Raw genomic sequence first — 288358 nt, 5'->3', positions numbered from 1 at the left:
TTGGAAAGGTAACTAGTGTTTGTCGCTATTTCAAATTCTTAAAAATCTAAAGGAACCGTGCTGCATGTGAGTAGGATAACCCTACCTGCAGGTCCTCTCATACGTATTTAACGGTATTATATAACGATAGTTGTGAATGTAACTTACAAAACTGTAAGGATGATATCACGTGACTGTGAGGATGATATCGCGTGACTGTGAGGCTGATATTATTGGGCTGTGAGGATGATATCACGTGACTGTGAGGATGATATCACGTGACTGTGAGGATGATATCACGTGACTGTGAGGATGATATCACGTGGCTGTGAGATCGAATGAGATTTCCACTATATTGTTTATTTTTAAAAGATTAATTAGGAATTTTTGCAGTAAAATGGTAATCAAACACAGCAACGCTAATTAACTCTAATTGATACAGTATTTCAATTTATATATTCCATAATACAATCATCATACGGAAAAAAACAAGTTATACGTTATTTATGCTATTTATGAATATAAGTCATAAATCTTAATGTAAAATAAATTGTACGAGTTCAATAAATTCGAGGTCTGCTCTGAACTATGTCTTTGAAATAGATAAAAGCATGGCCACAGTAGAGAAACAATGTCTTTTAAAAAATGCTGTGGTTAATCAATTTCTAACCATTGTCCTTTTCCTTAGTGTAATGGGCTACTTTAAGATATAGTTAACAGTAGATGTTGTAGATCCCTTCCGATCCGAATCCGAGTTTTCAGTTGTTAATCTTCAAATTTTAATCGCTTCAGAAATAATTAATTGTTCTGTTCAAATGTATTTTCAAGTTCTGGATCTTCTCGCAGTTGTATTTGTTTAACCAAATCCATGGGTGTCTTCGTATAGTGACAATAGTCATGTGTGAAATCATATAGGACATAGACGATGAGAAATTAGCCCATGAAAGAGATGGCTATAGTTCACACCTGTCCAATAAACTACAGGGGTTCTAAGTTTGGGTTTACTGGCGCGTTGCTCGAAATAACTGGCCATATGGACTCATATAATAAATGATATATTTTTATTCAATAGATATTGCTGAACTGAATTGAAGTTTTTTTTTAATTGTGTTCGACATGTTAAATACCGTACTTTTCCGGGCTAGTTATGTGTAACCTCTTTGTAGGTTACAATATAAACATATATGACTATGGCTGTACGGATCTCCGAGTAAAACAGTACCTTCTAAGTTTACTACTTATCCATGACTGGCCCCATTTTACCCGTGGGTTCTCGTGCTTACGACGCGATAATCGCTAAGAGGAAAATTTAGGATTCTTTTACGAATACTTATAACTAATGATTCCATTTCGTATGTGATTAAAGCGCCGTAGACCTATGAGGTGATGAGGAAAATTTAGTCTATTCTTTCTCCCAAAATAATGATCAAATGGCAGATAGAGGAGGGGCGGGGAACGCCGGATGGCGGACGTCTGTGGTTATCATAAACAAAACTTTGTTGTTTTTAGTTCTTGTTTTCCATTGTTACACGTATATACAGTGTTCCGTCCGATGGATTATTATGTAATCACATTGCTGAGGAGAACTGCAGCTCGCCATCACACCCCACGGTAATTTGTAGTGGAGATAGATCTGTTGTACAGAGACAATATCCAGTGTTTCCAAATAACATTATAGAGAAAAGTAATAAAACATTTGGAAACTTTTATATCGAAGTTTCAAGATCTCAATTCCAATGATCCGTTTAATGGATACAAATTCTAACTCATCCTTTAGATGCAATAAACCTGTTAAAAATGTTACAGATTTTTTCTTCAAGAGTTATTCCCCTTCATACATTTATTACATGTACCATGTTGGATAAGGACTTAAAGGACAAAATTTCGATTTATATATATAATTGTTATTGAAATGATTAAAATTAGGCACCACTAAAATAAGGCGAAAATTATCTTTGAAATGAATTCCCGATTACGGATTACGGAAGTAATCATATACACAACATTATTATGTAGGAGTTTATTTCTTTTATCACAATGAATTATGATAAAACGATAAAAGAACACAAATTCCACAGTATGTTTACGATAGGATATAAACTATCTACTCATGTGATATTCGCTCAATATCAGTGTGGTGTATGATGTTGACTCATAGTGTAAAAAGAGACAATTTTCCTGTTATGACTTAGAAGTACCTAGGTTAGGATTTACTGTAACACTATAAATTTTCGTGGAAATTAATTTTTGTTGATTCCATGGGTACTCTTTTCCCACGAAATTATTTCCATGACATGACATAATTAGTATAAGTACAATTATGGAGCTATATTTATCCACGAAGTCAACGTATTTTTTTCATTCTTTTTCCAAATTACGAAAATAAGATCCCGCGAAAAAATATGATTTTACAATATCATGTAATACACGTTGCACAAAACCGAACGAAGACTAATTGACAGTTATTAAAAGCTGCACTACGACAGTGTTTACAAAATTAGTGTTTTATCTCACGTTCCAGGCATTAATATTGCATATAAACATTAAGGTTACCATACACAACAATTTTACCCTATACAACAAGGATACAAGTATATTGATACGTGTTGATAACGTGCCGTGCCGGAAGAGTCTTAATGAGGACATGGCTGATAACACACACATACTTGAATAATTATTTGTCAAAGGGAAGCGTGCAGGTTAGTCACAACCTGCAGCAACAGCCACTTCAAGGGCACGTGTGTGCTATGTATAAGAAAAGGTCACTAACCTTCTGTGATCGGAGGAGTAGAGGGTTTAAAATAGTCATTCATTAACATCACGAGAAATTGTTGCAACTTTTACTTAAACGGATTCGGAGGTCACGAGGTTGGGAGTGGGGGTACTCTTTTACCACGAAATGTTTATGTCTTGATATGATTCGATGTAGTATGAGATTCTACATCTATGAACAAACTTTGTTAAAGAGCAGAGACTGACTCACGGATTAACTCTCGAAATGAAGTTGTCGCCCGTCATTTCAAGCAGTGACACTTTGTATATGCTGGTGGCACTATCACTGAACAAAATATGAAAGGTCCACCACATGCAGGATAAAGCTAAAGTATATTACTTTTAGTTCTTGGCTCTCGAAATATTTAAAGGGAATGTGAATTGAGGGATGATATTATGATTTTTTTTTACCTTTATTCATAATTATTAAACATGGAATAACAAGGTTACTTCAAAACACTTTAAATGCCGAACAAAATATAGCTTAATGTTTTTCGCCATAGAGGATAGATGAAAATCATTTGAACCAGCGTTGTAGCGAGGATTCTTCTTGTGCCAAAAGGGCCTGAATGGCGGTTGTGTGAGAACAGTAGTTTGGAACGAAAACGGTATTTTCTGTATGAAGTATAATAATAGCTGTATTTATGACGTGGCGTTGCTATTGGTGCAGCAAGTGATACTTAACAGGAGATAACAACACATTATTATTCTTTCATTCCTCTATAATGTTGCGCAAGTATTAATAAAAATAGCAACATTTTAGAGTTACCACTTCTGTCGATATATAGTATTAATGTGTGTTCCTGTCACGTTTCTTCAGAACTTTCTCGTTACAAGTGTGTACCGAGAGTAATAAACGAACAATGATTATCTAGAATGGTGCAACGCTGTATACTATGCAGCATTTAATAACAAATGAATTTTTTATACAATTTACTGTATTATGTATTACTGTATTTTCAATCTAGTCGTCATCTGGTGTAGGCGTAGAAATGTCGCAGAGAGGCGACGAGTAAGATATTTTAGATACTGAAGCAAAGTGTTTATAATTAAGTCATTCATGTCCATACAATTACCATCAGGAGACACACCCTGTCAGAAGTGATCACACTCGGTACTCCACTTCAGTTTACCATGTTACAGAGAAAGAGGAAGAGAAAAACCTCCAATGAGGCTTCAAGCTACTTGTATGATAAAACGTCCCGAAAAGGACATTGTTGTGTTTTGGTCATGTCTTTGGCATTTTTGCTACGTCACTAGGCAAACGGGCTTCGGTGGTACACAAAGAATAGTGCGCCAACTACAATCGTGTATAAGTGCGCTAAGAAATTCTATTGTGTGATTTGACGATAAGAGCGCCAATTACCACTTAACCCAATTACTACAACATTCTACAATTGAATGTCTGAGATGTATAGTAAACCATATAGTTGTATATATTTAGATTTTGTTTGGCCTTACAATCTAAGCCTAACATCACAAGCCTGTTACAAGTAACGCTTACATTTACGTCAAACATTGAGATTACGAGGCATAAAAAAGAAAATACCAACAGTCAACAGAATTATAATTGAAATCAAATTTGATGAAACCAGAACAAACACAAAAAATGCAAGATTTATACGGGAATCTCATAAAAAATACCAGGAAAATAGGGAAGGGTCGGTGTCTTCTGCTTCATCGACGACACTCATCCAGTAAATCTTGGTCAGGTGAGGTAATTGTCACGTTCCAAAATGAGAGTAAACAACAACATCTACAAGTTTTTACTACCATTCTTTCGGCAAACACACTGAAATGTCACTACCCCATCCATCCCACCACATCCCAAAACCAACACGTGGTCTCGACCTATGGCCATCATTCTACAAGTTCCTGGTTATAACCTTTAACCTTTAACCCTTAACCCTTCATTTGGCATTTCATTAGTCGTGTCCCTAATGCTTTAACCATGCATTGGAATGGGACTTTTAAATATCACATTAACTCTGTTGAGGACTGCACACTGCCTATCCCTTATGCCTTGTTCCTGAATCAATGGGGATTATATATCGATGGAATGAAAAAATAACAAATCGCAGACAATATCACTATAGTAGGATTGATGAAGACACCCAGCTAAGGTCGATCCACTTGGCCCTGTGACTGATAACCAGGGAAAAATACCCGTGATATTTCCCAGACATCATCACAAATACGATTTAAATTAAAACCTTGATTTAAATAAAAATAGATAGACTCCATGGATATGACAGTAATTTGTTACCCTTTCTCTCGGGGATCTACTTTACGTATATTGTACAGTTGATATAGAACTGAAATACACGTTATTAGATTCCTAGTCCAATATGTGGTACGAATGCGGTCTGTTTCTCAACTATAATCTGAACCATTGTACATGTAGAAGGTAACTGTGACTTAACTTTTACCACTTTTCAAACTGCATGACAAACATTAAAGTAATGTTTATTGTTAGAAAGGACTGAATTATTTTTATTGATTTGGTGAAATTCGAGATAAATGGTTACATGTATATAATAGGGGCGGGGTGATAGCATCATTGAGAGTATTATCTAATTGAAATACACGAATCAATAATTCTTTTTGAGAGGTTTAGAGAGAGCGTGTACGTCAAATTGTACTGTCTGAAATTAAAAGTATATGTATCAGAGGTCATTAGTTATTTCACTGCCTATATCAGGATTCGAACCCGGGACTTCTCATTTACTAGTCGGACGCTCAACCGATCGAGCTCGAACCCGGAGCTGCTGATTTACAAGTCTGACGCTCAACCGATCGAGTTAAAGAGAAGTTCTCCCTAACCGAGCGGTATATTGCGTCTAGTATTTACCAAGGTCACATATATTAAGTGATATTTTTTTATCCGTGTAGCTATAAGATAAGATTAAACGAAAATAAAAACAAAAGCCAATTCGTGTTAATTAAAGCTTTACTGTATCAGTTATGTTTTTGAATTCCAAAACGTTAAGGATGATAGTGGCAGCTAAAACTGTATTTTCAATATTTAACTTACTAATACATAATAATGACATATACCGTTAAGAGGACTGGTCTAATTCTGCCTGGTTTTCCAGAGGTTTAACAATGGAGATGCACTTATTGCGATACAATGTATATACAAAATGCAGAAACTGTAATTAGCGCAATCATATTTTTAATGCAATATTTCCAATGCGAAAAACGCTAAAATATTTTTACTGCTAAAATGTGTACGTTTACAGTATCTGTACAACGCGGAAGGAAAAATGTGGATAAAGATTGATATGTCGACGACGTCACGGGAATTATTCTTTAAAACATGTGTTCATGACAGGGAATAAAATACAGATTAGAAAATTACATTTTGTCAGAGCACACTTTCTTGTAAAGTAGGATCACCTTCATGAAGGGGAGGGAAGGTAGGAGGTGGAGAATCATCAGATTTGAATATAGTTTGCATACCCATTGTAAATGGCCTATACTCGAATAGTCTGCAATACCTACGGAATCTGTTTTGTTGTCGTCTATAAATTTCTTGCATTTAATGGTTTGATTGGTGTTGTAAATCTACCTGTGATCTGTCAACATCGTGCACAGAAATCATGACACTGGGAACAAGCCCCTTACTACATGTATTCAACCAGAAGCAAGGTGAAAACACCAAAGGTTTTGGAAGCTTTCTAGAAAAGGAAATCACGTTCATCATACAGTTCGGTAGAAGGCTGTCTTTAAGTAACAGTAGCTGCTTTTGAAATGTTTTAAATGTTTAAAGCCCCAATATACGTAAAAATCACTATAAAAAACAAATTTTATCTTATTTTCCCCGTAATATATGCAACAAAACAAATACTTTCCTTTAATATTATATTCCTTTAGAAAATAAAACTGACTGTTTTCAATTTAAATAAAAATTGAAAAAATCGGAAAATAAACAATGTGGGACCCACAATAATTCATACATCACCGCTCGTAGCGATAACATTGCGCATACGCATATTCCGCGTGTGTAAACATGGCAGTTATAGTACAGACGTTCACCAGTCGCTTCCTTTTTCCAATCATACATCAGGCCAGTTCTGAATTCTTGCGTTATAATTGTGCGTCGTATCGTTTCTAAACTAAATATTCCTTCTAATAATTTCCCAAAAACTGAATGTTTATCACAGGAATACCTCAAGTCTACGACAAGACTTCGCAAACAATGTTTGTAAACAAAAACTTACCGTAGACATATCTGCATGTGCTTCCTCTATCAGGTCACGAACTTTCCGACGTCGTTCGGCAACAATCGTAATTTCGATGGCGGCGTGTTTAAAATGGAGGTGTGTTTACAAATAGCGAGTTTCAACTGCTCATATATCAATACTTTATGCAGAAAGTCATGGTAACTATTGTTTGAATAACTTAATTTTAACAACATCTTAGAGAATATCTCAATAATTATGTGTGATTCTACACTAAAGTTTTGGTGAATGTTACGTATATTGGGACTTTAAGCTTTTTTTTCCGTTTCAGCGAACGTCCGAAACAACATACTAAAATACATATCCCCAGTAGCAGATAAACTTTCATTAAATTAACGTTAAAACAATATATCACTGGTGCTGCAAAAGATCGATATTGGATGTCCTTTCATGCTTTGGTCACAAAAGTTGAAATCTTTTCTGTAATCTGTAGAAAATAAGTGTCCGATATCCTTCGTGGTAAGCTCCTGAGTATACAATATAGCAATTATAGGTAAAAACACGGTGTTTACACCAAATGACGCAAATCTTACAAAACTGACATTGTTCTATAGCTAAGAAATGTCAGATCAGGTTAGATAATGTCAGCTATTAGCGAGATAATATCTTCAAAGTAAAGTAAAGCCTTCGAAATTGACATTTTAACTGACGTTGAATATTATTACTGTACAAAACAAGAAATTGTAATAATGCGACATGATTTTAGAGTTGATATGTTTTGATGGTCGACCATTCAACATGTTCATATTAACACGACCAATTATGTTTAGAAACCGTGTTTACCTGTATTAATGTCATCCCGTTTGTATCTGACTTCTTACAAGGTAAGAACACCATCATGATTACAACAAAGACTTTTTATCGCGCAAATGAAGCCACAATGCACAGTGAGATACATTGGACAGATTTTCGAGTTGCATTGCATGTTTTGTTTGTATGTGCTCCACCAGCGTGCAATTTATCAATATTGTGAAGTTTCTGGGATCCCTGTTTTTTCAGTAACCTTTTCTTTAGAAATTAGTATACAGTGGTTTACATGTAGCTAGTGAAACCAATGCGTTGGAAACAAGCTGTGTGTTAAAATATGTATATAGGTACATAATGTTACTCACCCAGAACGGCTGTTCCGGCGCGGTAAATGTTCTTGAAAGTCGCACAGTAAAAATGTGTTATTACAAAATGTTATAGTAGTGTTTCTCGTCCATGATACGAGCTTAGTTCAGGCGTGCAGTAGTCTAAAGAATCTAGGCGCAATCTACAGAGAAACTCGCGCTTGGGAACGGCCTGAACAACTCGGAATACCGAGAACATACTGACATCATCAAACCCAATGAAACGTGGGTAAAATATGAAGAGAATAATATCACAATACTCGCAAGGATATATTACAATACAAATATCAGTGTCTCAGAAGGGTTAGCAGCTTCCGCTTTGATAATGGCATTCGTCATATAAATAAAGGTAAACTTTCATGTATTGCCACATTCTCAAAGTGAGAACCGCGGTTTCCGTTACAAGATTTGGATACTGAAGGTATGCAACATTCAGAATGGCAACCACTACTAAACTTACAAACCAATGATATGTTGAGTAGAGTGAAAACATGTAATAATCGTATGGAAAATGTATATTCAATTAAATTTTTTAGCAAACCGATTCAAGTACTTTTCCTGTTCAACGCTATTCAAACAGTTGGTCTAATAGCAGAACCGCTATTTTGAAAACAACGTAAACATGTTTCACTCTTAAAAATGTCGCCATGCCACGCAATTGTTTGGAACATCACTGATAACATTCATATTCATTGCAGACATTAGTTTCTCTATTTTTTAAAAAGCATAACTTTGTAAATATAATTTTGGAAAGTATTTATGTAATCAAAATTACAGAACATTTAACGTAATTTTGTATCTACACACCCCGCCTATACCAGCAGAGATGACTGCGTATCAACATCTACGCATGTATATATATATAACAATGAGTCTGGATCAGTAAACCGTAACGATCGATAGACTACGTCTCAGTGACCGGCGGGTTGCAGTGACAATTTAAGGGGAGAGTTGACGTATGTCTCGATACCCTTGGAAGAGGTAACATCAGAATGGAGCTCTTTGGTGTGGAGGTACATGATGGAATGATGCTCCGGGTACTTCTTTTATCATTCCTAGTACAAGGTAGGTGTAGTCTTGTGTTTGTGATATAGACTTGTGTATCTATGTGCTGGACGCATGTACTTCCGCATTAGTAATCACTTACGGAAATTAAAACTAAAACCTCACGCTTATTTTTCTTTATTTTTATTCAATGTGTAATGAATTTTGTTGTGAAAGAAAGTTAAGAGTCCTCGAGGGTAAAAATAATCTCCTTTCTGTACTTTTCTTTAAAGTTTTGAATATTCTTTACCATTACCTTATGATCAGTACTACCAAAACCAATCTCCAATAAACGTTTTTTAATGTCCACCAACGGTAAGACGTTCTAATTTCCCGGTGACATCGTCTTACCTGAACGTAATTATAAACTTCGTACACTAACAATGTCACGTTCAGCTGAAACTTCACTATTCAAAATTGATGTTCCATATGGGCGTGTAAAGAAATTAGGCCTATTATACACACATCACAGAGTAATTGTATACGGATAGTAAATAGTTTCCTCTCAAACATCAGGCCTGTCCGACCGCTGAAAATAAGACCAAGCTTTTAACAAATTATTTAAGTTCATGTCCTAAGCTGCATTACAGGATGGATGCGCCAAGATGTCAAAAATGGAAATATACATTGTAATTAAACGAAATAGTTATCTTCATGGGCAGATCAGTTTCTCACACGAATTAATGTATGGTATAGCTGATATTTTTATCAAACAGATTGTAGAACCTGTCTTTAACGATAACATCAAACCTGTCTATACGGATACGCTACATAATATTATCCAGTTCTAGGTTGTCAGTAAAGCTTCTATTACAGCAGTATCCCAAGTCCTTCTACAGCAGTATCTCGAGGTCTCTTACTGCAGGATCTCGGGTTCTCTTACTGCAGTATATCGAGTTCTCTTACTGCAGCATCTCAAGTCGTCTTACTGCAGCATCTCAAGTCATTCTACAGCAGTAGCTCGATCTCTCTTACAACAGTATCTCAAGTTCTCCTACTGCAGTATATCGAGTTCTCTTACTGCAGTATCCCGACTTCTATTACAGCAGTATCGCGAGTTCTCTTACTGCAGTATATCGAGTTCTCTTATTGCAGTATATCGAGTTTTCTTACTGCAGTGTATCGAGTTCTCTGACTGCAGTATATCGAGTTCTCTTACAGCTGTATTTCGAGTCCTCTTACAGCGATAGATCGAGTCCTCTAACAGCAGTAGCTCGAGTTCTCTAACAGCGATAGATCGAGTTCTTAACAGCAGTGTCTCGAGCACTCTTACTGCAGTATACCGTGTCCCCTTACAGAAATATCTCAATTGCTCTTAAACAAATTTTAAGAAATAAATGTTTCACTTACATCTGATGGAAAGCCTTTCTGAATGAACTAGAGTGGCTTACACTGTAAACTATAGATGAAGTAGGTTTGTATTTGTGTCGGACATCCGTCTTATCTTCTGACCGTTCAACGGTCATCTCCGGCCAAAGTATCTATACTCGACATTGCAGGGATAGTTTCAGAGATAAACAAAACGGTTTAACAAATCACATCTGTCGTTGAATGATAAACTTTCTTTAACGTAAGGCTTGTAAGTTTGGTTTATTTTAAGATTAAAAGCTTCTTCATGTACTGCAGATAAAATTTGCCTCCTTTACGGAAAAATTCTAGTAAACAAAATACGATGACATCGTTCAATAGTTTTCCTTAATTAGATCTATTAGTTATTCAATCATGCGTTACTTGGTTCAGAAATGAGAATATGTGAAGCAAATCTTTGTCGTGTCAGTACTGATGTAATGCAGTATATCATATCGGTTAATAATTAATTCTATGTATCTGTTGTGTTACAATATAAATGGCATCTTCATATTTACAAGAGTAAAAACAACATCGTGTTTACTCATTTGTTTATAAACAAAATGATGATATAGAACTTGTTATTACGGAGTGTCATACCTCGAGGTCACTGGTCAGAAAACTCGCCATATTGATACAGATGTGTAAGACATTTTGGCTCGAGGCCCGGTCAGTAAACGAAGCCTTAGGATATTCCAGTAGAGTTGATCTTGCCCACAGGTCACAGCTCTACCACATGAATAAACATGCCACGTTAAAATATACCGGGTTATTTGTACATCATCTAGCGTAGCAACTTTGTATCTGTATTAAGGATGTATGTTACCTTGTAACCTGGCTGAGCGATACATAGTCAGAGTTATCGCCCATTAAATCAATATGGGTAAGCTTATTTATACTGATATTAATGTTGAGCAGTAACAATTGCTATATCTATTGTTGATAAAACAATTGTTAATGCTCATTTCGATATTTTTCCATAACATGATATTCTACTGTGACTTTGAATACTTGGTTTTGTTTGATTTATATTATTTCACGTTCCATCAACAATCAAGATCATTTAGGGACGGCTTCCCGGGGTATGAAAGTTCAGGGTATGTACGTGTAAGCCCCCTTGTGATAATGCCGAACTGGAACCGACTTTAAAGTGCTATCACACTGAAGTTACTTCCGAAGGCCTCCAGCAGAATATGTCTACCGATCACATTGTTGATATTCAGCATCGGTCAACTTTATTTCTTTATGCAAACTTTGTCGGGCTTCTTCTAAGCATTTCTACCAACCATACATCACAATTATAGACCATTTGGATTGATGCTTGTCGGCTATCATCCCTAAAAACAACGAGCAACATCAGCTGGCCCTTCCTGTCGGGCGTGTTATAAAAATAATATCATAATGTACTGTTCAACTGTCACCGCTTGGGTGAAATATCTTTTCCAGAACCAACATTGCTTTTTTTGTAACCGATGTTGCCAGACAGTCTAGCTAACATTGCTACAAAATTCGTGTGACACCCTCAATCCGTACCAAGATCAACATTGTTACAGAACTAATTGGAGGTGGTGACTAGTGTGACACCCTCAATCCGTACCAAGATTAACATTGTTTTATCGCTAAATTGGAATATTGAAAAAAGTAGAGTATTACATATTTTACGATACACACCAAACCAGCTCAGCATACGAGAACAAAAAATACCTAAAACGGAGACATTAAAATTGGAACACTTCTGATATCCTTTTGTAAAACTTTAGACTGCTCAACCATCTATAGATGTTCGATGTGACTTGTAATGCCCATGACATTTTACTTCAATGAAAACTTCTACCTTTTATGGGTACGCTTTTTGGTCGTGACGTAACTCATGGATACAGTCCACTTCCGATAGATTACTTACTCAAAAAGGCCAGCACAAAAATAAAACAGTTTCTTCCGTTTTAAAAGTTAGCAAGGCCGATTAACAATGGTTATATGAAGCTTTTTCTTCTCACTCTACGTTTTACATTTCTGAATACAGTGACATGTACGTTCAGAACGGTCTGACCGCGGTAAAATCGGACCGCGTGTTCAAATGGCGACCTTTGCTTTTGAACGCATGATAATATCAACTTGATATAAAAAGTGACTAAAGCGTTTTTCCCCTTTGAAGAGGTGTCATGATAATTTCTTAAACACATTGGCGTGTCCTTACTTTTTCAAAAGACTATTTAAGCAATCTCGAGGGTATATCAAAAGATAAAAAATAGTAGGTATTGTTTTCTGTGTATTAGATTTTCGTGTGTATTATTAACACCGTTAAGTTTTGAATTACATCAATATTCACATATTGAAGTCCCGCTATATCGAACTTTTTGACTTGGTCCCTTGAAGTTCGAAATACCGAAGTTTGACTGTAGTACAAATGTATCAAAAATGGCCCAAAATACTAGAAAATTATATTGACGATGTTCAACACGATTTCCCCCCATGTTTGTTTGTCTGCATTATATACATGTTTGTACATGTGTATGAGAGCATACATAAAACAAATTAATCACTGATCATAGAGAGCAGCGCTTCACTCCAGGGGACACGTATTACTTTAAAATTCACTATTGGTAATTTTTATTGTAATTCTCTGTTAGATTCTGATCGAGAGTTTAAATTGTGTTTTGAATTTCAAAGTTGTTATTGTATCAGTTGAACAATTCTATATAATAAACTTAGCTTGTCAATTAAAAGGAAGAAAAGAAATCAATATTTTTTTCTCTTTTACTAACTTTCGAATCAATCCAATGACGATTAATATTACGTACATGTACATATATTTTGATGGAAATCTCTGACCTAAAAAATGCCTTTACTATTGGACGCTGTGTGATGTGTAAAAGAAAAGATCTAGAGAGGGAATTTGAGAAACTGGTGGAGAGCAGCTCACGCATATACGTGTCTTGTGGCTCTGACAAGCAGTTTCCAAACTTTGAAAGCACATTTAGTTTAAACCAAAAGAAAAGATCACTCCAGTTGCCGTCGACTTCCGTGAGTCGGCATCAGATCATCTAAACGTTTGACGCTTAAAATGGTGCCATAGTATGCGATTTGGAACATGAGGTTGAATATAACAATGACGTAAATTTGCAGGTATCTTTTATTCAATTTTCAGTTGAATGTGTACCTATGTTAATGAGGTATTGTCATACGATTGTATATGACAATTCAAATTGTTCAGACGATCTCGTGCATGTGGCATTTTTTTGTTGGCTACAGGAAGCATTGGAAGCACAATGTCGGGAAATCAATATCTGTGTTTATAGAGTTAGGAAAATCGCTTATAAATGTTTTCCTGGGAGACAAAAAAAAAAAAAAAAAAAAAACGGCAATATGGCCGCAATAGCATAGGATTTGTTTGTACGGACGACTAGCCTAAATGCGGTCATCTAAAACCGTACACATAATATTGGCTCCATTATGACCGGAGAGAGGATTTTGAATAAAATCCATTTACTAGACCTGTAAATACATCCATTACACTATATTCACGCTGACGACATCGTAATTGCAGCATGATAATATGATATGCTCAAAGTTACAATGTGACGATAGTGTTCATGGATGATGGGGTCACTGACAACACTTTTATAGTGCCACCACACTGAAATGTCATACTGTAGTTTAAGTTAGACTGACAAAGAGATAACTAGTCACTGTGCACGCCATTCGATGCTGGGCTACAAGAAGGGAGCACGCAGTACCATTTAAATGACTTAAGATATACCAGGACCAGAGAAAGAACCCATAACGCCAAATTTAATGGCACATTTCAGAATATACACATATACTTGACATTTTTCTAAATTTTATCACTGATTTAAAATTTACAAAAGATTCTGAATTATTGGGCTCGTGACCTCCCCACTTGGATTTGGAGATTTGGACATTTATTTCGATCTCTTTGGATTTTCCTCAGTCACCTCAAAAGTTTACAATTTAGACTAGAAGAACGAAACAGCTGTATGATGTAGCATTACTGACGAGTCCTAGAAGGACGAAACAGCTGTATAATGTAGCATTACTGACGAGACCTAGAAGGACGAAACAGCTGTATGATGTAGCATTACTGACGAGTCCTAGAAGGACGAAACAGCTGTATAATGTAACATCACTGACGTATCATAGAAGGACGAAACAGCTATATGATGTAACATCACAGACGAATCCTAGAAGGACGAAGCAGCTGTGTGATGTAACATCACTGACGAATCCTAGAAGGACGAAGCAGCTGTATGATGTAGCATCACTGACGAATCCTAGAAGGACGAAGCAGCTGTGTGATGTAGCATCACTGACGAATCCTAGAAGGACGAAGCAGCTGTGTGATGTAGCATCACTGACGAATCCTAGAAGGACGAAGCAGCTGTGTGATGTAGCATCACTGACGAGACGTAGATGGACGAAATAGCTGTGTGATGCAGTATATTCATTGTTTGACTCTACTGTATCTAACTCTAAATTTGTATGAAAGGGTGCAATTCACTTTTTTGTCTTTTGTACAACCCCAGGTATGTTGCAACGACGAATGTTTAATGAATAACTCTGACAACAGAAGAGAGGGAAAGGACTTCTGTTATATAGAACCAAACGGTATCATATTTATGCCTATTACAGCTTTTCGTTGACGGTTGCATTTTGAAAGACATCTTTAGATGTATTGTATGTATGATAACATATGAACTATGTTATCACATAACCAGGTCACTTAGATTCTGGGTGAAAATCACGCTGATACGCGACAAACTAGTGCAATTTCCCCTCGAATTGAGCTTTGTAGATTAGAGCGACTGCAAAGTTTGCAAAGTGATTAACGAGTTTTGAAATTGACATCTATATATTATACCGAAACTCCTTCGTATGTTTTAATCAAGTTGAAAGTTTACGAAACATCGTTCACGTGTCACTATTTTAAAAGTTGTCGAATATTGTCTAGATGCGTAACAAACATATACTCGATTGCCTCCTTTCATTGACGGTTTGAAAAGATAGATTTCGATCATGAAGTTAGTGCCCAAGCTGGGGTACTATTGAACTTTGGTTCTGTTATTGTGTTGAACCCACACAAACATACGTGTATAAAACGAACTGGCGCTGATGATAACGACATTCCGGAAGTTTTTTAATTAGTATTCTATTAGATTTCATTGAGATGTGATTTATTTTGCAGAGATTATGTATCCGCAAATACTACAACTGTTTAATACAAATTTGTATTTAATCATAAAACAAATACACAAATATCTCTACGGAAACAGGAAGTAAACATAGCTTTATAATGTAAAATGTTTTATTGACTTTGTTAATTGTAAATTCCGATTATTTCGATATGGCCCTGTTTAGTAAAATCTGAAAAAGTACCGAATAATTATAAGCAAAAATGACAGTAACAGGTTTGACATTTGACGCTTAAAGTCAGGATTATCTCCCCGAAAAAATATCAGGTGGAAACTAAATAAAAAACCCTTTAGTAAGCATACTGTAGATGTTTTTGATAACGTTTGTCATTTAGACTAAATTTGAGACAAACTAGTAGATCGTGGGTATAAATATCACACGAAAGTATACCTTGCATAGCTGATGATCTTCAAGGAAAAGCGTTATTATCAGATGTCATGGTGTCTTTTCCGAATGTGTTGTATGACAGAATTCGTGAATAACTGTACGTGTTATCCCTAGAAATGTAACATAACGCGGTCCTTACGTGACGCTGTGAGACGACATCAAACACACAAGAAATAAAAAAATATGACGATTTAGTGTCGTAAACATGTTGGAAATTATCCGTCGTCAAAACCAAGTAGAACAGACAAGTCGAACTTTGCACTCTTGTCAGAGTTATGTGATACATATTATTACATATTTGAAGTATTTAGATCCACACCCGACAAAACGACAAAAAAATTCAAATAAGATACACTGTCACCACCAGATAGTGTCAGGGGAGGCTTTGAACCCACTACCAACCAAAGCTGTCTATAAAAGTGAAAACAAAACCAGAATAGAAAAAAAAATCATATTCAGCGTCTTACGTATCAGATCTCTGTGGGCGCACCGGTATACACGTTCACACGCACTGAGAACAATAATCACGACTGATCGAGGGCGAGAGACCACATTGTTAATACAAACTTTATTTTATTCCATTTCACATACACAACAATACAGATAAAGTCCATTGGAATAGGATTCGGAAACAAGTTAAAAAAAAACTTATATAAATCCGTTTCCGTTGCGATCGTCACTTAACTAAAGATACTTTGTCTCAATCAATAGCATTGCTATCAGCTGTTGCCTCATTCCCGGTATCAGCCCAATTCGATCAGGGTTACCTTTCGGAGGGATCCGACATAAGACATATTGTTACGTTATTTAGCCCACATACCTTTCTGAAACCCTTTTTGATTGTCAAAGTTTATCAAACATTACATTGACCGTCGTCCTTTATATCGATTAGAGTTCGATTTCTAGCGGTGAAAATGAAAATTCTTGTTTGTAATTACAATATTGAAATGCCACCTGGTGTTAGCTGAATATGTTGCGTTTTGAATTCACGTGCAAAGTCGACAAATGAGAATTTATTATCTGAAGAGAAGAAGCGTTGACATTAAAGGTTTTGAATAGATCTGATTGAAACGTGTGGATATCTATTTGTTCATGGCTTTGTATACCAGATTATGTTCCATTTTACCTATTCATTACACATGACAGAATGAAATAAATATTGAAGCGTCGATATTGCTGGTCGAAAATTCTAATATCGAACTAATGTACCTCCCTAGCATTAATTTAATATTTTTTCGGTCCATTTTGATTTTGCTCAGCCACCTCCGATGTTTCAAAATTTCGGTAATTTTTATTACCAACAAGTCTTGGAAGGACGAACAGTTGTTTGATGCAGTATAATTTAGTAGTTGTGTCTACTGTGTCTAATTATCCTTTTTTATTATCTGTGGTATTCACTTGTATGTGTTCTGTACAATTTTGGCAAGTTCCAGTCACGATTCACTGAGGTCCTAACTAATTCATTAATGTTACCTACTTATGTCTTTACGACATCCGTATAGTCTACTTATTACCTAGTTTTCTTTAATTTATCCAGCTTGTAGATCGTCACAATGTCATACATATATCGTACTGTATATATATGTTAAAAAAACACACAAGAAAAAGTTATGTTAGCATTTTGCATTCGAAAACTTTATGCAAAATACTAACTTAACTTTTTCTTGTGTGTTTTTTTTAATAATTTTCTTTGTATATATATACGGGACCATGTTTTTGTACAACACGAATATTTTGATTGATGGTATGTATATAGCATTATCTCTGTCAATATTTATCATGATTTTTCAAAACCTACTTTCATTTAAGATAAACGATTCGAGGTGACACATTAAAACCTCATTTCTTTTTAATTTCTTGTCTTCTCACGTCATAGAATTTTGTTTAAAATTTCTGTTTTGATGAATATGTTATTGCTGTCATGGCGTCCGAGTATTTAAATCTGACCCTCTCTGTGTGATGACAATTAAAATTATTGGTCATGTTGTTGTTTATTGGCGTACGTAATTTCGTAGGAAATCATTTAGCAGTATTTAAGGCATCAAAGTGCGAGATAGCGATGAAGTACATATTTATTTCTTCCTTGGAGACAAACATTCGTGTAGAAAGTGAAAATGACACAGCTCGTGCTATATTTCATGTTGAATTGTGAGTGGAAAAAATGAAATTGCAGTATTTACACGGCCACAAAATGGGTAGTTATCTCCAACGTATGATAGACAAAATATTCACGACTTTATAATATGGACATTTGTGTAACTAATGTACCATATCTGAGTCGTTTGCTTGAATTCACACGATTTTGTGACAAATGGTTCGTTTCTGAGGCTATTTTTTTACAAATTAAGTACATATTTTACCTATCTTTGGTATTTTTCTAAATTTTGAATATAGTTAATATGATTTACGGACGAATAAAAATTACCTTTTATTGCTTAGAAAAAAAAGGCGACGAAATTCCTGACCCTTCAATTCTTGAACCTATTCCAGCACACGAGGATATTAGGTGATGGTCAATGGTTCCTGACAAATGGTCATGTGGAAATACATTTGTAATTAGAAACAAACAAAAAGAGAATTCTTCTAAATCAGCGTTGGTCATGTAAGCAATAAAGATTAAAATTTTCTCCTTTAGATTGTTGATTTTTTGTCAGATCGCTAGAAGACGTAAACAACTTGAATTGGTTTCATGTATTGACTTGTACCAAGTGTAGAGCAATGAATGCCGACGATGTCCCCTAGCGTGTGCGCATTTGTCGAACCGTATCTGTGATGGATCTCTTACAGTTAGACATTTTATTCTTGTGCTCCTATTTTAAGCAAGCTAGACACCAAATTGTTGATGAATTATTTTCGGATTTGTAACAAATACATACTATCATTAACATACAAATATGCTTTTACATAAAAACATTGATAAGGGCACGCAAATATAGAACACCTTTTGATGAAAACAGAGGAGTTAAACTGCATTTTACAGCTGCTTCGTCTTTGCTGGAGACTAAAGAAAAAATTTATCTGATAATTTTAGAAGAACGTCAGATAATTTTTGACAATTTTTTGTTAAAGATATAACTAGAAATGAGGTGTCTGATGGATCGTTTTCAAATTTTATCTTATTTTGGCCTCAGATAAAAATGCGTTTGCTACAATACAATTTTTCAGAAAACCATTGACGGATTTTCTGAGACAAGTCTTCCTTCCGTAAACAAACTTAGTGCATGCCTTTATGTCGCATAAATAAGGAAACAAGGTTATTTTAAAAAAAAATTCGTTTGTTTCTTGTTTGTTTGTTAAGATTATTGAGCCACGAAACCAACGAAGCACGAGATAATTGCTTTATCGCGTAATTTACCAAATATTTCATCGGAACGTTAAAAGGATTTACGATCTCATAAAATACAAAAAATAAGAAGTTAATACTTATGTTTGCAGAATTTTTCTTTAACAATAACAAGATTTATAAGGTAAGGTCCCAACGCTTACTTTTTATTATTCGTTCTAAATTAGTTTAACGTCATGTTTATCCATGCACAACAGCCATTCACAAAAAACTTTTAACATATAGCTATACCCAGCCCACTCTCTCCTTGACAACAAAAGAAAACAATTCCCGCATACTTTTATTCACAAATTTTCACTTTTGTATTAGTGTTGCATAGACTAGAAAATACACTACATACTTCCGTTTGTTTGTTAGTAATGACAAAGGAAAGAAATCTGCTAATAATGACACATATTTATACGCTGTTAACTAAGTCTCGTTCTGCACTTAAGATATTAAGATACAAACATACTTGTTCATAATTGATTTAGTAATGTTGACAGTTTGACATTAGCACTCTCAATACATGCATCTACCTCACATCAACAGGGAAGTCGTTCTAATGGTTACAACTGTTAAAAGGACGTTAACCAATGTCATATCAGACCACTGTTGAATTTAAAAATTACAATGCTCCAGGGATGAAGGGAAAACTACGGAGCCCGTTAACTGACATGCTCCATACTTATTTTATTTCGTTTTTTCGAAATAATAATTCGTTTTTTCGAAATAATATTTCGTTTAAACGAATTATTATTTCGAAAAAACGAAATAATATTTCGAAAAAACGAAATAGAATAAGTATGGAGCATGTCAGTTAACGGGCTCCGTAGAAAACATATGAGAAGATATCAAATTTACATAAAAAATCATACAATGGCGGAGGACAAGATCCATAAAGATTTTTTTATTTGTTTATTAAATAGTATTCTACACTTTCCACAGAATATAGTTTCATTGATATTTACGTGATATTCTTTTAAACATTTAAAACGTCTCTGTAATAAGGATACGGAATTTTTGTATAGGACGGGAGACTTTCCAAATTGAATATCTGCCCATTGAATTATTTACCACAATAAAATCAAGCCATCCGTCAATATAAAAACATATTGTTCGAGGAAAGAATAGAGAGAATAGATCATTTTTGTATTACAGATCATACAGCAATGGACGCTGAGATCATTCGTTTCTTTATAAAACGGGATTCTTCACTTTCTGCAGAAAATAGTGACTTTGGTGCTTAAACTTTGATTTATGATACGAAATCATTAATTTTGTCGAGAGACTTAAAAGACAAAGTTTGACTGATGAACGTATTCACAACGTTTGTTGAGATTACTCATCGTTATTTGAAGAGTAAACTACCTGCCAAAAAATAAATGCTAAACTTTAATATGTATTTAAATGAAAGTCAAACTTGTTAGTAAATGATAATAGATTCTATACCTAAAGAGGCAATCTGACGAAATAGAATTTTAATGTTAACGACAGGATGAAATCCCAGCGACAAGTCAATTATAGGTGTGTACGTTGCTATAATTTCCCCATCCACTGAATATTTTCTAATTTCTCTAGATATACATTAGCGAGGTCTTGACCCCCGATTCTTGAATTATACGTTCACGCTGGTTTGTGAATTATAAGTTGCATAATCCTTCAAAGCTCCAAATCCATATACAAATACATCCAACATCGGTAAGTCATGCGCGACTTGTCAAGTTATTGATTAATCTGAGTCTCTGTAACGTTTTATTTACGGACCAATATCTGTACTAGGTCTACATTTATTTTTCTAACAGATGACACGTCGCGAAACTTAATACGTTATCAACGGGTGAAAAGTAATAACATTTTGTAATATAATTATGCTGTTAGTGCATATCTAACTTATCATTTGAAAAGTTGAACGGAGATAATTTTATTAAACAAGAAATAAGATTAAAATAAATATTTTAATTTGATTTTTGCATTTTTTTTTGCATTTTATTGTGCTGTCGAGATTAATAAAATTCAATGGCATATAATGATATATGTACATCACTGATTAAGTTTAGTGCATTCAAGTTAAGTGCATGATAGCGTAATACTCCCACATCACATATATTCCCAGGCTTGCTGTTTCGGTCTTCTCTTTTATTCCAGACAACCAAAGTGAACGTAAAAACTAATATAAGATATTTTACAGTGTTGAGAAATACGTAAGCTGTACAATGCAGTTTTATGCATAATTTGTCTCTTAATGTATTTTATTTTAGATTTGTAAAAGTGTCATTCATTTCTTCTATGTGGTGTTTTTTCTTTGTTGTTTTCCATGTGTCGTTTTCAAGTGGGAACATTAAAAATTGAAAAGAAAAAGCTTGTTTTCACGTAAACTCAAATGATAATTTTAAGATTTGGTATTAGTTGATTTCTGAAATATTTGACGAGTTATCGACTCATTGTTAAACACGTCAATAGTGTACATTGAAATTTTGTCCGTGCTATATGACAACACATAATTAAAATAGAAGTTGAACTTGGGTAATCAAGGTCGTCCAGGCCTATGCTCAGAAGTATTTCATATTTCTACGTAATCAATTATCAAAAAAAAAAAAAAAAAAAAAATTCTCCCCACTTCTTATGATATTTGATTTTAATTATCGGAATGTATTCTGTTTTTTTTTTATTTCTACTGACCTGATGATCCACTTTATAAGCACACTACATTATTTTATATTCTGTTAATTGTTATAATTTGCTGTTACACTTTGATAGTGTTTTAACTTTTTTTTGTGACCCTTGTGTGATACACAAGTACCCATTATTAATCGTGTAACTCTGAGATAACTCTTTGTGATATTTTTTCATTACATAAGTAGTGAACATCATTGTTTTGTATATAATGCGATGTTTTATGCTTAGGTTTGTCACGTAAATATCACTGCAGTGGAAACGTTTTATTGTTTACCTTATTCGACGTCAGATAAAGCTGCTTGTTTCTTGACTCTTGACCTCTGAGTTTATACTCCCCTCTACTTAGGTGGTCAGCGATGAAACTGTTGCATATAGGGTTCAGTACGATAGTGTCAGTAAACAGTTGACCTGGAACAAGCGTAATCCACCGCGGGACAATTTGTTCTATAATACTAATATAGAAAAATGTGAAAGTTTTAATCATTTTATTTTCAATTAAGAATTATCTGTAATATTCTCTCCGTATTTGACACCTACCTACATGATGGTTACATGCTGCATTTGATTTGATAGAAAATGACTTGTTGCCAATATGATAGTTTAGCGGAGGATGTCGATAAATTACAAATACACTTGCTAAACAGGATTTCGAGAGATTGAGAAAGATTATGAAGTTTTACCGTCGTCCTGTTGTTCTCATTCGGAATATTCGATGTTCGCTTGTAAATTTGGTGGTTTCGTTGTTTATCTTCTTCTCAATTAGGAACGGGGCATTGCTTACTTGGATTGATTTACATGACGGACGCCGTTGCTAAGGCAGGAGACGCTTGCCCTTCCGGAACACCTTGTCTTAACTTTGGTGTCCTTTTTAACGAGTCGCCGTCCGTGTAAAATGTTTTATTTTTGTATATATCATGTCGTAATTCTATCAACTTTTAGTGTGAATTAAGACGTTTTGATATTATCTTTGCTATTGTTTGTACAGTGTACAATTATATCATACGATAACATCATATATTTACGTCAATGACACAAAACTTTATAATCGAAGATAATCCAAGATTAATTATACTTGTAAAGTGTTGAGTTGACTTTCTCAGACGGGCATTTTCAAATGTCATCATCACACATTCCACTAGTCATTTGACTAGTATAAAACTGTCGATGGTTTTCCCTTAAGTAGAAAGCTGTATTGACTCTGAAATCAACACCTGGCCATCTATATGTCCTAGGTCACGGGTGTGGGCGTGTCACCTATATACCATATCGTGTTCGGCGTCCGTGAATATGAGTTATATTCAATATCGCTGTCTAGGTATGTCTTTTGTCGATTGAGCTCTCCTTTACACCTGCGCTACACGCATATTTCACGGGAATGTATAGCAAATTGAAACTTGAAACAGATAATAGGCCACTATGAAAATGTAGCCCCATTTATTAAGGTTTATAATTTTTGAAACTTTCATATAGTATGTACTTCAAAGATGAACAAACCTGCATAAATATACGCCAAGTAACATTGGATAATCGAAGGTTATCAGGATAACAGATTAAATTGAGGTGATGTCTGATAACATAGAAAGAAAATGAAGTAAAATCTCTATTTTTTGTAGATGCAATAATTTACTTACTTCTTAATAAATCTTACAGTTTTCATGGATATCTAGTTTACAATAATTACAGACATTAAATCAGGTTTCATTAACTTACCAGCTCGAACAATTATCAATCCCTGAAGTTCCACTTCTGTATTTATAATGATTGGAAATATGCATTAACTACTTAGCTGAAACTTCGTGACATTTCTGTGGGAAAATTAAAACTCTTCATCGGTAAATGATGTCACCTTTGGTTAGTTTTTGCTTTAGAATCATTGTGTGAACTGATGTTAATTACCAAATAAAGAAGAAAAGATATCGTTACTTTTCAATATTTCACTCACAATATACCGATGTAATACTTTAACGGTATATGTTCACCATTTCATACTTCAACTATCATTATAGGTTTCTTGTCAAAAATGTGTTTATAATTAATGTTAAATGATTAAACACAAGGAAAACTAGCCCACTATACTCAGTCTTAGTTTAATTTCTGTTTTACATGATGTTTACAGAAAACCGTCTTTAATGTTTGCTTTGAACAGTTCTTGTAACGTATTTAAAACCCCGTTAAATGTAATGAGTGATGCACACGATAACAAAACTAATTTGTACATAATGTTTATGTAAAACACAGGTAAGTGAAGTGTACCAAGCCTTTGAATATTTATTTGATTACATCATATGCATAGAAGTTTCTAAGTGATTTATTCCGCCATCATTAACAGTGTTAATAAATGAGCTTTATGAATAAATTGATCTATTTTATATTTCTATTGAGAATTTGTCTATTAAAGATATTTGTTTACACGTATTTGCAATATATTGGAATATTAATAGTTAGATCACGTGATACCTTTTTCTCTATCACGAACCTTTTTATTCACTAATCATTTTTAAATGATACAACACAATTCAATTTAGTCACAGTCACTCCTTCAACACACAATTTCGCTTCGGTATATGATAACGATTTGCCTTTGGACGAAACCAATCTCTGTATCTGCCAAGTGTTGTGATCTTAATAAATTATATCTACTCGGAATAATATATGTAAAATTTGTATATAACGGTAAAAATGAAAAGTGTTAGAATATGGTCTTGTTCCTAATTTGCAACTGTGATGTATTTTCTGGAGTATTAATGCGTTCTAACGAGTATTTGATGGTGTTTACCCTTACGACATGTAAACCTTCAACAAAGTCATTTCTATTTCAATACTTTTAACACCTGGTGGTGAAAAGACTTTTATTGAGTCTGCAATTAAATTTTCCTGGTGGGTGTATTTCTTTTTTTACAATATAGGTATGATGTAAGGCTTTGATTTGACACATCACATAGAAACGACGATCGTAGCAGGCGGTCGTAGTAAACAAATAATCGTGAAAAAATAAAACGTTTTTTGCCTTTTGTAACCAAACGTATAAAGACCTTAAATAAAAACAGCTTTAATTCAAACATCTGTGCTAAAACCCTCTTATGCCTGCTTAAATTGTGCTCTTTCACTGTGCCGTCTGATGCCTGTTGCGCTATTTCATCTGTTTTACACCTAATAACAAAGCGCAAATATGTTACCCCCATGTGAATATTTATTCAGTATTGATGTTTAATGTTTGTTCTTATTTTACAATTCTACAAGTGCAGTACATATATTCGTCAAACTCTAACACTTTATCTGCATGTCCTTAATTATTGATCAATACAAACACCTGTGTTCCTTACTAATTATATCAAACGTAATACATATAGTGACTAGACAGTGGTTCGAAATTCTATTAACTAGCATATTATTTTTTACTTGCCATAGATTTATCTCAATTTTGTTTTCCACGTCATCATATGACCTCGAACAAAGTTGCAATAATGAATGTTGATGACGTATTCCGTAAACATCACAATTATTGATGACTTATTCCGTAAACATCACAATTATTGATGACGTATTACGTAAACAACACAAATGTTGATGATAGATAATGTAAACATGTTAACCTGAAAAATCGTATGTTCGTCACATCTGTTAGGTATAGTAAAATCTTCTTTAAATTATCTTTAAATTTATTGCACATTTCACATAGTAGAGTACATATTGTTGATATCCGTTCGTGCTTTATTCTGATATTTTTTTTCCAGTATCCTTATCATCTAGTGCTGACAAGACAGATTCTTTCAGGAGATTCAAGCGATCCACTGTAAGGGAGATATTTTCTTTCATTATATAAACGCCGACCTGCCTACCTTAAGTTTCCTTTAGAGGCAGAACATCTATAGGGTCAGCGGCCACTAATTCTTGTCCTTTGTGGCGGCGGAATATTTTCGCAATTCTTTACATTTCGTTTTCGTTAACGCGCAAATAATAACACCAGTATCAATTATTATCATAAGGTTAACAAATCTGAAAGAAATGTAAGGATTATTTTTGTCGCGGAATTGATCAAACGACATTTTATTTCTATGTGATTTAGTTCACATGATCACATCCTTGATTCACAACATTGTTTTATTTGGATGTCCCTCCAGAACTGCGATGCTAAGTTCTATCACATACCCAGCCATACCGCCTGTCTCAGCGCGTCGAACACAGCAACATCCGCTGGTAAGTAAAGCATGTTTAGAATCATTTCGTAAGCGATGTATCAGTGTTCATACCTCCTGTATCTACAATTCGGCATCCTCATCTGGAGGCAATCCATTTTATAGAGATCAGAGTTATGTTGAGGGGGAATGGTTATCCCTTTAGAAGTTGGTAGACAAGCTACGATATAAGGGAACTCCCTCGCTAGAACAATTAGAGTTAAATGTCCTGTCGAAAGACATAAACATTATAGAATACAACATTCCTTTCCTTAGCGTTTTCAGGGAAACAAATGGCCCTGAGTAGTTTATCGTACCTATGAAATGTACCCATCAAGTTCTTCAGCTAATATCAAACATTTCAATGCTCTACCGACAAACTACCAAAGCTGTCTTAAGGGAAAACGTTTTTGTCGATACCTATTTCCGACAAGTCGTTTCAACATGGAGTATCCAGATACTAATGAGTTTATCCTTCTTGGAGCTGATAGTTTGGGCGCAAAGCTATCGTTGATAGTCGTACTTCATAGATTGTCTTCTCAAACCTTATTTAATGATGCAGATGCAGACTATTCTACATCTATTTCTACACCAAGGAGTAACAATACAATATCATACTGCTTTCACATATTATTTTTATTTTTTCTGTATAACAAAGTCAAAGTGAACTTGTATGTAAACTTGAACAGCCATAAACATAGACACCCAATATGCTTCTGCCAAGGAAAAAATATATATATAAAAACACTCTTATCTCGTCAATGAGACCTGGGGCAAATGTTCATTCCTCTTGATTTGATGTGATTTGATGTGATATTTTAACACAATGAAAAAGGAAGCGTTCGGTCACCACAATTCATTGACAAGAAAACATTCAAATACTCCTGTATCATAGACTTTATTTACAATTAATTAATTTTTCTCTTTGTTACAGGTGTTTCTGCAAGTGACCAGACTTTGATAGTAAACACTCACAACACCTTCCGCAGCTCTGTATCACCAACAGCGACTAACATGAGGCAAATGGTACCATTGCGACTATCTTAAAATGAGAGCTGATTAAAAAGACTCTCACACATATGTATTGTAGAACATGAATGGTTAAATGGAATATTGTGTTAATTGGGTCATTTTGGTCCCACATTGATTCTGACAGATATTTTCATAATGAAGTCAAGAGTATTTGTTTTCTGCTGTTTAAGACGTTTTTCTTCTTTGTTATAATAGCAAAACCTTGTTTGAATGTTGTAAAAAGTAGCTTCTTCGATTAATCCCAATTGACAGGTAAAATGAAGATTTTAGAATTGGTAAGTGTGTAGTAAATAAGAATTGTCAAATTCGTGATCTTTTACTTGGAATAATATGTATCGTATTGTATCCCTAATTGATAGTAGATATCTAGGAAATGTACAAAAAACCAACTGTGATAAATCTTAACTTTTTTACAGAGTTGGGATGATGAAGTTGCGATGATAGCACAGAAATGGGCGGAGTATTGTCAGTATGGACACGATGATGGTTATAGTCGATACATACCAGGTATTTTAGAGTGACAAACAGGGTTGTGGAACAATGGCAAAGATACGGGGTACAAAGGGTTCATGAAATATAGACTAACCTGTCCTTAAAGGACATCAAAGGGAGCAGAGAAAAAGCTCTTTATGTACAGGTGACCTTTGTAGTATAGATGTTCAATTAATATGAATTTAATTACCACGGATCTAAAACATGAGTAACCTCTTAAATCTCCTCGACTATTTCAGATGGTATATATGTACGTTTCTTGTTACGTGTGTGCGAAGAAAAGAAAAGAAAAGAAACCCCTATCAATAACTGAAGGTTAGGTTTAGTGCCAACAAAACAAACTTTTGAAATCATTTGAACCAATGTTTACTACAACCGTTATTAGCTTCCGCCTGGGTGAATCACATTGTGAACTGACATTCCAGGACGATTTTCCGTTGGACAGAATATCGCATCTGGCCATGCTTCTTGGACAGCTGCGATGAACGCCTGGCATAGCGAAGTGTCTGATTTTACGTTGGGAGGGAGTAATGTCTTCTCTGATGTCGGCCATTACACACAGGTACGTCCTATATATATATTTCTACCTTCAACAGAACTACTGTTATAATCTGCGTCTTTGATGTTTATATCTATACGTAGAGGGAATTTTGATTTCAGAGCGCTTACTTAAGATTATTTCATTCTCCACTAAGATAAACTTGTCAATGAAGTCCGTTGTTTATGTTGCATTACACAGGACATATGTAAATCAATAACATGATTCAAAACACATTAATATATACGTCATGCCCGACTGGTTCGTCACTTCAGGGCTCGTCAGTGATATTAGGGACATAATATTTGAAAATCTAGAAGGCAAGTAAAGTGAAAAAGTGTAAGATGTGCAACATTTCAATGAAATTTCTTAAATCTTCCATTTCATGTCATTCGACATTGGCTTGTCTAATGTCATCCAAAACCACTGGGATAAAATGTTTTGCTTAAGAACACAACCACGCCAGCACAAATCGTTCCGTTTCTCACTCAACTTCCTTAGAAGGAAAATAGGGTTATGAGTCGAATAACGTACGTAGGACCTTCACTTGAGGTTACTCTCGCTGCCCCAGTTGTCCTCTATGACAATTTGAAAGTTACCACGGATATGGAGATTTGTCAATACATTGTCGAAGAATTACTGTACATGTAGTCATCTGTCAGGTTGACCTATAATCATCGTGTTTTGTTATAAGAACAATTCTATTGACATTACTAACCCGACGAAAATGTTCCAAAAATCTTTGTACAAGAGACACCTTTTTTTACTATTTGCAAAAAATTCTGAATGATTAACCTTCACTTTATAGTGATCCAACTTGACAAAATAATACCTTTAGTGTAAACAGTATTTACTTATTGAATCATTTTGTAGTATTGGTAAGTTCATTTTGCCTTTGAAACTTTATTTGAAGAACAGAATAGTTTCGACACGAACACAAGGATCAAGGGAGACAACTTCTATAAAATTAAGGGTTTGGAAGCTTCAATTTAAAATCTTCCAAAATTAATTCTGATCGACTAAAGATGACACGCTTCTAGACATGTCTCAATATTTAACATATTATTCTGTTTGATTAGAAAATAATGGTTTACAGAGTATCAATTGCCAGTCATTTCATTTCGCTACTGTTGAAAATTTGATGCTTACACGAATCTTGCTTGAGATGTTAAGTAATATCTTCTCGAATACAACAATTAGATATCCTGTTAGAAACCTTATTTCTCACATACATCACAATGTGATCCCGTGGTTGGTAGGTATATGGTATCTCACGCAAGTATTTCTTGCGTCATTGATGAGAGCGCGAGAGAAAGGTTTCAAAACAACTTGCAATTTGTTACTTGTTTTTTAATGTATGTGACAAATATATTCAAACATGGATTAAGACTGAATACCTTTAAGACCATGGAAAGTACCACAAGTATTGTGAATAAAATCTCACATTGGTCTGTTGTTTGGACAGGGGTTTCTCGACCCTAGACAATCCTTGTGAAGACCAAACTCTTGCTCTCCAAGGTATTCAGTTTTTATGCTATCTACAATTTGATATTTTATGATTTTTATGATTCAACAGATTGTCTGGGCTGAAACATCCAAAATTGGCTGCGGTTTTGCGGTCTGCTCCGGTTCAAACTATTATGTGTGCAATTACTCGCCAGCGTAAGTTTTCTATTGCATCTTATTGTAATGAAGGTTGATATTAAAAATTAGAACTGAAAAAAAAATCTGTATTGTCTCTTATGAAATTAATAGGTCCAGTGTTCTTGAAAATGGCGCATTATTTTGCAGAGGCTGTCTTGTATTAAATGACAATTTGATTTAGTCAAAATTATATACACATTTAGACGGAATTGTGAAGAGTTGTTTTATCAAATGGAATAAAATGTAGTTGCAGGCACAGGGGTTTCTAATATGTACATACACATATATTAACAAACAGCACCTTCGAACATAAGAAATAAGCACAAGTTTGTTGTTACATCCTGCAATGGTAATCTCTCCTCAGAACGGGGAAGTTTTTTCATCCTACTGAGTATAGGAACGTGGCCGAATGTATCTGGTAACGCTGGATTGTTTAGTTCGTTTATCTTTGGGAGGCGAGAATGTAATGATACAAACAAACAAAAGAATTACAATATTAACAGGTGAACCTGGGTTAATTCTGTGCTAGATATTTCGTTTGGTGTTTGTGTTGCGAGAATGCACTAAACCAAACTATTTAGAAATACAGCGGTAACAAGTGAACATGGGTACCGCTTAACCAGATATTTCGGGCTTTATATAGTTTGTTTCAGGTTTAATGTTATATCGAAACTTTGCCTTCAGACTGCCTCAACAGCTGTATTAGATATGAAATACATTGCGTAACTTTTTTTTCTTCTTTCAGAGGAAATTTCGATTACAATAATCCGTACAGATCCGGAAATTCTTGTGCTGACTGTCCGACTTCTTGTAACAACAAGCTATGTGGTATGCTTTTTATCAAATTTACTTTTATTTGTTCTTTGTAAGGAAATATTGCAGCTTGAAATATTTTCATTTCTTCCAAAACACGAGAGTTTCGCACGAAAATGTATTCGATTTGACTTAATAAAAATATGAACGCCCAAGCAATATGATACAATTATAGCTTGCGGATGAGGTCCATGGGATGTTTTTATCGACCCCAGGTCAAATAATTAAATCAGTCTTAATATATATATATATATATAATTAATATAACTTTGACAATTTAACTTCTCATGCTACCTGAAAACATACTATTGACATCTAAATAATCGATGCAAGTCTTCCTTAAGGTGCTACGTTTCCTTAAATGTCTTTGTATTGATAATTGCATTTACACAAACGTTGTTTTTGATTCATCGGATTTTTTTATTTTGATTTCATTTTCCGACAGTCCGACGACAGTTCATTGTCATTTTGATATTTTTATCGATTCATCGTAAATTAATGTTCGTAGGATTACGGTTATGCGTCTTCTTTGACTGCAAAGTAATCTCGTGTCTGCTTGGTCAGTTCGCTCGGCCCGTCTTCCAAAAATGGAGCATCATATTAACGAAGACTTGTAACAAACAAAACCTTACTTCCATTATTGTAATATTTAAATCATTTAAAGATACCTAACTACCATCAGACTAACAGCATCGTCTATTCAATGAATGCAAGTGTTCAAAATGCAAAATGGCACTTAATATCCTGTTCATGAATACAGACACCTGTACATTATTTTTAACATGCATACTCACTTTGTACATGTTTCTTTCTGCAAAATAGATATACAGTTTACCAAGGCCAATGTGACTTTTGTGCGGAAAATATCATTGGTATTATAAGATCAGAATGAGAACAAAGGATGGGACAAACAATTACACGATAGAGTAACACCATATTTTTATGTTAGAACAGCAGTCGGTGTATGACTATTAATACACAATAATTCATAACTGATACATTCTTTAAGATAGGAGGAGGGATCGATCTCAGCTTCAATATTTATTTAATTCAGATGAAACGGAAGTAAAACCTCTGATGTATTTTTAATATATGACTGGCATACTATGTTTTTTTGTTTGGTATTTCGCTGTGAAATGTCAAGCATATTCTTATAAAACTTTGTGTATTTTTGATATATAACTGTCAAACTGTGTTTCTTGTTTTTTTCTTCGTTGTGTTAATGTCAGGCATATTCTTCCAAAATGTAATTCCTAATGTAAGAGTCTGTTCTCAATTGAAGAATATTTCCGAACAATGGGTTGTGTTATCTTATCAACACATAACTAAACCCTACACCATATTGCATGTATAACAACTGACAGTAATGAATTGCGCTGATTCAATGGATAATTCACCGGACACGCAATCATAGCCTCCAAAACTACCTTTCAACACTCTAGCATTGTATCAATATTTAAGTATATATATACTGAGAGGAAAAAGCATTGTATCAATATTTAAGTATATATATACTGAGAGGAAAAAGAAACGCAACTAGCAGAAAGTTAATATTGTAAATTAAATCTTTGACGTACACCCTTGAAACTTGACAAATGTGTACATTTGAATTAGGTCCCCATGGTACCGTATTAAAATTACTGATGCATAACTAAACTGCGCACACCGCTTGTACAAAAGAATAAGAGACAAAAGCACGATATCTCGAACCCGGTATAAAGGAAAGGTTCAAAATTCTTAATAACAGTTCACCGTAAAAAATGCCACGACTGTCCGAAGTTGACAGGGGTCGTGCCATTGCACTTCTTATGCAAGGTACCCCGCAAAATCAGGTCGCTAATCAATTTGGAGTCCATCAATCTAACATTTGCCGTCTCATCCAAAGACTACATGCCACCGGAAGGGTTGCAGACCGTTCCCAAGCAGTCACCCTCGTGTGACGACGCGTCGGCAGAATAGGGCAATGCGACTTTCGCACCTACGCAATCGCTTTCTGACGGCAACGGAAACAGCAAGGAACACAATTGGGCGTCATCATGTTCCAATTGATCCAAAGACAGTGCGTAATCGGCTGCGTGCCTTCGGTCTAAGACCGCGGCGGCCATATGTTGGACCACAGCTTAATGCGCAGCGACGTGCCAGACGAATGCAATGGCTGAACGCACATTCCGTAAGACGCTTCCCAATGCAATGTTGGAGAAGGGTTCTGTTCTCAGATGAGTCAAGGTTTTCGCTTTACCGGACAGACGGCCGACGTCGTGTCTATAGACGTACCTACGAGCGCTATGCAGATGATTGTGTGATAGAGAATGACAGCTTTGGAGGAGGATCGGTCATGGTATGGGGAGGAATTGCGCATGGTATCAAGATTCCTCTGGTCGTTATTCAGGGAAATCTCACGGCCGTCCGCATGTTGTTCCTCTAGTACAGCAACGTCGACTGACGTTTCAGCAGGACAACGCCAGGCCGCATGTAACGAAGGTTTGCCGTGGTTATCTCGCAGCAAAGAATGTCACCGCCCTAGACTGGCCCCATACAGCCATGACCTCTCCCCAATAGAACATTTATGGGACGAGTTGGACAGAAAGATAAGACGTAGGCCGAATCCTCCAATTAACGTCGCTCAGTTGGCGTTGGCGCTGGATGAGGAATGTAATCGTATACCAATGTGGAGGGTTGATACCCCGATCAATTCAATGCACAAAAGAGTTTGTGCAGTTACTGCAGCTCGCGGGGGCAGACACGATATTGATGGGTCCAGAACGCACTTCATTTTGAGTGAAGTACTCTTGAATCAACGTCAAATTTGAAAGGTTCACATAACGTACACAAATGAAATTCTCGTAGTGGTCAACTATCTTCAAGTTACACCATAATTACATTCTAAAACCCTTTTATATTTCCCGTAGTTGACCTGGAAATTTCTAATTGCGTTTCTGTTTTCTCTCAGTATATATATTGCTATGCTAACATCCTAAGTCATTTTCTGACAGACTGCGGTGGGAAGGTGTGCCTTAATCGTGCGCCCATGGACATAAATACATGTGGATGTACATGCAACAAGCCCTACCTTGTCGGAAACAACTGCGCACGTGAGTAGTTCAGATGAAAATTAATAAATGGCATCAAAACCTTAATAATTGTTTCTCGTTTTAAACATATCTCTCTGATTTTATTCGTAATTGAATGTGTTCATTTAAACAGCAATGATAAGTGTTCGGGGAATAAATTTAATGTACAAATAACCATAAAGATAAATACGTCTGTCTGTAAATCTATATAATTTTGATCTTATGATGAGAACAACTTTTAACACTTCCGTTTATAATTATCTTTGTCCACAAGTTGTTGATTTTTTCAAATAAAGTTTTGTTTGGCCAAAAGACATATAACCAATTCGACGACAGAAAAAATACATTGTGCTTACTGAATACATTCTCTCAATGTAAATTTGACAAGGTATTGTTCAACAATCAAATTTTTTATTTCAAAATGCAACAATGATATTGGTTTTATTTGTAGGCGTTAACGTTTCGCTTATAACTCTACAGGTAACCACTTATTTGGGAGATAGTGGTCTCTAAGTTTGATGTTACTTCATATCAATATTATATTTATATTTTTTTTCGATTTTATTCAATGTTTTATATTTTAATTTTGACGTTAGGGGTTTGAGTGGTATATAAAAGACTCCTTATTCGCACGAGTAAAATTCCCAAACTTATCCTAAAATTTTGCATACATCATTACAGTCGAAAGAGTGCTAATATAACATTTTTGTATGAGAATGATTTTTAAAAATATTGTATTCTTTTTATTACACTGGTTTGCATAATATTTACCTTTGAAACGTTAATATGCACACACCAATTCACACCCCTCCTTTCGTATTTACGTTCATTCTAAGTGTACAAGCGATATTCAAGAATCTAATTAAAACCTAACATGTTTTGTATTATTCTCTCAAAATGAAATGTTTGGCGTAATCTTTAGAAACACCTTGATATTAAATATATATCATTGTGATATATAACTTAACCCTTACTATTCTAGGTGCTATTGTTAGTAACAAAGGCATTTCATTACTTGTGTTATTTAAGCTTGATTATAAAGCAAGAGGAAAATACCAGTAAATTCAAAATCACTTGATTTTAACAAGAATGCAAATTTTGCTTCAGTTTTGATAATCATAATCAAATTATTAAATATGATGAATATTGAGCACTGTTTTACGGATTGTAGTTAATTGTACCGGTTTGGCCTCTGATCCCAGTGGATGTGGTACTCCGCCGAATTTTGTAGCATCTCGCTGTCCTGACTTTGCAAATCTGCCCACTGATTGTCCACTTATGTGTCAAACCTGCCCGCGTAAGTACAGAGCCTGCAAAAAAACTACGATGCACTGAATCCTTGCTGCTTTGGGTGTACGTTTACATTGCTCTTGATACATACAAACCAATCAAAAATAAGGCATTAAGTGGAATCAAATACAATGAACAATTGCTAAAGACGTTTTCGTTTTAAATATCAGATATATTGCTAAGATTGTCGAATTAGCGAGAAATGAGTATCATTCATGCATGGCGAATTTTAAAATATACTTTACATGTATTTAGTTATTCTCCAAAACATAGCGGGTCATTGTTCATTCATTTATTGATATTGTTGACTTGAGGAGCAAATATTGTCATTTTTGTCTTCAACGTTTGAGTATTTCATTTCTGTTGATATCAATTTGCGAGTTCAAATTATTGCAAAGTTTCACTTAGAAGCGACCTTGATTAATGAAGAATTGGATATTAAATATTCCAACAATATTTCATATGAAGAATTACTCCAATATATATGCATAGTAATATCAAGAAATATATGTTTCCTTGCATGGTATATCAAACAATGAATGTGGTAATCCCATGTCTTCTGTTCGTGTAATTATGTGTTGAAATGTAACAACGGCATATCCTACTATTCCTTTCATCAACTCATTCACACCCAAACTTCATTATGGTATATGGCGACCTTGCGACTGCAATAAGTCCTATTTCGTCATCCAACTTTATGTATGTGATTCGGCATGTACATGTAGACATCTGAAACTGTTTCACACAAGGCACTGTTGCAACTCGATTTACACAAAGCTAATTTCAGCGATTGTTAGATAATCGACACATTTACGAAATTAGGTTTTGTTCGACAAGTGCACAAGTGAGATTAACATAATAATTAATTGTATGCAATAAAAGACTTACATATGACCTTATTTGTCATGGTTTGACGTATTGAAGCGGAAACAATTACATTTCAGGAAAAGAGTTTTAAACTGAATGCGAGTTGAACTCTATTTTAATCCAAACGACTATTGCTCGATTTAAAGAGGTCCACGTTATTTTTGACAAAAAGCAAACTTTTATTAACGGAACATAGGTCTAATTATTTCAAATGCAATTTGTTGAAATCCATTGTTTGTACAGGATAATTTGGATGTTACATTTGTTGTTATTTCACATATTAATAGGAAAATTAATTAATCAGATATTTTCTAAACTTCAAAAACAAATGGATTATAAAATATCGCAGTTAATTAACGCAAAAATTATTAATTTCCTTGACTGAAAGATAAAAGATTAGGATTAGCAATATATAGGTTTACATACTAGAATATTGACCTCTTATTTTTTTAAAAACTTTTTTTCAGTTTTTTTTCAGTTTTGTTATCAATTATTTGGATTTGTTAACATTGTATCCGTCTCGTTTTGTGCTATCCGTAAGGATGTATTACCATTATGACAGGATATGTAAACGAACGTTGAAAATGCGTGACTCTGTCAAAAACAGATGCAAGAATAAATTAAAAAAACCCACTTAAACAAGCATGTGGGAAAACAGCGGACAATAAGTTCTTAAACGTTTATACTGTTTCAATCTCTCAATTGGGAAACTATTTGAAATCACTTTTTTAATTGGAAACAAGAGAAAGTTGATCGAATTACAATTTCAGATGGTGACAGCTCTGGTGGATCGGTTACACAAACCTCCACGACATCTAGCACCACCAGTACCCAGTCCTCCACGACAACTTCTACTACCAGTACCCAATCTCCTTCTGCCTCTACCCAACAGAGTAAATAACAACACGATAGAAATAGAACTTCTAATTCACATGTATTCCCTCTACTTATATAACCAGAAATGTAACAACTTTCGTAGACGATTGGTAGTGAAGTATGCCCTTTTCTTCCACTTCATCAGCTTTCTTTAAGCTATCAGTTTCTTATTTTCCTTTAACAGAACATGCTATCTAAGACATTGTATAGTTTATCGTACTGAAACTGAACACGGCACAACTGACTGTAGATACATTGTACATCCCGATTTGTGGATATCGTGCTGGCTATTCCCGAATGATTTAGATTTTTTTCAGTGGATGTGTCCATTATCATTTTATATCTTGCCGGGTCGTTACACGCAATGTGTACATTCGTATATGCCTTTTGTGATACGACCCTGCTTGAATCAACACTCCATATGTTGCATGGCCATGTACTTTAACATAACATAAGCCTGTTAGTTATACATCAATTTTTCTTTTTGTATTGAAATTTGTCCTTATTTTCGCTGCCTTTGTCCCTCAGCTTTTTCTAGCTTGGATTAGAATACTGTTTTTTTCAATCTTGTCCCGTAATTCTTTTGTTTTTACTATTGTCATTTTTCGATCTTTTCCTAATTTATTTTGCATATATATTATGGGTTGTGTAATTGGCAAGGCATTATGAGTTATTTAAATAAGTGTTTACTATATTGGTCTAGTTATGTCTGTCTTGAGAATATTTGTGTAGTAGTAATAGTATGTCCGATGTTGAAATGGGATCCCTATTGAGTTTTTATTCAGAGAATTCGAAACGAATTTAACATGTAGAAGTTTGGAGTTTGACCTTATAACGCAGAAAATTTTGACAGGTTGCTAAGTAAAATGCGAGAACAAAATCATATTGAGGCAGCCACTTTGTTATACCACTTTAAATTCATGGCATAACGAAATTGTATATATTTTTTTTACATATTAATCAATTTTAGACTGGCGCAGCAAATGCGAAACACTCTAGGATATATAAAAATTGTGATCTTATTGGATTACAAACGTAGTATGTGATGAAGTTTTGTCACATCACTATCTAATAGTGCATGTCAATTCAAAATATGACTAACACAATTCACTCAAAACTAGATATATCACCGTGGCAGCAGACTGTCGTTTTTTTATAATGGACAATATTTTGCGTGCTACATGCTTGTTTTACCTCATTTGCTTATATTGATGTTATGCAGACTTACCAGGTAAGTTGACATTTAGCTGATATCAGGGCTTCCGTAGCTGATATCAGGGCTTCCGTACATTGTAATTATCTTCATTTAAAATATGAAATATTGACACATTTTCTAGAAGCCGATCTTTCCAAGTATTCATATCATTGCATGTCATGGTAAATGCCAAACTTTAACAAAGAAGTACATAGTTCTAACTATACACTACAGTTACATAACTGAAATCTCATTTTTTTCGTGTAAGAAACGTTTTCGTAGTATATCGATAATTATTCACTTAACGTAAGTTTCAATATTTCCCCAAGGATGTTTTATTTAGTTTATAGTAAAAATTATAAACGACTATTTGAACAGATTTTCTACGCTGAGTATCTTTATGCTGATTTCTTTGTAACCGAGTAACTGTAGTTGTCAAGATAAAGGTGCAACCCCAGATTTGTCTCCCCCCCCCCACCCACCCCACCCCCCACCCCCCGAAATTTTTTATTTCAATATTTAATTTTTATTGATTAAAGATTCAAAGAATTATACTACATCCAAGAACATTAGAAAGAAATGATAGAAAACTCAAAGCAATCCTTTGTTTGCCAAGAATGTAAGATCAACATAATAGAAGAGGACGAAATTTGATTATTTTGAATTGAAGGAAAGAGACCTTTCAAGGGATATAGGCCTGATTACATAACTAATTACCTCGACTGAATTTATATTGATATCGTTCTTTTGTACAGTTGTATGGGCCTACAAAATAATAATATGTCGATATTCTTAAAAACCTTTCCCCTTCATCATCATTTAACGTCTAAAATTATATCACAAACAATATGTCTTCCAATAAATCTATCCCATTCTTCAATCCGTAAACATATAAAAAGAAAATGCTGATATGGCAAAACATTATAAACAAACAGAGGAACAAAAGAAAGATTTACACTGAGACTCCTGAAAAGTACAAGGAGAATAAAGACCAGGAATTCCGGAAAAGTAAACGTCTTCTGTTACTTTGACGACACCAACCATATAATGATTGGTGTTTCTATTATTGAAACAAATTCGAGAGGGCAAACTAGTGTATCTAGTTTAATAACAAGGTGTTTAATTCCTTCGATCCTTTAGCAAGGAAACAATGAGAATGTTATTCTTGCACTTCAAAGGGAGATGACATATTAAAGCGTGCATGTAAAATTTTTGATACGTGTGCTTTAAAACATTAGTTTCTGATATAGCAGTGCAATCTCATACTTTACCTTGAATATTAAGCACTCAATTATAAGTGTGGATTATAAAACAATAACCACGTCTTACTATAAGTAACTGACACACAACAGTTCTAAAGTGCACGCAACTAACATAATTAAAAAGTATGAATCTTAAAGCAAGACACTAATGCTAATTCTCAACTTTAAAAACAGCAATGATATTTAATTGATATCTATTAATATCAACTATAAAGGATAAGTTAGGCATTTTGGCTTTGAAAGCAAAATTAGAAATACATACATTTGTGTCAGTATTCGTGTTTATCTTCCTATTTCATTTACACATATACAACGTAATCAACATAATACTATGCAATTTACTCGATTACTTATAATATGTAATTCACGTGTTTACTTATATGTTACATTTTAAATGTTTTCCTAAACTACGCAATTCATCATTTTATCCAGACAATGTAATTTACCTAAGTTATGCAATCTACATGTTTATCTAGACTATGTAATTTACATGTTTGCCTTTACTATACAATTTACATGTTTGTCTAAACTATGTAATTTATCTTTTTATCTAGACAATGTAATTTACATGTATGCTTGTATTATACAATGTATTTGTTTATCTAGGCTATGTAATTTACATGTTTGCCTAAACTATGTAATTTATCTTTTTATTTAGACAATGTAATTTACATGTATGCTTGTATTATACAATCTACTTGTTTATCTAGGCTATGTAATTTACATGTTTGTCTAAACTATGTAATTTATCTTTTTATCTAGACAATGTAATTTACATGTATGCTTGTATTATACAATCTACTTGTTTATCTAGGCTATGTAATTTACATGTTTACCTAAACTATGTAATTTATCTTTTTATCTAGACAATGTAATTTACATGTTTGCTTGTATTATACAATCTACTTGTTTATCTAGGCTATGTAATTTACATGTTTGCCTAAACTATGTAATTTATCTTTTTACTTAGACAATGTTATTTACATGTTTGTCTATGCTATGGAATCTAGTTGTTTATCTAGGCTATGTCATTTACAAGTTTGCCTATGCTATGTATTTGTTTGATGTTTACCTTTGTTTACTAATTCATATATGTACATAAAGCATTCTGTATCTGTTATATTGCAATGACCGTTTTAAAGCGTGTGTATTGATACATATACTGGACAACGATTGTAATTAGATTTTTGTTATCCCATTTAGACGGAGATTCAACGACCGACGGGAACGCCGCCTCACGCAGTCTGTGTAACGTCATAGTCATGGTTGGAATGTGTATATTGTTCTTTCTGCTTTGAGAAGAATTGACGGGAACATCAAAACAACTTGAATGGAAACGATAGATAATGTACGAATGTAACGAAGACATTTAGCATAGTGTTTGAAAGTTGAATATCAACATTGCCTGCATATTCAAAGAAAAGTCACCAACATATACAGAATATCACCTTTAAGAAATTTTATAAACTGACGCCTGCAGCCAGTTTGATAAAATGGCTCGGTAAGATTTCAAAGATATGATGTGACAAGTACGCTTTTCTACTATAGTATCTATACCAACAAATTATCAATGCTTATCTCCCTTTATTCATTGAGTTGATCAGGAGGTTGTATAGTGAAAATCTAACACATTTACATGATTTGGTCAGAGTTGTGATAGACCCAATGGTTCTGCCGTAATATTTTACAATAGATCGGAACGTCAGCTACAACTACGTTCTTATACCACCAGGCGACGATTTATCAATAGAATCGTTTGTTGTGAAAAACAGTTTCTGCGTACAAGTAGAATTATAATCAATATTTGTATCTGCTTTACAACTACACGAGGCTAATTGATAACAAGTGTCTATGTTTTATATTTTTCGTTAAGAAAATTAAGGAATGACGAGTTAAACACATTGGTATCAACAAATTATTATTATGTTGAAAAGGGTTTGTATTGACAATCTTTATTCTCTCTTCACACACACACACACACACACACACACACACACACACACACACACACACACACACACACACACACACACACACACACACACACACACACACACACACACACACACACCCACATCCACACACACAATGCTTCTCAAAACTCAACCGTCCTTATAAGACGCAAATACAAACACTTCCTATTTTCCTATATTTTTATAAATACCATAATGGATGTATTGTTTTCTTGAAAACAACAAAATGAAATGAAAATATTGTTGAAAAACGAGATTTCTTTATTTAAGGTATGTTATGATGAGATCCTGTTACTTTAGTTACATGTACTAGGTGGTTATTTTGTTATCTAGGTCACGGTTCTGTATTAACATTCCTTTGAACATTCTTGAAACGCAATACATTCATAATCACGCACCTATACAGCATCACTGTGATAGTGATGTTTTTTTACTGTTTCGTTTTGTTATACAACAGTGATGCTGCCTCTGATGAAACAATAAAACAAATAACAATAGTATATTACACTAGGACCAAACAACGCCTGGTGTACCATTTTAAATTATCGTTTAAGGCACTGTCGACTTCATCATTAAGATTTTATTCATGTCAAACTATTTATTACAAATTTTGTTGAAATACAATTACGAAACTAATTAATTAAAATGTCGTCTTTTTCTCGTTTCAGTAACTTCTAAAACTATAGTTCACAAACATTTGTTTCGTGTTATCATGTACAATGTATGTCATTAATTATTATTAATAATTATTTTTATGTTTACTGAAGAATGTACTGAATATGCGTTTAAATACTTATAAGGTCGTTCCCTTGAGTTTTGCGGTTACATCAGAATTAATTGTTAACAACTGGGGATTATTTGTGTGGTAATACTATTTTGGATGTAAAAATATTATTGCAATTAGTATGTTGTGTGGTTATGTACTTGCAATTTGTAGTTCAACAACAATTACACAAGTACCTTCGATAAATAAAATCCAACAAAATCAACTAAGACTGAACAATCTATTACCAGTGTCGGGATCTACATATTTTGGTGATATACATAACCGTTTTGCATTTGGTTATTGTATCAAACTGTTTGCGAAGATTCCCGAAAATTGTCGATGGTTACTGTCCATTTTTGGGACACATTTTTGTGCCGGATGCTGGTGAGCCATTTAAAGGACTAAACAAATATTACCTGAAAAATAATAAAATTAAGATGTTGCCGTTCACGCTGATTTAGGATAAATGTAGAAATGAATATTTTCAATCAGAGGATATCTGCTTGCCAAGATTAGGTCGGCATGTTTATCAATGTTTACGCAACCTGGTGACACATTCTGTTACTGGCTAGTTTCATCAATTCATCGATAACTGTTTTGTTAACACTACCAGGACTTTCTTGTTGTTTGTATATGAATATACTTTTTATTATGTGTTAAGTGTAGACATCTCAAACGGCACGCGTAAAAAACTTCACCTACAAATATATAAAAGATTTTTTGGATGACTATTTCATAATTTGGCTATCGGATAAGGATCTTCAAGAAATTTTCAAAATTCTAAATGAATTAAACCTAGATTTAAATTATACAAGGGATTGTAGTAAAAAGGAATACCATTTTGGAATATATATATATTGAACTTATAAGATGTTGTCACTAATGTATGTTATAAAGCTACAGATCATCTTAATTACTTAGTGGCATCCCCGACATATTTAACCGCTTAAGTGTTATCGACTGTTACAGGTCTCTTTCTCTATTTTATATTTTTATATGTTTTTAAGATATACGTATATTTATAAATTTATTTTAATATAGATTTACCTCTTTTGATCTTTTTTGTTTTTCTTCAGTCGCCCCTTCAAAATTAACAGACCTTGGTATCACTGGTCAGTCCTAAAAGGACGAAAAAGCTGTATGATGAACTATATTCGTTGTTTGTCTCTTTTGTATATAATTCTGCTTTTGTATTGAAAGGTGCTATTCACTTGTGTGTCTTTAGTACTATATTCAAATCTATATCAATGTTCTAAAATATTAATACCTGCACGGCGTCGTGACTGAGATCACTACCAGATGGATTTGATTGGATGACAAGGCAATGGCGCGTTTCTCTAACAGTAAGCTTCTCTTTGTCAAAACATCTGCACAAATTACATTTGTAAAACTTACCTGTAGCAACATATTGTTTTCAGATTTCAATCTAAACCTTTTGCTTTGTAACACATCGGAGATGTATTCAATGATGTATATTGGTGCCTTCTCTTACTCTGTATATTGTCATTGTATGTAACGTTTAATGGGAATAAATGCATTATAAAACAGAATTAGTATTTGTTAGAATTAGTTGTAACTTAAATCCATTACATAAGCAGAATTTTAATGTATCTTTGTAAGATAGAATTTTATTTGCTACTATTTATCAGTCAACATATGACGAAGAATGATCACTTTTACTGTTTGTAATCCTTGCTTTTTTCCTCTTAAGTCACCACTAAGCTGTATCATTAAAACGCGCGTTACCGTTATCATAATTTCTTCATGTGTTGAGTTTCCAGTTTTCACCTTTTTCACCACTCACATTATTAAACTTGGATACTTGGCTTATCTGCATGTTTGGTTATATCCTCACATGAATTTTCTCTATGTTCTCTCCTAGAATCACATAATGCTAGTAAGTATTGAACAAAATCGTGCAATGAAAGGTTGATCTTTAGCTGTGGCTACGACATTTATAATCATGCAATCACCAAATATATCCAATATTAAATATTTTGCCTATTTTATGCATATAGTTTTACAATATGTTTCAATGGCATAAAACAATGTTCAAATTAAAACAAATAGTGGTACAAATAACCCAATCGTACCATTTTCCACTATCCATTATTTTCACAGAAGAAGCTATTTCCACCTCCACTCCTTCCGTTTCCCTTTCAGTCTTGTTCTATCACAGCGGCGACTTAGTATTAATCTAGGTTCCTCGTTTTCAGAACGATCGTTTTTCTCTAATGAGGTTTTCAACTCTTAACAGTTATATCCCATTTCATGTTAAAGACTGCGACTTCAACTTGATCATTTGATTGAATTATATAATTTCGGTAATTTGTCTTCAACTGAAACATGTTTAACTGGCTAGCAGATTGAAAAGTTAATAGTGGCTTTTTAGTTCCTAGACAAATTACATGCCAAAAGACGTTGAGTGTCAAGGTCACCTTACTAGCCTCCGATAGTGGGAATTCATTTCCCTTAAAACGAATACTATGATGTCTACCTAGAATCGAAGGGTCGCTAGCTCGAACTCCAGCGGGGACAGGGTGTTTTTCTTACTCCTTCCTAATACAGATTTGGTGCCTTTGGCCATTCCAAGGGTAGAAGCTATATGCGATTGAGATTGTACAGGTAGACTTACTAGCTTCAGATAATGGGAATTTCTCTTTAGTAGAGCGCTTGTGTGTTTGGCTATAGCTCGAGTGGACATAAGTTCGAACGCTAACTGGGCATGGTATTTTGCAATTACTTGTTCCTATGAACGGTTATACCGAATGTGTTTGAATTGAGATTTTGAACTTTGATCTGCAATATTAATTACTTGGACCTAATTGAGCATTCTATCCTGTACTTAGCGTATAATACTGGTATTGAAGAGAACATCCAACATCATTACCAAAATTGTGGCTTATTTCGTCATAGGAAACCTCGCACCATTTCAACAAACTGTACAAAGCGTAATACTTGTCGGTGGTGACTATGATCCCTATAGCAGACAATCTTTTTAACGAGATACTACCGAACGACAAAAAAAAAAAAAAAATATATATATGACAGACAATTTTAAACATTGCTCATGACTGTATACCATGCAAGTCTGTATTCATCATGCTACTTGATCCACCCTATGTAAGCAAATTCATAAACTTCTCTCTAAAAGTAAAAGATCTTACAGAATTGCTCCTTCTTTCTATTCCACTGCCGACTGCCTGACTTCATACTTTGAAATTCATGTTATCGTTAAGTCGGATATATCTCTTTGTAGCATACGGTACCAGTGCAAAAGGAGACACTGCAAGGAGAATGACAAGGTTGATATTTAAAAATTCGTATTGAAATCAACGGTCCCTAACTTATGACAAAGCTTATATATATTAAAATGAGTCTGGATAAGTAAACCGTAACGATCGAAAGACTTCGTCACTGATTGGCGGGTAGGAGTGACAATTTCAGAGGACAGATGACATGTGTCCCGATACCGTTTGAACTGGTACTACCAGAATGGAGCTCTTTGGTATGGAGGTACATGTAGGAATGACTCTCCGGGTACTTCTTTTATCATTCCTATTACAAGGAAGGTGTAGTCTTGTGTTTGTGATATATACTTGTACATGACGTATACCAGTGTGTTGGACATCTTAACAATAAGAATGTGACAATGACATCCGCATGAATAAACTGATCAATGACAATATTCTTTATCCTATCTTAATAGTATTCTCAGTATCTACCTTAAACAAAAGCAAATGAAATATTTTTTGTAAATGCTGCAAGGAACAAGGCTCTAGTTTTACGGTGACATCTTCTTAACTGATCGTAATTGTAATCTGTATGTAAAAAATGTATGACAAAACGTTCAGCTGAAACACAATCTTAACTATTCAAAATGGATTTTCCACATAAATGTGTACAGCAATACAATTAATATTACACACATAACAAGGTAAATATATACAGGTAGAAATTAGATTACTCTTACAAAGATCATTTTTGAAATTCATTGATGACTTTAAATATAACCTCGAGCTTTTATTATAATATTTTATACCATTTTGCTGCATCATAGGGTAGGTGTGTTGCACATGTAAAAACAACTTAAATAATATTATTTTCTTTGTTGGTGAATTTACGTGTGATATTGCTGTTGCTTAGGTTAATGTTTTACATTCAGTCTTTTACACCTAAGCTATGTATATTGACACACTCCACATTATTGGCCAGGTCTACGTTATCAGTAAAGAGAACTTTACAACAAGAGAACAAATGACAACAAGAAAATACCAACATGTCAACATAATCATAATCCAAACACATATTCAATGCAACTAATGAAAAATGTAAACAAAAGAAGAATTTACACGGATGATCCTGACACAAAGTACTAGAATAAGACCAGGTGGTCCAAAAGAGTAAGGAAATAATAGCATGTTTCACTCAATGACATGTTTAGAATCGAACTTCCCGAAATTAATTAGAGCTGTTTACATTTGTACACTGGAAATAAAGTTCGTAACTATCTGTATCATCTATCATTATCTGACGGTCTGTAAGTCAGTTGAGGCCACAACACTGATATTCGACATTTCAAGGATAGTTTCAGAGATAAACAAAACGGTTTAACAAATCATTTATATTTTCATGAAAGTTTGGTTTGTTTTGAGGTTAATGGTGTTCACTGACCGTTGCACGTTTTTTTCTTCATTTTTTCTCTAATGAAAATCTAATCACGAAAGTCTTATTCATATGCCAACGTTCAGTGACTTACAGTCATTTACTTTGAAATATTCGATCTTGCGTTACTTGGTTAAGAATTCATAGATTTTCAAAAATAAGAGTTTCCAATGAAAAGTGATTGTATCTCTTTGTGCCATATGTTAGCAGCGCAAATGGAGACACTGCAAAGAGTGCGACAAGGTTTATAGTCACAAAATGATCAACCATTCTTTATATAGATTTCATATTGAAATTAACGGTCCCTAACTTATGACAAAGCTTATATATATTAAAATGAGTCTGGATAAGTAAATCGAAACGATCGATAAACTATGTCACTGATCGGCGGGTTGGAGTGACAATTTAAGGGGACAGTTGACATATGCCCCGATACCCTTTGAATTGGTAACATCAGAATGGAACTCTTTAGTTTGGAGGTACATGTAGGAATGATGCTCCAGGTACTCTTCTCATCCCTAGTACAAGGTAGGTGTGGTCATGTGTTTGTGATATATACTTGTACATGAAGTATACCAGTGTGTTGGACATCTTAGCAATAATAATGTAACAATGACATTCTCATGAAAGACTGATCAATGACAATATTCTTTATCCTATCTTAATGGTATTCTCAGTATCTTCCTAAAACAAAAGCAAATGAAATATTTTTGTAAATGTATAAAGGGTCAGAACTCCAATCGTCACACCTGACTGTAACTCTGATCTGTAAGTTAAAAATTCATAACATAATGATCAGCTGAAAATCAATCTTATCTCTTTAAAATGGATGTTCTGCATGAATGTGTAAAGCAATAATATCAATATTACACACATAACAAAGTAAATATATACAGGTAAATGATAGATTACTCTCAGAAAGATCTTTTTTTTTGAAATTCATCGATTACTTTTAAATATAATGTCGGGCTTTTAATAAAATAATCTATACCTCTTTGTGCATTATGGACGGATATGTTGCGCATGTAAAAGAAACTTGAATAATAATATTTTCTTCGTCGGTAAATAAACTTTTCGCGTGCATTTACATATGATATAGCTGTTGCTCTGAGTGCATTTAAAATAACTGTACGTCGCTGCGATTTGAAACAAAACTGACGTCTTCGATGTTAATATTCACACGACAAATTAATTTATGTCATGGCGATTTCGAAACAAATCAATATTCTTGAATATATCTATACATATGACAAATACGTTATATCTTACAATTCACAAATGCCGAGTTGATGCATGCCTCCAGTTTAATCTGTGGAGTTTATATTCACTTTATTGATCTTTAACACATCACAAGACTACATACAGATACGATTGTGCGCTGTTGAAATATGGAAAGCCGTAACTGTTGAACCACTTTGATATTAGTTCTGCGGATGAGGTGAATCACTGAATGTATGAAACGTATGAATGTATGCTGCTCTTGGTTTGTTGTTTAGGCACAAATGCAAAGTATCAATGCTATCATTCCGAAATTTGAATGGGTTTAAATTTTATTCTCCGATGGGACAAATAATTCTTTTACTGCTGATGTAGCTGGAACAGCACAAGGAAAGAGTAAATCATTCCTCTGACGGCAAATACACTTGGAACAGTCCAAAGAAAGGTTAGGTAATCCCTCTGCAGACAATGTACCTGGAACAGTCCAAAGAAAGGTTAGGTAATCCCTCTGCAGACGATGTACCTGGAACAGTCCAAAGAAAGGTTAGGTTATCCCTCTGCAGACAATGTACCTGGAACAGTCCAAAGAAAGGTTAGGTAATCCCTCTACAGACAATGTACCTGGAACAGTCCAAAGAAAGGTTAGGTAATCCCTCTGCAGACAATGTACCTGGAACAGTCCAAAGAAAGGTTAGGTAATCCCTCTGCAGAGAATGTACCTGGAACAGTCCAAAGAAAGGTTAGGTCATCCCTCTACAGACGATGTACCTGGAACAGTCCAAAGAAAGGTTAGGTCATCCCTCTATAGAGAATGTACCTGGAACAATGTAAATAAAGGATATATTATACATCAACAGACGATGTACTTAGAACAGTGCAAATAAAGGATAGATTATTTCTCTATAGACTGTGTACCTGAAACAGATTTAATAAAAGGTAGATCACACCTCACATTATATTCATCCACACGAATAAAACTTATCAGCAAACCTTTAACAATAAAATAAAATATTATTTTTTTAGACATAAACCCAATGCCCATTATAATCTTTAGTTGAACACAAACTTCTTTTTTTATTGAAATCAGAGCTGAAATTGATTCGATTCAAATAACAAGCAATGAAAAAATGATGTTAATGTTATAATGTATTTAACGACAGACAGTAATGGATAATATAATCACGGCCCATACATATGGTGACGGAAAACCATTCCGTTTAAAACACGTCACTTCTGCCTCTGATTGCAATGCACAGGATGTGCAACTATGGGCTTAAAATGTATCTATCGACTCTCTAGGTTTAATTTAGTAGATACATAACAATGTTCACACTTTATTTCTTGGCAGATTGTGGTGGCAAGGCGTGCTTTAATCTCAAGGAGATGGACCTGAACACCGGCGAATATATGTGTAACAAGCCCTTTATAATAGAAAACGACTTCGCACGTGAGTAAAGCAGATATTAAGCGACTGCCGTCGATGAAGCAGACGACAATTACTCTTCCGGAACACCTGGTCCTGTTCTCATTGTATATATATCTTTTTTGTTCACATTTTATTTGATTTCAGTTTTGATTATGATTACGTTGACAGGTTTGTATTTTCTTCATGTTCTTGTTAATGGAATTAAAAGTGACAAAAATTACTTCAGTAAAGTTATAAATAATACAATATTGCTTGTGGTAGTACAAAGACCGCCTTCTCAAGTAAATATTTACACGGTGAAAAGGCCATTGATGTGTTGTGTACAAATACTGCTAATACTGCTGATACTGATATATACAACTGCTAGTGACTAACCGTAAGCTGCACATTAAAAAAATGTCTCTGTATATATCTTATCTATTCCTTCAATGACCAGATTTTAAAAAGTATATTTCCTACCTAAATGTTTCAGTTTTTTGAGGACATTGCCAGGGTTTTAAATAAAACGCCTTACATTGTCCTCCCGCAGGAAGGTTTCCAAACGCTACACACCGTGCATAAACAAAAATCTTGAATATACATGGTATTCCAATATTTCATTCATTAAATATTTGAACGTATAATCAATTACATATATTTAAGAAATCTGTTAATTCAATTATTCATTTATACATTCATAACTTCATTCATTTAATTATTTGAAAATACTTATAACAAATTTAATAAATAATTATAAATATTTTCATAGTTCATCCTTGACAGATAGATATATATATATGGTGTTACAATGTTTCAATGTCATAAAATTTAATGCTGTTACAGAGCAATTACATCGTTGAATTTTTTTTTTTCTCGAATTCTACCGTATCTTACACGAAACCGTTTTTACATTAAGTACACAGTCATTCATCACTTTTCTGATTTAATAATGTCCCTGCAAGTAATGTTACATACAACGTATTCCCAGTTTTGTGATGATACATAGATCTACTTAAAAGTTATAAGAATTTGTATTTTTACATGTTTTGTGCTGTTCCCTGGAAATTTACGACAGATGTTTGGCGTAATTTTTGGAAATAATATAGCATTAAATATACATTATTTTGATAGATAACTGAACCTATTGCGGATGCTATTGTAAATATCAAAGTCATTTCATGTTATATGCCATAATACTTTTCGAAAGGAATGCCAAATCGCCGGAATTTTGCTACATTAAAAATTATGCAGCATTTTTTAACAATTATATAATGTAATATTAAAGACGATTAAGACTGAGAACTGTTGTACTCATTGTAGTAAACTGTTCCGGTTTGACCTCTGACCCTGCTTCTGATTGTTGCACAGCCACAACTCACAAATCATCTTATTGCCAGTACTTTGCATATCTAACCTTGGAATGTCCTATTCTGTGTCAAACCAGCCCGCGTAAGTACAGAGTCTTAACGTTTTCAAAATCCATGAATGAACAAAGCTACGATGTACGGAAGACAGTAGACAGTTTCGTAAATAATTTCAGGACATGTTTAACAGTGTTACGTCGTTATTCATTGGTCTTAGACTGTTATTGCAAGATACAAATTGAAGAAAATGAACATCTGATCAATTGTTATTCAAGTCGTGATTGATTTAAACATAATCTTATTGATTAGATATTTTAATTCTTGAGATCAATTCAGAGTTACTCGCAAATGACAACTGCTCAAAATGGCATATTAAAAAGAAATAAAATATCAGAATGGTTATTTTTCTGTAAATATTGAACTACAATATGAAGATGTTATATGTGTTTCAATGGTCTCGGAATTAAATTTGTCGTGGTTATTCCATATATAAAGATAAACGGCGACAGTGACAATGTTTTCTTTTAATAATGTTAATGGTCTTCATACTATTTAAAATCTACGCTCTAGTCTAAATTCTTTTAAATCTGGCGAATTCTAACCATCATTGAACAACAATATTGTTCCGTTTATACGTAAACGTCGTTATCAAAATACTGTTGATAAAGGTGTCATATATAATCTTTCATCTTAAACATGGTTAGGACGCAATTGAATTCCACAATTGATGTCGTTGAGGAAAATCCAATTTTGTCATATTGCCGGCAATACAAATATTGCTTAACTTCGAGTAGTTTAAATCCCAATTTTACAGTAGCAAATTATTGTCATGCTTTATAAAAAAAAAAAGTTGACCAGGGAAGAACTGAGTGTTATATAATCAAGCATAGCAATATGATATGAGAATACTGACTTTGATTAATATATATTGATGTAAAATAACATATGTATTGTGGCATGTATTAGCATACAATATTGCGATTCCATATATTCTTTCCATTTAAATTTATGTCAATGACTTAACCTACTTCTAGTCATATTTCGTCAAATCGTCAGTAACAGAACTCTTTTTGTATATAGAAACACTGACACTGCTGTCATATTGCTCACCTGAAATCGTGCTTTGTCACAGCGTCATTTGTTTCTGTTGCAGCTCGAAGGATTCACAAAAAAAACAGTTTCAGTATTTGTAGGATACACGACACAGAAGAGAAATTATTTAAGGAGATAAACATGATTACATCAGTTACGTCATACAGTTTATGAATTATCTTAATCAATCGTCATGTTTTGCCCTATTGAAGCGGAAATAAATGTATTAAATTCGAGTAGAACCGTATTATTACATGCACGGATTCCTATGACACAAGGGACACGATTCTGAAACACACATGTGTCTTACTATTTTGAACATAATTCGAAAAAATCGATTGCTTGTGAAGGATAATTCGGGATTTGCAGTTCGTTTGTATATGAATATACTTAATTACATAATCAGTATCTTATGGAAATAAGCCGAAAACTGCACACAATTTGTGTGACAGAGGATAAATCGAGGCCCGTCCGGGAATACCCAAAAGTGGTGTTATCTTTAGCTGTGTTATATGTTATGAATTACATCGATGCAGTGAAGCACAAAGGGCATGCTTCTTGCCTGCTTTCTTCACTCCTGTGAAATTTAACGAAAGACAACCGTACGAATATCACTTTAAATAGGGTTATTTTTAATGCGAGCGGTTTCTCCAAACAAACTCTCTCAGACAGACGCCAGCAAAATTGAATATAAATTACAACATGCACTACTGTTTGGTCTTCATTTGTATTATTATCTACGTGTGATAAATGGTTTTTTATTCGTTTATGCACAGTTATTTCACAAAGCGACAACAACTGGCCCCATACTCGGAGCATCTAAAACAAATATTTTGATGAATGTCTATACAAATGAAAATCACCATCTTATCACTGTAGATAATTTAGTAACTCTAAAGTTTGAATTAACAGTATTTTCTTTTATTCTGAAAAATGTACACATAAGCATCGAAACCAGGACCTGTGTATGGTTAAACTATCATAACATTTTGTACCGTCAGTCAAAACACGTGATTGACATTTTTATATAAAAAATACAGGAAATGCCACTATCAAAATCCTTCAAGTCATTTAATTTTTTTTTATGTTACTTTTTAATTGTCCATATAATTCATACTTGTATCAATTAGTCCTAGTTATCCGCAAAATTACCATGCTTACAAAACGTTTGTCACCGGGTACACTTTACATCATGTGGAAATATCTGTGTAAGCATATTTAGTGTTATATCAAACTTTATTTCATAAACGTATTATCTATTCTAACCACGAACATGTATCAGGCGATATATATATGCAGGTTTTATTTATTAATTTTATTCACTTAAATATGTGTATATCTATATACAGTTTTTAGGTTAAGTAGAATATTTCACTGTTAATTAAGAGTATCGTCAAAATACGCACTGTTTATATATTAGAAATTGTCAATCGAAGAATACTTTCATGTGACATGTACTTTGAGGCTGGCCACCATATTAGATTCCTGCATATGGTATACTTTCAATTGACAAAATATATACATCGGGACATATCGTAAAGGTGCCATATCGTAGGTATTGTTATTTGGATTAATTACGAAGTTACAGAATTAAACAAAAATGGGTCAAACCTATTTTATTACTCTTTATCTAATTCGACTTGGCAAGTATGTAACATTTATGGGGTAGATAACACATTAGACATACAATCAGGAATGTTATATTCGTTTCGTTTTGTGCAATCCATTATGTGGTCTGATCAACATTGCCATTTTACTTTATGATAAAAATATGCCAAAGAAGGTTTGGAATGTGCGACTCTGACAAAAGGAAGCAGAAAAACAAACAAAACACAACCAAGAATGTCAAATTAAAAGTTTTCTCGAATTAAAATTTCAGATGCTTATAATGCTGAAGGATTAGTTACAGAAACATCCATGGCATCGTGTCCTAGCGGTACCGAGTCATCTAGCACTTCCAGCTACGGGTTATCTCCTGCCTCTACAGCCAAACGGTGTAAGTAAGAAATAGATAGTAAAAAAATCTACTTCACATACACTCCCTTTACTTTTATAATAAGAGATTAACAACTCCGGTAGTCGACTGGTTTTGAGTTTTCTTCCTATCCTCTGTTTCATAAAAGTCATGAACATCAGCATTCTGATTTTGCCTCTCACAGGCCATGTTATCCGAGATATTTTGTGTTCTCTGGCATACATGTATACACTAAACATATTGAATATAAACATTGCCATGCAGATACATTGCTCTATTCCTGAACGACCAATGCTTTATTCCATTTAATATGTCCATTTGATAACATATCTGGCATGGGATATTAGCACCCATTTATTGTCACGTTCCAACTCCAAGCGCTTAAACGCATGTGAATTAATCGCTCTTCTCATATTTAAAATGTTTTTCTCTGCCTTTGTGGAGCCTTATTTTTGTTTTTTTTTTGTTTTCTTTTATAGCTTGAATTCAGCTATTGTTTGTATTTGATCTCGTAATCATTTTGTTTTCTTTTGTCCCGTTTTTAAAACAAATCTTCAGAAGCAAGAACTGCCATAAGTGTAAATACTCATTCTCATATAAGAAGAACGAAAGAAGTAAATATTGGTCGTTTTTTCTACGATATGGAACTATACTGGGCAATTTTGGGATTTTCTATACATCTGTAAGCACGGTATTCGTGTTTTCTTCGTATGTTATTTGCAAAATTTCTTATCATATACAAGTTGTATTATTATCTTTAGATCAGCCCTCGTCATCAAATTACCAACCATATGTGTAATTAATGTACAGGAGGAATTAAAAGAAACCGATATAGTAAATTGCAAGATGCTTTCCTGAATTATAATTGTTTAATGGATACTAATTAGTTTGACACTCGCCAGATTGAAAAATAAAGACATGACATTTTGTTTTTTTCTCTCGCCAGATGGAGGCTCCACAGCCGATAAAAGTACTGCCTTAAGCTGTCTATCTGGCGTCATTTGGATAGTTGCAGCATTATATCTTTCGCTCTGATTTATGAGGAATTTACGGGACATTAAAGAATTAATTTTCAGGCGTTGTACACAGAATATAAAAACCTGATTATCAATATTGCCTGTTTACTCGAGGAAGATTTGCACATCTTGTTGGGTAGTTATATAAACGTAGAAATTCTACAACCTATATTCGGTATTTGTTGTAGAATTTCTACGTTTTCATACCCAGACAGTTAAAGCCATTTTTAAAGATAATTATCTTTATCTGACTTTTTTTAAAACATGATTTTATAACAACAAATTAATGATAGTTATCTCCCTTTATACATTGAGACTATCTTGGAATAGTTTCAGGGGCAACCTGGTTATGGTTTAAATAGTCTCCACGATTCATATACACTACAAACACATGCTGATACTAAATATCATTAGGCATTGGAATATTACTGAATTATTATATTGTCAACAGTAAAAATAAGACAGCTGTCATTTATAAACCAGAATAGGAGCGATTAATTGTTGATTGACAGGATAATATAAAGATGATCCAGGAGTGTTTCTAGACTTTGTAGCAGGTTTTGTACTTCCTGACATTCCCACATTAAGGGATGTATAGTTTCTCTTTCTGCAATGAACACAGTAAATAAGCCTACTTTAAATAGTTCATCATTTCTCCTAAGAATGTGGTGTGATATTCGAAATTGAAACCAATGAAATTTTATATTCTTTGTGACTTTATACAGATTGTATAAATTTTATGCAATTTTCTTACATCACACAAGAATTGTTTTAACCAATTTATTTTACCAGTATCTATGGTATTATTAAGATTAATAATATAATTGAAATTGTTTGATCCACAAGTATTTTGCAAAAAAGGTCTTCATATTTGGAGGACAGAACAGGCAGATAACTGGTTTCAAATGTATTGGTAAAGGGTCTGGCAGATGTTTGCAAATCGCGTAGAGAACTTGAACAAAATTTGTATCAAATTTGATATAAATGGAACAATTAACTGTAGTTTTAATCAGATATGAAAATACAGATTTGGCTGCAATAGATATATTTTTATTATGCTAACTCTTCTGTGTTAAAAGTGATATTTCCTCATGTGTCCTAATTTTACAAACAATGCGTGCTTCTAATCCTCGTCATACTTGATTTGTACTTATCTTGCAGAAACAGCATTAAATGATAAAGCTGTTGAATGACATATAATCCATATAACACTTCTCTAGATAAAGCATGCAATATTGAGATTCCGTTGCCATGGTAACGTGTGTTAGATAGTTATACTGAAACTAGTTTTTCCTTGCACACAGTTTTATCGGTTGCTCATATGACAGAATTTCTGATTTTGTATGAGTTTTGATAGTTAGCAAGTAGCGTATCACAGACTGCGAAAGCCGCCATATTTGATGAAGACTTTTTGAGCGTTCTGAATCCAAATTTTGTATTTCTTTTATGTGTAGCCAGGTGTTCATATACAGTACTACTGTACTATAACTACACATTCAAATTATCGCGTGTCACGCCAGTGTTTGGAATGTGATTAGAATGTATGCAAGAATGTACGTAGGTATGTATGTCCGCGTGCCACACGGACCACTCGTCCATGTTCCAAGCACCGCCCTTTCCCCGCTTCGCTCTTACTTTGTCTCTCGATGGTTACACATCGAGAGACATATTCCAGTCATCATCGCAAATTCCTTACTCTGGAAGTTCCTGGTTTATCTGTCTACGACAATGAAATAAACGCATTTTAAAACACTGAACTGCGATGTGATGTCTTATGAACCTACGCTACAGTAATCACCCAACGTGTTGAAGCCAGATTCTTTCCGCTGCCTGTCCAAACTCTATGTACCTGACGGGAGTTAGGTCTACCCTGTAGAGAGGATGTGACGGTTGCCGCAGAGCCAGTGCGAGGAACCGGCATGGATTGAAAGGGAATGCGACTGTAGTGTTTGGTACTTCGGGTATGAGGGACGCTGCAACACGTCCTGTCAGTAAGAATTAAACCAGACTTAGTGCAGTAAGATGCTTTTCTGATTGTTATTTCAGAAAATGTCGAGTAGGCGTGTAACCTTTCTGATTTGTGACTGGGACGAATCGTCCTGATCTGTCAGAAACTCGATCTTGAACATATTGAACTTTAATATTATCTTCAGGTACATGTATCATGATCGAGAGATAACTATGGGGATGAGTGTGACTGTTAAAATGAGTTTCTTATTATATATTTTATTTTCCATGCCAGGGACAGAAGGATCTTCATCATTCCCGTCCATTTTCCTATCATCGTCATCAGTTGACACCTCACTGCATCCTTATTATAATCACCATCGGCATCATCATCATCTGAATGTTCTGTGTACTATTTTAAGTTTCATGTAAACCCTCCTGGCACTTCCCCAGTATCCTTTGCACAGAATGTAATGTATATCATTCTCATTGATTAGTCATTGATTCCTGTTTAGGGGATAGCACCTGACTACATGCTCCCAATAGTCTCCATGTTAGTATGAAATAATATTGTTTACAGGTTGTATTTTCATTGTAGAGATTATATCATTAGATCAATGAGTTTAAGTAGATGAAATAAATTTCTTGAGAAACCTGTCAATGCTCCAGTAAGTCCATTATTGTTACCAGCAGTAAAGGTTTCTCTTTGCACAAGACTGTAGATCTTATTACCAAATTTGGTTTTGATATTGATTTAAAATACTGGCCTGGAGCGACTTTTATCCAAACTTGGAAATGGATCAAGCGTAAACCTGCTCGTAAGGTAGATCAGTACGGTAATGTCACATTATACATATTGATAGAGACTTGTGATCTGACAACAAAGAGAGGCAAGTTTATATCTCTCACACATGAGACAGATGCCCAGTGTGAAGATTACATTCATATGCAAATATACCGCATACTAAAGTCTGTCAAAGAATATCCATTAGTATGATGATCAAGCGTATAAATGAACATTCGTAGTCAAGGTGAGACGTCCACCAAATTAATCATTATACATGCAATATTAACATTGTGTGTTGCATTCGTCTATATATCATTAATAAGCCCAATTGTAGTATATGAAATGGTATACTACAATTTACACTGATTCGGTCGCTGTTGAGATTAAAAAATTAGATGAATAAAATAGATGACTCCTAGGTGAACAAAACTGGCTGCCGGTCACTTTCACTTTGGTACCAGTATACTGTGTACTGACATTTACGAAGATGTTGGGCTTAAGGCCTTCGAAAAAAGGAAATATAAAAAGAGATTAAAGAACAGATATATTGGCCAACATGTAATTTTGCCGCAAAACCATTATTATCGTCATAACATTCTTGATTACCAAGTTTGTCAATTTCGTCTGCGACAGTCGACGTTGATCTGACAGTCCAAATTATAAATGTAGAATCCATTACAAACGAAATGTCGTCAGTTACTGACAGGACCGACTTCCATTTATAATTTCCGTGGTTATTCTATTCTGAAAAGTGTATAAACCCATTCCACAACACGAGAACATAAGTAATACTAGACGCATCGTCTGAATGAGAACCACATCGCTTTTTATCAAAATATCCATGTACAATTTTTTATTTCAAACAAATCAAAACTACATTTTAAAATAATGAAATTATTTTTAAAATTGCGAGAGTGTAGACTTTTATACCAATAATCAAGCTAAATTTGTGACTGTACTCATTCATACAATTGCTATATATGATGACAAGAGGAGCCGTTTTATTATGGCTGTTCTCGGATTTTTTACTTGCTGGTTAAAGTGGGAAACTTATACGGCGTATTCCTTGTAACAGATGGAGTATACAGTTGCTATGAAGCCAATTGTTAACATCTTGAAAACGTTCATACAATATTATTAAGAAACGCTAAAAATAATCTTTTAAGTCCTTACACACTTACATTGAACTTTCTGTGTATACGAAGATGAAATAGACAGTGACCATATCTCCCCCCATTTCAATACTATGCACATTTCGTTTTCAATTAATTTCATGTTAATAGTTTTTCCTCAAAAAATCATTTAACATATTTTAGGATGTACTCCTGAGAAGTAAAAAAGATCCAACATGAAACTTATTTTTTCATGATGATTCTTTGAAACGTTTTATCCCACAAAGTTGATTAAAAGGTAAACAATCAATATGTTGCTGTGCTTCTTTTTCCGATACAGGTGTCAGAATATGTGTAACAGGAAATAGTTAATTTCCTCATATTATACTTATTTTCATCCTGAATAACAGATACAGATTTCGCGGCAACTTTCTTAAAAATAAATTTTAGTCTTTCATTACAAATTAACGCTATGATACTTGGATATTTAGAAACAAATTTCACTTTAAGCTGCAACGCAACCAAAAAATGAAAATGTTTTAAAAGGCCATTAATCAGTTATTTTACCAAGATCAAGAAATCACCCGAAATTTTTATTTTCCGATAATCAAAAATTAAAGAAAGTGGTAACCAATTGGAATTCACGAATTTGAAATCTGTGATTTGTGACGATAACTCATGCAAAATTTAGACGAAATCTACCCAATAGTTCCAAAGTAATACTGAAGAGAATTACTTTAGCTGACCACAAATCTCTGAAATTGCTGATGCTTTTAACTAAATCACGCCGTCAACTACACCGTCAGGCGAAATGTCTTCATAACGTGATATGAACCGCTAGTGTTCAAGTTGTGAGGGCAGTTATAGATGACAAAGTATATATAAAGTAAAAGTCCTATGTGTTGGAATTAATTATATATTGAATTATGTTTTCCAGTCAAAACATTATTAGTAGAGAACATCCTTAATTAATGAAATATTGTCTATAGACATGATAACACCGCCTTTTTTTCCTTTTTAATTTTTTTAATGAATTCTTAATTGTGTTTTTATAACTACCGTCAATTATTTAAAATATTATAAAAAAAATATTATAAAAAATTAAAAGATATCGACCAAATTTTAATAACTACAAATTTCACTTTAAAAACATACGTAATAATATAATAGTAATATTCTGCCTCTCAAAAATTTAAAACGGTTTGTTATTAGATTCCCAGTTGTAAGACCATTCTCCTGCTCAAACTCAACTTTTGTGCTCATGCACAAGTCTGTGCTCCAGTGAGAACGTACTCAAAATTCGTATTTATTCGAGATCGCCCAGGCTATGACTGCAAGGAGCAGATCTAGAAAAGAGTCCAATTTCAGGATACCATTTCCACCATTCCTAAGCAGCACATCTTTGGGGATACCTTTTCCACCATTCCTAAGCAGCACATCGTTGGGGATACCTTTTCCACCATTCCTAAGCAACACATCGTTGGGGATACCTTTTCTAATATTCTGATAGGCAGATATATAATCTTCGTCACTATAGCGCCTGCAATGACAAATATAGACTAATCAAACGCAGGTATAAATATCATTTTGAGTGATAAAAAGAAAATATAAGATACCAACATATCAACATAATTATAATCCAAACTCAGATTCAATAAAGCTATGGCAAAATATGAACAAATGAAATTTAAACGGAGATTCCTGAAAAAGTGAAAGGAGAATAAGACCAGGTGTTCCGGAAGAGTAAGCGAATTCTCAAAGAATTTCCAAAAGATAAACAAGTAAATAAACTTTTTAAACCAAATTCAGATTAGATACAGCAGAGCTTAACAATGAATTCAACTGAATCATTCACATATTTCTTCCTTCTATGACTCACTAGCGACTGAGGAAGCAGGATTGAGTGATCGAATGTGGAACATTTTAAATGAGACGTGTACTAGCCCCATAATTTAATAAATATCGTAAAAGTGTTCATATACCTGATAATTATAGAAAAATATCAAGTACCTGTGTTTCAATTTACAAAGTGGCATGTAAGCTGAAGCAAACCGACTGCAACTAATTTTTGTACTCTTTATGGACAATATCTTTGTATATAAGGAGCGTTGGTAGATTTGTTTTACTGGCTACATAAATAATCTTAGCTGGAAAAAAAATAGAAAAAAAAAAAAAAAAAAAATAAAAAAAATAAACAAAAAAACATAAAACAAAAACAACAGTTTGCTGGTGCTTTCCTGTGCAATAGTTTGATAGAGTATATTAATTATTCATGAAATTTGAGAAAAGAATAATTAGTAAACCTGCTAAAACAATATTCATCTTCGTCAGTCAAAGCTATATGGTTTATGATTAAGAAGAAAACATTTTCACATTTTAAGACAACTTACTTCTGAATTCTTCTGCTGTTTTTAGGATTGGTAAAGCCATCTTCTGGCCGAGCACACTGAGTAGGCACATGACTCACCAGAACCAACAACACACAAACTGCAATTGTTGAAGAATTTAATTATTAGTAAAATTACTGATTGCTTCGTATCCATATATATATATATATCCAGTGTATACAGCTTTTAACTTTCCAGGATTATCTAGAATACTACTTATCAGTTTCAATAAATTTTAGTTTCGCCATTTTCAAGTAATATTGTGGAAAACTAAATTTTGAACAAATGCCATAAGGATATCTTAAATTATGCTTAATAGTTCATATCAAATAATATTTAATCTCGGATATGTATATAATTATTGCTTTTCCAATACCATCCCCGTGGTACTTTGCGTGATGGATAAACAGTGTATTTGTACTGGTCAAATAAACTCATTTACCTTCATTGAAATTAAAAAGAAACCTGGTTTTCAGAGTTTATAAAGCCATCTATTAAGCGAAATCACCATATGGACACAACAATGGTATACATCATCAGGTCTCAAAACTACTTCCTGTTTGATATGAATAGAATTAGAAAGAAGTAGTTTTATCGAACAGGATAATGTCAATAGATAATTTTGTTTTCAAGTATAAATCTGTTTATCTCTTTTGCGAGGAAAAATGACAGGTTTTAAACCCCATATTCAGACTAATGCAAAGATTCGAGTATCACGCATGTTTGTATTTTCCTTTATAAGTTTATACTTCCGCACATCTGAATCTGTCAAAACGATTTTTACGAATTATGATATAGAACAATCATAACCTATTCTTAATAATTGTACAAGCGTTCTATTTATATCGCCATATTGTATACATGATGCTGTTTCTAGTTGCTTTAAAACCTCACCCCGATATAACTTTCCTTCTAAGTTTTATTTATCAAATAATATGGTTGGTTATGTTACGTTGGATAGTTAGCAGTTTTATTTAGCATATTTAATTAGTTTTCATCTGCTTTAGTTCCAAATGTCCTCCATTAATCAAATACCAATGAAATCAATTCAAAATTGCACTTAAAACCAAAATACGTGTTGAAGTTATTACACAAACAACATATATTATACATTTGCTATATCCTATAAACAGCACTTATTACCTACTTGAAAAGACTATTTGTTAAAGCAAATTTATCATCGTAAAAATATGCAAATATACTTACTTGCTGTGAACATTTTTAGCTTCTCCATTCTGTGGTGTTTAATCAGACGAGCTTCTCGTTTTAATTAAACATATTTTGGTGTTATATTTATATAGGACCCAGATAATTGAAAAAAAGCAGAAGACCAATGAGATAACTGGACTATCAAGGACCACTTCCTACTGTTTTCCTTGCATGCATCCACACACACTTCACATATACTACACATAACCTTAAAACACACTTTCACCCTTCTCCTCACACACTTGACAACTGATAGAGGAAAAAAAGTACTTTTCCGGAACACCTGATCTTATTCTCCTTGTACTTTTTCAGGAAACTCTGTATATTTTTTCTTTTTTTCTCTCTCATATTTCGCTCTAGTTTTATTGAATCTGAGTTTGGATTATGAAGGTGTTGACATGTTGGTATCTTTGTCGACGTTTTGTTTTTAGTTTTGAATAATTTAATTTCGTGACAATGTACAGGTAATTTCCAAATGAAACTTTAGCTATCGTGGAATTCAACGTCATTCGTTTTTTGTATTCTTAGATCTGGAAAGCGTTTAATTTACGTTATGTTATCTACACACTGACAGTTGTTTTTATCAGTGACACACGTTTTTGTTTTCACGATACTCCAAAATGTCAAGGGGAAGTTTTTTCTAAAGATTGTGAACATATACCAAAGAATGATCGATTGCTTAATTGATTGATTGATTAAAATTTCGGACATTAATGTATACCATAGGCTCATAGAATGATTATAATTCAAATTTAACCCCGCATATAAGTATACATAGTGTTTTTGTCGATAACTTTATTAGAGGAGAGTGAAAATATGTGTACTGCTCCTGACGAACCCTTTGTGATCGAAAGTGGAGAGCCTTGTTTAACTCCAGCGGGAAGTTTCAGATATTCTCACAGAATAAAATTCAAATGTTCCGAACCTTGTACAAACGACACACACACGTTGATGTCACATTCCAATACAACTCTAGAATTTGATACAGTATAGCCAAATGATGAACTAAGATGCTTTTCACATGCAACTAACAGCTGTTTCGTCCTTCTATACCTAGAAAGTAAAGCTTAAAGAAGTAGATTATAAAAATGTGGAAAAAGTCGAGATAAATGTGAAAAACCAATACCAGAGATACACTGCACACCGAGTTAAATAGGCCATTAAAATGGGTTTATCTTGATCCAATTCGATAAGTTGTGTTGTTAGGTTTCCTGTTATGTAATAATTTTTATCTCATATTTCATTTCAGATTCTAAAAAAAAAAATAAAACTAAATCAGATTCTTCTCCAAACATTCTTCGGGAAAATCTTTCAATCTTATTTCAGCTTCTTGATGTTGTCGACTCCTCAAATAGAATCATATTGATGACTAAGACAGATTGCCAATTTCATTGTCTCGCATGCAACAAAAATTCGCGAAATTAATAGTTAGGTGGTATTTTTTTCCAGAACCAACGACGGGGGCGTCTTTACGTTTTACCGCACAGTTTCGGGTGTTAATCTGTTGCTCATGAAGACCTTCTTTAACTAAACCTATGTATAGATCTAGATCTAATAGAGCACAACTTACATTCACCATTATCGTTATTTTCCTCGATTTAATATTGTCCAGCAACTCTGAAAATTAAAATCAATCTCTAATAAAATGCCACTACTTTTCCCAATACATATGGAATATAAAATTTCTCATTGTAGTACGGACATCAGTATCAATCAAAGGGGTGATATTTCAATCATTATTATTATTACTATTTGGATATCAGGGATTACAAAACCTATATAATATGTCCTTCTATTTATTGATAAAATGAAATACGGAAGAAAATTGCGGTTTGTAACGTCCAAGCACTTCTCTAAGATCCTGCTGTTTTTGGCGATAAATCCAGTGGACCAGGAAACATTTTAAAATACAATACTCCATACTTATAGATAATATAAGAGCTCTTTATCAAACAATGAACCATGATTTATCAAAATTTGTATTGACCTACAGATTCCGAGTTTCTTTTAAAACTATAAAACAATATCAAGTGAGGCCCCAAGACTTACATTTACTTTCGTAGGTAACAGTAATTAACAGAGAATACGGGTCATTCAGCCTTTTTAATCTCATGTCTTCAACAGCATAGATGTCATAAATCACTCCCCGTAGTTATGATGACGGGGATGGCAACTTTTACCTGTGTACCGTTGCCGTCCTTGTAGTTATGATAACGGGGATGGCCACTTTACTTGCGTACCGTTGGCGTCCCTGTAGTTATGATTACAGAGATGGTCACCTTTACTTCTGTACCGTTGCCGTCCCTGTAGTTATGATTACAGGGATGGCCATTTTAACTTGTGTACCGTTGCCGTCCCTGTAGTTATGATTACGGGGATGGAAACTTTTACTTGTGTACCGTTGCCGTCCCTGTAGTTATGATTACAGTGATGGCCATTTTTACCTGTGTACCTGTGGAATTGCCATCTTCATATGCAAGTCACACAGATTAAAATGTTTATTCTTAGTCTATAAGCCAAATGGCATGTTTCAAAGTTTGTCATTAGCAGACAAATGTGGGGCAATGCCAGGTCAGTCAGTCAGAGTGTTGGCCTACGTAACCTCATGTGAAGATCTGAGGTGGCTAGTTTGATGCTCCCTGCCTGTGATTATTAGTGTTTCTTCTGAAGCTAAGAAACCGAATGGCCTGCTAGGATATGATTGTGTCCTGAAACATTTCACCCTTATTGCTCTGAATGACATGTGACAAGCCTCCCATATGTTGTTCAGTGAGATAGACAAAACCCATATAATATTTCCTTCAATCTATTGATAAAATAAAATACGGAAGAAAATCGCGGTTTGTAACGTCCAAGCACTTCTCTGACATCCTGCTGTTTTTGGCGATAACTCCAGTGGACCAGGAAACATTTTAAAATACAATACTCCATACTTATAGATAACATAAGAGCTCTTTATCAAACAATGAACCATGATTTATCAAAATTTGTATTGACCTACAGATTCCGAGTTTCTTTTAAAACTATAAAACAATATCAAGTGAGGCCCCAAGACTTACATTTAGTTTCGTAGGTAACAGTAATTAACAAAGAATACGGGTCATTCAGCCTTTATAATCTCATGTCTTCAACAGCATAGATGTCATAAATCACTCCCTGTAGTTAAGATTATAAGGATGACCATTTTTACCTGTGTAACTGTGGAATTGCTATTTTCATATGCAAGTCACACAGATTAAAATGTTTATTCTTAGTCTATAAGCAAAATGGCAGGTTTCAAAGTTCATGTGAAGAGCTGATGTGGCTCGTTTGATGAACCCTGCCTTTGATTATTTGTTTCTCATGAAGCTAAGAAACCGAATGACCTTCTGGGATATGATTGTGTCCTTAGACATTTCACCCTTAATGCTCTGAATGACACGTGACAAGCCTCCCATATAATATTTCCTTCTATTTATTGATAAAATAAAATACAGAAGAAAGTCGCCAATTTTATCACTAAGATTGCAATAACCAAATGAAAAAAAAAGATGTGCACAAGACTTTCCTGCAATGAGCTGGACCTTACAGGTAAGCAGGTAAATCTATTGGTCGGAGGTCCTTAGGTGTGAAATGTTGGTGAGTAGAGCAGTGACAATGTTTACGGTCATGTCCAGGTGTTATGTTTGGCACATTGGGCATAAATTCATAGTTTCTGTCCTCACTTACCTGTAATTTGTCTGTGTTTTTATAGGTTTCCCAAAGGGAGAGCATATAGTCGCCACTTTGTCTGCCTGTCCATCGCTTTGTCGGTCTGTCATAATTTTGTCCAGAACATAGCACAAAATTTGTAAGAGGTATCAAGATGAAACTTCATAGATAGATAGATCTTGATGAGAAGTGCTGTGTACAAGAACCACTACTCTCTTCTGCATAATGAAGTAGTTATGTTCTTTGTTATTTTTTCATACTTAAATTTAAATCCGAAGCATAGCACAAAAACTATAAGAGGTATCAACATAACACTTCATAAGTAGATCAATCTTGATGAGGAGAAATGCAGTGTATAGGAACCATAACTCTCTGCTCCATAATTTAGGTATTATTCCCCTTTTTTATTCTTAAATTTTGACCCATTCGGCGAGCGTTTAATAGCCCTTGTTTGTAATAGTTGTGAAAATGAAAAGTGATATTAAGTGTCTCCCACATGAAAATAAGTGACATTATCAGACATTGGATTACATAGAAAATATAGGAGGAAAATCCAGAAAACGTGATATTAACAGGAAAGTGACATTAACCAACATGACATTAAGTGGTTTGCACTGTATATATTTAGGAATGCATTAGTCTTATATAATCAATCTGGTTATAACTTTCTTTTACAATGAAAATAATTATGTTATTTTCAATTGTTTGCATGTCAGATTGTGCCAAAAGGAAAGTGTGCTCATTCATCTAAATATGAAAGAAGAGCGAACAAATCTGGATGTTACTATAAAATATTCTTGTGTGGCAGACTATGGTTGTGAGAGTGCCGGACCTTACTCCGCTGACTGGTATCTGAGGCGAGGGTCTAACCATATGAAAGTAGCAGATCTGCAGGTTACGAGGTACAATGTGAAAAAAACAACATGTTTGTATTTAGTTTTTCTTTACAAGTATAGGCACTTAGGCCATAAGCTGTACGCTTTGTCTGGGATTTCCAATTCTAAATCCTTAGAGTTTTTCTCGGCTTCCAGATTAAAACAAAAAAGACTTCTATACTTTAGGACTTGATAACTGTATAATTTGCATATGCACTGAATTTGATTGAATTCACTTAAGAGGTAAGATGACATTTGATTGGTCAATTGAAGCTATTTTAGATAGTATAACCACAATATTCCATGTTTTCCTTTGCATATCTAGTCCAGATTGATTGTTAAAGAGGTCAATGACCAGATTGATCTAGCAACTTATTGAAACTGATGTCAGCAACAATAGCATGAGCCAAAATGTCACTATTTCTCAAAATAGGCTCAAAATTTCCCTTTTTCCATGATGAGTAATATTCCCCAAATTCAAGATTAACCCATGAGAGATAACCCTGTTGGATTTTAAGTTCATTTGGCTGAAAGTGCCAGGAAAGCTTTTGGTATACCTCGGTGTCTGTTGTCCATCTGTCTTTCTGTCATCCATCCATCCTCAATCCGTCAACGTTTTTCCAAAAATTCGTCACTAGTCATGAAATACTGAAAGTATTTTGACAAAATTCTGTCAGAAATATTCCATGGAAAATGGAAACAATCTTTTTTATAAATGCTTGGTCTTCACCCTCTTAAGTCTGTGGGATGGGGTCCAAAAGGGGGATTTTTAAAAACAAATTCTACTCCTCCTGTAGGAATGATTGGATATTGCTCATATTTGTTCTGAAGCATTGTTAGGTGAAGGAAATCAATTTGTATAAACGGTTGCCTTAGGGACCCTGGCACAGGAGAGGCAGGGCAAAATAGGGAAAACAGATCAATTTTTTAAAATCCCACTTGTCCAGTAGAAATGATGGCGTTATGACCAAATTTAGTCTGAAGCATTCTTCGATGAAGAAGAAATATTTTGCCAGGTGAGCAAAATAGGCCCTATGGGACTCGCTGAAATTTGCAGCAGTATGCCATAATTATAAAGCCAAAAATATCTGTTTTACCATCTCAATATGTCACAGTATAACCATATTACAAAACACTTTATTAAAAGATAACATTGTAACATTTTAAATATTGTTAAACAATTTTAAAGACTTCATTGATAGTCTCAAGTGTCAAATGTGAAAAAATAGTTGGATGAAAAAAACTCTCTCCACAAAGTCATCTTTTCATAATGTACAGAACAGGTGAACTATGTATATAATTCATTTTGGCCTCTTGCTGCATTCAATCTTGGTATTGTTTATCGTTTCATATTTTGCATAAATGCAGAACGACTTATTGTGACTAATTTGACCATTCATGATGTACAAAAAGAAGATTTTGGTGATCAATTTGTGTGTATTTTGATGAATTCCACTGTCACCAATGTAATTCATCATCTACATGAAATGAAACATCACATAGATTATGATCAGTGGACATTAACATTGATAGATCATGATCAAAAGACAGAAACATTATATAGTCCAATATCAGACATAAATATTTGATAGAGAATAATCAGATGACAAAAGCATATGATAGACCATGATCAGACTGAAACATTTGATAGACCAACATCAGACAGAAATATTTGATAGAAAATGATCAGTTGATGTAAGCATATGATAGACCATGATCAGACCGAAACATTTGAAAGACCAACATCAGACAGAAATATTTGATAGAAAATGATCAGTTGATGTAAGCATATGATAGACCATGATCAGACCGAAACATTTGAAAGACCAACATCAGACAGAAATATTTGATAGAAAATGATCAGTTGATGTAAGCATATGATAGACCATGATCAGACCGAAACATTTGAAAGACCAATATCAGACAGAAATATTTGATAGATAATAATCAGATGACATAAGCAATCATGGGTATGACTTAATTGTTAGTCTTTCCTGACTTTTAATTGACTACAGTCCAGATCCTGTATGATAATGTATTTCAGTCTGATCTTTTCAGCGAAGTTTACAAAAGCATCTACAGTAATTTTGTTTTCGGATTTAAGATTCAGTGTTCATATTACTAAAGAAATGGTATGAAGGAAAGACTTTTCATCTTATAATGACAAATTATTGTTTTTGTTGGAATTTAGCTTTTTATAAATCTATGAAATATATACTCTTACTTAATCCGGACCTTGGTGATTTTATGCTTGTCACCTTCTCGTATTAGAATCTATTCGTAGTTTCCGGTTCTCTATTTCCGATTGTGCTGACTGACTTGCGATGAAAACTATTTTGGTCGCACTGTAGGTTTATAGTCAGTTGTAGTTATTAAGTAAGTTGTGGAAGTGCTATGTGGTGGGTCTGATTTTTAATGACCTATCAGACACTTTTAACTCAGCTTCTCCTTCTCTGTATCTTCTCTTTAAGTATCTTTAAGTATTATCTTCTTCTGCATAGTGTAGTATAAATAGTATGTGTATATATGTTTGGATGCAAGCGTCTGGGCGACGTTCCGAGGACAGCCTCATTCTGAGAATTGTTATGAAGACTTGGGTAGCAGAACACAGTTTCTCGGTGTGGCCATGGGTGATTTTTTTGCTCATTAGATTACCCCATTATAAAGGTTTTAATTAAAAATAAAAAAAAAAATCCTTGCTAAAATTGGTCCTGTCATGTTAAAGTGGACAATGTGGGGTTTCATTTTTTTCAGGATAATATTTTAGCTTTGTGTTGGAAATTACTATTTGGACAGTCTCGAATCTGTGTCTACGCACCAAAAACTAGCTTTACAGGAAGTGACATTTTCGTAGTGTTCACATGTGGTCATGTTATGAAGAATTTCCGAGTTGGAATTTGCTGAAATGTAAATACTTTGTTACCATGACAGTGTTGTTGATTGTAAGATAGGTGTTTAGAATTAAATTTCTCCTAGAAAGTTGTAGTGTTGGGTTGGAATTAGCAGTATTTTTGCATTTTTAGCATTTTTTCAGTTGGTAACCATGACAATCAAATGTCAGAAATCAGAGGAAAATTTTTTTTTACACAAATTTCATCTCTCTACTGTTAATGTAATTGTTATATAGTTTATAAATATATATACATGTAATGATGTATTTTCCATAACCAATCTGCTATACCTGTATATCTCAAACATGAAAAATAATTTCAGGAAAAATGCAAATTAACTGTTTACTGCTACCTTGATTTGACAGAATCTACACGTGAGAGAATCTCAAACCAAATTCTGGATATTTGACGGTCAATGGAGACTGCAACCACGTACCGATGTATGTACACAACACTGGCGTCACGAGCAACGGAGCTGTGGCAGGAATCCTAAAATTCTGAATTTAGAGAAATTGGTCTCGACGAAGCCTGAAGTCAGCCTCGTGCCAATCGCCATATTTTTTGCACGGTGGGACCGTGTGGTCTTTGTATCGTGATTTGTTCAAAACTTTCTTAACACCCCCATAAATTCAAAAAGTCTTGTTGGCAGTTTCATTTCTAGTATGTATTGGGGTTCCTACATACAAATTAGATCTAGATCAGGCTAGTTTAGGTGAAATTTTCGTTTGGTTGTGATGTATTACCGCTCTTCCCGTGGAAATTTTCGTATTGTTTTCGCAATTCAATTCTTTTACTTACTTTCAAGTGGAAAGTTATTTTTTCACATTTCTTTCTCTATTTATTACTTTGTAGTTTAATTTTACATTACATTTAATACTTTGTGGTAAAATGATGTGTGAACGCTGATTCTTTGTTTTGATTAACTTGTAGTTTAAATTTTCAACAATTTATTATTTTTATTCTAGAAATTGATCTATTCTTACTGTCCAATATTAATTTCTGATTCAAGGGCCAATAATTTTGACAACTATCCTGAACCCAGTGATTTGAAGGTCAATTTCATTATTAAAAGAAGTGCTAAATTTAATTATGTCAAAGATCAAACTGAATAAACTGAAATCAATCTCAATAGATCACATACCCCTTATCAAAATCTGTTTAGGAATAAATGATGCATTGTGTTTGGAGCGAGTTAAATTAGGAAAAGTTATTAAACCTTCAGAGGAAACAGAAGATTCAATATTCAACACACTCATTAGTTTTAAAGATGTTTTACTGAAGGTCCGTGCAGACAGCATTATTAGTTTCATTACTATTCCTCCGGCTTCCGATTTTCAGGAAGAAAAGTACATCCAAACCAGAATATACTGAAGACCTACTACATCTTTTTCCAAGAAACCCATAAAAATATTATAAACATTTTAAACGGTAAATTAAGAAATTATAACATCATCAATGAATGCTGGACAGTAGATTGGGCCGAGTACATTGTGAAAGTACACAAAAAGCGAACTTCCAGAGGAAAGAAAGAAAAAAATCCCGAGTCACATGTGAAGCAGTCTTGGTACCAGAAACTACTTCAAGGTTTTCGTCAGGATATAAAAAGACGACAACACTTGGCGGGATCAACAAAGAGGACGAGAACCAAATCAACGAAGACGATCGCAAACTGGAAAAGGCGTTAATTGTACTGTGGCTGGTGGTGTGTAATCGCCTATTCCCTTTATAATTTTACAAGCTACCGGATTTCAACTGTCAAGGTGATTAGGATTAACTATTGTGAACGGGAGAAATGTTGGACATCCCAGGCATAGGGGCCAGACTTGCAGACAAAGAAAGGAACTCCGTAATGTATCCTCGCTAAATTCACAAGATTTGCAGAAACCGCTAAATGATCTTCAAAGGAGTGTCGGGACAACCTCTGTTACATACTGGAGGACAAAGCCAGTGAATTTCACACGCTGTTCATTGAAATGGAGCCACATATTGATTTCTATGATATAATGAACAAGTTGGAACGCAGATTTGGTTTCAAAGAACTACCAGAAACCAGCCAAGCTATACTACGTTCAGCAAAACAGTGGCCTGATAAGTCCTTGGCTGACTGGGCGGACCGGGTGCCGTCCATTAGCACAAAGGCATACAAAGATCTGCCAGATGAGTATATGTATCAACAAGCCATATTGACCATCTGTCAGGGAGCACTGGACAAAGAGGCTGGCCAACATACCGCGATGGAGGAGGCACAATCGATACAAGAGGTTTTAGATAAAATAAGATGGTTTCAGCACAACAGAAGAGCCATTTAAGGCCAAGACCGGAAACCAAATTCATCATTTTCAGTCGCTGAAGAGTCTGAGATATCTCCATCTCCTGGTATCCACAAGATGGGATTTCGCAATCCTTAGGTGGCAGGCAGCATCAAGAAAGAAAGCTTAGAGAAAAAAGTGAACAGCCTCGAAAGCAAAATTAATGATATGGAGAAAACTATGAGGAAATTCATGAGCAACCTTTATTACCAGAGGAGGCAAGATCCTATAACACAACCTTCACAGAAGGCTGTTGCAAACGCTTGTTTCCACTGCGGGGAAGAAGGGCATTTTAAGGTCAATTGTCCTCAGCTGGGGGGAGATACAAGAGCCCATGTTGTAAAAAATGAAGAGAAGGTACGAGATGATAATACAGGTCATTCTTTAAACTTGGATAGGTCGAAGGAGGAGGCCTGAATCCAACCTTGACACACATAATGGTCTCAATGACCCTAAAAGAACAAATTGTTGGACCTGTCCAGTTAACGCTAAAAATGATAGATACGGGAGCTTCTATGGATTCTCTTCAATTCTCTTAAATTAGGATGGACTAGAAGAATCACCCATTCTAAAAAAATGGAAAGTTCTATTGAAAAAAAATATTTCATTGCGAACAGGAGTATGTCAAGTCATGTAGTAACAATTGTAGTAATATATTCTGGAACGATGTTTTTAAAAGTTGGGTTAGATTGAATAACTCATTTCTTATGAGGCAAAGCAATTCTGATACAATACAAAAAATCCCTTTCTGGTACAATAATTACATTCAAGTGGGCAGTAGATTTATCTTCTATCCGGTATGGTTTAATGCTGGTATATATACCATCAATGACCTAATCAAAAATTCTGATCATTTGACATTTTTCTCCTTTGATGAGTTTCTTCATAAATTTTCAATTAAGACCAACTATATACAGTATCGTGGCTTGATTACAGCCGTCAAGTGTTTATCGAGAAACCATAACTTCCATCTATTACGATTATTTCAGCCTTTTATACCACTTCTATTTGAATCTTTTTATAAAAGTGAAAAAGGTGCCAAAGATTTCTACAATTCTATTATTAAACCAGCACTAACTCCTACTGGTATTCGAAAATGGTGTGATGAGTTTGACTCTGATGATCAGAAGTGGAAATATATATTAATAATTCCGTTTACTATTACAAAAAGTTCTAAGCTACAGTGGGTTTTTTTTCCAAGTAAGGATTATACATCACATTCTGGATACGAACTCCTTTCTTTTCAATATTGTATCCTAGCCGAGCAATTGCCATAAACAACAACAGCAACGATAAATATTTACAAATATATTACACTAGTTACAAAGTTTGCAATACTTCTTGTGTGTGTGTTTTTTACTGTGTACGATAACACTCACTCGCCCACATTTCATCCGAACAAGCATTAGATTTCACACTAAGCTTTCAAACCATACAATTTACACGATTCTACACCTAAAGTCTCTGTAGCGTCACATATCACAATTGACAAATATCACAGATGGAAAAACAGCAATGATCAGTTCTATACAATGTCAAGGTCTATCTACAGAATGCACACATCTCCATATACACCAGTACTGACGGTTGCCTCCAAGAATCTGATCTTTCCATGCCGATGGCTTCAGTAAAGTCTATATGTGCATATAAAATGAACCCTCCGGGTCACCATAAGACGTCGTTGACCGCCTGTACCACCAATCGAGAGTAACAAGCTCATAAGTTTACTCCTTCTCCCACAGAAACCAGGATCTATATTTTGCGGTACCAAAGTACGATCTGATACTACAAAGGTTCATGTAACGATACCCATGGCATCTCCAGGCTGCCGTACTTTTTCCACCTGATAATATGATCTCAGCTTCAGAAGCTACAATATATGAAAATAGCTCTATAACTTCGTACTACTACTAATGAAACCTAAGCTAATACATATAAACATTAAATTAAGCGTTCCCTAACGATATTTAGATGTATGCAGGTAATAAATGAAGTAATCAGTGCTCAAGCGCGTGCACGAACGTACCCGGTAAACAACAATAACAAACTCAGTAATACACACTTCAACAAGCTTTCGACAGTCACATTCAACCCAGAAACTATAAACATTCACATACTACATTGAAAGATAGTTTATATAATTACCATGACTGATATTTCACGCTTCTAAAGAACTAAATGGTATTTGCATTTCCATGCCCCGTCTATCATTGCACAACCGGGTGGACGCTCTAGTATGGAAGCTCAAGCCTACCGTATCGCGCGTACCCAAACGTATACTTACCCGAATAAAGTCGGATTGTGACAAATATTAATCTAATTCCTAGCTCCTTATGTACACTATGTAATATGGAAAGAGACACAATCGTTCACTGTCTATGGGAGTGTATAGAGGTACAGACTCTATTGGAGAGATTTGAATCTCTTCTTGATATTCTTCTGATTCCTTTCTGGATAAACAAATAAACATATTTATTTGGAATTTGGAATTATCCATCCTAATGCTAACACTGGATAACAAAATTTTAATTAAACACTATGTTTACAAGTCAGTATGTGTACAAAAATATCTTAATTTAAATGCTCTTATAAATAAGATTAAGGATCATTTCCATATTCAAAAGTACAACATTTCTCGCAAAAACACCATTATGAAAACAAAATTTGAGAATAATTGGAAAAAATGGATGCCCATTTTATAACTACAGTATGTATGTTAAGTTTAAGTCTGTTCCCAATGGCCATGACTTTACCAAACTGGCTATAAATTTATTTAATTTCCACAAAATTGGTGCTATTTTCATTTACTAATGATTAAAACTCTCTCTCTCTCTCTCTCTCTCTCTCTCTCTCTCTCTCTCTCTCTCTCTCTCTCTCTCTCTCTCTCTCTCTCTCTCTCTCTCTCTCTCTCTCTCTCTCTCTCTCTCTCTCTCTCTCTGTGTTTAGGATGTACAATGCTATATCTATATGTTTATATATGTTTTCATGAGTGAGTATATGTGTGTGAGGAAATATCTTTGATAAGTGTAAGTGATACGATTTTGTATTTGAGCATTTTGTTAAGTACAAGTAAGTTTGCTATGCGAGTGTAAGTGGGTGTGAATGTTGATGAGTGAGTTTGTGTGCAGGAAGTAGAAGATACATGTGCATGATGATAAAAATGATGATGATGATGATGATGATGATGCATGTACATGTGTAAGACGTATTCAAGTCAAGTCATAACACACAAGTGTGAGAGTGTGTGTGATTGTTTTTGTGTGTGTATTCTCTTGTGTATTGTGTAATGTGTAAAAATGAATTATGAACCACCTTACATTTTATGTGATCAGTAAAATTCTGGAAGATGACAATGGAAGAACTCTATTTATCTGGAAATAAGACCTTAGCTTTACATCTGCATGTTATTCAATTCTGCAGAAATATAAACATATGGTCTTTTAATGTGCTGTTATAATCTTAGTTAATCCTTTTGAGTAGTTGTAATGGTCGCCTGTTCTTCCTTTGCCAATATTGATAAATCCATGCACACTCAAAAAGTATGCTCGACATATTTTTAACGAGACTGCTCTTAGTGACATGGGTTTTCTAAAATATGTTTTGAAAAAAACATTTGATAATCAACACTTACTTTCCATGTTCAGTTTAATCATTAATTAAAAAACATGCAAGGGATATTGATGTGTAAAATATTAATGCAAGGGAAATAACTCCCTCATCATGGAACAACATACTTACAATACTACTTACCTGTCTGTTTATTTACTTACAATACTACTTACCTATCTGTTTATCAACGTACTATACTACTTACCTGTCTGTTTATTTACTTACAATACTACTTACCTATCTGTTTATCAACGTACTATACTACTTACCTGTCTGTTTGTTTACTTACAATACTACTTACCTGTTTGTTTACTTACAATACTACTTACCTGTCTGTTTGTTTACTTACAATACTACTTACCTGTCTGTTTGTTTACTTACAATACTACTTATCCGTCTGTTTGTTTATTTACAATACTACTTACCTGTATGTTTGTTTACTTACAACACTACTTACCTGTATGTTTATAGGTTAATTTCTTGTGATAAACCATAAAATGAATGTTTTTTCTTTGTCCACTAAATGTCCACCTTTGACTTAGTGTTTGATATTCACTATTTTCATGCTCCTTTGGTTTTGATGCTTTCTATGTATGAACTGTTATGAACCTGACCTTTTTTGTTATAAACTGACCAAAAATAGACATTATTTATTAGACAATGATTATGAGACCAGATTGGGCCAGATTCAATGACAAGATACAAGAATTCCTATTTGTAATTGTGTTTTTGAACTGGTAACTAACTCAGTAGAGCTACTGTTTTTGCTATAATGGCATTAGTTTAAAATAAACATGAAAATAACAATGAACTCACGAATCTCAGAAAGAAGAGTATAGAGTGAAATATATCAAAGTTTGTAAACAGCATAATGCTCATACAACTTATATATCAAAGTGTGCACGAAGTCTTAATATCTAAAGGTGACAGGAAATAAAATATTCTGGTCAAGCACATGACCTAACACCATATTGAAGGTTCTGGATTCCATGGTCCTTTAATCCACAAATTCAGATGTGGATTAACTGTTAAAATAACAATTACAACATTCATTGATCCATATTTATCCACAAAATCAAGTCCTCGCAAATTTGTTTTTCTTCTTTTACTTTTTTAAAATTTTTAAATCCACAAAAATTATGCACTCCCAAAATATTTATTTCCTACAGAAGTTATGAAATCACATGCGTTGTACTGCAAAACAAACTAACAGCAGTTATAAGTTCCAATTTGTAATTTTAAATACGTTACAAATGGTGTTTAAACCATACAGACAACCCTTTATGTAAATGCCTCTTGAGGGAGCATAGAAAATGTGTTTTTTTATTGGCTGGTAGCCTTAATATAGAGTTTTAGTCTCTATTGTTTGCATTACCTATGGTCCCAAAATCTGTGACCTTTATAAACAAATATTGAGTTTTATAAATCTTACCATTATAGACAGGTATTTGTTATATAGAGGTGACCATCGTACAAAGGTATTATTTTATAGAGAATTGACCTTTATAGACAGGTGTTAGTTAAATATAGGTGGAATTTATCGACAGACATTAGTTACTGAGATGTGAACTTTATAGACAAGATAAGTTACAGAGAGGTGACCTTTATAGACAGGTATTAATTACAAAGAGGTGACCATTATAGACAAATATTAGTTACAGAGAGGTTACCATTATAGACATATATTAGTTACAGAGAGCTGACCATTATTGACAGATATTTGTTAGAGAGAGGTGACCTTTATAGACAGGTATTAATTACAGAGAGGTGACATTTATAGACAAATATTAGTTACAGAGAGCTGACCATTATTGACAGATATTAGTTAGAGAGAGGTGACCTTTATAGACAGGTATTAATTACAGAGAGGTGACATTTATAGACAAATATTAGTTACAGAGAGGTTACCATTATAGACATATATTAGTTAGAGAGAGGTGACCATTATTGACAGATATTAGTTAGAGAGAGGTGACCTTTATAGACAGGTTTTTTTAAATAATTTTTGTTAAATACAGGTGGCCTTTATAAACAGTAATTTATTTAGTGCTACATGTGGTCTTTAAGGAAGGTCTCATGTACTTTTATTTTTGTTAATATTTTGGATTTCAGTTTCAACTTAATTACAACAACACATACTTTGATTGATGTGTGTTTGTCAGATACTCGGCAGCAAAACAATAACAGAATATTCATACACCTGGATGATGAAGAAAAGTGCAATAAAGACGGAAATTTTGAGGGTCCAGAGCATGCCATGGATATTAAAATGGAGTTTGAAGAATATTATGAAGTTGATACATCATGTACCCGCTGCCAGCCAGGGTGTGGTAAGTTATCTGTGTAAACTCACTTATCATCATAATTAAAATTTGAGAAGTTGACAAGGCATATGCAGAAATAATTACCAAGATGTTTGTGTAGTTTTAACTGCAAGGAGATATATACACGTAATAGACTACTGAAAATATCACAACTCCAACGTATTGTCCTATCAGGGTAGATGCAGGCAGAATATGGTGTATGTTCACCATGTAAGAGAATTCAGATCAGTTGGTTGGAGTTCATTGATCATCATTTTTTCTTCTAAATATTTTTATTACTATATAGATACAAGGATATTAAGGGCATATTTATCTATATATTCAAAATATTAACTTGAAAATTTTTATCTTAAAACCTTTTATGTAGTGTTTCCTCTTTTTCGATGAAAAAAACAAAATCCCTGGAAACCACTTTGATAGATTTCAAGGAAACTTATGGTAAATTCTATATTCAAAGTAAAGGTCAATTTTCTAAAACAAAAATATCACCAGAGTTATTTCCCTTCCTATGAAAATCAAAATCCCAGTAAGATTATATATTAACTTGATAAACAATATCTGTCTCAAAATTGTATTTGGATTCACATTTTTTTATTTTATTTTACCTAATGCAAAAGAACAAATATATTTGGGAAACACAATAAAGAGATTTTGATTGAAACATTTTGTACACATGTTAGGAAACAAATGCAGCTTATGGTAATTCCAAAAATTGAAATAAAAAAAAAAAAACAGCGAAAATTAAGATACATTGTATTTAAATTTAATAACTTGGTAAAATTTAAATGTTGATGTTGTTTCTGTGTAGCTCATATACTTTGAAGAAACAGATAATACACATCCATGTGAACTCATTAATTTCAATTAATTGTATGTTGGAGAAGTCTTCCAGATTTTTTTTACATACATGTATTCCAATAATTTGGGAATCGTAAGGTTTGTATTTGGAAAAAATAAAAAGATTTCATCATTTAAAACGGGGTTGCACATAAATTCAGAATGTCACAATTCAAGCTCTACATGTTAGGTGTGTTGTATGAAAGATCGATGTCACCAAATTTACTTACGAGACAATGCCAACTTGAATAATAATGAACACCTATATTTACCATTTAGATAAATGTATGATGTTTAATTTTCATAAATTCTATGTAGAACTAACTAGATCGATTTACTAATGATTGCTTTGTAACAGGTTTGCATTGTTATAAGCCGAACAGAATGAAATATTTGTGTCAATTATAAAAACACCAGAAAATAATCCTAATGAAGTAATGTAACCCAAGCAGCAATTTTACTGAACAGCATACACTATTGAAACTGCTATCCAGTGACCTTTCTGTACTGGATCTCCCAATGCGCTATATTTAGAAAGTTCCAACACATTTTGCCTGTCCAAACTGACCACAAGAGGGATATGCTAACAATAGTTTTTATCATTAGAACGAGTTCTTAAAAGGTACATAACAGTAAGAAATTTTGCAACTTGGACACAATATCCATTCAATTATAAGTGTATGTTGACAATATATAAATACAATAAAACGACTATTTTTTATCTTTAATTATTTATTTCAAAACCAGTATTCTAATCAAGATTTATTATTTTACTTTTTTAAACACTTTTTTGTCTTTATCTTAGTTGATTTCATCATTTTTTAAAAAGTTTTTAACTTACTGTATGTATACTTATTTAAAATAAAAAGTTTAAAATCATGTTGTTCAACTAATGATGTGGTTTTCTGGTGTAGATATCAGCTTGTTGATGATTGATAATTCTCAAATCTAAAGGGATGCTCCCAACACTGATAACATACTATATGTATACATGTCTTTTAATCAATTGTCCATGATTTTACTGTGATATACACTTTATATATGTATAAAAGATACATACATATATAGAAGTATTAGTAGCCCTAACCCGTTAATAACATTTCCAGCCAAGAGGATTCCTGTCTTTAACGTCGAGGGGATTTGTGGTTTTAAAGTCAAGCGTATTCTTGTTTTTAAACTTCAGGATATTTGTGTTTTTAAAGTCAAGCGTATTCTTGTTTTTAAACTTCAGGATATTCTTGTTTTTAAAGTCAAGCGTATTCTTGTTTTTAAACTTCAGGATATTCTTGTTTTTAAAGTCAAGCGTATTCTTGTTTTTAAACTTCAGGATATTCTTGTTTTTAAAGTCAAGCGTATTCTTGTTTTTAAACTTCAGGATATTCTTGTTTTTAAAGTCAAGCGTATTCTTGTTTTAAAGTTAAGGGCATTCTTGTTTTTAAACTTCAGGATATTCTTGTTTTTAAAGTCAAGCGTATTCTTGTTTTTAAACTTAAGGATATTCTTGTTTTTAAAGTCAAGCGTATTCTTGTTTTAAAGTTAAGGGCATTCTTGTTTTTAAAGTTAAGGATATTCTTGTTTTAAAGTTAAGGGGATTTGTGTTTTAAAGTCAAGCATATTTTTGTTTTTTAAAGTTAAGGACATTCTTGTTTTCAAATTTAAGGGGATACTTGCTTTTAAAGTCAAGCGTATTCTTGTTTTGAAATATACCGGAGTGCTTTGATATTATTTTATTTCTGGTTCATTTCAATATAGTGTTACTTCACTGTGTTTTTCTGTATGTCCTGATGAGAAACAGGGTGTTATGAAATTAAACTGTTATATTCTAGTGGGGTTCAGACTTGTTTTGTTTAAAACAACTATTTCATGAACACTTGGTTTCGAGGATCGATAATCATGAATTCTACTGATAATAAATACATGTGTTTGATTCGTATCTTATTTTTGAATAGTTGATTAATTTGTAGTCACTTGAACCATGAGTGTAGAAAATCATTGATATAATGAGGATAAAACCGTCACAACAGTGAGTAATTCAATGTAACTTTGATTACATTGCACAGAAATTTCATTTCATATGTACATGATTTGAAGTTAAATTTTAATGAAATTTTTTGTCACTTTTGATATGTGGTGGAGTATGTTTATTATATAAGTAAACTGATAAACATTGGGGTATTTTTTAAATCCTCATTTTGGACCAAATATTTTATTTGTATGATTTTTTGAATGTTTTTGGAAGTATATTTTGGTATTTTGTACACCAAGATTGACAAATATGTCAAATAAATACACAGCCAAATTTGAACTTGAATTCATTGATCTTTGGATGTTTTGTTCAGTTAAATATGTTTCATCTAACAAGCTTGCCGTTGTCGACGTCCTGTATGAACAGACAGTGTACATCAACATATATGTATGTCACTTGTTCCATATTGTCAACTGTGGTATAGAAGTTGATAGTACAGATCGCATTACAAGCCTCAGCATGAGAGAATTTCCCCAAAGTCAAGCAGTAGAGTGTTTGGCTAGCGACCAAAGGGTCACTAGTTCTAACACCAGCGGTAGTGGAGTGTTTTTCATTACTCCTTACTAGTACAGGAGAAGGTATAGGAGATTGAGATGCTTCCTTGGTGATATTAAACTTGGGTTGTTGTTGTCTTCAGCGTCGAAGACTTTGTGAAGGAGGGAGTAGTGTAGAAGTTGAGAGTACAGGTACCAGAAATAACTGGCTATATGGTATCTAAGTCAGTAGTATAACTTGGACTTGAAACAACGTCTTCATATACTTAATAACCAAACTATAATGGCAGGCATAAACGACAAAAAATCTCGCCAAAACTTTTTAACCACTTTAGACAAAAATTATTACCTGTACTGGGTTTTTTTTTGTTTTTTTTTTTAATTTTTCAAACAAAAGTGCTTAGAACAGTCACTTTTAATGTAATTCATTTTGTATGATAATTTTGTTTCTGTCAAAACATTTAGTGATCTGACCATACAAATGATATTACTGTTTTCAGGTCATCTGACTATGTTTCGTCCACCGTCTGTCGTGCATAAACTTTACATTCAAATGACTTCTTCTCAATAAGAAAAAAGCCCAGGGTTCTCATATTTAGCATGTAGCATAATGGGATGAAGGACTACCAGATTTGTCAAAAAGAATTGCCTTGAATCACTTTCAAGGTCACAAGGGTCAAATCTGTTGAAATATTTAAGCAAGTTTATCTTAATAACCAAAAGGTCGAGGGTGCTGATATTGGGCTTTTAGCATGATGGAATGAACGACTACTTATTTTGTCGAAGTAAATGACCTTGGCCAACTTTCTAGGTTGTATGGGTCAAATGTGTTGAAATATCTAAATAACTTCTTCTCAATAACCTCAGTGTGCTGGTATTGGGCATGTAGCATGCAGGGAGTAAGTGCTGCCAAATTGGTAAAAAATGAATTACCGTTACCCACATTTAAGGTCAATTGTGACAAGTGTGTTAAAATCTTTAAACAATTTCTTCTTACTAAACAAATGGCCAAAGGTGCTGATATTAGTCATATAGCATAAATATATAAACACATGTACCATAGTCATTAAGCATACATTACAACAGAAATATATAAGCACCTCTACCGTATTCATTAGCATACAACAGAAATATATCAACACCTCTACCGAAGTCATTAAAAATACATTAAAACAGAAATATATCAACACCTCTACCGAAGTAATTAAAAATACATTAAAACAGAAATATATAAACACCGGTACCGAAGTCATTAAAAATACATTAAAACAGAAATATATAAACACCGGTACCGTAGTCATTAGCATACAACAGAAATATATAAACACCTCTACCGAAGTCATTAAAAATACATTAAAACAGAAATATATAAACACCGGTACCGAAGTCATTAAAAATACATTAAAACAGAAATATATAAACACCGGTACCGTAGTCATTAAACATACATTAAAACAGAAATATATAAACACCGGTACCGTAGTCATTAAACATACATTATAACAGAAATAAACATACATTACAACAGAAATATATAAACACCGGTACCGTAGTCATTAAACATACAACAGAAATATATAAACACCGGTACCGTAGTCATTAAACATACAACAGAAATATATAAACACCGGTACCGTAGTCATTAAACATACAAAAGAAATATATAAACACCGGTACCGTAGTCATTAAACATACATTACAATAGAAATATATAAATGATTATTATCATGCTGGTAATACAATGAAAACCTTGCAGATGTATTAAATAGTATGTTTTTTTTGAACATTTTATCTGATATATGTTCATCAATTTTGTCTGTTCCTGAAGTTGTCCGGTCTAGGTAAAATAGTCTTGAAAAAATACAAAATTAAACTTCCTTCCTTTTAATTTTATTATTTCTTACATTACAATGAATATACGCCACAGAGCTGCCTTAGCGGTAGTCTCCCCTTAACGTAAATTTAATGAATGAAACAAAAGTAAGCATTACGATACTTTTGAAGAAATTTAAATATAACTTAATGTAGAGCACCTATGAATGAATCAGTTTTATAACCCTTGGAGAGCAGTGTAATACGGTCATTTTATCTGACGAGTTGGTGCTTGTTGACTCTCACTGTCAGATGTTGCCCAAATGTTCTAATAGTGTATTCCAACTATTCAGAGATTCTTGCGCCGTGGAGATGTATAGATCAAATGCACCGTGATAGAATTATTGTAAACTTGTAAACACACCTATGTGTTTTTACTTACATTAATTGTTATGTTTACTACGTTATCAGTTTTGCTTTGAAAACAAATTATAGGTTAAATGTCTTAGTATCCAGGGTAGATTTTTGACGTATTCTGAAGACATGTATACAGTGCTGTTTAGGTAAATTCAGCATATTTTGCGCGATCTGTTATAAGTAGTTATACTAACGTCGTGTTTAACTCCAAATTTATACCTTTGTTTAGAGATGTTAATAACACAGTTCTCGTGAAACATAAAACCGCAGTCGAGTAGCTGATCTATACACAAACTAAAATGGCTGCCAATTAAGAGAAGCAGTTATCGAGAAAGAAGTTCCATAATAAACATTAGACACAATGTTAATAATTATCCGGTACATAACGTGATTCGTGATCGAATAACGATAGTTAAAAGTACACACACCTTTCACACGAGGTTATACATATTTTCATATTACAGTGCAAGTACGTGAAACGGAACCGGATGAATTACACTGTGTATAGTTGAAAACGTAGTTTCATTCAGTTAAGTGCCTTGGAAAAACCTTTCGTCGGTGATTAAACAGGAAAACCGATCATCCACTGGTTCATTGCATCCGTATGAAGTGATGTGTGTTTCAGTCCGTCACAGATATGTCCGATGTCAAGCACTTATGTCATACACAATGAGGAAGTATAACATCAGGTTTTTTTTAAAAACACATCCGTGTTGTAAACAATTGGAGTGTTTATCGCGAGATTATCGGCTAAAGCTGAAGACACAGGCACCAAAGATAAAAAGGCCAACGAGACAAAAAGAATAAGGTTACCTTAAAGCTAGGTGTGGCAACGTAAGAACTTATTGACAAAAACAATATATAACTGTTCAGTTGACGACTCTTCCATATTGTTTGTTTTGGGGCATTTCTCTCTTTAATTGCACAGTTCAATTCAATTCAAAGAGATCGAAAGTAAAGACAAAATCAAGACGGGGACATGCATGAGCAGCATAATAAAAAGAAGTTCGTAGTATGCGTTTATCAGATAATTTCAGAACAGCGTCAAGTACATGTGTATTTTCTAAACCTTGTTACCATTTGTATGAATTAAAACGTGGCATACAAGTTACGGCAAACCTCGGGCACTCGGTCCACCAGCAGTGCCTACCAACTACTATCTGAAAGATTGTAGAACAGACACACAAGTGAATAGATACATGTGCCACTTATGTCAACAAGATTTTTTTTTCAAAGACACACGTGCGATATATGACATTAGGATTGTACAAAAATTACACATGAAATGTATGGGAAGGATTTCAAACAAAAGTTCAGTAATGAATGAAATATTGACATGTGATGAATAGAACTACATCGCACAGCTGTTCAGTCCTTTTGCGACTTGTAGAAATCTGAAAGGAGAGTGAGGAAGATTGAAATCAACTGAAAAATGTAGATGAGAGAAGGTTGTAACAGAAGATACAAAAAGTGTTTCTGTGGTATATTCATTCAGAAGTATGAAAAACTAGCTTTATTGGTATTTTGCAAATTGACCAAGTTAAATTAAATACTTATTACCAGTTCAATCACAAATATCCAACTTCATGTTTACAGCTCAGTAATTCTACTTCTCAAAAACCGTAACCCTGAACTTTTTAGAATTGAAAATAAGTAGCTAGAATTTTCTCACATATTTTACTCAATTTCAATTTAATTTAGAATAAGATACAGTAGATCGAAATAGTGGATTAAATTACATCATACAGCTGTTTCGTCCTTCTAGGACTCGTCAGTGATGCTACATCATACAGCTGTTTCGTCTTTCTAGGACTCGTCAGTGATGCTACATCATATAGCTGTTTCGTGCTTCTAGGACTCGTCAGTGATGCTACATCATTCAGCTGTTTCGTACTTCTAGGACTCGTCAGTGATGCTACATCATACAGCTGTTTCGTCCTTCTAGGACTCATTGGTGATGCTACATCATTCAGCTGTTTCGTACTTCTAGGACTCGTTGGTGATGCTACATCATACAGCTGTTTCGTCCTTCTAGGACTCATTGGTGATGCTACATCATACAGCTGTTTCGTACTTCTAGGACTCGTTGGTGATGCTACATCATACAGCTGTTTCGTACTTCTAGGACTCGTCAGTGATGCTACATCATACAGCTGTTTCGTCCTTCTAGGACTCGTTGGTGATGCTACATCATACAACTGTTTCGTCCTTTTAGGACTCGTTATTGATGTTAAGAGACTAAGCCTAGACGGCGACAGAGAAAAATCTTAAATGATTAAAAAGTCAAAATCTATACGAGGAGGTGAAGTAGTCTCATTAATAAAGAACATTTTGGAAAACGTAGTATATTCTGATTCGTGCAAGTATTCGATGGAAATATAACGTGGCATGCAGGTTATGGCAAACCTCGTTGATTATAAGTCCACAAGCAGTGTCTACCACCTATAATCGTGAAGATTTCACTAAAAACTTGCAAGTGAATAACATCTTTTGATAAAATAAATCTAAATTTAGATAAAGTGGAGCCATGCGGCATATTATAACCTCATTTCTCGTCAGGAAGGTGAGTTATTGAAACTGATACAGATCAAACTTCGATCATGTGTTTTCTTGTAGCCTATGACAGTCTTTAACATTTAAACATGATAACGAGTATATGACGAGATGTGGAACATTTCTTCCTAAAACCACCTAAATGTGATACAAGGAACAATACCAAGGCAATATAGGGGAATGGTGTTGGCCTTTTACACTTGCACAAGACAAACAAGAATAAAAGGTCACCTAATATGTCATTGAAAATTATCGCAAAGCTGTTGGAGGAGAAAAGACGACACCTGCCCACTGCTTTAACAAAACATGTGAATATTGATCTTGCGAACTTCTGACTTGTTAATTTGCTATCTTGTGTTGACTTATCTACCGCGACGAACTTCAATTTACTTCAAAACAAGGCGTAGTCGATAATAACGGATAGCTGTTATTCAGGATAAAAAACGCATAATGATATGTGACAATAATTGATTTCCTGTTTTTACCTAATCTGGCGCTCTTATTGGAAAAAGGAGTGGAGCGAAATATGTTTTCCTCTTCAACTGAGGTTGCATATTAAAACGCTATACCTACTAAGCTTCAACATCCCCGTGGTAACAAACTTGTAAAATCTAGATAAAATTGATAAAAATAAAAATTAGGAAATGTTCTTTAACACGCGTTACGTAACTGTACATTTATTCTGTATATTAAACGTAATATAATGCACAAGGAGTTGATGTTTTCTATGACAATAGTACGAACCCCTATGTTGTTTACCAAGCAAAACCCTTTTCAAAGTTCCTTGAAGCATTCAGTTTAAACTTCATTTTTTTCCAAAAAACTAAAACAAAAAATGTGATTGTACTTGTCTTGTCCAGTCGTATTGATTCACTGGTTATTCATTTGTATTATTCAAAAGAGATTGTTACAAGTTGTCCAACTTATGTAATGTTCGCAGTCCTCTCCCACTGACATAATTCCATATTAATTTAACTAAGATAGCAAATGTTAGGTCAATTAATGATCTCAGTTAAGCGTTACAATCAGGGAGGAGATCGAGAGAGAGTGAAGGGGCAGAGAAGGATAATTTGATCAAATTAATTGCGACATCGTTGTAGTAATTTTCTTACGAATAATTAGGTTGTCTATGATTCTTTCACTCTTCAAAAGTTTATCACTTTCCGTGACATATGTGCCATCTTGTAGATTCCATCCGTTCTAGCATTTCCCATTACGTAAATGTCAACTGTTTCGATGAAGAACAAAAATACACTCTACGATGAAAATGATCGACGACTTAAGTGGTAGGGGTGGAGAAATGTAAATCTATATAAATCTACCATATATTGCAGGGTATGTTTGGAATATTATATCATTTTCGTGTTTGCTTTATTCCAAATAATCTTATAGGTTACTTACAACGACTTAATAGAATCATTTGAAAGTCCACTTCATAATACATTTTAAGTCTTTGGTCCACTTGATATATAGTCAAATTATTTTACTAGAAGCTGATTAATCGCTGCGTTTTATGCATGTATCATTTTCTGTGATATAAAAGCATCCATAAGTTATGTATTTAAGGGTAGAACATCAGAATTTTTTAGTAAAAAACATGGCATCCCCCATCCCCTCCCATCAAAAAAATGTTTCACCACTTTTATTTAAGTCATTAATTTTTATCAAAGAGAAATCACATTTCTGAATTTTTTTTCAAAATTTAACAGTTCCGAATTTAAAAAATGCAAATAAAAAATATAAATGATGTTTTATTTCTTTTATTTTTTCTTCTGGTTGTGATTTTTATTACTTTCTTTGTTTCATTGTCTTTCATATGTTCTCTTTCTGTGAGTCACAAAGTTAGTTGACAAGCTTGCATAACTGCAAGGTGGAATAATGTACATATTCAACATATTCAACACTAAATTCTTTTGTTTGGTAAGTGAAGGTCAATATAACATCATTATATCCCCGTTTTATTGACGTAATTGATCAACTGTATACCTTGCATTTGATATCTAAATGCTGTACGAAATGCCTACAGAACGGCTATAATACCGTAAAATTTGGAAACAATGACTCGATATTCCAAAATGATAGCCATTATGTTCCAAATAACTTGTACATGTACCCTTTAACAGTAAACAAGTACCCGTTAAAACATAACCGTTCCTGTTCTATATATCCTGTAATATTAACCAATCAACATGCTCCATATAACATGCATCATTTCCATACCTTGGAAGTACTCTTTGAGATATAAATTGTACTAACGTTCACTTGCTCTTGGGCCGGTATGGGAACGGCGCTCTGAAAATAGGAGGTTTTTTTCACAAACATAAATTACTTTTATTCTCTATTTTCCTTCTGGTTTGTTCTATTTTAGTTTAATTTATGTGTGATAAAATATTTTGTACAGTTCATACTTAAATTGTATCGTATGTAAGACCACCATATATCAAGATTCTCTGTCATTACAGTGAATTAACTTACACAACATTCTCCAATTTGGTTCTAAGAAAACGCTACACGATCAGAATATATCATAATGACTTTTGAAGCTTTTCGCCATTGAAATACTCTACTTACTATTAACAATAAAAATCCATTTGAAGTCTTTTTTCAAACATATCTGACATTTATTGTGTCCCTCTCTTTCTTATTAAATTATTTTTCAATAGTTGTAAAATACAAATCTGACTTGGGGAAAAAGATAATTTCGTCAGGTATTCGCCGTCTTCAAACAACATCTGAAGGTTTCTGATTAAAGATGCTATCTGTCGAAATTACAAAGGTTACATACGTATTTAATTCTTGCACTTTCTTGTTTTGGCATTAATGATCGATATAAATGACAAAACTGTACTGGTAAATACATGTATATTGCGCTCTGGTGCGATGTATTTTGTATATACATACATGTATGTAAGACTTTGTGATCCACACAAATGTATTTTCCGTACGTCATGTTCCGTCCGGGTTCCGCAGTACCGGACGAAGTTTTAGTCTAGCTCCCTGCAAGTGGGCGGATAACAAATAAAATAATTCCGAGTTCAGGCCCCACGAATGAAATCCCTAAAAATATATGTATATTAGGAAAAAAATAATATGAATTGGATGTTTGTCCATACATTTGATGTAGATATGTGTTAGATATGATTATCTCACTATCAGTGTGTAAATCATTCATGTTGCACGTGTATTTTGTGCTGCACGATCCTGAGTGAAAAGTCATGTTTTTACCTCCACCTCTACCTATGACCCGGATGTATATGATTGGTATCGCTGACGTATATAGAGGTGTATCTCCAGAAAATGCAGATGGTGATGAATTGATAATTTTATATGTTGCTTCTTAGATGTAGATCTTCGTCATGTGTAATGGAAATTTGCAAATGAAACTTTGGGATTTAGTAACAATGACACATATACTAAACTTCATTGTAGTCTCGGTCCAAGTGTAACAAAAATGGCGACGCCCATGTGCGTTATTGGCATGTTGTATTTTAAAACGATTGTTTAATTGGTTAGAGGTTTAGAATATTTCTTAAATGTATTGCTGAAGCTATTCCTTGACGCAGAGAACTGTTATTATACGGAAATTCATTAAAAGTATCTCGAGGTTGTATCGAGAATCTTCTGTCTTTCGGGTTAAACTTTTTTCTACATGGGAATGTACAGGGCACCTGTTGGCCATCGCATGTTTGCTTGAATGATATCATATCATTGCATTAACAATCCGGAAACAATTTGTACAGGACAATGTTTCGCTGTTTATTGGAAATAAGCTTGCACGATAAGATATTGCAATTCTCTCGAATGGAAACGTGTGCACATAAATGCTGATATGTACGCTGTTAAAATTTATGTATAGTGTTTACCATGTGTCCGCGGATGATGAGATGATGTGCAGTTGTAAATATTACCCAGACATTTGTCGTTTTAGAAATCAATCAAGTCTTATTTGCTTTTGCTGAGATAAATTATCCAAAGTAATGTCCATATAAGCAGCGTAACTAGTGTGTAGTTGTGCAACAACTGATTCGTCATCATCATTCAGCCATACCTTCATGGCCAATGCCTAGCCCAGATCTCTTGTGCAATGGTAAAATATGTAGGAAAAACAGTCAGTACCATTAAAAATTATAATAACATTCATACTTTAAATTGCAACATTTACGTTTCCAGTGAGAAAATTATGGAGCAACATCACAAGAACATGTAATTCAACATACCTCTTGGTTGTCAGTTAAACACCCTAAAATAGATATTATTTCAATCATTGTGATTAACATGTAGGGTGAATTAGCCCTCTGTGGTCTATAGACGACAACGTGAAGGGGAGATCACATGTTTAGTCGACAATAGTCAACAACGGTGATGGGAGAGTACATAAACAGTCGACTATAGTCAACAACGGGGAGAGGAGAGTACATATACTGTCGACTATAGTCAACAACGGGGAGGGGAGAGTATATATACAGTCGACTATAGTCAACAACGGGGAGGGGAGAGTAGATATACAGTCGACTATAGTCAACAACGGGGAGAGAAGAGTAGATATACAGTAGACTATAGTCAACAACGGGAGGGGAGAGTACATATACAGTCGACTATAGTCAACAACGGGGAGGGGAGAGTAGATATACAGTCGACTATAGTCAACAACGGGGAGGGGATAGTATATATACTGTCGACTATAGTCAACAACGGGGAGGGGATAGTATATATACTGTCGACTATAGTCAACAACGGGGAGGGGAGAGTACATATACAGTCGACTATAGTCAACAACGGGGAGGGGAGAGTAGATATACAGTCGACTATAGTCAACAACGGGGAGGGGAGAGTACATATACAGTCGAGTATAGTCAACAACAGGGAGGGGAGAGTTGATATACAGTCGAATATAGTCAACAACGGGGAGAGGAGAGTTGATATACAGTCTACTATAGTCAACAACGGGGAGGGGAGAGTAGATATACAGTCGACTATAGTCAACAACGGGGAGGGGAGAGTAGATATACAGTAGACTATAGTCAACAACGGGGAGAGGAGAGTATATATACAGTAGACTATAGTCAACAACGGGGAGAGGAGAGTATATATACAGTAGACTATAGTCAACAACGGGGAGGGGAGAGTACATATACAGTCGACTATAGTCAACAACGGGGAGGGGAGAGTAGATATACTGTCGACTATAGTCAACAACGGGGAGAGAAGAGTACATATACTGTCGACTATAGTCAACAACGGGGAGAGGAAAGTACATATACTGTCGACTATAGTCAACAACGGGGAGGGGAGAGTATATATACAGTCGACTATAGTCAACAACGGGGAGAGGAGAGTATATATACAGTCGACTATAGTCAACAACGGGGAGAGGAGAGTATATATACAGTAGACTATAGTCAACAACGGGGAGAGGAGAGTATATATACAGTCGACTATAGTCAACAACGGGCAGAGAAGAGTACATATACAGTCGACTATAGTCAACAACGGGGAGGGGAGAGTAGATATACTGTCGAGTATAGTCAACAACGGGGAGAGAAGAGTACATATACTGTCGACTATAGTCAACAACGGGGAGGGGAGAGTAGATATACAGTCGACTATAGTCAACAACGGGGAGGGGATAGTATATATACTGTCGACTATAGTCAACACCGGGGAGGGGAGGGTATATTTACAGTCGACTATAGTCAACAACGGGGAGGGGAGGAATATACAGTACATACATACAGTCGAGTATAGTCAACAACAGGGAGGGGAGAGTTGATATACAGTCGAATATAGTCAACAACGGGGAGAGGAGAGTATATCAACAACGGGGAGGGGAGAGTAGATATACAGTCGACTATAGTCAACAACGGGGAGGGGAGGGTATATATACAGTAGACTATAGTCAACAACGGGGAGAGGAGAGTATATATACAGTCGACTATAGTCAACAACGGGGAGAGGAGAGTATATATACAGTAGACTATAGTCAACAACGGGGAGGGGAGGGTATATATACAGTCGACTATAGTCAACAACGGGGAGGGGAGAGTATATATACTGTCGACTATAGTCAACAACGGGGAGAGGAAAGTACATATACTGTCGACTATAGTCAACAACGGGGACGGGAGAGTATATATACAGTCGACTATAGTCAACAACGGGGAGAGGAGAGTATATATACAGTCGACTATAGTCAACAACGGGGAGAGGAGAGTATATATACAGTCGACTATAGTCAACAACGGGCAGAGAAGAGTACATATACAGTCGATATAGTCAACAACGGGGAGGGGAGAGTATATATACAGTCGACTATAGTCAACAACGGGGAGATATATACAGTCGACTATAGTCAACAACGGGGAGAGGAGAGTATATATACAGTCGACTATAGTCAACAACGGGGAGGGGAGAGTAGATATACAGTCGACTATAGTCAACAACGGGGAGGGGAGAGTATATATACAGTCGACTATAGTCAACAACGGGGAGAGGAGAGATATATACAGTCGACTATAGTCAACAACGAGTATATATACAGTCGACTATAGTCAACAACGGGGAGGGGAGAGTAGATATACAGTCGACTATAGTCAACAACGGGGAGGGGAGGGTATATATACAGTCGACTATAGTCAACAACGGGGAGGGGAGAGTATATATACAGTCGACTATAGTCAACAACGGGGAGGGGAGAGTATATATACTGTCGACTATAGTCAACAACGGGGAGGGGAGAGTATATATACAGTAGACTATAGTCAACAACGGGGAGGGGAGAGTAGATATACTATAGTCAACAACAGGGAGAGGAGAGTATATATACTGTCGACTATAGTCAACAACGGGGAGGGGAGAGTACATATACAGTCGAGTATAGTCAACAACGGGGAGGGGAGAGTAGATATACAGTCGAGTATAGTCAACAACGGGGAGGGGAGAGTAGATATACAGTCGAGTATAGTCAACATGTTTCATGCACCTTTCCTAAGTATGTTTTCTCCTATATAAATTATATTCATTACCGACAGTGTAACATGCATTTTGACGGTGTGCCATTGGCGTTTTTAATAACAAAAGTGACGTAATAATAAGCGTTTGCTGTATGACATTTATGGTACAATATGCTGAACTTCCCAGTAACAGGTAATATTATATAACAACACTGTGTATATAACTTGCTTAAGATGTTTTTTATAATATGTGTCAAATCACCTAACGGTACCTCGACCTCTTTAGCTATGCGGGGTCACGCAAGGCATTTAGCTATGTATATTTAATATCTTATATCTACCTTCAATTTTACCACCAGAAAGTTAATGATGAATAAATACATAGCAATGAATTGTTACATTTTCGATTTACATCAAGGTATGAACATGTGCTTGGTACATTCAGTCATTCCCTTGAATGTATTCTACCCGATGTACAAGGAAGTATTTTTCCTCGTGAAGGTTACTGAAGCGCGTTACTAGCTTAAAACGACTACGATAAAAATGGGTAAGTAGATATATATTTCTGTTTAATAAACGATACGGTTAATTTTGCTTATAAAATTTATAATGAATATTCGTTTCCATTTTAAGCGGTTCTTTTTGCAGGTGAGGTTTGGATTTTAATTAATTGTATTACATAAATACAAGAAAACAAACGCAAAAGTTTACAGTGGTCACGACATAATCAGCACAGATATATATCTAACATTATATTAGGAAAGGAGAAAAACACCACAAAAGAAACGAACATGTCGGCAGGTAACACTGTATTACTTCAAACAATCATCTCCATTTAATGTGTTCACTTTACTTTTTATACGAGTTAAAAACGTTTTCACGTTTGGAATATACATTCGTTTAATAGATTGTTTTAAAGACTGTTGCAAGGTAGTGCTATTTCCTGTTTTCCTGATATGTATACAAGTTATTCTATGAAATAAACGTATTTGATGCAAAATAGGTCACAGAAGTCTATTTTCTATTCCGCAGATTATAAATCAATGTTACCGACACTTTCATGGAAAAGGAGACGCAAAACATGTAATGAAGTCAATGATGATAAAAAGACTGATTTTTTTTTCTAAATATTCTTCTTTGTTTTTAAAGATTTCCAATTTATTTCTTCATATAAGCTATACTAGAAATGGTAACCTGTTTTAAGTCGAGCATCTTCCTGGACTGTTCAGTGTATCACTGCGATTATTTTAAATCCACGCTTTACAAATATATTCTAGAAAAGGAAGAAGATGCAGCAAAGATGATTTTTCTAGATTTTTTTCTACTTAAGATTTTTTCCAATTATCCACTAACAAAACGTCCGCACGCGGTTCACAACGCATCGACCTGTACCAATGATGCCATTTCTCTATTCCACAATCACTTACAATTATTTCCATAGTTATTATACAAATCTACAAACCCGAAAAGCTTTGTTCTAAACCGAGTTGCCAGCTTACCCCCTGCATGTGCAGCTCTTGCCAGTAAAGGTGTACCACCTGTCGGGCGATCTATTTGAGAAAACCATTTCGCGCTCAATACCTGTAGTTAGCCGCGCAAAATATGATTTGTCTATTCTCTTTGGGTTGATATCTTCTTCTTTCTGTCAAAATTAAATTTTGATTCACTATTTCCATTTATCAAACGAAAGTTTTTGTAGTTCTAAATCAAAATGCATTATTTGTTCTAGTCTTATTCAAATTTCAATTGAAGGCGCGCATGCAGTATCATCAACTGAAAAATCGATATCAAATAGTGTGTATGAGAGATGATTAAAACAGAAGAAAGGCAGCAGCCCTAAAAATGTGCCGTGTGGGTTCCATCTTTTAGAACTTTTTCAGAAGATGTGAAATATTTGCCAACAACTGAATGTATTCTTTCAGTGAAGTAGTCTTTATATAATCTTAATTTATTTCCCATAATTCCATAGTCTTCCGTTATAACAATTAGCCCACTGTGCCAAACTCCAGTAAAAGGATTCGGAAAATCACAAAATACAATTACAGTATGACTCTTTGTTTTTCGGGCGCAGTTACAATGTTATGGTTAACTAATTGTTAAGTAGCTGAGTGGTTTGCAAGAAAACCACATTGTAATCTATAGAAGTTATATTCAACAAAGTCATTTTACATATGTTGATAAAAAAAACATTCAAAAACCTCAGCTATGCAGTTCAATAACGGAATCGGTATGGGGGAGGGGTGGGTGGGATTTAAGGGTCGTCATAATGATATTATTAAACATATTCTGTTTCAATGCGCGTTTTCAATTAAGACGTGTTTGATGCTCGTAACTATCCCTAGTGGTTCCATGGTTGTTTATTTTGTTCCTCTTCGGAAACGTGACATTCTCAAAAGACGCTTACCCTCTTCCGGAACTCCGGGTCTTATTCTCTTTTTACTTTTCACGAGTCTCCAAGTAACCTTTCTTTTGTTAATACTAAGCGCTAGTTGAATTGAATTTGAGTTTGAAAAAAACAATTGTAGATTTATTGACGTTCATAATCATATATCGTATTAAGTGAGCAAGTTTCCATGGAGACAGAATTTGACTAATACGTTCAATAATTAAAGCGAGAGAGATGTAACTTATACTGTCTTGACTGCATCACCTTTATCAATATCAAGAACGCTTTTCATCGAACTTCTATTGGACACAATGAAGCGACGAAAAGTCTGATTTTCAATCTAATGTATTTCTAACTGATTTGAAATCGTAAACCCCTCAAAATTGATAACACAAGACTAGTCAAGACAAGCTAAATGTAGAGAAACATCAAATTCATTGCTGTTCAAAGAAGTAAAAATGAAATGTGATAAAAATTTCTGACAGCGTTTTTCCTCTAAAGTCAATTGATCTTTCTCTCGTGATACTAATAATTAGGTATCTTTATTCGTGCACAGTACTCGTAAAAATCCACGTTATTATCCATGTCCTTAACATAAATTTATTATGACTGGCTACACTGTGAAATACCCATCGAAAATATCTATAAATTGTCAAAATAGATAAAAAAATTCTATTGTACACAAACACCATTATCACTACTGGAAACGTTTTTGTTTATTAGTTGACGTGTCTTGTCACGATGTTTCCTTTCAGCTTCAGATCTCGGTTTCCATGTGGGCGACTATGTTGTGTTTGCTGGAATGATCATCTTTTCTCTTGGGATTGGTGAGTTCGACACACTGTAAATTCAACCCGTAGGTTTGTTTCCCGATCAGTTATAACGATATTCCAGAAGGGAGTATATTTTTTTTACGTCCCATCCCCCCACCCCCCTCCCAGAAAAAAATCAGATAATTAGATATGTGAACACGAACATACTCTATACAGATATATAGTTAAACATTTGCTTGCTATATCCCCGAAATCTTCATTCTAAGAATTCTATCATTACGTAACAAATAGAAGAAATATTTTAATTAAAAAAATTAATAAACACCATTCCTCGTATTGAATTTTCATGGCACCCTAAAAACAGTACATTCGGTTAGAAGTTACACTGATACTGTACATTCGGTTAGAAGTTACACTGATACAGTACATTCGGTTGAAGTTACACTGATACAGTACATTCGGTTAGAAGTTACACTGAGACAGTACATTCGGTTAGAAGTTACACTGATACAGTACATTCGGTTAGAAGTTACTCTGAGACAGTACATTCGGTTGAAGTTACATTGATACAGTACATTCGGTTGAAGTTACACTGATACAGTACATTCGGTTAGAAGTTACACTGAGACAGTACATTCGGTTAGAAGTTACTCTGAGACAGTACATTCGGTTAGAAGTTACACTGAGACAGTACATTCGGTTAGAAGTTACTCTGATACGGTACATTCGGTTAGAACTGTTTAAAGTATCACATCTAGGAAAGTGTTAGACCAGATCTTCATTTACATTGCCATTAGTAGGAGATATTTCGCTAGTTTTTTCTCATTTTTCATAAACCTAAATTCATATAACGTTAGGTGTGTATTCCGCCTGTTCCGGCGGAGGACAGAAGACAACCCTGGAGTACCTGGTCGGAAATAGACGACTGAAGATGCTGCCGGTCGCCATTTCTCTCGTTGTTACGTTCGAGTCGTCCATATTAGTCCTTGGCTACCCAGCTGAAGTTTACATCTACGGAGGAGATCTAATCTGGACCAGTGTTGGGTTGATGACAACCATGCTGGTAGCCACACGAATAGTGGTTCCAATCTTCCATCCACTAAAACTTACCAGCGTATTTGCGGTAAGACGAAGACTTCCCGATATTCTTAAATTTATGATAATGTCAAAATTATCTGAAAAAAAATGCCGCCGACTAATTATCAGAGAGTTAATTTAATGCTGAAAAATGAAATAAAGCAATTACTACTGTTTGATCAGGGCCAGAATTGATGGAACATGTAAGTAAGACCTGAAGACACCAGAGAAAGAACGAGAAAAGACGTCAGATTAATTTTTTCTCTTCTTTTTCAACTTTTTTTTTTAAATGCGCATTTCGAAAAAAAAGTAAAGTGGACATATGGTACCTTTCAAGAAAGTTGAGAATTATATTGATATTCCTAAACCTGCCCGCTACTGTTTTGCCTTTTATCTAAGTGTTGTAATGTTGATACTGTGTTTGATTTGTTTCAGTATTTTGAACAGCGCTACAACAGCAAAGGACCCCGCATACTGGGTACAGTCACAGGAATGTTGTATTACGTATGTAGAGACAAAATATATGACCCTTGCTTCCTTTAAACTCTTGCTAGAAAATATTTGTATGGTTTAAATTTTTTACAAATAAACCCGAAGCAAAACAATTTTTAGCGTAAGTATTAAAATGGATTGCATTATGCCATTTCATTCAATCTATTTAAAACAAAACTTTAAAGCCCTCAAGATTTATCTATTTTTCAATGTCATTTCCTATTTAAGGCATCTAAAAATATCTCACGTGGTTTTTACGGATTTGACATATTTGATACTTGTATAACATGTTTATTCATAACGTCGATGAGAATGGATGATTTTCACTTTGTTAACGTGATCGACAATAAATTACAATGTAAGTAAGGTACTGTGTCTCTTTATGATAAGTACAAAAACGTACATGTGTTATGTCTGAGGTATAACGTAGCGATAGTTCTAAAGATAAAATTATATAATAACACAGTAACATAATAATCTGAGCAATATCTAAGTATACAGTTATAAGTTGTAATATCAAACATAAGTACATAGTTACTATCTGTAAGTAATATTTAACATGTATATATATAAAGTTACTATATATAAATAATATTAGACATATATATATAAAGTTACTATATGTAAGTAATATTTAACATGTATATATATATAAGTTACTATTTGTAAGTAATATTAGACATATATATATAGTTACTATATATAAGTGATATTAACATGTATATATATATAAAGTTACTATATGTAAGTAATATTTAACATAAGTATATATACTATATGTAAGTAATATATGTAAGTAATATTAGACAAAAACATATATTTACTATTTGTAAGTAATATTAGACAAAAACATATATTTACTATTTGTAAGTAAATATTAAACACACACATATATATAATTACTTTCTGCTAGTAATTAAAATACTTACTTGATGGAATATACTAAATTGCAAACACGTCCGTCATTATTTATCATTAACAAGAGTTTAGCAAAGGTTTATAAACAAAGAAATCATTCAAACAAAAATTATTTAAAAACTATTTTCATTTTTATTATAGATTGTTTACATGGGTATTGTGTTGTACGGACCCGCAATTGCTCTGGAAGCCGGTGAGGAACTTTTATTAAAAAAAGAAAACAAAATAAAAAAAAAATCACTCTTAAATGTATGTGGATCTGATTATTCTAATTTTTTCATATATCATTTCGTCAATATACACTCAAACTATTGATTACATAGTATGGTTTTATTTTAATTTTTAAAACATCCGACACATTGAAAGAAATCCGATTTTATTTACACAGCTCGATTGAATCCGTCATAAAGTATTCGTCAAAATGTAAGTACAATGTAATAAACATTCTTGATATTTTACTATCATGACTAAATTTATATTCAGTGACAGATTTTCCATTCTGGGCTTCCGTATTCTCAGTAGCAGGGACAGCCATCATCTACACCTCTATAGTAAGTTAGTGCTCAAAACAGTCATGCGACATGGGTCCTGATGTAAAAGATCTAGACATATTCAAGATGTACATCCCTTTTTACGAATTTTACCAATATTTACATTAAAAGTGATCCCCATTCTGTGATCGGAGGTATTCTGTTTAGGAGTATCTCAGGACAAGTGTTTTTGGCCGGGTGTTAAACAATGTCTTTTTATGTCTCTATACAAGGCGAACTCCTGATGTTTGTGTGTACAAATGTTTAACATTTCCTTTATATGGTGTGTCTTTTAATCTTTGAACATGATAGATACAAGGACGTATACTGGCCAGATGTATTACATTGTTTTATATTTCTGCACAAAGTTGTCTGAGGGCGGTCGTATTGACAGATGTATTACATTGTTTTATATTTCTGCACAAGGTTGTCTCAGGGCGGACGTATAGACAGATGTATTGCAATATCTTATACCTTTACAGGGCGGTCTCAGTGCGGTCGTGAGGACAGATAATTCTTTTATATCGCTGCACAGGATTGTCTTAGGGCAGCTGTGAGGTCGTGTAAACAAATGTCTTACAAAGTTTTATACCTTTACAGGGTGGTCTCAGGGCGGTGGTATGGACAGATGTGTTCCAATGTCTTATCATGACGATAGGAATAATCGGCGTAATTGTGAAGGTATTTATGTTTTATTTGATTTTGTCAGACGAGTTTACTCTAACATATGTTAAATCTGATATAAACATAGTCATATAGAAAGTGATAACATTAAGCTTGTTTGAGGGATGGGTACATGTCAAGACAAAGTTAACATGTCTCTGTATTGTATACCATTGCAAACACGATGTAACAGTTAAGAAGTTAAGTGTCGCAATATTTGAGGTAACGACAAAATGTTAGCAATTTTTCCTTACAGTTAGTGATATGCACACCTTGATTCTTAATTTGAAGAAATATAGATGTAAAATATGAAATGAGTGATAAGAAAATAAGACATATATGAAAAAATGACAATTGAAGTTAAGGAGAACATATATGAATATTTACAAGGGAGACCAATGCAAACATCCGGGAAGATAAGGTCAGTAACTTGTTCCAAGCAACATCAAAGACAATATTGACAAATAATCAACATTTAAAACTTAAAGTAGGAAATGACAAATTGAAAAGAAAATCAAGCACAAGAGTTAGGTAAATAGATAAATAAATATCAGGAGAATGGAGTCAGCTGGTCCGAATGTTTCTTCACTGACATCTGAAATACAAATACAGCTCAAATTCAAGGTATATCAAGCCTCGAAAGTGATATTTCATACCATCTGTCATACAAAATGTTGTAATTAAAAGAAATTCTTTCAACAGTGCTAATCTTAATATGTCTTAGACAATAACATCGAAATAGAGGTCCTACTTAGTAGACTTTTTGGTCGAGATGCGTAAGGGTAGCGCTTCTGCCTTTCAAATTAGCCACCGGAGTTGGATTGAACATTTACAGGTAAGCATGTCCCACATGTTAGACGATTTTTTCTTTGTTTCCCCGCCCCCCTTCCCCAGATCTCATAAAAGGAAAAAATGATTTACAAAACTTTTCAAAGTGGCTGCTAATATCGGCATCCTAATGGCCATCCATAAACACTGATACGACAGTCTCCCTGTCAAAAGACAAATTTGAAAAAGCTAAATCATTACTTCAGAACTTCAAAAACAAGCGCAGAATCAAACTTAAAGTCCTTCAATGCATTGTTGGTCTGTTAACTTTTTTATGGGTTGTCACAATCCCGAATAATTGCTCTCACTGCAGGAATAAAAGGGCATCATAATCACATTCGCCTAAACAAAGAAGCACGTGAAGATATTCAGGCATGACTGATTTTTTTGTCGGAACACAATGGGAAATCTTGTTTCTTGTTTGAAAACTGGGTGTCATTAGAGGCAGTCAAACTTTTCGCGGATGCAGTAGGGGTAAATGGTGGCTGTGTGGCGGTTCTGTGGCATCAATGATTTGTGATACAATGGACAGAGCGCAATCTTTTCATATCACTTTTAAAACGTTTACCTATCGTTATCACAATGGAGATTTAGTGTAAAAAAACTGTTCAGCCATAAAATGTTGTTCATGTGCGACAACAGCGTAGTTGTTGACATAATTAACGAGACAACTTCAGAAGATACACATAAAATGAAATTAATAAGAAATTACAGTATACATTTTAGGGCCACAAACATTGTTGCCGATAAACTGTCATGTTTTCAATTTCAGGGAGCCTTCCAAGTAGTTTCATTGCTAATCTGACTTCAATAGGAATCATATATCATCTTATGACTGTATAACAAACAAGTTTTCATCAGCTTCCTTGGCTCCATCTATTATTAGCTCTTATGTTTGTTGAGTGTTGCAACATTTCATAAATTTCCCTGTACCCCAACAAATCCTCTCTGTATACATTGTACATCTGTTCACTCAAACGTTTAGTACTGTCATAATTTATTCATACATATCAACAAGAACTTTGTTCATAAGGTAGAAAATATGATTGACCCTAATTCCTCATTTTTCATCAAAAAATTGTTGAAGGGTAGATTGCCAATCACATTGAACATATCAGAAAACCTGTGTATGCCACGGACAAAATAATGACTTAATGCCGTAAAGCTCTTATGTGTCAGGCAATGTTTTTATTGGCTTTTAATGATGTCCTTCGGATTGATAAATCTATTTATTGTCAACCAAAACAAGCAACCAGACAACATTTTACATTTCCTGTCAAAGGGCTCCACACAATCATGCACTAACTGCAATGACAGTAAAATTAGCATATCATAAACATGGGGATTTTGCAACCATTTCTTATCGATATTCCCACTGGTCTATATGAATTTTGCCCACAATTTTTCAACCACAAGAGTAACCCCCTTTTTTCAGTTTCTTGACTCATCACCGGTATCCTACTCTTATTTCTGCAAGATGCTTCAATCAGTTCGGACCTTCATCAGTCTAGATCCGAATATTTACTAAGGGTATAGTTTTCGGATAGCGGTTGCTACCTCTGCTTCAGGAAAAAGGATGCCCGAACATATCTTTCAAAAACAGGGTCGTTGGAAGTTGGATGCTGTTAAGTTAACTTTATTCGTGTAGTGATACAGTCATGATATACAAGTACGTGTTACTGCATTGATCTCTGGCCACTCTCCTTGTTGCTGTTTACTATACATCAAACCGTTTGTGAGGCGTAGAATTGTCTGCTGTTTGTATGCGCTTACATATTTTATTTAAAAACGTACTTGTGTTGTCAGAGTTTGTCTGTCTACAAAACTTGTTTGTAGCCGTTATGTAATGTGTATATCATACAGGTGAGGTCAGAATGTGTATGCTCACTAAACTGATTACTAGTTAAAGTTACCTCAGTTATTGCTGCGCATAGAAGTGAGGTAAGCATCTGTCAGCTCACAAACTGAATATTGTAATTCTGTTACTGTGTAGACCATGAGGTCACTATTATACACAATCTCTAGTTACTTTTATCACAAATATCTGCGAGGTCAGAGTGTTGTGTGTGTTTTTTTTTTTAAAGATTTGTACATGTTGTGTTTCAACTGAAGTCAGGATTTGCCTGCTCTGCATTTTGTTATGTCACTTTAGTTTGACATTTTTTTACTTCTCTGTAGATGCATGCAGTTAAAACTTCTTTCAATTCCTATCTGTTTTTGTAAAGCAATTTCTTTTATTTGATGTAACTACCATTCTCAGAGCCTTTGGATTGGGTGATGAACATCTAGTGACAGACCATGCTCTTTGTTCTATCTGATGTTCATCATCGGTGTCTATTTTTATACCTCATCTTTGTTGTAACACTATATATGAAGCAAATTGTGCTTATTTTATCTACAATTGTCCTATAGTATTGCGATATTGGACAATGGAAAAAAAATATCCTGGTTTTTGTTACAATTAAGTTTACGTGTCATTAATATTTCGTTGTTCTTGTGAGCACAACGGTTACAACAAGACAAGCTTCGGTCTCTGAATATGTCTCCATGCTAACACAAAACAATTTCTACATTTGCATATCACGTTAAGCCGAAACCATAAATCTTATAGAAACGACTAGATCATCCTGGTAAAATTATCATTGTATCCCCATGACTCGTAAGACCCTCCCTATTACTCTTGAATTAGTTTCCAAGACTCGTATGAACTTCCGTATTACTCCTGATTTTATCCACATGACTCGTATGAACCTCCGTATTACTCCTGAATTAGTTCCCATGACTCGTATGAACCTCCGTATTACTCCTGATTTTATCCACATGACTCGTATGAACCTCCGTATTACTCCTGAATTAGTTCCCATGACTCGTATGAACCTCCGTATTACTCCTGATTTTATCCACATGACTCGTATGAACCTCCGTATTACTCCTGATTTTATCCACATGACTCGTATGAACCTCCGTATTACTCCTGATATTTTCCCCATGACTCGTATGAACCTCCGTATTACTCCTGGATTTATCCACATGACTCGTATGAACCTCCGTGTTACTCCTGATATAACCCCCTTGACTCGTATGAACCTCCGTATTACTCCTGAACTCGTATGAACCTCCGTATTTTCCCTGCTGTATTTCATGAAGAGAATGAATGTTCCATTACGTTTTAGGGAATTATGGATGTAGGTAACGTTTGGAAAGTCTTCGAAATTAATGAAGAAAATCTTCGAATGCGTTACTTCAAGTAAGTATGAAACTGCAGGAATCGGTAACCTTCGGCAATTTCCGTAAGCATCAAAATCAGTAATATATTCTGATAAAAAAGAAAAATGAAACCACTGAAAAAAAATAGAACGCGAAAAAGGACTGTTCCAACTGACAGTTATTCAAACCTACAATGGTAACCTAAAATGTCTTCCGGATCCCCGGTACTCATTCTTTACTTCTACAATACCCTGGTCATGTAAGAATTAAATGAGGTTAGGTATGATATGAAAGGAATAAAAGTTATTATATCTTTTGTAGATGTACATATTCAGGTTATGAGTTGAACATTACACAGCGAGAATTCATAACTTATGATGTGTTTTGAAATAACAGCTTCGACCCGGATCCGACAGTTCGGCAGACATTTTGGACATTATTTTTCGGGTCTGTATTAGGATATTTTGGAATGGCCTTTAATCAGGCGACTGTACAACGTATCGGCTCTCTCAGGACATCACAAGAGGCAAACAAGTAAGGAGTTATCCAAATCACAAAACCAAAGCTAACATACACATGTGTTGCTACCATTTCATTTGACGATATTTTGTTACATGTGAGTATAAGAATCTCTTTAGCTCATATTTTTCTGTAAGGCCTAAATTTTCGAAATTTCACCGAGATCTTGAAGTAGAAATTCTCTTTTTTTCTGCTCGGCAGAAATGGCAAATAAAATAATTCTTCTCAATAAATCCCGGAATCACGGAAAAATAGCATATACAGTATGTGTTTGTGCTTGTATAGCAATCAAGGGCTGACTTCCGGCGGTTATAGATTTAATAGATTCGTTCATAAATAATTATATTCTTTTAGAACCTGACTCCACACAAACAATTGCTGTTTATCTTATCTTTTTCATTAGCGGTTCATCTTGCAGTTTTCGCCATGTTTATGAGCAGATAACACCTGGTTTGAGAGTGTTTTTTTTCTTCCAGAATTCTCTATTTCGCCGGTCCGGTGTACTTTTTGTTTGGTGTCCTAGTTAATATTGAAGGACATGTCATGTTTGCCTACTTCAACTCTGTTAACTGTGATCCTGTCGAGTCTGGCATTATTAAAAACCCAAACCAGGTAAAAAAAACAAAAAACAAAAAACTTGAATCGTAATATTTATTTATGATTTAATTATTCGTGAAAAAAAATCGAAATTGGTTGGCTGCCCGGGGTCACGCGATAACTCGTTCGGACGAGAATCGAACTTTATTCAGCTAAAGATGATGACCCGTGGCTGTAGGTTCGAATCCTACACAGTGTACATTCATATCAAACTTTACAACACTGTAAAAGACGTTATTCTAACTTATAACAATAAACCTTGTTGGAGAATCCGGGGGAAATTCGATACTTTATCACGTCCATTCCCTGCATCGGACCCAAGACGCCTTGGTGGTGTTGTTTGGTGCAGATAGATCAGATTTCGATCGTTTTGGGCTTTCCTTGAGAAGACGTGGCATATGATATTGCTATTAACGTCTCCTTGAGGGTCCTGATCGCTATATCATTGGACAACATATTGGAGACTTGTCAAATGAAACCAAGAGCAATTAAATACAGATGCTGTCTCGACTGATTATTTTCATCGAAAAACTCTCAACAGACACTGTTATTTATTTTGACAAGAACCTGCATTATGCATGTTTCCAGGGGAAGGAGGGCTATGATCGATATTGTTTAATTAAAAACTATTCAAACTTTGAATTTATTTTTGTTTATTTATACCAGTTACTACCATATATGGTGGTTAGGGTGTTCCATGGCTTTCCCGGGCTCGCGGGACTATTTCTCGCCTCTTTGTTCAGTGCATCGTTAAGGTAAGATGTTTCATATTCTAGTGACACAGAAATATGACATATTCGTTACTGAAAACATTTCATCACAAAGAAAATGTGACAAGGATGATGTCCTTAATTAAGCTCGGTAAGCTAAGCAATGTGGAATTGAGTATTGTGTCTGTGATTTCGCTACCACTATTTTGGAATAGATAGTTTTTAGACCATACATAAATGTGTGTTTTAAGGCAAAATGCTTACATTTCTGAAATATTTGCTTAAAAAAAATGTTAATTATTTTTTTAAAACACGATTGAGTTTTTTTTTGTTTATTTTTTTAGTGTGTGTTGGTGTGTTTTTCGATTTTTTCTCTGAAAACCGATAGTAAAAAGTAAGAAGTCAATATTGTTCGTATCCTGTATTATGTCACACTTTTCATTTCAGCACAATATCATCAGGACTTAGTTCTCTTAGCGCTCAAACCATTGAGGATTTCATTAAACCCCGTTATAAGGACATGTCCGACAGAAAAGCAACAGCCATAGCGAAGTTTTCAGGTGAGGACACATACACGGCAGGTTTATACTGTCTTTAATACATTGGTATCGGTAAACGGGCTTTTGTTTCATTTTTGCTTGAAATCGGCAATTATTGCAATATAAAAACCAATCAAGTTCCCGATAATACAATGACATATAGATAACAAATATACGTTATCTGTATATATGCGAAATAACTTTGTTTTATTCTGTATCATGTTCTTCATGTTGATTGAATCCATAAAGTTGTTGGTTGATTACAGTAACAATATCGAGTTTATTGTGTCAGCCAATCAAAACGCGTTTGCAGTATAATCCACGTGTGATCTGTGTCTTTTACTTGCTAGGAAGTTTTCATAATGTCTTGCGAGTTGAATAACAAAGCCTGTGATGGTCCTCTATTTTTAAAAACTAAAAACAAAACTATGTTATATGATTCTCATATATCAAGAAAGTAATTTACAATTTGATTAATTTCATTGATTTAAGAACGTAGTGGGCGTGGTCAAATTAATTCTTGACTATCTCTTTCTTAATTTATTCTTGTTTGTAGTTGTTTTGGCCATTGTCTCCGTTCAGCAGAATCGACAATGATTATACAATCTTACATTCATAGTCATATCAATATGTCATGATGTCGGCATGTTTATTTTTCATGCTTTTTAATTTTTGGTTCTGTAAATAGGGACTTTGTCTGTGTGATCTTTTAATAAGAAGTATTCTACCGGTCTTTTAAATCCAAATGTAAAACATTATGTGTTTCAGTTCTGATCTATGGCGGACTTTCTTTGGCAATCACAGCTATGATAGCGAAAGTACCCGGATCATTGAGTCAGGTAAGTAGGATTTTGGTTAGTTTGTAAGATTGTACAGTGATTAAACGCAGCGATATACATTGAAATGACAATAGACGAGATAATAATAAGATATTAACATGAAATTGATATGTAACCCAACCATACAAATGACTGATCATGGATATCGCAGATCGATTTTCTTTTACTCGATAAACGCACATGTAGAAGCAATCACGTACTTATCTCGAATCCTCTCAAATGATAGAAATATAATGCATACGATATTAAGTACATGTATACTGTTATCGTTTTCACAATACATTGACATATCCCGTGTACTCGAGAAATCAGATCAAATGTTTTGACGCTTTCACCTCTTGGAAAACTATGGACAAATAAATAGTGTGCGTTTTATAATTCTTTGATTGCACCCATTTGAAAATGTTATTTTGTTTTATCACATGTGAAAGAACCGATTAGAAAAGCGTGAAAATGTTCCAGATAAGTGGCTCACTCCTCACCTGCTTTGGAGGTCCAATTGCGGGAATGTTCTTTCTTTCTATATTTTGCCCCTGGGCTACGAAAAAGGTAGGTCTGTCTTTTCATGAACCTGGTTTTTATGACAACAAGGTACTACCAATTTTGATCGCTCCTGAAGCAACAGACGTTTAGTTTTATACTTTTTCTGTTGTTAACCTTTAATACTGTCTTTTGTTTACGTTTTCAATAGGTTGATTTTAAGTTTCAACTATATTTATCTTATTTATTTATCTATTTTTCATATATTCGATGTTATAATTTATCGATATTATTTATTCTGCATTAACTAATACTTCATTGCAGGATTATCTTTACAAACATTTGAAATACTCCACAGAACATCACTTCACCAGTGACTTTACCACTTAAAATACACTGTACTGTTGAAATAAGGCAAAGAATGTAGCGTCTCTCGTCATCTAATGTGTGCTTTATGCTATCATAGAACCAGTATATACATTATAATGTGTAATACAAGAAGACTTTTTTACGTTATATTTCTCTGGTTACAATAATAACGTTATTTTCTACAATATATATCCATATTATGAAGTTTCGTTTACTTCTCTGTCACTTGTCAAATGACCAATGAAGTCATTTTAACATGTCATAGTTGCTTTCGCTTAACAGAGAGGGAAGTATTCAAAACAAGCAAATCTTTGACCAAATCTTAAATACACCTCCATAGGAAAGATGCTTTTCATCAACTTATTTCCAAATAAGTATACATTACTTACAACATCCTCGATACTCCAGGGGTTACATTTACTTTCGCTCTCTGCACCCCTTGGACATGTCACGGCAAAATTGAAGGTTCCTTGTGTGACACCTTATGGACAAGACGAAAAAGACTAGTTTGATCCTTTGATGTACATCAAACTAATCTTATGGTTGTTTGACGGTTTGTTGTAACGGCTTTGAAGTTGGTGGCCATTCTTTTGTAATCTTCAAAGGAAGCGTATCAGTCTGTGATTAGTCAGTTTATTTCTTCTGAAACCAATGAAATTACATCGTTCGTGCTTTCAATTTTCCCAATGACATTTTCCAGGGGTGCAGAGAGCGCAAATGATCTAACCACTGGAGTATAGAGGACGTACTTGATACAGGAGAAACGTTCTGTCGACGTCATTTCGATCTCGCAATATATGTATATGTACACATATGTTTCATTTCTATTTGCCATATAAAGGTGACAGAGTTTTCACCGCAACGACATACACGTGTGTAATATTCAAGTAATTAGAGGTTGCTAATATACTTTTAGATTGCATTCATCTGGGTATATATGATAACGACTATGTTTTTTCAAATATTTTTATGTGCTTCGTGTTTTGAGGGGGCTGAATTGTGAGGAAATTTTGATAAATATAAACGTTATTGAAATAATATTCATGCATGGTGTATAAGCTATCAATTAAGTATTTGTCACTTTCAATTTGTCCACCACAGGGATTCCTTATCGGTGGAATATTATCGATGCTGTTTGTCTTGTGGATATCTCTCGGATTAAACTTTTTCACGTCAGCACCAATCCAGCCCTGGTTACCACCAAATCCCACTGATAAATGTTTTGGTGACTCCGAACTCTCTTCAAATAATACTTCGTTGAAGAATTCAACCAATTTTTTCAACTGCTCGACGGTCTCACAGTGTGATGTATCCTCGAGGATTGCAAAGTACCAAAAGGATATGGAAATTTTCAATGCAATAGAACCGTGTGTATCATTACCAGATGGAAATTGTTTTTAAAATTTGATCCTTATATGTACAGATGATATTTTATTTGTTAAACATTGGTCTACGGATCTTTATCTGTTTTAAGTTTGTTTTTAGAATTCTCTGTGTATCTTAAGGGACATTTTAACTGTGTTTAAATCAGATTTAATATCTTAAAGGCAATTAGATAAAAGTAATTTATATTGCATTATAGGTAATATAATTTAATTGGTTATGAATTGTATGATTTTAATAAAAAAAAAAAAAATCGGATTTTACAAATGTCGCTTAAAATGTTACATGATTTAGCTGGTTATGAATTGTATGATTTTGATATAAAAAGATGCATTTTATAAATGTCGCTTAAGATATAAGATAATTTCGTTGGTTATGAATCGTATGATTTTAATTAAAAATCAGATTTAACAAATGTCGCTTAAAACACAACATAATATAGGGGGTTATCAATCGTATGATTTTGATAAAAAATTGGATTTTACAAATGTCGCTTAAAACGTTGGTAACATATTTAAAGTCGCGTGAAATTTAATTCAATGACCTAGACTTAGATATATTGGGCCTCAGTTTTGATTTATTTGTTTCCATTTGAAGCTATAATGAAATAACATTTTGGGAATGTACAAATACTAATACTAATTAAAACTATATTTCGGAATGATCGATTTCACTTTCCTACTTGAAAAATGTCATTGCTTTATTCACTGAAAGTCAATTTAAGTTCAATTATAGTTCAAATATTTAAAAGTTTGTGTAATGTTTATTATTCCACAGGCAAGGCCTTGACAAGCTATACTCTGTCTCATTTCGCTGGTTTGGAGCCATAGGAACAATGACAGCAGTCGTTCTTGGTGCTCTTGTTAGCTATTTCACAGGTATGTTTTACAGAATGTGTTTCATTGAAAAAAGAAAAAAAAAATGAATTAGCACCAAAGATAATGCCAAGTTTATGAAATTGTATAGGACATTATTGTTTTACCTAGATTTCTTGACACATTTCATAATCAAATTAATTAAGATATATTCTAGTAACTTTAATGTGTCAAAACTTGAAAGAGCATTACGTATTTGCTGTTTACTAAATAAGCCTTATTTAAGTCTACAATGATACGTATGCTTATAAGATAAAATCTTTAAAATGGTTTATTGTAACATAGCAAAACATAATATGTATGGCAATGTGAAACCCGACTGTTTTGACCATCTGGTTATTTTTTGTCTTTCGTTTTTTAACAGCGTGTTACTTTTTTAACAACGCATAAAGTTTGTTGTTCATACCTATTTTGGCCATTTTGATTTTTTCTAGCTTTTTTCGACAGTTAGAAGCAGTTTAAAACATTTTGTTGTCCTTATTTATTTTGGTCGACTTGTAGCTATTTTTGATATTTCAAAGCAACTTTGACCGTTTGTACCCATTTAGCGGCTACAGTTTTATATGTCTGATGGTTCTGACTGTCAACAGCTTTGGCGTAATAATAAAGATATATCATATTGTATCTTGTAAGATTTAATGTATTCGGCAAAAGAGCTAGTTGTATATCAAAATCTGGTTTCGCCATAATTAAACAGTAAGAGAAAACTTGTCCACTCTCATTTTCAATTTATTAGAAAAAATAAATTGATGTGAATGTAAGTAATTTGCTTAATCATACAAAATGTAAATTGAAAGAAATAAATAGATTTATTTATGATGATAAACACCTGTTCTTAAATCAGCGAATCACAAAGCATTCTAATGGTCAAATATATTAACTTTTGAAACACACAAATTTACATCTAGAAATAATGTAGGAAAATATAGGTTAACTTACGTTTCATAGCTGAAGTAATAGTTTACTAAAACCGTAAACAGCACATATATAATTAAAATAATATATATACTTAAGATATACCATTGTTTTCCTGTATGTGTGTATCAGATTTAATCTTTCGTTTCTAGATCATCCTTCAGCAGATGAAGTAGACGTGAGATATATATTACCTCTTGGTGACCAACTGTTTCCATATCTTCCCAAAAAGGCACGCAGATATTTGGATTTCGGAGTTGATTTTGGAAAAGTACATACATTTGTCATATATAATTTACTTAATAATAGTGAAATCTTTGATAAAATGGAAACTTATTAGAGTTTCCCGATCAAACGTCTTGTAAAAATGATGATATTATAAAGGATGAAGTAATATTGATGCGACGCCATGTTACTTTGAAGATCGACAGAAAGCCATGCATAAGTAATGTACATTAAACAAGTGTTAGTCTTGCGAAGATTTCAAAAATTAATATTTATTGAAAAAGTAGAAAATTTGAAACAAGGTCATAAACAGTCGGATTTTAAAACACATTATACATGTGCATAGAATTAAAATTAAATTTAGGTTTGTACATTTTCAGAGGAGAAGATGGCTTATGCAACAAAATACTGATATGAAGGTATCAACAGACCTGTCTGAAAATTTCGACATCGGGATAGACGAACGTAAGAAAAATGATACCAAATCTGTGGAAGCCGGGGAATATGATACATGTAGTTATCTTTAAAAAGTCTGATCATCAGTCATGCTTAACTACGGATGTATATTGCACGATTCTCATTCAACATTTACCTATTTATATAAAGAAAAGAGAATAACAGAAAGGAAAGATGTGTTCTAAAAATGAGCGTAGAAAGAAAAAATAGATGTGGATAAAAAGTAATAATAACAGACAATGCAATCTTTATACAGAATTTATTAATTGTATTCGTCTTTACAGTAAATAAGAAAAATGGAAACTCTTAAATAAAGGATAGATCTGAACTTTTACAACGTTCTACTGCCCATCGTGATCAATATAATGATAGAGCGGCTGCATCATCATTAGATGGAGGAATTGTTCGGATGGAGCCTGATGTGAATGGCCTCAATTATCTCCATACTTTTTGGAGTCCCTTACTATTGCCTGCGTAGTCACTGATGACTATGTTTCCATGTTGTTTAAGATTCCTACCGTTATTCTTCATACTGGAAGAGATGGTGACAGTAAAATGTAAGGTATCGGTGTGTGTGGCTTTCCCCTATACTGTCGTATTCCTCGAACCGTCTGGACTCACATGAACAAATATATGAAGACTACCATCCACTTACCGTTCTTTGATCAACTTAAACGTATTCTTGTTGTTGATGTAGTCCGTTTTATCAAACAACAATTTTATCAATTATATGAACAAAACAAAAATTAGGGAAATGGGTGCTCTATGTTTATGATATATGAGCGTTTGAAAATAGAAATGAGTGGTAGTAAGACAGAACTCAAAGGAACTCTGCTCTGCCGGTTTAAACGGTTCAAAGGGCGTGGAAATATTCCCACATCTGTACAGGAAGTTGAAAGTATTATGTGTAACGCACAATTTCATAATTTCTATTTAAACGTATAACAATGAACCAATGATCTAGTTCCATTTCATTCAATATCCCTCAGCCCAATCTCGGTCCCGATCTGGACATGGTGTTTCAGGCTCCGCAGGTCAAACCGTTTCAATCACTTGGACGAAAGCGAGACATGTGAAGTGCACAATCTAATTTAATGTACTTTGTGTTTGATTTTTATGCTAAACGTGTATTATGATTCAGTTTATTTTTCTGAATAAGGCTTAATGGAAAAAACGCACATAAAAAAAAAAAAAAAAAAGACAACGTATTTACAGTACAGCAGAGCACAAAAATTCTTGAATTATTAATGAAAGTTGCGTGCATCACAGAATCTATATTCACAGTTGCCTGTGAAACAAGTGTGTTGCAATTAGGCAAATAATTAGACGTATATGATATCTCTAACTAATTGCTACGCCATTGATGTGTGTTGTGAGATATGGTCTTGCTATTGATGTCAGGATTTTGACATCTTTTCAACTGACATGGTCGATGTTAATCTAAATAATTCAGATTTTCTTTTTAAGCCATGCATAGCATACTTATTTATTTGTTGTATGGGTTTTAAGTACTGATAGAAGTATGATCATATGTATACGTGTACCAAGGATTTTAAAAGAGAGGAAATAAAGCATATCAAGAAAGAGTAAAATAGGAAAGTGATTATTTCTATTTTGAGCATGTGAATTTGACATTTGCTGTTATCTGTCTATCAAAATGACACCATAGCCTGCCTTGCAGAGGTTTACCTTCAACTAAAAATCTCAACCAGAAAATGTCCTCTAAGGTGACAGCCAACAGAAAGCTTTGTCCACGTATTAACGATTTCAACGAAATTATGATGTGCGGGGATGGAGCGAATTTATACTCCTCTACTCCTCAATTATAGTAAGTTAGGATGATTTTGCAATGGTTCAACATGGCAAAATAAACTAGATGAAAGTTAAGTACAGCAAAAGATCAGTAAATTCAAAAAGCTAGCAAAAGGAATTATGAATATGAGGAAAGATGCCAAAAGTTTATAATGTAAAAAAGTGATTTTGAGGAAAGATGGATCAATATTGGTAGTGCTTAAACTGAGAAGTTATTTTAGATTTTATTTTATGTATTGTATACGTATGTATCAACGTGTTACCTGCCGAGGCACGTTTATTAACAACACCTGCTTGTATCTGCATAGAGCATCAATATCATGATCCTAGGTCATTGATCTGTTTTCATATGAAATTCATCCTGATACATCTATTTTCCTACATGTCGGCATACTGTTGATCGCTAATTGAATTATTTATGTAAACGATGTTTGCATTAACTACACAATAAGGAGAAGTAGGTGACCTTTTAGACCCAACTGTCAACTTTACCTTGTAATATTGACCCAGTTTTGACGGAACACCTGCGTGGCCTATATTGATCTAGATCTAACACTCTATGATGTTAATCATACTCAAACTGTGTCTCTATGAATACCAACATGTGGACATAATCCAATACACACATTCAATAAAATTAGGTGAAATATGGATAAGAACTATTTACTAGAAGACTACTGAAAAAAAGGACCAGGTATTCCCGAAGATAAAATGTCTTCTATTTCATCGATGACATCGTTCTGTAAATCATGAGCACTCCAAGTAAGATAGTCTTGTTCCCAAGTGGGAGCAATGTAAATATCAACGGCAAGCTAACGGGCATCAAACACTACTAGCTTCATATCGCAAAAAGAAATCAAATTTATCAATGAGATCACTTTGAAGACCAACACACTTCGTCTTCCCCATAATCTACATCTTTTGAAACTCAGTTGTATATTCGTCAGTTCAGTTGACTTATTTTTTATCCTAGTCGAATGTCAAATATAAACTACATCCTACAGATTTTTTGCAATGCAAAGCTTGATCCCTGCGACGAGGGACAAGACCGGATGGTATTAGATTACCGATTTTAAAAGTATAAAACATTCACAATATTTGAGATCGATCGAATTATGGTAATGGAGGGTGTTGATTAAGATCATGATGTGAACAATCCAAACTGTACATCTTGGAGAACTAACACTAGCCAAGAAACTTGAGAGCAGGGAATTTGGTGGAAGCCACACAGTTTTATGCCGTATAGGAAGCAAATCTAACTTCTAATATGACGTTCCCTTGATACACCAGGATAGCAAAGTCTTCTCCCAGATCCCAATGTGCAACATTGCACGTATGCATGTACATGGTATATCATGACCCAAAGTTTTCACTGTTGATCATCAGACTTTCATTTTGGTTCTATTAGATTAGAATCTCCTAAATCCTGTTTCATGAGACGCTCTCTCCCTTGACGTTGAGGGTGCCAAATTGTCGGAATGGAATGAATTGTTTATGTAATCACCATTCACGGATTTTATTTGACGACTGCTAGTACGGCTTTCGTTTGTTGTTATTGGATCACATGTTTTGCTTTAAAATCGATCCAGATCCCGCGGAACAGGTTTTTATTTTGACTCGCGTTCTTACCAATGGATATTTGGCAGCGGGATCTTTCAGTAGGTTGGCATGGTTTACCTAAGCATCACTGGCCACTTTGCGCACACAGTCCTAAAATGCTGCATTCATTAGTTCCAGCTTGTAACCTGGATCCGATTCACTCTTCAGAATGAAAGAAACTTTACTGCTGATCTGTTCTGATCTGATTGAGAAAGTCCTTTCATTTAGACATTCTCATTTAAATGTACAGTTGACACATTTCCTTATAAACTTCACATTGTTCTATACTTCAGACATGAAAATCACGAAATTTATTGGATAATAGGGTTAGTGCATCCCTTTTTAGAGTTTGATTTCTCTCCATCACTTTGGATTCTCTCCGTTGCCTTCAAAATGTCCTATGAACGAAACACCTGAATGATGCAGCTAAATTCACTGTTTGACTCCAATGTATCTAATTGAAAAACTGTATTCGATTTTAAAAGGGACTATAAACACTGTGTTTATTTTGTACAAAATTTTACAAAATAACCAACATTTCTTCACACATATAGACATTTTACTCATGACTACACTCCTTTTTGTCCCTAAAACTAAATGTGAAATTTCGTTTGTTATAATTTATTTGCTGTCTTTTTACAAAATTTATTGTTTACAAGCTTTTCCTGGATACAGCTTGAAAAACGTTCACCAGGTCTCTACGGCGCTTTGTCCATCTATCAGGCCAGTGTCCTAGTTTTGCGTTTACTATTGGCGAAATTTCATTGTGTTGACAATTTGAAAACAATTCAGTTAATTCATACACAAATAAAACATCAACATCAAAATACATAGAGAGTTTACAACGTAATATATAGTCGATGTATATATATATGTTTGTCTATTTGGATGTTTATACTAACAATTAGGAGCGGAGGATAATGCCCCACATTGTGGGACCTTGTAAGTTTTCCTATAATTTCATTGTCAATCATTACAGAACGATTCAAACAAAGCCACGAAGGACGTAACCCAAGATATGTTTCCATTATTTATACAGTCAGGATACCAGTTATACGTGGAGATGACATAAAGTCGTGAAACGCCACGTGACATTCGAACACGTGAGCAAACAGGATGCGATTTTCAAGACATGGTAAATTCACGTATCACTGTAATGACGTTATCTGACTGCAAAAAGCATGAACCTTCTCAAGGAGCATTTATTGATAGTGAATCTTGTCATGATTTTTTGCCTAAAGAAATATTTCTTTACATTCTGTCCCATCAAAATAAAAACAATAATTTCTTCCTTAATAGCAGAGCGTCTCTAGTGAACACGTTTCTTATCAAATGTTTCGGTGGGAAACCCGCAATGGTCTTTATAATGTAACGTATTGATGTTTGAATCCTATCAACAGACTTTCAGTAGAAAAAGAGCGGTTTAGGATATCATGAATCATTACAGTTCCCAGACAACTTATTCGCTGCTTAGATATTGTACATGTAGATTCTCAGCAGGTAAATGTGTGTGCGCATATCACAATGCAAAAACAATAAAAAAAATGCCTAACATGTCAACAAAATCTTATTTCAAATTCAAATTAGATAAAACTAAGGATGAACATGTTCAAAAGAAAACTTAAAATGGAAACTTCAGAAGAAGGAAAAATAGGTAAACAAAGAATAGAACTTTTCGGATTAGATCTTAACATAGAAAGGTAAATAAAAATCCTCGCTCTTTAATTATAGTTTTATCTTTCTATTTATTATTTTAGTTATTATTATTGTTATTCTTATTTTTTTAATCTTTATTTTAGTATCTTTTTTTAATAAATCTTTCAGTAATCGATGGAGAGTGACAATTTGATGACTTAAATGTCTTCTGTTTTTCTGTATTGTTAACCATTTTCAATATTTCCCCTGATCTTTGTAACAAACTGACAATATGTAAAAACTGATTTTCTCCAATGTCTATTTGGTGTGTTTCATGTGATTATATTTTGAATTTTCTCACGATGTACTTCCACGTGTGGCAATGACGCAAATACGTTTTTAACGAAGTGCAATAACTCAATAATGGTTCTAGCTATTTGATTCCTCTTTAAGGAAGCACTTTTCGTTGAAAAGATTTAATTCAGGGATTTATGCTATATTTTTATACAGGTTTCAGACATTGACGTTACAAAAAGTCAAAACACAGCTTTATGTCTATCTAGTTTTTAGATAAATTCCAATAGGAAAACGATTCGATGTAATCGAAAATCCTTTGAATTCGTTAGCTACTGATTTCTAGTTTTAACTTTGAATGACTTTTATAATTTTATATATATTTTTTTAATTTTAGAAATAGAATTATAGATACTCATGTGGTAACAGCTTAAGTGCAATTTTCTATTCAAACTATCAACCATCATTTATTTAATTATTCATCTACTTATAGATTTCTTCATCTATCTATTCAATAATTTGTTGTGTTTTATTGATTCTGAGGTCAGGATTACATAAACTCGCAAATTTCATTGTTCAGATCATACATTTTGTCAATTTTGGACCTAGAATTGAGCAAGATTTGCATGCCGGGTATAATTGATGAATCAGAAACGCTTATATTTCTGGAACACCTGGTCTTATTCTCATAGTTTTGGGAGTCTCCCTGTTGATCGTTATCACTTAAGAAGACTGTATCGCCTTCAGCCTTACTTACACAGTAATTGCGGTCTGTTTGATTTACTTTATCTTGGAAAGAGTCACATCATATGTCCATGCTGCTTCATATCACGTCTCGTACTGTATCATTTCTTAAAACATATTTATTTTGCATGATTGTCTCATTTCTGACACTTTTTTCATCCAAATTATCATTTAATAATGTGTGTCGATTATCTTGTAATGGAATAAGAGAAGGAATATCGAACAACATAGTTATATATAGTTTCTTTTCTATAATAAACATGGGGTATTTAACTGACGGGGTAATCAATATATCTGATAAAAACACATATGACTTAACTTTTAAGTCGTGATAGGTGAGACATCAAGGACAGCCGTACCAAAATATTCATGCGAGGCCTAATATTACTGTTGACAGGGATTTACGTAGATATGGATTCTAAGAGAATTGAAAGTGCTCTCTCTATTTTGTAGGTATGGTGGTATCAGCCCTTTTAGAAAATTTTGTTGGCACTTGACACTTATTCTTAGCATGAAGGTATATACTGCCTACGCCTGCCTGCTCCTGATCCACATTTTCTTTCCATTTGAGGAGAGACGAAACCTTTATTGATATGTCAATCTCATTACAGAGCTCTATATGGCATGCCTGGTTAGTCGAACCTGGAGTTTGTATGATGTCACTATGTAAGAACTGGTTCGTCGTGTCTGGTGTAGGTATGATATGAACAGATGCGAACTGGTTAGTCAAGTCTGGTGCATTATGATGTGACCAAGTAAGGACTGGTTAGTTGAGTCTCGTGTAGGTATTATGTGACTAGGTATGGTCTGGTTAGTCGGGTTTAGTGTAGGTATGATGATACTAGGCAAAGACTAGTTATTCAATTCTTGTGTAGGTATGTTGTGACTAGGAAAGGACTGGTCAATTAAACTGGTATGTGCAGTATGTAAATTTCAGCAAAATATTTTTCATTTTTCCAACCTCCAACATATACATTTTCCTTGTTGCGTTAGCTACATATTAAAACCCTAATCCATCACCACAAACACGTGCACCAAACATTCTTGTCGATGATACCACTGGCATAGGGATATCGTTTTCTTGCTACCTCAAAGCGGCAAAATACAAAGACGCAAATAAGTAGTTATGAACACATAAACAGAAGTGAAAGACCGCTGGGAAAAAATTGTAACCCTGTGTACAACCATCTAGACAAGAATGAGAAACGTTCATAATGTCGACTGTTCAAAGACTAAATTGTCAAAACTTTCATTAAAAATCGCATTAGAAATAACAAAAAGTAACCATACAACGAAAAAAAAAAGGATTTTTTTTTATCATATCATGTTGTATGGGTGTATTAAAATAATGTAGTTGAGAACATTCCATCTTGACAAACAAAAAAAAAAAAAACAAAAAAAAACAAAAAAAAAAAAAAAAAAAAAAAAAAAAACGAAAGTCAAGGTGTATCAAACGAAACATCTATTGCTTTTCAAAATAGACAACATACTTGCGTTATTCACTCTAGGATTTATCGAAGTTGTAAACGTTTGTATATTCTTGAAAGCATCATAGCCGAATATTGCGAGTCATAGCAATATACGAAGAAAGAAAATTTGAAATTGCCTTTTATTTACCTTCAACACAGTACTTTCCTCTGAAGATCTGGCTATGAGAAAGTTCTTAGCCCGTTGGGTGCCAAGATTTTTGACAGATCAGAAGCACACCAGACAGATTTTTATCGCTTATCTGAACCTTTTAGACGCAAATCCGCTATCTTTCTGCAGAGGTTTGTGACTATGGATGAAACATGGATCCATTTCACCCTAGAGGCCACACTATGGTGTTAACAATGGAAACACCCCCGCCCCGCTAGAGAAGACAAATATTGTTCCGTTGGTTTAGAAGATTATGGCCTCAGTTTTATGAGATGCTGATGGTATTCTGATGGTAGATTATCTGCAAAAGGGAAAAAACAATAAATGTCACATATTGTACATCATTTCTTAAGCAATTAAGTGAAAATATTAAACTCAAACGTCGCGAAAAACGAAATAAAGCTGTGTTGAGCCACCAGGATAATGGCTTGTTCACTAGTCTGCCATTACCATGGCTGCCATTAACGATTGAAGCTTTGAATTGATTGAGCATCCGCCTTATCCACCTGATCTCGCTCCATCAGACTTTCATCTATTTCCAACATTGAAAAGGGCAATTTTCGGTATCCACTTTCGAGTCAGATGATGATGTCACACATGTAGTTGAATGCTGAATGGGTCAAGAAAATGACATCTTAAAAGGGGCAATGGGGCTCTTAAATATCACTGGCAAAAGTGTATAGGTACTGAAGGGCATTGTATTGGAAAATAATGCAATATGTCTGCCATAAGTCAAATCCTGAAATATGAGGCTCACAAGTTACCAATAAGCCCTTATATTGTTAAAGAGAATAAAACGATTTAATTGATATTTCTTCACACATCCGAGGTACTTATACCAAGTAGTTGAACACTTATTATGGTAGTGATTACAATTGTAACCCTGAGAAATTACTGATAACCTCTTCGAAAAAAGTTGATGTATTACCATTTTTTGGATAATTAGATTCTTGTGTGTGCCTAAAAAACATGTCCATGAATATTATTTTTGAAATGGTGTAAAGACTGTACATTTTAATACCTTCGTTAGCCTCTTTGCTCGGCTCAGTAAGGCGGATGTTGGAGCAAAGAGAAATAAACATCCTGTAAACAAGTAAACAATATGACTAACGTACCATGTGTTTACGTACAAAGCAATACATCATCTGCCATGGCTAGAGACAACAAACTATGTATCAAGCACACCAAGGTTATGAAAAGATATTTTGTTAGTATATTTTAAGAGAATATGTTTTCAATTGTTTTGGCAAGGATTTGACATAAGGGAATATGAGAATCCTATTTAATGTGTCTCCCACTCGTTTGGCAGTCTGTGCTTCATGTATTTATCGACAGTTGTGGTGGTGATTTCCATAGACGCCAGTTCTCCTGAAGCTCTAGAGATACTGTAACTTGCATTACTATCTTCCCCCAGCAGAGTATAGACTAAGTGTTGATAGATGACTTGGAAATTCTTTTAAAACATCGTGCTCGAGCACATAAAGTGATAAGGGTGTTTACGACTAGTTTCAGAAGCAGAATGATAAAACCAGCTGTGAGAAGAAATTAAACGTGTCATTCAAAGTTTGACTTGTCTTTTTCACTTCTGTAATATCTGACACCACAGGGTTCTGAAACAAGACAGGATCATCTATTGGTGTTGCTTCTTATTATGTCCCCTTTTGATTTTTACCTTCAATTTTGTATATGGACAAATATATGTTGCAATGTTCTCAAACACGAACTATATTCAAGTTATCGAACGATATCTGCTTCGTTTTAACTTAATCAAAAGCCAGGATGGACTTGTAGTTGTCACTTGCCTTAGATAAAAAGTATCTCCAAACAGATAACCCCAGGGAGATATTACAAAATGTTAATTCTGGCTATCAACACTGAAATCGGTAAAATGCAAAATTAGGATCAGATTGAGCAAAACAATTAATCAAACTGCGTCATAAAGCTGTTTAGTCCTACTGCGATACCAAGGGCCTAAGTTTCGAAGTCAAGTAAGTTACAGAGAAATCAAAATCTAGATGGAGCCTTGCACTAGCCCCATAACTCAATAGATTTCGTAATTTTCATATATCTAATATTTTAAGAACAACTTCGAGTACATGTGTAAGTTCTGAACCGTCCCACAATTTGAATGAATTAAAACGTGGCATACAGGTTATGACAAGGTTCGGGGACAAAAATCGACATACAGTGTCTATCACCTGTAATTTCAAAGACTGAAACATGGGTTCTTTCTTACAATGGAACCACGCAATAATATTAAAAGTATGTTACAACAAAATATGTCATACTGGGTTGGGGCCTCGTAAGTTTCGAGGAACACAAATTTTGGGTCATACGGTAATTTTAAGGATCCATCAACATCATAGGCCAAACAGGGTCACAAGGTAATTTTAAGGATCTGCCAACAAAATAAGGTCATACAAGGTCACACAGTTATCTTAAGTATCCATCAACATCATAAGGTCATACAAGGTCACATAGTTATCTTAAGTATCCTTCAACATTATAAGGTCATACAGGGTCACACAGTTATCTTAAGTATCCGTCAACATTATAAAGTCATACAGGGTCACACAGTTATCTCAAGTATCCATCAACATTATAAGGTCATACAAGGTCACACAGTAATCTTGAGGATCTATCAACTTAGTAAGGTTACACAATGTCACAGTGAACTAAACGATCTGTCAGCACAGTAACGTCATTTGTAAACAAAAACAAAAACTTATGCTCTTGCAGGGCATCTGTCAACACATTAAGTGCAAGAAAGTAATCCTTTCTGTCTGCCAGTGATCACACACGATCACAATATCAATAGAAATCCAACAATAGGTCAATACGATTAAGTCTTTCAGGGCCACTTCGCAAATCTTGGTTGTCTGTCAATGGTTATACAGGACCAGATTGTTACCCAAAGTATTTGTCAATTCGATTTAGGTCATTAAGCGTCAAACAATGTTATTTTCCATGGACATATTTCTATCAACATTGTCTCACGATTATCATAATTTAGATTTCCAAAAACGTTAAGTCGATGTGGATAGGAACATTTCCTGTTCTTCTGCACACCTTCCTCATCCAAAACGTGCAGTTGGTGATATAAGCTTTAAGTGACTGTTAATTAGGTGTGTATCTTTTTGCTATCATGACATAAAATCTGTTATGAAATTGTATTTCTTTACTCATCATAAACTATAAATGTCAAAACGTACTGACAAAACTCCGTTTTTCATGCGTATTATCATTGATAATTCTTGATTGTCCAGCAACAATTTAGAGACGTTAACAAACATTTCTCCCCGAAACTTCAAAGTAAAAATCACAATTTCATGAAGTGCCATTCAATTTAGGTGAATACCATCAAATTTGTAGACCGTTTTAATCTTGTTTTTACTTAATAATTTATTTGATTTCACACTTTACATTATTCAAATTTTCTATCATATTTTTGACATATTTTTTTAAATACCAATCGTTGTCCCTGTTTCATTTCCTTGGTTAGTTAAAGCAATTCCTTTATCAATGTGTTTACAATTACAAACTACTTTTGTGAATTAAAGAATAGCCTCTGCAGAAAGCAGAATTTCAGTTTATTCCTCCTGAGCATCAATAATGTTTTTCAGGTCACGTTTTAAATGTCACGTCTGCCCACTGCTTTTGATGAATACACGTGTCTTTGTAGCTGTTTCGTACTCCATTACCGGCGCTACAAGTGAAGCCTTTGACAAATCAGGTCAGCGTGTCAAGTTAGAGCGATATTCTAGCGATGACCTACAATCTCATTTCATACTCAAATGATGTTTGATCATTTCATAACGGTAATTGTATACGGACATATTCCGTTCGTTTACTGATTCCTAAGACGCTAAGTTCGCTAGGACTTCTTTGAACAATTTTTCACTTAGAGAACTTGTTTAAAGATCGGCGTTGTCCTTTGAACCAAGTTTCTGTAATCTTGCAATGATCATTTCTGCGCTGACTATAGTGAAGTCGGTTATGTCCATCAAATAGTCGTGTCGGCGAATTTACAGCCATGAATGTTTATGAAATGCAACCTTAAAAATTATTGATCTTTATTTTGATGGTTTTCTTTTTATTTTAGTCGGTTTTTTATCATTATTATTCAGGTTTACCAAAGCAACTCCAATTGGGTACGACAACTCTCCTTCCACCAAAGGTCACGATGTAGCGGTCAACATTACCGGACCCCTCCATCACTAGTCCAAATCAGAAATGAACATATCGGGTCTTATCCTTTCTTTCTGCCATGACCATTCTTCGTTTAATAGTCTTTCTTTCGTTTATTTTGACATTTTACTCGAGTTTCAATGTAAACATGAATCTGACAGACACCAGCTGTTTCCTTACTTTAATGTACGCTTTGCCCGTGTGTTAATTTTCAATGTCACCGCATTAAGTCGTATGCACGTAGGTGAAGTTTGGATGTCAGCTTTGCTCATTGAACGCTACATCCATCGTTAGTGTTGTCATGTCAGCTTTGTATCTGAAAACTGTGCCGGCATAGACAACAGTTCAGTGTAAACATTATCGGATTATCCACTGTTAGGTAGATTTACCGTCTCTTGTATCAGAACAATTTGTGTTCTTATTTCTCAGGGGAGAAAAGCATTAAGCAAACCTTGGTGACTGTTGTTTTCACCAACTTTTCCTCAAGGTCTGGAACGATGTAACTATACACGAGTTAGGATTAAGTTTTAGCATCTGTTATAAAACAGCCATTTCTAGTACCCTCTATGAATTCCATGTATGTGTTTAGTAAAGAAGATATTTTTCTTAAAAGAAACGCGATTGCTTTGTTTATATAAACCATGTCAAGTATTTATTGTGTACAAAAGAATTAGTCTTGATTAAACTTATCATAGCTTGTTTCTAGTACACAAAATGTATTTCGACTTTCGATTATTATTTTGAAACATTTGTGTTTCTCCCAGATTTTTATTTGCCTCCGCAAACGAGATAACAGCATCAGCTGCCATTCACCAGTCGTCAACTTGTCCATAAAGATTAAATCGTACATTAGATTAAAAATCGATTTAAAAAGAAGTTTGTCCACACTAAAGCATAGTTTACATTTTGTTACACAATTAAGATTTGATAAGATACGGTAAACGTCGGAAATTTGCTAGTGGAACAATACATGTTTTGAACTGCAAATGAAGAAGTTAACACTGCACGCATAAGTCACTGTGATATGTTTAAGTTAATAAGAGTCTGACTTGTTACAACAGCCGTCGGATTGTATCCTGCCTCTTTAAAAACTACATTGATTTTACAGCTTTGTCATATAATCAATTCCAAGCAACATTTTTTTCTCTCCCAGCGGTTCAGTGAAGTGAATACAGCAACACAGCCTAAAATAACATATACTATATAGTGGGATACTAAACGTACCTAAGCTATCTCTTTCTAGAAGAATCCTCATTTTGATACATTTGTTTGATAGCAATTTTCGCACCAGCTATTGATTATAAAGCTCTGATGAGGGACTAGAACAGGAAGGTGTAATGGCATAGAAACTGTTAGCAATGCCGTTGGTTTTGTCCCCATAAATCACAAGAAAAAGTTATTAAAATGATACTAGAAATTGCATCTTCATGCGTGGGCGTATCAAGGTGAGTGTTATGATGTTTATGGTGATGTATTGAAGTCACAATAGTGAGGTGACATTTCATCAGGTTGGTCATGTCATACTATAAATATTTTTGAACCAGTACAGGATTTCAGCGTAACGTTTCGATGACTACACAGTCACCTTCATCAGAAAGTGTAGGACGTGCAAGCGTTGTCGTACGTAGCATACGAACCTTTTCTAGCTGTATTATAATCCTGTGTACACTTAGGTCGAAAATAGTGTGATAGTAAATATATTATAGAAAAATTAAACAAGATGATAATCAGGAATCAAAGTCAATTCGGCTACGGTTTGTTTAACACTTGGTCATAGATGTGCAAGAGGAAGAATATATATATAATATATATATTCAAAACGTATACAGTCTAACCTTTCAGAACGGCCACCTTAGTTAGACGACCACCTGCTTATAACGGTCGTTTTCAGACCTTCCTAGTCGTTTTTGCTCATTAATGATACTTAATTTAACGGCCACCTGTCTAATGCGGCCAGCGGCCACCCTTTTCGTCCCCAAAATATTTCCGCAAGTATTGGTCTTTGGGAAGCTTTCTATGGCGTTCCCTTCCAGAAAGATGGCGACACTTCCAGCCCTGTGACAACCTTAAAAGGAGATCAATCTTTTCTTCTTCTGTAGTATAAAGTAAGTGTTAAGTTGTATATCAAATATATACACTACAGTATATGAATATGTTTGTTCATATGATATTTCTCCCTGCACTCTTAACTATTATCAGATAGAAAAGGGGTTAAGGCTAAAACAGTTAATTTGAACGTGAACTTCAATGCTTCACCGTAATAGATTTCTCCAGAGCACGTATCAATCGTTTTAGCATCTGAAATGGCACCATTTGAGAATATGATAAACAAACGGTGAACTAGTTCGGGAGGACAAGACTTGCAGATTATTACGTCAGTAAACATGGTTTATATAATATGCATCGTATATGGCATGCATAGTTGTAATTTCCATGGTATTATGGACACAACGTATTGTCAGAGGGGTTGTAATGTTTAAATGGTTTTCGTGGTAAGACACCTTCAGTGAGTATAAAAAGACATAAACCCACTGCACTAAAATCAAACAATAGACAATACATAATGTACGAAAATCATTGTCTGTGTGATTAGTGTTAGGTTGTGAATAGAGAAAATAATTCTCCCGATTTTCATCTTGGCATGTACGTAAAAGGGGACTGATGAGGATATATTTTGTAAATTCATTGGGACATGTAAAAACAGAAGATCGACTGCACCAACGCAATAGATGAAATTCTATCTATTTTAAAGCATAAACGAGCGCCTCCTACTCATGTAGCCGAAATTCTCATACGGATTTTATCCGTATCCTAATGTTAAATTTAATCCTGGACTTGAACGTGAACGATTTTCACTTCTGTCGAAGGCGGTGATATCAGTGCAGTATCTTTACAACACACAAAATACCAGTACGTATCCCGAGAATTCGTGGGAAACGCCGTAACACGGAATTTCTTATTACATGTAAAAATGTGCCATCACGTTACTACCGGGGGTCGTGTAATTCGATTTTAACTGCCTGTTCATGAGGAAATAAGTGACATTAGCACCATCAGTTCTATATAAATGGTACAGAACTTATACGTCCCAACGGAATGATACGCATCTCGTTAAATGCATTCTAGAACAATCGACAACAGCACCGGCATGAATTCTGTGTTGTCGATGTAACAATGCATTAATATGCAAGAGTGACAATGTGTCAACAATTGTAAGCAAACAGTTAACCACTTCTCCTACCACACGTGATGCCTGTCAATAAATATATTTATATCGTATATCGTTTATCGGTCTTAGTAACCTTTTCTGTGTTAATAGACCGTTAAAAAAATAAGGACAATATGATATATATGTTATTGGCTTTTTTATTTTGTTTACAGTGGTATTAATGTATTTTAACCTGGTTTACTTAAGATTGTCACACAGATTGTAGGACAATGCTAATAGGAAGGCTAACGAACACGACGTTATAGACCTACTTTTTACAGAATTATTCTAAGTTAGAGTGCAACATTAAGTTGGTAGACAAATCTAATTGCGGTTGTCTCCCCTGACGTTAATATCGTGAATCGTATAGTGGCACGACACCAAGAAATAGCCTAGTAATAATGATAAACGGCGAAAAACAAGTTAGCTCAACAATAATCGTGAGATCGGCGCTGAAGCAATGTACGTATATGTAAGCAAACCCATCTGAAATCACGCAAGTCTCACACGAAACAAGTTTAGTCAGCAAACCCGCAGCCGTTAGCGTCGTTCCTGAATTAGTTAAGCACCTAGGCAGAAACGTCATAGTTCAGGCGCTTGTAACCAATCGTTATAAATGACGTGTTGGGAACATCTCTTGTTGATGATAAGTTCACGCTGAAATGAAGCTAACTCACGAACAAGAGATCAGAATACAGTTTGAATTGTTCCTTAGTTGAAGACGTGGTGGATTTTCTTTGAGTTTCGGTAGAGAACTTTTATTTCGTTCTAGTCGATCGAACCAAAACTGTTATATAACACTGTTTTTAAATATCTATTACAATCACAGTGTATCTTGTACTGATGCATGCAATGTTGAGATTTTCACGTCGTTAACAATGAGAGTGCACGATCATACACTCTGATACCGCCGCTTTTGTGATGTGTAATGCAGAGCAATTATACTCTCTCACTATCACGAACAGTGTCCCGGATCTCTTTATATTTTTAACCAATTTCCCTTGACGTGGCGTTTCCTAATATAAGGGTATGTATATTGATGAGATATTCCCAGACCAATCGTGTAGTGAGTGATTCAGTCGCTACGTTATACAATGTACATGTTTCGATCATTCTAAAGATTTTATACTCCCAATGGTAGTCTAACAATAGACGACGTATGTAGCCTGTACTCACTCGTTCCGATAGCTGTCACTGGTGGCGACAAAATGATAAAGATTCGGACCAGAAATTCGCTTTTAGCTTCATAAGTCATATAGCTGTTTATATTCTAAAAGTGAAAAAAAAATTCAAATAACATCATCATGTGATTTACTTCATGAAAAATAGAGTTGATATATAAAGAAAGAAATATGCATACTGTTAAGATCAACATTCCACACCACCCCAATTGGACCACGTCGGTACAGTAACACCATCATCATTAACTTTAGGGAGCGGACAAGATTACCACCGATAAATAATCACAGATATAATTACTCGATCAGTCAGACAGGACATCTTGTTTTTGGTTTTTTGCTTTTATTTATAATCGTATAACTCAAATGACGTCATAATAATGTGGGTTTTTTTAAAACAAACTATGGGGATATCGCTTTATTGCTCATTCTGCATCATCGAATGACGAATGACGCGCCATTTTGGTCAAGGATTTTACTGCAGATCTGCAATGATACCAAAAACCAAACAAACGAGAATCATGTACGCTTGAATGTTTAACTGCAACGGAAGATGGCAGTATCGAATAGCAATATTTCTATAGTCAGTGCCGATTATACGATATAGACAAGATCTTTATCTGGCATTGAATAGATGTAGATGTCAGTCTGGATATTGAATAGGTGTAGATGTCAGTCTGGATATTAAATAGGTGTAGATGTCAGTCTGGATATTGAATAGGTGTAGATGTCAGTCTGGATATTAAATAGGTGTAGATGTCAGTCTGGATATTTAACAGGTGAAGATGTCAATATGGATATTAAATAGGTGTAGATGTCTGTCTGGATATTAAATAGGTGTAATGTCAGTCTGGATATTGAATAGGTGTAGATGTCAGTCTGGATATTAAATAGGTGTAGATGTCAGTCTGGATATTAAATAGGTGTAGATGTCAGTCTGGATATTGAATAGGTGTAGATGTCAGTCTGGATATTAAATAGGTGTAGATGTCAGTCTGGATATTAAATAGGTGTAGATGTCAGTCTGGATATTAAATAGGTGTAGATGTCAGTCTGGATATTAAATAGGTGTAGATGTCAGTCTGGATATTAAATAGGTGTAGATGTCAGTCTGGATATTAAATAGGTGTAGATGTCTGTGTGGATATTAAATAGGTGTAGATGTCAGTCTGGATATTAAATAGGTGTAGATGTCAGTCTGGATATTAAATAGGTGTAGATGTCAGTCTGGATATTAAATAGGTGTAGATGTCAGTCTGGATATTAAATAGGTGTAGATGTCAGTCTGGATATTAAATAGGTGTAGATGTCAGTGGATATTATAGGTCATATTAAATAGTGTAGATGTCTCTGGATATTAAATAGGTGTAGGATATTAAATAGGTGTAGATGTCAATATGGATATTAAATAGGTGTAGATGTCTGTCTGGATATTAAATAGGTGTAGATGTCAGATGTCAGTCTGGATATTAAATAGATGTAGATGTCAGTCTGGATATTAAATAGGTGTAGATGTCAGTCTGGATATTAAATAGGTGTAGATGTCAGTCTGGATATTAAATAGGTGTAGATGTCAGTCTGGATATTGAATAGGTGTAGATGTCAGTCTGGATATTAAATAGGTGTAGATGTCAGTCTGGATATTAAATAGGTGTAGATGTCAGTCTGGATATTAAATAGGTGTAGATGTCAGTCTGGATATTAAATAGGTGTAGATGTCAGTCTGGATATTAAATAGGTGTAGATGTCAGTCTGGATATTAAATAGGTGTAGATGTCAGTCTGGATATTAGATAGGTGTAGATGTCAGTCTGGATATTAAATAGGTGTAGATGTATATTAAATAGGTGTCAGTCTGTATTAAATAGGTGTAGATGTCTGGATATTAAATAGGTGTAGATGTCATATTAAATAGGTGTAGATGTCAGTCTGGATATTAAATAGGTGTAGATGTCATATTAAATAGGTGTAGATGTCAGTCTGGATATTAAATAGGTGTAGATGTCAGTGGATATAGTGTAGATGTCAGTCTGGATATTAAATAGGTAGGTGTAGATGTCAGTCTGGATATTAAATAGGTGTAGATGTCAGTCTGGATATTAAATAGGTGTATAGGTGTAGATGTCAGTCTGGATATTAAATAGGTGTAGATGTCAGTCTGGATATTAAATAGGTGTAGATGTCAGTCTGGATATTGAATAGGTGTAGATGTCAGTCTGGATATTAAATAGGTGTAATGTCAGTCTGGATATTGAATAGGTGTAGATGTCAGTCTGGATATTAAATAGGTGTAGATGTCAGTCTGGATATTAAATAGGTGTAGATGTCAGTCTGGATATTAAATAGGTGTAGATGTCAGTCTGGATATTAAATAGGTGTAGATGTCAGTCTGGATATTAAATAGGTGTAGATGTCAGTCTGGATATTAAATAGGTGTAGATGTCAGTCTGGATATTAAATAGGTAGGTGTAGTCTGGATATTATGTAATGTCAGGTGTTAAATAGGTGTAATGTCAGTCTGGATATTAAATAGGTGTAGATGTCAGTCTGGATATTAAATAGGTGTAGATGTCAGTCTGGATATTGAATAGGTGTAGATGTCTGTCTGGATATTAAATAGGTGTAGATGTCAGTCTGGATATTAAATAGGTGTAGATGTCAGTCTGGATATTAAATAGGTGTAGATGTCAGTCTGGATATTAAATAGGTGTAGATGTCAGTCTGGATATTAAATAGGTGTAGATGTCAGTCTGGATATTAAATAGGTGTAGATGTCAGTCTGGATATTGAATAGGTGTAGATTTTAGTCTGGATATTAAATAGGTGTAGATGTCAGTCTCGATATTAAATAGGTTTAGATGTCAGTCTTGGATATTAAATAGGTGTAGATGTCAGTCTGGATATTAAATAGGTGTAGATGTCAGTCTGGATATTAAATAGGTGTAGATGTCAGTCTGGAAATTAAATAGGTGTAGATGTCAGTCTGGATATTAAATAGGTGTAGATGTCAGTCTGGATATTAAATAGGTGTAGATGTCAGTCTGGATATTAAATAGGTGTAGATGTCAGTCTGGATATTAAATAGGTGTAGATGTCAGTCTGGATATTAAATAGGTGTAGATGTCAGTCTGGATATTAAATAGGTGTAGATGTCAACTGGATATTAAATAGATGTAGATGTCAGTCTGGATATTAAATAGGTGTAGATGTCAGTCTGGATATTAAATAGGTGTAGATGTCAGTCTGGATATTAAATAGGTGTAGATGTCAGTCTGGATATTAAATAGGTGTAGATATTGGATATTATAGGTGTAGATGTCAGTCTGGATATTAAATAGGTGTAGATGTCAGTCTGGATATTAAATAGGTGTAGATGTCAGTGTTAGTAGGTGGATATTGGAAATAGGTGTAGATGTCAGTCTGGATTTTAAATAGGTGTAGATGTCAGTCTGGATATTAAATAGGTGTAGATGTCAGTCTGGATATTAAATAGGTGTAGATGTCAGTCTGGATATTAAATAGGTGTAGATGTCAGTCTGGATATTAAATAGATGTAGATGTCAGTCTGGATATTGAATAGGTGTAGATGTCAGTCTGGATATTAAATAGGTGTAGATGTCAGTCTGGATATTAAATAGGTGTAGATGTCAGTCTGGATATTAAATAGGTGTAGATGTCAGTCTGGTGTAGATGTCAGTCTGGATATTAAATAGGTGTAGATGTCAGTCTGGATATTGAATAGGTGTAGATGTCAGTCTGGATATTAAATAGGTGTAGATGTCAGTCTGGATATTAAGTAGATGTAGATGTCAGTCTGGATATTAGATAGGTGTAGATGTCAGTCTGGATATTGAATAGATGTAGATGTCAGTCTGGATATTAAATAGGTGGATATATCAGTCTGGATGTTAAATAGGTGCCCTATTTGGTAAATCAGCCTCGTCCTGAGATGGTTACTTCGTACAAACCAGAGAACAGCGTTATCGATGACATTGTGTAGCATCCTTCTTCACCACCATATCATCAGATAAAGCACAGGTACCGTGGTGTTGTATTTATGTATTGTAGGTGTGATCTCTCTTCATGTAGAACATCAGTTAATAATCTTTAAGAGTCATTCATTTAAACAATAGTTGAAATAATCAGTCATACGTCAGGCGAGGGTCGTTTTAACGATTTTATCATACTACAAGTTATCACGACAGCCTCTTCCCATCTTCAGAAACTGGTTCAACACAGTACATGATGCGCATGCTCGAGTCAGCTGTCCAATGTGTTCAAAAAGTACAACAAAATTGAAATAAAAGAAACAATTTGAGATTATTTTTTAAATATTTTATTCGTAAGAAGAAATAAATGAAACTTTTTTATTCCTTGTACCAACAATTCTAGAACAAATGTAATAAATTAATGAAAACACTGTTTTCCGACAAATAAATAATGAAAGTAAATCCGATATTGATTAAAACAATACAAAATACAAAATGTACGTACAGTTTCAATAGTTCAGACATTTTCTAGTGCATTATGTTAAATTCTACAAGAAATTCATAAAGATATGACCTTGACCCACCTGTACATGCAAGTTTTGAACAAAGTTAAAAGTCAGGGTGAAATTCAAACATCATCGATTTTCAATTAGCCAACAGGATAACAGATTGTCGATCAGAGTTGCAAAATACTTTTTATGGATACCACAACAGAATAATCTTTGGCGAAACTAGTGTAGAAATTAAAGCAAGCACTTAGATACAAAATGTAATGAAAACAAATTACTCGTTTGTTTTGCATCTATCTAAAAAAAAGCGACAAATAATCACAAGAATTGACAAGATTTCACCATTTCAGATTCATAATGAATTAAAAATTCAGTTGAAATCTTCCATTTTAAATTGCACATATGTTCGAAAGTATGGATAGACACAAATACGAGTTAATAAATAAGGACCGTGATAATTTACGAGCCAGGTTGTTAATCCGGAATTCGTTAATCCGAAAACTTAACTTATCTAAAATGTGTAACCAGCTTAATCAACGACTTGGCTGTTCTTAATTCTCGGATATGGTCAGTAAAAAGATATATCGTCAGTGTAACTACCATGAACAGATTTGCATATTTCACAAACGAAACAAACTATAACACTGACCAGTCCTTGATAGAGTATGTGTTAAACTTCATCACCCTGTATACCAGGGTAGTATTACACAACTGTATCGTTAATGGTCCATTAGACACATATTTTTCTTTCCTTTATGTTTAAACCTATTTTATCTTACTTTTATTTTGGATTTGGTTATATTTACATTACTACAAACTACTACAGGTAAAATATGGCTTGATTGTAAACTTACTATGTGATTTTAAACTCGAGGACCGACCGGACCTCAGCCGAATACCACAGTCATCAAATATAATTAAAATATTTTTATTGTCTCAACTTTACAAAAGTTATCTATCTATATCTTTGTTTTCAAGATAAATGAACAACGTTCTCATTCATCTCTTGTCTAAGTAGAAATAGGCAAGATACTGACATATTAATGTCGATTTGTCAAACGCTACCACTAATAAATATAATGTACTTCTCCCTCTAGGTTATTTATCCTAGAATGGTCAAAATCCTAAAATCTACTGTTATCAAAGAAGACATTGTCTTCTGTCAGCTCAAATAATATGCAGGTTTCATAACAAAACACAAAACGAATGAAAATATGAACGTATAACACAAAAATGCATTTATAACTACAAAATATCACTTCTGCTGGGACATCTGGAGGCGCAAATGCAGGATAAACAGAAATTATCGTTTATCTCATGTTATACACAAATGATATGTTTATAAATAAACAAAATGGAATGTCTATTGCACATGTCATTGAATGTCGCTGGTACTGAAACCTTAGCTGAATGAACACAAAAATCATCCTAGTTTCTGTTTTCAAATCACAACCATCCCTGGAACGTCCTCTGACTCCCACTGCGCATGTCAACTCACTGAGCGTGCGCAGTTACAGCACGTTGCAGAGTTCTCCATCCCTTGTGAAGGGAATCTGTATGTATCTTTGGGTGATACATTTTTCTCTGATACAGAGATCACGTCTCAGATTTTTTTTTCAGTCTCCGAATAAAGGAAATACAATTCATCGTCGGACTTTCACCTTTTTATCCGTAGGAGATTTCTTAGAACGGACACCAAAGCATCCGAAAAATAATCCGGGTTTTTGAACCGGTCGTTCCCGGGTAAATATTTTCTGTCTCTGTCTTCCATCGGATGGAACAAGTTCGTTTCTTAAGTTTTTCAGATTTTCCTTCTGCGCAATGCTCGCCATCACAACTGCTGATACTTGCGATTCCACGATATGAAAGAAATATTCTTCAGGCGGACGTAAGTTGATTTCTAGTTTGCGAACTGTGAGGCAGTTGTCGATGTGGTGAAGGTAGTAACCTGAGAAACAGAAAAAGAAATGAATGCTTAATAAAGCCATTGTACTATCATTTGTGATGTTAGGTCCGACTAAAGCTCGCTAGTTCCTTGAAAACAATACTGAACCAATTTCGTTCCGTTAGTTTGGGAAAGAAGTCGACCTTCTAAAGTTCGTAAAATATATTCATGTAGCTTTGTGCTCATTACTCAGTCTTAGCACTTGAAACGAAAATATTTCCCATATTTGTAAATAATATTTAAACCGCACCTTTGTATATCCTAACCGATTGTAGGCGGGGTAGTAAATAGGAATTTACATACAGATATCAGATATTTAATTTAAAGGCATGGCGATAAACATATCCTTCTTACCTTTGTGTGAAAATGGCTGAAGAAAGACGCTTCCGTTTTCTATTCTATAGATAACAAAGAATCTCTCGTCCGGATTTTCTGGATCGGGTTGCGTTGCGAACGTCTACAATTAAAAAGTACAACATAAAATACTTCCATCACGCACATATAGGTTCAATTGACGACCACGGCGTTACCAATAGTGTGGTACTGAAAACATGTAACAAACAAAGGACAAAACACGCAACGCTACTGAAATAGACTCTACAATGTTTTAGATGGTAGCGTATAAATAAATTTATCTATTTCCATGTGCAAGTGTCTGATCGAAAAGGCGTGTAAAATGAGCGTCTGTGAGGAACATTTGTGATTTGAAGAATTAAAGTTCATGACTTTAACTTGTATTTTTATTACTGTTATGGATAATTGTAATATGACAACAGTCTTTGCTTACCGAAATCGACAGTTTGCGCTCTCCGTCCGCACTGATGTATTTTGAACTGTCAGCTAGGGTTTCAAACACCGCCAGTTGTCTCTCCTCTGTATCTTTATATAGGCGTTGCCTGAACACACCTGCATCACAAAAGAAACACAAATTATCAAAGGCGCACAAGCTTAAACATGTTTTAATGTATTAAAAAAATTGTCACGCAAATACAATTTATCTTCCTTTCAAGTTTCGGAGTTAAACCCGAAAATCTATACCACTCAATTTTTAATTCGTGTCTTGACAACCGGGTTTGAAATGCCTCATTGGCACTGCGTCATTTAACGACTGCAAAATCAACATCACCCACGCGAACTCATTAGACGGTTCTGTAAGCCCACTGTTGGTAAACATTGTTGATTATCTAATTAATTTATGACGAAAGCATGGATCGATCTCTTTTAGAGATGGCGTAAATGAAAAGATGACCTTAACAAGAAATGTTTTAAGATAAAGTTCAGATACGTATTACTTGTAATTTCCGGTAGAGTCTGATTTCTATAAATATTAGAATTGCGAGCTAGAGTAAGTATGACAACACGATAACTTGCTAACACCAATCAATGCTGCGGTAGCTACAAACTTTCAATTTGCCATCGATTTGCGATAGACTTTTTCATTAGCTCAACAGGACACCGACACATGTCCCAAGAAAGCGTGGGAGGTGCCGAAATATATAGTATACAGAAGTATGCTGAAGTCGAATATTTATTTTTCAGAATTTCGATTAAAAACTGTTTGTTTCTTGGAGATGTACATACTATAACAAGCCAGATTACTGTATTAAACACGTACGGCAGGAAAAACTTGTTTGCTAATCAATAAAGTGCTTGACTAAACGCTTACACACAATAAATCACGTTATATGAAGCAACAAAAATAGACAATTTTTCTATAAAGAGCCCCAAAACTCAAATTACCAATAATCCTGGAAGACAGATCAGTCATGGACCGTGAAACCACAAACGTTACTTGTTAACGGTCCTAATGAGGTCTGATTAAGTTGAGAACCGAGGTCATCATATCCGGACAGAATTGTAAAGTCACTAATTTAGTGCTAAACGCGCCTCAGTTACGTGTAATTACTGTCATCTTGCTAGAAATTGTATTTGAAAATGTCAGAGGTCAAATCGATGTGTTCTTATGTTAAAACAGGAAAGTTATCTTAGTCCGTTTTAAAACTTCTATACTTAAATAGAAATAATGACTGCAGTCCTTTTCGAGCAAAATCGCCAGTCACAGTTCAATCAGAATTTTGGAAAAGAAATAACAAATTAACAGAATTTCTGGATCATCTTTCAGGCATTTGAGTGTAATTGAGAGTCTCTAGTGCAATTAGCTTCGCGGGGATATTTCATTTGTTCAATGAGTGCGTGTAATTGTACAATATCAATATGCAACATGGATGTTCTACAATACCCTATTGCTGAGCACACAATACTCGGCATAGAACTCAACACCTGTATAGGATATACATATCAGCCTTAAAACTATTGCTTTATTCATTCTAAAGTACATAGGTAATAGAAACGAACCCAATACAGACTAAAGGACATTTATCTTAAAGAATGCATTATATTTGAAAATCATTTCTATGTACCGAAGGGTGTTGAATTATGCGTATCTTGTAGCTTAAGGTCTAATCGTTTTGTTTGTTTTTATCCTGTAACGTACTTGATGACACCGGGGGGAGCTAGTCCGTGTCTCGTTGGATGACATATTTTGACGGATGGTCAAGGCAAAAGGCATGTGATGTATACCAAAGTGTGGGAAACATCTTCAAGTAATGTGGTTACATCCGACAGTTTAATAGCAAAATCGATAAAGTCATGTCTGCGGTTGGTGTAAAAAATGTCGATGTCGCCCTCTCACCGACATAATTACCTATATCATGGAGACTAGTTCTAAATAGCACGTGCACAAGAAAGCATCTTATGAGGTAAAAATAAGTAGAGTTTGTGTCGGGATGATCGTAATACAATCTTATTGTCTTCACTGACCGCCCACGTGCACGTGATGTACAACTCCTCTCACTGACCATGACGTCAAACATGAATATATAATTTATCACATCAGGCCATGGTACGAAATAGCTATCGCCTTATTGATTAATTAGAACTTCTAATTAAACGGTAATCAGATTTCCTCTTATTTTCATTTCGGGACAAGGCCTTCAAGTAGTCACTCGGTCTTAATTACAGCTTGGTTTATCACTATCGTTAAGTAACAAGACCCCTTCTGTGCAGATTTAAAACAAAATGTCGTGCCATGTCTTAACGGTGTGTTGGTTTCCTGTCCTATGTTTACAATGTTCGTGCAATTGATTATAAATATGAGAGTCAAACTTACAGTTCTGACAGGAAGTTTCCGTATCGACTAGGAAAAGCATGTCTCTATCTGTTCGGAGTGTGAAATAATAGCGGTCACTTGTTTGTATGGTAACGGTACAACTCTCCACCTTCCGGTTCGAATCTGTAAATAAATATTCCAAAGTTTATTTCATGAAAATATAAAATTCATAGACATTTTTTCGTTGTATGCTACGAAAACAAAAATCTGATGTTTCCTTTTATGCTTTTTTGCTGAATCACCGCATATCAGAAAAAAAAAAAAATCAGCGGGGTCAATAAATGATATTGTAGACCCTTGTCGTGAGAAAATCGTAAAACGTATCAACTTCTGTCAATCAGGACCTAACACGTATTTATCACCAGTATTTACCATAACCATGGACAACATACATGTTGGACTTACTAATATATATACCATGGTGTCGATCCCAGAAAGGTCAAAGACACACAAGCCATAATAAGCTACATGTATGTATAAAATTAATTAGTTACACTTTTATTATATTTTTTTTCAGTTTTTAAATCGTCTTGTTAACTTCCAAAACCAACATACGAACAGATATTATAACACGCGTGTACTATCATTCAATAAAAACGAGAGTAACCTTTGACTCTACCAACAGTTTCACCTTCAAAATCTAAAGGTTTTGAATCTAATGATATGCACGCGAGGGTGGTTTCTGTAAATTGCGGAGATGATAAAGTTACGGCCATGTGTTCTTTGAAAAGTACTATCTTGTAACCTACCTGTTTGTTGGCAATTGTTTGTAATTTGACTTTTCGATTCATTCTCATGGACTTCTTTCTCATCCTGCAAGACAGAGAAAAAAACGTTAACACGAAAATGTTGGCATGCTCATGAAACTGCATGGAATGGACAGAATATCGTGTCAGTGGTGTTGGCGAGAGAAAAGATGATGGCGTGCCAGCTACAGTACCCAATAGTCATAAAACTCATCCACTAATCAGATAAAGAGAAGTAGAATGAGCAGCTTGTGGTCTTACAATAGAAATTCTTTTCCCAAATTAGCAACTACTGAATTGGTTTCGTTATTTATATTTTCCTTAGCCACTTAAACCACAAGACAATTCGAACCACCGTTGGAAACACTTTGTGTACTGAAATATTCATCACCTGTATCGTCTGAGTGGCACTGTGTGTGAAAAAATACTTTCGATTTTGGTATTACACGGACAGTAACACCGAAAAACAATAGATTGAGTTGTTTGTGCGAAATCTTTTAAGTCGTTTCGCCACGTGGGGGCATAGTATTGCCTCCTGGAGGTCCTATTGAAACAAAAGTGGATTGAAGCTCCGTGCCGTGGAGTCAGATATAAACATTTAATGTTTTGACGTTTGTCAGGTAAGGCATTGTCCTCGAGACGGTACCCCTATTAGCTTGTCGACAACACAACACAGTGTCGTATTTGTCCTCAAATGTATATAAAGCGAGGTGATATTTTGCCGTGCGGAAAGCTCATTGTACACAGTATGTGACCAACTGAAATACTAGCTTATTTAATTTAAATGACAAATTTCCATTTTGATGATTCTCCCTGACAATCATGTCTATGATCATTAGACAGGCGCTTGTGTAAACATCTTTCTGTAAAATCATGCTAACCACAACTTTAAACGGAAAACTAAAACAAAACCAATCTATTGATTGATATGTTGCTGTGTATCACAATACAAAATATGACCCCCCCCACTCCGTCCTTCTAACGTCTCCACCGGTCGGCCGCCGTTTGATGCAATCTTTATTCCAGTTGGTATAACATATGATATTCGTGGAAATAAACCCCCGAGCGTTAATGTACAGGGCGCCCGTCATAGACAATATATGAAACCAGCATACAATATGTACATGTTTTATTTCATAACTACAGTCCATGGCGGAATGTTATCAGAGAGATCGGAATGTTTTAAATCGCATGCACCTTGATGAGATGCCAGATTTATGAATGAAGTATATTCCTTTTGTACCAAATGCAATAAATAACATTTAAAGCCCAAGCAGACTGTTAGAAATAATAGCTAGCCGGGTTTCATTTGTGAGTTGGTTAATCTGTATTGTAATGCTAGTGTTGTGTTACATTTCGGGAGTGGCGTTTTTATCTTCCCCCGGTCAGTGCCTTGCATGTTATGTCTATATCGTGGTTTAATCTTATAATCACGGAGACCATTTAAAAAGATTCATTTTATGAATTAAAAGCCATGGAATGTAGAACAGAGGATTAAAAACTGAGTTAATCATTATTAAATTGATGAATTAGGGTTTACAGATTAACAGTATGCACGCGAGTTTTATTGAGAACAATTTTCAAGTCCATTCTGCCCTGAAGACAGATAGTCTCTCACGCCCACGTAGTCCGTGCATTATACAAACGGTGATGGTTCATTAAAATAGCCACATATATGACTTTACATGTGAAAATCATCATATTGTACTTAATACACATGGTCGAGATGAAAACACTTAAACACAAACTTCCGCTGGAGGTTATGATCTTAAATGAACTTAAAATAAACTTATATTGACCCTGTCCTGCAGGATTGTACCACAGCGCCTTTCATCAACGATGAGGAAGGCACTTTTTAAACAATGCCTGGGTTGCTCTAACAATTTCCGTTAAATTAGTATCACATCCCCTACTTTGTAATTTATAAATATATTTTTCCTTCAACTAAAGGGAAAAAGGAAACGATATCCCCGCAAGCCTTAAATTAAATCTAACGAAACTCCTTTTTCTGTCATGCTCCACTGATAATGGTTTTTGAAAGTCATTACCCGTGACCAGCTGTTGCAGTATTATACCGGAAGTCGGGGCCATCCTTACGTATTGTAAAATCATATAATGCAAGATAGGCATTTTACTGTTTGTAGTTACTCTTTATCAACAGACATAGTTGATTTCCAAATACAAATAATATATTATTAGATGTAAAAAGAGCATAAATCAATTAACCGCAAAAACTACTTCAATTTACATATAACTATCTAAAAGTAACTAAATTTGAAAAAAAGTAATTTAGGCGCCCCTGGAACATTTATATTTCTGAATGTTTATATATATCGTTGATGGTATAGTATATGCAGGCCATACCTACCGAGATTTCAACGAACAAGGTGGGGCAGCACATAACGTATGCGGCACAATAATTCACACTGAAACTGCCAGGTAAACTAAAGCTAGGGGTTCACTGTTTATATTATACCATACCTTCCTCTTATCATTCAGGTCAGCTATTTTTAGACATGACTTTATATTGTTGCGAGCTATTTCAGGTACACTGTGCTAGGCTACAAGTGAAATTTCATCAGGGCTATAAATAAACACGATTTGCATCGTTCGCAAGAGATCGAGACTGGTACACTAAATTACTGCATCACGTGACATTTTTCTATTCTCATTTCATCAGCAGTAGAAACCCAACAACCAGGAACAGAAAATTTTCATTACATAATTTCTAATTTTAAAGATTATATAAAATCTGGCGAGAACGTTATTAAAATATGTTTATTTGTACACGAGATCCAAAAATAGTAAAAACTTGAAACGGTAATGAATTATTCTATTGTTCAGGATGTCAACATAAATGTCTCAACAAATCTCCTCTATTTAGGCACTCGCAGAGGTCTAAAGCTGTAGTAAAAATACTTCATAGTTTATATATATGGTGTATCATAGGTTCACCCTCCATATTTAGAATGAAAGGCGTTACAAAAAGATGTCAACGAAAGGGCGGGTCTAGGTGGTAACAATGACTTAAATGTAACACAAATGATGTGTTCATGACGAGTGTATCTGGAGCGTGAATTTCTGTCCATTCATCCTCCCTTAATCACACAAGTATATATATACAGAACATCCTTATCACAGCGTGGAACAATTCTCAATCCGCTCTTTGTGTTTGTTGTATTTAGTATTTATACCTGAAGGGCGTTCCATCTTAAACTTTTTTCAAAGAAAAATGTCAATTGGGTGTTGTTTTTTATACAAACGATGGGTGTTTACATTTCCAATCAATTACTTGTGTAATAGATTTAACGAGTCGGAATCCCTAGTGTTAACATACTATACACTGGTAACGCCCATCTTAGTTGGCATTGAAATATCAATGACTAGAAATAAACATCCTATATACCTACAGTGAGGGCGGTGGCAAGACATATCTCGCTTAAATACAGCGTGTACAGGTACCAGAATTAACTATTTTACTTCTTAAAAACCTACTTTGTAAAAAGGGAAATCACAATAAAAACACACCCTTTTTTTCTGAGAAATTAAATAGACAAAATCTACACACTTCTAAGTATAATTTGATGCCACAAGCATCACCTAGTTCTATCCCGCGTGTCCACTTAGAACACACATATTGTTCTATGACACACGGAATATGGTCCATAACATTGTTTATAAACTGTCCTAAGAATGCATAGCAATCTTGTTGTCAACCCCTATAAGAACTTAAATATTTATAAATGTAATTTAACGGCAAAAGATAATTCATTGGATTAGTTTTCTTAATCTGTTAAATATTCCCGAAATAATCAGGACATGTTTTTACGCCAGCGTAACAAGGTATATTTGTTAAATCAATAAGGATTGAATGCTTTCATTTGTAAAGTTCAGATTGTCAAACTGAATTAAAACTATTTTAAATGTCATGTAAGTATTTGTAGATTAGAAGGAACATAAAGGAATGTCTATGATTGATTTTACACTACATTAAGAAAACGTGTTGCCGTTTTGTGGGCGATACAAGGTATATATCTTAAATAAACACAGACGTTCTGATTTCAAAGTGTATTTATTCTAACACAAATATTATAGAAAGTATCGATAAACATATTAGTGCATGTTTTTTTTAAGATTTAGCCCGTACCGTCTAGCTATTTGAGAAAGTACATGAATCAATTTCGTACCAAATAAATAAAAATACTCAACTAGTCCAGAAACGCCTCTTGTACAAACTTATTTAAACTAATAAAAATACCGATCCATTTAAATTTTTATAAAAATTGGGTATTACAAAAATGTATGTGGGTTTGAAAGTCAAGATGGGTATGACCTAAATTTATTTGTTTAACCGGGTAGGTGTCAATGTGTATACACGGGTATATATATTCTAGTGGTTTATATATATATATACCGCCCGATACCTTTTCAGTCTCGTTTAACATTTCCAAAGAAAGAATTTTAACACTACTCCCAACCCACTTGGCTAATATTTGATCATATTTCTCCGAAGCGGAATTCACCAGAACACCTGTATTTTGGCATATGGTCAACCGCAGGTATTCTGCTAATCTAACCTACTCGCATTCTTGAGGTTTACTATTTCAACCAATGTGCCTACTACTCAGACTTGAAAACTTAAAATCACCAGCGGCAAGCTTAAAACCTCAAACGGATTTTTATATTAAATACTGGATTTTGTTCAAGGGACTGTGAAGGGCTGTACTGTACTCATTAAACTTTCTAATCACTAATGACCTATACCCATTTTACCTATTGAAAATCCACAGGTGTACTTGCCATAAGTAAAAATGTATAGATCCCTAATAAAAAAAAGCTAATTGTGCTAAGCCTTATTAACAAAATCTAATTAAGCGTGAAGTTATCAGACAAAAGTTTCATTTTCAGGTCGCGAACACAGGTGTTGAAAGGGTACATGTATTTATAACCTTACAAAAGGTATTCTAACTGTTTAATAAGTATTAAGATTCCTGCATAAATTTGAATACATATTATCTCAATCGGCTCCAGTATTTGTCTTCCTGAAGAGATGGAAACCTACTCCCATGTTATGGTTTACCTTAGAGACCAATGAAGGAAGACGGTTGCTAGGAGGATCAATTACGTAGTGTTTGTTTCATTATTCTGACTACCACAATAAAATCAATACACCAATGATCTATATATGTGACACACTACAATAAGGATACAGCCCTTTACTTATTTACAATAACCATTATGATATATAAATACACTATTCAATACCACTGACATTTTACAAGGTTCTGTACTTTATACATCAATATTGGTACAAATTCATGTTGTGACAACAACCGTTCTAGAAGTGCTATATTTTAGTACTTGCGTCTTGAAATGGTTTTTTTTCTTTTTGCCATTTCTAAAGTTTTAACTAAAGTCACAAATCATTGTACGGATTCACACATAAATTATCATGTCTCCGTGACTGTGTAAAATGTTGAAGAACCACATCTGAATTACAACACTGGTATTCCCTCACTGACGGACTTGTACAGGAAATTTCATCAGAAATAGATTTGTTATATAAAGCAGACTAACCCATACCTTTGCTTACGTAATTCTTGTATCATCAGCATCTATGTGACAAAAACTATTTCTATAGTTATGATTTAATCATTCTCAATAGATACATGTATATGGTATCATTATTGTCATTTCTCATTATTTCTATAATAACTCCTTTTCTGTGAACGCAACAATGCCCTGTCTTAACTCCTTTTCTGTGAACGCAACAATGCCCTGTCATCATGTGTATATCAATATGAAATTCACGTCGCCATATAAGGACATTATATACTATTTTTATGTATACACAGAAAATATATTATAAGTATACATACATATATTACATAATGTTTGTTCGTGCGAGTTGCATCTATGTAAGAACGAAACAGTACAGGTTTATCGTGAGAAACCAATATCGTGTCATACACTATGCATGGACACCTATTAACATACACATTTTATGACACCTGTTCAGTGACATAAACAGTAATTAATAGGTAGATGATAACAACACGTGATCTGCCATATACACGTTATTGATCAACTAAGAATAAATGTATATTTCATGACCTTGGTTTTCTTAGGAATGTTACACAAAACATCAGAATGTCTGGTTGGTCAGGAAAATTCTTTCAAGGGAATAATGGGTCTTCAGACGAAAACAAATCTGCTTTTCAAGATACAGAATATTGTTTAAAACGTAATTGAATCTGTAGACTTCATTTCTTTTCACGTGGAAATAAGAGACTTCAATGAATCCTCTGCATGCTATATAATTTCATATATAATATCTTATTTAATGTATCTTTACGTCATAATAGCGGAAACAAAATAGAAAAAAGCATGGCAGCCGATGATGTAATAAAAGAATATATTGTGTAGATTTTAGAACACGCAATATACTGGAATTTATTGTGACTAATTTTCTGTAGTTGAATCGAACCATTGTACAACACTGTGGAATCCGATATTTAATTGAAGACAAATAGTGTACAATTATGATGAAAACACACCATAACTTGCTGTATCAAATCAGAACACTGTAGCTCACGCCAAGCTTATCTCTACTGAGTAGACAGGATAGAATGAAATAACCCCGACATCTGTTTCACGTGAAATTGATTACTCTCGCTGCAGACATTTCAAATGTGCTGAATAGAACACCTACAGCTACAAACCGTTGTTACAAGGGCGAAAAAATTCGATTTCAGTTTTTTTCAGAAGTAGGTCACCAAGTTCCAAAGCATCAATCTAGTTTATATATATAACCTGCTAGTGTTTGTAGCTTAATGACCATCCTTTGTAAATGCGACATTAAAAGAGAAGTTCGTGATGTAAATCTGATCAATAAAGGTAATGGAAAACCATTGTAAAATACTAAAATAACAAAGAATATTCAGTATCAGCATGGTTTTGAAGAATATAACATTGTGATGATAACCGTCAAGCAATATATGTCTACAACATGTAATATTTGACAAATATGAAATATAATCATATATCTGATTAATAATCATCAAATGAGAATATATTTTAAAAAGTAATCTTACATTGTTCTGTTTTCCGGGTCTGGAGCCAAAGGGAGCTGTGCCCAAACACTTCTTTTCCCGTTTTTCTTGATCCTCTTTGATTTTGCCGAGGATGAAATCACTGAATTGGTGGTTGTTGTTGTTATGGCAGTGACTGTTTTTGATCAGGTTAACACTACTTAGAAGCATCTTGCCGACTATTTCTCAGTAAGACTATGTTGTAGTGTTTTAATGTCGACAGTTAGAAGCACACTGAATTGTCAGTGGTATGCCGGTAGTTTAAAGCTGAGTCGTCGGACAACGTGGGTGTACTGTAGCGTAACGTTCCGGTCCTCTCTTACGTCTGTGCATAAGCCAAGTTAGTGTATACTATGAATGATTATCAGGCTTTCGTCCACCTAGGGAATATATGACGTAGTCCTATATTTAACGACCAATCAGAGTCATGAGCTGTCATGTGTGTGGGAAATCCCCCATCAGCACTGATACGAATGCTTCACGCACTTCACACCTAGTTATAGCCGGCAGCTATTCTGCAGGCAGTGTACACCGAATATGGACAACGTGCATTATTCAGGATCCCGACGGCTACATGGAAACAGGAAAGGATCTGATACACAAATGAAAACAAAACAAGTCCAGGTCTGTTGGCGAACATGTATTACTCACTAATTGGTGATGACAGGGAATGTTAACACGATCTCCTTGATCGACCCATTCATAACTTTACATAATACATAAAAATCTGAAATAGGATAGAATCCCAGGGACATTCCTGACATATTTGAGGCACATTCCATACAGACGTCGTGGCTATGTATCATAGACCTGATATGATACAATTGTTATGAGAAAAACGGTCGCGTAATGTGTATTGATTTTTAACAACGACAGGTGTTCGAGTTACCACAGGAGGAAGTTATCTAATACACAACACAGAAGGAATGACGAGACGGGCGCGCTTGCGAGGCGATGTTTAATAGATAAACATAGGGCTTAAGGTTCTATCTGAAATTTATGGTGATGATGAGGTTTGGGAAAGGAACATTACCGGGGTGATAAAAGGCAAACTGATGTGGGGATGGAAGGCAAGAGAGACAAACCATTGACTAGATAGGTAGATGACTGGCAAACTGATGTGGGGATTGGATAGTAAGAGATAAACTGATGTGGGGATTGGATAGTGGGAAATACACCGATGTGGGGATTGGATAGTGGGAGAGGCTGATGTGGGGATTGGATAGTAAGAGATAAATTGATGTGGGGATTGGATAGTGGGAAATACACCGATGTGGGGATTGGATAGTGGGAGAGGCTGATGTGGGGATTGGATAGTAAGAGATAAACTGATGTGGGGATTGGATATTGGGAAATACACTGATGTGGGGATTAGATAGTGAGAGATACACTGATGTGGGGATTTGGATAGTGGGAGATAAACTGATGTGGGGATTGAATAGTGGGAGATAAACTGATGTGGGAATTGGACAGTAGGAAATACACTGATGTGGGGATTTGATAGTGAGAATGACAAACTGATGTGGGAATGGGTGACACGAAAGACAAACTGACGTGAGGATTGAATAGTGAAGGAGACAAGCTAATATTGGGATGGGACAGTGAGGTAGACAAACTGATGTGGTGATTCGGCGGTGACAGAGACCAAATTGGTGTGGTGATTCGGCGGTGAAAGTAACATTTATGTTGGGATCTGATATTGATGTGGGGGTCGGACTTAAGGGAGACGAACTGATAACTGGGTGGTGAGAGAGACAAACTGATGTGAGGATTAGATGGTGAGATTGACAAACTGATGAGGCGATAAGGAAGGGAGAGCGACCAACTGATGAGGCGATAAGGAAGGGAGAGCGACCAACTGATGAGGCGATAAGGAAGGGAGAGCGACCCACTGATGAGGCGATAAGGAAGGGAGAGCGACCAACTGATGAGGCGATAAGGAAGGGAGAGCGACCAACTGATGAGGCGATAAGGAAGGGAGAGCGACCAACTGATGAGGCGATAAGGAAGGGAGAGCGACCAACTGATGAGGCGATAAGGAAGGGAGAGCGACCAACTGATATGGTTATAGGGGCGTGAGAGAGACAAACTCATGTAAAGATCGAATAATGAGACATTTATGTCTTTTTATGGTGATGAGGGAGACAAACTGATGTGGGGATCGAATGTTGAGAGACAAACTGAGGTGGGGATAGAGCGATGATAGAACGGAAAGAGACTGGTATGATGATAGACAAATTGATGAAAGGATCGGATAGCGAGAAAGACAAGCTGCTATGGAGATGGACTGTAAGAGAGATGAACTGATGCCACAATAAGACCCCTCGCGCGCTTACATCCGGGCCAACAATAGTGATTAGTATAAGTTGACATAACTTGTTTCGCAATTGTTGTAAAATAAATAAAGTTTATATTTATAACTGATGCGAGGTTAAGGCTGTTAAAGACAAACTAAAGTAGTAATGGAGGTACCAAGTTATTTGGGATGTAACTATTTAGAAGGATTAGTGAGATGGTAAAAAAAAATGCAGTTATTTTAAAGTCCAACTTATGGGTCATGCAAGGTCACGTAAATTCAACTTATGGGCCATGCAAGGTCACGTCTGTTACAGTGCCATCACACTAGAATGCCGTCGACTGAACCAGTGACACCAACCGGTCACATTTACTGACAAAGGGCTTATAAATCCTTTTTTCAATCCGTTTAAACCTGCATATCGGATCAAAAGCAGTAATTTTTGTCAGTGATCAAAGCCCTTAAATGATCACCCACGCTTAAACTGACGCTCAATATTAAAACATGAAACGAGGCTTTCTGTTGTTAAGGAATTCAGAGAGAGAGAGAAAAAACCTCAAGGTTATTTGCCTCTTATGAACACACAATCAGTCTGCAGGAACAGGGAGCGACACTTTCACCACTCAAACACACTAACTATCCTAATATTTCATGGTTTGTGTACTTGCATACTTGCTTAAAAACTTTTAAGGATGGTCGGGTGGCGCAGTGATAACGCACTCGTCTTCACCTAGCCGTCCGGGGTTCTATTCCCGAATTGGACGTAAAAAGTATAGGGTCACCTGCCTGACCACGTGGGTTTTACCCGTGTAATCCGGTTTCCTCCCACAGTAAGATCCCCTGCGCTCTTTCATCCGGGCCAACACGAGTGATTAATATAAGTTGGAAAAACATGTTCGTATTTGTTGTAAAATAAATAAAAGTTCATTGTTATGGTTTGTGTGAGGTCTGGTGAAAAGAGTGAACATTGGAAAGATAATAGTGACATATCAGAAACAGAGAGCTCATCGTGACCACAATATCAAAGATGTGACTTGACAGGTGCATTTTGGTCTTACTACTTTCTATTCTTTGAAGTGCAATTTTATGAAGAATTATGCCACAAATCTAAGAAATAAAATAGTTGGGAAATGGAGTTTAAAATTGGAACACGAATAAACATTAAAATTGGAACACGAATAAACAAAGACAATCATAGACGTGATATTGTAGAGAGATTATTTTTCGTTTTGTCGTTATCACTAAAATTCAGTAACAACGCGAAAATATGATGTTTTTTCTGTTAAACACCAACGGCTTTAAATTTAGAAAACACTTTTAAAAATAATGAATTTGTCCCATACACAAATATATATTGCATTCTAATTTAAATAAAATCCTAGAATCTCTTTAAAAGTTTGAAAAAAAAACGTATACTTATGCGGCATTTGCAGTAGTTTCCGTGTCACACCTATTCCGTTGTATATTCAGACCAATGGCGGATGTGACAAGTTCCTTATATATTGGACGAGTGAACGTTATTGCCAAGAGGTTAACTAAACATTTTACAGAAAGGTAGACATATTTCATTTTATTTGCGTTGATTAATTCCTAAGTTATTTCACTGTGTCACGGTGTCAACCTTGCATACCGAGTCCTTTTCGTGACGTAATTGCCTTATAAGCCGACCACAAGAAGTAGAATTAATAGGAAGACAAACTAATTTGCATAATCTATCTTAATACACTGTCAGTGGCCGGTGAAAGAATTTCCGGACCTATTTGATAATCGCCCTGACAATTCAAATAAACAGGTATACAAATAAACAAGCGCCTTTTATTAATGCATAGCTTATCTGGGATTGCTTTAAAACGTTGAACAGCATATAAAGATCCTACTGGGTAAAGTTTATTTAACGATAAAAATATAACGATTGTACGTCTGATTTACCCAACAGCACGATAACGGACATTGTTATAAAAAAGTAATTACTTTTCTGTAGAAAATGTTTTGGATAATCTAAAATGGTCAAAGACGTACATTTTTGAATTTTTTTTTTCGGGAATTCAATACTGATATAGCCAAACGAAATAAAATGAAATCCGAAAGACAAATGTAATTATCTGTAAACTATTAGCAATTATATATTTTACACCTACTCGACGTTTTATCAAAATCAATAGAAATATTACGATTTTGAAATTTACTGAATTACGAACCTTGTGTTTTTACTCGTCTACATTTTGACATTTCTGTGGATGACTTTGGATTTTCTTCAATCGCCCCTTACATCATGTATGTATGTTTTACATTTATGTCCCTAGCATCACGGACAAGTCCTAGAAAGACGAAACAGCTGTAATGATTTAGGTTCAATTCATTGTTTGGCTCGGTTGTATCTAATTCTTAATTTGCGCCTGTTGTACATGTACAATCTTACACGCAACGTCTTGGAGAGAAAGAGTTCGATGCTCTACAAGGTGATGGGTCAAGGTCATGCTGTCGATGCACGAAAATGAGATTTACAGTACCAACTAATGACTAAGTCAGCTGGAACAAACTTGTCAATTAGGTTAAAATTTGAGTTTACGAGTTTTAATTTATCAATGACAATTAAATTTCAGATCGATTACTGTCAAGTCAACTTTACTAAAATTACAGATGATTGACTTTTACATCCATGTTTTTCGGTAAATAATGTCGCTTTAAAATCGATAATGACGGACGCTCTCAAACGGACAATAATGTTTTACACTGAAGAGAGGCCAAGATCTAACGGGATGAATGTTATACAACGTAAGTTATATTACAGAAAATTTAAGGTTTTATCGATGTAAATTCGTCCTGTGGTTTGACTTAATCGAGGACTTGTTTTGACAATAACGCATAGCGTTAACATTGGCAGGTGAACACAACCACACATCAACATTGCTATTGTAGAGATTAATTTAATCTTAGAAAATTCTTGGTCAAATTGGTTCGATTGTTATCTTTGCAATCAAATTTTTGACGGGTTGTAAAAAAAAGATATTTAAAAAAAAGATCAAATCAAATACAATATCGTAGTCAGTACAACACACTTATCAGGTACACATGTTTCCGTCAAGAGACTTCATCAAGCCTTCTTTTTGCTAGATCACTCAACACCTGTTTGACGGTGAGTTCGTCCGTTCGTCCGTCCAGACGTGAGTCCATTTGCCAAGCTCTGGTTTCCGCACAATAATTTCCCTTAAATGCATACGATATATCATAAAGACGGGGCTTTAGATTGACCATAAGATAATTTGATCAGCGTATCATTACTCATAATCTTGGGTTTCTTTAATTAAAAGTCATTGATTTTGTTCGATAATTTACCGAATTGATCGAATCAAAACGTAAGTTACGGTTCAGATTTCTATCTGTTGTCGCACGTGCATACGCTTCGAGAAATACAACTAAATTACACAAGTCAGAATCATACCAGAAAACAAAGTTTTAAAGACGTGGATCCTAATAATTTGATCGAGTACCGAATCAAAGGTCACAAAGGACAAGAACGATCTGAAATCACAGATTCGTCAGGCCTGGGGGATAACCTTCCACGTCACAAGCGGTGTATATCAAACGGCCACGCCCCATCCCGAAAGAGTTTAAAGGTACAAGCACCCCAAGATTTTGGGATTTTCTCTTTATGTTTGATAGAATTATACTAAACCGGTCCAACAAGGCTAATCCTCTTGGTTATTTTGTGTTGGTTTTGATGACACGGTACCTAAAGTCACAAAAATACCTTTACTACTCATCTCCTTGATTCGATAATATTTTTGTTTACATATAGTTTTGAATTCAACGAACGCAAGTTAATCCCACAATTGCCTTGCAGCTACGTCTTCCGGAGCGAAGTCTACACTAATTTGGCGGTAAAAGAGAGATATACATATTTACAGATAAACAGTTTTTCATTTCGATATTCATAGCATATTGCTAAATAGTCTTACTGAATATACACAAATATACATATGTTTAGATAAAGCATGCTTTATTAAAGGAGTATTTTTTTCAAAATCAGATAACAATCGAAACCAGCCAGGTAAGGCGGGAGCTGGATGGTGTGTACAAACTATGTACACAGGATTGGCTTAGGATGTCAAGGAGAATGTGGGATATCTGTGATTAAAAATGAACGATGAAGGCTGTTTATTCAAGAGATGTATTAAATAGCATGAGGATTTTTTTTCTGAAGAATATACATTTCTTTCAATTTTAAAATTCGTCGACATGTGATTGGAGTGAATGCCCAAATATAGGAAACGATATATCGTTGTCGTAAAAATAACTCATCTGGGAAATTCTCAAGATTAGATCGTGCGTTAACATTAATATAAAAGATGTTGAAATTCACTTTTTCTAAAAAAAACCTTAAGTCGGAAAATAGTTCAGACGTTTGCGGTATTTACTATTAACACGTTAACGCCCTATTCAGACTGCACAGTGAGTCCTCGAATGACTATAAAGCGAAGAGATCGTTAGTGATCGTAACCCCTGGAATTTCGGGGATGGGCTGCACCCTACCTGTTGCATTATAGCGCTCGGCACGTGCGACATCCCACTTTACCTGTAAGCTCGCCTACTACACAAATATATTTGAATATGAATATGCAGATCGGTCACGTGATATTTTCGTGACGGCCCATTGGACTTTGTATATCATCGGTTTTTACAGTAGGGTCTGCTTTTATTGATTTTTATATGTTTTGGTCTCTCCATTCTTCCCTTAGTAGTAAACACGGAAGAGCTCCCCCCCTCCCCCTACATGCATTATACAGAATGCAGCAGACCCTAGTGTCTCCGATGTCCCCAAAACAGAATGACTTTTTGTACCGCACCATTACTAACACTTTCCCTCCACGCACTGAGATGCAGCATCTGTTATCTGCACAAGTTTGCAGGCACAGACAATAAAATCGAAATCTTCTTTAACATTTCTTAATGGCGAAATTTTGTCTTTTTATCCCGAGATTTTTATTTCCAAAGAGCGCTGAAATGCCTGGCATCATTTACAAATTATAACACTATCCGTGAAGAATTGGCAAAGACTGTCGGCATTCAATTTTTGCTAATCAAAAATCGAAGTTGTATCTGTCTCCAGTCGTTGTTTTGATTGGAAAGAGCTGAGAACAGTATGGTTTTGGTGCTCACGTTGGCAGATCGCGTTCAAGTTCTTGGCATTATATGCATAGTACACGTGTCCCGAGATCACGTGAACATAACCGTGTTAGCTTGACGGTCCATTAAATGTATAACTACACGAAAAATCCATTGAAAATACAAATAAGACGCAATGCACCTTACAGATTTGTAGTCACAAAATTTAATTGAAACTTGCTATAGATGTAGTCGATGGGATTGCCATAAACCTGAAATAGGCTGTGCATATATGATTTGATCGAGCAAAAATTTACAAAACGATAACGACAAGGTCACAGATTCCAATGTGTTTAATACAGATATAGAAGTTGATGTTTTTGAGGAATACAAGTAAAGTGACCGAAATAAACAAAAAACAAGGAAAAATATACGAGAATGAGTAAAAATTCCCACAGATATCAAATAGATAAGAGACAAATTAACACATATAATTCTTGTTGAGAATGAGTAAGAATTTTTCCAACAATTAATGCATGCGCAATTAAGTTGTTTACAAACTTTATGGTTCAAATTAACAGAAAGTGCATAACTTTAAACATACTTTTCTCGATGTTATCACTTGTTCTATAGGTTATGGACATTTAATTATTTGGTCCTTTTAACTCCTGATGTTTTAATGGATATAAGTAATAATAATATAAAACGACAGCTGTTGGTATTTCAGATTGCTATCTGGCCCTGACTCTCCGACCTTGGTTGTGAGTCAGAGTTAGGATGCATATGCCATCGGGTTGTAAACACAATAGTTCATTTTATATATAGAAGATTTATCACAACTAGAAAACTAATACGCTGTTTATAAATGTGTCCTTCCCGAAAGATCCAACAAACCACGTTATTTGGAGAATTTTTAATTTTCTTAACTTTGCTGAACTTTCACATTGTAATAATCTTCATTTGGAAGTTCAAAATGTACTTAAGACGAAGTTTCCAGTCAGATTTAATTCGGTGAATATTATTGTTTTTATATTTTTGTAGATAATGTATATGCTATTCCTTCTAAACATGCAGGCCAATTTTACATTTTTGTTCTGGACTTACTTACACGGTTCATCACGGCTCCCAAAACAAATACGATGCTTACATCATGGTTGTTCCCCCAATAAAATATCTTCCGAGTGTTGAAATACTAGGTAATTATTCTGCCATTTTTGTCTTTTCAGTTATTCATTTCTAATTAGATTTGATAAACAACACCGGGATGAATATAAACTACTTGAAACAACTCAGTGTATTATAATGACACGCACTTAATCTAGCCTCTACATTTTATTGTCAAAATGTTCGACATAAGCGACAGAGAAAATTAGTAGTGACTTTCTTCTATATAAATTATGTACCATATTTACTTGGCTGTAATGCTATTTTACGTATCTTTTGAATTAACATTCCTACTCACTCATACGTTAATTTTATTTGTTTTTTACATGTTGTTTACAATACGTGTACGGCTGCAGCGATATTGTTTACCAATAACGTTAGCTATTAATGTCACAATTCTGAATTAAATTATTAAACTTTAAAAATGAGTTATTAAACATCTACTGGTCCATGACAGGTTGCTGAAAAACATGTGTTTACGTACAGTGTCATTAAATTTTTCTCCGCCATACATATGTTCATATGTTCACTGCCTCGTTTTTAAAACTGATGTCAGCTCTTAATTTGAGAGGGGTTGCCCTAATAAAATGAGTGATCAATCAGGACATTGGAAATCGACTGTGAATACTGGGATAACAAAGAAAATGGAAGGTATAAAACATACACAATTAATGAAAAGAATAAAGTTTTTAATGTGATGTCCTTTCAAAGTAATCAATGCATCTAAAAGTGAAATTGAAGGACTTTGCAAGGTCATTGTGACCAAGCTCGTCGATAAATTCAGACTCGAACAATAAACAAAAAATCACAAGAGAGATATGTCAATGGTTTGTTGGAAGATCTTGTTACCAAACTCGATGAAGATATTGTCGACCAAGAATGCTATTATTTTTACGATTTCATCCTCCGTATATTTCTTCTTTGATCTTGACTTACTTTTCCTCGACATACACTTCAGTATAGTTTATAGGTTATAATAGAAAAGACAACTCTCATAACAAGTGAACGAAGGCTTTCCTTCGGTCTAGAATGGGGTATGGTGTTGTTGAGAGTAGATATACCAAATGTTCTTGTTAAACGTATTGAAGAAATGTATTTAGAAGAGGTTGTTCAAGATTGGTTAAAATGCATATAGATTGCTCTAAAAATCCATATACCATTAATTTCACTTGTTGAGTAAACAGTATCACAATACAACTGTAACATTTATTTGATAGTACTAAGAACAATACTAAGAAGCTTTGAGAAAAGTTTGGGTGAACTAGTAAACGTTGGGAAAACTCTGTTTGTATGGATTCTTGTGAAATTTAGGAATCCAATACAAACGTGGGAGGTCCGTATCGCTATCATCAGGAGACAATCTACTTTATTTTAATACTGAATCAGTATATGTTCTTTGGTTAGATTTCATATAGTGTAGGTTATCGGTATCAAGCTTAGTTTATTTGAATGCAGGGAAATAACACTCTGTAGACAAATATACCATGCAATGAACATTACACGTTCGATCCACGTGAAAGAGAAAAACACTTAAGAGTATCGCGGGAAAGAACAATATCTGACAGCTTCAATGATTATCTAATCAAAATGCCAACAGTAAAGCAGAGTTCCATGTCATTACAGCTCTGTTTGCAAAAAAGAATTTAGATGAATTTTGAGGGAGAGGATCTCCAACAAACGATAAAAACTGGAAAAGAGCAAAGGTATCAACTATTTTCATAAAGTCAAAATACCACGGGTGAAAACACTTGCGTGTGTTTTTCATAATACAGCATAACAAGCATACTAGAAATTGGAAACGGAAGAAGTAATCCCTCGACAATATCAACAGCCGATCACACCAAATGGCAGTAACAATTTCAGAATGTAGTTAAAGAAATGTTGTGTTTATGGTAGTGAATCCTGCCAAGGTTGGCAAGAATACCGCGGGGCAAAACATTATACGGACAAATGAGATATTGGCCTGGTTTGTCTGATGTCCTGACAACAGCTTGGGTAATTTGAGGAGGTGTTAACGATGTAAGTGGATGTGATGAGTGAATACGTTTTTCAGAGGCTGCGATATGTACGAGTAAGCCGTCTTGTGTTAGTGCGGAACTGAAGCCGACTTTAAAGTGCTACCACACTGAAACATACTACCAAAACCCCCAACTCGGCCACAGCATAATGACACTTTCAAACCAGTCGCTACTTTACCAAAATGCTAAAGCATGCGGAAGTTATGACTACCATTTTTAAAGACTCTGGCATGTATCGACCAGGTGGCAGAACCCAAAGCCTTCATCACAGGGGCAAATGTTCAACTTAAGGCCAAATGTAGGACAATGTCAAAGAAGGCATTAGCAAAATCTGTAGAAAAGAGGATACATGAAGATCTGAACCCTTACGATCATGAAACGGGGGCAACAGGTACATTTCTTACACATTACACCTTACCTTTGTTCCTGCAAGACTGTCCTAAATGCACTTATACTGCCCTACTTACCATAGAGGACAGCCTAGTAAAGAAATAAATCAAGCAAGTTACACATATCATGAATAATACACTACACTTAATAAATCCATCAAAACGTGACAATGTGACCTTCACATAATCATCGCCTTACGTATCCAAAACTTTATTTTTGATATTGACAATATCTCCGAGACATCTATTCCCCAGAGTGTATAATCTTTAAGTAACGCCAGTCAAGATATGACTCATCGTGTACATTTGCATCACGGACTAAATGAATCTGAGCAATTTGTGACAGGTTATATTTACTACACATCCTATGAGACATGAGGGATTAATTGGACACGAATAACCATTTGACATTTCTACCAATTAGCAATGATCCATTCTCTTGTGTGCATACACAAGAAAGCTCCCATTTCCCTGATGTACAATACTTCACAGATTGCCATGATCAACCTGTCAATTTTTTGTTCCCAAGGAAAACGTCGAAAACTAATATTTCAACACATGTTAGCATGGTACATTTATGTAACCAGGTTTGTGGCATTCTTTTGCTGTACCAATCATTTATTTTACGTTTTTTGTTCTATCGCAAGCTGTTAAAATACAAACGTTGTCATTAGTGGTGGACCGATGATAAACATGGGTCTCAGCAAATTGGCGATGTTAGGATATGTTAGGATTTATTAGAATATATTAGGATTTGTCAGGATATATAAGGATATATTAGGATATGTTAGGATATGTTAGGGTATGTTAGGATTTGTTAGGATTTGTAAGGATATGTTAGGATATGTTAGGATATGTTAGGATTTGTTAGGATTTTTAAGGATATGTTAGGGTATGTTAGGGTATGTTAGGATATGTTAGGATTTGTTAGGATTTGTAAGGATATATTAGGATATGTTAGGATATGTTAGGGTATGTTAGGATTTGTTAGGATTTGTAAGGATATGTTAGGATATGTTAGGATATGTTAGGATTTGTTAGGATATGTTAGGATATATTAGGGTATGTTAGGATGTGTTAGGATTTGTTAGGATATATTAGGTTTTGTTAGGATATGTTAAGATATATTAGGCTATGTTAGGATATATTAGGATATGTTAGGATATGTTAGGAATTGTATGTTAGGATATATTAGGTTTTGTTAGGATATGTTAAGATATATTAGGCTATGTTAGGATATATTAGGGTATGTTAGTATATGTTAGGATTTGCTAGGATATGTTAGGATATGTTAGGATATATAGTTTGTTAATTTGATATATTAGGTATGTCAGGATATATTAGGATATATTAGGATTCGTTAGGATATATTAGGATATATTAGGGTATGTTAGGATTTGTTAGGATATCTTAGGCTATGTTAGGATATGTTAGGATATGTTAGGATATATTAGGATTTGTTAGGGTATGTTAGGATATGTTAGGATATGTTAGGATATATTAGGAATTAGTAGGATATATTAGGATATGTTAGTGTATGTTAGGATTTGTTAGGGTATGTTAGGATATATTAGGATATGTTAGGATTCATTAGGATATATTAGGATATGTAAGGATATGCGGTCAGTCCTTTATCTTGTCACTGTAGTGAGTCTATTGTAAGTCATTACTTTATAGGTATATTCAGTAACATTATACAACTGAGACACTTAAACGACGTTAATCATCAAGGAATACGGATCTACGAATAGAAAAAAAAATACAAATTACACAAAATAGCGGACGATACAACACACCATCCTAATCAAGGGAAGATGACAAAACAGAACTTCAACATGAAAAGAGCCAAATGATATTTTGCAAAACACATGTTAACAAAGGTTACGGAAACAATATACTCTGGAATTTGAGGTCTACGATAAGGGTAAGGAAACTGCTAGTGACGTCAGACTTCTCTGTCCTTTTACGGTGATTCCTCTTTTCGTTTAGGATTAAACATTATTACAACGACAAGAGTTAGACGAATGTGTGACTACGGCTATAGAATCGGAATGGATAGAAACAAAATAAAAAACGACATGATGGTGCAAAAGACCAATTTTGGTCACTACTGTTCCCCTAGTATCAACGGACCCCAACTTTTACTAAGACCTATTATTTTTCTTTATGTGGTATGACGATTGACGTATTTGCCCTTCGTTAGTTTGCTTGTTGGTTTCGTTGTTCTATGCTTTGTTCGCATTTGAGAACATGACGTACTTGTATTACCAAGTTAACGTGGCGGGTTTCATCGATGAAACAGAAAAGGCTAACTCTTGCGGAACACCTAGTCTTATTCTCCTGATATTTTTCAGTAGTCTTCATGTAGCTCACAGTGTGCCCGTATTGCATTGATTTTGAGTTTGAATTAAGGCTGTGTTATCATGTCGGTATTTTCTTTATGGTCCTAGAACACAACTACAAAAATGTATTTCCGACATAATGCAAAATTAAGGAGACTTGTATGTAGATGGAATTGTGATGAGCACTCCTGTTAATAGATTTGTTATCGCTACGTAATATAAAGCACGGTACATTGTCACGACATATTAATTGTGAAAACAATGTATTATTTTAATTTTTCTGACGCTGTCATTTATAATAGATGTTGGGTAAACTCAATAGATTTTTATGTAAACATAAAAGTGCCATCAACACAATGGATAGATTATGTTCCTTATTCTTTTGTTATTGTATCACAAATGTGTTAATAAATAACGAAGCGGATGTTGTAATTGACGTACTGTTAACAACAATGTCTATGTATTTTACGTCGTGTATACAACCAGTATATCCCTGTAGCTGGCTTAATCATTTCGTAAGTTATGAGGTTTTATATGATGACTTTTTTAACCTGACTTATACTTTTTCTTTTGACTTATTTTCCCTAATTGCATCATTTCGTCAGCGTTTTCAAAATCATTATATAGTTGTAAATCTACAAACAATATCGTTAAAATTTTAACGTCTGAACATTTATGATCATTTAAAAGCGGCCTCGCTTTGTATGCGTAGGTAATGCAATTTCTTGAGTGCGTGCTTTCGAAATGCTGTGTTTGTGTAAGTAAGCCTTGTTATGGTAGTGTGGTACGGACTCCGACTTCATAGTGTTCTACACTGTGAACGCTAGCAGTGGTGAACTCCTACTTAAAGACCAAAAGTGAGGCATCGTCAAAAACAAGACAGCTTGTCAACTGAATCTTAATCCAAACTCAAATTTGCTGTGTAAAAGGGTGATATATGAAAAACCAAAAACAAAAACAAAACAGAAAAATCTATTTAAAAAATTCTAAAAGGATCTAGAACATTTTTCATTAGATCATTATGACGACCGTGGGACGTCCCCCATTAACTTCATCAATCTGCACTTCTTAAAATGTTTTTGTGAGCTGTCAGTTGTCGACATTTTGCACGAAAATCTTTCTCTAAGGAACAAGCACTTAAACACATCACCAGCATATCAATAATGATATTGCTATTCAAAAAGAAGAGAAAGACTTCAATCATTTTGAGCCTCGCATTTCTGCATTTGATGTTTTGTTTTTATTCACTTGAAAGTGATGAAGAAATTGTATTTCATTTGCAGGCCTTGACATAAAGTCAATATTATTCATATTTCATCCTCCCTGACACACTAAATGGGATGCTCTAAGAAAAAAATTCTTTGTGTCAGTATGATGTCAGCTAGTCCCAGTATAATGGACAAGCTAGTGTAAGTATGATTCGGTCTGATGTCACTTCTCAGTATAACGGACAGGCTAGTGTAAGTATGATTCGGTCTGATGTCACTTCTCAGTATAACGGACAGGCTAGTGTAAGTATGATTCGGTCTGATGTCACTTCTCAGTATAACGGACAGGCTAGTGTAAGTATGATTCGGTCTGATGTCACTTCTCAGTATAACGGACAGGCTAGTGTATGTATGATTCGATCTGATGTCACTTCTCAGTATAACGGACAGGCTAGTGTATGTATGATTCGGTCTGATGTCAGTTAGACTCAGTATGACGGACAGGCTAGTGTAAGTATGATTCGTCCGTTGTCACTTCTCAGTATAACGGACAAGCTAGTGTAAGTATGATTCGGTCTGATGTCACTTCTCAGTATAACGGACAGGCTAGTGTAAGTATGATTCGTCCGATGTCAGTTAGACTTAGTATGATGGACAGGCTAGTGTAAGTATGATTCGGTCTGATGTCACTTCTCAGTATAACGGACAGGCTAGTGTATGTATGATTCGGTCTGATGTCACTTCTCAGTATAACGGACAGGCTAGTGTATGTATGATTCGGTCTGATGTCACTTCTCAGTATGACGGACAGGTTAGTGTAAGTATGATTCGGTCTGATGTCACTTCTCAGTATGATGGACAGGCAAGTGTATGTATGATTCGGTCTGATGTCACTTCTCAGTATAACGGACAGGCTAGTGTATGTATGATTCGGTCTGATGTCACTTCTCAGTATGATGGACAGGCAAGTGTAAGTATGATTCGTCCGATGTCAGTTAGACTTAGTATGATGGACAGGCTAGTGTAAGTATGATTCGGTCTGATGTCACTTCTCAGTATAACGGACAGGCTAGTGTAAGTATGATTCGGTCTGATGTCACTTCTCAGTATGATGGACAGGCTAGTGTTAGTATGATTAGTCCGATGTCACTTCTCAGTATAACGGACAGGCAAGTGTAAGTATGATTCGGTCTGATGTCAGTTAGACTTAGTATGATGGACAGGCTAGTATGAGTATGATTCGGTCTGATGTCACTTCTCAGTATAACGGACAGGCTAGTGTATGTATGATTCGGTCTGATGTCAGTTAGACTTAGTATGATGGATAGGCTAGAGTAAGTATGATTCGGTCTGATGTCACTTCTCAGTATAATGGACAGGCTAGTGTGATTATGATTCGGTCCGAAGTCACTTCTCAGTATAACGGACAGGCTAGTGTATGTATGATTCGGTCTGATGTCAGTTAGACTTAGTATGATGGACAGGCTAGTGTAAGTATGATTCGGTCTGATGTCACTTCTCAGTATAACGGACAGGCTAGTGTATGTATGATTCGGTCTGATGTCAGTTAGACTCAGTATAATGGACAGGCTAGTGTAAGTATGATTCGGTCTGATGTCACTTCTCAGTATAACGGACAGGCTAGTGTAAGTATGATTCGGTCCGATGTCACTTCTCAGTATGATGGACAGTCTAGTGTTAGTATGATTCGGTCTGATGTCAGTTAGACTCAGTATGATGGACAGGCTAGTGTAAGTAACTGGTGTCGTTATAATGCCGGCTGGTGTCAGTGAAATGACATCACCAAATGTCCTCTTTCAAGTGGACACGGTCTGAAATGCAATGTTTGACTTAAAACAAATAAAGTCTCATGCTTGCTGCACTTATTCACTTCGTTTAATGTAAAAAAAGTGAGGAGAATCGTCACAAAGACATACAAGTCAATCTTACTGTTTTTTCTACAGACATTCGATCTGTCAGCCATTTTAAAACCACACATTTTTTTTTTTGTTTTTTCAAGAAACAGCTTTCTCGGAAAATATCTCTCACTTACATATTCACAAAGATGGCAAACACTATCAGCCATCCTCAAAACCACACAATTTTTTTCCGTTTCAACCATCCTCAGAAACACCTCTCCCGGAAATATCTGTCACAAACTGTACATATCCACACTGTTGACAAACACCCCAACCCATGGCTGTTACATTCTAACGGTTTGATAGTTTGCTATAACATTAACAGATGCCGTTCTTTATAAAATAAACTTAAATTTATCAACAGCTGGTAATACTTTCCTCTTCCTGGTCACATTAAATCTGACTAATCATCCCGAAAAGCTAAATCTAAGGTTGATGGGGTGGGGTTACTGACTCCCAACGTGTAGGTTTCATCTGATGGCACTTTTAAAGTACTATCACACTGAAATATCATATGTCGGACACGCACGCATTGCATGCCACCTCTCTGTGTTTTTAATAATGACACGAGGCTATCCAGTCCATAAAGCCAACTCAACGTCATGCACGAAACAATTAGATTCTAATTGATAGACATTGGTTAGTTTTGATCTTAGGACAGAACCCAAAAACTTAAGACCCTCACAAGGCAAAATTTAATGTAATATATTGCCTAATGAGGCGTTAGAAAGTTGCACCGTGTCCAAGAAGTGACAGTTCAGAAAGGTGTTTGCGTAAAGTGTCTCATCCACGAATGAACCTGACGTCAAAGCGAAAGCTTGAATGCAGAATAAAACAAATCTATCGATTTGAGTGTCACTTATTCATTTAACAAATGTGTTATTCATTGATTTAGGAACGTGATTGTACTATTCCTAGTCAGGGTATTTGTTTTCCTTTATATTGCCGTCAAAAGAACTAGTTTATTATTCACGGCTAATGTTGTAGGCGGCATACGGATGATACTGCCGACCGCCGATGTCATCACTGATAAAAAGCTTAGCCTTAAACAGGCAGTTTTTACGTCGGTAGATGTAATATTATGTATTTATTCCGGAGAAATATTCAATAGCAATTAAACAGTTGCATATCTAGATTTGATCTAGAGCAGACTTTAGCGATTTGCTTACCCAGAACTACACTTTGAGCAATAGGATCCGATTAAGATAGTAATCTGCAATAAACGAAACAAGAAACATCAGAAGTAAATCAGGAATGTAGCACAGAAGAGAAGTATGGCGCACAGATTGTCTGACGTCTTACTGAGTAAGATTTCGTGTCATTGAAGGACTGTACCTTATTACATGATATTCGAATATATATAAATAAAGTGTCATTCCGATACGGATTGTAGGTCTCGTAACTGAAGTAATTTTAAACACAATAAGTCTATGAGTGAAACTTTCGAAATCCTGCGGCAACTGCTTATGTGTATTGTGTAGACAGGAGTGAAATCCAACCGTTGTTAATATAACGTAATTGGGTGAAACATCATAATAATGTCGGGGTTGTACGAACACTTTAATGAGGTACCAATTTTTATAACTACTTACGATTGTGTATATTTACAACGTATATTGAAATACCAGTAATAAATGTGTATGGAGTTTTAGTAAGAGTGCAATTTCTTTTTGTGGAATTCAACATTACCATAAACAAAACTCAAATTTAATAACGCTAAGGTAAAATATGAACAAAAATATTTACACATGTATTCCTAAAATATACCAGGAGACAAGGTGGTCCTAAAGATTAAGCGTCTTCTGCTTAATTGACGACACTTGGCATGTATATCTCTGTTATTTCAAGTAAGTTAAATCACGTTTAAAAATGAAAACATGGTATACAGCAACGGAACTAAAAGGTAAGCTAACAAGCATCAAACACGTCCAGCTTCATATCGCACAAAGAAATTAAATATTTCTTACTGTGATCACTATCTACGATCGTAAACCTTCCTCAACCTGTATCCTTTGAAACCCTGTGTTATGAGGTTGTCAGTTGATGACATTTTCAATGAAAATCGTGATATTGTGGAACATGCCCGGTGACATGTAAATATCAAAAGTTAGGAAAACTCTCAATACGGGAAATGAAATCATCACGCATATCAAACAGCTTTCTGGAAAGTCGCTCATGCTGGTTTCTTTGTAGGAAAAGATCGATATAAGTGGTTGATAAATTATGAAAAGGTGCTATCACTTGTGTGTCTTTTGTACAATCTTCTTATCCTCATTTTCGAGATCGGCATTAGATATGTCTTACCCAAGACTTTCCTCACTGGCACTGCCACAAGAGACCCGTAGAACTTGCTATAACAACCTAAGATGTCACTGATTGTACTGTCTTTGTATCCACTTGAACTTTACATTGATTTCTTTAGTGAAATAGTACATCAAAGCTGCCAAATTTAGGTACGTAATGTTTTCAAATGTTCGAAATGTGCCACTGGGATATACGCCAATTCATAGAGAGTCAAACCCAGTGCAGATGTACCTAATATTATAAAACGTAAATACAACGACCCAGAAGAGTTCCATGTCCGGAATAATTATCCACCCAATAATGAACGCCATTTGCCTAGTCAGCAATAAATGAATGGAAACGGACAATGGACGTCAAATTCAATGAAACAGTGATGTCCTTTATGCCTCATCTGTAATGTCGACAGGATAGAGATTGCTGATCGATTTGTTTTAGATGCAAATGCTAATATTTCAGTTACAATATTGGTTCCCTTCGTGATGGATAACTTAATGATCGGTTTAATAATGACGTATTACGAATCACTGACCATTGTTGAAAACATGGTGGCCAAAACGTATGCAACCATGGTAAAATACAAGCCGCAAGATACTTCTCAGCCAGAGAGAACTTAAGCTTGATCGGTTGAGCGTCAGAATACCAATCCGGGGTAACGAGTTCGAGTCCTAGCGGAGGAACTGAAATAAATAATGACCTCTGTTTCATGTACAATGTGTATTAGGTCGTAGTTATAATTGGCTTCATGTCAGGTAAATACGTGTAGTACACCGATATATAATGTCAGGTATATACGTGTACAGCACCGATATATAATGTCAGGTATATACGTGTACAGCACCGATATAAATGTCACGGATATACGTGTACAGCACCGATATAAACGTCACGGATATACGTGTACAGCACTGATATAAACGTCACGGATATACGTGTACAGCACCAATATAAACGTCACGGATATACGTGTACAGCACCAATATAAACGTCTCAGATATACGTGTACAGTACCGATATAAATGTCACAGATATACGTGTACAGCACCGATATAAACGTCACAGATATACGAGTACAGCACCAATATAAACGTCACGGATATACGTGTACAGCACCGATATTAACGTCACGGATATACGTGTACAGCACCGATATAAACGTCACGGATATACGTGTACAGCACCGATATAAACGTCACGGATATACGTGTACTACAACCAAGAAAATATCGACATATCTACGGAAACTTAATTAAAACTTGAATTAGTGCAAACTGTGAATAAAAGGAGTTATTTCGGGGAGACTCATTACAAAAGTACAGGGAAAATTATTCCAGGTGTTCCTGAAGGAATATAGCCTGTCATTGGGTGTTGTGTAGTCACCTCTTCCAGTTTGATTTGCTTTGTATGAGCAATACGATGATAATTTATTATCATACATAATTTGTGAATCATTATATAATCAGCACCGTGGAATATATACCTATATTTAATCAAAATTCTTCAGATGTAAAAAAACTAATGACGGGCACTTTTCTCTCAAAGTTATTAAATATGTTTTCTATTTTAGTCGCATGTAGGTGACATTGCTCTTCAAATTACGACAACTCCTCAAATGAGTAATTTTGTAAAGGCTGATCATAAGTAACCAAGAGAAAGTCACACTGTCGTGTGGAAACTAATTTTCCATGTATCTCTTTCTCCGTAGATAGTAATACAATTAAGAATACTGTAATATGTAGCTCTCCAATCAAGTACAGTTATTACATAAGGTTAGCAACTTGCTCTGTCTTAAGATTAGTTTTCTCGGTAAATGCCAGAATTCTTTGTTAAAATAAAACAGAGAAGGTACATTACTTAAATAACATGTGGCTTATATTTGATTGATCAAATTCTACTACAGCTGTAAGTATTGTTAGACGATGTTATGCAGTACATGCAACACATTGTCATTGATGTTAACGAAGAAAAAACTCATACATATTAACGACACTGTCAAGAAATTAACTGTCACGGTAAATTTCTGCATTTCAGCAGGAAGAGCGCCGAATTGTACATGCTCAACCAATTGTGAAACGTAATGTGTTGCTAATGCATATATACAATAGTTTTCCTTTTTTTCTAATGCAATCCAGCATATGACACTCTCTTGTCCTAATTGAAAAGTCAGTGAACTACACCTGTATGCATGATGGTAAAATGAGACTAATTTTATGTAATGTATCACTTCTTCGAGGCATTTTTTTACTGCCGTCCAAGCGAGAAACACTAGACGTTTTGTTTTGTTTAAACCGATGCTTGTGAAATCAATACTTGTTGCGGTCATACCTACTAAGCTAGTATATTGTTCATCCGTTGTGGTGATATACCAATGTGTCATAATTACATTTCATTGTGTCGACACTATAAAACTGCATTTGAGAACAACTCAAGTGCAAATTTTGTTGATAACAAAAAAGATTAAAATTCGCCCCTGGATTTAGCGTTTTTCCTTTCATGAAATTGCGAACTTTTTGCAGCTGTTAGCAACGAATAATATTTGTTAAACAAAGGCAATGTATGTGACCATTGCTTTACTGTCAGCAGGGCATTCAAAACACGTGAAAACTTTCCAATTCCGGTATCAGTATATAAATAATGATGCGGCAGGTTGGTTTTGTCATCACTGTTTAACAATTTTGCTTTTATTTGCATCTTCAAAAGCAATTTAACATTTTCACAGCTTTCGTTTCCATGTCTGTGTTAATAACTTGCACCAACTACAGGGTAGACGTATTATAGCGTTTGTTTACCTATACCCTTAACAACAGTATCGTCTAAATTATAAACATGGGTATATGGACTGAATCAACGTACAACATAATTCTACATTGAATCCACAAGAAAGGAAACTAACCGATTTTTAAATCACTATTCCATTTTCAAACAGAGGGCTTCAGCACGCCTCACTTGATACGAATAGAAACAAACGACTGAAGATTTCTTACCTGTACCAATGACTTGTCAAAGTCAACACATTCTGAGTGAAAATTAATTTGTTGTCGTAAATACTAGACCACGGTCCTGTAATTTTAGTTAAAAAAGTGAGATTACAATAACAAATGTGAATACCACTGGCTGCCGATTACCTGTTAATTTAATTTCAATGCCTTGGATTGAACCAGTTCGACTTCGGCCTGAATACTTAGAACAAAATCTAAATGAGAAATAATTTAGTCCTTTAATTATATCATAAAACACTATCAGATATCGAACGAACTATATAAATAGTATATACAAAGGTATTACCTACCAAAATAGCACCATACAAAATACATCAAGAGTGCCTAAATTAAAACGTCAAGTGTTATTTATATCGATCAAAATGTTTTCATACGGTGCGTACATTTTAGGTGGTTGAAAATCCATTTAAGTGTCAGTTTAATGTTATCTGTATGGTTAATCACGTACTGTTCACAGGTCGTGGTATGTACTTCGAACAATACTTACGTATACGGCATTGAATACTAGTGGTTGTAATATACTTTTTTTTCTCTTTTACTCGAGTTAATTGTCTTTTAACAATCATTTAAGTCACGAGATTTAGCGAGTGTTTTTGTGTAACTGTTGGAAAAGAATCAACTTGAGTAGAAGAAACACCACATATGTTGGAGTGACATGTTACTACAACATTGGAAAAAAACCCTCCAAACTATTCCATGTTGAACCTGTTCTGTACCCTCATGCGTTCTGTTACATCATTAGTTAGGGGTTTAATGATCTGCCTTTTTATGGAATGCCACCAAATCATATACAAAACTGACAATTTCAGAAATACTTGGAGATACTATATCTAATTACTTATTATAACTAAAACAGATTATTTGTTATTTTCAAAGTGTAAAAGGATAAAATCCAAAACAAAAATCAAATTATTTAAAAAAAAAAATGTAAATTTCTGATTTCCATGAGTACGTGAAGCGCCCTCTACATCTAGTTCCACGTTACATGTGGTATAACATGCATGTTTATACATATACTTGAATGATACGCCTATCTAAATCCACTTACTGGATAGAAAGAAAAGTCCAAACTGAAGATATCTAAAAGCGTTTATAATATTTAGTCGCACGAAATCGCATAAGGCTTTTATTCCGTGTCTGAATTCTGCAGGCGTGTTATTTATTGGATGTCTGTTATAGCTACAATGTTAGTAATTCCAATTTTCCAAATTATTTCCTGATCAGAGTTCTACATTTTTGGCCTCCATTACTAACGAGGGGTTGGTCTGAGGACGGACCAGCTCTGTGTATTTTACATGTATTTTCATCACCATCTATTCATGGAATATGTCTTACATCAGATCTTTATCAAAAATGATAGCCAATCGTTATATGTATCTTGATTGAAGTCAAATGCTCTAACATGGTCAAACACTGTATCAAAAGGACTTTTCACGGCTGAAACATCTTTTTTGGACGTGCAGGCGTTGTTTAAGTGACCACATGGTTGTTTTGTCTAGTCACATGACCTTACTGCTTTGAATACATCCATAATTGAAACCTAAACAAATTTGGGAAGGGGACGGTATACAATCTGATAACAATGGCACTGTCGATAAATGTACATTACGTCTACATACAATTTGAAGTAAGATAGATACTTGTGTATGTAGTTGTGTGATCTGTCTTCACGGATTCGCTTTGTAATATACAAGCCATACATATTCGTGTATACATGCAAGAACATCATAGTCCGGAAATGACACCGCAAGGCATGTCGAGAAGCGGAAGTCGACACTTTTGAGTCGTGCTTCACATTTTGAATTAACTTTGTCCAGACACGTGCATTTAAGTCCTCGTTTCCATAAATACCAATTATTACAATGGGATACAGTGAAAAAGATTGTGTACATCACAGTACTTTAAGTCAAAATAAACACAGTTTATTATTTAGTACAATTTACTTGTCAACAATTACTATTTGTTTTTAATGTTAACTTGTAAAAGTGTAGCTCGATCAACCTGCGACAGTTATTTCTATATAAGGTATGGTCGGAGAAAAACACATGTTGTTATTCAAGTGTTTCAGGTCTAGGCTGTGACAAAAGAATAAAAAAAGAAATGGTCGAGAACCGCAAAATTAATTAACATTTATATTGACACCGAAATAAAGGTCTGTTAATTAAAAATGATGATCTATAAGTTGGAATTTTATTTTTCATGCATGTTCCTTATACACAGTTTATCTCACATTTCAGTATCCGCTCTACTCTTTTATGGACAGAAAAAAAAACCCCGTGACTATAGACAGACGTTAAAAATATATTTCAGATGTTTTTTGTAAGAATGTATTTATTTAGCCATGGAATTCGAGTAAATCTCTCTCTCTCTCTCTCTCTCTCTCTCTCTCTCTCTCTCTCTCTCTCTCTCTCTCTCTCTCTCTCTCTCTCAATTAAAAGTGATATCTATATAATTATTTTGAGCCATCTTGAAATGTATATATGCAATTCTTCTAAAGGAAAGGGCGTTGATAATGTTATTGTAACTTGTGCCCAATCCTTTTGCTTAACAGCAATAAAAATATGTTAAAACCACTAGAATCTCTAAAATTGTAACATTTTTAACATCATAAAATACACATTTGGTTGAGATTTTCAGTCGAGTTCTTAAGAAGATCATGTGCTGATGTTGAACACATTGCGAGGACATTTTCATATCCGATATCATATAACAGATCAGTCTCGGAAGAGACAGTTAGACCGACAAGGGGTACAGGCGGTAAGTGTTAGAAATCAATAGCCTTAACTATAAATACAAAGTTCGTTAGGGGCTAATTCCTTTATGATTAGCCATATTGACTATTGGTCGTTCATAAAACGTAGACAGTCATCTTATGATCGGAAGTCCGAAACCAACGTTTAAAAAATGACATGGATTACTGAAGATAAAATATATTAAGTTAAAAAATAAGACAGGAAATTGAAATTTGAAACCTTCGGATCAACATGGCATATATGATCCATACCATTTCATTAATTGCTATTTTGGCAAAAAAACATACATGGATGAATGTATTGCTTTTTTTTATTAATCAATATTTTGACATAAACCACTAATGTCGAATTGATATTGTATTTTCTTCGAAAAAGCGAAATAATTGTAGATGATGTCAATATGACACAGAATGCTCACAGAACAAAATACCCGGAAAGATAGGTTAGTATAAAAAAGACTGAGATGACTGTACAGTGTCTTGGCGACAGATGTTGTCATCGATATGTGCCATTTTGTATGTGTATCATAAAAGATTAGAGTGAATCACTTATAACATTAGACATGACAGGAAGAATATCGATTGATTCACAACCACAAACATACTCAGAGTTTGATATTACACACGGGTCACTAGGGACAAAATCATTGTAAATTTATGTTTCAACAAAAAGTAAACAAGCTAGGCCCGTAAAATCTGTATCGCTTTTAACAATTATATAGAATGGGATCGTGTTCATTTTAGACCATATTTGATAAAATTATCCTGACAGAATAATAATAAAAAACAAAAAAACATTGCGTGCCCTCTTCAAATGGTGATTCAAACCGCTAGACCAGTCATGTGACCTTATCTAATGTATAATCGTGAAGGCGATGTACTGTTATAAAAAGGATGAGCATAGTGTCATCAAGACATTTCAATACTTTCAGCCTACACGTTAAACAAAGATGTTATGAAAACATAAACACCTGTCTAGGTAATTGTGCTAATCATGTTTCACAGTGGCTTCATTTAACTGTGATACACTTCCTTACCTGAACAACATGTATAAGATTTAACATTCACAGTTTGTAAAAATTGATGGTATGACATTTAGACTACTTTTGAAGTTTTATAATGATGTAGACGATGGCGGAAAAATGGTTTCAGGGATTGGACAAAAGCACACAAGTAGCACCTGCTAATACAGTTTTCAAAATTAGATACGTCAGGGCCAAACAATGAATTAGACTGCATTATACAGCTGCTTCGTCCTTCTAGGACTCGTCAATGATGTTTAGAGTCCAATTGTGAAGCCTACGTAGTGACTTAGAAAATTTTCAAAATGATTAAAAGAAAATTAAAAAGAAATCTAATTGGCGAAGAGCACAAGTTCCATAATTCAATAAAGTTCGTATTATGTATATATCTGATAGATTTAGATCAACGTCAAGAAGTGCACTATTAAATAATTCAGTGACTGTACTTACCTATGCAAGGTTTAGTATAAATAGAACTTGGTTTTGTGTATTGAATCGCTTTAGAATATCATTTATTAATTTAATTTTCATCTTTAATGTGTACAATCATTACGTACAGGTACTCTTAGAATTCTAGTTTGAGTTACTTACCTTAAGACTAGGTAAACATCATAATATAGGACATCAGCGTAACTCAGAAACTTGTATAGCCCGTATGGCTTTCATGAAATGAATTTGGTATTCGAAATAAATATATCATTCAGAGGCCTCAGAAAACACCTGCGTAACGTCCGTGAGGGATATTTCGATCAAATATTTGTCAATTTTGAGGAAATTTAGCAATAACTGAAGAAGTGTACATCTGAATCCATTTCACCAATTAAATGGATCAGAACTATAGTCGAACTTCATGATCTCGAAATCGGCGGGACCTTGGGAAAACGTCGAATTGTGCGACTATTCGATTTAAGCGAGTTTGGATGTTAAGTTTTAAATTTGTCCGGGACCGATAAAATACTTCGAATAAGACGGATTATTCGAGTCATGTGATTTCGAGATAACGAGATTCAACTGTATTTATTTAAGGTAGTTATTCGAGATTATTTGTAATGAGAATGTGTAAAAGGTTATATCAGAACTTTGGAGTGTCTGGCACATCAAAAGGAGTAATGGAATTACGCTGTAAATATATTTACATATGGAATAGATAACGTATATATTGGTGTATATTGAATTGTGTGTGATGACATAAATTGTCTAGTCATTCGTAGACACTGCCTTTGCTTGTCTAAACATGTTAGCAGGTGTTTACAATGGATATATCATGTGTTCATTGCTTTCATGACAGCTGCTCATCACCACAAACATTAATGTTCCTTGAAAATAAATGTCTTGTGTGAAATTTCTGTATGTGTTATGTTGTCTTGTCGTGCTACAATACCAAATCAGTTTTATAAAAAAAACTCGATTTTGTAAAGAATACATATCTACGTTTTGGATAACGGGATCATTGATCGAAACGTTTATTATATAGTGATACTGAAATTTTATAACCTGCATACTGTAGCACGAAAGTCTTCTGGTCCCATTATTCTGACAACGAACTTTGTGTTCTTTACTCGTAGTAACAATAAAGAGAGTATAATTTCCAATCCGATTCACCTTTTCGTCACCCGCCGTTCTAACATATAACAACAAGGAGGTAAATATTCATATTTCTGATACTAAGACTCTGTAGAAAATCTCTCTGACTATCGATAATATTTTCTGTGTATAGTATTCCTTTACATTGTGTATTTTTGAGCAAGATGAAAGTGATAGGACAAGAGGTAGACCTGTAGTTAGTTTGATCCCAGTCAGAAACACATAATTCGCTTGCCTGTCTCATATTATTACATTAGTGTTGAACACTGTTACAACCTCACGATTTTTTATTCAGGTTTACGATTTCATACCGCATATAACTAAACCAACACAGAAAAAAAGTTGCCATATTCATAGCGTCGCATTTGCCTGTCAGTTAATGAATATGGACGGTAACACGTTATGCATGACAAAGGGGGAGAGGCGACGGTGCTTCAATTAAAATAAACTCACTACGATTTCACTACGATTACAATTCTCAATTCTATATTTAAAACATGACTTTGCAATATATTAAAGTGATATGTCACATCAATATCGCTAGCGTTCTTTTGTGGGAATATAAAGTTTCTTCGCTGGGTAACAGCTATGACAAATCTAGATTAGACTGTGTTCAGTATCAATGACTTAATCGCACTGGTGTAAGCTAAATGCAATTTGCTATTGAGTTCATAGATATACTCATGGTATCTTTTTGGATTGTTTTAAAGTACTTGTATAAAGGACTTGCAGCTACGGAACCAACAAGTTAAAAAACATGGTTTTATTAAATAACTTTAAATGGAATGCCGTATATACATGTTTTATAATGATGTCTACTGCTAGTCTTGTTAATTTCTCAATAAATATTCGTTCTGGTTTGGACATAAAATCACTCAGAAACAGTCAAGCAAATCTTTTCGAGACGACTTTAGATTTATAAATAGTTTCCATGTACTTTAATGGACAAAGAAATCGTAACAAGTCTACTTATTTAGGAAACACCAGCTAACATCGCAGAAGACGTTGTTAACAATACCCTTCCTCCTCGTGTCTAGAATTTGAAATATTTTTGTACATCTAATAATTTAGTTTTAACTTTGAAATGCTGTTATATGCTTTGACACCGAAACCTGAAGTTTCACTGTGTCTAGGTGACGATATCTCTTAGTGATGACGCAAATGTCGACTCATCTATGGCCCCAATCATCTGTGAGTGCCGTACTACCAATCAAATTTCTGCAGCCTCATTTAGTGAAAGTTTCTATAAGGAAGTATCCCAAAGTTATTTATGTTTAATAAAAGTATCGAACAGTCGATGAAGTGGCAAGTCATATTAATTCAAATAAAAAAAGAGTACGAAGGAGCATGTCGTGTTAATATGGAAACCACTTGTTGATGTATGGTTTTCTTTAATTTAAATATCTGTCATAATATTAATATAGCAGTTATTATAAATTTTAAACATGCTTGAAGCTCTATAAGGTTAAAGGTAATTATTTTACAAAGTACCAAATCTCTGAAGCATAATGCTTTTCCGACTTAGCTCTAAGGGTGCCTGTGGTAAGTTAGAGAAGAGAGTGACTGTGGAAAGTTAGCGGAGAGAGTGACTGTGGTAAGATAGAGGAGAGAGTGACTGTGGTTAGTCAGAGGAGAGAGTGACTGTGGTAAGTTAGAGGAGAGAATCAGTGGTAAGTTAGAGGTGAGAATAACTGTGGTAAGTTAAAGGTGAGAGTGACTGTGATAAGTAAGATGGAAGAGTGACTGTGGTAAGTTAGAGGAGAGCGTGACTGTGGTAAGTTAGAGGGAAGAGTGACTGTGGTGAGTTAGAGAAGAGAGTGACTGTGGTAAGTTAAGGAAGAGAATGACTGTGGTAAGTGAAAGGAAAGAGTGACTGTGATAAGTCAGAGGAGAAAGTGACTGTGGTACGTTAGAGGGGAGAGTGACTGTGGTAAGTTAGAGGAGAGAGTGACTGTGGTAAGTTAGAGGAGAGAGTGACTGTGGTAAGTTAGAGGAGAGAGTAACTGTGGAAAGTTAGAGGAGAGAGTGACTGTGGTAAGTTAGAGGAGAGAGTGAATGTAGTTAGTCAGAGGAGAGAGTGACTGTGGTCAGTTAGAGGAGAGAGTGACTGTGGTAAGTTAGAGGGAAGAGTGACTGTAATAAGTTAGAGAGGGGAGTAACTGTGGTAAGTGAAAGGAGAGAGTTACTGTGGTAAGTTAGAGGAGAGAGTGACTGTGGTACGTTTTAGGAGAGAGTGACTGTGGTAAGTGAAAGGAGAGAGTGACTGTGGTAAGTTAGAGGAGAGAGTGACTGTGGTACGTTAGGGGAGAGATGACTGTGGTAAGTTAGAGAAGAAAGTGATTTTGGTAAGTTAGAGGAGAGAGTGACTGTGGTAAGTTAGAGGGAAGAGTGAATATGGTGTGTTAGAGAAGAGAGTGACGGTAGTAAGTTAGAGGAGAGAATGACTGTGGTAAGTTAGAGGAGAAATTGACTCTGGTACGTTAGAGGAGGGAGTAACTGTGGAAAGTTAGAGGAGAGAGTGACTGTGGTAAGTGAAAGGAGAGAGTGAATGTAGTTAGTCAGAGGAGAGAGTGACTGTGGTCAGTTAGAGGAGAGAGTGACTGTGGTAAGTTAGAGGGAAGAGTGACTGTAATAAGTTAGAGAGGAGAGTAACTGTGGTAAGTGAAAGGAGAGAGTTACTGTGGTAAGTTAGAGGAGAGAGTGACTGTGGTACGTTTTAGGAGAGAGTGCCTGTGGTAAGTGAAAGGAGAGAGTGACTGTGGTAAGTTAGAGGAGAGAGTGACTGTGGTACGTTAGGGGAGAGATGACTGTGGTAAATTAGAGAAGAAAGTGATTTTGGTAAGTTAGAGGAGAGAGTGACTGTGGTAAGTTAGAGGGAAGAGTGAATATGGTGTGTTAGAGAAGAGAGTGACGGTAGTAAGTTAGAGGAGAAATTGACTCTGGTACGTTAGAGGAGGGAGTAACTGTGGAAAGTTAGAGGAGAGAGTGACTGTGGTAAGTGAAAGGAGAGAGTGAATGTAGTTAGTCAGAGGAGAGAGTGACTGTGGTCAGTTAGAGGAGAGAGTGACTGTGGTAAGTTAGAGAAGAGAGTGACTGTGGTAAGTTAGAGGGAAGAGTGACTGTAAGTTAGAGTTAGAGGAGAGTGACTGTGGTAAGTGAAAGGAGAGAGTGACTGTGGTAAGTTAGAGGGAAAAGTGACTGTGGTAAGTTAGAGAAGAGAGTGACTGTGGTAAGTTAGAGGAGAAAGTAACTGTGGTAAATTTAGAGGAGAGAGTGACTGTGGTAAGTTAGAAGAGAGAGTGATTGTGGTACGTTAGAGGAGAGAGTGACTGTGGTAAGTTACAGGAGAAAGTGACTCTGGTACGTTAGAGGAGGGAGTGACTGTGGTAAGTTAGAGAAGAGAGTGACTGTGGTAAGTTAGAGAAGAGAGTGACTTTGATAAGTTAGAGGAGAGAGTGACTGTGGTAAGTTTGAGGAGAGAGTGACTGTGGTAAGTTAGAGGAAGGAGTGACTGTGGTACGTTAGAGGAGAGAGTGAATATGGTAAGTTAGAGGGGAGAGTGACTGTGGTAAGTGAAAGGAAAGAGTGACTGTGGTAAGTTAGAAGAGAGAGTGATTGTGGTACGTTAGAGGAGAGAGTGACTGTGGTAAGTTACAGGAGAAAGTGACTCTGGTACGTTAGAGGAGGGAGTGACTGTGGTAAGTTAGAGAAGAGAGTGACTGTGGTAAGTTAGAGAAGAGAGTGACTTTGATAAGTTAGAGGAGAGAGTGACTGTGGTAAGTTTGAGGAGAGAGTGACTGTGGTAAGTTAGAGGAAGGAGTGACTGTGGTACGTTAGAGGAGAGAGTGACTGTGGTAAGTTAGAGAAGAGAGTGACTGTGATAAGTTAGAGGGAAGAGTGACTTTGATAAGTTAGAGGAGAGAGTGACTGTGGTAAGTTAAGGGAGAAAGTGACTGTGGTAAGTTAGAGGAGGGAGTAACTGTGGAAAGTTAGAGGAGAGAGTGACTGTGGTAAGTGAAAGGAGAGAGTGAATGTAGTTAGTCAGAGGAGAGAGTGACTGTGGTCAGTTAGAGGAGAGAGTGACTGTGGTAAGTTAGAGAAGAGAGTGACTGTGGTAAGTTAGAGGGAAGAGTGACTGTAATAAGTTAGAGAGGAGAGTGACTGTGGTAAGTGAAAGGAGAGAGTGACTGTGGTAAGTTAGAGGGAAAAGTGACTGTGGTAAGTTAGAGAAGAGAGTGACTGTGGTAAGTTAGAGGAGAAAGTAACTGTGGTAAATTTAGAGGAGAGAGTGACTGTGGTAAGTTAGAAGAGAGAGTGATTGTGGTACGTTAGAGGAGAGAGTGACTGTGGTAAGTTACAGGAGAAAGTGACTCTGGTACGTTAGAGGAGGGAGTGACTGTGGTAAGTTAGAGAAGAGAGTGACTGTGGTAAGTTAGAGAAGAGAGTGACTGTGGTAAGTTAGAGGAGAAAGTAACTGTGGTAAATTTAGAGGAGAGAGTGACTGTGGTAAGTTAGAAGAGAGAGTGATTGTGGTACGTTAGAGGAGAGAGTGACTGTGGTAAGTTACAGGAGAAAGTGACTCTGGTACGTTAGAGGAGGGAGTGACTGTGGTAAGTTAGAGGAGAGAGTGACTGTGGTAAGTTTGAGGAGAGAGTGACTGTGGTAAGTTAGAGGAAGGAGTGACTGTGGTACGTTAGAGGAGAGAGTGAATATGGTAAGTTAGAGGGGAGAGTGACTGTGGTAAGTAAGAGGAGAGAGTGATTGTGGTACATTAGAGGAGAGAGTGACTGTGGTAAGTTAGAGAAGAGAGTGACTGTGATAAGTTAGAGGAGAGAGTGACTGTGGTAAGTTAATGGAGAAAGTGACGTGGTAAGTTAGAGGAGAGAGTGACTTTGATAAGTTAGAGGAGAGAGTGACTGTGGTAAATTAGAGGAGAGAGTGACTGTGGTAAGTTAGAGGAAGGAGTGACTGTGGTAAGTTAGAGGAGAGAGTGACTGTGTTAAGTTAAGGGAGAGAGTGACTGTGGTAAGTTAAAGCTGCGAGTGATTGTGGTAAGTCAGAGAAGAGAGTGACTGTGGTAAGTGAAAGGAGAAAGTGACTGTAGTAAGTTAAAGGAGAGATTGGTCATGTTATGTTAGATATGCTGGTATATTAGTTACATGCAGTGTTTCTTTGAATTGCTATCGATAGTGGCAAGGCCAGGAGCAATATTTAAACTTTCCTATGGTGTAGCCTATCAGACTCTGGTCCTACAAGGAGGATATTTAGCCTGCCGTTATCTGTGTGTAAAGGGCGTCTACACACCTCGTGATATCGTCTTTTCCATTTTATTTTGAAGTTGAACTGGTGCCTTTTAAGCTAGACATCGATTTTTGTAGAAAGGCTGCAGCAAAAATTAGTTATTTAATCTGGTTTTTGATGCTCCCTGATTGACGCCTCGAAATGGAAGTGAAAACACCATTTCATGTGTCTCTGCAATAGATCGAAGGAATGCCATGCAACATGCCGTTTATTACATGCTCCTATGAAGTGGCTCCTAGGTCTTCACCTCTAATGATATGATTTTGGTAATACAGCACACGTCGATTAGCTAAAATTCTGGCGTTATTTAGCTCGGTTCGGTATTGAACATCCTATTATTAGGTATGAAAGATGGCTCCCTATTAATGCTGGGTGGGTGCATATGTGGAGTACTTGTTTTCGGGAGTGCGGAGTACTTGTGCTCGGGAGAATGGAATATTTTCGCGCGACCCTCCTTGTGATCATGTAGGGAGCAATATCAAACAAAACTAAAACGAATGCTAGTCATGGCAAATCTGATCTGTTGACAATGAAGTCTTTGTAAACGACTTCTAGCCTTGTATCCCCGACATCATTATACCAAATAAATAGTCAAGTGCTGTACTTCCGGGCTTTCGACTCTAGATAAAGTTTTACTGACGTTAGGGAATTGTTATACTAACAAAACATAAGTCCTGTCAAGGAAAATGTATACATCCGCTGAATACACTATACCAAACAACGATTATCGTAATTATGAGAAAAGACAAAGAACTACATTGTACCTTCAAGGTCTATGACAATGCAATGAAATATGTTGTTGCACTTTTGATATTCTTATAAGTGCGCTCTCACTTTTGTTCTACATTTTCCACTCTTGGTGTCCGTTTTAACACAGATCCTTATATGGCCATGGCTATTACGAGAGCGTAAAGTATCTAACTAACTAGTTAAGTTAAATCAGAGTATTGAATCAACTCTTATTGTAGAACCAAGTCTCAGGTAAATAAATTAATAAATTGACCGACATGACAAGTTATGCTAGGGTGGAATCTGTATTGAAAGAACGGGGAAACGTCCTTGAATGCAAGTACGAAATCTAGCGTAAATACAACTTGTTTTCATCAACATTACCTGCCTATTTCAAAATGACAGCTGAATATAAACTTTTTCTTCAAGGAAATTCAGGGTTTTGTCAGCTTGCTAAGAAAAAAAATGACAAAATTTTCCCGGCTTAACGCCTATCATAATAACGACCGGTTCTCCTGCTGCCAATACGATGCGGAGAGTCCTGCCTTATGCGGTTAGCAGTATACTTCAGCGCGGTGTCAATATGACAAATTTCAGTCCCTACCTGAGGCTGTCCTTGAAAGACTATAGCTTTTGAAAGGATATTAAACTGAAACCAAATCAAACCTTTTTTCTGGCATCCCGGATGCGCTTTGTTTCAGAACAATATCACACCTGTAGTGTATATCAAGCGTGTAGGTTGATGTAACATGTTTTCTATCTTTTAGCTTCATGAGTTAGTTATCAATTTCAACCAAGTTACATTTTAAACGTACCACAGACGCTATAAAGCGTCCAACAGTAATCACATCTTCCGTGGACACCGTCTTCGTTTCACCTTGGCTGTTGCGATCACGTAAAAGTTACAGAAAACTAAACCTCTTGCCTAATCACTAAGACGAATTACATAAAAGTGAACCCATATTAACGCTTTCACATGAAAATTTCACGTTTTCACATGGCATTATGAAAAAAATATGAACCCCATAAATCCTTATAGTGATGACAAAATAATCTCATATTCATTCATTTTTGAAATCCATGCCGGACCTAAAGAAACCAAGGAATGTTGTTTCATTGACACCTACGTGTTTTTAACATCTGCTGTCCATATGCCATCCGAATTTTTTATTTGTGAATTCATTACCAATTCTGGAAGGTATTTAATTGTATCGGATCTATATTGCGTGGGAATGAAATATCATCAAAATGCAAATATGTGCAACAGATGTACCGGCACTCAGAAATTCAACCTTGATATGGTTTGATTCGGGAGATAATTATGCCGCTTATTGTAGGTGAAGTGTATAACGAAGTTTATATACACAGCACAAATGAGGCTCGATCTAGGCCTTAACGAGTTAATCCCCTTCCTTCTAGTAAACTGCTTCATAACTCTATCGGCTGAGTAACTCGTTGCACATTTGTCACGATGAAGAAATACTTTTTCACAAGATAGATATGATTTTTTTTTTAAATTTTTCAGTCTGATCATTTTCTGCCTTGATAATGCGTCATTACAGTTCAATCGTAAAGAAATAAATGAATTGATCTTTTTTTGGTGCACAGGGAATAGAAAATCTATTTTACTGATTCCTAAATCTAACGATACTGTAGAAACAATAATATTAATAAAACTGAAATACCCAGATGCTTCGTCCTGCAAGGACTCGTCAATGATGTTAAGGGCCTTAATTTTAAACCTTGGAGGCAACTGAGAATAGTCCAAAGTGATCGCAAAAATTCTCAATAAGTAAATAAAATGATAATAATGAAAATAAATAAATAAATAAAAATCTAGATGGTAAGGTATATTATCATCATAATTCAGTAAATTTCGTAAGCTTCATATATGATAAAATGCCTCCGTTGTGTTTTCCGTCAAATCCAAGAATTCTAATTCAATAAAGATAGGTCTATGCAGTCTATTTTGTTGATATACGCAAAATGGCAAGGTTGTTTGTTCTGTGCAATTTACAGCAATGTATTTCTCTCTACAATCAATACTATAAAACTGACGTCAAAGGCCATATCTGTTATCCAGGTCGTGGATTCTAACTGTAGGGAATATTAAGGAGATAGGCAGAATGGGACGGAAGCGTGTTGTGTACCATTTTCTAAGATCGCAACGAGATTAAAGATGAATTAGTATTTTATTTCTATCACGTCACGTCTTACTCGGTGAGGTTGGGAAAATATAATCAAGCACACATTTGTTTACTGGTAAGATAATTTCTTACAAAATAATAACAGGCCCGCGGTCAAGGACAAAGTAGTGTGTTATATGTTATTTTACTGGAATGTGATAAATATTTAGAGCTATTGGGATTAATGGTCAAATAAAGTATCAGATTGGTTACTTTGATTTATTAACAGTAAATCAGTGAAATGTCTAGATGCCAAGGAGCTGGCAAATAGTCGAGCAAAGTAACACACTGCTTTCGGGCTTACATGTCCAAGGCCAATGTGGCAGTTGATGTTGTAAACAAGAATTATGTGCTATATATATGGCTGCAAATTCCAGCTGTGATAACTTTTCTAGGAGCAAAATCCAACAGTCTTGCAAATTGTCTCATTTAGTTAGCTAGTGCAACTTTCCTAAAAGTTTGATATTGCGAAAAAAATTAGCCATCGACATAGGTAAATAATAGCCTTGTGGGGACACCGTGTAGACGACGGGTTGAAGTGGTAAAGAATTCCAACAACAGGACTTTGTTGCATTCAGCCAACGTCTCTAGAGCATTGACATCTATCCTATCCATTTACTGACAACGAAACGAAATAAGAATTGAGGAACAATTTTATTCCACTCTGTCGTGTCATTTGAAACAGTATCCTGCTGGATGTGGGTCATTAAAGAGTAAAATATCACTGCAAACTCATGTTGCACTTAAACATGATAACAATCTCTAGTATATAGTATACCGACATCGGAGTTATCAAGTTTAATCCCTTATTTTCTTCGTCAATATCTAGTTTCATTTTTTGATATCACAACTTGCGTTTGCCTGTCACTGTCCCAACCATTCATAATGATGTATAAACAAATATTCAGTAGATAATATCTTACATCTATTCTATTTTATTATTCCGATGTTTTCTTATCTTTGTATTTCATTCTCATTCTTGTGATGCTTAATTGTAAATATTATAAATAAGGACCCAACAGATCCGGATTCATAATGTGAACGTTAGTAGGGGAAAAGGAACGAGATACACGTTAGAAAGAGGAGCGGTGGAATAGTGGTTTGGGTGTGTTTATGTTGAAATGGGAGTATACAAAATACAGTTTGCGGTAAGTCTTATAAGATCCCAAAAGTCATTACGTTGAGTTATATATACCCGAAATTTATTGTGTTTTGTATTTGTAGCATATCGATGTACATGTATGTAAAGTGCGTACTGATGAGTACAATTCATACCTGACAATATAATACACATTTTGCCTAATCTTGGCTATGTAATTAGTGCAGTATGTTTGTATTTAGAAGTAGTTACTATTATACAAACGGCTAATATATACTTGCATTGTCGATTAGTAATAAAAGTAATCAAGACAACAATCTTCCAGATACATTTTATTCGGAGTAAATCAGTAAGGGCTAGAAAGCCCGATGTCAGCAAAATATGACCATATTGGATATATATAATTTAATACTGTAATAACTTATATTTCGCGCTGGATTTATTTTCGCGTTCATACGCGTGGAGAGATAATCACGAATTCAGATCCCACGCTATATTTTGTACTTGAATACACCTGGATGACATTAGATGACCGATATCGGAAACTTGAAGAATTCATGTCATTCGCGAATTCAAATTCATTTCTAGATCAGCGTTCGCGAAATCATGTATTCGCGAATATGTTTGATGAGGAAATTTAGCGAGAAATAATGTCTTCGCTGAATCTAAGTGATTAACAATAACATGCGGCAATATAAAAGTGTTCTCTTTGATCTTTATGACCATTGCATTTGTGAAAACAGAACACGCAATTAGAACGTTTTTGCACGCATTTAATTAAGATTTGTTCGTGGGTTTAAATCCTTTCAACAGTAACCGAGTCCATGGAGATGATAGGGCCAATTCCACCAGGATCGTGAGAACATGTGATATATATCTATGTAGGAGTGCAACCTGTTTGAACATAAAGATGAAAGCCTCAAAAAGTATGGCGGACAAAAGCAATTAAGATATTAATTAACTTAACGGTCTCTCAATAATATATGTCATGTAACGCCAAGGTATTAACAAAATGACGTGAAAATCTACGGATTATCGGGAAAGGGATCAAAGTGTTGAAGTGACGGAGTAAACATATTATCCAAAACATTTACGATAAACGATATATTTTCAAATAAAAGCAATCAATTTGGCGTTCAAACTGCAATTAATACAAGAGTTATCTCCCGTATGCCAGTTTGTGTATTATACTAATGCCTTGAAATTTTCTTTTCAAATTGTCTGGACGATGTGAGAACAATTTATCATGACCATTTTGTGTAAGATGTCGACTGCTGAAACAAGAATAGATATATTTTGTCATAATCATAATTTGTTAGAGTGGACAGTTATCATACAGAGCTAAGTACCAACCAATAATGTTCACCGAAACGAAACCTCATTTGGTGTGTGCCATTTAACACATTGCGTTTCAATTTGACGTGCGTGATGTGTCGTCAATGAGGCACAAGACATTTACCATATCGGAATAACCTATACAAGTGATAGACACAGGGGAATTTATAACATAGTCGGTGATAATACATAAAGGGAAAAAGCATTGCCATTATGTTACACTTGCTTTATCAATTAATTTTTTATATGATGCCTGCATGTAGACGTATTGTTGTGAGTAGGTATTCAGATAGAATCTGAATAGCGTTTGGGGGCACCAGTTGGTAGATCCATGTTAACCTTTACAATAGTATTGTCCATGTAATGAGATAAAATCGGGTGTTACGCAGATGTCTGCACTTTTATTGTGCTACAAACTTGTACGCCAGTGACCCAATGGTCCACGGTGATGTTTTAATATAACCGGCAGTTAGACTGCTTTGAGCTTAAGAATTGGACCACACGCATTTACACAGTCTGATAAAGTTTCATAGGTAAAAGGAAAATCCAACAAATAACAGACAGTATCCATAGCAACCAGCTGTTTTTTCTGTACTGTTGTAGCTAGCATCACAGTATTTATAGACCAGTTTTGTATGCATTTTCCATCTCAACATTGTAAACACCTTAATGTTCGCCTTGCACGATCCACGTGTATATAACGTGTGGCTGATTAATACAGACATGTCCATCAACGTTAAGGGTGTTTTTGGTTGTTTCTTCAAATGCCATGGATCTTGTAACTTTGTGCATGGTTCCTTTGAATATTTTCTGAAGCAGATATGCATCGAGCAATAAGCACGATTATTTCGAGCCAACATTTCAAATAGATATATATTTATCTTTTCCCAGCATGAACTTGAAGAACATCGTCACATAAACACTCAAATTAACTTGGAAGCTACCATTAAAATTAGCTGTTACGACCATATTTGTATGAAGAATATCTTTACCATAGTCAACAAGATCAAAGCCTTGAGATTTTCGACCGCGCAAAACGTTACGACATTACGTACCTGTTCTAATGGGCTGTTACATAACCTACAACAAGGTTACTGTATAAGATATGAGGATAATTAATGTGCGCGAACGCATGATTAGGAGAATAAAAACATAATGGTTTGAGTATCATTAACTGTGTTATCCATATGTAATAAAATTATGTATTTTTTTCAGAAAGAAGATAATTATCCAAATTTTATGGTTGATCATATATAGATACATACATTAATATATTTTTTATTTACTTTATTTTCAGCTGATTCTGTTAAAAAAACAAGCTAAAATGTTTTAAGCGCCACAAAAAACACTCAAAGACAAGAAGTGCGTGTCTCCATAGATGTAAAAACTACGCAAAAGGCAGTTCTTACATGTGAAGAAGAAATGTTTTAATTTAATACATTGAAATGATGGGATAAATGGATATGGTTGCACCAAGTCGCTAATATCTTAACAAGTAGCAGTGATGGAGAAAAGATGCGTAATGACTGGGTATATAATTTTTTTTGGCGATGAATAGGTGGGATAGGATCTTTGAAGCCAACATCATTACACAATACCAGGGCATGCCATACTACAGAGGAAGTAGTGAACAACTAATATAATGAACTAAACACAATGGAGAAGACCAGGCGTTGATTAAGCCACTTATGATATATATCCTGGATGAGACTGTACTTAATCGTGATGATCCAACGATTCAAGTAACAACTCTACATATATGTACAAAGAAGATTCAAGGATAGTGTAGAGTGCCGGAGACCAGATGATGATACTGAAATTCTTAAAAAAATAAATAAAAAAAAATAAGGAGACGACAAAGGACATTACAGAACTACATAGAAGGATTGAATTCGGAGTGAAATCAATCACACAGGAGTATATTACAGAGGAAATGACTCAAAGTTTAAAGCGAAACAGGGTTCTAATCATTCAGAAATCCGAACGTAACTCTCTATTGAACTTTGACCATCAACATTGGACTCACAAGCATTCACTAACGTATTGGTAACATCTGGACGAGTTTCTGTACAGAATGAAAAAGTGACGAGTAGGAGACTTTGCAAAATTCATAGAATAATGGTTGTATTAGTCATTGAGGTAAATGTGATAATTGTAAACCTTGGCGCCATCTTAAGTCTTGTTGTGTGTTAGATTTCATAAACAAAGCCGACAACTGATATGGATTGGTGTCAAAAAAAGACTGTAATGATTCAAAGATATCTTATATGGACAGATGCAGAGACGTGAACCTCGTGTACAGGAAGCACGGTAAATTGTTCACGTACCATTTGCACGAGGTTCACCTCTTTCACCAGTTCATGCAAGCAACAAAATGAACAATCAACCATTAAATCATTAAACATTTTTAAAATTCTGCAGCTCGATTACACTTTCAATTGCTCATGCAGAACATTGAAGAATCACTTGTAACATTGTTACATTTATCATACCTATGCATAATACAGAACACCTGTTAGCTACATTCATTCTAAACCATTCAACAAAAAGCGCAATTCCAAGTCACGTTTAAATCATTAAAATGTAGATATTCGAAAATTTGGCAACTATTTTAAATTCAAATTTTCGTTTTCAATGAATAGGAAATACGTTTGTGAGGATGAACACCTTTCCAAAGTGCTCTTTACTAAGAGGTGTATTTTACAACAGTATCAACACATCAAAATAATAACATGCATCTGCTGTCAGATTTACAGTTTTACAATCAAAAACACGCCGATAAAAGTGGAATCTAACGTAGCTTGCAAGCTCTAACCACATTATTAGAATGGGTACATGACAGCTTACGGTGTAAGTGTTTTAAATAGTACAATGATTCAAGATGCCGATTTTAAGTTGTCGTTGGTTTTGAACAACACACTACTGTAAGGTCATGCAGCCTAGACCGTGCGGCGTCATATAATAAAGTTTGCAGCCATAAAGATATTTCAAATTTCTCACAACTTGAGGACATTATATTATTTCGTAATAACTAAATCCCGACCGACAGAGAAGATCCCGTTTTGAGTGAAATCCTGTACCGTTTTCACTGTTAAATGAGAACATTATCAAGCACATTAGATAATTTTTTGACATGATGATGCTATCGTGAATGTCAATGTATTGTCACGTGTTTTAAACTGTCGGCATTATGCTAGTAGCTGTTCACGGATATATACAACTTGAATAGTAAGCATGTGCAACAATGCCACTAAACTATGAACCATCGTATCTTCCCGGAACAAAAGCAATTCTTTCATCAGGAAGTGAAGTGTTCGAAGTAAACTAAGTTTCAGAGGCAGAGCGAAGACAAAATATATATATGATATAAAGGTTGTGTGTCCGAGACCCCCAATAGTTGCTCATTTGGTCATTCCAAGTAAGAAATATTAGTTCCCAAATGATAACAAGGTGAACAGCAACGGCATCACCAGACGTAATGACAAGCATCAAACGACTTCAAATTCATATCATAAAGGGAATGAAATATTCCTTTTTGGATCATTATGACGACCGTAAAACGTACCGACTTCATCAACCTATATTTCTTGAAAAACCTATTTGTGAGCTTGTCAGTTGACGCCATCTTGTGGGAAACCCGTTATATCAGAACCAATCCCTTGAATATTAAATCAACGTGTACGCGTAAACACTATATGCATGAATGAAAATTTCGCAATAAGGAAATTAAAACGACCAAATTTATCATACAGATGGTGAAAACCCATTCCTGTTGGTTTGTTGCAGAGAAAGATTGAGGATAGTGGCTAATGTAGAAGCTTTACCTTAATCTTTTTACTTTTATTTTAAGTATGTGATGATGATGGTGTAACATTTCTTGGTAAGTGTTTTTACTATCTGTAACAAAATCTACCAAGACATTTACGCAATAACCACTCAAATACCCCCGATAGCATAACACAGAACGCCTTGGCGAAAAATTCTTTTTGAAGTAAACTGCTGATTAAATTAATTATTTCGAAATAATTAACATGGACAAGTACATGTTATCACAGAATAGCCATGCCAATTTACAGATTACACAAAATTTGACACACACAGTCACGTGCTATAAACATGCACACCATAAATCATGAAAATTAATTATTGAACCAAATGGTCCAAATAATAGGCTTATAACTGGTCAGAATATACATACCGTTTGTAGAAGGTATGCATCCTTTCTTTCAAACAAGGTGTTTCCACTATTTAAGACGTTGATTCAAACTATACTTGGAATATACATGTTGTTCTGTTCGTGAAGAAACATGAAACAGAAACCTTAAACACTACCGTATTTTACATTTCTGATTGACTCGATGTCATTATGTGCAACGAACCTGGTATTGTACCCTACTTTCTTCAGATTTGCACATTCATCCGTTATAAAGACTAGGGATTTAATTAAGCTAGCCCTGGAATGCTACTAAACTATGAACGTTACTGAAAGACGTTTAAAACAAATTTGAAAAAAATATAACACTTAATCTTTAGGGTTCAGGGAATGTGATGAGAATAGGGGAAAAACGGGAAACAGAATTGGAAAGGACGAAACTGGTTCAGAATACTAAGAATTTAACGAAAGAACAACTCTCACTTCATCTCATTTAATCCGAAAATTCTCAAAATAAGTTGCGATTTCCAATCGGGCATTCAAGTTTCACGCCAAGTATCGTCCTCCAGCAATGAATATAACAGAATCTCCATTTTAAATTGAAGTCGATCAGAACAGAGATGGTTTAAAAACCAACCAGTTGGAAGAAACAAACTTGGTGTAATGATGAAAACAATAACATGTAATGCCGGTCTTAAAATTAAGAAAGGAATCAACCCTGTGTAATAATCGTTTTCCTTCGACAGTTATGTAATTATCTGATCACAAAAACGTTTATAGTGTTAATAACTATGCCGTAGCTTCCTTTATCCAACAGTGTGAACTGTGCGATATTCCTCAATATCGTTCAATGTAATGTCCACAGTATCACATATGCCAAATACAAAATTATCACGATCAAACTTTACCACCTGTCCACGCCTGTAGCAATAGGCTTCTTTAGAAAGACGTAAAATGTCTTGTGATGGGAATGATTTCAGGCACAAATATCAGCGGCGAAACTTCCAATATTTTCTTTCAAATATCATTTCAGTCATAAAATATGACATATCACAGCAATTTAACCCCCCTCGTCCAGTAACACAGGTGCATGTGGACTCAATCTCAACAGCACTTAAAAATAAACCAAACAATTGTCGTTTAAACATTAAAAGATCGGCAACTTATCAATCGAATCATCTAGTTCACCATCTACCCTCCTGGGGGAATCCCCGTTCTTTCTCAAATACGCGAAATATTATCGCTACAGGCCTACCCGTCCTTAATACACTAATGATTTTCCTTCATAATCAGCCATGATTTATGCTTCAATAAGCACGCGTCGCGCGAAGTTTCGTATCCAAACTCGAACTAGGCTATGTTGAAAACGGCCGTATAGTCTTGCTTTACGGAAGTTGTCGCACAGCGCTCACAGCGAGAGGCGACGCGGAGAAGGGCAGATAATTAGAGGACTTCCTTTTGCATTGGAGGCGCGTTAAACTACGAAATGTATTTTGCGGAATTGTTTGTGACCAAACAACACCATGAATGATGAATGATGAGCAAGCTTTAGCATCCAAAATTGGCACACGCTGGGCATAATATCGTTATAACTGGTCAGGCGGGTTGTGAAAGAACACGTGATGAAAATCGTAAATGCAATTTTGAGCCCTATGGAAAGTAAAGTTGAAATAACATGTTCAAATGGTATTGCAACTGTCCAGTATGGAAGTCAGAGTATGTCAAAATATATTGGCACATTGCATAAATGGTCCGGTATCGCCGATAGACGGTATTCCAATGAAGTGTTGTCACATTTCTTGTCAACTGATTAACGTTTCATAGAAAATAAACTGAATAGACGAGGTCCCGATGATATGTTTAGGTATTCAATAGGTGTAAAATGTATGTAGGAAAGTAAGAAAAAATAACAAGTATTTTGATGGTATCCAGGTAATACAGGTTGGAGATTTTGTCCAACTTACTCCAGTGAAAGTGAATCTTGTGATCATGAAAATTATGATATCCTCTTCTTAAGACACAAAAGTTTTGATTTATTCTTACGTTCAACAAAAAGCAGCATATTTAAAACAACTTAAGTACATGTAACTTGACCGGATCGTGCGTTTTGCCACTTTTGGAATGTTTTACGGATTGGCCGTATTCAAACTGTTTCCTGATAATCAAACGTTCATATTAACAGTAAAGATAACAAGACTGTTTGGACATATCATTTACATGTTCACCTATGGTCACTTATGTGGGTATCCCGAGCTACAGTGATAGGTCGTATGTAATTTACAAGTAGGCTACAATGTATCTGTATTCGATATCAAAATAACTATAACATCGTAATTTTCTCGTTTGTCAAAAATAGAATGTTAACTTAATCATATTAAGTGAAACACCATGTTCTTTTATGGCATGGTTTATGTCTTTATCATGTATTTTGTGAGATACAATTTCAAGATTGTGTTAGTATCAACAGATAACAGATAAAACTGAAATTTCTTACGTATTTATGCGTTGTACTATCATACAATTATCATAAAAATATTCTTACATCCTCATGTTTTCATTAGATATGCAGATACCTGATACATAGATCGCAGGTGCATGTACGGACCAACGGACGGGAAGAGACTTCAAGAATGCAATCTTTTGATATTCGACTTCAAGAAACCAAACCATGTAAAAATGTGTAGACCTCATACATGTCTATTTCAATGAGAAAAAGTGATCTGTTTTACAACCAGGAAGAAGCGAAAAAACTGCCATCTCAAAATAAAGAAAATATCTGGAATGTATTAGTGAGTCCTTCCTTCTTTAACAAATTATTACAATATTTACCAGGCTCAGGTTACCTTGAAATTCGCCAATAAGAAATTAAATACGAGAAACTAGATTGCACTCCAGTCATTACTATCAAATAGATACTAATTTCTGTACCGATATATACAAGTTCTATGAAAATCCAACTATGAGTTCAAATCATACGCAAAAATTTATATTGACTATAACAGGGTTTGTATGCCCTGCCATAGGCAGAATGTTGTAGTAGAGCCCACAAAATTAGCCTGGTATTGCATTGAGGCGCGGATGTTTTGCTATGTAATGTAATATCATGGATCGCCGAGTTCCTTCATATCGATCATATGTACCTATACTCAACTGAACGAGGTCTATGTGAGGCAGCGGTCAACGACAGCAGAGTTTGATGAATATCTCTTGTGCCTACAGGTACAAAGCAATTCTTTACAATATGTATACATAGTAAAATAATATTGTGTGTTGTTATGCAATAGGACGCGTCTGACTTTCTAAACAAGAAGGAACGTATTTGAACAATTGCTATATAATTTACCTTGTATTATATTTGATCTCTCATACTAGGAGAAAAAAGAAATGCAACTTCAACTTTTTGATGAACCATTATTTACGAACCACATACCTAAATGTTAAAGGCAATAGTTAATCGAATATTGGACCACCCGTCTTCAACTCTTTTGAGATATTTTAACAAAAGATGACTTTTCCTAAAGCCGCAATGAATCAGTGTACCCTAATTCATTCAAAATTGAAATAACGACAGTCTTCAGAGTGATCCCTAATATCGTGTTTGCCCTTCCCGAACAGCTATAGCATCTCTTTATTCTGCATAGCATGGGGCCAGCAAGGACAATGACTGTTCGTAGAGGAATGTTGTTCCATACCTCGGTTGGCCAATTGGCGAAGGTTATTTGGGAACTCTTCTATCTAATTTATCCCATAAGCTACATGGCGACTTATCAATAATGACGATGATCTGGATTTCGGGAAAGTCTCTACAAACTCTCACAACGTGTTGCATAGCGCTATCATGCTGAAGGGTCAAATGGTGCACCATAATGAAAGACACAACATGACGCCTCAGGTACATTCGTTAACTTCCGGTGAGTATTTCTAAATCATGGAAAATTCTTTCCCAAATCATATATGATCCACCCAAAAATCTGTCGTATTCCAAAGCACGAGCGTCTGCAAGATGCTCTCCTCAACGGAGACGGCATTTGATCGAGATTCACCTATGAAGAGGGAAACGTCTTGACACATACGACGTGTTAGACGTTGTGGTGTCAGAGTACATACAGAAAAGAACACACGTGTTCGGTCAATTAAAAAAGGGCTGTTTAAATGAGAACAGATGACGACAGTTGGAAATATTTGTACAATAATGAAACATATACAGGGAATAAACAATGGAAGAAAATGCTTAATAGTTTCACATGCCGCATAGTTTTCGTACTTAATTTACATCTTCTGTACGGCAAGTTACTTTGATACCAGACAAAAACATGTGTCATCAAGATTGTGGAAAATGGATTGCCTCCCTTGACAAATCTGATGTCCTTTAGCTTGATCCATACCAATTATTCGCACAATACTAGCAGTGGTTTTGATAATGCAGATACACATTCTCTTTACGAGTATGATAAGAAATATCTATGAAACTTAAACAATGGCAGTAAGCAGTTTTTACCATAACAGAATTGTTCTAACCACTGTTCAATAACACAAGAAAGAGCGTCTGTCGGCATTATTGCTCCTCCTGAATAAGTGATGAAGGAAAATGATTAAAGAGCTGAAAAAACTGTGCTTAATCTGCTGCAACTGCACAATGTTTCGTTTTCTAAAAACCGAAAATTTCCCTATATTCTGATCCCGTCTGACACTGAAATAGTCAAAAACAATTAATTTTGCAATTCGGAAGCTAAACACAACAAAGTGAATGCTTACTAAGATTGTCAATACATATTTCACGGCAAGCACTCGCACTTTTAAATGCGTCGGTGATAGAGGAACACTAACATCGACCAACGAAAGTGTTTCTATTCAATCTCTGCGATAAATTCTGGTAGTTTCCTCCTTCAAATGATCTTCTGCAACCTTACAAGACAGGGTTTCAAACATATTTGAATGGAAGCCATTTTAACGTTTTTCGTAACAGATTTTATGAAACATGTCTGGAAGTTTGAAGTTTTGTTCTCCAAAGATAGAGAAAAAAATAACCTTCCAAGAGTGGTGTATCAAAATCTCAGATGAAATAAAACCTCAAGAAAGATCCTGTGAATTCAAAGCATTTCCTTATAAGAATGTTTTTTATCAGACGGATTATTCATGTTTAGATGGAATCATGGCACGGGTGTGTCGCGTTATTAACTAATACATAGCAAGTAGCAATGTTATGGTTCTTCCCCTGTTGATTGTTTGTCTGGAAAAGTTTACGGCGTTCGGTTTCAATCAAGCATTACTTGCAGACAGTTTCCCCTTATGAACTTTATTCTCGTTTTTGATTAAGATGCTGAATCTACTTTACACTTATTTGTTTGACAGCCTGAATGTCTGACTGCTATTACATATACAAAGAAAATAATGAAATTGCGAACCCAAGTATCGGCAATAATCTAAATCCGGACTTTCTTACAGTCATTTGGTTCTTCCATTAGTAAAATGCAGCTAATTTCCTGCCTGCTATTAGAACGTCGAATGCCGGTAGACTAATGTTGATTTTACTTCGTAAATAATGCTTGGTTTAGTACTTTTTCATTTTGTTTAAACAAAAATAGCTAAATTCCAGGGTGAGTTTTCGTTTCCGTACTGTCGATTTTAAACAGCGATGACTAGTACAGCGGTAAGTAGTCTTAAGTGAAAGGACCAAGTATAAACATCCGACCGCGTGTTATGTAATCATTATATTGAAAATTGTAAAAACCTTACCGTTGACCACAAAACACGTTTACCTCGAACCTCGAGGTTCAGATCTTGTGACTATCAATATCTATAAATATCTTCACAAACGTATGTCCTAAGTAGTTAATGCTAAAAGTATCTATGAAAACTATTTGTGCGAAATTCAACGAACATTTATATTATATTTACGTCAAAACATTCTTTTTTCTTGCAGCTCAGAAAAATACACATTCCAGATCCTGTTTTAATTAGATTATTGTAAAATGCTCATGAAGAAAATTACTCCATTGGGTAACGATATTGTTAAAGCCGAAATTGTTGAACTTAAGTGTAAGTTACCCCAACCCCATCACCATCCCCGAACCCCAACCCTGCCAAATCGAGTATTTTTCCTTGGCGACTTTTTATTCAGGTGATATAGAAGAGACCGGATACTGATATCTTGACCCGTTGAAATATTTGGAGATTGGGTATTTTTTCTTTCGTTTGGGTGCGAGAATGTTAATCCCTGCAATAACAATAATATGCTATAGCCAAATATAGCCAAAAGTCAGTGTTAGGTGCTTTGCTCATGAACGCAATTTTAATTAGTAAGATTGTGTTAAGGCCAGTGAAATCTGCATATCTTACACGTTCTGTAGATGAAAAGTGACCGTTGATATCAATTATACCTAAGCTGAATTGTTGTAAAAGACTGGAAAGCTGTATTTTTATCCATAATGTAACCTAGATATAAATATTTGTTATGCAAGTTGTGCTGCCTTCTGGACTATATCCGACCGATGTAGTATTTGCTGCTACACGTATATTACAATATGATAACGCTATTCTTGTGTAATCTTAGATGATCTGGCCTTCGATACTTTTAGCATTTCAATGGAAAATTACAAAATTTTAAATTTGGAAGGAAGCCTCATTAATGGTGTTTTATAGTACTTGAGTCAAGCATGCACTAATATCTACACTTGCTTTAGAAAATAAATTATTATTGTTCGAGCAACTACTGACATATCACAACTACTTTTCGGGTTGAAAACTTTATATTGCCCTTGCCTAGACATGCATGCAAGAATAATTCGAAAATGGTAGTTTCTGCTTCATACATAACGCCTAGTGTTCATAATTATCTATTCGGCCACTCTGACTTCCATACGAAACTGGGTTTAATTTGCCAGTAATTCGACTCAATACCAAAGTATTGCTATCTCATTAAGATGCAGATACTGGGTTCCGCTTCGTTACTCTCGCAAGGGCTCCAAAACACATTCCAAAAGGGTGATAGTTTAGTGAACTTGTGCATTAAACAATAAAATCACCACTTAGCAAACCTTGAAAGTAGACGAAATAGGTTACACAATCCTATCTGTTCATTAAGTCATTTTGTACTTTTAATTTAAAAAAAAACGGACTCAGCAGCACAATTACCAGCGTGCAAAAATTTTTACGGATTTATCTAGACGATCAGATACCTCGGAATGTTCAACATTTCTCCATAGAAACACCCCTGTAATTTCCTACAGTTACTTCAAGTCCGTTCCATCCAAGCTATAAACAAACGTTGCAGCAACTGAATGTAGATGACCTAGGAACTGCCTGTTCAGTTTGTTGTTGTCATACCTCTACTTATAACTATGGTCAATTTATATCAGTTCTATAAAATCAATGTATTTCATTTAGAATATCTTCTTGTTTGGTATTAGTTTCACCATCATTCTAAAGCTTAGGAATTATTTTGAAATAAAATTTCGGATGTGGGTTTCTCCCTCTCCTCTATCAACTTTGCTCTCGCTCTTATAATACTTTCTTTAATTTTTTTTCAAACGTATACCCTCAAACTCTTTTTCTTTTTGCCAGTAACACCTCACTGTTCAGATCCGCATTGGCTTCTAATACTTCTGTCTCCATCTTCAGTTCATATTGTTTTAGGTTCTGCTGTGTTTTTTTAATGATGCATATGAAATAGTTTTGCTTCTGATTTCCAGCAACAAAGGTTCTAAAAATAATTTATTATTAATTACAAACTGAATTAAACTATCTGGAATCAAAAGAGGATTGTGGTTGTATACAGGAAGACAATATTGAAGCTCAACACTTTCGATCAAATTCGTGATTATTTCCAAATATATCCTGGCAATACAACAGAGAGTAATTAAATTTCCAAAAAACCTTTGCCTTTCTTAAAATCATTAAATTTTAATGTAATCAAAGGGGAGGAATGATCTTATCTATAAACAGGTTCAATGCATGATTGTGAATTGTAGAAGCTTAATTTTCGGATAAAAGAAAATAAATCAAGCCTGGCTTGTGTTCTGGGGTTCATTTTCCGCCAAGCAAAACGGTACAATAAGTGGGTGATGATCCCTATGTATATCAATAAGCCCAAAATGTTCGTTTGATTCTAAAACATTTTCTCTTGCTATACTATTATTAATGCTATCGTAATCATCATAATATTCAGCTGGGTACATAAAAAATTCAAATCTCCACATAAAATATTATTGTCTTTCCGAAAGCTGTTAATTGTATCGAAAACTAAATTGAAAAAAATCGGGCCTATCTTGGATAGGACCAAAAAGTGTTGTTCTATGACCCTCAATTTCAATATCAATAGCTACAATATTCCCCTTTGAATCCTATTTCCCCATGTATACTTTAGTTTCAAAGTTATTATTTTAAAACATCGCAGTACCACGTGCATTGGATCTAAAGGAACTAAAGTAACAATTGTAACCCCATTCACTACTTACAACGATTCCCTATTGCGGTAAAAAATTGGTATCTTGTACAAATGTATATGATAGCCTATATCTTTTATGTAAGAGAATTATCTTTCCTGTTGATTCAATTCCCAAGATCTTGACAGTTTGCTAAAAACGCAGCTATGCTTCCTATGTTAAATCATCGATAGAAAAAAAATAAAATGTAAACTCCGAATTTCCCGGAAACAACATAGAAAGAAAAGAAAGAAGTTTAAGTATAAAAGTTTATCCATAGGTCAAAGACAACCGACCACCACTCACGAAATCAAAAATAACACTTCAGACTAATTCTACGTTCCTGACCGAAAGTGACAACAATAATGATAATGGAAGTCTACGTCAAACAGACGCTAAACAAAAGATTCTTCTTCGTGTAAACAGCTCTTTATGTTAGTTCCTGTCCACAAGGTCCTTGACTGTAACTTGTTACAAGTCATTATTTCTTAGGTAAGTGGCGATCTGCAAAAATACTCATGATCTAAATTGAATCTCTTAAACTGGTTTACTTTTCCTGTAGTTTGGGTTGAATGCCTGAGAATTAGATTTCTTTATCATAAAGTTCACATTACATGTCTGGTAGTAAATGTCGTCTGTTGCATGCATTAATGGGAAATTAACTCGTTCCATTACTTCAGATGCCCTCTCGTTTTCTCTTTCCTCACACGTCTAGAGGATGGCATTTTGAAAATAACTTGTTCGTTCCTGGAAAACATCAACCCCTCTTTTGTTATTGGAAGACTACCTCTCCACAGAAAATGTGTAGCAAACAGGAATTATGTCTGTGAACGTAAAGAAGGCAAAACTTTTCTTACCTTCTCACATTTCACTGGCGTCCACCTTTGGGCAATTGTAGTCGGATAAGTATACTTCTTTTTTCTACTGACTGCATGGACAAACTTCCCGGGTTTTAACATTAATGAATCTCCCCTGTCTTTACTTACATTGTTGATGGTTTGGCTACCTTTTTCTCGTAATTGAACCGCAAGCGATTTATGACCGATTACCGTTCTGCATATGACATAGCGCACACCCTCCATTTAGATAACCCTGCAAAGGTATGGAAACGCTTACTGATTCGATTAGGTTTTCAAAATAATTGGAAACATAGGGAAAAATGAAAGTGTTTAATGGGTCAAACTCACCTAAATCCAAGAACATCCACTTCCATTAGGGCACGAAATCATTTGGCGTCAACAACGGTAAAACGAAACTGTAAAAATGGTAAAGAAAATAAAAAGGCAAACAAATAGTAAGGAGGCCGTAGATTAAAGGAGATAAAAAAGAACTTCTTCATGTGACCCCTTCCTATTTCCTTACTACTATCGATAACAATCAAATGTCATAAGCAAATAGCCAAACATCATCACCATGTACATATTAGTTAATGAAACGAAGCCATTTAAAGATAATAAATTTACTAATTTGAGCTTAATACCGAATCAAGATAAATTATTAAAAACATAGTCATTATGTTAATTCCTCTAGATGTGGAAATGGAACAAAAGAAAAGATGTGAAACTGAACAAACTTAAATGGACCGACAAATCAGGAGAATGTAAATTCAAATGTTGGTAATAGTCCTCCAGACCAGAGAGAGTTATTGTTTAGGAATGTGACCCAACGATTTAGGACTCTCTCTGCTACCATGACAACACACGGAATCGTCTTGGCTGTCAAGAGACCTTCGATGGCGACCATTTGAAATTTAAAACTTGGATAAAAGACATTGAGAAATATGCCAAGCGAGCGGGATTCGTTTATGAACAATCCCTAAAATTGTCTATCAGACAAGTGCTGGGTCTGTAGGAGATTTAATAAAAAGATGTTTTGATACAATGGCAGAAGATGTCTTTTCATGGATGACTTTAAGAAATTACATTCATAAAGATTTTCTGGTATAAAAGGTCCAGAACAGGCAATGGCCTGGAAAGATTAAATAAATAGAAGACGAAAGTGTTACGATTTTTTCGGAGCGACTTTTGCAAGTAGTAGGAGATGTTTTCCCAGACGCTGCAGAATCTGACAGACAGATAGCGCAGCAACAATTAGTAAATGTTTTTTGTGGCGAGTAAGCAATCGACTAATTAAAAATGAAAGTGTCAAGGGAAAATCCCAAAACAGTTGAAGACGCCGTGCGAATAGCAATGCGAGAAGATGATCTTAGAAAAAAAAGTTTAACTTACAAAAAGATTAAGTGAACGAGTATAAACGAATAGAAACTATTAGGCAAGTAAAGACAGATACAAGACACAAAACGCAAGTGCTTATATACCATACAAGAAGGCATCATAGGTGTATACAGGCCAACTTTGGGTACTCAGAAAACTGTAGATATTATAACAACCAAAGTAGATCACAGGCTTGGAGTCCCGCACAACGACTATCAATATATTTCAACCCCCATTTCCAAGGACAAAGACCTGTAAAGTTAAAAAAATGCCCAGATGGAGACAAAAAATTCTTGGTATGCAATGCTGTACGTACACAATGACGAAAAGCTTCAAAACAGTCTAAACAAAGGATGACCAGTCTAGGGATATATTGAAGAAGATATTAATTGATGCAGTATAATATAGTGAAACCCTAAATGGTTTTGATCTAGTTGTAAGATAATGCTTAGAAGTTAGTGTGTAAGGTAGTCAGATGTTCTATAAACAGGAAGATATCAATGCCTTGATTGATGCCCTTGAAACTCTGGAAATGGACTTGACCAATGAAATAAATAAATGATATTGATACCTATTTCAGCACTTCTACTACGATGTATAGGGCCATTAGCAAGGCTAAAGAGTTAGTAGAATTAGCTAGAGATTACCTGAACCACTTAAAACTGCAACTTGACACGTTGTCGTTTGGCCATCTCAGCCCCGCAGTTATTTCACCCCTGATCTGAAGAAGTTGTCAAAAGCGCAAAAAATCAGCAATCCGAATCCCCTTTCACCCTGACACTGTCCTTTGGACATTTTCCGAGACGGTGACATGTACCACACTTATTGGTGGTGACAGTTTTATTGTCGTTATATCTTTACCATTATTGGACATGTACAATGAATTTACTTTTTACAAAGTACATGTACATTATTTCCCACTTTCGTACAAATCAAACTAACGTTTTGGCGTCTTAGAAGTTAGCGGCAGGAGCTTCGGCAGTTAATGAAGCTTCAACTAAATCTGTGATTTTTATTTCTGAAGAAATAAGCCAGTGTAAGGGTAACACCAGACACTGCTGTAGACTTCTTCTCTTATTTATTTTATTATGTCTAATACCATGTGAATGATATCTTTATTGATGAGATGGTCAAAAGACTTGTCAAATCATCGTACTATAGTAATATAACTCAGAAAATCAACTCCTCAGGCCCAACACTTAAGTGATAGTCATTGGATTATTGCGGATGAAGTACCGCCACATGACTTCCTCTGACAGTCTGTTGACAGTCCTATCGACATCATAACCTTACATGAGGGTCGTGTCGCTTCTAATGAGTCTAGGATTCTGCCGTCATTTCAACGTATTGAAAGTAGCTATGAGTTAATAGATCACTTTCATAAATTGATAAGTAACTATAACATAGGTTCTATGAAACTCTGGGAAACATTTAGATAACAAAAATCCCGAGATTAAAAGAATAAAGATCCCTGGTAAATTAAGGCCCATCAAAGGGACTCTAATCAATGATTTAATATCTGAATTTGAAATATATATGATAATCATAGATTTAATTTTATTTTGTCCCTTAATACTATTTTGCTGTAGTAAAATATAAAAATCACTGTAAAAAAGTAAGACCTTGTAAATGGTAAGTGAGAAAAGGAAATTCAGAGTTTAGATCTTTACAAGCCACAGCTGCGACTACAGAAGAGCAAGATTTTACAGAGGAATCGATAAGTGATCATTGTGATTTACTATTATTGATTAATAATATAATACACGACACATGCTAGGACGCAGGAACGTTATACGTTAAGAAGGAACTTAATCCTTAAGAAATATGATAAGTATTCTGCAAATACCTTTCATATTGTCTTTTTTTAAAGGAAAGGACGATTGTAAACCTGTGCAAGTTATCAGTCTTGAAAGGGAGATAATAATTAATTGATGATTATAGTAAGTGAACTTAATTATGTAATTGTTTATTATAAATATGTTTTATGTTAAAAAATTAAACTGTAGTTGATTGTGTATATTAGATGTTACAGATTAACCGTAATGTGTTTATGTATGTTAGTACGGTGTGGTGGGAGGTTAAAAGGTTATTGAACAACGTAGTACCGATGATGTAACTTTCATAGTTAAACATAGTAGTAAATTGCGTATTTACCAAAGCAGATTATATTAACAAATGTTATGTACCGATGTATGTTTTACATGGGTGGCTCCAGATTGTCTGTAAATGAAATTCCAAACTGGGGATAATTATACAGCCTTGGTCACTTTGAGTCATACATCAAATTTGTCAGTCATGTTGGCCTTAGGGTTAAAATATAAAGTCGTTTACCGGGAGGGTAAAATTGAAAATATATGACGCTAAGTATTGAAGACGACATCTCCAAATTACGATACTTAACGCAATCACTTGTATTATTAGACAAGTCAAGGAATTGAAAGATCTGAAACTTTACAGCACATTTTGGTTCGCTGTTCAGAGAAAATCGTTGTACTAGTTGCGCCCCTTTGCTCAAACATACGGCAGCCCTGTGAAAGCGTATCATAATAAACATGATAAATAGGCACAAAAAGTGGTGTTTTAACCAAAAGATCTAAACATTGATTATTTTGCAATTAGTTTAAGGTCATATCTTAAAATGACTGGACTATTGATATTTTCTTGTATTTCGTCACAGGATATCTACAAAAGCTTGGGCATATCTCCATGTCATCCTGATTTCTCAAACGATTTTTATAGTCAATCAGACACTTCGGAGTTTTTTAACATTTCAAAATGCGGAACGAAAACTGTAAAACTTGCAATATTCTAATTACTGATAAATATTACAAAAGTTTTCTGCCAAATAAAGTTTATACTACCAGAAGCTTTGAGCTCTAAATTGTAAAACAAACAACTTTGTTTAAGGTATTGATTGTGCTTTGTGTGGTTTAATATATGTTTGTGAAACAAAAGAATAGTTAAGACAATGAATGGTCAAATTTCAGCAGTAAACCGAGGTGAGAATCAATGTTTGTATCGACATTTCAACCTCCCCGACCATTCTATACTTCCAACGTATAGAACCCACACTGAGCACACTCTGCCGTAGACAATGCGAGGAACACTATGTTAGAGTATTTGGCACTACTGCATCATATGGCTGCAATGACCCGTTTGGACTCTGTAGGAAATTTGTCTAGTCTTGGATGCAATAACACTAACGTTATGGGTTTATTCACTCCTCAAACAAGACGTAATCGTAGCCACAGACAGTGGCATTGTGATAAATCTAGCGGATATATGGCCATGTTTAAAAATCTAATGGATACTTCACAGAAACAACTTGGTGTCCATCATTTTCGATCTACCTTATATTCGCTCTCTCCGTGCTACGAAAGATTCCTTCGGATTAAGCAAATATTGATGATGTGACACAAATCAGGCTCTTTAAACCTGTCCGTACGTACATAAAGAAGTTGATGCCGTAAACATTAGAAATATTTTACACCAGAAATCTGTTCAAGCTAACATTCCTACTTTCAAAGTAGGAACGCCCCTGCAATTTCCCACAGTTACTCCAAGCCCATTGCATCCAAACTTTTCAACTACAAACAAACACTCCAGCAACATGACATTATAACTAATCCTCTGTCAGCTTGTTTTTGTACTACCTCTACTTATAACTATGGCCCAAATGGGCACATAGTAACTGGTGATTTAAGCTTTACTCAAAATGTTAAGCTACGCGAGCTTTTCATGAAGGGTCCTTAATATCTTGAAACCCCGTCCGTTAATTGGAACGCGACTTTCAAGATACTGATGAATTCTGTTGAAAGCTATGCCCGAGAATAGATGCAACGAGGACGAGAGTGCGTTGGATTCACTTTTTGAGTGGGTTAAGTCCATTCGGTCCATCAATCGTAAAATGATTTCCAGCTTGAAATCGAAAATGAAAACAAAACACAGGTCAGCTTTCCTCGATCTTGATGTTAAATACACACTTCAAGAAAGATAAACATGACAGATAGTCCAGTAAGTTTACCATTGTCTGCAAACATTATTATATTTCCTGTATACAAAAAGAACTGAGCTTGCTTGATAACGAAGGAATTCCAACCTATGTATTATGCAATCTTTCAAGAGACGAAACACTGTCTTGTAATGCATCGCTATTACAATCAATTAACATTTACAAACACTCAATGAGGATACGGACCTCCCCCGTTTGTACTGATCCCTAAACTTCACAAGAATCCATTTGATTTTTCCATCTTGTACACCACCATACTAAACGGACGGAACGGCTTAGTTCTCTTAGTATGAAAGCTTTCTTGATTATGTCCATCGTACATATTCACAAGAGCTTGAAATCAAAGATAAAACATACTCTTCTACATCAGCTGATCTCGATCTTTTCCTACAACGAAACCAAAAAGGACAGCTTTCCATATGTACGATGAACGTGATGATTTTAAATTCCCTATGGTAAATTTTCCCTTAGCAATATTCTTGTATCTCCAACCAATGGTATTTACATGTCACAATTGATTCGATATTCAAGGGTCTTTTTCCATTATCACGATTTTCGTTCAAGAAGTCATCAACTGGCTGACAAAATCATAACACAAGGGCTGCAAAGATGCAGTTTAATGAAAATTATGGGGAAGGTTTATGGTCGCAATAGTAATCTCATTGAGAAATATTCTATTTCTTTGTGTGACATGAAACTTGAGGTACTTGATGTTCGTTAGTTTGCTTGTTTGTTCCGTTATTGTATACCTTGTTCTCATTTGAGAACGTGACATTACTTACTTGGATTGACTAAAGTTTACATGGCGGGTGTTCTTCCGGAACATGTGGTCTTATTCCCAGGAGTCTCAGTGTAAATCGTTTGGTCCTATTTTTTTTATGTAGTTTGAGTTTAAATTGTGATTGTTCTGCCATTTCGGTGTTTTCATGATGTTTTCATAAGCGGATAGTAAGGGAATGTGGATAAGGATCTGGTTTTAAATCAGATTGATTTGCACGTTTTGACGACATGACTTGCTGCAAATGAAACTGTCCGTTAAACAATTCGACTTGCGTGAAATCTTGTGAGATTGCAAAGGTCACCAGAACATCATCCCTTATGGGAGTTGTCACATCCTATACGGAGAGTGACGTAGCCACATTTTAGATCTGCATTTTAATCAGATTATAAATTATTTAAAGACGAAAATGCAGGCCACACTCGTTTTTAGTACTCTTCGGTTTGCTCCGATAGAATGGAACGAAGGACACTTATAATTCAGTTGTATTTACACCCACACCCACACTATCTCCATTTCTCACTCTCTCAGTCACTCACTCATTCACTCACTCACTCAAACACGCACATACAGAGAGAGAGAGAGAGAGAGAGAGAGAGAGAGAGAGAGAGAGAGAGAGAGAGAGAGAGAGAGAGAGAGAGAGAGAGAGAGAGAGAGAGAGAGAGAGAGAGAGAGAGAGAGAGAGAGAGAGAGAGAGAGAGAGAGAGAGATGATTTGTCATGTTTAATTGGAGAGTATAAATGCAATACTTATAACAATGTAAGTTCTTAGCCTTTCTCTAACCGAACAGTGTATAAGAGATGAGCTCTGGTTGGTCGAACAATACAAAACCAATGAGTGAATTGGAGAGTATAAATGCGCTCTAACAATACCGAGGGTCAGTAACTCTGGGAGATCAAAAAGGGAGAGAAAAAAGGTGGAGAATCCGGGTATGTTACCTCTCACATGCTAAGCGCTCTACCACTTGAGCTAATTCCCCTTCATGGTAGACAGTTCGCCCTGAGCCTTGTTGTAGCAGTTCCGCCACAGGCACCGGTGCCTGCGCTTGGGCTCAGGAACGTACACGAAAAAGACGTAAACTTATTTGTTGAAGGTAAGAGTGCACACACTGTCTCAGTATACTTTTATGTATAAACGATTAATTAGAAAACCAATGATTTGTCATGTTTAATTGGAGAGTATAAATGCAGATACTTATAACAATGTAAGTTCTTAGACCTTATCTCTAACCGAACAGTGTATAAGAGATGAGCTCTGGTTGGTCGAAACCTCTCTGCTCCCAATTTCTAATCGAGGGACATTTTTCGCGACACGTTGTAAGCCCCGATTGGCTGAGGGAAGCATCTTGACTGAAGCTCAATCCAGAAAAAAAGTGTTAGGATACATCAGAGGTGCTAATAGAGTGTAACGAGGGTCAGTAACTCTGGGAGATCAAAAAGGGAGAGAAAAAAGGTGGAGAATCCGGGTATCGATCCCGGTACCTCTCACATGCTAAGCGAGCGCTCTACCACTTGAGCTAATTCCCCTTCATGGTAGACAATGTTCGTGTCAAGTCCCTGAGCCTTGTTGTAGCAGTTCCGCCACAGGCACCGGTGCCTGCGCTTGGGCTCAGGAACGTACACGAAAAAGACGTAAACTTATTTGTTCTGTTATGAAGGTAAGAGTGCACACACATAGAAACTGATAAAATAAGAACACAAAAGATCAATGCTTAATTCTGAAAAGTTTATAATTTGCCTTAGGTTGAACACTTGCAGACAGAGATGGCGGGGAAAAATTGAAAGACGTCTCTAAATACAGATTTAAAAGCATCCCTATTAACTAAAGTACAAAAGGAAACACGTCATTGTATATGTCATGCAGTAAAAACACGTTTGTATATACAAATGTATTAATCACATGTAGAATTTTTATTCTTGAAAGTATACGATAACTACATATTTACACAGTGTACTGTTTGTTATAATCGCTATACCATACCAGCTGATTATTTATATTGTATCTTCCATTTTCATTTCTGTTATACATGTCCTTGTTATTTTCAAGCACATCCAAATGGCTCGAACGCTGTTTTGAGAGAAAGAGAGAGAGAGAGAGAGAGAGAGAGAGAGAGAGAGAGAGAGAGAGAGAGAGAGAGAGAGAGAGAGAGAGAGAGAGAGAGAGAGAGAGAGAGAGAGAGAGAGAGAGAGAGAGAGAGAGAGAGCGGATGTTTGAACAATACTGAAGCGCCGTTACAACTGTCTCAGTATACTTTTATGTATAAACGATTAATTAGAAAACCAATGATTTGTCATGTTTAATTGGAGAGTATAAATGCAGATACTTATAACAATGTAAGTTCTTAGACCTTATCTCTAACCGAACAGTGTATATGAGATGAGCTCTGGTTGGTCGAAACCTCTCAGCTCCCAATTTCTAATCGAGGGACATTTTTCGCGACACGTTGTAAGCCCCGATTGGCTGAGGGAAGCATCTTGACTGAAGCTCAATCCAGAAAAAAAGTGTTAGGATACATCAGAGGTGCTAATAGAGTGTAACGAGGGTCAGTAACTCTGGGAGATCAAAATGGGAGAGAAAAAAAAGGTGGAGAATCCGGGTATCGATCCCGGTACCTCTCACATGCTAAGCGAGCGCTCTACCACTTGAGCTAATTCCCCTTCATGGTAGACAATGTTCGTATCAAGTCCCTGAGCCTTGTTGTAGCAGTTCCGCCACAGGCACCGGTGCCTGCGCTTGGGCTCAGGAACGTACACGAAAAAGACGTAAACTTATTTGTTCTGTTATGAAGGTAAGAGTGCACACACATAGAAACTGATAAAATAAGAACACAAAAGGTCAATGTTTAATCCTGAAAAGTTGATGATTTGCCTTAGGTGCAAATATTTTTACATTATTAAACACTTGCAGACAGAGATGGCGGGGGAAAATTGAAAGACGTCTCTAAATACAGATTTAATAGCATCCCTATTAACTAGAGTACAAAAGGAAACACGTCATTGTATATGTCCTGCAGTAAAAACACGTTTGTATATACAAATGTATTAATCACATGTAGAATTTTTATTCTTAAAAGTATACGATAACTACATATAAACACAGAGTAATGTGTGTTATAATCGCTATACCATCCCAGCTGATTATTTATATAGTATCTTTCATTTTCATTTCTGTTATACATGAGCGTGTTATTTTTAAGCACATCAAAATGGCTCGAACGCTGTTTTTGGAGAAAGAGAGTGTGAGAGAGAGAGAGAGAGAGAGAGAGAGAGAGAGAGAGAGAGAGAGAGAGAGAGAGAGAGAGAGAGAGAGAGAGAGAGAGAGAGAGAGAGAGAGAGAGAGAGAGAGAGAGAGAGAGAGAGAGAGAGAGAGAGAGAGAGAGAGAGAGAGAGAGAGAGAGAGAGAGAGAGAGAGAGAGAGAGGGGGGGGGGGAGAGAGAGAGAGAGAGAGAGAGAGAGAGAGAGAGAGAGAGAGAGAGAGAGAGAGAGAGAGAGAGAGAGAGAGCATAAAAACGAATGAATAACAGCTATTTCTAGCACTGTTAACTAACGCTCACTGTACTTTCAGATTCTCGCGTTCCCGCCCTAAAGCAATTTCTGTGGGTTATAACTTGTTCCAATGTTTCTGGGAGGAGTTTGATGTTATATTTATATTATTGTTTCCGACCAAGAGCAGGGGTGAGCTGTATTATCAGTGTTATAATGTCCATTATGCATCACCATTACTGTTGCAACTCTAATACAGGACACTGATAGAGTTGATACGTATCGCCCTCGACAGTTACGTTTTTGGTTCATGTGCACGCTGCGTTAAGCCACGTGAAAAGAATGTTGAGCAACATCAACATCGAAATAGAATTTCACAAAGTGCCACCTCTAAATGACATTAATGTGATACAACATTTCTATCACAAGAAAAAAGTGTCTAAACCTTTCAAAATTATGTCCATCTCATTAGTTTTCAAGATTGGATTTCAAAAAGGACTATTAAACCAACCGGTGATAAACAATATTTGCCTGAAAAACATGATATTTTTTCGACTTATTGTTGTTTAGATTTCAGATTGTTGGATTTATTCTGTCTACTGATGACACGGTGGCTTCCATTACCACATAGGCTATACGGCTGCACTTTTGAAATATCGGCATTGATATTAGTTTCACTCAACATGAATGGGACTGTTTTAGCGTTATTCATACACGCGTCGTTGACGACGACCGTAGCAACATATACGCGTCGTTGACGACGACCGCAGCAACATACAGTCGTCGATGACAACGACCGCAGCACTTGCATTCAGTTTCAGTAATTTTCCAAATGTCGTTAAAAATGCACGGAAGGTTGTATGAACACGAGAGATATGCTAGAAATTCAAGTATATATATATAACAAAAAAAAAAAAAAACGGCAAAGATACATAAAATTGCTCTAGACGTACCCACTTCTATAAATAGATGGTAACGGAGGCGAATTAGAAGGACCCTCGTGTAGAAAGTCACATAGTTAAGCACATTATACCTGTACAGGTTCACGCGAATTTGATATCAATATGACGAAAATTACATTTGAGATGTGAAATTGCGTCTCCAGTCAACCTGTTCATCAAAATTACCGTATCGTAAACATCGTGACGTCATCGATTTAGCAATTTGTTACAATCTATAATTTGTAGGGAAACATCAACTGGTTACAGAGAGAACACTAATGTACGTGGGTTCGTGGGTTTTTTTTTATTGGGATGTGTTGTAAAAATTAAAGATTTCAGATTTCAGATTTTATTGGTACTCTCAGACATACAAAGTATGTTACAAGAGGTCAGGTTACAACAAAAACATTCATGGCATGGCGGTACACAGTTACATACATAATGATATTTTAGCTACGTAGATTCAATAGATTATCAAGCTTTTCTAGAAATTTACTGAGATTTGATAAAACTTTAACATTACATACAGAAAAAGTCCATGCATTTTTGTAATAATAGGATAAGTAGAATAGTAATGTGGAATAAATTGATCTCTTATTCTCTTCACTGATTCATGATCGCATCTAAAAAGATAGTGGTATTCATCGCCAATTTCATTTGAGCAAAGATTACAAACTCTGTTCTCCTTCGGTATTCCGATCCATCTTCCTGTTTCTATAGGTAAACGCATATTTGAAGTTCTAAATTTAACGATAATTTGTCTTTCTCTAGGTTTAAGTCTCAAAAGATATTTTTCTAATTCAAAATTACTTTTCAATATACAATAGGTATTTCCTCGAGAGGAATTAATTTCTTCACTGAACCATTTTTGTATGAACTGGTCATGTAGTCTTTGCTTAATGAGAAGTTTTAAATAATTTCTATTAAATGTACATGTTTTCTGGAAGTCCCAGATAAAGTTTAAACCAGTTTCTATAAAAATATTTTGAACATTTTTCAACCACTTGAAATCCATATTGCCATTAATATGTAGATTGTACATTAAGTTATACATGATACTTGACAAGTTATTACAGGTAATTAATTTATACCAAAACATAATAACTCTGCTTTTAGCTTCAATAAGTAAAGGGAATCTCCCCAATTCACCATAAATCATAAAATTTGGTGTACTTCTTCTAATACCTAAAATACGTTTGCAGAATTGTAAATGAAGTTTTTCAAAACCCCAAACTTCTACTGAATACAAAAGTATAGGCAACACAAGTGAGTCAAAAATCTTCAACTGAAGGTCTACTGGAAGCTGAATATTTCTTATTTTCTTATAAACAGCAAACATTGCTTTTTTAGACTGTTCCATTAATTTACATTTTAGCTTTAAAGTAACTTCCGTTGTAATTAATTAAAACACCCAAATAAGGAAATCTATCAAGAATTTCAATTTCTTCATTACACAATGTAAAGTGGAAGGCTGTACGACCTTTTCTCTTTGCAAATATAACAATTTTGGTTTTGTTAGTATTAACATTAAGCTTCCAGGTATTACAATATACTTCAAAAGTATTAAGAGCAGATTGAAGTCCTTCCGCTGTTTCAGATATAATAATAGTGTCGTCTGCATACAGAAGAATAAACAATTTTAAATACAAAAAACGCACCAATCGTAATACGACATTCGAAAAACGCACAAATCGTAGTACAACATTCGAAAACGCACAAATCGTAGTACAACATTCGAAAACGCACAAATCGTAGTACAACATTCGAAAACGCACCAATCGTACTACAACATTCGAAAATACACCAAGCGTACTACAACATTCGAAAACGCACAAATCGTAGTACAACATTCGAAAATACACCAATCGTAGTACAACATTCGAAAACGCACAAATCGTAGTACAACATTCGAAAACGCACAAATCGTAGTACAACATTCGAAAACGCACCAATCGTAGTACAACATTCGAAAACGCACCAATCGTACTACAACATTCGAAAATACACCAAGCGTACTACAACATTCGAAAACGCACAAATCGTAGTACAACATTCGAAAACGCACCAATCGTAGTACAACATTCGAAAACGCACCAATCGTAGTACGACATTCGAAAACGCACCAATCGTTGTACGACATTTGAAATTCAATTCACATGATTTGAATGAGCATCTGACTTGAATTCCTCCTCCTACAACAACAACAACAACAACAACAACAACAACAACAACAACAACAACAACAACAACAACAACAACAACAACAACAACAACAACAACAACAACAACAGCAGCAGCAGCATCAACATTAACAACTCAAATAACAACTGCAACAGCAACAACGACAACAACAACAACAACAACAACGATAATTCGAAAACAATAAGGAAAATTGCGAAGAAGTACGACTGGATAATACAGCAGAGGAAAACAACAAAGACCAACAAGCAAACTGTGGGATTTTGATATTCTTGTGTAATGCTTTCCTCAATCACCAAAGCGATGCCTACGTATTTACACACATTCGACGGATAGATACGAACATGCCGCTATACCTTCAAACAGACTGAGTTAATTTAGCGGACCAAGTATTTTTATCGTCAGCAGCAAATAAAACAGAAACCACTACACAAATAACGGAGAGGTGGAACATTTAACAGGACGCTGAGCACGAGTAGTTACATCATTAAGCAAAAGTATTTCATACTTGAAATTAGTTTATATGTGCAGCAATTGGCCATCAGATGACAACGATTATATCTGTAATGTTGAAAATGAAAGAAAATCAATACATACATAAAGTGCACGTTGTACATGAATCTGTCCAGTAACAAACGGGAATTGTTCCAATATTGAAATTAAAGACCTAACTGACTGTACTAGATTATCCTATGTAATCTGTTTGAGTAAATGCGTGCGTAGGCATCGGCGCAACATTCCTCGATAATAGAAATTTCTAGTTTGTAGGCGCTATAGCAAGGACCCTTTTACAGGCGCCAATATCAGAGTTAAAGTCACCTCGCATACATATGAAGAGTGTTCTAAAGTGGCCAAAAATCAACTAGGATAAGAAATATACACCAGCCATATTTACAACCCTCCTTGTGGCCAAAAATCAACTAGGATAAGAAATATACACCAGCCATGTTTACAACCCTCCTTTGAGCAACGCCCCTTTGTTGAAAATTCTTATCATTGTTACACAACCGTCTGTATTCTATCAGCGGAAGGCGACTAATCATGGTTGCAGTAAATATGTATTTTTCTTTAAAATACATTATTACAATATTAGATAATACAACAAGAAATTCTAACTGAAATGATAATTACGAGCAATTCTGGAAGTCACCCCAACCTCCACCCCCTCTAATTTCCTCGGCGACCATCCTGGAGGTTCGATCCGCGAAGGAGAATTCATGTGCACCACTAGACATTATACCAATCATGTAGGCAAAGTTTTATGGGAATCCACATGCTTGTTTCTGAAAATTCCTTGTTGCCATTACTTTACTAGATGTCTCACTATCATAAACTGACTGTGTATACCTATTATTACTCTTTTTAGAGAACTTACAGATACTATGCCTGTTGTTCAATCCCTTTTCGCCATGTTATGTGGAAATAAACGATGTGAACATGAGAATGTAAAAGCTATAGTTTCTGTCCCTTGGTAGTCCAAACCTTTTAGAAATGACACCGGTACTCTAATATCCTTGCTTGACTCCAAGTGGTAATTTGGATACTCGAGAACTCATACTTCCATCATTCTCATATCATAAAAATATCAGATGGAGAGATTTCATACCACCGTAACTGATATCTGCTTTAATCTTATAAATGTCATACCGCCTTTATGATATTTCCAGTCAGTTATTTAGGTCCATTACGTTCGTCATGCTGTGACCTTATGTTTGAGAGGGCATTCCAAAGAAAAGTAGGTCGAGATCTAAATCACTTTTTTTCTGTAGCTAGTTTTCTGTCGAATTTTAATCCGATTATAAGCAGATTTGTTTAAGTAATTTGGTTGTAATGCACTTCTCATTGATAAAGCGTCAATGATTGACGCGTGCAGTAATGTAAATATTCAGTACAGCAACTAGCAAGGCTTCACAGCGGATGCTCATTCTATTGGAGTAATTGCTGTTGAGGCGTAGTAAAACTTAACAACAGATCGAATCGCTTAAGGTTTGTATACGAATCACTTTTAAAGCCGTGAAAATGGTTTCCTCTCGCGTTTATCCTGAAATTCTGTTTCTTTTATTGCCATTTTTTTTATTCTTCTCTTTGAAGCGAGAAAAGGGCTACAATTCTATATCACGCACCTTATATGGCTTTCGGGAAGAAACTGTACAAACACTACCAAAGATATCATTAACTGCTGGATAACTGTATCAAACGAATCAGCTTTTAATAGGAATTGATATTGATTGGGATTTACAGATGAAATGATACATGCAGACGTTTTAATATACAATCAGACGAATGATGATATGTTTACCGCTAAACATCACCGAGATATCATATCGACAATGTATAACAGCTTCCCCCAAAGGTGAAGAATGGAATGATAATAATAATATATCTGGAGAGAGGCTCATAATCTGCAGGATACAGTCGCCAAAAAAGAAGAATCGATAATTAAACCGGTGTTTCGATCAATGAAATCACGGAGAAAAATATTTAAGGTTCTTATCGGTGTTAACGACAGCGTGATCGCATGCATCTCCAATTTTATAGCTTTGAGTTGGTGTAATAGTTTAAATTGGATCCCATTAAATACAATTTTGGCCCATATCGTCGAGTCTTAATTTCAAACATGGTATTAACATTGTTACAATATTGCCAACGCTGACGTTTCCAAACATTTATTGGTATTGGTAAAAAGTTAACACCCTGTCTTCCTGTAACAACTAGTTTCTTCTATATGTCTTCCTGTTTGCTGTCCGGCTTTGTAGCTTTCCCTTTCATACAACTCCAGAAGCACTCTTAGATAAAGCGTAAAACTATCATTCCATAAACAACGACAGGTAATACATTGTAGCCGGAAATCAGACAGTGGCTTCACAAACAAAGTCAACAAATCACAAAAAGAAAAGAAAAATTAAATACAGCACATATGATCATTCGCATTTTTTCATCAACAAAATAGTTGCAAGGCCTCCAACGTGGTTGTAGGGGTACAATCATTGTCTGGCTGTACCAAGGTAAAGACGGTCACTGTTAGTTTGGTTTACATTGTTTAACGTCCTATCATCAGCTAACATCATTTAAGGTCAGATTCCCGGTATGGCCTTGTGAGTGTGTGTATCGAATGTGATGTGTAGGAGGTTTCGAAACACTACCATGACATTGCCACCATTTACACTACCATGATAGTGGCACCATTTACACTACCATGATATTGCCACCATTTACATAACAACGACAGTGCCACCATTAACACTATCATGATAGTGCAACCATTAACACTACCATGATATTGGCACCATTTATACTACCATTAGAGTGCCACCATTTACTTAACAACGATATTGGCACCATTTATACTACCATTAGAGTGCCAACATGTACTTAACAACGATAGTGCCACCATTTACATAGCAACGACAGTGCCATCATTAACACTACCATGATAGTGCAACCATTAACACTACCCTGATATTGGCACCATTTATACTACCATTAGAGTGTCACCATTTACTTAACAACGATAGTGCCACCATTTGCATAACAACGATAGTGCCACCATTTACACTACCATGATAGTGCCACCATTTACACTGCCATGATAGTGCCACCATTTACACTACCATTATATGCCATCATTTACATCACCATGACAGTGCCACCATTTACATCACCATGATAGTGCCACCATTTCCACTTCCATGACAGTGCCACCATTTACATCACCATGATAGTGCCACCATTTACATCATCATGATAGTGCCACCATTTACACTTCCATGACAGTGCCACCATTTACATCACCATGATAGTGCCAACATTTACATCACCATGATAGTGCCACCATTTACCTAACCATGATAGTGCCACCATTTTCACTACCATGATGCCGATAAAGCGACTAGAAAAACACTACCATTTCACAGGTGTGTGTGATGTTCCCGCCAGGGGATCAAACCCAAAATCTTCTTCATATTGGTTAACGTTTAAATTACCATGGAAGATATTGATGGTCATTTATTACCACATAAACATGCTTTTACAGTTGTAGTAAATGCAACGTACCAAAAACATACATCGTGCACTCATCGTCCGTATCGTGTCGATCTGTGATTGTAAAGGTCTGCTATTATTTGACAGTTATACCAAAACAACCGGACCCTGTGTTAATAAGTCTTACTAGTGTCGAGTTTCACTCCTCAGAAAGTGTCGATTGGTGTATTTAAATCAATAAAAATAGCCTGTGTACGGGTGACAGGTCCGGACCAGCCGTCTCCCGTGTGACAAACGTCCGTACTTGATAGATCTACAAGTGTCTGACCTATAAATATATGGTTTGATTAGAACATATACGTAGCCGTTCCCGAATAATTCTAGAAAATAAATCAACCTTATCCCATGCTTATGATCATTTCTAAATTTATATGAACCGCGATAGAATCGCATTTGCACAGAGGTGTTGATAGCATATGTCGTGTAGTTTTCTTACCGTGTACACATCATGTACATCGTGCAGAAACTTTAAAGGAAGTGAAATTTCCTTAGAATCAACATGCCTTGATATTGTGAAGTCGTTCTGAGTTTACTGAAATCTAAGAAATTTGTTACCATGACAGTGTCATTCGTTTTTAAACATGCGTTCATACATAGTGTTTTCATTAGAATGCCTAGTTTTGACTGAGAGTTGACAAATCCTTTCAGAATTGGTAACAAGTTTTTTATAGGCGTGTAAATACACATTGGTACATGTTATGGTGAATTTAGCATTATAAGTTATCAGCTATTCTTTATATCTGCATCATAACTTCATTTTTCATGCTACAGAAAAAAATCCCAAAAATCACTGTTTCCTGTTACAAAATATAAGGGAAACATTTAAGAGAAGAAAAGGGCTGTGGAAGAAGAAAAATGACCATTTAGATTCCAAATTCGTTGCCTCGTACAATCATGCATTTTGGCAGCAGGCACAATTCAGACGCCCCACCTACAGTCATCGGTTACTGTAATATCCTGCTTTGGACAAATGTTTTGAGACAAGGCAACGACTGCTTAATCCAGCGCATGAATTAAAGGGGGAAAGCTGAATTCCTGATCGAGTTAGGACATATGGTATTTTGAAGAGTAGTAAATGACCAATTGGCGTTAATTCTGCTCAAAGACATGGCGGAGAAAAATTGTTTACCATTATGCTAGTCCTCAAAGGACCATATCTTTTCTGAAGACAAATATTCAAACAACAAATCCATCTTACCAGATTATATTGTATACATGTACATAATCAACCACTTTCACATTTCCTGTTGGGGACGACGAATTTTAAAACGAAAGTAAACTTTGAGATGCATTGTTTTGTACTGCTATGTATTATCCAATTCTTCGTGTAACATGTTGTAGGGAGTGATAGATTATTTGTTTTGTGTGGTGAGTTTTTATTGTATGTGTATCAGTCTGTAGTATTATCATTTTTTCTACGTTCATAATGTTTCCACATTCTGGTGGAAATGTTATCATTTAATCCAAAATTTGATGTCTTCCAAAATAACCAGTTCAGCTTAACAACCGCCGTGGTCTGGAGGAAGTTTGTAATAATGTGAGTAGAATAACTGTATGAATAATCAGTTACACTCACAGACCGTAGATTGTTATTATCATCAGTAGCTACATAAGGAGGAACTTTCTACGTGCGCGAAGAAAGTACATCCTTTCCCGCGAGGCTGCGATATTTACGTATCAGCCGACACACGGTAATGCTGTAAGTAATCATTTAAGTATAAAATAGTATTATTTGGTTTAGTTTGTTGCATTTAAATAACACCTCTGTTCCAAGTTGTCTGTGCATCAAATTGGTTCCTACTTTTGGCGCGACAAACGTCACGCAATGTTCTGCCAAATCATGGTATGGAAACATCCGGTGTTGGTTAAAATCGTGCAGAAGTCGTATGATTTAAGTGGAAAATAATTAGTGTGAGGAAGGGGCTACACAAAACGAATTACATCTTCCAAGAACACACCCCTCGACATTTGCAATTACCCTGCATACATAGGGAAACCTTCCTTAAATGACGAAGGTTTTGTTAAACAATATAAAACGAAAGCAAACTGTATTTAACAACATATAGTGTTTTCAACCCCTTTCCATCCTCTTATAACACACACACACACACACACAGAGAGAGAGAGAGAGAGAGAGAGAGAGAGAGAGAGAGAGAGAGAGAGAGAGAGAGAGAGAGAGAGAGAGAGAGAGAGAGAGAGAGAGAGAGAGAGAGAGAGAGAGAGAGAGAGAGAGAGAGAGAGAGAGAGAGAGAGAGAGAGAGAGAGAGAGAGAGAGAGAGAGAGAGAGAGAGAGAGAGAGAGAGAGAGAGAGAGAGAGAGAGAGAGAGAGAGAGAGAGAGAGAGAGAGAGGGAGGGAGGGAGACAGACAGACAGAGAATATAACTCTTAATAACGAGATAAGTAATTCATAATAACGAGATAACTTATTTAATGATTCGTTGTAACGAGATCTCTTCACTTGTAGTAACGAGATCATGTTTATTTTTCGTATGGTACTATTGGGCTTTCGGAAAATTAAGACTCATGCCTTTTTACCAAGATTTACATAGCAAGTGTTGTCGATAAAGCAAAAGGCTCGGCCGGGCCACCTAGTATATTCTCTTTTTACTTTTTCAGAAGTGTACATTTTGCTTGTGTAAATAGTTTGGGTTTGAATTACGATTGTGTGGAAATGTAGGTATTTTGAAGCTAATTAAATTCTCATTAAGCTATTTCGAAATTTAAGGACGGCCTCCGCATGATGTGGAGTGTCGACTTCAAAGTCGTACCATGCTTATGCATAATGACGAAGGCAACCGGCAGGACACACACCCAGTCACAATATTCTACTTTATCTCAGCTAGACGTCAATCGTAAGTTGTGTAGAACTTTTGTGGTATTTCTTAAGTATGCTCGGTTATTCTGTTATTGTTGAGTGTATCATTTTGAAACTTGAAAGAATTTGTGCGGATATCTAGACCAAGGTATTGCATAAAAATAAATTCAAACTATTTATCCTGTAAACGTAGCCATGCCGCTCTATTCCGTTGAGACACTGCCCCAATATTTTTTGCCTGCGACCGAAGCCTGAAAAAGGACAGTCACGACTAGATATGACAATCAGAACTCTTAGATGTAACCAGTGTGGAATAGTTGTTAGTTTGCTTCAGCATGACCACCGGCGGTCGCTGATGTTAAAAAACACCTTCAGCCAGACAAAGCCCTTCATAGTGAATTGGATAGAGATCTTGTTAACAAGATCTTTGAGTATGACTGACAAACCGAGTTGAATAGCTGTTGCGCTTTTAGCAGTTGTTATTGTTATTTTCTTCTAAGCAAACAAAATGTCAATTGGACAAAACAGGAATGAATGGAAAAGATGAAAAGGAACAACATTAATTAAACGAAAATGTTAACGAAAAGCTGACAATATGAAGCTGTCATTCTTATGTTCGATAGAAAGTCAAAACAAAAAGCGGGCATGTGTTTGAGGAGGGTATTCGGAAATCAGCGATATCTCCTTCATAGCAACTCTGTATACGGTCCATGCTATTCTCTACCTTGAAATCCTTATTGAGCCTTTGTTCTGGTACAGGCCTTTAGGCACTAGCCTAACTAGCCCCCCCCCCCCCTAACTAGCCCCCCCCCCCCCCCCCCCCCCCAATCAATTTTAGGCAACTGTCGACAAACTTGTCTTGATATCAATGTCAATGATCGGATGTTTTTTGGGAAATTTATTTACTTTTTTCTTTTTGAAATGTGAAGTACAAACTCATGAAATACATATGATACTTTGCCAAATAGTATATATAATGGTTCAGATAGGATGAGACCATCAAACAAACACAATAACCTTAGTCTATATGGATTTAGTGTGTTCTCGAAGCAGTAAGTTCTGCTGCCAATAAGCGTTGATTGCCTTCCATAGGACAAATATCTGGGACCTAACTCCTCGTCTATGCCTTTATTGATTGTGGAACAATTTTATAGGCAAATCTCAGATTAGAAATAATGGATTTACTGTCTTAGTGTTCGATGAATTACGTCCGAGACATGGTACATTTGTTATCCATGCCTCTATAGATAGTATGGAACGAAATTTCGATTTCCTCCCTTCGTACAGAACCACGTCTTCTTTTAATGTTAAGAGAAAATTTAAAACTTTATCCTCAGTTGCCAACAACTTTCGCCTTTTCCATTAAAAATAAACCTGCTGATTCGGATTTAGATATAACAAAATTTCATGTTTTGAACATAGAAGTTCTTGTGTATTCCGTTTAATACCGAGTTTAAATTATCTGCTTTCTGTATTATTTTTACTCTGAATTCTATGAAAAAATATAATGATCTTGACATGTATCTGACTATTTGAAATCGACATTTTGCTTTTGTAAAGTGTAAATAATAAATGTGCAGGAATATTTTTTCACCGCTGATATCTATCAATTGACTAAATATTATACAAAGAACGCAAATTTAGTCAGCTGTATCATACTTCTATGACTTGTAAGCAATTGTAATGGTCAAGAAAATTAGTCGATATAAATGCCAAAAACCAAAGTGCAGTAACCCCCACAATGCAATAATTGTCGCAGTTTTCAATAATGATATATAACAGAAGAACGTGAAGTAGGTGTTTTTAATCCGAACAGAACCAATATTAGGATGATTTCAAAAGTAAGTACAGGTTAAAAACTTATCAATCTGCATCTGTGACATCGAATAAAGAAAATATGGTCGTTCAATATAGCAACGTATTTAAGCAAGTTCGGGGATGTAATTCCTTTCTCTGATCAGCTGTTTATTTCATTTCAAAATGACGTATTGTTGGTGTTTAGTTGAGTGTTAGCTTTGGCGGGGAAAAAATTTGGTTCTGTCCAGTGCCTACGTCAAGACATAGTTTTCTTGTGTGAGCCTTCTTACTACACCCTGCTTAACACATAACATTGATTTTGTATAACGACTGGTTTGATCTTTATAAATGAAATGTTGCCAGGTGGGATGTTTGACAGGAAGCTTTGGGCAGCGTGTGTAGCTCAGTGTGGTAGCTCCACAAAGTCGCGATCGGTTTCTCACTATCACAGAGAGGCATATATGAATATATTGAGAACAATCTTCATACATATATATACATATATAATCAACCCGAATCAAATCTGACAAAACCTGTTAAGCACAAATATTTTGTTAATGCGAAATAATCTACAGGTTTAATGTGACCTCAATAACATTGGAGCTAGATTAATGTTGGCAACGTGACGTTCTACCCTTCGTATACTACTGACGATTCGCTAAAACACATTAGAACCAACTCGCCTACAGCTGAATGACAAGCAGACGGCAGTAAGTTCCGATTGAACTAATCGATTAGTCTCGGGTAATGGCGACGGGGTCCTTAACCTTCCAAGTACGCAGGCGACCACCTTTTAGGTCGAAATTATGTAGAGCCAAACGAGGTGAAAGACGTTTAATTTCAAAAGTATTGGACGATGTTGATCTTCAGCCGATACAAGTGGTTTTTGTAGTCCGCCAATAATATATTTCTTTTCGTTAAATTGATCTCAGAAGTTATACGCTTTGGCAGTAAATGTAGATAGATCACTTTAGTTGTAACAATGGTATCAGACAACGTCTCATGTTTTAGTACTTATGGTAATCTACACAGCTAAAATGAAATTTTATAAAAGTTTGAAATGCCAAATGATTTATACAAGGGAAAACCTTCCATACGTCATCAGACGAGTAACTTTACAGGTCGCTTCAGCTTCAGTTTGAAACCAGTGTTGTCTATCGAATTTTCGACTTTCTTAAAGCTGTCGGCTAATTTACACGAAGTTGTTTGACCTTGGTTCGAGAAGTTCGAATCCATCACGGTTCTTTTGCATTTTTTCCATATTACAAATACGTCGCAATGATGATGTATTACAGCTACATTTAAACGTATCTAAGCAAGGAATAAACAAATTCAAAACATTCAATAATAGGTTGCCGAACATAGATCACATCGTTATAAACACGAAGACGCCAATTACGGTAATAATGATAAACTAGAGACGTAGCATTCTTAATTAGTATAATTAGTTTAGAAACATTAAGCATGAGGTACTGACTGAGAATGATTTTCTGGTAATCTGTTGCTAATAACAGTTATAGCAATATAAGGACGCCCTTACTATGTCTGCGAGGCGAGTGTATACGCACAGTCATATAATTTATTAATTGTCTGCTTTCGTTATTAGGGTCAATAGAACCCGAACAAATAATCATGAAAGGAACAACACCAAACACGCAAAACTGTTTTAAAGATGATATAATTGCACGCATTCTCACTTAGACATTACATTAGTTAGTTCAAATAAAAATGGGTATGAATCTTATATCTTATAGAGCAAACCTTTCGTATGTAAATGGATTCAAATAGACGTTGCAGACTAGTTGTATTCTTATCAAATACTACTTTGAATCATATATGGTTTAAAACGGATCAAGATTTACCTTTATCAGAACATAAAAGGATAAGGATATCTTCGTTTATACAATTGTTGATAAAAATGAATAAATAGGAAAAACTTAGATGTCAGAATGATCATAATCTCATAACTCAAATTCAAGGTTAGAATATAAACAAAAGAAAGTTTTACACTGATGCTTGTGAAAAAAATACGATGAGAATAAGTAATACCAGGTGTTCCGAAACAGCAAGCGTCTTCTGCTTCATTGCCGACACATGCCATATTAGCCTTGGACAATCCAAGCAAGTAATGACACGTTCTCAAATGAAAACAAGGTATGCAACAATGGAACCAACAGGCAAAATAATGAACAAAATAACAAACACATCCAGCTTATTATAGCACAAATAGAACATATATCAATAAAGTCGTTGGGACGACCATAACACTTCTCAACAATTTCTATCAATTTTCATGTTTTGAAACTGGGACGAATTTGTCCGTCAGTTGATGACGATTTTATGCAGGAAAAACGTTTAACATGTAAATACCTTAGATTGGGGATGCAGGGATGTTGCTATAAAGATATGGAACATCCAAAGCAGGGGAATTGAAACCATCACATTAACATACAGTTTGGTGAAAAGCTGCTCATGCTGGTTTAGTTGTTGGAAAAGCATGGGATTACTTAATTTTGAGTTATGTCAATTCGTGAGTCGTATTGATTCACAGACACAGATTGTAAAGAATGTACTAACACATCATTACATCTAAAATAGTAAATATATCGAAGACTATTTTCTAATTTACTTAAGAGTGATAACGTGGTTGTTAGGGGAATAATATCTCACATGAGACAGGGAAAGACAGCGATAAAGGGGATTACGTCACCAGTTTATGTTGGTATCCGTGATTACGTCATCAATTTTGACGTGTACTGCACGGGACATTGATGATACTGACACGGAAAGATTTCACAACTTACAGTTTGTTACTGTTTTTAATAATGGGCAGCGCTCTGCTTTCTATTAACTCTCTTCATCAATACACGATAAACGGAATGGTTACACTCCTTCTGCAGAGTAAAACGCTCGTTCTAACAATTAAGAATCGTCAGCCATTCAGTTATCCTGTATTTCAGGGAAAGTGGTGTGAAATATCACATACCATATCACGTGTATCGGTCCCGAATCCCACTGAGTTTTTTTTTTATCACACTGCAATCTTGTATTTAATAGATTTTTGTCTCATATTTTATGCTCTGTGATCGACTTGTTTTAACTTTTAACTTTGCTCGCTAGATATTGTAGATGCTTAGTTTAAACAGGAACATTTTCTTATCAATAACTAAGCGCGAGAAAGGTCGAGTGAAGGACAAGATAAAGGTACCGGATAACCTAAGTAAAATAAAAAACAAATGTGACTAGAGCCTCTCAAAACATGCTATGTTATTGCATGGAACCATACTCACATCTTGACAGCTTGTATATCTTTCATTTAGATTAACTAATAATCGTAACCTGATCCAATGCAGACATGGTCCCTCTCATGAGCCGCCAATTGTAGTCGTGAAAGTCGTAATAAGTATTTATGTCATTGTTGGCCGTATGTAAACGTTCAAATGACGTCAATTGCACTTCTAAATACAAATGTCGAACTAAATAAAGCCGAGATATTAAACCGAGTCATTACAGCCTTTCGTTCTTCCAGGAGTCGTCATTGAGGCAAAAGATATAGGACACGATTTACTCGGCAACTCTAACACCAAATGGATTCGTTTAAAAATTCCTTAGTAGAGCTTCAGATTCATGCCAATTTCTGCAAAACATTGCTGGGCGATGCTGCGGTCATATGTTTGTATCATTCCTTTTACGGCAGCAGATTCATGCAATAAAAAAATTGTCAACTGGAGCAGGTGATGCTCTGATGTCAAGATCTAATATCAACGGCGGATGAAACGCGATAAGAGTTGGGATGTTTGAAGGGTATGTAGACTGTCAATTTCGCCCGGTGCCCAGCAAGTAGTCTACACAACCCGATCTGTCTGTCAGGATTACTCAGCTTGACCAAATCACTGCTTGAAATATCTTTTCCAATTAAAACCTTTTATATTTCTTTTCGCTGTAACAAGTCCGTCATGATGCTTTAATAAAGTATTCCTTGTAATGTATAATGGGGATATTTTAACATCATGAAAAGAATGTCAAATTTAATACACATTACAAACTTATCTTGCATTCGGTAGGCTTCGAAGGAATAGACCTAGGTGTCAATTTTGCTGACCTAAAATATAGTGACACTCTAGTTAACTTAACGTATAGCAAACACCTGATCTGGAAGAATGTAGTGCTCGTCCACTCAGCTAGCTTCTAAGGTCTTGTCAAATAACTGACATGTTCTTAGGTCTGGTTAGAAAAGCGTTCTGACGGGCTGTAATTACGTCTCCATGATCGTAACGACATACTATCATAATATCGAGACAAATATCCAGAGTCATTATCATGTCTCCGTCACTGATCTTACCCCTGTTTCACAATATACCAGACACTCATTAAGCATAAAAACACAAATATGAGGTGGTCGGTCGCCTGGTCTACCAATGCTTCATGTAACATCACTGTTTACTGAAACATCTCTAAACCATGGAAAAACCTGAAGAGTGGAAATCAGCTTTAAACTAGAAAGGTGAAAAGGTTCTACATATTTCCCCCAGCTATTGATATGTGACACGACCCCGAAATGTACCAATGTTAATCTGTTAGAATTGTGTCCTGGTTTTAAATTAAAATGATATGTGGTTAGAGTTTTCTTCCTTTATATGAATCTGTGTCAAGTCTATATTAAGAAATGTACGAAACCATACTATTATCCTTTAATCTAAGTACATAGTATGGTCACAGAAGCCAACATGACACCCATGTCCATTCCCATTAAGGGAACGCACAATCAGAAAAACACCTTGCAAGAGGCCCCTATTATTAGCTTCATATCACCACGGAACATGATTCAGTGACACATTTTCTTTATCAACTCTGTACCCTGCACATCCAATAATGATCAGAACTGAACCCTTAAAGAAACATTAAGCACAATACAACGAACAACTGCTCCATATAACAAAGCATATTGATTCAAATGAAGCGTTTCACAACAACACGGACACATCTGTGTTAATGTGATGAGTCCTTCGGTGTCATCAGCAGAGGTATTACAGTTTGATGTCTTAGTTGGCATCCAGTAATTGGTGTTCACTAAACTAATAACGTGAATCGATGACGTATAGGGGTTCCTAGGAGAAACGTTGTATTTTTGTCTTTACACTTGGGATGAACAAATATGCTACCGCCTGCAAAATTGATCCAGGCGGTATTGACAATAATTGATATCATATCATTAAAACGTCATACTCCGACGACGTCGCCTTAATTATGATGATAGAAAAAGGCAGGAAATGTATTTCTATTAGAAGCAAATGACAATCAAGAGATTCAATGTTATATCGCATGTTGTCGAATATAACATTAAGCCATGATTGATGTGAATATGTCCTCTAAACAGAAAATTTAAAAATGCATATAAACCTACGTGCATGCATCTATAAAAAGCAAAAAAATTGTCTTTTCCCATCTGCAGGCAAGTCATTGACATCAATATCTAGATGTCACTCTAGAATTCTAGAATTAATTTTTTCTTCTTATCTTTAATGTTTGTTTCATTTTCCACTCTTGGTATCTCGCCCTTATGCGAGTCTGGCTTTTATGTGGACATATAAATATGAAAAGCTATAACCACTTTTAGCTGTCTTTAAAACTTTTTCGTGACTGTTGAATTTATCATGCATCTAGTATATCGTCTTCGAAATTGGTATGGAAATGTCCAACTGGTTTGTGTCTATTGTAAATATTTCATCGTTTGCTGACCCAAGGAACATGTTTGTTTATCGACCGTAAAATGATATATCTACATGTTTGAAAAAAAAATACCTTCAAACGGATACAATTGTACACAAATGGAAAGTCTTTTTGAATAAATGTCTCGTCATAATCATTAAAAATGGACCAGTAAACCTTTGTGTTTTTTCACAACGGGATATCTATCACACACTCGATTACATACATACTGCATATCATCACACGACACGACTTGTGTATGTGGGTGGAGTTTGGGAAGGGGTTGACTTGTTATTGGATCTCATAAGTGTAGCTATTGCAAAGTTACAAGACCATTGTTTTACTTTCACGGGGTTTAACAATTTGGCCGAGTCATTCGAGAACAGGAAACAAATGTAAAGTTTTTTTTATATAGTTATCTTATCAATAAATGATCTACCGCTTATATTACGTTGATACATGGTTGTTCAATGCGTCTGAACACTGCATGACGGGTTTGACGTTCCTTCCAACGGGTCATGTGATCTGAAAATGAAGCAGCTCAGGATGTTCCAACGGCACAACCTTTTCCAATACATCATACAATCTGATTCCGACTTGCCTTTGTAGATAATTGAAATTAATGCACAACTACGCATATGTATGTAGGAGAAGTTGTCACTCGCTGTAGATAGGTTATTATTCACATTATGATTATTAAGAGCGTTTAGAGACCATTTCCACTGAACAAACACAACTTTACATGATAGCCAAGCAATCATAAAACTGCTTCAACATACCATATGTTCATTATATTACGTGTAGTTTTGTGTCAAGGTTTAAGCCTAGCAACGCATACTTTGGAGAAGGTTAATCGTGTATTATCCCACTTCCTGGGCTGCTAAATCTTGAGCTCTGTGTTCAGTGTCAGCGTTCTGGCGACGAGAGAGGAAGACCTGCACCCCCCTCATAGGGGTGGAACCGACTGTCGCTTTGTATGCTTGATTTTGCAGGTTCCGGAATCTGAAAATATGTAATGCTTACACTAGCATCCAGGCGTGGGCGGGAGGGACCTAAATAGATTCTGTTAAGGTCAGGGTAATTATGAAGTCCATCAATTACCTTCATTTTTTATGACCTAACACTATCATAAATGATTTTTGTTGTTGACGTTTCACATAGCGCTCGGACCCAACCGATACTTAGAACATGCTCGTAGCTTAAAACTGCATGTTTTCTTCAAATACAAAGTTTCGCTAGTTGAATAAGTTCCGATGTATCAGTTTTTTCATACGTGTGTTTTCTGGTAGCAAGGTCATGCACCAACAAAATTCAATGTGAGGAATGCGACATTTTAACAAAGAATTTATTTCAAATAGTCCCTTGAAACAATTGAGTAGTACGTTCAGCAATTATGTTTTTTGATGATCGTCATTTCATGTGAACACTTAGTAAGAGATTTACAAAAGAAGAAAATGGACTTAATGTACATTTGTGGGTGGCGATATTTCAGATATGTGTACTGTTAATGTTTGTTTGGTCTTTGATAACCGGATGCTCTGAGTATGTAGCTTCAACCTATGATATATACACAAAACAACCCGATGTTGTAACGTAAAATGAAAAAAAAGAAAGAAAGTTAAAAAAAAGTTAAGGACAGTTGGTATTTAAAGGTTTTATTATTTTGAAGACTTTTAAGTATTAATGGTTTGAACTCGAGCTACAGAAGAAACTAGGACTTCGTTTTCAAACCTAATTCCGTTTTCAAGCTTGTCACCTTGCCGTCTACTGTCCTTAAACTTCACTGAGCTCCCATGATCTAAGTTGCACTCAATGGGTTTGAGCCGGCACAATTTTCGGCGTAATGTTCATGCTGTTCCTAAACTTTGGAACTCCGCAGTTTTTTTTTAATAATGTACATGACAACAGTAACTAATAAACATGGACAATGACAGTCACTATATATATATATATATATGTCCTATATTGTTTGACATTACAGATGTACGACCGATCTTTATATATTTCTACGGTTTTAAGCCAATCACTAAATGCATAATCATCCCATAGAATACAGCATACTTGTAATATCAGTCAAAGGTATGGTTATGACAGCCGATGTCTACAAATGACACATAAAAAAACATAGAAAGACTGAAACGACAAGAAAATAAAGTGACATAACAGCCCGTGCAGACTATGCACGACTGTTGTAAACAACATAACGTCTTTGGAGTGTTGACCTAACAACATTAATTCCTATGTGTGGGCCATTGAATCGATTCAACCAAAACGTTGTCAACATGTTCATTAGCGTCTATACCTAAACGGGCATCGAAATAGCAAGATTTGTGTTCCCCATCATCCTGGAACCACAGCAGTGAAAATACATCATTTTAGACATTCTACCCTACTAAATGTTGAAATACTGAAAAGCAATGAAATACTGATTCGTTACAAAACCGTTGGCTTGTTTTATATGTATACACTTTTTAGGAAATGATATAAAGATTTTGCTTGTCAAGTCTTTAAGATTATTAAGTCATAGGTCAACAACACTTGGACGAAGTAAAACTGCTAACTGTCTCCAAAATTATCAACGTGTTTATAGACAAAGGTTAAATTATGCAAAATATATTGTTGGCAATGTGTCAAAGACCAATGCCACTGCGAAGTAATAAAACAGCTAGCTTCTCAAAGACTATCAATTGTTTTTTGCTTTCGGCTTAGACGCCTACACGTAAATTCATATTTAGACTTTCACTCATAGAAAAAATATCTGATATTCCACATGAATAATACAACATTCCTCGTTACTTTTCTTTTTAGCCATCCACTATCATCGTCCTCATTAGATAGTGCGTCCGTTCCTTATTGCTTGTGCATTGTCTCATTTTTGGATGATCTGGAAAGCATGGACGGCCTCTTGAAATTGACACTACGAATTTGTTATCGCTATTGCTTGAAAAGTACTCGATGATTCATTTTCATATGCAAGTTTCACTTCCTCCATTATCGTGCATTATCTCATCATACTATTAATAGATGAATCGTGTTGACGTCTAGAGTTTTACAAGGGAACGACTTCGTTCATTCATTCATCTGAGAGAGGTATACAAAAAATCAAAATAACGTACAAGGATAATCCGTGGTATGAAATTATATTTCAAACAGTCTATTGTTTTAGAGAATTAATATCCCGGAGGCGACAAGTCTTGTACGTAATGTACTCAATCAAGAAGGAAGTGTGTGATACAATTCTGATAAATCAAGTAGCCGTCAGGCAAGACGGCAATGTCCTCAATGTTCTGTTTATTTGGACAAAACAATGATTGGATGTGTTGTAATGATCAGTTAGATTTGTGCCACATATCTTGCGTATTTGCTCCTCAGCTTGGGGTGGGTACGTTAGTAGTTTGAAACAATCAAGGTCTGACGTAGATTTTGGACTGGTCCATAATGCATGGAGATATATCTGATTTCGAATATGACGGAAGATCTAAGACAAGTATGCAAAATGCTAAAAGTGCTAAAAAAGAGTTTTCCGCAAAAAGGTTTATGCATTTTTTCAAGAAAGGCGAGTAATTCCTACGGAAAGGGTCGGGATAAGTAAGTCATTCCCAGGGAGTAATTTTGATATGTGCGAAGTTAAGTTGAAATCAGACAACTTCTAAACTACAGACAAACTTCATGACCCACCAACTTACTTATCTTCCTTACGTGAAAGTAATATAAAATTAAGTTAACTTGTTTTTTCTCAGCTAATGACAAATCATCTGTCCGGTTCCAATCAAACTCCGTGATGTTTTCTCCCGTCTCTCACAATACACGGATATAATAGGTATATCAATCTTTTTCTATCTGGGTAATACCTAGAAATGACAGCTGGAATTGTCTAGACCTTACTGGCACTGTTTCCAGTGTAAATAATTAACTAAATCAGACTTACGTGATTACAGGGTAACCTCTATTACAAACAAACCATTTGACGAAACATTGGTCTTGGTTCTCTAGAGGGAAAGTTGGAAGTTAATTACGATCGAACTATCAACTCTTGCTGGACTTAAACTTGACAATAGCATTTCTGTATCCTGATGATGACTGGACCTGTTACTGAAAGAGTTTTACTGAAGACAACCGAGATCTGAAAGAAAACTTCTGGTAACAATCAGGCGCATGAACATTAAGCAATAAAACATATCGTATTATTACAGAAATTATGTAAATATAAATTGACAAATTATATCAAGTGTGAAATACATAAATGCTTATTCTCTGGCATCTCCCATATTAATAAAACAAAAGAAGAATCTTAGAAGAGCCTTAAATAAATCTCAATATCGATGAAACGTGCCAGGGCAAATATATGAAGAGAAGAAGGAGTTTTCACCATAGTAATATTGTCCTCCACCTTGAATGGAAGGTAGATAAAGTTTTTAATTTTTGTTTAGATAAATCCAAAATGTTCTTTCCCTGAACAGTATGGGGAATACATAGTAATAAATAAATTTTAAACGTTTTATGAACTATTAACTTTAAATTTATTTCATGTATCAATTCATTTTATAGCTTTTTTGCAAGCAACATCATCTGGAAATTGGAGTTGTGCAAAGCATTTATACAGATTTGTTTCGGTTGTTTGGGTGTTGAGGCACGTGATCATCATCAGAACTAGAACCCACTTGTAAACTCACTTTATCAAAAGTAGAACTTCTAATGACTGCGTCACATATACAAATGCTTGTATGCATTTACTTGCAACTTTTTGTATTACAGGTTGCAGGAAAAGAAAAATAACATACCTATCACGAAAATAGTTTGTAAGTGATTGAAAACAATTGACGCGTTTGACTTGGATTAACAATGGAAAATGATAGGTGCATTCTGTACCGTTAGAATAGTAAGATTGTGGCCTAGACGGATTTCTGTTTCAAAATATTGTTAATGTTAATATCATCAATTCTCGTTTCAGCTTTAATGAATTGCTGTGTTGCAGAAGAATTGCGGCTGTCTATAAAGGACAGGCTATAAAGATATGTACCACATCATTAATAATTTCATGAAGTATCCAAGCTAGCTTCCGCGTCACCAGGAGCAGGTTTACTTGAAATCGTCGTTACATGAAGAGAGTCAATAAAGACATAACGTTAATGTCACTGCACTCGGTAATAGTCTAGATTTCAAACACCGTTATTGGCACCATATGGTACAGCAGTGGCCTAAGAGTCCAATTTATTGTTATGTATGCTGCCTGCGGTTGGTGTGTTCAGTCTAAGGTTGTTTGTAAAATTTTATTATTTTTTTTCATGAATACAAGCGTAGAACTAGAAGTACATCATATCATTATTATTCACATGAGTCAGCGATGCCCTGGACATTGGTTACAAAACCTGATATTCCTTACATCATTACTTTGAATTTTTTTTTATGTAGATAAAACCCATTGTATTTCCGACAATAACTACATTATCTTCAGGATACAGCTGTTTATCTGTGAAACTCAACCTAACAACCGGTGATCTACATGCTTGTCAAAGTCGTGCGTCATTTTAAGGCGATGTCCACGAATGGAGACACAGACAGGCAGCAATTTTATAATGTAATCACACTTGCAGTACGGTGACACGGTAGCAGGGCGATCTATCTGATAAGATACTGGCATTGTGTGTATCAGTCTTTGTGAATTCCATTTATTGCTGAGCGATAAACAAGGACGGAAAATCATGTTCATGGGCCCGGTATACATTTAGCATGTCACATGTCATTGAGAAATGCTAGAGCATTCCTCCCTTAAACGGGGACAAGGTTGACATCCGGTTTGTATTTTGTATGTACACGTACAGTAAAGCTCTTGCATAGCATTTCACGATGTGCGCACGATAGAAATACTGGAAGAATTTAGCTGTCGCTCATATGCCCGACTGAATAGTTTTATACCATCGTAGCTTTAATGTCTTTTATCTACAAAGTCCTACATGTGACAAGTCTTAGTGTACACTATTTACAAAGTATTAAATGAACGTCTCTTTTGGTCTCGGCAATGAATCATCTCAAACACACAACGTATGATATACGTCCCCGTCTCAAATTATAGCGTTAGGAAGGACATTTTATTTTCATTGCTTCTGTATTACTATCATTTTTCTATGATTTGGTAAACAAAAATATATAATCAGGCAAATTTTAAAAGTTGTGCTTGTTGCACGGGAGAACACGCCTTTATGGATCCGGAACCGTCAGGTATTTATTCCGTTTACAGGTAATTTTGTACCTCTCTGAGGTGTCAAACTAAACACTAAGAATGACTAATTAAAGCATGGTCCAGTGTTATTTCGAAATCTAACCTTCATTATCACCGATCAATATTTAATACGCCAGGTCTATGATCGCTATTCTGTTTTCCGTTTGTGTTTCAAAATTAAACAACTATTTAAAAAAGATGCACAAAATGTGCAATCCTATCCCACAGCGGTGTGTAACTTACTGTACGGTGCGTGTGTGCGGATGAGGTATGTACGATGTGCGCACGAAGTTTTTGATGCGTTGTCTGTTAATGTTTATATGCTGTACTTTTTGGAATAACCTAGATAACTGCTAAAACGATGACATCAGATACAGAACTATTGTCACATGTACTACTGGCTGTTAACTTAAACCCATATCTGAATATAAATATCCATTGCAGCCATATTGAGCACAAAGATATAAATAACCAAATTTTAACTAATTGGTTGTTTTTTGTCTTCATCGTGAACTAAGCTCTACATGTATTATTTAACTTCATTCAAATCGTGACATAGTTCAGAATATACGCATGCACTTCTAAAATTATCAGTCATACGAGAATTGATAAATTTAATTACGGGGCTAGTACATCTCCTAGGCTATACTTTGATATTTATTTCGACCATTTTGAATTTTCCATTGTCTTCTAGGCTTCAAATCTTATGTTCTTAGCATCACTGATGAGTCCTAACAGGACGAACCAAGTGAATGATGAAATTTTATTTATCGCTTAGCTCTTTAGTACCTCTATATGTATATTAAGAGTTGTAATTCAATATTTTGTGTATTTTGTGCAAGCTCTGAATACAGAAAATGATGCGCTGGTGACCACACACAATTGTGTATGTCTATGTTCGTATTTCATGTGTTTTTTATGCTCGGAGATGAGACTGCAAATCTATGAAATCAAATACTGTTTTAGATGAATGTACATTTGAGGTTGTTGATCTTGTGTTGGCCAAGTGTACTGCTGTCCAATTACAAAAAGTCCCAACTGATATACTTGATACTTGTTCAAACCTGCAGGGATAATAGCGAGCGATGTATTCTATTGCATGTGTGTTCATTCAAAACCAACAAGCTTAAGCTGCCCATACGATCAACTTTCAATGGAAGTGTGACAGCAATCTCACTGCCCAACATACGCAATGAGAACAGTTGACCCGCAGAATGGATTAGAAAATATTTTGACAGAGAAAACGTCGTTTCAAGCTTTCTCGTTGAAATGAAATAATATGACATATTATTGCTAATATATTCAAGAAACATATACATTGATGGTTTGAAACATATGTAACCATTGTAACACGACTTGCGTGTTTCTTTGATCTCGAGATACTTCAATTAGAACCCTCTTACACTTTAAGGGCGGAGCTTCTGTGTTACAAATGTTGATTTCTAAAGTTGTAATACCTTTTCTGTGTGCAACAACTGCAGGGCAACTGAGCAACACATTGTTTATTTATAGCACCAACAGATAAACAAACAAAAAAACAGAGACGACCATCAAGTTCTGTACGACATTCAATGATCTTTTCAATTTTATTTTTATCATCATTTAAAAGATATTATTTCAATATCAAAATAACAAAAAATAAATTTAAGGAAAATTGAGTCTGAAAACACTGTAACGTTAATCACAACCAGACGAACTTAGTAATTGAAAACAAAACAGCATCCGCGATATACAGCGTTATTTAGCGCGGCGGTGACAAGGGAACTTTTGTTCTCAATGCATTCCTCAAATGGAGGCGGGTCCAAAATGGAAGACACTTTAGTAGTGATGTCATCATTTGACCATTTATATTTACACACTGCAGTTTGTGACCTGTGATCAATACGGTTCATCATCTCCAGTTCATCAAGACCTGATGCATACAGGTAAGTAGCACGTCTGCTGAAATGATTAGTGAAATTGCCAAGGAGACAAGCCTTACTACAAATCAGTTTCAAATATATCCTCAGTATATTTATTCCAACTGATTGATTGCCAAACCGAATATGTGTATCTTGGGTACCTGGCAAAAGTCGTCTGTAAAACGGTCTCTTTTCTCCCATAGCCCGGAGATAAGTACCAAAATAGTCGGCGATGCACCGGCTACCAGTTCCCTGTAGAGATAGAGTGAGTCAGTGTTTCATGTTTAACGTCCTATCAACAGCTAAGGTGACTCAATTACGATGTAAAGCGTACAATTAATACCAGGTAATCATCAAATACCTGAAACCAAAGAGAGGTATTTTTATTTATATAGTCAGTCATCTTTACAAATGCGTAATACAGTTCACTAATACATCTGCAACAATTATTATCAATTATTGATTACATTTGTGCAAGTCTGCTGAAATCACAACATTGATATGCATTACAATGCTTCATATCTATCCCTACACATACTACAATCACGAAAGCTAGAGTTAACATTAAACATACTTTAAAAACTTACCTTACTTGGTTGACACTGAATTTTATGTTCTTGTTGCTGATATTATGCTGTCAGAGTCCTCCTTTGTAAGTGTTTGTTGGCCGATCTGTTAATTGTTCATATTTTCCTTTGTCATCTTTCACAACATCAAACTGTTCACATTGTAGAAGAGAGTACTCATCGCAGCCTCGAAGACCGAACAACTTTGAGGCGTAAAAAATACTGATCGTTGTAGCTGCTCTCTGCAATATTTTGCGAATACATTTTCACTCCAAATCTTCTCTTCGTCGATTGCGGTAATGGGACCCGTTTGCCTTAAAGATCGGTCAACTCATCAGATACCGCCGACGCAAACCTTTTCTGTCTGGTTCTGGTTAAGGCATAATAATTTCCTGCTCTTCCTGTACATTTGATAAATATGAAGGTAATTCCAACAAATAATTACTCATTTCTACATATGTGTCCCACGCTTCATGTTCGTCCATTTCATAGTTTGATACAGTCTAAGACACCGATAGGGACTGTAAACCTTCAAATACATTTAACTAATTCCTATGTTTTCGCATGCTTGGGGGAGCATTGAAGTCTAAATTCTCTACCACATCCATCTTGCTCAAAGCCATTTTTGTTAAAGACCTGGCACTCTGACTTCAAGTCCATGTAACCACGCGACAGGGTGCCTAATTGGATCTTGATTGGTAAAAGGAAGAAGCTAATTGGATTACCAATGCGTATCAAGTGGGCGTGTCGTGTTACAAAGCATTTGTTACATTGGTTTTCTGTGTTACAGTTTGGGTATCTAAATTAGACAGGGTGGGTGACTGATGCTACTCGTATACCCTATCATAATACCCTATTTCAGATACCCAAATTGTAACACAATAAACCATGAAACAAATATTATAAATATCATCGACGAATTCCAGTTTTAATCATTCAAGGTAATAGAATTTTGTTCTCCGCTGTACCTGATTTCCAGTTTAAAGTTCGGGAACTTTCGTCACTTTCCGTGAAGGAAAAAATACATCGAAAGCGGCTTAAAGATCCCAATTTGGCATGTAACCAGCCTCTTCTCCATTCTTCTTCATTCTCCGGGGCATTACAACTAAAATATTTGGATGTATTTTATTTGTTTGAATTCAAGTATTTGAACACTTATATTGTACAATAATAGGATAAATATTGGTGGTGTGGAAGTTTTTCTCTTTTTCTTTTCCTTCAGAAAAACGTAATTATGTAATATTGGTGACATTATTAAGAATTTCCTGTTAAAATAGAACAAATGCAACATTTATACTGATTTGCTGCTTTAGAGTGTTGAAAAGTATGGTTTCAGCATTGTTTACAAAATCATGCTGTCGGATAGCATGACCTTTACCAGCTTTGCTCTACCATTGCTTTATAAAACACACAAAAGGTTCAATAGTATTTTATGATTTGTCAAACAGAAAGAACACTCTCAAAAGCTAAGGGTAAAGAAAACGGTGAGAAGAACTTTCTGATTTTAATGATAGCAACTGGTCAAACATGTACTTGAGTAGGTACCGCCTTTTACAAATTACTAAGAACCTTAGCCATCTACCCTAATTTAACTAATAATTCATTTCTTTTTAAAAGCAAAATTAAAAGATAGTCTCCACTGCTACCTCTGTAACTCTGATAGAGAAATAATTCTACATTTATTTTAGGAAATGGATCACTTCAAAAATCTAATTCAAAGTCTATTTATATTTTCAAAGGCTTCATTCATACATTTAGCATAAACAAATACAAACACCTTTTTTTGTAAGATCAGTAAAAACAAAACTTCAATACAAAAGTTGCCTTATAACTATTCATTTATGTAAAAAGTTTTACGTCCGTTATGACGGCCTTTTGTTCATATTTTGCACTTGTTTTATGGAATTTGAGTTTGAATTATGATTATGTTGCCATGTTGCTATTTTCTTGACTTTTTTGTGACCGTTCCATATACGTTGATGCAAAGCACGTCATACCCAGCAAGAAACCAGTTCACGACATCACAAATAAAAATTATTTTGGTAAGATCAGTACGGGATCGACAAAACGTGTATGTTACCATTGTTTCTGATACCATTTGCTGGCTGGTGTGATTAAAATATGCGGGATTCGAAATTATATTGAATAATGTTCCCGAATTGCTGAGGAGGAGCATGCAATTCTTTGGAAAGAAATCAGCTTTACTGTTTTTACCAGCTCGCCTGAAATGTGTCGACTAGCGAGAGACTACGGCTTGGCAAACAATCAGAGAAATTACCAAGTCCAATCATTTTGTGACTTAACCACAGCATCATTGCAGCAGAAATTGTTTTTATTTTTTCATGCCAATTGGTATATATTGGTCCCTCCATGGAAAATGCTTTTTTGCAAGTATCAGAAATGCTATCTTGGCTCTAGGTATATGCAAATGATGCATGAAGTCATATTAATGAAAACTGTACTTGCATATTTCACTGAGTACTTAAATCGATGAAAAATAAAAATTTTAATACATTATTTAGGTTCCATAAGATTGTTAGACATTCGACAGGAATTATTACCATATGATGATCCTCTTGATTGAAGGAAAGCAAAGTTAAGTTCATATCTCTTGTTTAGATAAATAAATCATCTTCTTTCCCTGGAAACTATTGAATGAGGTAACATATCCTAATGAACGAAACAATTAAGTCTTATGATTGTTTACTTTAAATTTGTTTCAAACATACATTAACTTTATAGTTGTTTTAGTAGCAGAATCCTCTATAAATTAGACAGAACCTCTGCAAATAATAATAATAAATTTCATTGTTTACAGTCATGGACCTTTTAATGGTTGATGCAATCTTACAAGATATAAGTTTTCATCTTCAGATGGGATGCAGTTGTAAACACAACTTAGCATTTACAATTAAACACATATGCTTGTATGTATTTTCTTCTCCCCTTTTCGTGCTACAGGATGGAGAAATAGGCCTGTTGGTGAATTTGGACATAACACATAATTTGCCATATAAAGTAGTTAATATTTTTTTGTGCGTGAATGTACAATTTGTTAGTTACCAATATTAGTTATAAACACATATTATTACTGAGAGTAAGTAACGGTATTCTATGCATTTAAAAACAAAAAGCAATATTGTCAGGTTCAATAACTTTTAAGCCATTTTGATATTTAAAAACTTTTTAATGCGATACTTCTGCTGTAACCTTTTAGGAAAGCTGTCATGCTGAAAGGGTCATGTCATGTGTTTGGGTAAGTGAGTTTTCTCATTCCTTTATCCTATAGATTGATATTTACCATTTGAAATGATATAAACTAAACCCTGGTTCTTGAATTGACCCGTAATTGATTTTTCACTTCATAAAATGATTAAATCGGACACTGAGAGCTGCACCTTCCGTTCATCCTTCCTGTAATTGCAGTTGAAATAAAAAAAAACCTATGTCTATATACTGGTGGCTCAAATAATTTGCCGTGTCCATTGTTTCACAAGTTGAAGCATATGGATGCTGACTACCAAACAACGCCTCAATATTCTCAGTGGAAGCGTGAACAGTGTCCTTGAACATATTCAAACAAATATAGCAATGAGAGCTGTAATCTATTCAGACTCTCTTTCTGTACTATAAAGTCTTAGCAATGGAGATATCGACAATATGTTCGTTCTTAAAACATTAATACTATATCATAAACTTGCCTCAAACTTCCGTTCTGTTTTGCTGGGTTCCCAGGCACATGCGAATACCAGGCAATGAAAAAGCAGATCGTGTCGCAAAGGCAGCTTTATCGCTACCACTTGGTGTTTTAAATCCTTTTTTTTACTGATTTTAAACCAATTAATTTTTAACAGCTCAGTATAATAACGATATATAATCAGTAATAAATTGCACTTTTGATACCTATCATCTGTGAATGGTCTCCGTGCTATAGAGACAACCACCGAGACAAAGTTGTCCTTGTCCGTCTTCAGATGGGCGTACATACCTTATACATTCATATAAGGTGAAAGGCGAAGATAATCCGCAGTGCATAGCATGTGATACTTCATTCACAGTTAAATATTCTATATTGGCCTGTATTTACCTCTGTCTACTCGACAATTTTTTTATCGTAACGTTACAAACCTAAAGGCCCTTTCTGAAAGTGATTAGATTTATAAAATTCTAGGTTATCTGAAAAAGGTTGGTCTTTATTATAGAATATGGCTTACCATTTCATTTTTTGTGATAATATAAGAACTTCAGATTTTTAAGCATTTGTCTTTTACCTTTTTGTTCGTTTGATGTTATTTCTTTTGGATCGCTGTATCGGTTGATGGCCCTAATAACCTTTTATGTGTTGAAGGGCCGTTAAGAATGTATTGATAATAATTATTATCCCATAGAAGACCACAAAATATTTTTCAGCGGTTTGCTTTCAGACGACTATTTTCCTGTTATAAATTACTACCATCCGAAACAACCCCCCCCCCCCGCCTAAAAAAACAAAAAACCCAAACAAACAAACAAACAAACAAAAATCAGGAAAATAATTCTGCTGCAATTAGATTGCGGTGAAGGCTATTTCTACAGTAAAATGGCTGGACTAACTCTCTCCCACTATGATGTGTATTAAGTTTGTGTGCATGTAATATTTTATTTTTCCTCGACAGGGACTGCGTTTACATTTTATGATTATAAGTCAGGATTTTGAAAGTGTCAATTACTATCTAATTGAAAGAAGTTAAGCCCATTTGTTAAGCTCGTGATTATATACCGTCCGTGTTTCCTTAACAAATAATTGTTACTGTCATATCTTGAAAACCACTTAATGAAAATCTAATGTATCCATGTTTCTGACAGGTAGCCATTTTGTAATTTTACATCTGAAATCCTTTATTTAAAACTCATAGTAGTTTATTGATGAGGAACCATTTCCTCGCATGATTCATTTATCTGTTAATACAAAGATTACTCTAAACAAATTTAGAATTATATATAGAAGAGCTAAGCAATTAATAAAACATATCAAATTATAGTTTCCTTAGTCTGCAAAGGAGGGCGAAAATAAGGTCAATCAATAAATAACCACGGAGGTAAGATACATGATGCATCTCTTTAGAAAATGACTTAATATCGTTTGTTTTCTTAGCGAATGCATTTTTACGAGCAAATATAATTTTACTATAAGAATGTCCTGCTTTTTTTTCATAAATAGTATTTTACGTATTTATAGGATATTATACCAACAGGCATCCTTAAACAATAGATATCAGGTAGTTATGGAGAAAATTACCGATCCATGTAATGGCAATTTAACTGTTAGTTGGTCACTGCAACTTGCGATGTGTTAATGCAACAGCTTCTCGAAATCCATATGCGTTTGTTGTTTGTGGTGCTATGTCCTCGCAACAAATTAAACGAAACTTGATATCCAGGACAGCATGAACACAAAAGGCGCAATAAGTCTATAACATTACCTTTATCGTAAAATTGAATATTAGATAATAACAACTTGTGCAATCAGTTGATAATCTCGCACGAGCCAAGATCATAGAGATGGCTTCCACGAATGACAGGATCGACCATTGGCAGGCGTTACAAGTGAAGTCACACGGGAATAGGGCTCACCACACCGTCTAATACAAAATTAACCAGTCTGTTCTTATCCCTAGATATTACATATGGATGGAAATTGTAGCCGATAAAGAAACGGCAACCGTTTAAGATTCCCTGTGAAACATGCACATTTACATTTATGGCACACACGATACCTTTTATAACGATAGGAAACAAAATCTGAAATCTATTTTTGAAAACATTTGATACGCATCAAATTGACTGAAACGCAATACTCTGCAATATAAGAACGGCCATTTCCATGTTTTCAAAGTAAAAATTTTACTTTTTATTTTTTTGTTTGAAGTTATTCAGTATATAGTATATTATTTGGTTGTTCCCGATGCCGTTTCTGTGTTTGATCGATTGTCAAGACTATTACCACAATAGTCTGGAACCTGTCCGACCATTTTACGAATTATTGCTTCTTTACTGTAATCATATGGTTCTGATGCATGTTTGATCACTTGCGCTAGTAACACAGTTTAACCACTTTGTTTGGTGTATAACAACGGTTTCCTATAGACAACTGTTTTAGCTTTCAGAATGCTGCTTCTTCTTCATCAATATCTTGTTGCTTGGTGAAATGTGTAGGATGTTACGTCCTAAAATGATTGAGTCATGAAGACAAAAATGTGTGCTTTAGTTTAGCTTTACGCGTGTAAAAGGTATATGCAAATATTGAGTTCGTGAAGAATAGAAGTTCTTATAACGCAACCAGTAGCAAATTAGAGTATGACGTTTCGATGACAACACGCTCACCTTCATCAGACAAATGACCAGTGTATCTTATCATATAAATTAAGAAGTAAATGCAGCAGAGTAAAATATTGAAAGTAACAGCATCCTTTAGCTGTTTTCGTCCTTTTATGTATCGTCAAACATGCTAACGGCACAGGTTTTGAAACCTAGGAGGTCACAGCGGAAAGTGAAGTCTGATGGACGGAATTCACAAAATCTATATGAGTAGGTTTGTGATTGGAGTTAACTGGTCACTAAATCGTTAACACATGTTCAATACTGTATTGACTTTAAGGTCCGTCAGAATATATCGTACTGTTCAGTAGAATTTGAGAAATTCAGATTCAGAAATCCAGATACATGCATATATTTTGATCTGCTCCTGTTTAAAGAAGTAAGTGCATGTGTGTCACGATCTAGGAACAGTACTTACAGAGACAAATGCTGAACAACGAGCCAAAAGTAAAGAGATATCAAGGGAGACATTAGAGAAAGGTTGTAATTCAGAAAGCATACAAAAGATCAGCTCTCAATTTTTTTCGCTACTTTCTCATCATTCAGTACAAAAACATCTGTAGAAAAACAGTAAGAGACATAGACTGTTAAAAAATCAGTCACAATCGATAAAGCAGATTAATGCTTGTCTCTCCAATGTCCCTGTCAGACGAAGTCGATGCAAAGACTCCCGATTTGATAACAGTCTCATAACAAGTTGCCTCCTACGACATGAAGGGAGATAAAGTGGGCATATTATTTCATAAAACGGTACATAGCTGCGTCACGCAATCTACACATGTTCATAATGATTAAAAGGAAAATATGCTAAATGTGTGGTATAACATGATTTAAAATTCTTTGAGATGACCTCATTTATTGGAATTTATTATGTCATATCTCATTAATTTCATGCGTAGTTGAAGTATTAACAAATAACATTTATACATGCAATTCGTAGAAGCCCAATAATGCCTGGATACAGTATTCCTCTGACCACCTATGTAGGAATGACCTATATGAAAGCCTTAAAAGCCTGTCAGAAAACCAGTCTGAAATGAATCTGCGAATCTAAATATAAGATGACTTGAATATTTCAAGACAATCCTTTTAGTGTTGTCTTCATTTAGATTTTTTTTAAATACCTGTCAATTTGTCAAATATGGCACCATGAAAATGATTGGATTGGTGTAACAAGATACAATAACAACCAACATTGATATTTACATAACGACACAGTGGAATGATATGGCGTGTTGAACGTTATTTGATACAACTGAACTCCTCACTTCATTTTACATTGTCATTTTAACACGAAATGGTCTCAAAATACAAGTATGAAGTGTAGAAAGATTAATGTCACTTAATCACAAAACAGAACTATAAATAACAGTTGAAGGCGTTTGTAGTGACATTGTTAGTATGATTTACCGTCATAGGCTATACAGAGGTCTCCAAATTGAGCACTGGACATTTATTTACAGGAAAATACTTTAATGGGTTAAGTCGATCGTAAATCAACAAAGCATTTTGAAAATAAGGCATCTATTAAATATCAAATAAATCTAATTTTTCTTTTTGTATAACTCTGTCTCCAGAATGTCGTAACAATTCCCAATTTGATTATGGTTTCCTTTTTCAGTTGTCTGAGAACTGTCTTGTATTTTGGCATCCAATTTATGTACCATATTGTTAAGCGATTATCATTCTTGGAATTGTATTATTGTCTCCATTACACTGCTTTAATGGCCTTTGATATCTCCTTCCTTAGCGGCGAAGCTATGTGACCTGTTTCTGCGACGTGGGAATGTACAAGGACACATTGCCCATGTTGATGACACGTTATATACGTGTCATGTCTATGAGCTCGCAATGCATTAGTGATATTGAACTGTAAAATAACATCAGATTGTCCTCAGTTAAAAGTGGGAATGTATTAAATGACCCGAATGAGTTGACAAAACGTAAATCACACCTGTCGAATGACACTTTGTTAGTGTTCTCACTGGACAACGCCCCTTCCATGACCTTTGCATTAGGCATTGACTTTGAAACCATACGAAGTCATTCTAAAGAATTTGTATATTTTTAAATGTATTATTTCTCCAGAGGATTACGCTGAATAATAATTCGTGAACATGTACCACTCGTCATTTGGACTTCATTTAAAAAATGATATACACAAACGATTCTTTCTGATTAATAACTCGCTATCAAATATGTATATCTCAGTATTTGCTCGGTAATGAATGAAACGCTGGGGGTGTAAAATGAAAAAAGGATTTTATCATTTTCCCCTGACACGATAGTTTACATTCCAATACCACAGGCGTTCTATGTTTTATTGCATTTAACAGACCTTGTCACCCTTTCTCTGTTATTTTTGTTTCCTTGGCGATCTATTACGTACCGTTATGCAACTAACAGAGTGAACGTTCCCCCCCCCCCCATTATTATCTAATTGATCATGCTTCATACATGGTGAATTTTTCTCGAGGGTTCACATTGTCAATGATTGAATATTCAGTGTAAAAAAATACATATTAAATATATGTATAAACAATAACACAATCAAACATTTTGATTTCAAACTCGATGCTTAATACTCAGCAGTAAAAGAATTGACATTTTAGTGAAACGACGCTAGTTAACGGTTATACATTGGACCAATGAACTGTAGAAATAAAATCATCGGCCCTTTGGGCTTGTATTGCTCACCTGACTGTCTGACATTACTTTTTTCCAAATTATAGGAAATAAATTTTAATGGTTACTTCCCATCTGCTCAAGGGGATCAATCAATTAATTTATGCAAAAGTCCACTTACCCAAGGATCCTTAATACTAAGTTTGTTTTGTGAGAAAAAAGCAAGGGCTCTGATCGCACTTTAGCATTACAATTTGTTTTGTAATGTCACGACATTGAGACAGAGTCTAATTTTCCTGGGTTACAAATATGCACACCGAATGCGCATTTGTTAGATAGTTTTCATTTAACGACCATAACGGTAGATGTTAAAAATGGAGTAAAACATGGAGAAAAGTTAATGTTAATAAGACGTTAAAAATTAAACAGCAAACCAAATGCTATTCTCGAAAGTCTAACGTCTACATAATATCGAGAGAGTCACAAGGAAGAGTAAAGGTCTAGAAGTGTTTTGTCAATTTTTGTTATTGTCATATGAATTTTCATTTTCGATTCAGACTCCGTGATTTTTAGCCTTCCGTCATCAGATGGTGGGCTTTCCAAATCGCTCTGCGTCCACCTGAAAACAAACAGAGCAAACAGGCAATCATCTTGGTTTTTGACAGAAAATTAGAGGATGGTATTCTGTTGTGCCCCTTTTGATTTTGGTACTGATCGGAAATACAAAATGGCTGAACTGTTTCCCTCTTCGATAAGACCATTCAGTTGTTTTCATCATGAGTCTTATCTTTGCAAAATTTAGAGTATATATAGCAAAAGCATATATGCTTCTTGTCCCTAGCAATGGTGTTGTATGGATAAGACACTCTAAAGATGTGATATATGGTAATTAATTTTCCTGAGAGCACTTACTGTGTATAAGGTATTGTCCCTCTTAATAACGTGCTTACTAACAAGAACCAGTCACAACAGTATGCCGTGGAATTGACTTGCGTGATTACATGCAATATTACACAAATACAAGGTGACAAAACCGTGTAATAGCACTTAGATGGTTTTATATCATTCAACCTAATACAGACAATCACTCCATCTTTATTGAAATATTGAGGTCCAGCGTTACTAGGATAGGCTGGAGCTGCAACATTATAACATTACATAGAAAACAAATGTCTAATGTACATTTAACCAAAGTATTCCATAGACAAATAGGTTTGAACATGTTACAAGTAGATGCATTAGTCAGACATCATGTAAGAGTATAGTACATATTGAGAACATAATTGCATTTGTATGAACTTAAACAATACTACTTTATTAGTTAACATACTATAAGCCTAAGACATATCTCATAATGTATCACAATAAAATCGCAAACAAAATAGACCAATATTGACTAAATTGCATTTCGTTCGAGCAATATGGTAAATAAAACATAGATGGAGGGGGTAAAGTTTAAACATATCTTATACTAGTGTCTTATCAGTCTGTCAATTTTGGCTCGATTTGCTGTTGGACAAAATTGACATTTTTCTGTCTTTTATTTTCAAATCAGACTGCACAGCTTAAAACCCTTCCTGATATGATATTGACCTTTGCGAGAAAAATAAGCCCCTTGACAAAATGTTATGCTGGTGTAGGTCTTTGTAGATATAGTATAAATAGTTATATTATTTCATGAAAGAGAGAAAAAATGCAACGAATTTCAAAAGTGCATGGGTTTGATAACTCATTGAGACAAAAACACTGCTTCAAGTGGTACCGTAATGTGCTTAAATAAAAAGTCAATTAATGACGGATATAGTATAATGCGGTAAAGTTGAGATTGTTGCCATAAATCCCATGTTGTAACAGTGTTAAGGTACTAGTGCTAAATAAGTATCACTGAAAGGTCATATCATTTGCAGATAATCCCTTTACGGTAAGAATTACTGACTTTTTTCCAATGAATTTTGTTTTGGTACTCGATTCCATACATAGAAATGTCCTGGCTTTACTATTTTATTCTAGCATTATTTGCCAAGTAGTGTTGGCAATGTAATCTTTTGTAGGCAAATTATATCAATGTCCACAATATATAATAGGAACTACACATAATGACCGTAAAATCAGATACTGGAAATGCTTGAAAAGCCATCGTGTCTGCCATTCAACATAATCTATATCAAATAGGTTATACCTCAATAAATAACTCGGCTATGAGCCTGTTTTCATTTGACAAGGGATGGTAAGAATAAAAATATAGATTATCCACGAAAATATAAGATGGCTCCTTATAATAATTATTTGGTGTCAAGAATCTTTTTCCTTACGTACAAAGAATACCGTTACCAGACACTATGTCCAATTAAACGTTAAGCCAATATTGATCGGATGTGAGATAATGGCTATAAGACTATGACAAATTCATTATTAACCAGGTAGTGTAAGACATCCAGCTGCTACGGCATAATGGCTACTCCTTGTCTACGTTTCTATTCAATCCCATTTCCAAATAAACATTTACTTTGTTACCAAACAGAAAATTCATTTGGATTTGTCAGCCACGGCTGCAGAAAAAAAAAAAAAAAAAAAAATACAACTTCGTAGTCGAGTAAGTAAAAATGTCTGATTTGAAACAGAAATTGTAGTATTAATTGATGAAACTGCTCACACGCTAGAGACAATTCCGTTTTCCTGGTATGTGATAAAAAGTTAAATATTTGTTTACTTGGTTTGGGTTTCTCATCCTCAACTGTCTCTGTCAATAAAGAATGGTGAACAAAAGTAACGTGAAGCATCGCACAGAAACGTGTTACTGTCAACAGTCTTACCAGATCTGAATACTATTTAATGATAAACGTCAGCAAACACTAAGAACTATTACCTCTGGTCAATCTCTAGATAAAATCATCATGAAATTTGACAAATTCCTGGAATAAAGAACGAACATATCTTGCAAAAATCGACATTTAAAATCATTAAAACGTCTAATTAACAACGGAAATATTACAGAAGCACGACACTCAATCGACAGGTTTCCTCAAAGAAAACAAAAGAGGTTCTGGAGAAGAATTGATCTTGATTTAAGTCACAATGGTTTGGTTTGATTTGGACGACGCTTACTCTTCCGGAACATCTGGTCTTCTTCTCCTGTAACGTTTTCAGGTTCCCCATAAAGATAATTCTTTATTCATACTTTGCCCTATTTGTATGGAATTCGAGTATAAAATATGATTATATCGACAAGTCGGTAATTCTTTTTGTTTTGGGTTTAGTTTTGTTAGGTTTCCAGTGGTTAACGAACCATGACAATTTTTTTTGCAGGTCCCTCCTGTGCGGGTTGCCTGTGTGTGATGAATGCAGAGCACAGGTTTTACATTGTTAAAACAACCTATTGTGGGTAATTAAAATACACAGAGTCAATATTATCAACATATATAGTCGGCTAATGTAACCTGGTAAATTAAATGAAATTGTATTGATTATTTTTGAGGTAACAAACGTTAAATTTGTTGCTACAGCTTATTGTTGACCAAAGAACCCGAATGGTGATATTTGAATGGTAAGTTCTCGTGATAGCTCCTGAATACGTTGACCCAGTATTTAAGACTATAGACCTTCTTGTAAGAGCCCCATCCCTTAGATACTGCAGCTGTAGCGATTACAAAACCTGAAACAAACAACCCTAGGAATCCTAATCACCTTTTGTTTATTTTATATTCAATTTCCTTTCTACATCTAAGATATTTTTGGATGGGCTGCCTATGTATGCGAGGTGAGTGCATGTGTTGGGTGTATGTGAGTTGGGATGCTGAAATATAGTACAGAACTGTTTCCGATTTTATAGTGCCAAGAAATCAAAACAAGAAGGACAACATAGATTATACATAGACACTTGGAAAATTGACGTAACACAGCAAAATGGTGACCTTTAAACGGGGAATCCGGTATAGTGGAATTATTACTATTTAGACTCGTGCGCCTGTGCCATGAAACAGAACCCATAACCTTCAAAAGGGAGTACGCTCAACTAAAGGCGGACGGAGAGTGTCAGTGGACACATCAGGAAGACAATGTTAGTTCCCAAATTAAGTCACTCTTACAAACATGCAATAAACATTGTGAACACATATTATTTCATATACCGTGGACATATAATATTTACTATATATTAAAACATGTTGGTATGAGTATAATTCCAATGTGACTGTTTATTTTCAAAGCACATTTAGATTAAGTAAATGCAGAACTGGGAAGGAAAAAAATGATTTTGTATCCACTTTGACCGAATACAGTGTTAACCTACTATGGAAATGTATTGTCATCTTTATTTATGCCCTCACAAAATCAATATTCACCACCGCTTCCATAACTTGTCTGCTTGTCTTATACCGTATCAAATTACTCATTTTAATAATGAAATATTCTTACCAATCTGTAGTGTTATATGCCATATTGTCTTGTGGGATTCTTAATGACATGATTTTGACAAGATTTACATCCACAAGGAACAACTTGCACTAGTAGAAAACGGAAATGACATCTCCTGGGATCCCAGTAGGTGGGGTAACGACACTGTGCAAACCTCATAGTAAAGTGAAACTAAGCTTGGTTAGTCTGAAGTGGACATGTATGAATTGCAGTTCAATCACAGAGTCACAATACTATCTTCTATAATCCAAAAATGAGATTTTAGCAAGAATGTGTAACCCCAAATTTTGACTTTTCTTTTTCATTAGATAAGATTTACCAAGTTTACTCGCAGTTTCCTTCAATTGTAACAAAAACTCGTTTCTAATCAAACTCATTAATCTTTCTTGCACAACTTTGAGTCAAAAGAACCTTAATACGGAAATTGAGATTTATAGACCTTAATCTTTTAAAACTAAAAGATATGAACAAAACTTAAACATAAGATATTGAATCTTAAGTTTGTAATATTAAACATGTTTTACGAAATGGTTGTACTCAGAAGACGATGACAACGAAAGTATTGACCACTAAAGCACTGTTTTCTATAATGTCATCCAGTAATTATCATCTTAACTCAACGCATTCAATAAACTCCTCGTTTCAATTTCTTGGTCCAATAATTACAATGTTAATAAAAAATAGTCAAACTGGCCTTGGTATACAATAAAGAATTACAAACTATGCGATAACATTTTACACGCAATATAGACTACAGATATTTAAGACAGTGAGCAGTTTCAGGGTCTCTATGTATCCCTACAGAAAATATTCATTCCCTAAGCGTTGTTCCACCTCGCATAAGGAATACATTCACGTTAGTCTTAATCCGTGAATCGATATTTTCCGTCATGGTTGCGAAACCCGAAATTCTTTACTAACATTTCCTGTAACAAAATTATCCTGGGAAAGAAAAAAACGAACAAAACGCTACTGATCATTCTTCTGAGATTTATTAATTTGACGGCCAGCGTAAATATCTCCAGGGATGCCTTGTCATGTGATCGTGGCTGTTACGAAGACGAATAACCCTGTATATATTGGCAGTATGTGGTAAATATCATTTCTGTCTGTCTTTGAATAATGTACTTATGAAGGAAAGCCAAGTCGGGATGACTGCACATCATTGCAACCGAGTGGTGACGATAATAACACAGACAGCATTAATCACTGGTATTTCTGAGCACGTACGTCAAATGCACATATCATTTGACTCTGGCATAACGTCATTGCCGTAGCAAAGGTTAAATATATCATTGTATATTTGTGGTTCTACGTCAACTATATGATTACCAACTCTATCTGACAAAAGTTTTTGCTATTTATCTGATGTCATTTCGACAGCTTGGTAGCCCCATAACGTTGTTTCCTACAGAAAACATCATTATCAAATGTGATGTGTATAGTTAAACGACAAATTGCTATGGTTATGCCATTGATTAATTAGTATGGTTATTTTGTATTAAATCAAGCGTCGATGGTTTTACTTAGACAGGCTGTGTCGCAAATCTTTTCCTGAATGGTCGTTGGTGTCATTAACCTTCGCATACATCTCTGCAAATTTGATAGTTTCGGCTCTATCACAATAAAGTCGTATCAGCTCGAACCGTGGTGATAACAGAACACTCATATTCATGTAAATAGTCAATAGAACGAAATGATTAAAAGTTCAACAGATTAAAGTGAAAGATTAGAAAACAAACAACAATAGTAAGAAGAAATGTACATAATGGAGCAAGTCAAAAGAAACTTCATAATGACATGTATATAACTATTAAGTTTAATGGTATCTTTAAAAAAACCAAGAAAATACCAGCTTGGCTCAAATTCCATAAAACAAGTGCAAAATATGAACAAACGATAGATCTAAATGGATACTCCTTATAAAGTACAAGGAGAATAAGACCAGACATTCCGGAAGATTAAACGTCTTCTGCTTCATCGAGGAGGTCAGCCGCCATGTAAACCTTGATCAATTCAATTAACTAATATCACGATTTCAAATGAGAAAAATGGGCAAACTAACGAGAATCAAATTCAAATTCAAATTCATGTCGCACAAAGAACTAATATAATTCTCAACGAGATCACTATGGCGATTATAAAACTTCCCAATTACTTTCATCAACTTGCATTTTTTGTAACCTTGTTTTACGAGTTTGTCAGTCAGTTGAAGACCTATTAACCATTTAATGCATAATATTCATATACCCTCACTTACAGTGCGTTAGAGGCCGACACATTCAAGGGTGTCAACGATGGTATATAAGAAAAGAAGAATCAAGATTCAATCAATGAGAAAAAGGTTCGTTCTTCGAATTGCAATCAAGATATTTGGTAGTGTCTAGTCTTAGCATATTTCCATAACGGTGACAGGTGATATCGAGTGTTACAGCTTTGTCACTATTCATCAAAGTATAGAGTGTCGTTTTAAAGTGACCCCAAATCGTTGCACCACGCGGAAAATTACTAAGTTTTGCATCTAAATAGGTTACAAAATGAGGATATAGTGTTTCATCGCCTGTTCCATTACAAAGTGAGCTACAGAATGGCGATTATGTACTATCATACAGTGGGTTTCATAAGACTGATTGTGTCCTTTCATATAGTGGGCTACAGAGGTCCAATGGTGTCATATCATATACTGGGCTACAGAGATCCAATGATGTCCTATCATATAGTGGGCTAGAGAAGTCCAGTGGTGTCCTATTATACAGTGGGTTACAGAGGTCCAATGGTGTCCTATCATATAGTTGGCTACATAGGTCCAATGGTGTCCTATCATATGGTGGACTACAGAGGTCCAATGGTGTCCTATCATATAGTGGGATACAGAGGTTCAATGGTGTCCTATCATACAGTGGGCTACAGAGGTCCAATGGTGTCCTATCATACAGTGGGCTACAGAGGTCCAATGGTGTCCTATCATATAGTGGGCTACAGATGTCCAATGGTGTCCTATCATACAGTGGACTACAGAGGTCCAATGGTGTCCTATCATATGGTGGACTACAGAGGTCCAATGGTGTCCTATCATATAGCGGGCTACAGAAGACTGATTGTTTTGTATAATGTGACTAATCCGTGCTAGAGCTATATTGCCTTGCTGGAGTTATTACACTGCATAACCATTGTAGATAATTATTTTCGTCTAGTTGCTACGAGTAATGACCTCTAGGCGTAAAAATATGTCGTAGAATATAAATAATTGACAAGATCATCACCCCGTGTCGTTTATACTGTTTCGAAGGACCACACAACAGGAAGAAAATCAATGGTGTTCTATACTCATACATGTCGTGTTTCCTTTCTTTCCATGATTACTGATATGTAATGAATTAATCTTTTACCAAATGTCATAAATGCCTGTATGATTGATTAATTATAATATGCCGATCGGCATTTACATGTGTCAATATATTGATTTCAGGCATCAGTTTTGCAGCCAGTGGGTAATAAGAAGTCCTTAGGGCCAGCCAAAATTAATAAGAATGAGACATGCCACCCATAAAATGGTGTTTTCTTTGCTTAAAAGGAAATTTGTTAAAAAAATTGGTTTGAAGATACAACAGGTTCGTCAACCTCTGGTGTGATGACACATGCTATTTGAAAAACGAAGGAAAATATGCTAGAGTTTGATTATAAATTTAAAACAAAATTTTAGAGCTCTACATTCTCCATTGGGTCGCCGTCATCCTGTCCTTAAGGTTCGATCGAAAATAATTTATTTAATAATCAACAGTCCTATCTCAAAACAAGAGTTGATGGACGGCGGTCGTCGACCGACGAAACAGGATGAAAGTTACCTTGACCCTTCGGTCCAAATACCTTAACAAAAAAACAAAAACAAAAACAAAAACAAAACAATCTCGTTCTGAAAAAGATGGGTAGAGTGCAACATGTAGTATAATTAAAGCATTTATTATTCAGTTCTTTATATCGTGATGCAGAGAAACAGTATGGCAGCATTCAGTTTTAAAGTGTTCTCATTTGGTAATTTTTTGAATTTGCTCATTTTATTTTTAAAGAAATTACCCGAAATACTTCCTTAGGGTATTAGACACACACTTTCTGACTACATTTGATATGCCCTTCTTTCTTCATCATTGTTATCAAGTCTTCTTTATCGAAACATCTTTGATATAATATTAGTTGATGATTAGTGTTTCAAAGAATGGACGTCATTTGCACATTTGCAGAGACTTAACAACTAAGAAGAGAAAGAGTTAATTCTTAAGAATATAATATTCAATTCCTCATCATCAACAGAATGAATAAACTCTTAAATGTGTAAGGTCCATGATCAATGGGTTACGTGGTCTTGATTATGAAGAATCTCGTAAAAGTGCTCGAAGATAGCAGATACACCCTTATTCAATTTAGGCCTATAATGTGCTCAACTGACTCAATTTGACTTCATATTAGCCTAGTAAATGGTGTATTCATAATGCACAAAGCCCAACATCGAGCAGTGAACTAATCAGTGGAAACGTAGGGGGCCAAATTATAAATCGATGGATTTCTTTATGACCCTGCAATACTATAGAGTTGCCTTAGAATGAAGCACTTTGAAACGATGACCATTGAATGCAGATCATTTAAACATTTCGAAGTTTCCATACCGCCTAAAGAAGCATGTTCCTCTGTCCCTGGAACAAGTTTGTTTTACTTTAAATCTGAAACTATGAGCGATGGAAGGTCAGTGATTCGGACACAGTACAGATAACAATCTTTTACCATTGGTGCATTTATAACATTCTTTGATTGCAGAAATTATAGGTTAATAGGAACATGTTAACTGCATTCAAAATTACGTATTTGAATGTTTTTGTTCTCATATTTTCAGGGAAGGGCGCTAAGTGTTCTGACGGAACATTTATTTACCTTTCATCATGTACTTAACTTTGGTAAAGTAATATTGAACATATAGCACATTGTGATAACAGACTATCAGTTTTACTCATAGGAATGACCTTGGCCATTTTTTCGTTCATATCAGGGTATAAATGTGTAAAAATCTAGAAATAACTTCTTGATAATTAAGCTTTTACGCCAGGTGCATTCTTTGATGAGATGATGAAGCAGTAATGAGTATTTTTAACCCTTTTAACAGATATATTGATCAATTCATCTGAAACTTCTTTGCTTTGTTACATCTTCAATACTGATGGTCATAGAGAAAGCTTTATAAACATCATGTTATCAGTTATATAGAAATCAGTAAAAGTATCACTCATTATCTCCTTTCCTAATACGTTTCTTTCAACTATGGTACTTAATGATTTTAAGTACATAGTGGTACGTTTTTTATGATTCAGAAGAACATATTGATGTTTGTACTGCATTACAATTCAGATGACAGTGTGATGTAATGCTATTAATACAAAGGGGTGATACATCCGCATATGTCAATATAAAAAATATTTTATTACATTTTTGTAATTAGCTTTAATCAAGCTTAAAACATTTTGTTTAATATCTTTATGTATTCCGACTGCTCTATGAGTAATGCTTTCACTCATTAGTCCGCGAGATTTGCCGTTACCAGCATGTCATGTGTTAATTCATTCAAGTAAAGGCACGGTTCTAGTTATACACATGTACATGGCGTTATTCTAAGATCATTAGATGTGTAACATTTACCAAGATTTTAAAAAAATATTCCATATTTGAGTTTTCATATTTCTGTCGATCACTTTGGAATTTCTTCAGTCACCTCTCATGTTAAAGGTCCCAGAAGGATGGAGCAGATGTATGATAAAAATTATAACCGTAAAGTTGAAGGAAAAGGTGCTATGCACGTGTTTCATTTGTACAATATTCCTGTTTATATTCAGCAGTAGAGTAACGACTATTGCACGCATTGCCATTATTGTGTGACTGGATAGATTGTCCTGCTGAATTATACTTCATCATAGTAGCACAGTAAAAGTCGGCTTCAGTTCCGCACTAACACAAGACGGTTTACATAATACATAGCAGCAGACTCCGGGAGACCCTGGCTACTGATTGGACTCAAGTAGTATAACCCAATAAAAACGAACTTCCAACATCATGTAAGGTTACATATCTAATAAGGGGTCTTTGTATTTGTGAAATACATTCTGATCAATTCATTTCATCTGTTTCAAATAAGATAAGATTTTACAGGTGAAGCAATAAAATTATATTTTACTTCTAGAATCGTGCAAGATTCACAAAATTGTAGCACTGTCATTCGGTTAATGTAAGACAAAAATCTGATAAATCAATTGTGGCGTTTCTTGGCAATATTTAAGATACATCGATATTTAAATTTGAAATTTTCGATTTGTAGATTTTTTTTATCGGGGACTGATTTTGGAGACCTAGGCCGGGGAGTGCACACTTTCATCCCCGATTAAAAAACACCCAAAAAACAAAAAGCAGAAACAGCCGCTTAAGAAGATGGTGAACACCGTGATATTGATATGGAATTTATATAACATACACGACAACGTCAGCAAAACAAATTCGCTTTGGACACCTCATAAGTGCTGTTTACTGATTGTGTCGTTTAACTCGCCCAAAACTGCACGGTCATTTCAACTAAATTACCTGCACGGTATAGCGATTCAGAAGCATTCAAACTTGGAAATTTCTCAAAGTCTTAACACAAGAAATATTTCTGTAGCTTCATTAAAACATCATTCACTGCTTGAGTGTCGCTTGGTCATTCAGAAACAAATTATTATGATTATCGTTATTGTTTTCTAACCTTTGCTATCAAAACATTTTCGCCGGTTGAAACACGTTTACGCAAGTAAAACATGTTCCAGACACACCCAGACATTGCTTTGCGTAGTTGAATAAAGTAGGAGACTCTGTTATTATAACGTCTACCATAAGGACGGTCAGAGCTCAATGGACGACTGTTCTGTGTAATATTTCAGTCGTGTTTCCATTCTGATTCCTTGACTGGGTGATTTGTTATGAGGAACAGCATACTATCACCGAACAGATCCACCTGAGCATGGGAATGAGCAGCCTCCGGTTCGATGCCATCAGTAGAGAGTCTAGGAAAAGTAGACAAAAGAGAATTGGAGTGAACATGTCATCATTGCCGCGGTATGCCATCAACTTATTAGGCCTTTCGGATATACGTTTAGCACGCGGATTAGTTAGTGTATTTTAAATCTTGTCATAGTTACCAAATACGTCAAGTTTAATTGTCTTTTCTCTTATGTATTGGCTTTTGATGGTTTTTAAACGTTTCCTTTCCCGACCCGCTTGCAGTGGCCTCAGTAGGAAAATTCCTTTCGGATGTAGTGTCATAATCATAGTGCTCCACATTATATATACCATGACATTAAATATATTTGGTATATTGTTTACCTTTCTCATATTACTGAAACACAAAATGGTCCCACGTTTTTCATTTATATGGTTTTGGTGCATCTCTCTTACGAACACAATCAACAGACTCAATCTTTTTGTTCCATGATTTTGTTTTCTCAGTCAATCGGATTGTAGGATTCTATATTAGCTGACTGAAGTAAATTACTTCACTTTTTGTATGTTCAGGTATTGAACAAATAGTAACGATCTTATTTAAACCTTGTTGTGTCTCGGCCAGAGCACAGCGCTCACAGCATTCTTCTCGATATTGGCTTAAGCTTGATTTGAAATCTTAAGTGGGGTAGTGTTAAGGGATACAGCAGGGTTTTATCTAAAAAGAAGAATAAAAAAGATACTCAATAGAGTTTCTACTTGTGATACAACAAGCCTAAATTATATTTTTGCCTTAGGAATGCAACCTTCTGCTAAATCAGATACATTATTAGTTCTGTGTCAATGTGACAGGAGCACCTATCATTAAAATTTAGTTCTGTAAACACTGAAGCGCATAAATCAAAGTTTTAAACAAGCTAAAAAGCACGCTTGTTGATTGGAATAACTGGTACCACTAAGGAAACTGAACTCAACACCCATAGCAAAGACATCTTATCGACATAAACATTGTTTGATCCAATAAATAAGAACATCAGCACTTTGGTAGTGCTGCTGGTGCACTTTGTAATGTTTAAATCTCACTAGGATCATATGTCTCCGGAAAATAAACGGCGGGAACGCCAACTTGTAAACAAGAGTATTCCTTACGGGATGATCGATAAAACGAACGCACTTGTGCAGATACCCGCTTGAATTTACCGAGAAAAAATAGTTGCCATATATTCCATACTGAATCAAACAATACATTTTATTAAACAAAAATGTGTTTTACAGAATCCCCCCACCCTGTTTCATTATGCTATTATTTGTTTCCTTTTGCTCGTCAATGTCCGGCATTGGTTTAGTTAAGAAACTGATGAAGTGGTGCAGTTTATTATTTGTATTGGTATTTAAATGTAGCCGGCTATTTTCGCGGTTCTGGCATTTTAGCTATATCGCGAAAATTCATTCAGTGAAAAAATGAGACATGTGTATGAGATGCCCGTTTACATCCAGGGCGCGAAAATATAATTTGTTTAAATATAATTCGATCATTTTAAAAGAAAAATCGTGAAAATTTTGACCCGATACAGATTTACAGATATGGTCCCTTTAAAAGACCATATTTTCTGTGACTAGCTCTCGTCACTAAAACCGTTTTTAAAGAGATCGTTGTCAACACTTCAGCGGCTGCATTTTGATAAACCTTACACTTCTATCTAATATCTATGACAGATTTGAGATTCAGGGTTTTCACTGTCGCTATGTCTATGAAATCCTTTTCAGCTTTCTACTGCCTTTATTTCTTAAGATATGTTGATCAAACTTTAGACATAGACATGTATGAATTACTATAATATCCGGGACAATTTTGAGTTATAAGGTTGTAACGTAAACTTCAAGTAACCCATGGCCTTGACGATGAACACCTATCTAGTAGTGATATTTGAGAAAATTAGATGAATTTACTCTTCATTTTACAGCAAGGACACAAGAGACATCTTTTATTCAGAACTTTCTAAAATAATATCAGACACTTATGAAAGGAAGAAGTTGTTTAGGAAAACATGATCAAAATTTAAACACTAACACAATAAAACTAAGGCAAATTATGAACGAAACAAAGATTTAAAGGAAGACTCTTGTAGAAGTCCGAGGAGAATAAGATCGTTGTATTGTGAAAATAAGCGTCGTCTGGTTTATCGAGTTGTTTCAGTCCTAGAAGAGAATTTTACAATCAACAACAATTTCCGCCTTTGGTCACGCCCTCTTGTTCTATGTCTTCAAGGATCACGCAACCATCATTTATGTCAGAATGATAGCCTTTGTCAATGGTCTCTCCTACAAGAACATGGTTGGAATCAGCTAGGATACAAGGAAAAGCAGACTGTTTGAAGACTTACCCATTCGGGGCCCCATTCACCTGTCCCTAGGGATTGCATCAACTTAATGTATATAAAAATACTTGTTCTCTCCTGGTGTTTCAGTCAAACGTAAGTTGAAATAAGCGAAGGCGTCAAGGAAAATTAGGAATTTAAACTCAACTTTTACCTACATTACACTTTATGGGCATCACATCTTGGTCCCTAGGTGTCGAATTAACTTTAAAAAAGGCATGATGCCACCTTTAAATTATGTACCTTGGCGTCATGGAGGATTGGCGTTTAAACTTGTACATGAGCAAAATTGAAAATCAATAAATAAGGTTTGAGGGCATTGTGTTGATAAAACAAGATTTGTCTTTTTTTCATGTTTAACAGATTTTAAAAGTCTGTTTGCAATCATATTATTTACTCCACAGTGATGCACCGTTATTCCATACCATTTCATTGAAAAGTGGTACTTCGTCGCCATAATTGTTCTATTCACTTATATACCGTAGTACTGCAACGGTCCAAAAAGAACAGAAATTTATCAGTGAAAAATACTCACAAAATAACTTCAACGTGAATATCTGCATTTTAATGTAATTAATGATAAGACATATGACCATATAAGTCTTGCAAGGTCAGCAGTTCAAGATCAAAATACAGTTACACATTTACCTAATTTACAATTGGTAGCTTTGAAATGTTAAATCATATCGCGGACGTATAGAGAAATTGTACAAATTGTACAATTGTACATAAATGAATATCAACTTTTCAACACAAATATACAACAAGATACAGTAGAGCCAAATAATGAATTTAACTGTACCATACAGCTTCATCCTTCGAGTTCCCATCAGTGATGCTGGGGGCCTAAATTTTCAACAAATAGGCGACTGAGTAAATCCCCCCACCCACACCACCAAGAAAAAAAAAATAAATAAACTGGGAGGTGCACATGCCTCATATTTCAAGAACTTGTGTTATTTTCATGCAGCTTAAAATTTTCTTGAATGTCAAATACATGAGAAGATTCTTATCAATGCCACTATTCAAATTAGGTAGGATTTAGGTTACAGCAAAACTCGAGCAATCATCTCGATCTACCTTGTCTATGAAGGTGTTGATTCACACCTTATATAAACACAACTGTGTTATGTATTTTCACTGCAAGAGGCAAAACACACACCTTTATATATGTGTAAAGATACGACATCAAAGGGATGACAGCAGGTGGGGAAGACGTAACCTGAACCGAACTCAAAATTAGTGTGTAGATAGGCGTAGATTATATGTCTCCGATATTCGATTGACAACAATGGCCTCAGATATGAGAGCGAAGAAATGTATGAGGAACTAATTAAAGAGAAGTATCAATGAACAACGTCTAATCGTTAAGGAGACCGCTGCATCACTCCCCCAGACTACCCCCTGCTATCTCCAAGTAATTCTATATCAATATCTACACTAAGTTTCATTCCAGTCTGACCAACGGTTATTTAGTTATTGCCTTCTACATTTTAACCAATCAGCGGCCCTGACCACCATATCTGCTGTCCGATTGAAAAAAAGGATAGCCGAAAGCACAGCATAGCCATTTATGCTCATGCAAAGTTTCGCATGAATAGGTTTTCGAGAAATGTGTCTGACAAGTCGAGGAATCAAAGAAAGAGAGTAATAACATTTAGTCTCCAACTTTATTTGTAGAACGTAATGAAACGCTTAACCAGGACCATAGGGTTCATGAACACGTTACTTCACTTTGTTAGACTTAAACGGAAATGTATCTAGCTGCAACATTCTTAAATGGATTTGTACATTTATTGCATGTTAATATCCTAAAAATTAAAAAAAAATGATCTCTTCCACATATCTCTTATTAACGAAAAAACAACAACTTAATACGCAAGTACATACTTTTTCGGTGCTTGGGCTTTTAGAAGTGAAGATACAAATACACGTCGTACTGTAATTATATGAATAGATTGGTGTACTGGTATGTTTCTGTAAATTTCCATCGTACATTTCATTTGTAAAGAAAAGTGTATAGTGCGTTTTCTTTAATTTGACTGAATTTGATTGCTTTTCAGAGTCATTAAATGAAAGAATTATGAAAACTCAGATTGATTTAGCTAGCATCTACATGAGTGTTCGGACACCATGGTAACTTCCCAATATATTTCTATGTGGCTGGTTTGAAGGTATTGAACTTATAACTTAACATATGTGGGTTAAAGGTGGTCGCCGCTGAAGCATAGGTGTGTATTTAAGATAAATGACGATATCTAGGAAACAGGTTAGGCTGAGATATTCGCACTTTCTTTGACTTTTATTTTATAATATAATACGTATTTCATAGCTGTAAGTAGAAAAATGTCGAGTACACTTTAAATAAGAAGTTTACGGACAGTAGACGACGACGGATGAAGCACGATGACCTATCAATTCTTATCAGCGGTTTAGCGGTTTGAGGATTTATTTTGTCAGATAACTGGTCATCTTTCTAGTTGTTCTGAAGTCAAGGTGAACAACAATGGGATCTGTATCGGTGCCAGTGCCTTGTTTTATCTGCACAATACATAAGTTTGCCAACTTCCTGTTTGTCAGTCTTTAAACCATTGAGATAGATTGTTTATATCATCCTGAAATGTTCTGCAGTTAGACGTTATACTTGTACATTGCACGATCATGATAAAAAACGTTTTATTACTACCCAAATCATTCTGAATATCATGGTCATGAAAAAGACCGATTTGCCTGCCTGTTAACAAGATAAATTGACCCGCTGGAGTATCTTTAAAAAAATGCCTTCGACAATCCACTTCACTATCATAAGACTGTAAAATCTGCTTCATTGACGTAAAAGATTGAGAACCTAAACCTACCATCACAGGGAATTTTACACGAACATATCACAGCCTACCGAAAACACACCAACTCAAATAAAACATAAATACAATTTGATTGAACGTGTAAAAGCAATTTCACATATACTAGCAATTTGTCATCGTTTTATTATCCCTCCATTTGCAAATACTATGCAGCGTTTTTGTAATAAATGACACTTTTATAGTTAGACTTTTGAAATCCGTTACTCGGTGTTAAAAACTTCGTATATTTATTTCGGTTTTAAATCTGTGTTGAGTATTGAAAGGAACTTAACTGGATTTCAGTGAACAAAAACAGCACAGCTGTCTTATTTAAGGGTAATGGAAGACATTAATCTGACAATTTGATCAGTTCTAATGCCGTCGGCGTTTTGTATTCAGTCTTTGCTTTAGAAACTACCAAATCATCGGTCGCAAGATGCCATGTTCAAGTTAAAATGTATTATTTACGAACACACATAATAAGCTTCTTTTTATCCGAAGAGTGAGACTCCAATACGGGCAATGACAGAAGGAGGATATGATAAAATAACAACAGTATAACGGTGTACTAACAAGCAAGAAATGTAGCTTTATATTTCACTAAGAAATAGAATATTTCAGTCTATCATGATGCATTATGTCTCCAGTATTTACCGGTAAAACTTAGATATTTTTCTGCTGTATGTCCATATTTCTATTCATAGAATTATAGTGATGATAACCTTGATCACTGACCCCTTAACACGAAACGTAATTGAGAACTATCACTTTCTGTGGCCAAGGGGAAAGTCCGAGTGTAATAATTCAAATAGAACTGAAGATGGTTTGCAGAAACTAATTTTCAAATTAAAGTGACATTGAGCTTTGACCCGAAAACAACTCCCACGTAAGCAGTTCCTCTGAAAATGAATGGGGAAAATATTGAGTGGAATTCGTCTAACAGATATTGATATAGTGCCGATACAAAAAAACAAGGACAGTTGGAAATAGACAGACAGAAAACTAGATGCGAAGCCCTATAAAAATGAAATGAAAGTGCAATGAAATCAGTTTCTTGTTAAAATTCACGAAACTTTGATATAAATTCGTAGACATCTGATATAAAAACTGAAAGGCGTGATTGGTTTGCTAAGGGTTTCAATCAATGTAAAGATGGCGTTTTCAAAAAACATTCCCTATAATAACAGAATTTCACGCTTTTTTATGAAATTATTTCGAATCCATTACATCGGGAAAATGTGCTTTCCAGTCCTTCCTAGTGGAACAATAACAACAGAAATTTCCTAGACGGGAGAATAACATTTGAAAATAGTGTGAGGGTTGAATTGTATCGTTATTCCACTATCCAATAATGGTTTGCCAATCAAATCGCCCTACATCCGTGTCCGTTTTCCGTCCGTAAACAATTCCTGTTATCCTATCTCTTGAGATGAAACGAATGGGTGTTTATGGAATTCCGTATGCAAGTTCTCCTTGATCCCGAGTTGTGTGCGTTTGTTTTTAGGATTGATGCGAAAAAAGAAACATTGACAAGGGGGCCATCTTGGATTTTCACATTGAAAGCTATCGCTTTTTGTGCTGTATTACTTGTAAAGTACTGGATAAATTTCCAAAATTTCGTGTGCAAGTTCCATTTTGTACCTACCTGTGCCTTCTGATTTCAAGATTGATCAAGTTCCATTTAAATAAGCAGAAATACTGAAGAAAAATTAAAGGGTAGGAAATTGTTACTTTTCAATGAACAAATAAAGATGCCACTGGGATCTTTTACATAACTACATGTATGTCAACTTTCTACATTTTCCCACTCTATCCTTTTATACTCCCTCACCTGAACGCTTTGGGTTCTGTCCCTTGACTGAGACAGACCAGACTCTTTAAAATGGTAGTTGTTTCTACTTAAACTCATCATGTTAGAACAAGTGTTCGCCTTCCGTCAGTAAAATGTATCCGGATGTCTTCGGTAGTGTACATCACTGATGCTGTATTGTAACGGAATATTTTATCGTCGTCATAATACTGTCATATATATATTCTATTTCTTTGTGTGATATGAAGATGTATTTTTTTGATGCTCATTAGTTTGCCTGTTGGTTCCATTTTTGTATATTTTGTTCTCATTTGAGAACGTGACATTGCTTACTTTGATTGACCGATGTTTACATTGCGTTGTCGTCTCTTCCGGAACACCTGGTCCTAACCTCCTTGTACTTTTGTAGGAGTATCCGTGTAAATCTTTCATTTTTGTTCAAATTTTGCTCTAGTTTTAATGGAGTTTGAGCTTAGATTATGATTATGTAATTTCATTAAGCTTCTTGAATTATCCTGAGATGTTTCCAATTTAAATGCAGACAGGAACTTAGCGAGAATTCGGATTTGCTTTTTAATCAGACTTGGGTGTTTTTTGTCAAAGGTTTAATTTTACTCGCGTCAGTCTAAAATTAAATGTGACCGCCATCTCGAAAAACCCATTTTATTTCAAAAGTTAAAAATAATAATAATAAAAAAAAAAAAAAAACAATAATCCATCCTCTCCTGGACAAAACTGAGAATGTGGAAAAAGGAACGGATTCATTATTTTGTTAACTACGGTAATATCATTTTTTTTCTTTTTTTATTTGTCGTTTAATGATTGTTCACATTACCAGTTCTGGTATCATTTTATATCATTCATAGGTCCTTAAAGTAAAAAGACCGTATGTTGCATTTAACTTTATTCCATGCGGGGTGTTATTTAATAGGAAATCCGGTAGGGACCTACCTGCCTGTAGTAGGATATGTCGATGAAATTGGCATTTAATTTAAGTATTGGGAAGGGCAGTTTAGACTGTGAATGCAAGAACAGGCGTATTTATTTCTCCTGGTGACGAGGCTGTCGATCTAAGTGTTGACGTTGACAAGGCGACATTACTGGTAAATGTTGCTACAACAAATATGAACCGCAAATATGGTCTGGGTTGAGATAGTTTTCTAAATTTGAATTTAATGGAAAAAAAACACTTCTAAACAAATGAGTATTTTTCAAAAGCCGCTAATCGTGTGATAACAATAGCTTTTTCACAATAACCGAAAGTGACAATTCAATTATTGACTTAAAAAATCTAACGTGGTAAATGTTATAATTGTATACTCATCAGAGCGATGCGAGAAGAAAATGGAAAAGTCTGTTTGTTTTAACCACAATCCAGATTGATGAGGTTGACATCGTCCACGTTCAGGAGTTCCTGAAAAAATGGTCTTAATTGAAATTAAAAAAAAACTTGATTAAACAATATGTTGACATAAAACGCGGAAAGTTAATTCGAAAAGGTATTTTTTGAATTGCTCAAGGCCAGTTGTATTGAATATTTCTTCCCTATCTTCGAAAAAGTTTTCATTTACATTTTATGTCATATTCAGCAAAATAACCTTTGTGAATAGATTGTTAACCAATATCTTCATCGAATTAGATTCACAGCTATAATAGTTTTGGAACCGATCACATGTAGCAGTAGAGGTATACCTCTATGGCGGTGCAATCTGTCTTTTAATTGGTTGCTATATCGGATATCCTGAAATTCGTTTTAATTTAATTATTTTTTTTTTTTTAATTTAATGCAACCTAATAAAATATGTAATTTTTAGCAGTCATTCATACAACCTCTCTCCTTTCATCTTCATCTCTTGTGTTCCGTTTACACAACCTCACAATAGCAGCTTTGTTAATATGGCAGTAGTTTCACCTTGCCTTTTACGACAGAGAATGTAATGAAAACTCGTCAAATATTCTCTAAGCAAAGTTAAGATACAATGTGTCAACAGCATGTAAATATTCCATCATATTGATTACAATCGTCTGAACTTAATTATAGTGTTTCCTTCCCATCGTAAAATTACATTTATTTGTTACAAGCCCTGTTCAGTGCCTGTCATTGGTTATAATTCTGCGTATTCATTTTTTTTTTTTGCTTTGATATATTGTAAGGAGGATTCAATGCAGCTGTTCTTTATCTCCCGGGAATGTCTGATAACCGTTTGTCACCATTGATATTTCTACCACGTAGCTTATATTTTCTGTTGTAGTTATTAGATTATCCGCCTGACAAATTGATTGTCAAAATTCTACAATTACATACGGAAACAGCAGAAGTGCTGGACGCTGAAAACATGGATTACTCTGGGCATCTTCCTTCAACTGACGTACGCAATACACGAAACAGAAGACTTATAGAAAGACAAAAATGTATCTTACTAGATTATTAGAATTGATGTGCATGAAAGAAAAGGTTATTTATTCTTAATTAAAATCGATCTACTCCCTTTGAAACACTTATAACTTTATAATATGATTGTAAACAAGTGTACTTTAAAATCAATATATGGTGTGGAGATATTCAAAGGGTACTACAGAGCACCAAACATACATTCAATTCAAGCAAATTACTCGTGAACAGCAGTAGAACAAAAAGAACTAATCTCAGATGTAGACGTTCAGTGTTGTTGATGGAGGAAACCAAAGAACAGTTTAACAAAAAACTGGTTCTTGACGAAACACGTACGAGTAGCCTGTCATTATGTCATGTAATCTGAAAATTAGAGTAAGGCATTTAATGGCTGCGCACCCAACTGATACTTGTAGAATTTCAGTTGTGATGTGTGTACCATGCCACAGAGACCCAAATACTACATGATTCTAGCCTTAATGACTTTGATTGCTGCATCGTACACACAAAAATCAGATATCTGATTTCAACCTTCCTTCGCTATGACGTTGAAGGCTGGGGTAATCAGCTGATGTATGTTAAAAATAAGTCAGCTTTACTCTAACCACTCTTAAGTCATTTAAAGGTATGAACAGTCAGATGATCGTGAATGCCAATGGACATTTTCTTTCTCTTTGTTCTTCCCTCTCGACAAACCAACTTATTGTACTTATAAATGCCCAGTATCTCGAACTGGCTCGATTTTCAGTGACGAAGGGTCAATGTTTCTTTAGTAACATCATTCCTTTGAGGATTGTTTTCTAAAAACTTATAAACGACCATAATATCTTAGACACGTGCGACCTTCATGGTTGTTCACATTGTTACTGCTTTGATTGTCAGTGCTGTAGGATTTTTATTTGTTAAGGGAATATAATCCAGCTTCTCACATGTATAATCGACTATTACATGTAGATCCAATGTGAGTTGTCAAGGTAACTCTTACTACTTTAAGTCAATTTTAAACGTTAGAAATCTAATATACAACTGTAAAATGATTCAAATACAGCGTAATTGACATAGAATTACTTTTTTTCAATGACGCTCTGTTGTCTTTGGACAATCCTCTTAAAATGAGAAGGTTACTAACCGTTGACGCATACATCTATGTACCTACAATGCGATTTGCAGCTCGACAGGGACACTGATAAGTAATGTGATTATGATTAGGTTATATTTTGTTCTTAAACTCTGTATTGATCTGAAACGATATCTAGTTATATTGGATGAATACTGATGGAAACATATTTCAAAATCACATTAATCTTTTTAATGATTTCGATGTAACCAAGGGCATGCGTTGATTGATATGTATCACACGCAAGTTTATGCAAATATCTCTCTAAAACTGGAAATGGTAGATCTGGTGCGAAACTTCTGCTGATTTTTTTTTATTATTTCCAAAAGATGATACGACCATACTCTATTTTTTTTATCTGATTAAAATGCAGATCCGTTATTCTTTGCACAAGATTTGACAACATTCTAAAAGGTGTCATGTTCTAATGACTTTTTGCATTAGCCAATTAAATAAGTGCTTACCGAATACGGAATGTGAATGAAGATGCGCGAAATACCTAGTATAATCATGTTTCTTATTTTGTTTTTAAAGGTGCCATAATCTAAGCCTAACCGAATGACAATCTGATAAAAAAAGATGCTTATTCTTTTCTCATTAATTTGCCGAGAGCAAGGGATCGAGAATGAGGATGAAAACCTTTATCTTCAGCTTTGGTCGAAATGACTTGCTGACTTGATGAAATCGGCGTTTAGTCCATTCGCCATAGAACACAACATCCTTATGGCAAATTGCCAGATCCTACATATGTGGAGAGCGACAGAGCGACAATTAGGATCTCTACTCTAAGCAGATTTGGTTGGCGCCATTATATTATACTTAAACTGTTGTGTTCATCTCGTTATGTGATCAAATATCTCTCTTCTATTTGTTACATGTATTGTACGGCAGTTTCAATGATGCATAATGAAGTTCGGCAATAGTTGGTTGGTCAGCTTCATCAGTGTCTACCAGACCACTACCTTCATCATTATCATCACTACACTTTTCGGTATTTTCAGGAAAATTCTTAAAAGATGTAGAACATGATTTTTTTTATAACTTTGCATTTACTGTTAATATGACGAACTGGTTGGTACTATTCACAGGATGCCATCCCTTTTAAACCATGGTGACTAACCTAAGAGATGTACCATGTGATAACTGAGTTGTTCTATATGCATAATTTTTCGACGAATACGAGGTCGATGTACCTGTTACGTCATTGGTGACTTCGTGTTGATAATAAGCTGCTATAATACTTGTAATCACAGGCACAGATTAGCCAGAACACATTTGAAATTCCAGTTCACACATTTGTTCATTAAATCAGTAAGATCGATTCTTATGATAAATGTAGATAAAAAGAATTGGATTGCTGGAACAAAAGAAAATTGAAAAACAAGTAACTGATTACGGGAGAAATTGATAACAGAGCACTTTCTCCTTAACGGAATGATAAAATATTACAATTCATGATATACAGAGAAGGGTAAATCAAGAAATAAAATAGTATTTTCATTTTTCTGGTGCAGTATGTAATGACTGGTAGGTGACTTGACTTGTGCAATAAACACATGGCGGAAAAAATGTAAAGCGTGGAGATATTTCAAATAGTACTGACGCCACTAGACACAAACGCTTGTCACAAAATCTGCAGGTATTATTACAAGTGTATTATTGAAGTTTGTCCTTTAAATTACGCAATTGAAAACTTGGTTTTGGGAGTATTATTGGCAGTTTTGGCTAATATTTTGTCATACGACCTTAATTCCTAAATTCAGTTCCTTGGGGATTCATAGGAAGCGAATTTCTGTCGCATAATCCTCTTTTCGATCCTCTTGGAACTGATAAAAATGGAATGGTCGTGATAACATCAATATTTAACCATATTTCTCTCACACTGACTTTCTATAGTAAACATTAATACGCGCAATGCTTTCAATTGGCGCCAGAATCCAACCATACCAACATGCTATTGCTGTTGGAAAGATGTCAATCCAAGAACTAACACACATTCGTTACAATATTTCGAATGTCAATGTTCTCTATTCCCCCCTACTTATCAGGCGGAGCTTATTCCAGTCTGACCTGTAATCAGTCCATCTGTGTCGTCAAATTAACGTCAAGCGTTCAGTTGTAAGAAAATTAGCGCTATTGGATAACAGCTGACAATCGATCACATGAATCGGTTACTGAGACCATTTAAGTAGACATTTTCCGAATTCGTCCCTTGAGGATGATCAATTAAGCAATATAACAGGCCATAGATTAGGCAGATGGTGAAAATCAAATGATTGATAGCTTAAACAACAATGTAAAGCAAAAAAATCTTGTATATGGAAATAAACTGCCTAGTAAGCAAGGCCACCAGTGATGTGGAGTTGTTAATGTCTGCATGGTTATAAGAGACTACTATAGGAAGGCACGTGTCCCCGAATATGTCTATCGCCAAATGTTGTGAAGAGGAGGAGGAGGAGGAGGAGGAGAGAAGGGGGCAGGGGGACTGTTAGATTTTTCCTGCTGATCATGGGTGTTTTAACTGAAGCCTCTGTATCACCGTTAAGTTGCTTTTCAATATCTTACTGTTGAAAACATATCAGCTTTCATTTCCTGCCTTACTTTCATCATTTCCTGCAGGTGCAGCTCTTATACACACTGGTGAAGTTGTATAGTATGGCCCTCTTTATCATAGTTACAGTTTTGGTTCATGTGCACTTTGTGTTAGGTCAAATGGAAGAAAATGGAGCAACATTAACATCGACATAGAATTTCGTAAAGTGTAACCTCTTAATGCCACTATTATGATACAAAATGTATAAACACAGAGAGAACAATATATATATGTCATTATTGTGATAACAAATGTATAATTACAGAGAGAACAATATCTATATGTCATTATTGTGATAACAAATGTATAATTACAGAGAAAACAATATCTATATGTCATTATTGTGATAACAAATGTATAATTACAGAGAGAACAATATCTATATGTCATTATTGTGATAACAAATGTATAATTACAGAGAGAACAATATCTATATGTCATTATTGTGATAACAAATGTATAATTACAGAGAAAACAATATCAATATCTATATGACATTATTGTGATAACAAATGTATACTATCAGAAAGACAAACCTCTAAATGATATTATTGTGATACCAAATATTTACTTCTACAAGCCATGGGAAAGGAATATCCTTCTAAATAGTTTATTTTGATTTAATTTATTGATTTGATTTTGAAAGTTCAATCAACCAGGCAATAGGGTGAGGTTACTGCAATATTCGCATGCATTAAGAATGAAACTCCTTTGTGTTACTCGTACACGCGTCTATGACAACGGACCTTAGCAACACGTTAGAAGCATGCAGTTATAATGATCTTCTTAAATTCATTTTGATAGATATGTTGTATGGATTCTATAAATATTATATGAATTCAACTATAAAACAAACTGCTGTTAGTACACATCAAATTGATATCGGGGGTGCCCCTAAACAGAATTTAACAGAGATAAATCGCAGGGCTCTCGAATAGAAAATCACATTAGTGAAGGGGCCCTGGTCGTGAAAATTTAAACAAAATACATGTATGTTTTTATGCTGAATTATTGAACATATTTAACTCTGAGTTTGATACCATCATGACGAAATCAGATTTGAGATATGATTATGCAACTCTCGTCATCAGGTAAAAATGTCCCCTGAAGAATTATGTGTTTTTTGCGTGTCTTGTACATTGACGAGACCAAAATAAATTTTACATTACATAGTGTCTTGATATTTTCATTTCTGTACCGTATAGCTCTTTTTTCTCTTTATGGCGTTATTTTAATTTCTTTGTGTTCTTTTACAGCTATTATATCCTTAACGGCAATCAGTTCTTATTGAGCCAAGAAAGTATGGGCAAAAAGTCCAGAACCAAAGCATAGCAAACAACCGAAAAAGGCACAAGGCCTTCATTGAAACACTCACGTATTGCCTTTTTTATCAAGAAATTAAAATTGTTCAGAAGGTATATACTAACAACGTCATGATAAGCCATATTTTGGTGAACAGGCTGATTGCATTCAGGTAATTAAGAATTTTTTAAACGTCAACTCTTTCAAAACGATTCAAGGTATTATATACAACGAGTCTGGTCCTAACACATTAATTGATTATAATCTCTGTCACGAGGTCGTTGAAGAAGATAGAACAATCACGTCTACCCATTCAAGCACGAAGACTAGCCTCCGTGTTTGACACTGACCTTGATATTTACATAAGTTCAACTTAAAGACTGATTCAAAGTAAATGTTAAGAGATATACAAATTAACATACACTCAAACTGATTTTTTCCGTAGAAACATACTTAATGTGAAGAAAATGGGGAAAGACAGAATGTTTTTAATATCACTAGTTCATATTACTTATACTTATAAATTCCGGTACGTTGTTACTAAACAATTGATCTTTACGATAGTCTAACTATAAAGACCGATATATGATACATTGATAAGAGCAGTAATAGCAATTAGAAAAAATAACTAACTTATCTAAACGATTCTGAATATTTTACCACTAAGGGCAAAACAGCACTCTTCTTTTCAGTTTGTAAATATTTCCGCAACATTTAAGTTGAATGGCATTGGTGGAAGTTTTACTTGTGTTTTTAAGATGGCGGCCATCTCGATTTTCTGTCAATCCTTGTTCAGAACCATGGTAGAACTTGAGAAGTTTAACGTAGATAAATAGATAATATTCGTGGAAACTACGATTGCGTACTTATGTTATGAAATGGCCTGCATGGCTGCAATATTGAACTTTCACAATAATTTGTCTATTTTCGTTTCATAACATTCCTTCCAATTTTTATCTCGATCACACCAGTGTAATGGAAATATGAATGATGTATTTTTCGAGATGGTGGCAAAAGCGGATATATTGGATTTTTGACTGAGACAGACCCGCAGATTAACAGCACATTGTCAGGGGCCATCTCGGGACGATTTCAAGCATGATTAAGCTAAATTTCACAGGTAGAAATTGAGACATTGGAATTGTCGATATGTTATAAACGATCCATAACAACAGTTGTCATTGTTGATTGCTCTACAACGATTGTCGATACGATATTGAAGTGTAAGTCTGCGGCCTTCATGGAATGTTGGCCATGAACAGGTACTATCCTCGTCTGTAAGTACATTAGCAAGATATATTGAGTGACTGAGTAATAAGCACAAGATATAGACGATTTTTAGACAATACTGACTACCCAGGTTAAATAACTGCGAATCAAATAAATATTGGGATTGAAAGGCAAGGCATGATTGCATGAATACCGAAGGATGAAACACCCATAAAATTCTCAAAAATCTGCAGAACAATTTCTCCTCTTAAGCAATAATGCAATAAAGATCAAAGTTGATTTCTATCAGGATGTCATATTGAGGAAAATTCCAGATTAATTAATGATTTGATTCAAATGGCAAAGGAAAATGATCAAGCATGGATGTTACTATTTTTGTTCTTTTGAAAAAAATACATTACGTTTCATGGAAATGCATTTACAATATTCGGAAATAGTTTAAATTCGGGATCTAATTAATGGATCTGTATTCCCACAAAAAAGCAATTTCTGCTCTTAACCAAGGCGGTTGTCTCTCTTCTTTGAAATCTAGCTTGGCTTAAAATATGGTGACCTTCCATTTAGCAATCAGAATAAGGACCAATCAGAATGGGTATAATAATATGATATGCATTCAATCTTTCATGGAGTCTTTAAAATTAGCTTTTAAACAATTACAATGGCAGTCAAATTTCAAATTCAAAACACATTTATTGATTTGGATAAACTTATATGCTGTGGTAATGGATATATATTGAAATGTTGAAGGTACTTCATCAGTTAAAACAAAAGAATCATACATTGTCAAAATTGCAAACATATGTATATTTTATCAAAAGTGGTAAAGCAAATGATTTTTTATAATTAATGTTTTCATAAAAAAAGACAATGATATGTATACCTAATGTAAACCTTTATAGAATTTGTGGTATTTCTTCAATAACCAAGTAAAACTTTTTGAATATGAAGGCATTGTCTCTATTAGAAGTAGATACATCTGACAGCAAGAACTATCAATTGTAACTCTGCTATATTCATATATTACAGTTTATCTAAATACATTTTCAAGTGCAAAAAGTTTTTAAGATAAATTAAGGGAAATGAAAGTCTTGTTACAGAAAGAACGAAATAGGAAGAAACATTTCACTTTGATACTTCAAAGTAAATTAACGCATTCTTACTACAAATGTCAATTTATATATCTAACTCTAAAGATGTATTAAAAGGTGGAATCCATTCGTGTGTTGTTTTTTTACAGTCTTTGAGATAGCAGGTGGTATACACTGCTGGTGAACTGTAAGTCTCTGGGGTTTAATGTAACCTGCTAGGCACGTTTTACTTCCTTTGAATAGTGGCACGGTTCAGAATATACACATGCATTTGACGTTGTTCTGAAATTATATGATATATTAGATTACAAATTTCTACTAATTATGGGGCTAGATCACCTCCACGCCTAGATTTTGTCTTTTCTTTCGATCGCTTTTGAATATTCCTTAGTCGTCTCCTAGTCTTCAAATTTTATGCCCTCAGCATCATTGCTGAGTCCGAGAAGACTAGAACAGCTCTACCATGCAGTTTAATTCATTGTTTCGGCTTTAACGTATCTTTTATATGAAAATATGATATTTACTTACTATGTCTTTTGCCAATCTTTCAATTTCAACAAAGAATAATTAAGTTGTGGGAATTGCTCCGAATTGCTCTAATGAAGGAAGAAGTAATAATATTGACAACGAATTCATGATAATCATAAAAATGTGGTATCTCTAAAAACCTAGATGCCTACAAACACCCCTTTCTATCAAAACTCAAATTTGAAAATACATATTATAAATGGAAATAACTGAAAAAAAATCCTCTGGACCATTTTGGATAGTTGAGCAAAAAATCGTATGGTTTCATCATATATACCTAATTGTGATGCAATGGAGACTATTTAACCCAGAATGTCAGTTTGACAGGTCTGATAACGTCAGTACAGGTAGACACTATCTACAGAGCAACTGAAAACAGTACCTGGTCCTGTGTATTCAAAGTTGACTGTAATCATGATTGACGAAAAGAAAAATATAAGACTACTGAACTAGATTAAAAAAGCCTCTAGAGCTTCGCTGCAATATGACACTATATATAAACATCAGCAGTGAATGTAACAAGAACCTGAAAGAAACCCTCATATGTACACCATGCAATGCGTATTGCTGATAAATTTACCATGTAGGACTTCTTTAGCGATTGTGCTATATCTTTTTATTTCTGGTTCGGGAAACATCGACGTTTTGAAGTTAAAAGGCTTCCATGGCAATTATCATATCGAATGATATAATAGCAACAATGTTGTAGAATAACGCAGAAAGCCACACCAACTGAAAATATTGGTAGATTTGACCTTTATCGAGTTCATCCGGTGATGGTTTTTAATACACTGGAGACTCTTTATTCAAATAGATTGATAGTTAGTAACAACACCAATTCAAGCATAACTATTGATTCACAGCATTTAACAGTACAAGAAAATGACCTTTAAATATATGCATGACCATAGGTGAAGGACCAGCCATACCATTGGTTGGATTTAACTATGTTTTGCTGTATTAAAGAAAAACGTTTGACGACAACTCATGAGGACATGTTACAGAGCACATGCCCAAAGTCTAGAACAAAAAAAGTTTGACTTCAAATGTCTATGATTATAACAAATACGTCATCAGATCATTGAAATATGTGTATTGATCAAAACGTTTATATAACCTGTTCTAATAGGTATGAAAATGTCCATAGCCACCACACTTCCGGTACAATTCTTGTGCCCTTGGGTACCAACATGTTGTTATTTGCCGAATCTTGCATTTGCCACTCCGGAATCAATGCAATTAATTATTTGCATTTGCTTTCTGTCTGAGATAGTCCCACATATGCTCATTTTTGGTTTGGCATTATCATCCATAATGGATGGGCATCGAAGTGGGAATCTGATCATGGTACATTTAAAGTTCCGTCAAAGACAAGCAAGTGAAACTTGAGAGAGAAACATATCTAAATAGCAACATGAATAAAATATGATTCTGATGGTATCTCTTGGTCTCCATACTCGCACCCTACCGTCTGTAGGACTAATTTAAAAGCGGCTTTCATCAGACAAGTGGACTTACGGCAAACTCTTATATTTCATATCCGGTGACTATGTTCCATTGTAGTCTTGCCGGTTTTCATTCAACAGCAAACGTTTTACTGCTCGGGGAGGGAATTTTATCTTATCTGTAGACTTCCGAGGTCTGTCAGACCTAGGACTCTCGTTAATATACCAGGATGGCTTCAAACACTGCATTGATAGAGAAATAACACAATGACTGATATCAAAACATGCAGCTTGATGTATTTCATGCCAACTTGGACCACTCAAGAAGTTTGCCATCTTTCGGTATTTTTCCAATTTATTCCTCATATTTTGATTTCAGAATATTTTATTGTCTTGGTGGTATTGACAATAGGAATTGGGCAACAGGCAGAGCCTATGAAAGCCCTCTCCTTACAGTGCATAAACAAGTATACAGACACATCAATCAAAATTAAAGATAACATAATAATAATATTAGGAATAAGAATGTAGAAGATAGATTCAAATGGATGATTATATAACAGAAATGCAAAATAGGCATCACCATCATTTGTATTATTGAGTTCCAGAGCAGTAACATAAACTAAAAAGTACAATTAGGTATCACAAGATATTCCAAGACTGGGTCAAAATATGTCCATTTGTGGTGGGACAGGCTGCAGGTTCAAACAGTCCATTTGCACACAATCCTGAGCTGAGTCCCTAAAATGGACAGGCGGACCCACACTTGAGACATCAAATACAAATGAAAGATAGAAAAGATAGAAGTATAGAATGGGATGTACATTTGCTAAGACAGGCGACCAGTGTCAGTTATGAATCTCTGAACTATATCAAGAATAAATTTATTCATGTTTGCATCAAGTATAGGAGAACATTTGAGAAATGTATCAATTGAAGGAGGTATAGAATCACTAAGGTCAGAAAGGGAATTAAAGAGGAGTTGTCTCTGGTTAGTAAAGAAGGGACAGTGGAAAAAGAAGTGGGTACAATCTTCAACTGGGTGGCCACAGTTACAGGCAGGGTTATCTTTAAGGTGGGAATTGAATAAATCAAAATTCAGATTACTTGCAGAGTTTCTTAGTTGACATAAAATTATGTTAGCTTTTCTTTGTCCTTTATATTTGAAAGTATCATTACAGTGGAAAGGAGAAATGGTAGTTTGCTGTGATAAAAAAGATTTTTTTATCGCATAAATAGAAGTTAATGAGGGATACAGACAAGATGGGCCATTCCATTCATTCATAAGTTTTGGAAAGAAGCTAGTGCTATATTGACAAGTTCTTGTATGGGGCGCATCAAACAATCTATTGTGTCGAAGTGGATAAGGAGCATTATTATTGTTTATAAAAGGTTGGATAGAGTCAAATACATGAGGAGTGCATCTGTTATTTAAAATCTTAAAAAAATGGATATTTTGATGTAAGTGTCTTCTTTTAGCTAAGGGTATTAATCCAGACTCATTATATAGAATTGCATGACTGGTGCCCCGTCTTAGGCCAGTAATAATGTGAATTGCCTCTAGTTGAATTGATTCTAAGATGTTGCATTCCCTTTCTGTGCAATTAGCCCAAACAATATCAGCATATTCTAAAATAGGACGAATAAATGTAATATATATTAATTCAAGTGACTTTCTGTCAATTTTATACTTTAACATTCTAAGTACATTTATTCGTTTATAAGCTTTCTCATAGATAGAGTTTATGTGGTTTGACCAATTAGCATGACTATTAAAAGTTAGACCAAGGTGCTTATGGAAGGTAACATTTTTAATAACTGAATCATTAAAGTACAGATTTGGATGCAACATCTCCGAATCAACTCTCCTTGAAAAAAGTAGGGATTCTGTCTTGTCAGGATTAAAAATAATACCCCATCTATTGGCCATCCTAGAAATTTTTTGAAGATCATTATTGAGTATATTAGCTGCATCTTGTCTATCGCCCTCAATTAAGCCATATAAAGATGTGTCATCATCTCAAATAATTTCACATTAGATAGTAAATCATCACCAATATCATTAATATATAACAAAAACAGATAAGGACCAAGAACTGAACTTTGAGGGACCCCAGCCTGTAATGTTTTCCAGTTGGACTTGTATCCATCCAAGACCACTCTCTCCCCTGTTAGTTAAATAAGATGAAAACCACTTTAACATGTTATTACTAATGCCATACTTTTTCAATTTAAAAATTAACCCATCATGCCAAACTCTATCGAACGCTTTGCTTATGTCGCAGAATATCATTCTTGCTTCTTTACCTTTATCCAAATGCTTAGTAATTTCATCATATATAATTAATAGTTGATTAACAGTGGAATCTTTAGGTAAGAACCCTGATTGATTTCTGGAGATAATGTTATGTCTTGAGAGATAATTATAAAAATATTTAAAGACAATTTTCTCAAGGATTTTACTGAAGATGGGAGTAACAGAGATTGGCCTGTAGTTGGATGGATCACTTTTTCCTCCTTTTCCTTTATATATAGGTGTTACATGAGCATTTTTCCAGGAGGTAGGAAGTACACCTGCAGAGATAGATTTATTAAATATTATTGAAAGAGGTTTTATAAGGGATTGAGAAACACCTTTTATGAATTTGGGAGGGATAGAATCAGGACCTGCAGGTTTGTTAGTATTAAGAAGCTTAAGTTGGTCGATAATGTCCTGTTCAGTTATGTCGATTGAAGAGAAGTTAATAATTGGTGGGGATAGTCAGGTAGTAAATCATCATCATTCTTGTCTGTTGTTGAAATAGAAGTGAAGTAGTCATTGAAAGTCTCAGCTTTATCTAGAGGGTGTATTTTCAGATCACCATTAATAATAAGGGGAGATTCAGTATCGCTTTTATTATGTAGATTCATAACTGATTTAGCAATTCGCCACCATTTTCCAGGAGGAATAGTTTTATTAATAAGAGAAGATTGTAATTTAGATAGATATTTATCTTTAGCCTCTCGGATTAAAGTAATGACTTGGTTTCGAATAGATTTGAATTTATTCCATGAGGCATGGGAGTTATTTTGTTTAGCTTTAGAATGCTGACGATTTCTCTGTCTTATTTTCAGTCTAATTTCATTAGTCATCCATATTTTGTCATTTGGTCTAATAGTAACAGTCTTGTTAGGTACAAATTGGTCAATAGCTGATAAAATGTTGTTAGAAAGAACATAATTCATTTCATCAATATCACCAACTAATTGAGAATTCCAGTCAATAGAATTAAGAAAGCTGAGGTAAACAAGGCCATGAATTGGTGAACTTTGCCCATAAGTCACCAAGTAGACATTTATTGAATTGTGCACCTGGTTGTTTGTGAACATAACAAGCCCGAAGTGCCATTAAGCCAAACTTACTATAAAAGAAATTAATCGGTTGTAGCTGAAATTGTCATTAAAAGAAGGCTGGTTGTTCAGCGAAGACATCAATTCATCATTGAATGATACAGGAGTTATTTTAGCAAACGGAAGCTTTAATATTCTTTGGCCTACTATTGATAGTCTGCACTCAAATTGTACATTTTGTACACCACCTTAGTAATCTAAGTCTATTCATACGTTTTGTTGTTTCTATACCTTGTTGATTTATATACCTAAGACACAGAATACCATTACCTGTATTTGGACATGAAATATATTTGTTATGTTTTGATATTGCCGATGCTAAAAGTAGATGATGTATGTTTTATTCCAAGTTGCAAAACAAGATTTAAACATCAACGGAAGAACTTCAAATCAGCACGACGTCTGGATTCGCCTCAAAAAACATATGCTCAATACAGAGGGGCTGGCTGTAAAGAATGAAAATAAGTTGTGTGTAAAGAGTTACATGAGGTACCTTAGAAACAAAAACCTGACTCAAAAAACGGCACTCAGTGTAATAATGATTTTTAGTTAACTTCTTTTGATAAGATTGGAGATAAACCAAATAACAAAGAAACGATCCCTCCACATCTACCTCTTCTTCGCTTAGAAGATTTGAAGTACGCTTCCTCTTCCCGTCGGAAGTATTCTCATATTTAGAGTATAACGACAGCTGCGTAGACATTCCTAAGTCTGTCCGTCACTCTCTTATCCATACTCACTTTCTGATGCTTGTACATGTTTTAAACATAGAGGAAGCATTCTACATAAAAGATCAGTATTAACAATGATGTTCCTTTGCAAAGTAAACTGAATGGATTGATTTCCTCAGTTGTAATCAATGATTTGCTTGAAATTGTACATCGAGTATCAAGATATTTTCACAAAATTGGCGATATATTGAACACTTTAGTTGGCCCCTTAGTACAGCCCTTGTATCACGTAGAGAAGCTGTCACACATACATACTGTATTTACCAAAGCATTTTATGCATTTAGAACATCCAAAACCAATGCAACCACACAGTTACAAGCTCAAAGATTCTATAATATAAAACAAATATACTAATGTCCAAATGAAAAAAACAGAAAATCAGTACCAGAAATTTGCGTCGATAAAAGTAATTAATATTTGTGAGTAATTATCACTGTATGCCTGAGTAATGACAACAATCATTAATTATTTCGGATTATAAATTTATATTTAAAAAATACTTCGTCAGCGTCTTAACACTTGTATGTAATAGCCACGCCCTTATGTTTCTTTACCATTATGAAAAAGAAAACATACTGATAAATATTTGTATTAAAATCTATTCCTCCAACAATTTTACCGGTCCGAGAGTTCGATAATTAAAGTTTTTGTGGCCAAAAATTTGTGAATATTTTATGTGAATAGCAACTCTAAGTTTCTCGAACTGTTTTCCATCACTTGATTTGTTGAAACTTTCATTTTTGTTTTCACAGTTAAATTTCCATAATTTTTTATATATGTAAAACTTTATTTTTTCCGACATTAATGAAAAGGATTTGACCCAACTTCATTATTTGTTCTGGTTTATGAAAAAGGATCATAAAATACATATTACAGGCCATCAGTGACTTTTGTATTTTGGAACATATATTCTTAGAAGTTTACTGGGGTTTTACAAAAACAAAAAAAAAAGAAAGAAAAAAGAACACACAATAAAGATTAAATTGCGATTTAGGCAAAATTACATGTACTGTGAAACAAAACTTTTTGATGAAAATGAAAATATAGGTGTTGTTTGATACAAGAAACACAAAGATGCAATTAGCTTTTTGATTGAACAAAAAACATGGGTGCAAAAAATGTTTAAACTTTGAAACTTTAATATTGTCAATGGTGTGTGTCATGTTTCGTCCAGTCCTATCCTCTTTTGTACATGTAACAGCTCTCTATTGTCCAGTATCATCTGCTAGAGTCTGTTGACTGATTTCCCTGAGTCATGCATGACTGCGTCTATGGTCTTTAGTATGTAGTATGTCAGGTATCTTGCTCAAGTTTAGATAAGATGTAAAATTATTCCCTAATTCAATTAGCATTATTTTGCGACAGCAGATGTAGTATAGGGAACTTATGTAAAAACCCCCGATACAAGTAGAACCTGTTTTAATGTTGTCTTTATAACACATTTCTATTAACTACAAATAATTACGTCAAGAATTAAAAAATATGATGTCGTCGAATCTGTTACAGTTTTTTTCTATATTTTTGAGGTAACCAGCTTTCTGAAAATCTTTGATTTTTTGTTTCCTTTTACAAATTTGGAAACAAAAAGGATTATGCTAATTACATAAAAAGTATTTAAGTCAAATCAAATGTTAAAACGTTTTAATCAAGTATGTACTGCGTCTGCTTTCCTTTTTGTAGATAATAAAGTTTGTTATGAGTGTTGGCACATGTCACATCCTCGGGATTGCAGCAATATAGTAGAATGCGGCTCTAATCAGGTAGGCAGAACAAAACATATATATTGTACACTAACAGGGTTTAAAACAAACCAACAAAATATGTCAGACTGATTTTCTAATAGTTTTGGTTTTCAGAACAGAAATATTTTAAATGTGGTTTTTGTACGATGTTTAACATTATAGCAACAGCCACGGAGCGTGTGTTCTCGTAAACATGCTTGTAATAGTGTGGAACTGATGCCGCGCTACCACACTAAACACACCCGTCCCGGTCGCATTATACTGACAGCAAGCAACCTAGATGTTTCATACACCAACGCAGGTCTGAGTGTCAAACAGGACTCAATTACGGCCTTTCAAAATTCTGAAATGTGTCGGCAATGGAACAATCCTGAAGGCGTCTTCACAAAGTGGAAAATTCAACTAAATGCTAAAAGAGACACAATGAAAAGGGTGTCATTAAGGAGAACACCTATTTAGGAATAACAGGAAAGTCGCAACTATATCTTAGTCGTCTCTGAAGATCATCTAATGGGTAAAGCGGGCACAATTCTTACGTCCTACCCACAAACATGCGATTTCGTGCTATGTAAATGGAACGCCGCTGCTTTGTTATGCCTTAAGACATATTTGGATATTTTTTTGTTGTATTACATAGCATGTTTTTCATTAGCTTTCTTTGTTTTTAATGTAGTAAAATTGTATACAACATTTCATTGGTAATAACAACCAACCTTTCATTATTTTATTTACCTAAAATTTGCTTCATTTACAAATATATACAGGTGTAAAACAAAGCAAATGTTAACATAGAACATGAAATTATTTACTTTGAGATCTACATAATTGTCCTTCTTGATGCGGAGGACTCTTACTCTTCTGGAACCTCTGGTCTTGAAGCGTTTTCAATAGTCTAGACATAAATATTTCCATTCTTCAATTTTTTTTTATTTGTTTTGTTTCAATTAGTAATAAGTTGAAATATCTATATATTCTTGTATTTTCAAAATCATCATAAGATGTATTTCGGTAAAAAATTTACTTATACATTTCAAAATTTCAGTGCTTATTTGGATTTGAAGTAAGCTTCGCGTATAATCATGTATCATTTATGTTACTTCATTTGTTATAAATCATTATTTATTCTTTCTTGTTTTATTCTAGATTTCGTGGATAAACCAAAACGAATTTATAAAATGTTAAAAATTTGACAAAAGTTAGAATTATCAATGAATCCGCCAGTACTGTTTCGTTCACTTTTGAAATATATTTTATCTTTTATCAAATTTGCTTTGTTTCAGACATTTAAAACCACATACTTTGTGTTCACGAAAAACTTGCCGTTACTTTTATTTGCTATCAGGTTTGTTTTGTTGAGCGGTACGTGACGAGCGACGCCCACGTCTATTATAATTCTGGATGCTTATCAAATCAGGTAAACCTCACCTAAGTAAAATCATAAGAGTTTATGCGGGGTTGTTACAAAACAGCAAATAAGAAGTGTAAATTATTGACATTTATACCGATAGATATGTTGTTTGTATTTGTAACTATGATGAGAACAACGATGTTGATTTCATTTCATTTGATTAATCAATTGCTATTGTGTGTGTGTTTGTGTGTGTGCGTGTGTGTGTGTGTGTGTGTGTGTGTGTGTGTAGGTGTGTATGTGTGTGTGTGTGTGTGTGTGTGTGTGTGTGTGTGTGTGTGTGTGTGTGTGTGTGTGTGTGTGTGTGTGTGTGTGTGTGTGTGTGTGTGTGTGTGTGTGTGTGTGTGTGTGTGTGTGTGTGTGTGTGTGTGTGTGTGTGTGTGTGTAGGTGTGTGTGTGTGTGTGTGTGTAGTGTGTGTGTGTGTGTGTAGGTGTGTGTGTGTGTGTGTGTGTGTGTGTGTGTGTGTGTGTGTGTGTGTGTGTGTGTGTGTGTGTGTGTGTGTGTGTGTGTGTGTGTGTGTGTGTGTGTGTGTGTGTGTGTGTGTGTGTGTGTGTGTGTGTGTGTGTAGGTGTGTGTGTGTGTGCTAGAAAAAATTGGTATTCACTAATGTCATAGTAAGATATAAAACTGGGGAAAATTAATAAAGATCAAAGTAAACGAAAAAAATAAACAAAAAAGATGAAATTCTCCTTTGCACCACTGTACTAAAAGTAGTTTGCCAATAAAGAATTCTATAGTAGCATACTACTAAGTAGGCAATAAGTAGTGAACTGTGGATTTCAAACTATTTGTTAACAAAATGGCGAGCCCTGAAGAGTAGACGTCTTTGATATTCAATAGCGTATATATCGGCAGGTAAAGCTTGTACAATGCCCGGATGTGGATGTACTTTGATCTGTTATTGTATAGTGACTAAGGTCATAAACGGATTATCAGATAAATACTTATTTAATCACAAACAATCCGGGTATCATTGTACAATGTGTTACTGTCTGGTTCCATTTGTTTATCTATGTGTTAGGAAAAAATAGTTATTAACTGTTTGTTGCGTTTTAGTGTATGTTTAAATTGCGAAATATTAAGTATGTTTAGTAAATTAACTGGAACTGTGTTCACAATTATATCTGTCCTGCCACGCCGATTTTGAGGTGCATGTAAATCAGTCCTGGAGACTTTTTCAGAACTGAGGATTCCCGTATATTTCTACACCATTCATTACGTGATCAAGAATCATCTTGCGACATACATAAAAGTAATGACCCTTTTAAGTGATTAATATCATATTCTTGTCCAACTGATTTGATCAAGCTCAACTCATCATTAGTTATTTCATTTCGTTCAATATCAATGAAATGTTGACCTAACGTTTTGTTAAAGGAATGTAACTTTAGACAGCTTATGTACCTCATATCCCCATGCAGTCGGATATAATTTCAGTATTTATATATCAATGTATTTAAGGTACAATGCATAAAACATGCGTGTTATATCTTCATCGTAAAATACAGACTCTGTATAATTTATATGCATTGAAATGCATTAAAACTGAAATAAATTTCCACAATATTCCCTTGCAGAGTTGCCATAGCCATTATCCGATTCTTGGACGACGTGAATCAGAAAACACGGCGATTACAAAGCCTGACGTCACGGACCTCAAACGATACAATCCATCACAATATCCGGACTGCTCATCCTGTTGTCAGAGTGACTACTGTAACACCAATCTTTGTGAAACTCACCAAGGTATTTAATATACCCGCTTCCCTGTGGATTTTGTAATCTGTATATATGTGTGGTGCCTTATTCAGAGTTCAGGAAAATTTTCAATCACTTATACAAACACAAAATATGTGAAACTGCACCATACTGATGTAACTGAGGAAAGTAATGGCCTCGATTTCAGTATTGTAGTGAATATAGGTGTCGAGTTGACATGCCTTGGTAAGTTGGCTCATGAGCGACAGTACGTTACAGCATTCCCCGTGGTGTACACATTGGACAGGCTATAGAAACGTATGTCTTCCCACTCTGTTCTAGAGTGATCGTACTCTACCGTTACCATTCGCGGCATATCACACTTATTTGTATACAACATGGCTTTGTTATATAAAACGTTCAGAGCAGTACGACTCTACAATAAGCGGTAGCTGCAGGGTATACACGGCAACAGTCGGTGCCGTGGCTCTAGGCAATGTTATTGTTCGATAAGCGATCAGTATTGCATCCACAGCAGTGTTTTGAGTACATTTTATTCTATATTATTACTAGTCTATCTTAGCGATCTGTGGGAAGGGAGGGCCAAGCAAATGGAAAATGAACTAACAGAAAATAGTATAGCTGAACGTTTTCAGGTTGTTTCATCATGTGACTTTGTTTGCGTGGGACTTAATTCTTTAGGGGTTGCGTTTGAAAGAGTCAGTGAATTGGAGGAAGGACTGAGAGGGTATCGCGCAAAGGTCCTCTTCCAGTGTGTTGGCCAGTTATCTCTGTTAGCCAATAAGCTATTATCAGGAAGGGCATTGTTGAATAGGTGAAGCATTGCTGCAATCCTCTTCGAGGATTCTTATCGTTAATTTGTCTGAACCTGGTGGTGTCGTCAGAAAATGTTTGTAGGTGGTGATCTATAGCCCTGAGGCTGTGCTACGGCTGTTTGATGGTACTGAAGTCCTTGGGCTCTGAGCCACAGCCACAGCAATGTTCACAACAGGAGCGGATTGGCGATTCCTGTTGAAAATGTCGTCTTCCTTGCTATTCTAAGTGGAGGGGCATTACATAGCAAATTGAACACAAGGAAAATGCAGGCTTTGGGACCTTCAGCATGTTCAGTTGTAGGTGGAATGGGACAGTAGTCAAAGCTGGAGATACATGGGTGTTGTACTAATGTAATGTGTTTCATACCCGATCAATTGGTGGTCATTTGGGTGATCGCTCTGGCGGAAGATCCCATTTTTAGAATAACTTTGGTAAAGACTTTGCCTAGCGTTAACATTGCTTTGGTGATCGTAATGAACGTCTTTTGTGTGGTTCATCTAGACTATTCACAGATTCGTCCTCAATCTCGATGATTATGACAAAAGAAGTAGTGTAGTTCATGGCATCACATTATACTGTATGCAATAACATGTCATATGTTTCCATTATCATAACTGTATATAATCACAATAGTATTAACTATTTAAAAAAACATTGTTTCTTTATGATTGTACAAACTGCATACAAGAAAATAACACATTTCAATACAAGTCTAGAAGTAGATACAGCAGGGCCAAATAATTAATTCAACTGCATCATATAACTGGTTTGGCCTTTTACAACCCTTTCTTCATTTTTTTCATATTATTACAGCTTATTCCAAATCGAATGATATGAATGATTTGTCTTTAATATGAATGAAAATGTTTTTAAAATGTCCTTTTTGATAATTGGATTGTTCTTTAATGAATCTTTAAAGACAATGGCATTCACGTTCTTAGTAAATTCCACGAAAAAACGCTGCCTGTCCTGCGATAGCGTGGAACACCCAAGTGAATGTCATAAAGTGATTGGATGTGATGTGGACGAGGTAAGTGGGTGTCTCGTATCAAACATGGACGTGGCTTATCATCCATTGGCGTGTCTTATCATTCATGGGTGTGGCTTATCATTCGTGGGCGTGTCATATCATCTGTGTGTGTGGCTGATTAACGAAATGACATCACAATTCATAGTGCCTTGAATGGAATTTTACCAAGATTGTTAAGATATTTAAACACTCTAATGACATATCTGTTTTAAACATAGTTTTATCACTCATAAAAGAATGCATGTATTACACGATATTTGTCTGAATGATTCCAGAATTTGATACTCCACCACTTTCTCATGGAGAAAAGTGTTATTTTTCACAATATTTTAGGACACTAACACCGATGTAAAGAGAGAACACAAATATTCTTATAAAATTGACAAATTCAAAAATACCCGGTAAATTATTACCTTATCAGAGATCAAATCCAATCCTCAACCGAACGTCTTGTAAGCAGGTATAGCCATTTCAAAGAGACGCGTCATCAACGGCGACAGCTTTATGCTGCTACCATATTTTCAGCAGCGTAACAAGTTAAACCCTCTCCTAACGCTTTACAACAAATTTTGTCTCTTAATAACATTGATATGTAACATTTTCTATATGATATAAAAAGAAAGTTGTTTTGAAATTTATTTTTTCGTTCAAATATATTTATTGATTTAAAAAACGGACTAAAATATGACGCATACTGCGAAGTTACAATGAGTGAGTATTACAATGTCATAACTGCTTTTTAATTATAAAACATGTCCTGATTTTTCTAACTTTTGGCTACTACCGTTTTAAAAGGGTTTGTATTTGAAGACGACAGTAATTCTCCCTTTAGAACGTGACATTACTTACTGTGTTTTAGTTAGGATTGACCAAGGTTAACATGGCGGGTGTCATCGATGAAGAAGAACGCCGCTTCTTAGAATCACCTGGTCTCAATATCCTTGCACTTTGACAGGAGTCTTCGTGTAAATCTTTCTTTTGTTTAAATTTTGTCCTAGTTAATTTGAATTTGAGTTTGGATTATGATTATAATGACATGTTGGTATTTTCTTTTTGCATTTTTTATCGGACCAGCACTTCATAACTATTCGAATCGAGTTCGGCAAATTGCAATACCGATACCACCTTAGCTGTTACCGATTGTTTTCCTTGTCTTATTTTATCTACACGTATCACAAGAATAGATCATACTGAATTAGTGTTCAATAAAAATCGATAAACGTTTGTAAAATACGGAAGTAAACACGTCTTTTGGCTTTTTCTGTTTTGGCTTTATGTACTAGCATTATACTGGCCGACTATCGACAGGAGATCATCATCGATGTCACAAGTCCAATTGCCTCGGTATCGCCCACAAAACATTCATATCAGAACACTTATTTATCGGTTGGTTTATGCCGTCAGTCACGTAGTCTAGGGGAGGCGGCATCTTGTAATATACAAGTAGTAAGCTTTACGTTTAGTGATATTATCCACGGTACTGATTTATAATTTCATTATCAAAGACATCCTTCTCTTTATCTAAGTACAGAAAATATTCTGATGAAAAGTTCTTTGAGTTTCTTGTTCACTGTGGGTTCTATTTTCTAGCATATTAGAGATTTACATAAAATCGGGAAAATGAGATAAAACGTAAAATCAAAGGAGATAAAAGATACTTCAATTCCTGAATTTCGAGGAAAATAAACTTTCTTATTATTTGCATGAACCATCAACATAACTCCATTCACATTATACTTGAAATATACATACATAAATTAAGTCTCTCTAGTGTTTTATAGATGTGCTATACAACCTATTACCTACATACGTTTGGTGAAAAAAGATATCGACTAGGATGTATGAGGAAACATGTAAGTATATATTGTACAATAGGCACAAGTGAATAACACTTTTCGATGCAAATTCTACCTTGATCTAAAATTAGATACAATGTTACTACCTCATATGAGATACTTCAAGAAGACGTCTGTGACGATTCGGACCAAAAATAGTGAAATACAGGAAACCAAGTATGGAAATCGAAATGGGTCGAAATAAAAAGTAGATTGACATATGCACAAGCCCGATGATTTAATTAAATTGCGTTATTTCTAATATTGAATTAAACGTCAAAATGTATCTTATATTAAGTTATTATCGTAAACTAGTAAATGAATGTCAGCTTAGCATGTATATTAGATAAATAATGACATATTGGTTTCTTACTTGTATTAATTGGCTTGATATGTATTTAAGAACATTCTAATATATTAATCTAGTTTACGTTTAACTATAATCATAACTGTATTTCAGCTGCTTCTTCTGAATATAAATAACTTGAAACTTCCAAATATCTCAATATTTGGTGAATCAAGCATTTTACAATCGTGTGTGCGGGGGAAATGATTTGTACAGAGAAAATATGAGATCAGTGACATTTTCAATCAATATCAATCATATTCTTGTGTTTTTAAACTTTGTCTTGTACCAATGTGATGTTATATTTGGGAGAAGACTTAAAAAGTGTTTGTCTGATGTCCAATTCTTTTGTCAATTATTTGTTTATGTCAGTAGAATTATTTGAAATTGAATTATAAACGTAATTGTTGTTTAAATACATATTTATCGTGGTTCTTATTACACTAGGTGTGCGATCAGAGTGGTATGACAAATCCAGTAGAGACACATTATTGTTCGGAATGCTGCACGGGTGACAACTGTAATAGAGATTTGTGTAAAAGTGAGTTATAATATAACGAACGGTATTGCCTTAGGTCTGATTTTGAGAACGTGACATTCCTTGTATTGACCCTTATTTACAATGAAACGGGTGATGAATAGTCGTTAGGGAAGCCTAGCTCAATTATAACGGTGCTATTTCAATTATATTTTTATATTGTGCTTTCGTTTATCAATTCTATCTATTATCTAATAGTTTTAAATCTGAATGGATGTTCTTTAAGTCGTTATAGTTCTAGTAAACCGCAGAAAAAGGTATGATTTCTTTGAAAATTAAGTAGTTTTCTAACCGGATGTAAATAATATGCCAAAAACAACGCCGCTGACATTTGATAAAATTTGTTACCTGCAATTGATGAAATCGGGGTATATCAGTCAGGGCTAAGATACCCCGATCTCGCTCGGTTACAGGAAAATAGTTGTTGTTTTCTCGCACCTACTACTATTCAATATTCCATCAGAGTTGTGGCGTATCCCGTGGGAGCCTCAAACTATAAGATATTCTTTACTTTTAAACAATGTTTGACTAGTGTCGCGTTTACAATATAGGCCGCACTTACAAAAATACAGCACCAGATAATGGAAGATCTTATTTTATCTACAGCATCAGGATCTTTACATCCAACATAACCTAATTTTTTTGTTGAAATGCACGGGTGTAGGTGCTACCTTCGCCTACACGCGTATGAATACACCGATGCGTAAAATCCGCAAAAACTCACGTAAGGGTATGAGACAGTATCTTCAGCGAGATAGAAAATACTTGGATGGGGTATTACGTGGGATATCCCTGTCTGAGGTGCGAGAAATCATATATATCTATGATATAGCCTATCGTGACGTCACTTTAGACTTTAGACATTCACCAATGACATTGTGACATAGAAAGTCTAACCATAGACAGAGATGTAGACTTAATATGACTTTAAGTGTGACGAAGAAATATCCGTTTTCGGGATGAATTTTTAACATCAAATGGAAACTCGTGTAAGATCCTGTATGCAAGCGATTCGTTAAGTATTTATTGTGATAAACGTTAAAGGCTTTGGATCAGTGAACTCCAACACACCTCCAAGTTTGAGGGAGTGCCAGGGATCCTTTTAATTTAGGTCGGTGTTATGTAATTATTTAACGTAACACCAGGCGCTAAACAAAGAAAATGGTAGATATCACTATCCAAAGTTGTATTTTTGCAGACGTTGCTTCCGTTACCTCGGCTACTTCTCCTGTTCCAACTGCCAAAACAGTAACCTCGATCACAACTACGTCATCCAGTTGCCAGGATTCTCTAATACAGCCCTGCGCTAAAGAGATACTTCCTATCGTCTGCAACGATGAAATTATGAAATTCTATTGCAAGAAATCTTGTCAAATTTGTCGTAAGTTAAAACAACTGATTAAGCTAGGGGTCAAGGAGACAACTGATCTCGGCAAATAACGTTTCAAATATTTTACTCTTGGTAAAGTTTTAGTCTGTATAGCAATTTTGGGACCTCTATCATAGCAAATTTTCACGCCCACAAACGTGTGTATTTAGAGTTAGCCAAGGATTAATCAAGATTATTTTTTGTTGTTGTCATACATTTCTAATATTTCGTCTTCAACGTTTAACCCTTTTACAGGGATGACTCCATTACCTGAATCCGCGTGTTTCGATACAAACCCAGCTGAATGCAATAACCAAACAATGTTGCAAACTATTTGTGCGAATGAAGAATTAGCCAATCTGTTGTGTCGAAAGAGCTGTGGAATTTGTCATGGTAAGAATATTTTTATTGTATGATCTTGCTTTTAATTAACCAATTTGCTATACGAAATAATGTAAAAACTGACAAGTTTCGCATAATACAATCCACACGAGTAAGTACTTTCTCTATGTGTAACATGATAATTGCAGGGCTATTGTTCCTGCGTATAAGCCCATGTTTTCTTTATTTCTGCGTTATTTTTGAAGCGGGCTAAAGCTTATCTACGGCGAAAATTTTCGTATACAGTAACTAAATATAGTTTGTATCAATGTGATGTAGGAACTATTATAGGATATTAACATATAACGTTGAAAAAAATCATAAAATTACTTTGAGAGATTTTTTGTTCGTTTTTGTAGTGAACACCGCTAACTCAGCATGCATAGACGTTGATTATCGATGTTTTAATATAACGTTTCTGGCCGGGGCATGTTCGGACCCTGCACGAATGAATCTGTGTAAAAAAAGCTGTTTTATTTGTTCATAATAAACGTGATGGAAGCTACTCAATCAACATGTTATAGTGGGGGTCTCAAACAAATCATGGAAACTGCTTCCGAGTCTCATTTCTTTTATAGTTTATTTCTATTTCTCGTTAACTCGAAGAATACTCCATGTAAAATAAAAATGATTATGCAAGTCTTGTAAAGACCAGAATAAGCAAGGCTGTGTATATGTTTGTTCCGGTTTTATATTGTCAAAACGACACGTTATTTAATTATTTCATTTTCCTTACCTTATCCCTGTTATTACACAACAGAATTCTTATATCATGAAACCACTTGACTACCACTGTCTAAGAGACGTGAAAATTACAAGCTTTCTTTATCATACTCTATAGCTAATATTCAATAGTCTGATTGGTTTTGCTGAGTGTCAATGGTATCACTGGTTCCTCGTTTTTTCCGCCTGCCCTCCTCTCTGAATTTGCATGGTGCTATAACGTTTGAATTATTCGGACGTTCCGTCGACTTTCTCTGGCATCGATAACCGTCAGATCTCAAACCCTATATAAAGTAAGCAAATCCTCCAGGGTCGGCATTCAAACGATTATTGGGGAAGAAGTCGTCACTTTCACATGTATATTGCACATAGATCAATCAGATCACACCTAATAAGGACACACAGGGATCTATTATTATTACATTCTTAACGGCCCTTCAACACATAAATGCTTATTAGGGCCATCAAACGGTAAAACACAGTGATCCAAAAAGAAATAACACTACGCAATCCAAAAGGTAAAAGATAGATGTTAAAAATCTTAATGGTATGTTAACACAAAAGATTAAAATGGTACGTCATAGTCTATTATATAGACCAACATCTTTTAGGTAATGTA

At 35.0% G+C, this 288358-nt stretch overlaps 8 protein-coding genes and 2 non-coding genes across 11 annotated transcripts; 6 read left to right on the top strand and 4 right to left on the bottom strand.

Moving 5' to 3' along the window:
* The first annotated feature begins 9012 nt into the window (after positions 1-9012).
* LOC132544421 (cysteine-rich venom protein-like) lies at positions 9013-43633 on the top strand. Of its 2 annotated transcripts, XM_060208012.1 has the most exons (12): positions 9013-9172; positions 25832-25890; positions 26219-26294; positions 27207-27298; positions 27721-27811; positions 28222-28358; positions 29911-29996; positions 30724-30806; positions 33785-33883; positions 35034-35159; positions 36790-36912; positions 40556-43633. In XM_060208012.1, the coding sequence occupies exons 1-12, from the start codon at positions 9100-9102 to the stop codon at positions 40648-40650; spliced, it is 1140 nt and encodes a 379-aa protein (XP_060063995.1). In that variant the 5' UTR covers positions 9013-9099; the 3' UTR covers positions 40651-43633. The 2 variants fall into 2 exon arrangements, with proteins under 2 accessions (XP_060063995.1, XP_060063996.1); XM_060208013.1 differs by lacking the exon at positions 36790-36912.
* Positions 43634-59763: 16130 nt separating this feature from the next.
* LOC132544463 (uncharacterized) lies at positions 59764-62310 on the bottom strand. The gene is made up of 3 exons (XM_060208060.1): positions 62266-62310; positions 61063-61159; positions 59764-60212 (listed from the first exon to the last, which is right to left on the bottom strand). The coding sequence occupies exons 1-3, from the start codon at positions 62291-62293 to the stop codon at positions 59966-59968; spliced, it is 372 nt and encodes a 123-aa protein (XP_060064043.1). The 5' UTR covers positions 62294-62310; the 3' UTR covers positions 59764-59965.
* Positions 62311-71697: 9387 nt separating this feature from the next.
* Positions 71698-72450, top strand: LOC132544442 (uncharacterized). The gene is made up of 2 exons (XM_060208043.1): positions 71698-71985; positions 72133-72450. Exons 1-2 carry the CDS (start codon positions 71698-71700, stop codon positions 72448-72450), a joined length of 606 nt encoding a protein of 201 aa, XP_060064026.1.
* Positions 72451-93598: 21148 nt separating this feature from the next.
* LOC132544441 (sodium-dependent multivitamin transporter-like) lies at positions 93599-101527 on the top strand. Its single transcript, XM_060208042.1, has 8 exons — positions 93599-93602; positions 96197-96268; positions 97072-97337; positions 97727-97795; positions 98843-98894; positions 99185-99252; positions 99832-99912; positions 101495-101527. Exons 1-8 carry the CDS (start codon positions 93599-93601, stop codon positions 101525-101527), a joined length of 645 nt encoding a protein of 214 aa, XP_060064025.1.
* Positions 101528-103901: 2374 nt separating this feature from the next.
* LOC132544440 (sodium-coupled monocarboxylate transporter 2-like) lies at positions 103902-107766 on the top strand. The gene is made up of 7 exons (XM_060208041.1): positions 103902-103969; positions 104326-104463; positions 104925-105060; positions 105712-105800; positions 106203-106315; positions 107063-107133; positions 107596-107766. The coding sequence occupies exons 1-7, from the start codon at positions 103902-103904 to the stop codon at positions 107764-107766; spliced, it is 786 nt and encodes a 261-aa protein (XP_060064024.1).
* Positions 107767-109110: 1344 nt separating this feature from the next.
* LOC132544439 (uncharacterized) lies at positions 109111-111907 on the top strand. Its single transcript, XM_060208040.1, has 4 exons — positions 109111-109349; positions 110143-110243; positions 111308-111426; positions 111761-111907. Exons 1-4 carry the CDS (start codon positions 109111-109113, stop codon positions 111905-111907), a joined length of 606 nt encoding a protein of 201 aa, XP_060064023.1.
* Positions 111908-132520: 20613 nt separating this feature from the next.
* Positions 132521-145881, bottom strand: LOC132544433 (uncharacterized). Its single transcript, XM_060208031.1, has 6 exons — positions 145584-145881; positions 138493-138556; positions 137744-137866; positions 135362-135480; positions 134929-135031; positions 132521-134577 (listed from the first exon to the last, which is right to left on the bottom strand). The coding sequence occupies exons 1-6, from the start codon at positions 145749-145751 to the stop codon at positions 134273-134275; spliced, it is 882 nt and encodes a 293-aa protein (XP_060064014.1). The 5' UTR covers positions 145752-145881; the 3' UTR covers positions 132521-134272.
* Positions 145882-147779: 1898 nt separating this feature from the next.
* LOC132544424 (uncharacterized) lies at positions 147780-285269 on the top strand (the record flags this gene model as incomplete). The annotated part of the gene is made up of 8 exons (XM_060208017.1): positions 147780-147869; positions 156408-156555; positions 277482-277591; positions 278916-278987; positions 280560-280728; positions 282459-282547; positions 284329-284400; positions 285176-285269. Coding segments are annotated over exons 1-8 (844 nt in total), but the record flags the coding sequence as incomplete, so codon positions are not given.
* On the bottom strand, positions 204363-204435 carry Trnaa-agc (transfer RNA alanine (anticodon AGC)). The gene has a single exon. It is a non-coding gene; the product is annotated as a tRNA-Ala (tRNA).
* On the bottom strand, positions 205494-205566 carry Trnaa-agc (transfer RNA alanine (anticodon AGC)). The gene has a single exon. It is a non-coding gene; the product is annotated as a tRNA-Ala (tRNA).
* Positions 285270-288358: the final 3089 nt, after the last annotated feature.

This window comes from Ylistrum balloti, unplaced genomic scaffold, assembly GCF_031769215.1.
Source record: "Ylistrum balloti isolate Yb309-2 unplaced genomic scaffold, AGI_CSIRO_Ybal_v1 Utg369798, whole genome shotgun sequence".
Classification (NCBI taxonomy): Eukaryota; Metazoa; Mollusca; class Bivalvia; order Pectinida; family Pectinidae; genus Ylistrum; species Ylistrum balloti.
This window is presented reverse-complemented; position numbering and strand designations above follow the sequence as displayed.

What these genes read in the sequence shown, in the direction of transcription:
- LOC132544463 (XM_060208060.1), bottom strand. Translation starts at nt 62,293, where the DNA reads ATGGAGAAGCTAAAAATGTTCACAGCAA. An exon ending in GCTAAAAATGTTCACAGCAA is followed by an intron (nt 61,160 to 62,265) that starts GTAAGTATATTT and finishes CAACAATTGCAG; the next exon opens with TTTGTGTGTTGTTGGTTCTG. An exon ending in AACAGCAGAAGAATTCAGAA is followed by an intron (nt 60,213 to 61,062) that starts GTAAGTTGTCTT and finishes TTGTCATTGCAG; the next exon opens with GCGCTATAGTGACGAAGATT.
- LOC132544441 (XM_060208042.1), top strand. An exon ending in CGCAATTGCTCTGGAAGCCG is followed by an intron (nt 98,895 to 99,184) that starts GTGAGGAACTTT and finishes ATTTATATTCAG; the next exon opens with TGACAGATTTTCCATTCTGG. An exon ending in CCATCATCTACACCTCTATA is followed by an intron (nt 99,253 to 99,831) that starts GTAAGTTAGTGC and finishes ATACCTTTACAG; the next exon opens with GGTGGTCTCAGGGCGGTGGT.
- LOC132544442 (XM_060208043.1), top strand. Translation starts at nt 71,698, where the DNA reads ATGGAGCCACATATTGATTTCTATGATATAATGAACAAGTTGGAACGC. An exon ending in AGGCACAATCGATACAAGAG is followed by an intron (nt 71,986 to 72,132) that starts GTTTTAGATAAA and finishes CGCAATCCTTAG; the next exon opens with GTGGCAGGCAGCATCAAGAA.
- LOC132544439 (XM_060208040.1), top strand. Translation starts at nt 109,111, where the DNA reads ATGCTGTTTGTCTTGTGGATATCTCTCGGATTAAACTTTTTCACGTCA. An exon ending in ATTTTCAATGCAATAGAACC is followed by an intron (nt 109,350 to 110,142) that starts GTGTGTATCATT and finishes ATTATTCCACAG; the next exon opens with GCAAGGCCTTGACAAGCTAT. An exon ending in TCGGAGTTGATTTTGGAAAA is followed by an intron (nt 111,427 to 111,760) that starts GTACATACATTT and finishes GTACATTTTCAG; the next exon opens with AGGAGAAGATGGCTTATGCA.
- LOC132544421 (XM_060208012.1), top strand. Translation starts at nt 9,100, where the DNA reads ATGGAGCTCTTTGGTGTGGAGGTACATGATGGAATGATGCTCCGGGTA. An exon ending in TTTATCATTCCTAGTACAAG is followed by an intron (nt 9,173 to 25,831) that starts GTAGGTGTAGTC and finishes TTTTTTTTCCAG; the next exon opens with TATCCTTATCATCTAGTGCT. An exon ending in GTGTGCAATTACTCGCCAGC is followed by an intron (nt 29,997 to 30,723) that starts GTAAGTTTTCTA and finishes TTCTTCTTTCAG; the next exon opens with AGGAAATTTCGATTACAATA.
- LOC132544433 (XM_060208031.1), bottom strand. Translation starts at nt 145,751, where the DNA reads ATGCTTCTAAGTAGTGTTAACCTGATCAAAAACAGTCACTGCCATAAC. An exon ending in GGAAACTTCCTGTCAGAACT is followed by an intron (nt 135,481 to 137,743) that starts GTAAGTTTGACT and finishes TTTGTGATGCAG; the next exon opens with GTGTGTTCAGGCAACGCCTA. An exon ending in TCAGCCATTTTCACACAAAG is followed by an intron (nt 134,578 to 134,928) that starts GTAAGAAGGATA and finishes TCTGTTTCTCAG; the next exon opens with GTTACTACCTTCACCACATC.
- LOC132544440 (XM_060208041.1), top strand. Translation starts at nt 103,902, where the DNA reads ATGGATGTAGGTAACGTTTGGAAAGTCTTCGAAATTAATGAAGAAAAT. An exon ending in ACATCACAAGAGGCAAACAA is followed by an intron (nt 104,464 to 104,924) that starts GTAAGGAGTTAT and finishes TTTTTCTTCCAG; the next exon opens with AATTCTCTATTTCGCCGGTC. An exon ending in TACCCGGATCATTGAGTCAG is followed by an intron (nt 107,134 to 107,595) that starts GTAAGTAGGATT and finishes AAAATGTTCCAG; the next exon opens with ATAAGTGGCTCACTCCTCAC.